Raw genomic sequence first — 288,358 nt, 5'->3', positions numbered from 1 at the left:
GGTTTCTTGTGGTGATGTCTTCCAGAAGAGCCACTTCTGCTGCTCCATACTTCTTTTGATGGACCTTTTAATGAAAGTGCAATTTTGTTATGGCCATTCCTTTACAAGCATACCCTATACTACAATGGACACTTTACCTGCTTCCGCAGCGTCATCATCATCATGTGTTAGGATTTACTGGCCGACGAGTAGTACTGCTTTTTTCAGACACTGTATAAAATGAGATATATTCATAAATCATGCTATTGTGTATACATCCACCCATTATGCTTATAAACAGTTTTACATTTAGAAATGCTTGGTTTTGAATTCAACCAAACATAAGGACCAGAAAGCCAAAAATTAAACACAAAAAACAACCAAAACACATATGCACTATGGCAACATCAAGACAGCCAAACATGTACAGGACACTGACATAGGCCACAAGTTCAAGGAAAGGTTTTTTTTGTTTTTTTTTTCAAAAAAGACAACTTCATTTTGTTTTGATTTTAAAAATATTACAGATGCAATATCTAATTTGCTCTGTGATGTGGCACTCCAAAGACACATTACCAGTATTTGTCCCAAAAATTTAAAAAACAAATTTTTTTGCAAAAAAATATGCAGTATGGTGTCACGGTACAAATACAAGCCAAATAAAATAAAAAAAATAAAATAAAAAAATAACATTCTCTAAAGATGACATTACACATGTAAGTGGTTTAAAAACAACTTTCCAGTACTCCAGCCTCTAACATGACAACGAATTTGTTAACTTTAAAAAAAACATGGAACACATATAAAAAACATAGCCATAATGTTTTAAAAATAAAAAACCCCAAAAGGAACACATTATTGCAGGACAAATCAGAGACACACCAAGTCCAAACTACACATGCAAAATATCTGTTTGAAAAACACATGACATACAATAAAGTAAGATGTTACATTGGCTTTTAGCTAACACATGACCCAAAACAATGAATTTGCAGACACACACTTGAAGATGGGAGTAATATGCAATGTCACATGACACAGATTACCAAATAAAACATTTTAACACAAAAAAAAATAAAAACATGCTCCCCATTCTTCCTTGGCCTATCTGAATCCCGGACATGGGTTGCAGAGACAACTTCAGGAGGTATTACACTCCGCATGGGCTCCTCATACTCCAGATAACTTGCTATATAGGGCTGGCCACCACTGGTTTTCCGAGCAGACTTGGCCTCCTTGGCCATTTTGGACTTGACACGTCGCTTTATGTCATAGTACCGTTTGCGGCATGTGTCCTCCGTCCGCTTGACCATTCCCTCACTATTGACAGCAGCAACTACTTTCGACCACAACACCGTCATCCTCCGTGTTGGCACCTTGGCAGACTCAGGGCCAAATAGCTGCCTCTGATACTTCATCAGCTCACGCACCAATGCCACATTTTCTGCAAAACTAAACTTAACATTCCGCCCAGTCTTAGTAGTGGTGCGTGGCTGCGGAGCACTCTGACTGTCACTGTCACTTGAGGCTGCTGCAGCAACCTCACCCACCTCCTCCACCTCACTAACCTCACTAACACTCACCTCCTCCACCTGACCGACCTCCTCCCCCTCACTCACACCCTCCACCTCTGAGTCACACATAATTGTGTGTCTACACAGTTAACACAGGGGAAAAAAAAGACAAACAACACACTCCTCCACTACCCAACTCACACACACACACACACACACACACACACCCACACCCACACAAACACTGACAAGGGACTATAAAGAAAAATAACTTGTACTAAAAATGAGACAAAACCACAAAATACAAGAATGACAAGACGACTTTCAAACACAATACCACACTCAGAAATCGCTACCAACACTCCTCAACAAACCACAAATTCACCTACCTCCACAGCACAACCTCCCTCCTCCTCACCACTAACTAAACCCACGAGGTGCGGACGGTTTGGGGCGTATTTATATGGTTGCGCACAGACACTCCTACCATCTGAAACACAACCAATCACGAACGGGGATGAAAATCGAAACTGAAAGTGAAAATGCGGCCACGGGGAAAAAAAAACCTGCCGCGTTTAACTTAGGAAAAAAAACTGCTAATCCAACAAAAACACGTACGCAAACGACAATTACGGCCGTAAATGTGCCAAAATAAAACGACTGGCATCGACATCGGAAAACTCGAAAAGCATAAAGTCGACTGCTTCGTAACTTTGCGTATATGGATTCAAAAAGTTGCATGAAAATGCACCCGATACAAAACGAGTTTAAACACTACACAAACCGAATCAAACACGAATATTAGTAAATATTGGCCATGGCAGCAAAACTGCTTTTTGGACTTTGCTGGTGTTTTACTCATTATGCAAACAGACAATACAAAATACAAAGACAAACAACTTGCGCGACTCAGTAAATAACACTAAGGTGTCTCTATATCTCTGGCCAAGTGTGCCAGCAATATGCCTGATCCCAAATTCCCCCTAACACCCCTGCGCCCAATGGTGGAGAGATGTAATACAGGAATTCTGGAAAAGAAAACAGGAAAAACAGGAAGCATGGTTAATATGTCCACATGCTCACAGTATATCACAAAAGTGCAGACTTATAACTTATGTAGCAGATTTATAATTCTTTATATGCTTATATGCACATTCCTGTTACAAAGGCTTAATAACCTATTCATGCAGCGCTGCTGGCCCTGTGCTAGGCTAATACCATACACACTCGATATTAAGTGTGTCTCCCCCTCTCCCCCGTGCACCGCTCTCTGTACACGGAGACCGGGCTATGACACTGCGCCTTCCGGAAGCGCATTGGAGCAGGTGAACATGCCGTATAGAGCCGTGGAGCGGCCTATGCAAAATCAAAAGACCGGCGTGGCTCAGAGCGGCGGGAGAGGCACTTACACAGCGGCGGCGGGCGGCTGAGGGCAGCAGCGGGCGGCACATACACACACAGTAATCTCACACAGCGGGGCGGCAGCATGAGCTGACCGCCCCTATCAACATACCTGGACCCTGTGGTGAGGGCAATGACGGGGCTTCTCTGTAAGCAATGTCAGCCTTTTACTGCAGGAGTCCTGCACGTAGTAGTGAGGGAGCTCTTCTAGAGAGGTCCGACACCCACAGCTGCTTCAGCAGCTTTCACTATCCCAGACCCTCGCCTTCCTGGAAGGGGGAAAGGGATGTGGCTTCAAACAAAAAGTATCAAAAAATCAATAATTGTGGACCAACTTCCACAAGCCTAGTTGCTCGGTGAGCACCGAAAAAACACTGAGGTACTCTGGGATATGGAGGGGAGGTATAGTCAAATTTTAACTATTCAGTGCCTAGTTCCTGTGGAACCATCTAATATCCTAAGAGTACTCCAGTGACCCCTAGTGGATGAAAAAGAAATAACTAAGCGCATGCGCTTTGCGAACCTTGCGCATGCGCAGTAAGCGACTAATCGCAGCATAGCGAAAATCGTCAACGAGCGAACAACTCGGAATGACCCCCATAATTTGCAATCCACCAATCTTTGCTTACAGCAAAATATTTGATATTTATGCTTCTACTCAAAACATTTCATTGCTTTAAACCGGTGGTTCCCAAGTGCTCCCAACAGAATGTTTGTGGATTTCTTTAACCACTCGCATGGCGTGGTTGCATCAGTTGTGACCACACCAAGCTGGACTTTTCCTGACATGGTTGCATCTGATGTGACCATGTCAGAAATGCCCAACAGCAGTTTCTGGAAAGTAATGTACCGGCAGCTACTGAGCTCACAGTGCCTGGCCCTACCCTTGACCCAAAGTTCCCCCCATCTTCTTTCCGCAGTCTTAAGGATCACTGTGGCCATAGCATCAGTGATCAGCAATCTAACAAGAATTGCCTACCCATGGCTGTAGGAAGATAATCTTTCTGCAGCCTGGGCTCAGTCTCATTGCAGCTGCACCTTCCCTGAGTCTGTCCCCATACTCAAACAGCATTGATGAGCAATCCTCAAGAACGCCCACCCTCTGCTGCTGGTTGCTCTTGCAGTTTAAAAAAAAATGTTCTGGCCATCCTTTTTATATATTTCTTGATAAAAGTCTATTATAAGACTGAAATGTTGGGCATCTACAGTTTAATGTCTGGAGTCTTTGTGTATGTATCCATGACTGCTGCCTTTTTTTTTTTTTTTTTTTTGCAGTATTTTAATAATTAATGTGTACACATTTCGGACACACCAGGGTCAGTTATTTATTTCAATAAAAGTATCAGTCTCTTTACTATATGTGTGTATCTATATATATATATATATATATATATATATATATATATACTGTGTGTGTGTGTGTGTGTGTGTGTGTGTGTGTGTGTGTGTGTGTGTGTGTGTGTGTGTGTGTGTGGCGATTAGACTCAGAAGTAATCATCAGAAATTATATTTCATGTACTTTGTATAAAACAATTGTATTCTATTGAACTAAGCATTTTTAGTGTGTACTATTAGCCTAAAAATGTATCAAAATGGCTGTCCGATAAATGTCAGTGTTCTGTTGGGGACCTAGGTTCTGTGCTGCAGAGGATCTTATCAGTAGACTGTAATTTAAAGCCTCTGATCTCTTTTGAAGCTAAACACAGGCAAGGAAGAGCGATAACAATCTCAGACCAGTTAAGATTGTGTTTAAATTCTGTTTCAAACCCAAATAACAAGGTCAGGAAATAAGTTCTGAGAGGTTATGAAGATGTCCATTAGTTCACTTCTAAAGAAACCTATGTCAACTTCGGCTGTTCCTAATCCACCTTCCTATTGGCCTTGAGACATGGATATGTGGGTACCTAGAATTGAATTGCTCATTGTTACCAGTGGTTAAAAATGATAGTTTTCTGCATGACATCGGTATGGCCAAGTGTAGTAACCACATCTCTATACACAGACCTTGTTTTTGTAACAGAATGACAAACCGACCTCCTACAGTATATGCCTTGCAGTTTACTCAATGAGGCCCTGAGACATACTTAAGACAGCATTGGCTCATACTTGCCTACATTGTATTTCTCCTCTCCGGGAGAAGCCCAGAGAGGAGACGCTGCAGGAGTCTTCGGGAGGCGGGGCCGGACTGTGACATCACCAAGCCCCGTCCCCATATCGGAAAATGCTGTGATTCGTTGGAAGGGGTGGGGCTAAAATGACGCAATTTGCGTCATTTTAACCCCACCCGACGGACCCGCGAATACGGGAGATTATCTCTCCATCATGCTCGCATCACTAGGGTGCGAGCAGGATGCGGGAGATCTGCCCACTCTTCCGGGGGTGCGGGGGGCTACCCCAAAGAACTTAAGCCTCCCGCAGCTTCCGGGAGAGTAGGTAAGTATGCATTGCCTAAATGTAATAGCCTCTGAGTTCCGGAGGTGTGGGACTTTCGTGTGAGTCTGACAGTTATCTTTAAAGAACTGCAATGCAAAACCAGATCTCAGTCTGATCAAGCATCTGTGAGATGTGCTGTAAAAACAAGTCTGTGCCATGGACGCCCCACCTCACAACTTACATCACGTAAAAAATAGGATTTTATATACCTACCGGTAAATACTTTTCTCGTAGTCCGTAGAGGATGCTGGGGTCCAAATTAGTACCATGGGGTCCACTAGGAGCCACTGGCACTTTAAGAGTTTAATAGTGTGGGCTGGCCCCTCCCTCTATGCCCCTCCTACCAGACTCAGTCTATAAACTGTACCCGAGGAGACGGACATACTTTGAGAGAAGGAAATACAGATAGTGGTGAGATTCACACCAGCTCACACATAACAAAAGGAAAGCCAAGCTAACCAACAAGAAACAAATCAGCAACGGCTGAACCAACAATACTTAACCAAGTAACAATGCAGGAATACGAATCACTGGGCGGGCGCCCAGCATCCTCTACGGACTATGAGAAAAGGATTTACCGGTAGGTATATAAAATCCTATTTCTGCAGCGGGGTACACTGGGTTCCACAGGGATAACATCGGGGTGTAGAGTAGGATCTTGATCCGAGGCACCAACAGGCTAAAAGCTTTGTTCCCAAGATGCTCAGCGACGCCTCCTCTATAACCCCGCCTCCGTGCACAGGAGTTCAGTTTGTAAGTTGGTGCCTGCAGTGCAGGACACTAACAGGCAGGGCTGCTCCAGCAACCCTGAAAAGAGCTTTTTAGAAAAAGATAAGAAGACTTCAAGGGCTGCAGCAGATGCACTCTTATTGCTAGATGTCATTCTGACATCTCCTGCTGCAGCTCCATCACCTCCCCGGTGGCGCTGTATACTCCCGCTCCCTGGTTGCCAGGTACTTACAGCGGAGGGCGCTGGTTCGTCAGGTCAGACACACACACTCACCGCAGCTCTCCGGGATCGCGTGGCCGTATCTAGGGAGGAGGTAAGAGGGTCCCCCACATGCTGGTGTGGACACTGTGTTGGTACAGGGACCCCACTAGACCACCAGGGCAAGGGCACAGGTGGGTTTTCTGCATAAACCATTTTATTATGGCCCACAGTACCCGGTGGTGAAGTCCAGCAAGGGTATAAGGCTCTGACCTGTAGCCCCTCCCCCAGCCCCAGGGCGCCATTTAGAGTAAATGTTCCCACCCTGGAGCTGCATCTCTCTCCCTCACTCCCTGTCAGCGTTTGGGCGCCATTACACATGCTGAGCTGATTCTGGGACTGCATGAGCAAAGTCTCCTCTGTAAAGCCGCCTGCATTATCAGCGCTGTGCATTTTACAGGACACTTAAGTATTCTACATGTCTTCTGACAATGTTAGTTAAGAAACAGTGCATTACTTTAGGGTTATGTAGTACAAGTACCCTGTGATATACATCCAGTCTTTACTGTGCATTGATATATATATATATATATATATATATATATATATATAGTCTCTATAGCTTTACTTATTACTTAGTATTGCTAGTCCAGTGCAGTTTTATTGATTGTCAGAATTTCTGCATTGTACATGTGACTGTGTGTGTGTGCATATAGCTGTGTGTGATTTCTACTTCGTGTATCTCACTCAGATTTCTATCCCTATATTCTGTACCCTGAGGGGGGGCTAAGTGTGTCAGGGTTATTATTTGATATAGGCATTTCACAGGATATACTTATTGTGTATTTTTCTCTGTGATTTTCAGTCACTGTGTATACCTCTTGAATCCTCTGTTTGTGCTATCACACTGTACAGGGGGTTCTTGGTCAGGTATTATATATGCTGATATTGTACTGTGTTGTCCGTGTTTCACGCTCTCATATGCCAGCTTCAAGGGGCGACGGTTCTGTGGCTGATCCCGCAATACGCAGTGGTGATGTCACAGACACATTAGAGGAAAACATAGCGGAGGATTCAGGTTCTGGGGGTTCCCTACCCCCCAGTAGGGCTGTAGCAACGGGGGGTACATAATGACCCACCTTGGGCTACTTTCTCTACTTTACTAAATATGCTGGTAACTAGACTTACGCCCCTATGGGACCTCACGTGCCGGTACAGCCACATATTGTCCCTGCGGTTAATCCGCCGTGGGCAGATCTCCTGTCCACTCAGATACAGCAATTGAATCACTCTTTGAGCAAACAGAAACCTAACCCTCACCCGCCAAAGACCAAGGGTTCCCCTAAGCAGGCCATTACTTCCTCACAATCCACCCATGTTTCAGACACTTCGTCTGATGAGGATGGCGTGTATACTGACCCTTCAGACACTGATCCAGATGCTTCTGATGGGGAATCTGTTTCACAGGTGGATGTTCCTGACCTATTAGAGGCTATCAGGCTGATTCAAATTGATGAAGAGCCAGAACCTGTTGTTACCGCTAAGAAACCTGATAGATTCAAACATCAGAAGGTTACTAAATTAGTTTTACCTCATTCTGATCACTTAGTTGACATATTTCAGGAATCCTGGGAAAATCCAGGAACGAAATTCACACCTCATAAGAAGATGCTGGCTTGCTATCCCCTCGCTGCGGAGTTAAGGAAAAATTGGGAAACGCCACCACCAGTGGATTCGCAAGTAGCTCAGCTGGTGGTGTCCTCTGCTCTGTGTCACAAATGAGGGCTGAGGCTGACCTGGGGAAGCCTAAGATGTAGGGGCTGACATGTAGGTGAACTGGGGAGGTAGTATTGGGTTCCTTGACATACAGGAGCTCTAGTACCAGTTGCCCGAAGGCGTGACCACGGCAACAAAGTTGTAAAAGGTAGTCAGTTTTATTGAACACACAGCTTAAGACACCTAAGATATGCAAAACGTAGTAGATGTGCAATGGTAAATTACAGTACAGTTCCCAGAAGCACAGGATAATTAGTGCTGTGGCTTGCAGAACAGAATATCACAGAGTCCTTGCCAGAACTGGAGATGGTAAGTCCATATGCCACAGCTAACCGCTGAGGAGAGGTATGGACTGGTACTGCCCAGCAGATGGTGTACAGAGGCTGGAGCAACACAGATGCACAGAAGTAGATGATACTTGGTAATTGCAGAGAGTGCCGGATGGAACCGGTATGAATGAAAGGTGTGCAGAACTCACCACTGTAGATTTAGAGTCCGATAGTGAGCATCGATGGACGCTGTGGTTCAATGGTATATAGGAATACCGCTGATGACGTTGAAATAAACTGGAGACGCTGTGGAGCACCGCTAGCAGAATACCAGCGACTCAGGAGCACTGTGGAAAGCTGGAAGGCCGTGGTTAGTACGCTGTGGAGTATGGAGAGCGGTGCTGCAGAATTGAGGGGTTGAAAATGATACCAGAACACTGTTGGAGGCTGGAAGTGAAGCAGGACCAATGCTGGAAGCAGGAAGCTGGTGTCTGAATGTGGAGAGCAATCAGGAGCAATGCTGGAACACTGCAGAAGTCAGGCTTCACCGCAGGATGGAAACAGGTGCGGGTCTCTTAGTGGAGCTGAATAACAGGAGCTGGAATACCTGGAGAAACCAGCAGTAGAATCCACAAGCAGGAGAGACATGTGTATAGGTTAGACAACCAAAGCACTGACGATTATCCAGCCCAGGAGCAGGATATTTAAACCAGCTGGGAAGCAGGCATTGGCTGGATAATTAGGCAGAGTCTAGAGTGCAGCGGATAGGTTGTGAAATGACATGTGATGAGGAAAAACATGGCTGCGCCCATGTTTGCATTTGGAGGGAAAGTCTGTATATTCCATGTGGTAAACAGCAGTAATGGTGGCGGAGGGCAGGAGACGCCATTCTTTAAAACAGTGCAACTAAACTGTAAGGCTGCCATGACAACGCTGCGGGATCACAGGGAAGAGACTTGAGGTAAAGATATACAGCACGCTGCGCGCAGATGGAATCCCGTCTTGGAACACTGGAGGAGACACTTGGAAGGTAAATAATCATGTCCAATTAACCAGATCATGACACTCTGCCTGTAACTACCATCACCTCTCTGAAGGAACCGACGGATAAGCGTGTGGAGGGTTGCTTAAAGGCTATTTATACCCTTGCGGGAGCTGTGCATCGGCCCACTATTGCGGCTACTTGGGCTGCAGAAGTTATTGAAGCGTGGACTCAGGAGGTGGAAGCAGAGCTGCCGTCCAATTTTTCTGATAATGCTAGACAATGTCTTTCGTATATTGTCACAGCTTCTCATTACATTAAGGAGGCGGCTTCTGATGCCAGTGTTCTGGCGACCAAGGCCTCTACTACGTCCATTCTGGCTCACCGGATTCTCTGGTTACGGTCCCGGTCTGTGGATCTGGGCTCTAAGAAAACCCTGGAGGTGCTCCATTTTAAAGGGAACATCCTTTTTGGTGAGGATCTCAACAAGATTGTTGCTGACTTAGCTTCAGCTAAGATGGCATGTCTACCTAGTACTGCTCCTTCGGTCCCGAAGGTTAAGAGTACTTCCTTTCATTCCTTTCGACCTCCAGGTAAAGCAAAGGGTCAGGCGTACCCGAAACAGGCTCGCACTTCCAAAACCTCTAAGCCCAAACCTAAACGTGTCTGGGCTGCCCGTCAGCCTGCTTCCAAATCAGACAAGCCTACTGCATGACGGGGCAGGCCTCCCCCTGGGGGATCCCAGGGTGGAAGGCCGACTTCTAAGGTTTACCCAGGTATGGTTGAAGACCACTTCCGATGCCTGGGTAAGGGAAATCGTCACTCACGGATACGCCATATCCTTCAAGAATCGTCCCCCTCATCAATTTTGCCTGACAAACATCCCTTCGGATCAGGTGGAGGCAAAAACTCTTCATTTGGTGGTACAGTCCCTCCTGGACACAGGAATGGTAGTGCCGGTACTTCTGGCTCAGAGAGGCAAGGGGTACTATTCACCGCTGTTCCTAGTCCCGAAATCAAATGGTTCCTCCCGGCCCATTCTCAATCTCAAGTCCTTGAACAAATTTGTGAGGATCTCCAAGTTTCGTATAGGAAACTCTTCGCTCTATTGTTCTGGCTTTGGAGCCCGGGGACTATATGGTATCCCTGGACATACAGGATGTAAAGCACGGAATTTGCTGTGCTATATAAGAAACTTAATAAATAAATAAATAATGCTTACCTCCATATTCCTATTGCCATGTCGCATCAGAAATACCTGCGGTTTGATATTGGCAACCTCCATTATCAATTTCAGGCCTTACCTTTTGGATTGACCACGGCTCTGCGAGTATTCACAAAGGTCATGGCGGTAATGACGGCCCTACTCTGGCGTCAGGGTGTCAGGATCCTACCGTATCTGGACGACTTGCTGATCCTGGCGAATTCCCCAGAAATTCTCCTCCGTCATCTGGATCTGACGGTCCAGTTTCTGCAAGCCCACAGGTGGCTCATCAACTGGAAGAAATCTTCCCTGGTCCCTGCTCAGAGCATGGTGCACCTGGGGGCATTGTTGGACACTCCCAACCAGCGGTTGTTCTTGTCTCAGGAGGAGGTCCTGAACCTTCAGGACAGAATTCAATGCTTCCTCTCTCGCCCGCGTGTGTTGTTACACTTGGCGATGCAAGTACTAGGCCTCATGGTGTCGGCTTTCGACATAGTAGAGTACGCTCAATTTCATTCCCGCCCTCTGCAGAAGCTGATTCTTGCCAAGTGGGATGGCCTACCTCACAGGATCAGGTCTCGCATGAGCTTCTTGTCTCCGGAGGTTAGGATGTCACTGAGCTGGTGGCTACAGGACCATCGATTTGAGCAGGGGTCATCCCTTCTGGATCTTCAACTGGGTCCTTCTGATGACGGATGCCAGTCTGCTGGGTTGGGGAGCAGTGTTGGAGCAACACTCTCTTCAGGGTCGGTGGACCAAGGAGGAGTTTCTCCCCACGATAAACATTCTGGAGTTGTGGGTGGTGTTCAATGCTCTAAACCTGGCCCAGTATCTCATACAGAACAGGCCTGTTCAAGTACAGTCGGACAACGCCACCACGGTGGCGTACATAAATCATCAAGGCTGCACCCGAAGCCGCATTGCAATGTTGGAAGTGTCCAGGATTCTTCAGCCATATCGGCAGTGTTCATTCCGTGGGTTCTCAACTGGGAAGCTAACTTCCTCAGTCATCAGGACGTACACGCCGGAGAGTGGAGCCTCCATCCAGAAGTATTTCAACTCCTAGTGGACAGTGGGGCCTACCAGATGTAGACCTGATGGCATCTCGACACAATCACAATGTTCCGGTCTTTGGAGCAAGAACAAGGGATCCTCAAGCAGTGTTCGTGGATGCACTGGCAATTCCATGGAACTTTCGGCTGCCGTACATGTTCCCTCCGGTGTCACTTTTGCCCAGGGTAATAAGGAAGTTCAAGCAAGAAGGAGGAATCCTACTTCTGATCACTCCAGCATGGCCCAGACAGCATTGGTTCTCAGACCTACAGGGTCTCTCGATAGAGCGTCCTCTTCTACTTCCACAACGCCCAGACCTTCTCGTTCAGGGCCCTTGTGTATACCAGGATTTGGCCCAGCTGGTTTTGACAGCATGGCTCTTGAAGCTTCAGTTCTGAGGGTCAAAGGATTTTCTGAGGCGGTCATTCAAACCATGTTGAAGGCCCGTAAGCCGGCTTCAGCTCGGATTTATCATAGGGTCTGGAATTCTTACTTTGCTTGGTGCACATCTAACAATCATGACGCTTACAAGTTTAGTACAGCCAAACTTTTGGCCTTCCTGCAACGTGGCCTGAACTTAGGCCTTCATCTGGCCTCCATCAAGGTTCATATTTCTGCCTTATCAGTATGGTTTCAGAGAAAAATTGTGACTCTGCCTGATGTTCATACATTCACTCAGGGTGTGTTACGGATTCAACCTCCCTATGTCCCGCCTGTGGCCCCTTGGGATTTGATGGTGGTTCTGGAGGCCTTGCAAGAGTCTCCATTTGAACCTCTTGAGTCTGCGGATCTTAAGTGACTTACTCTTAAGGTTTTGTTTCTGCTGGCTATTGCCTCTGCTAGACGGGTTGCAGATTTGGGTGCCTTATCCTGCCGGTCACCTTTTCTGATTTTTCACCGTGACCGGGCGGTTCTTTGGACATGCCCTGGTTATCTACCTAAGGTGGTGTCTTCTTTCCACCTTAATCAAGAGATTGTGGTTCCGGCCTTTATCTCTCCTGATTTGTCCTCCAGAGAACGATCTTTGGATTTGTTACGGGCTCTCCGTATCTATGTGAAGAGGACAGCCTCCATTAGGAAGTCTGATTCTCTCTTTGTACTTTTTGATTTTCACAAACGTTGCTGGCCTGCAAATAAGCAGACCCTGGCCAGATGGATTAGAATGGTGATTGTACAAGCTTATGTACAGGCTGGTCTTCCAGCTCCTGCTACCATCAAAGCCCATTCTACTTGGTCGGACCTTCTTGGGCGGCCCGCCGTGGTGGACCGTTGAACAATTGTGCAAGGCAGCTATGTGGTCCTCAGTGAACTCGTTCATAAGGTTCTCTGCCTTCGATACTTCTGCCTCCAAGGATGCTTCCTTTGGATGCCGGGTTCTTGTGCCCACTACAGTGCATCCCCTCCCATGAGGAACTGCTTTAGGACATCCCCGATGTTATCCCTGTGGAACCCAATGTACCCCGCTGCAGAAAAAGAGATTTATGGTAAGAACTTACTGTTGTTAAATCTCTTTCTGCGAGGTACACTGGGTTCCACAGGGCGCTCACCCTAGCGCACTTAGCTTCTTTGGGTTTGTATGGCATTAACTGCTGATGCCTTATCCTGTTGTGAGAATGTGGTGTACGTTGCTACTAACGGTTGTTGTCTCTTTTACCTGCTACTGCATTGGACTGGTTAACAAAACTGAGCTCCTGTGCACGGAGGCTGGGTTATAGAGGAGGCGGCACTGAGCATCTTGGGAACAGTCAAAGCTTTTAGCCTGTTGTTGCCTCGGATCAAGATCCTACTCTACACCCCAATGTTATCCCTGTGGAACCCAGTGTACCTCGCAGAAAGAGATTTAACAGTAAGTTCTTACCATAATTCTCCTTTTTCTCTTACGTCCTAGAGGATGCTGGGGTCCAATTTAGTACCATAGGGATGTACCAAAGCTCCCAGTATGGGAGGGAGAGTGCTGAGGTTCCTGCAGAACAGATTGACCAAACTTTAGGTCCTCAGAGGCCAAAGTATCGAACTTGTAGAACTTAGCAAACGTGTTCGACCCTGACCAAATAGCTGCTCAGCAAAGCTGAAGAGCCGAGACACCCCGGGCAGCCGCCCAGGAAGAACCCACTTTATGGGTAGAGTGGGCTTGAACCGATTTTGGAATCAGCAATCCATTCATAGAATAAGCATGCTGGATAGTAAGCCTGATCCAGCGAGAAATTGTCCGCTTAGAAGCAGGACACCCAATCTTGTTGGGATCATAAAGGACAAATAGTGCGTCCGACTTCCTGTGACGAGAAGATCTCTCCACATATATCTTCAAAGCCTTCACAACATCCAAGGACTTTGAGGTAATAGAGGTGTCAGTAGCCACTGGCACTACAATAGGTAGGTTGATATGGAAAGCCGATACAACCTTTGGAAGAAATTGCTGACGCGTTCAGAGCTCAGCTCTATCTTCATGGAAAATCAAGTATGGGCTCTTGTGCGACAATGCCCCCAATTCCGACACACGTCTTGCAGATGCCAATGCCAACAATGTGACCGCCTTCCAAGTAAGAAACTTTGTCTACCTCCTGTAAAGGTTCGAACCAATCCAATTGCAGGAACTGCAGCACCACATTAAGATCCCAAGGTGCCGTAGGAGTCACAAAGGGGGGCTGGATGTGCAGAACTCCTTTCAAGAATATCTGAACCTCAGGGAGAGCATCCAATTGTTTCTGGAAGAAAATGGACAAGGCCGAAATCTGGACCTTTATGGAGCCCAAGCGTAGGTCCACATCCACACCCGCTTGCAGAAAGAGGAGAAAACGTCCCAATTGAAACTCCACCATTGGAAACTTCTTGGATTCACACCAAGACACATACTTCTTCCAAATCCGATGGTAATGCTTAGATGTTACTCCCTTCCTAGCTTGGATCAGAGTAGGAATTACCTTGTTTGGAATGCCCTTCCGAGCTAAGATCTGGCATTCAACCTCCATGCCGTTAAATGTAGCCGCAGTAGGTCTTGATAGGTGAACGGCCCCAGTAGTAGAAGGTTCTCGCGAAGAGGAAGAGGCCTCAGATTCTTCATCAGTAATTCCAGAAGATCCGCGTACCAAGCCCATTTTGGCCAGTCCAGAGCAATGAGGATCACCTGAACTCTTACTCTTTTTATTAGTTTTAGAATCCTTGGGATGAGTGGAAGAGGAGGGAACACATAAATAGACTGGAACACCCACGGAGTTACCAGGGCATCCACCGCCACTGCTTGCGGGTCCTGTGACCTGGAACAGTACCTCCGAAGCTTCTTGTTGAGGCGAGAGGCCATCATGTCTATCTGAGGTACACCCCATCGGCTTGTTACCTCTGCGAATACCTCCAGGTGGAGGCCCCATTCTCCTGGATGGAGATCATGTCTGCTGAGGAAGTCCGCTTCCCAGTTGTCCACTCCCAGAATGAAGATCGCTGACTACAGCACCGAGTGTCTTTCTGCCCAGAGGAGGATTCTTGTTACCTCTGACATTGCAGCTCTGCTCTTTGTTCCACCCTGCCAGTTTATGTAGGACACCACTGTGACGTCCGACTGAATTTGAATGGCTTGATCTTTCAGAAGTTGTGCCACTTGTAGAAGGCTGTTGTGTATGGCCCTCAGTTCCAGAACGTTTATTGGAAGGAGAGACTCCTGACTTGACCACCTTCCTTGGAAGTTTTCCTCCCGGGTGACTGCTCCCCAACATCTGAGACTTGCATCCATGGTTAGAAGAATCCAATTCTGATTCCCGAACCTGCGTCCCTCGAGTAGGTGAGAAGTTTGGAGCCACCAGAGGAGTGAAATTCTGGCTTATGGCAACATGCGTATCCGCTGGTGCATGTGGAGATGCGATCCCGACCACTTGTCCAGGAGATCCAGCTGGAAGAACCGTGCATGGAATCTTCCGTACTGAAGAGCCTCGTAGGAGGCTACCATCTTTCCCAGAAGGCAAATGCACTGATGAACCGATACCCGGGCTGGCCTCAGGACATCCCGGACCATTGATTGGATCACTAACGCTTTCTCCACCGGTAGAAACACCCTCTGCACTTCCGTCCAGATATGGAATTATGTTCACTCCCTGCTTGCGGAGGAGGAACATCATCTCCGCCATGACCTTGGTGAATACCCTTGGTGCAGTGGAGAGGCCAAATGGCAATGTCTGGAACTGATAGTGACAGTCCTCTAGTGCAAACCGTAAGAAAGCCTGATGAGGCGGCCAGATCGGAATGTGTAGGTACGCATCCTTGATATCTAGGGATACCAGGAATTCCCCCTCCTCCAGACTTGAGATCACCGCTCTCAGCGACTCCATCTTGAATTTGAATACCTTTAAGTAGGGGTTCAATGACTTTAGGTTCAATATTGGTCTTACCGAACCATCCGGTTTCAGAACCACAAACAGTGGAGTAATAACCCTTGTGTGTTAGGTGAGGCAGAACTGGAACAATGACATTTGTTCATACCAACTTTTGAATGGCATCCTGTAGGATAGTACTTTCTGTCAGCAAAGCTGGTTAGCCTGATTTGAAGAATTTGTGAGGTGGGAGTTCCTGAAACTCCAGTCTGTACCCCTGGGCAACAATATCTTTTACTCAGAGGTCTAGGCACGATGATGCCCCGACGTGACTGAAATCTTTTAGTCTTGCTCCCACCTGCCCGATCTCCAGGCTGGGAGGTCCACAGTCATGCCAAAGATTTTGAGGAAGCAGAACCTGGTTTCTGTTCCTGGGAACCTGCTGGTGCAGGCTTTCTGTATTTTCCCCAACCACCTCTAAAGAAGGTGGGCGGGCCTTGGATTTTTTACATTTTGCGGTCCAAAAGGATAAGATCTCCGAGCCGGTGCAGTTGCCGTGGAGATCCACGCATCCAGCGCTTCCCCACCTGACATGTGATGGGTAGGTTCTCCACTTTTCTTGGATTCCGCGTCCGCAGTCCATTGGCGTAGCCAGAGACCTCTATGTGCCGAGACCGCTATGGAAGTAGCCCGTGCATTAAGCAGGCCAATGTCCTTCATGGCCTCCACCATGAAACCTGCAGAATCCTGTATGTGACGTAAAAACAAGTCAATGTCACTCCTATCCATAGTTTCTAATTCCTCTAGTAATGTGCCTGACCACTTTACTATAGCTTTAAAAATCCACACACATGCAATAGTGGGCCTTAAAGCCACGCCTGTAGCAGTGTATAGTGATTTGAGCGTAGTCTCAATCTTGCGGTCAGACGGCTCCTTTAAGGCGGTTGAACCGGGGACAGGTAAAACCACCTTTTTAGACAACCTAGATACAGAAGCGTCTACTATAGGTGGGGTTTCCCACTTTTTTCTGTCCTCCTCAGGGAAAGGAAAAGCAATGAGAATTCTCTTAGGGATCTGGAATTTTTTCTCTGGGTTTTCCTAGGATTTTTCAAACAAGGAGTTTAGCTCCTTAGAAGCAGGGAAGGTAAGCGAGGATTTCTTATTTATTTACGGTAAAATAAGATTCCTCCTCCTGCTCAGGTGCATTTTCAGTAATGTGCAAAACATCCCTAATGGCTTCAATCATTAATTGCACCCCTTTAGCAAGGGATGCACCCCCCCCCCTGCATATCCCCCCTCACCGTCCCCAGTATCAGAGTCGGTATCAGTGTTAGCTTGCATTATCTGGGCAAGTGTATGCTTTTGTGGGTATGTAGGTGGGGTTTTTGATGAAGTAGTGGGGGCCAAACACTGTAAACCCTCCACAGATTTCCTCAAAAACTGTGTCTCTTTCTCAGTATGTGACATCCTTGTAGATATCTGGGATATCATTAGCCTTAAAGAATCCACCCATGCGGGTTCGGATTTGGAAGGCTGATATGGCAGTCTTGATTACATAGAATAGACTCAGGAGAAGATAAACATTCTGCAGCGCAGGACACAGAATCCTTAGATGTGAAATATACACACTTCCACACACACAGGAAAATGTCAGAGTATAAGGAGCCAGCCACACTGCACCCCTGCAGGCAGTTATTATGATAAAAGCCCGGCGCGTACTAACTATCCTTAATAGGGTAGTTAGTTCTGATATAACACTCCCCCCTGTCTATAACACCCTGGTTCTTGTGGCGCTATGTGGAGGGAAGCGCTCCATGTCAGCGTCTGTATGATCTGCAGGGAGCAAATAGCACTGGTGAGTGCTGGATCCGCTCTGAGAGGAAGCCCCGCCCCCTGCAATGGCGCACGGCTTCTCGCACTTATTATTTATACTGGCTTGAGGTTTTGTGTGTTAACAGCGGGATTAGCCCCTGTTAACAATGTGACCAGAGTAGGGTTAATTGCGCTGGCTCAGGACGACCCTCCAGTGTCTCCATGTGTGATGTTGCTGAGCCTCCAGGAGCGCAACCTGTCAAAGCTGCGCTCCAACCTTTGTGCCAACATACCCGTCGGTGACCCGCTAACCAGGACGCCAGTGCTTTACTCACCACTCTTCTATCTTCTGGCTCTGTTAGGGGGTGGCGGCCGTGCTGTGGGAGTGAGCGGTCGCCTCGTGGGCTTGCGATCAGCACCCTCAGGAGCTCAGTGTCCTGTCAGTGGAGTAGAGAATCATTAACTCTTCAGGAAGTTGGTTCCTACTCTCCCCCTAAGTCCCACGAAGCAGGGAGGCTGTTGCCAGCAGCCTTCCTGTAAAACAACAAACTCTAAACTTTAATCAAAAAATAAACTAAGAAAACTCATAGGAGCTCCCCTAGCTGTGACCGACTACTCCGGCCACATTTTCTAAACTGAGTCTGGTAGGGGCATAGAAGGAGGGGCAAACCACACTATTAAACTCTTCAAGTGTCCGTGGCTCCTAGTGGACCCGTCTATACCCTATGGTACTAAATTGGACCCCAGCATCCTCTAGGATGTAAGAGAAATAAGAGTTATGGTAAAACTTACCTTTGTTAACCCTTTTCTTCGAGGTCCATAGGATCCACAGGGATGGCATTGGGGTATGATGGTGGATATCAAGAACAGGCACTAGTTAAGCTTTTTGCTCCAAAGATGCACTGGTTATTCCCCGTTATACCCCGCCCACAGCTTGGGCTCCTCAGTTTTTGTTTGGTGCCTGCAGGAGCTGGTCACCGTTATAACAGTGGGACTGCTTTTAAACAGCCCAAGCTATCTTTGTGAGTTTATCTATGCAACAGGCAAGCAGTGCTAAGCAGTCCTTTGGATGCCAGCACTGCTGCTCCAACACCCCTGCAACTCCAGCTACAGCAAGGAACTTTCATTTTAAACATCCGCAGGGATGACATTGGGGTATTATAGTGGAGACTAGGAACAGACAGGCACCAGTTAAGCTTTTTGCTCACAAGATGCACTGGTCCTTCCCCCTCATACCCCAACCACAGCTCAGGTTCCTCAGTTTTTGTTAACAAGCCCAAGGCAGGAGCTGGAGAGAAGACACACTGGAAACAGACTCTCTCACACCAAGGAGATGGAAACTGGTGACTGAAAAGAGGAACCCATTGAAGCTAGGTGCATCAGGGAGGGTGCCCTGAGGATCCTATGGACCTTGAAGAAAACGGCATACACAGGGATGACATTGGGGATGTCCCAAAGCAGTTGTACCAGAGATTTCCTCTGCTAAGCTGAGAGGAGATTGTTGTGGCCAAATAAAGCATCTTGAGAGGCAAACATATCAAAGGCAAAGAACCTAAGAAACATGTGGACAGAAGACCACGTAGTGCCTTGCATAGCTGTTCAGCAGACGTGCCATGGCGGGCTGCACACAAAGGTCCCACAGAATGAGTAGAATGAGCAGAGACTGAATCTGGCACAGGAAGGTCAACTTGCGTTTAGGCCTGTGAGATAGTCATGCAAAGTCATCTGGCCAGAGTCTGTTTGGTAGCTGGCCAGCCCCACTTGTGGAATCAATATAGGACAGAGGGAATCCGTTTTCCTGATGGAACTAGCATGCTCCATGTAGATTCAAAGACCACGGGCCACATTCAAGGGAGAGATCAGGGGATTGGAAGGCCGGAACTACTATGTCCTCATTAAGATGGAAGCTGGATACCACATATGGGAGGTAACCCTGCTTGGTCCGTAGGACTGCTCTGTCAGGATGAAAAATTAAAGAATGGAAAATTGCAGGACAGCGCCTCCAAATCTGATACCCTTCTTGCTGAAGCAATAGGAAACAGAAAGAGTCTTAGCCTTTAACCATTTGAGGTCAACAGAGTCCAGTGGTTCAAATGGTGACTTCTGTAAAGCATGGAGGACTAGAGACAAATCCCATGAGCCACCAGAGGGACAAAGTGAGGTTGAATCTGCAGTATCCCCTGAAAAAAGATACGCACATCCGGTAGCGGAGCAATGCTTCTGGAACCAAACGGACAGAGCCGAGACCTGTATTTTAAGAGAAGCAAGGTGGAGTCAGAGATAAAAAACAAACCCACAAGGATTCCAGAAATCCGAAAAACCAGAGGTTCATAGTGTCTTTGAGCACACCACTGGAAGTATGCCACAGTCGGTAACAGACGGGCCGAAGCCTTGTCTGAATGACGGAACAGGAGAAACCTTTAGACCTCAAGAGCCACACTGTCAAAAACAGGCAAGCTAGGTCCGGGTGTAGGCAGGAACCCTGAAACAAGAGGTCTGGTCATCAAGGAAGTGGAAAGGGAACATCTATGGATAGACTGTGGAGATCCGTTAATCAATGGCGCTTGGGCCAGACAGGAGCTATCAAGATCTCGGCACCGCCTTCCTGCTTGAATTTGTGAAGCACCCTGGGAAGGAGGGAGACTGGAGGGAAGAGGTACGCTAGATGGAAAGGCCATTTGACTGCCAATGCATCCACAAAGGCTGCATCTGGATTCCTTGTACTGGACCTGTATTGGGGCAGCTTGTAATTGTGTCTTTAGGCACTGAGGTCTACTTCTGGAAGACCCCATTTGTTCACCAGAAGCTGGAAGACTTCTTGTGTAGAGATCACTCTCCGGCGTGCACATCCTGGTTGATGGAGGAAGTCTGCCTCCCAGTTGAAGACTCCCGGTATGAAGATGACTAGGAGATGGCGCTTTGCCCATGTGAGAATTTGTGCCCCTTCCGTCATTGCCGAGACACTGTGAGTGCCTCCTTGGTGATTGAGATAGGCCACTATTGTGGCGTTTTCTGACTGGACTTGGTGAGTGAGAGCCCTGCAAACAGTGAGTGAGAGCCCTGCAAACAGCTTGCAGCTCCAGAATGTTCATTAGTAAGCCCCATTCAGTGGGAGTCCCAACGGTCTTGAATGGTGTGACTTCCGGTGACTGCTCCCCACCCGCGGAGACTGGGGTCCGTAGTGAGAAATAACCAATCCGAAATCCATAATGGTTGACCCTTGTCCAGGCATGAGGTTTGCAACCACGAGTAGGAAATCCGAACAACTGGAGAGAGGACCATCGACTGGGATTTGGTCTGCTTGGTTTGGACATTCCACTTGGATAGGATCAGATGTTGGAGTGGCCTGGAATGGAACTGAGCATATTCCACCATGTTGAAGGTGGATAACATGGATGCCAAGGTCTGCAGTGCGGAATGAATGATATTCTGCACCTGTGGAGCATCAAGTACACCCGCAGTTGCAGCACCACAGTCTTGTCTGTAGGTAGGAAGATTCTCTGCACGTGAGAATCCAAAAGAGCACCCAGACGTACCATCCTCTAAGAGGGGATCAGGGAAGACTTTCCAGTTGATAAGCCAACCGTGTCTCTGGAGGAAGGCTATGGATACCTGCAGATAGTGACTGGGGAACTCCGGAGAGTGTGCCAGAGTCAGCAGCTTGTCCAGATAAGGGAGTATTCTGATCCCTTGATGAAGTTGAGCTGGCATGACAGCCATGAGTTTGGTAAAGACTCTCGGGCCGTAGAAAGTCCAAAAGGCAGTGCCTGAAATTGGAAATACTGGTGTAGGACAGCAAACCCAAGGTATTACCGATAAGAGGCTGCTACAGGCACATGTAGGTAAGCATCCTGAAAGTCTAGAAAGACCATAAAGTCCCAAGGCTGCATAGCTAGGACAATGGAATGGAGACTATCCATATGAAACCTGGGCATTCTAAGATATTTATTCAGCAACTTCAGATTGAGGATGAGCCGATGGGAGCCATTGGGTTTCTGAACTAAATGTAGAGTAAAAGCCCGAGCACCATTGGGAATTATCATGCCTGAATGTAGTAAGGAGTGAATAGCCATCCGGAGAGCCTGCTCTTTGCGATTTCTGTGGGAGGGCTTGTGTAAAGTACTGTTGGGGAGGTCGTCTCATGAAAGAGAGGGCGTACCCGTGAGAGCCCACTTCCTGCACCCAAGCGTCCTTTTTGACCTGACACCAATAGTGTGTGAACTGAAGTCAACCACTCACCCTGTGATCTCCCAGGAGGAGGCCCGTCCCGTGAGGCTGAGGGTTTATCCTCAGACTTGGTAGCTGTGCAACTGGTAGCACAGGCCTGCTTGGTTTTTGACTTGGAGGCCTTTGTGGAGTGTGACAGTTAAGAAAAGGCTTGCCCTCTAGCCTTGCCCTGGGCACAAAAGAACTGAAAGGAGGAAGTCTGAGGACAGAAAGAGAAGGCTGACGGCAGGAAAGCTATTTTAGAAGCTTCAAGAGTCGTGACTATCTTGTCCAGCTCAGGTCCAAAATTAATCTCCACCATATAAGGGATTGCTTCAAGAGCTTTTTTGGAATCTGTCAGCTTTCCATGAGCAAAGCAAAATAATGCGGCGGGCCACCACTAATGAATCCAGAGGTTAGGAAGGCAGTATCCAGAGCTTCCTCTCCAACATAAAAGGCTGCACTAACTCTGATATATTTCGCCCATTTATCTGGTGAGGAAGTCATGGCCCTCATCCGTTCCTCCCCCCACCACCTCCCCACTTTACCCTATCCCCTCCCACCTCCTCTGCTACCTCTGTCCTTCTGCCTGTTCCCATCTTGCCTACCTTCTCAATCTCTCTCTCTGATCTCGCACTGTCCCCTCTGCCTCCAAGCATGGTCTTGTCTCCCCTATTCTTAAAAAACCTACCCTTGATCCAAACATCCTAACTACCGACCCATCTCTCGCCTCCCTTTTGCCACCAACTCCTTGAGCATATTGTCTATAACCGCCTCACTCCCTTTCTTTCCTCCCACTCACTGCTTGACCCATTTCAATCTGATTTCTGTTCTCTCCACTCCACTGAAACTCTCACAAAAGTCTGCAATGACCTCCATGCAACCAAATCTAAGGGCCACTACTGTATGCTTATTCTTTTTGACCTCTCTTCTGCTTTTGACACTGTGGACCACCCTATCCTTCTGCAAATCTTTCACTCTCTTGGTCTGTGTGATACTGCCCTATCCTGGCTGTCCTCCTCTCTGATCATTCCTTCTGTCTCCTCTCATGACGCTACCTCCCCCCCACTTCCATTACCTGTTGCCGTCCCCCAAGGTTCTGTTCTTGGTCCTCTGCTTTTCTCTCTCTATAGTAGAACTCATTAGCTATTTTAACTTCTAATATCACCTCTATGCTGATACCTCCCACTGTCTCTCTGCTATCTCTTCCTGGATGTCCCAGCGCTTTCTTAAACTCAACATGTCCAAGACTGAGCTGATCATCTTCCCACCCTCCCACACAACCTCACCTCCCACAATCTCACTATCTATTGATGGCACAACTATCTACTCTAGCCCCCATGTACGGTGTATTTGCATAATCCTTGAATCCTCCCTCTCCTTCAAACCACACATTCAGCACCTCTCAAAAACATGCCATTTACATCTCAAAAATATTTCCAGCATTAGACCCTTCTCACCTAGGATGCCATTATCTACTCCCTGATCATTTCCAGACTGGACTACTGCAATCTCCTCCTAACTGGAATCCCAGACAGTTACCTCTCTCCACTCCAATCTATCCTCAATGCTGAAGCCTGGCTCATCTTTCTCACCAAACGCACTATGTCCACCTCTCCTCTCCTACAATCCCTTCACTGGCTCCCCTTCCCTTTCAGAATCCAATTCAAACTTCTCACACTCACTTACAAAGCACTCACCCACTCCTCTCCCACTTACATCTCTGACCTTATCTCCCTTTACACTCCCACCCGTCCTCTCTGCGCTGCTAATGCATGCTGACTATTCTGCCTTCTGATTACTTCCACTCCTATCTCCAAGATTTTTTATGTGCTGCTCCCTTACTCTGGAATTCTTTACCTCTCCCCCTCAGACTTTCCACCTCTCTACAGAACTTCAGACGGTCTCTTAAGACTCACTTCTTTACCAAACCCAGCCAAATCTCATCCTAACTTGGTCTACCCCATCTGTGTCACCCCATCTGTCTGCTCCTCCCCTACAGAATGTAAGCTCTCATGAGTAGGGCCCTCTTCCCTCATGTGTTTATTCTTTTCTTACTTTAATAATCCTCAACTGCCCCAAATCCTGCGGTTTTCGTCCACCCTGATACTTATCTCAGTGTCATCTGATGTAGCTATGTTTAGTTACCCTGTACTTGTCCTACATTGTCTTCAACTGTAAGTCAGTTTTCCTGTTTTGATTATTTGCTTATGTACTCTATAATTGGGCGCTGCAGAACCCTTGTAATGCCATATAAAGAAAGGATAATAATATTAATATTAAAGAGCGGTTCTTGTGGTGGAATTGGAGGGGCTGACTGGCCAGGCGGGGAATAACAACAAGAGGCACAATATCTTGCAACACATCCTGTGGAGATAAGCCTGCTGAACAGGACCTCTAGGACACTAATGTAGGAGCCAGAGGGGCTAATTGAGACTTGATCGCTGCTGTGCACACGGCTGTCTTAGCCCTGCGATCGTCTCTGCCTGATTGACAGGTAGAGGCGGTCGCTGGGCGGGCCGGTGGCATTAGCCCGCTGTTTAGGGTGTGTGGTCCGGGCAACATAGGTGTGCCCGGACCATTAGGGGGGGCGGAACGTGGTGGCTGCGTGACATCACATGCAGCCGCTGCGACCTGGGCAGTGACGAGTAGCTCCCTGCCAGCGCACAGGAGTTGCTCTGGCTGGGAGCTACTCTTCTAGTACAAAAGCATAGCTGCTGTGCAATGCTTTTGTACTTGTGGGGGGGGGGGCCTGACATGCGGGGGGGGGGGGGGGGGCTAGCCCTGTGCTGGGCGTCCCCCCGCATGTCTGAAGACTGATTGTAGATGTGCTAAATTTACCACATCTACAATCAGGTCTGAATTAGGCCCAGAGCCTGTCTAGTTCCCTTGCCTTGGTTGCCTTTAGTTCCCTTGCCTTTACACATAGCTGCAAGGAGGTACAACACACAATATGGCAATAAGCAGTGTGTAACACAAAACAGTATGTATGTGACAATTTATCTCCACAAATGTAGTGAAATGTGGAGTACAGTCAACCCTGTACATACCAGTATTCATAGTGTTAGTGAGAAAGAGGGAAAGGTACTGTATACTAGTGATGTGCACCGGACATTTTTCGGGTTTTGGATTCGGTTCCGCGGCCGTGTTTTGGATTCGGACGCGTTTTGGCAAAACCTCACCGACATTTTTTTGTCGGATTCGGGTGTGTTTTGGATTCGGGTGTTTTTTTTAAAAAAACCTAAAAAACAGCTTAAATCATAGAATTTGGGGGTAATTTTGATCCCATAGTATTATTAACCTCAATAACCATAATTTCCACTAATTTCCAGTCTATTCTGAACACCTCACAATATTATTTTTAGTCCTAAAATTTGCACCGAGGTCGCTGGATGGCTAAGCTAAGCGACACAAGTGGCAGATACAAACACCTGGCCCATCTAGGAGTGGCACTGCAGTGTCAGGCAGGATGGTGTTACGCACACCAGTGCTAACAGGAGTATACCGGTGTATGAACAGAGAGGGAAGCGAAGCAAACTAACTCACAGACAGTATAACATAACATACACAGGAGGTGATGGAATAACTAATAAACACAAAGTGAACGAAGAAGCCCAAAGGCTCAGGAATTGGGTGTCTCCCTAGTGTCAGGAATGCTCAGATGGAATAGAGCGGACAATGAAGCGAGGTGTAGTGATTTAACATGTGGAGCACCTAAAATGATGTTGCTAAGAGCAACAGAAAAAACCCCAAAGGGTTACCAACGGGTGTGTGAATAAACTCCTTGGTCAGAGATAGAAATATAGACACAAGGAGAGTATCCACAATCCTAACCCCCACTTGCAGGGCACATGTTCAGCTTACTGCCACTAAACTGACACCTGGACGCCCTGCACAGTGAGGGAGGATTAAGCAAGCAGGTATGAGAGTACAGCCGCAAACCTGCTGGGTTCACAGAATAGCAAAAGAACCCCAGCAGGTCAAACAACTGACTCCAGTCTTACTGCTAGGTCCGGATTGGCAGAATGAAGTACCGAATCCCAAGGCCTATTCGCAGTAAGCAACAAGTAAATACAAAGTCACACAGTACTAGCTAACTCTCTGGAACTGACTAACAAACAAAGATTCAGCAGCATTTGCCTAGCCTGAGAGGATGGTTTATATAGCAGGTGCTGTCCACGCCCCACTCAGACCTCACAGACTATGAGCACAAAACCAGCGCCGGATTCCCTGCCGTGCACAGAGCCTGTAACCACTACACAGTAAAAACCCGGACCGGAGTATCAGCTGCGCTCAGGTTACTTCGCTAACACTTGCCTCCCGGTTGCCATGGCGACGTGGCAGCACAGAGCAGGAGATCCTAACAGTACCCCCCCTCTGACGAGGGGTCAAAGAACCCCTACCACCGGGTTTATCGGGGAACTGCGAGAAGAAAGAGCGTATCAATCTGGGGGCATGAAGATCACAACTGCGCACCCACGACCGCTCCTCCGGGCCATACCCCTTCCAGTGCACCAAAAATGACAGCCGACCCCGAACCATCTTGGAGTCAAGAACCCTTTCAACCACAAACTCCCTCTGACCCCGTATCAGAAGAGGAGAAGGTCTTCCACTGGAAGAAGGATTACTAACCGCCAGTTTTAAAAGGGAACAATGAAATGTTTTATTGATACCCAATGAACGGGGCAGATCTAACTGAAATGCCACCGGATTGATAACCCTGGTGATCTTATAAGGGCCGATGAACCGGGGGCCTAACTTATGAGATGGCTGTCTCAACTTCAAATTCTTGGTGGACAACCAGACGAAGTCTCCTAATTTGAAGCTGCAGGGTCTTCTCCGCTTATCAAAAACCCTTTTGGTCACTAATGACACAGACACAAGGGCTTTCTTCACTTTCCTCCAAATACCCCTAAGGACCGAAACAACAGAGGAACCACCAGGCGTGGAATCCAGGGGGTCAAAATAATTGGCCTTAGGATGATGCCCATACACACAAAGGAAGGGAGAGATCCCTGTAGCAGAGTGAGCCGCGTTGTTATAGGCAAACTCCGCCATGGACAGATGAGCAACCCAGTCAGTATGACACTTGGAGACATAACACCTGAGGAACTGCTCCAAGGACTGGTTCACCCTCTCAGTCTGCCCATTAGACTGTGGATGGTAGCCTGACGACAAGCTCACAGAAATCTGGAGATCAGAACAAAATGCCCTCCAGAATTTGGCCACAAACTGGGATCCACGGTCAGAGACCACATCAAGTGGCAACCCGTGGAGGCGCACAACATGCTGCATAAATAACTCAGACAGGCGTCTGGCCGATGGCAACCCAACCAGTGGAACGAAATGCGCCATCTTCGAAAACCTGTCAACGACAACCCAAATGGCTGTCATCCCCGAGGATTTGGGCAAGTCCACCACAAAATCCATGGAAATGTGGGTCCAAGGCTTAGACGGAATAGAGAGTGGATGTAATGGGCCAACAGGAACCCCTCTAGGAGTTTTATTTCGGGCACAAACGTCACATGCCCGAACCCACTGATCCACATCCCTAGCCACCGAGGGCCACCACACCGCCCTAGACAGCAACTCCCGAGTTCTGGCAATACCCGGATGCCCTGCCGACCTCTTGGCATGGAATTCCAGGAACACTCGCTGTCTTAACCTAGGAGGCACAAATAAGAGACCTACCGGAAGATCTGGAGGAGCCTGCTCCTGTGCTCTAAGGACTAATGACAAGAGGTCCTGGGTAATGCCCACTTTAATACATGATGGGGACACAATGGGCAATGGCTCCTCGGTGGTCTCTTGAACTGGAGCAAAACTCCGTGAGAGCGCATCAGCCTTGATGTTTTTTGACCCAGGGCGATATGTTATCAAAAAATTAAAGCGAGCAAAAAACAAAGCCCATCGTGCCTGCCTGGCATTGAGCCGCTTCGCTGACTCTAAATATGCCAGATTCTTATGGTCGGTGAGAATTGAGATCACAAACTTAGCCCCCTCAAGCCAGTGTCTCCACTCCCCGAGTGCATCCTTTATAGCCAACAATTCCCGGTTACCCACATCATAATTCATCTCGGCAGATGAAAATTTACGGGAAAAGTAAGCACAGGGATGAAGGCGATTATCAGACACCCCCATCTGAGAGAGCACTGCCCCAATACCTATCTCAGAGGCATCCACTTCTACCACAAAAGGACGCTCTGGATCTGGGTGTCGCAGCACCTTGGCCGAGACAAATGCCCTTTTGAGACGGACAAAGGCCGCTTTGGCCTCACAAGACCAGTGAGTAACATCCGCCCCTTTCTTAGTGAGTGCCACCAAGGGGGCCACTATAGACGAAAATCCAGCGATAAACCGTCTATAAAAATTTGCAAAGCCCAGAAAACGCTGAAGCGCCTTCAAACTAGTGGGCTGCACCCAATCCAGGACTGCCTGTACCTTAGAACCCTCCATTTGGAAACCTTCTGAGGAGATAATATACCCTAGAAATGCGATTCGCTGGACTTCAAACTCGCACTTCTCCAGCTTCACCCCAAGCTGGTGGTCTCTGAGTTTCTGGAGGAATAAGCGTACATGCTTCCGATGTTCCTCCAGGGAATGAGAGAAGATTAGGATGTCATCTAGATAAACAACTAAGAATCTATCCAAATATTCCCTGAGCACATCGTTCATGAATTCCTGGAAGACTGCCGGGGCATTAGAGAGCCCAAAAGGCATCACCAAATATTCATAATGCCCTGAGTGGGTATTAAAGGCAGTCTTCCATTCATCCCCCTCTCTTATTCGGATTAGATTGTAAGCACCGCGTAGGTCAATCTTATAAAAAATGGTGGCAGTACGAAGCTGGTCAAACAAAACCGAAATGAGAGGCAGTGGGTACGAGTTTTTAATCGTGATACGGTTCAATTCCCTGAAGTCGATGCAGGGTCGCAACGAACCGTCCTTTTTACCCACGAAGAAGAACCCCGACCCAACTGGGGACTGTGAGGGTCTGATAAATCCCTTAGGCAAGTTCTCCTGAATGTACTCTGCCATAGCCTGAGTCTTAGGACGTGACAGGGAGTACAACCTGCTCTTGGGAAGCTTAGCATCCGGCAACAAATCAATGGCACAGTCATAGGGGAGATGGGGAGGTAGTACATCCGCAACTTTTTTGGAGAACACATCCGCAAAATCTGCATAACATCCTGGCAATCCTGGCAAACTTAGCTGCGAGAGCCTGACTGGAAGGCTCAAGCAACTCCTGAAACAATCACTACCCTAACTAAGAATCTCCCCAGAGACCCAGTCAAATTGAGGGTTATGGGCCCTTAACCAGGGTAACCCCAAAACCAATGGGGCAAAAGAACACACAGTCACATAAAAAGACAATTTTTCAGAGTGTGTGGCTCCAATAAACAAAGGAATTTGGCTGGTGCAGGAGGTAATTTTACCCTGGGACAATGGTTCCCCGTTTAACCCACAGATCTCAATCTCTGATGCCAAAGGTACTGAGGGATACTTGACGACACAGAGGTAGGTACAGCAGTGGCCTTCCGTACCGTACTGCTATATATACTGGTGGTCACTGTGTCAGCAAACTGCACAACTGAAATGCACCACAGGTATAGAATGTAGATGGATAGTATACTTGACGACACAGAGGTAGGTACAGCAGTGGCCTTCCGTACCTTACTGCTATATATACTGGTGGTCACTGTGTCAGCAAACTGCACGACTGAAATGCACCACAGGTATAGAATGTAGATGGATAGTATACTTGACGACACAGAGGTAGGTACAGCAGTGGCCTTCCGTACCGTACTGCTATATATACTGGTGGTCACTGTGTCAGCAAACTGCACAACTGAAATGCACCACAGGTATAGAATGTAGATGGATAGTATACTTGACGACACAGAGGTAGGTACAGCAGTGGCCTTCCGTACCGTACTGCTATATATACTGGTGGTCACTGTGTCAGCAAACTGCACGACTGAAATGCACCACAGGTATAGAATGTAGATGGATAGTATACTTGACGACACAGAGGTAGGTACAGCAGTGGCCTTCCGTACCGTACTGCTATATATACTGGTGGTCACTGTGTCAGCAAACTGCACAACTGAAATGCACCACAGGTATAGAATCTAGATGGATAGTATACTTGACGACACCGAGGTAGGTACAGCAGTGGCCTACTGTACTGTAATGCTATATATTATATACTGGTGGTCAGCAAACTGTGCAAAACTGAAATGCACCACAGGTATGGATGGATAGTATACTTGACGACACAGAGGTAGGTACAGCAGTGGCCTTCTGTACCGTACTCCTATATATTATATACTGGTGGTCAGCAAAATTATGCACTGTACTCCTACTATCAGTGTCGGACTGGGGCAGGTAGGGCCCACCGGGGGAATGCAGTGGTAGGGGCTCATGTTTAGGGATGTGGCCTGCCACCTCATTGGTTTGACTAACCATTATAGAGTGCAACGTCTGGGACCCTTCATAAATATATACAGTAAATTCAGCTGCTGCATGCATGAGAATGTACCAGATTAATAACAGATTAATAACTGCAATGCACTGTAGAAAATACACCATAGTACAGTATAAGGTAACATATGCATGATGTATAATTCAAGTGCACAATCTGGAACCTGATCCTTAGAGCAAGAAGTGGCCCCCAGGCAGTGGGGCCTACCGGTGGTTATCCCTGTACCCCTGTGGGCCAGTCCAAGCCTGCCTACTATATACTACACAATGCAGCACAAATATGGAGTGTTTTTCAGGCAGACAACGTATACTGGTGGTCACTGGTCAGCAAAACTCTGCACTGTACTCCTCCTATATAATATTATTATACTGGTGGTCCCCAGTCCCCACAATAAAGCAGTGTGAGCACAGATATATGCAGCACACTGAGCACAGATATGGAGTGTTTTTCAGGCAGACAACGTATACTAGTGGTCACTGTCAGCAAAACTCTGCACTGTACTCCTATATAATACAGCTGCTCCCCAGTCCCCACAATTAAGCAGTGTGAGCACAGATATATGCAGCACACTGAGCACAGATAAGGAGCGTTTTTTTCAGGCAGAGAACGGATAAAACTGGTGGTCACTGATCAGCAAAACTCTGCACTGTACTCCTCCTATATTAATATAAAGCTGCTCCCCAGTCCCCACAATGATATAAGCAAGCACAAATATTTGCATCAACTCAACAATGAATAAACGGAGAGGACGCCAGCCACGTCCTCTCCCTAACATTTCCAATGCACGGGTGAAAATGGCGGCGACGCACGGCTGCTTATATAGAATCCGAATCTCGCAAGAATCCGACAGCGGGATGATGACGTTCGGGCGCACTCAGGTTAACCGAGCCATACGGGAGAATCCGAGTATGCCTCGGACCCGTGTAAAATGGGTGAAGTTCGGGGGGGGTTCGATTTCCGAGGAACCGAACCCGCTCATCACTAATAATTTCCACTCATTTCCAGTCTATTCTGAACACTGAACACCTCACAATATTATTTTTAGTCCTAAAATTTGCACAGAGGTCGCTGGATGGCTAAGCTAAGCGACACAAGTGGCCGACACAAACACCTGGCCCATCTAGGAGTGGCACTGCAGTATCAGGCAGGATGGCACTTCAAAAAATAGTCCCCAAACAGCACATGATGCAAAGAAAAAAAAAGGCGCACCAAGGTCGCTGTGTGACTAAGCTAAGCGACACAAGTGGCCGACACAAACACCTGGCCCATCTAGGAGTGGCACTGCAGTGTCAGGCAGGATGGCACTTCAAAAAAATAGTCCCCAAACAGCACATGATGCAAAAAAAAAAAATGAGGCGCACCAAGGTCGCTGTGTGACTAAGCTAAGCGACACAAGTGGCTGACACAAACACCTGGCCCATCTAGGAGTGGCACTGCAGTGTCAGGCAGGATGGCACTTCAAAAAAAGTGTCCCCAAACAGCACATGATGCAAAGAAAAAAAGAGGCGCACCAAGGTCGCTGTGTGACTAAGCTAAGCGACACAAGTGGCCGACACAAACACCTGGCCCATCTAGGAGTGGCACTGCAGTGTCAGGCAGGATGGCACTTCAAAAAAATTGTCCCCAAACAGCACATGATGCAAAGAAAAAAAGAGGCGCACCAAGGTCGCTATGTGACTAAGCTAAGCGACACAAGTGGCCGACACAAACACCTGGCCCATCTAGGAGGGGCACTGCAGTGTCAGGCAGGATGGCACTTCAAAAAAAATTGTCCCCAAACAGCACATGATGCAAAGAAAAAAAGAGGCGCACCAAGGTCGCTGTGTGACTAAGCTAAGCGACACAAGTGGCCGACACAAACACCTGGCCCATCTAGGAGTGGCACTACAGTGTCAGGCAGGAAGGCACTTCTAAAAAATTGTCCCCAAACAGCACATGATGCAAAGAAAAAAAGAGGCGCACCAAGGTCACTGGGGGAAGATCATGTCAAACAAATCTTATTGACTTTTTTGATTGTGTGACTAAAGTGATGGATAAAGGTGGAGCCATGGATATAGCTTATCTTGACTTTAGTAAGGCTTTTGACACAGTTCCACATCGCAGACTGCTAAATAAACTTAAAAGTTTGGGATTGGATATTAGGATTATTGAATGGATAAGATCTTGGTTGAAGGATAGAAAACAGAGAGTTGTGGTAAATGGAGTGCATTCACAGGAGGGAAATGTTACCAGTGGAGTACCCCAGGGATCTGTACTTGGACCAGTGCTTTTCAATATCTTTATTGGTGACATTGCAAATGGGATTAAAGGGAAAGTATGCCTTTTTGCAGATGACACAAAGGTATGCAACAGGGTAGACACACCAGGTGGGGTAAAACAAATGATTGAGGATCTAGGTAGACTAGAGGAATGGTCAAGAGTCTGGCAATTACAGTTTAATGCCAAAAAATGCAAAATCATGCACTTGGGTCTCAAAAATCCTAAAGCTAAATACAGTATTAATGGCACTATACTGGAAACTACTGAGGAGGAAAGGGATCTAGGAGTCACTATTTCAGATGACTTAAAGGCAGGTAAGCAATGTAACAAGGCAATGAGGAAGGCTAGTCAGATGCTTGGCTGCATTGGGAGAGGAATCAGCAGCAGAAAGAAAGAAGTAATAATGCCACTGTATAGGTCATTGGTACGGCCTCATCTAGAATACTGTATTCAGTTCTGGAGGCCATATCTTCAAAAGGATATTAATACATTAGAAACTGTACAAAGGAGGGCAACTAAAATGGTGCATGGCCTACATCACAAAACATACCCAGAAAGACTAAGAAATCTCAATATGTATAGTTTGGAGCAGAGAAGAGAAAGGGGCGACATGATAGAAACTTTCAAATATATGAAGGGTTTTAACAAAGTCCAGGAGGGAAACATTCTCCAAATGAAGAGAAGCAATAGGACACGAGGACATGCACTGAGACTGGAGGGGGGGAGGTTCAGGGGAAATTTGCGGAAAAATTATTTCACAGAAAGGGTAGTGGACAAGTGGAATAGCCTCCCATCAGAGGTGGTAGAGGCTAAGACAGTAGAGCAATTTAAACATGCATGGGATAGACATAAGGATATCCTTACAAAAAAATAAGGATCAAATAAGGTTAGTGATAAAAAAAAATAATATATAAAAAAAAAAAAGGGGGCAGACTAGATGGGCCAAGTGGTTCTTATCTGCCGACAAATTCTATATATACTGGTGGTCACTGTCAGCAAACTGCAAAACTAAAATGCACCACAGGTATAGAATGTAGATGGATAGTATACATGACGACACAGAGGTAGGTACAGCAGTGGCCTTCCGTACCGTACTGCTATATATACTGGTGGTCACTGTGTCAGCAAACTGCACAACTGAAATGCACCACAGGTATAGAATGTAGATGGATAGTATATTTGACGACACAGAGGTAGGTACAGCAGTGGCCTTCCATACTGTACTGCTATATATACTGGTGGTCACTGTGTCCGCAAACTGCACAACTGAAATGCACCACAGGTATAGAATCTAGATGGATAGTATACTTGACGACACAGAGGTAGGTACAGCAGTGGCCTTCCGTACCGTACTGCTATATATACTGGTGGTCACTGTCAGCAAACTGCAAAACTAAAATGCACCACAGGTATAGAATGTAGATGGATAGTATACTTGACGACACAGAGGTAGGTACAGCAGTGGCCTTCCGTACCGTACTGCTATATATATACTGGTGGTCACTGTGTCAGCAAACTGCACAACTAAAATGCACCACAGGTATAGAATGTAGATGGATAGTATACTTGACGACACAGAGGTAGGTACAGCAGTGGCCTTCCGTACCGTACTGCTATATATACTGGTGGTCACTGTGTCAGCAAACTGCACAACTGAAATGCACCACAGGTATAGATTGTAGATGGATAGTATACTTGACGACACAGAGGTAGGTACAGCAGTGGCCTTCCGTACCGTACTGCTATATATACTGGTGGTCACTGTGTCAGCAAACTGCACAACTGAAATGCACCACAGGTATAGAATGTAGATGGATAGTATACTTGACGACACAGAGGTAGGTACAGCAGTGGCCTACTGTACCGTAATGCTATATATTGTATACTGGTGGTCAGCAAACTGTGCAAAACTGAAATGCACCACAGGTATGGATGGATAGTATACTTGACGACACAGAGGTAGGTACAGCAGTGGCCTACTGTACCGTAATGCTATATATTATATACTGGTGGTCAGCAAACTGTGCAAAACTTAAATGCACCACAGGTATGGATGGATAGTATACTTGACGACACAGAGGTAGGTACAGCAGTGGCCTTCTGTACCGTACTCCTATATATTATATACTGGTGGTCAGCAAAATTATGCACTGTACTCCTACTATATGCTACACAATGCAGCACAGATATGGAGTGTTTTTCAGGCAGACAACGTATACTGGTGGTCACTGGTCAGCAAAACTCTGCACTGTACTCCTCCTATATAATATTATTATACTGGTGGTCCCCAGTCCCCACAATACAGCAGTGTGAGCACAGATATATGCAGCACACTGAGCACAGATATGGAGTGTTTTCCGGGCAGACAACGTATACTGGTGGTCACTGATCAGCAAAACTCTGCACTGTACTCCTCCTATATTAATATAAAGCTGCTCCCCAGTCCCCACAATGATATAAGCAAGCACAAATATTTGCATCAACTCAACAATGAATAAACGGAGAGGACGCCAGCCACGTCCTCTCCCTAACATTTCCAATGCACGAGTGAAAACGGCGGCGACGCGCGGCTGCTTATATAGAATCCGAATCTCGTGAGAATCCGACAGCGGGATGATGACGTTCGGGCGCGCTCGGGTTAACCGAGCCATACGGGAGAATCCGAGTATGCCTCGGACCCGTGTAAAATGGGTGAAGTTCGGGGCGGTTCGGTTTCCGAGGAACCGAACCCGCTCATCACTAATAATTTCCACTCATTTCCAGTCTATTCTGAACACATCACAATATTGGCCCTCATTCCGAGTTGATCGGTCGCAAGGCGAATTTAGCAGAGTTACACACGCTAAGCCGCCGCCTACTGGGAGTGAATCTTAGCTTCTTAAAATTGCGACCGATGTATTCGCAATATTGCGATTACTAACTACTTAGCAGTTTCAGAGTAGCTCCAGACTTACTCTGCCTGTGCGATCATTTCAGTGCTTGTCGTTCCTGGTTGACGTCACAAACACACCCAGCGTTCGCCCAGGCACTCCCACCGTTTCCCCGGCCACTCCTGCGTTTTTTCCGGAAACGGTAGCGTTTTCAGCCACACGCCCCTGAAACGCCGTGTTTCCGCCCAGTAACACCCATTTCCTGTCAATCACATTACGATCGCCGGAGCGAAGAAAAAGCCGTGAGTAAAATTACTTTCTTCATAGTAAAGTTACTTGGCGCAGTCGCAGTGCGAACATTGCGCATGCGTACTAAGCGGATTTTCACTGCGATGCGATGAAAAATACCGAGCGAACAACTCGGAATGAGGGCCATTATTTTTAGTCCTAAAATTTGCACCGAGGTCGCTGGATGGCTAAGCTAAGCGACACAAGTGGCCGACACAAACACCTGGCCCATCTAGGAGTGGCACTGCAGTGTCAGGCAGGATGGCACTTCAAAAAAATTGTCCCCAAACAGCACATGATGCAAAGAAAAAAAAAGGCGCACCAAGTTCGCTGTGTGACTAAGCTAAGCGACACAAGTGGCCGACACAAACACCTGGCCCATCTAAGAGTGTCACTGCAGTGTCAGGCAGGATGGCACTTCCAAAAAATAGTCCCCAAACAGCACATGATGCAAAGAAAAAAAGAGGCGCACCAAGGTCGCTGTGTGACTAAGCTAAGCGACACAAGTGGCCGACACAAACACCTGGCCCATCTAAGAGTGGCACTGCAGTGTCAGGCAGGATGGCACTTCAAAAAAATTGTCCCCAAACAGCACATGATGCAAAGAAAAAAAGAGGCGCACTAAGGTTGCTGTGTGACTAAGCTAAGCGACACAAGTGGCCGACACAAACACCTGGCCCATCTAGGAGTGGCACTGCAGTGTCAGGCAGGAAGGCACTTCAAAAAAATTGTCCCCAAACAGCACATGATGCAAAGAAAAAAAGAGGCGCACCAAGGTCGCTGTATATATACTGGAGGTCACTGTCAGCAAACTGCAAAACTAAAATGCACCACAGGTATAGAATGTAGATGGATAGTATACTTGATGACACAGAGGTAGGTACAGCAGTGGCCTTCCGTACCGTACTGCTATATATACTGGTGGTCACTGTGTCAGCAAACTGCACAACTGAAATGCACCACAGGTATAGAATGTAGATGGATAGTATACTTGACGACACAGAGGTAGGTACAGCAGTGGCCTTCCGTACCGTACTGCTATATATACTGGTGGTCACTGTGTCAGCAAACTGCACAACTGAAATGCACCACAGGTATAGAATCTAGATGGATAGTATACTTGACGACACAGAGGTAGGTACAGCAGTGGCCTTCCGTACCGTACTGCTATATATACTGGTGGTCACTGTCAGCAAACTGCAAAACTAAAATGCACCACAGGTATAGAATGTAGATGGATAGTATACTTGACGACACAGAGGTAGGTACAGCAGTGGCCTTCCGTACCGTACTGCTATATATACTGGTGGTCACTGTGTCAGCAAACTGCACAACTGAAATGCACCACAGGTATAGAATCTAGATGGATAGTATACTTGACGACACAGAGGTAGGTACAGCAGTGGCCTACTGTACCGTAATGCTATATATTATATACTGGTGGTCAGCAAACTGTGCAAAACTTAAATGCACCACAGGTATGGATGGATAGTATACTTGACGACACAGAGGTAGGTACAGCAGTGGCCTTCTGTACCGTACTCCTATATATTATATACTGGTGGTCAGCAAAATTATGCACTGTACTCCTACTATATACTACACAATGCAGCACAGATATGGAGTGTTTTTCAGGCAGACAACGTATACTGGTGGTCCCTGGTCAGCAAAACTCTGCACTGTACTCCTCCTATATAATATTATTATACTGGTGGTCCCCAGTCCCCACAATAAAGCAGTGTGAGCACAGATATATGCAGCACACTGAGCACAGATATGGAGTGTTTTTCAGGCAGACAACGTATACTGGTGGTCACTGTCAGCAAAACTCTGCACTGTACTCCTCCTATATAATACAGCTGCTCCCCAGTCCCCACAATTAAGCAGTGTGAGCACAGATATATGCAGCACACTGAGCACAGATAAGGAGCGTTTTTTTCAGGCAGAGAACGGATAAAACTGGTGGTCACTGATCAGCAAAACTCTGCACTGTACTCCTCCTATATTAATATAAAGCTGCTCCCCAGTCCCCACAATGATATAAGCAAGCACAAATATTTGCATCAACTCAACAATGAATAAACGGAGAGGACGCCAGCCACGTCCTCTCCCTAACATTTCCAATGCACGAGTGAAAATGGCGGCGTCACGCGGCTGCTTATATAGAATCCGAATCTCGCGAGAATCCGACAGCGGGATGATGACGTTCGGGCGCGCTCGGGATAACCGAGCCATACGGGAGAATCCGAGTATGCCTCGGACCCGTGTAAAATGGGTGAAGTTCGGGGGGGTTCGGTTTCCGAGGAACCGAACCCGCTCATCACTACTGTATACTGACATGAAAAAGCAGACAGCAGAGCTTGCACAAGTCACATACAATGCTGAATATGTAATAAAACTGTGATGGCCACTGAATTCAACAACTCAACCACAGTGACTGGTAGGAAATAGCGCTATATAACCTTTCTCCCGGGAGAGGTATGCAGAGATACTGGACCCAGCATTCCCAGAGACCTGTGCAGTGCTGAAAATGGTTATCATCTGTCTCAGAAGGGGAGGAGCAGCTCAGAGGTTGTAAGACCGCTGCAGAATCACAGCTGGGGTGGTGCTGACCTCCCCCTGCTGACATAAAACACCTGGTTCCCTGATCTTTTAAAGGGTCCCCGGCACCAGCATAATTAGCCCTGGTGTTCTAGTGAAGTCCATGGCCGAGGTCTGGGTACACATCAGCACCCATGGTCCGTCTCCCAGGACCGGGGGTATAGACTGCAAACACCATGGGTTCTACAAGCGGGAGCCCACCTTAGCTACCCCTGGGGCTGTCCTGTGTGCCACTGCTAGCTAGGGCTTATGGTACCCAGTGGTGCAAGTAGAAAAAATGTCTTACGGGTACGGCGCGTGCAAAAAAATGGGTGTGGCCAAATGCCACATGGGGCGTGGCCAATGAAAATGGGGGCGTGATACACATATGGGAGAGGGGCAGATACACGTATGACCCCAATAGTGTCAGATACACGTTGCCCCACAGTGCTAGATATACATTGCCCCACAGTGCCAGATACATATAACCCCACAGTGCCAGATACACATTGCCCCACAGTGCCAGATACACAAATGTCCCCAGAGTGTCAGATACACATTGCCTCACAGTGCCAGATACACATTGCCCCACAGTGCCAGATGCACATTGCCCCACAGTGCCAGATACACAAATGTCCCCAGAGTGCCAGATACACATTGCCCCACAGTGCCAGATGCACATTGCCCCACAGTGCCAGATACACAAATGTCCCCATAGTGCCAGATACACAAATGTCCCCAGAGTGCCAGATACACATTGCCCCACAGTGCCAGATACACATTGCCCCACAGTGCCAGATACAGAAATGCCCCCAGAGTGCCATACATTGCCTCACAGTGTCAGATACACATTGCCCCACAGTGCTAGATACACAAATGCCCCCACTGTGTCAGATATACATTGCCCCCCGTGCCAGATACAGAAATGCCCCTACAGTGCCAGATATGCCCCCAGTGCCAGATATCCTCCAGTGCCAGGTATACATGCCCCCCTGTGCCAGATATCCCCCAGTGCCAGGTATATATGCCCCCCTGTGCCAGATATGCCCCCAGTGCCAGATATCCCCCAGTGCCAGGTATACATGCCCCCCCCAGTGCCAGATATCCCCCAGTGCCAGGTATAACATGCCCCCCCAGTGCCAGATATCCCCCAGTGCCAGGTATAACATGCCCCCCCAGTGCCAGATATCCCCCAGTGCCAGGTATAACATGCCCCCCCAGTGCCAGATATCCCCCAGTGCCAGGTATAACATGCCCCCCCAGTGCCAGATATCCCCCAGTGCCAGGTATAACATGCCCCCCCAGTGCCAGATATCCCCCAGTGCCAGGTATAACATGCCCCCCCAGTGCCAGATATCCCCCAGTGCCAGGTATAACATGCCCCCCCAGTGCCAGATATCCCCCAGTGCCAGGTATAACATGCCCCCCCAGTGCCAGATATCCCCCAGTGCCAGGTATACATGCCCCCCAGTGCCAGGTATACATGCCCCCCTGTGCCAGATATCCCCCAGTGCCAGGTATACATGCCCCCCTGTGCCAGATATCCCCCAGTGCCAGGTATATATACCCCCCCTGTGCCAGATATGCCCCCAGTGCCAGATATCCCCCAGTGCCAGGTATAACATGCCCCCCCAGTGCCAGATATCCCCCAGTGCCAGGTATATATGCCCCCCTGTGCCAGATATGCCCCCAGTGCCAGGTATACATGCCCCCCCAGTGCCAGGTATAACATGCCCCTCTCCCCTACTCACCGCTGCCGTCGCTGTCCTCCTGTCTGTCATGTGAGGGAAGGAGAGTGCAGCCTGCGCCTCTCGTTCCCCTCAGTCTCCGGCGGGTGTCTCAGTTTAATTCAGCGCCGATCCGTGAGCCAATCAGAGCTCGCGGGTGCGAGCTCTGATTGGCTCACTGATCGGCGCTGAAGTAAACTGAAACACCCACCGGAGACTGAGGGGAACGAGAGGCGCAGGCTGCACTCTCCTGCCCTCACATCAGCGGCGGTGCGGCGTGGGGGAGGGAAGGAAGAGGAGCGGCGGCCCGTCGGTGTGGGTACGGCGTACCCACGGCTAAATTCTTACGGGTACGCCGTACCCACCCGTACCCGCCCACTTGCACCACTGATGGTACCCCACTAAAAGTTCCTCGCCATGGCTAGTTACAGCACCGGCGGGGGTGTTACAGCAGCAGCACTGGCAGCCAAAGGACTGCCTGTTGTAAAAATAGAAAATAAACAGCTCCTGCTGGCATCAAATGAAAACTGAGGAGCCTGAGCTGAGGTATGAGGGGGTAGGACCAGTGCATCTTGGGAGCAAAAAGCTTAACTATTTGGTGCCTGTTCCCTAAAGTCATCCCTGTGGATGCCTATTGACCCTGAAGATCTTCTGACGTCCGTGCCAGATACCATAGGACCTCTTCAAAGATCTTGTTGAGTTCATGCCTCTGCATGTCATAGCTGTTTCGTTGACACAAGGAAGCTCTACACAGTATTAGGCAGGTGATTTTAATAATATGGATGATGGGTGTACAATATGTTATAGTTAACACAGTAATTTATCAATGTAGTTATAAATGTATGTCTACTTTGTTAATTGCCTTTTTCATAAAATATTTCAGAAGGTGTAATAACAGTCTATTCCAACAGTGATTTATATAGACAGGTGTTTTGTAGTCCGCAGATGTTGGGGCACCTGTAGGAATTGTTTGCCTCAATTTTCAAGGCTTCATGTCCATTGCTACAGAACAGGTAAGTTCTCAACTTGTTCCCTTGAAGGGCTTAAATTTACAAAAAAACCTGGAAAAATAAGGGTCTCTTAAAACATTTGACAGATAATGTAATCTCTTAACTATAATTCTGAAAATTCCACATCATGGTATTAATTACTATTTTCCCAGCATTGGTAAAAATTAGCGCTGTGATTTAACAATATTTTATTGACATGAGCCAGAAAATGCTCTGGCTACTGGTTTGCCATACAATTGCTAGAATGGTGGCCACAGCAGTTTTGGATACCTTCATTAGCTGAGCCCTAGCTCTCCCCAGTTACTATATGTAATACAAAGCACTGAATATTTGTGGATACTGTGCCTAATTAGGAAACATACACAAACCTGATCTAAGATTTTAAAAGCATGGACAAGATATGCCAAGGAGGCAGTAAACCTAAATAACAAATATTATTGCCACCTCATTGAATCTGGTCAGAATTTAGTCTCGCATTATATTCCAGTAAATTTCATCGAAAAGGGCACTTTGGTTAAAGATATGTGGCATAACTCAGAGCTGCATTCATGGCTGCTGTAAATGCATCCATGGATTTGTTCCTGTATTCAGTGATGGCCACCCCTTCAATCTACTGCTTAAAGTAGACATTATTACTATCAGCGCACATTTGGTGCAAGAGGGCCATTTGATAGGAGATCTGTGTACACTTAACTCTGAATTGTCCACCAACAGAAGATGTGCACACGATGCAACATTGCCTGTGATGGGATCCCACGGCGGCTGATGAGCGGGGCCATGCTGCATTCGGCAACATGGCCCTCGTAAACAATATTGCATGTCGGACCTGCATGCAGGTCCGATGTGCGATGCTGGATATGACCCGTGGGAGTGTGCATTGTATCCTGTATCGTGCATATACACATTAGAATATCGCAAAGAAGCCGGATCTTATGCGATATTGCATAGTGTGTATGCACCCTTAGGACAGAACCCAGTAAGACACAAAAACATTGTGATTTATTTATTTTTTTAGCGTTTTTTTTTCTGGAAATTCAGTTAGCCCTCAGTGGGTTTTTTTTTTTTAGCAAAACCACAGGATCTGCAAAAAGTTGCAGACCTACATTTTTGCAGGTGCAATACGGGGGAAAAATAGGATTTTGGTACTTACCAATAAATCCGTTTCTCTGATGTCACAGGGGACAATGGAGTAGATGATGACACTGGGGTATAGATGGTGGCTATAGGGAGATGGCACTTTAAATTTATTAAGAATTGTAAAGGCTCCTCTTCCTCTATCCCCAATCAGCCCTCATTTTAAGAAATAAGTCGAGCCTTTTTTCTCATTCAGCCACTAGGGGACACTGGAGTAGATGACACTGGGGACATCCCAAAGTTTTTCCCCCTGGGCGGGAAAGAGCTGAAGAACCTGCAAAACTAAGCGGCCAGTCTAGAATTTGGGGCCACAAATGTACCACAAAAGTACGAATCTAAGACCAAGCTGCTGCTCGGCAGAGTTAAATCATGGCCTGACTAGCAGCCCACAACTCCACTAGAGAATGTGTGGAGTGAGCAGAAAATGACATCTGAGGCTGTTGAACCTTGTGAAGTTAAGTCTGATGATACGGCAAATAAATCCATTGCGCCAAAGTCTGCTTCGTAACTGTCCACCCTCGGCGGGGTGTAACATAAAGAACGAATAAAGCATCAGATTGACGTAAAAGCGCGGTTCAGGCTACATAAATCTTCAAAGCCGGAACCCCATCTAGGGTAGAAGGTCACCCCAGAATCATCCCGTAAAGACGGGACCACAATAGGCTGATTGATACGAAAAGCCGAAACGACGTGTGGAAGAAAAAACAAATGTGTCCTAAATCTGCCCTATCCTCATGGAAGATAAGGTACAGAGGTTTACCAGATAATGCATTGACCTCAGAAGTTGTCCGAGCCGAAGCCAAGACTAGTAAAAAGAACGCCTTCCATACGTCTTCTAGATCCACATCCTCCAGATGCTCAAGGAAGCCAGACTGGAGGAAGTCAAGCAAGTGAGTCAAGCCGCAAGTTGCCATACAAATGGAGGCTGTACTCTGAGAACTCCCTGTAATAAGGGCTGCGCTTCTGGAAGGGGCGTCAATCTGCGCTGGAAGAACATTAACAATGCAGAGACTTGTACCTTCAGAGATCCCAGACAGATTTCTGAATCTACTCCTGCTTGAAGAAAAAACAGAAATGGGACAGGTGAAAAGGTCCTGTTGGAAACTTTTAACGTTCACATCAGGCCACATAAGATCGCCATATGCGATAGTACTGTGCTGCCGTAACTGGTTTGCTCGCCCGCAAACTTGTGCAAATTACTGTATCCGTAATCCTGAACGGCTCAAAATGGTGGCCCCTTACATCCACCCCCTTACACTTAGCCACAGTAAATTGAGGTGAACTATGGATCCCTGTAGTAACAGAACCGAACATAGAGGTAGTGGCCACGTTCGTCTGCCAGGAAAGAGCGCAGGTACAAGAACCAGGCCAATCTGCTGCTACCAGAATCACTGTGGTCAATCTCGCTTGATTAACTCAAGGAAGAAGCTGAAAAGGTGGGAACAGGTAAACGAGGTGGGTTGTGTATGGGATCCCAGCTGACAGAATGCCGGCAGGGGGGTGAGCGCAACAAAGACCCTTGCAGGCGTGCTGTGCTCACCACGCTGCAGGCTCGCCACAGGTTCTATTTCCCAAGAGAGTGGAAATAGCTTGTGGGGGCGCTGTCGGCATTTTTACGGTCGGGATCTCGGCGTCAGTATTCTGACCGCTAGGATTCCGTCCACCGGGATTCTGACTACATCCCAACGAGGTCCTGTGGTCAGGAGACCAGTAGAGCATCCACTGTGTCAGCCTACGTATCCCATGTCCTGGATTCATACTGGGGAAATTGGTGGTTTCTGCTGGACGCCATGAGGTCCAGTTGTGGGCAACCCCACTGCTGAACCAGAGCTCTGAATACTTCTGGGTGAAGAGTTCCTTCTCCTGTATGAAGATTCTGTTGACTGAGATAGTCTGCCTCCCAGTTGTCCTTGTTGTGTTCGGCGCCCCAGCAGAATCCGCGCGACCTGCAAATTCGGATTCTGCCTTTTCTGTTGAAATAAGCGACTGATGTCACATTGTCTAATTGTAATCCTACTGCTCTTGATTGGAGGAAATTAGTGGCTTCAAGTAGAGCATTGTAGCTTGTACTTAATTTATTGTCAACCCTGTTTCGTGGGCCAACCAACGACCCTTGCTTGCTGCTAGCCTATACTACTGCCTCTAAGCTAGTGAACCAGTGGATATTGCAGTGAAATACTGAGGCAGATATAGCTTCCAGATGGTGTCTGCTCTTATCCTTGCTGTTGGAAAGACAGAAAAAGTAATTGCGCAATTCAACAATGCTGCTCTTGCTAGTGAGCCATACTGCTCAGACTGATAGGCAAAGCCCGCTGTGACTCCGCCCCAATTGCTCACAGCTTTCCTGGGGACCCACTCCTTTCGGTTTCCCACTGTATGTTATAAGCAGCCGCCCACAGCATTAGCTAGCTGAAAAGCCCACACTAACCGCTGCTATCACCCCCCGCGCCTGCTACTGACCAGCAGTGCTGACCGCCACTTGTAGTCCTGTGGCTACCACTGTACTCAGCAGCGCTGACGGTGGCTTATCTCAGGAGCTGTGTGTCTAGGCGCCAAGCGCGGTGGGAGGGATCAGGGGAGCCGTGCCTTGTAGTGATTTACCTCACCGGTCTACAGTGCATGGCCGGAGGGATGAGAACAGCTTCTTAAACAAGCCCTGACAGTCCTAGCTGTGTAGTGCAGACTGCAATTTCACTGAATAGTAGTCCCCGCTCTTGACGCAGGGAGCAAATGACCACATTCACTCACCTCTTGTAGTACCTCAGGCAAGCAGCTAGCAATGGGGACAATGGCAGGAGCTTCTCTGATAAATCCTGACAGCCCTTCTCCTGCTACTGCAGGATACCAGAGGCCCAGACCCCACTTCTCTTATAAACGGTGAAGGGCTCACATGAGGCAGCAATATTATGGGATCTGGTCCCATGCTGTTTAAAATAAAATATAATAAAAATCAGTAAAAAGGATTAAAGGCTGGAGCTCTGCCCAAAGTACCCGGCTCCCTCGGCACATTCTAAAAACGGAGGTCTGATGGGGGAGGAGCCTTTACACTTCTTTTTTTTGAAAATTATTTTATTGAGCCTTTACACTTCTTAATAAGTGCCAGCTCCCTATAGCCACCATGTATGCCCCAGTGTCATCGTCTACTTCAATGGCCCCTAGTGGCTGAATGAGAAAATGCCTATTAAGGTGCCCAAAATGGCTGCCTCACCTTTTGCATGCTCCTGATCATCTCCATAAAACAGCTTAAATTCACCACAACTGACCTATGAATCATCATAAATATCCAAGGACTTACCTTTAACTTGTACTACTCTACACAGACATCTAATAAAAACCAACGGATTGCATTCCTGCGCTGAGATACACACTTGATTGAAACCTCTGCATCTCTCCACTGAGAAGTCCTTCAGTTTGTCATCTACTATACTCTGTATTGGTCATCCCAGACAAGGTACTGTGGACTACAACCTATCTTTGGCTGCATCCAGCTACTCACTTATACACTGCCATGAAAAATCCGTGTTTATGTGCAGTGTGAACGGGGGTCCTGACAAATTCCCGGGTCGCCTGACCCGGTATTTCAACCCGGGAATAAAGAAGGGTTATTCCCGGGTGAATACCGGGTCAGGCGGTTTGATGGCAGTGTGAACGGGTTAAGTGTTCCCGGGTCAATGCGATCCGGGACCCTTCCACACTATTGGAGCAGGCGGTGCTTGTAGATCATCTGATCTCCAAGCGCCGCCCCCGCATGTGACCCGGTGACGTCATCGACACGGCAATATGCCGTGTCGCGGCCGCCAGTCTGAACGGGGTCTCAAGCGGGTTGCACCTGGGAAGGTCTCGTGCACGAGTCCCGGGTGCAACCCGCCAATTGTCAGTGTGAATACGGTATTAAGATATCATTCACCTCTGTTCTCTGAGCAATAAATAACTCTGACTTCCTTCATTAATCAACTAATATACAGTATATTCAGGCTCTGAATTGCTGAAGGGTCACTGTTCATTTCAAATCATAGGACCCCAGCCATTCCCCAGGACAAGTTTTCACAACCCCCACAAGAAATCTACTTCAAAGGCCTCTCATACTGAAATTTTTCACAACTACACAATAGGAATTGGATTCTATCACCTTTCCACAACCTGCTTTGTCCTGGAATAATTGACTAATTCAGCAATAGAAAAAGGAAAGTTATTTTATTTATCACTTGTTTCAAATATACCCATTGGATTAAAGAGCAGCAATAGGTTATAGCAATAACTCTGTTCATGAACCCATTATAATTTTTGGATCACATACCGAATTGGGGGAAAAAAATACTTCTTTCTCTCCCTCTCTCATCATCATATGCAGCTCATACTTATAGTAATCTGTCATTGATGACCCAATGTATAAGTATTCCTCCAGCTTCATTCTTTCACTCCGCCCACCACGTACTGCAGTTCCTATTACACCATCACAGGCTTCTATTCTCCAATCCCTTGGCATTTAAATCGTGGCATGTAATCGTGGGAAGCGAGCAGGCCGGAAACTTCTTTTCTCCGGCAACCACCTAAGTCTTTTGCCCACGTGCTCACCCCCAGCTTCAAAGAACAATCAAATAGAAGTGATACCCAAAAGATGGCCCTGTGCTTGGAAGAATAGAACTGTAAATTCTCGCTTTGTGACTCCCATACCCAGAGCTCCTGTGTCACGTTCCCAGAGCCTTACCGTACGATCGGAGCCGCGGCGGTTACCGCTCAGGTGTCTGGCGGGCAGCAGCGGTGCTGGGCTGCTGCGACTGGTCCGTCTGCAGCGGTGAGGGAATGCTGTGGCGGGTCCGCTCGTAGTAGCTGGAGGCTGCTGCAGCGGGCTTGCTGGCACCAGGGAGCAGCTTCCGGAGAGGCCATGGGGAGTTCTGGTGGTAAACACTAAAATGTGTCTGCTGCACAGGGGCGGCCATGTTGGAGACCAAAGCTTGAACCTATTGCACAGGCTCATTATGTCCAGCCAATCCAGGGAGATCTCTCCTCTTAAAAGGGAGCTGGTTCAGGTTATGAGTGCCAGTGCTTCAAGTTACTATTAGGTGTAGGATCTCCAGCCCTGTGCTCCCAGGTTACTTCGGTGCCCTGGTTACTCTCCAGCTTTGCTCTGCATCGGTCTTTCTGATTGCAGCAGTCCCGCCGTCCCTAACCTGATACCATCTGAGAGGGGCGTACTCGGTAATCTTGATTCTTCAAGGATCTTGGTCGTCGACAGTTACTGTGTTCTTCAACCTCGTCCTTCAAACCACAGTTCATTATCTTCAAGTGTTCTTCAGCCTCATTATCCAAGCCACAACCCACCGTTCAGAGTCCTTCATCTTCAGTGTTCTTCAACCTCATCTTTCAAACCACAGTTCATTATCTTCTATTGTTCTTCAGCCTCGTTATCCAAGCCACAGCTCACCATTCACAGTCCTTCATCTTCAGTGCTCCTCAGCCTCGTTATTCAAGCCACAGCTCACAGTCTTCAGTTTTCCAAGTCACAGATTACCACCCGCAGTTCATTATTTACAGTGACTATTCCATCTCGGTAGTCTCCACTTCCATTGCTCCTGACCCATGAGTAGGAATTACATCCAGCCACCTCGTCTTCTTCCCTCGCAAGTGTCCGCTTCCTCAGGCAAACCTGTCGCCGGATCCTCATTTCCAGCCGAGCGTGACATCCTGCACTTAACATAAAGAAAACTGAAGGCCCTCTGGTATACCCAATCAGGTCAGTCCTTTGTAATGCCAGATATATAAGAAACAAGGCTGCAACCATTGCTGACCTTATTGAATCTGCAGATCTAGCCTGTATTACAGAGACCTGGCTAGATGAAAATGCAGCACCTATATTGTAGGCTGCGATCCCAACAAACTACTGTCATCCACAACCCAAGACTTAGGGTCCACCCTATTGAAATTACTTGCTCATTTGAGTGCATTGCTGCCCGGAGTTTGACAGGATTAGGTTTCAGAGTACTTCTCATTTACCGCCCCCCTGGAGATGATGGAAAGTTATTTCTACAAGAAACTGCAGACACTGTTGCTGGCCTGGTTCTAGAACATCAAAGATGGCTCATCCTCGTGGATTTCAGTGCATGGGTGGATGATGAGCTCTCACGCCTTGATCAAGACCTCCTGTGCACAATTAATGGTCTGGGCTTCACACAGGTCATTCCTTCTGCCACACATAAAAGTGGTCACACTCTTGATCTTGTCTTTCAGATTGGATTAGAAGTCACTGATAAACCCAGTCATGTGGTCAGACATCGGTTCTCAGCTGCAACCCCTCAAATTAGATCTTTGCCTGTGGAGTTGACAAGGTGATCTTTGCCTGTGGAGTTGACCAGGTATCGTCCAAGGAGGGGTATGACTCCCCAGGCTCTTGCAGCAAATCTGGATCTCTCTGCTATACTAGGTGCCTGTGAAGATCCCTACTCCCTAATCTGTTATTATAATAGGGATGTTACGGCATACCGACAGCTGGGCGAGTGCAAATGAGCCTCTTGCGGGCTGGCTGCACTCGCCGCGCTGCGGGCACGGTGGCGCGCGTATTCTTTCTCCAGGGGGGTCGTGGACCCCCAAGAGGGAGAAGAACTGTCGGTATGCCGGCGGTCAGGATTCCGGCACCGGTATGCTGGTCGCCGGGAGCCCAACCGCCGGCAAAGTGAAGACCACCCCTGCAATTGATATTATCACCCCATGGCGTATAAGACCTTGTAAACCACAATGTCGAGCTCCCTGGTTCGACAACAGTGTTAGTGAGCTAAAGAAAAAGGGGTGTAGACTGGAAAGATGATGGAGGAAGACTGATAGAATAAAACTAATAAAGCATAATGATGAATATCAATCGACAATCACCCGTAGGAAATCACAGTTCCTGTGAAATGAGATCATGGCAGCAAACAATAGGCCAGTTCAACTTTTCCGCAGTTTGAGGAGGCCTGGACGTAGCAGAAACGGCCACGGATTGCCTGCAAGTAGATCGCGGATATCTGAGAACTACGCACCTCGAGGCCAATGAGACGCCACTATCATGACGGTCGTGGACTTTTTTCTTGATCCGCTTTAGCAACCGAGGAAGCAGCGGAAATGGTGGAAATAGGTACAGTAGGCTATACGGCCACGCTATCGTGAAAGCATCCACTGCCACTGGATCTTTCGTTTTGATGTCTGATGATTTTGGTGAGATGCCATTACATCTGCCTGTGGGTAACCCCACCGCTGGACTAACATCTGGAATACTTCTGTATGTAAAGCCCATTATCCTAGATGAAACTCCTGACAACTGAGATAAAAGCAAATTATACTTACCGATAATTTCGTTTCTTCAAGATACTTCATGGCAGCCATTACTCTGGGATTGTATCCCATCCTCTTAACACTAGACAGGGATTTTTTCTAAAGTTAGGGACCGCCCACTCTGGGTATATAGTGCAGCTCCTCCCACTCCTGCTTAGTCTTTTCAGTGTCTCCTTACGACCGTTTCCGATGAAAAACAAACTAAGGGAGGGTATACTATAGGCTGCCATGAAGTATCTTGAAGAAACAAAATTATCGGTAAGTATAATTTGCTTTTCTCTCCTGCGTTACTTCATGGCAGCCATTACTCTGGGATATACCAACGCTCAATATAGGGAGGGTAACAGAACACACAAGAGACCTTGGTTCAATGCTGAATACTAATAATTATTCTAATGCCCCTTCAAGGACCTGTTTCCCAAAGTGGGCGTCTACAACATCCAATGCATAATGACTAGAGAACGTATGTATGTATGACCAGGTAGCTGCTGCACATATGTCCCTTGCTGATACTCGAGGCTTCTTAGCCCAAGAAGTTGCTATAGCCCTGGTAGAGTGTGCCTTTAGATCTCCTGGAACTTCACAACCACTTTCCTCATATACAAACGTTAAAAGTTCTCTAATCCATCTGGAAATGGTTTGCTTAGTTGGTGTCTCACCCTTCGTCGCTTCTGAATGTAGCACAAACAGATGCTTTGTCTTCCGAAACTCTTTCCAAGTAAATCAAGATTGCTCTTGTTAGATCCAAATTATGCATCCTTTCTTCCTCCTCATTCTGTGGTTGTGGATAAAAAGACGGTAACACAATGTCCTGATTCAAATTAAACTCTGACACAACTTTGGGCAGAAAATTCGGATTAGTTCTTAGAACAACTTTATCTGGGAAGAAATTAAGGTACGTTTCCTCTGACCAGAGCCTGTAATTCACCAACTCTTCTGGCTGACATGATGGCTATCAGAAAAACTACTTTCTATGTTAATAACTTCACCGAATTATCCTGTAATGGTTCAAACAGAGGCAACATCAAAGTATTCAATACTAAATTCAAGTCCCATGGGGCGAGAACTGATCTAATTCGAGGTTGTATCCTTTTTATTGCCTGACAGAATTTTCACACCAGATCTTCCATTGACAATCTTCGCTCCAACAAAACACTCAGAGCTGCTATCTGAACTTTGGTAGTGGATACTGCTAGTCCCTTTTCAAAGCCCTCAAACAAGAATGGCAAGACTTGAGATGTATCTGCTTTTTGAGCATCAAACCTTGAATTAGACCAAGAAATAAAGGTTCTCCAGATCCTATAATAAATATTAGAGGACACTTTTTTTCTTGCCTGAATCAGTAGTTTAATGACCCTGCTCCGACAGGCCTTTTTCCTCAGTAACTGCCGTTCAATTTCCACGCCGTCAAATGAAGTTGCTGCAGATTCGGATGCAACATTGGTCCCTGATGTAACAGATCCCTCCTCAGAGGCAACATCCAAGGTTCCTGTACCGCCATCCTCAGCACTGAAGGAAACCAAACTCTTCTCTGCCAATAAGGAAGAACTATTATGACCTGTGCTTTCTCTTCCCTGATTTTCTTTAGAATACGGGTAATCATTGGAAATGGAGGGAATACATACACCAGCTTGAATCTCCATGTTAGGGAGAAGACATCCACTCCTCCTGTCCGTGGGAGATGATACCGGGAGAAAAAGAGAGGTACCTTTGCATTGATATGCGTAGCCATCAGGTCCACCTGAGGCCGTCCGAACCTCTGTATAATTTCTTGAAACACCACTTTGCCCAACTCCCACTCTCCTGCTAACACTTCTTGCCTGCTGAGGAAATCTGCTACCACACTGTTTACTCCTGGAACATGCAGTGCTGAGAGTCTTGAGATGACTTTCTGCCCATTTTAGTATCTTTGATACTGCTTTCATTAATACTTGATTTCTGATGCCCCCTTGCCAATTCAGATAGGCCACCACTGCTACGTTGTCCGAAATTATCTTGAGATGATTCCTCCGCAACTGATCTTGAAAATATTTTATCACATTCCATACAGCTCTCATTTCTCTGTGATTCGAAGACAGCCTTCTATTCTCTTGGTCCCACTGGCCTGGCAATTCTGCTGCAACAAGTGTGCCCCCCCTCCTATTGCACTTGCATCTGTTATTAGAACCAGACGATGATCTGACAAAGACATTTTTCTATCGACCAGTTCCACCTCTATCCACCAGGCTAGGGACTCTTTTGCCTTCTGACACAACTTTACACGATAATTCAGAGAATATCCTCTGTGACTGTAACTTAGGATGTCTAATTGTAGATCTCTCATCCTCCATCTTGCCCAAGGAACTATGTTTATAGTGGAGGCCATCATTCCCAGAAGGCGCATCCCCTGACGCAATGTTACACTGCTGCACATCCTTACCAGAGTAGCCAGGTCTTGAATTTTTCTGCACCTCTCTTCCAAGAGACATCACATAACTGAGGGTATCCACCTGTACACCCAGAAACTGGATCTTTTGCATTGGGGTCAACTGGCTCTTCTCACAGTTTATTAACCAGCCATGACCCTGAAGGATCTGTAGCGTCTTGTCCAATGCCTCCCTTACTTTTCCTTTTGATCCTCTGCATTCTAGCAAGTCGTCCAGATATGACCAAACTGCTACTTGTCATCCTCTTATGACAGTTACAAGTGCTGTAAGGACCTTGGTAAATATCCTTGGAGATGTCTTCAGACCGAACGGGAGGCACGTAAACTGAAAATGTTTCCAGAGGACGCAGAATCTTAGATACTTTTTGTGCTGCCTGGCTACAGGTACATGGAAATAAGCATCAACTTTAAGTCTATGGATGCCATAAAATCTCTTTTCTTACACCCGACAGAATGGATTTCAGAGTTTCCATATAAAATTTTCTTGTTTATATAAATTTGTTGAGCTGTCTGAGATATAAGATGGTTCTGAATTCCCCAGAATGCTTTCTTTACCAGAAATATTCGGGAGTTGAATCTGTTCCTTATCTGTGACAATGGGACAGCCTCCACTGCTCTTGCCTTGACACGTTTCTTTAAACTGTCCTCTAGAGCTTTTTGATGTCTCTGAAACCAGAAATTTGTCCCATTCTGGAACTACTGAAAACTCTATCCGGGATATCACGTCCAGTACCCATGCATCTTGAATCAACTCTTGCCAATGACTGATGAACTTCTGAAGTCTGCCACCTACTGGAAAGGATACCAGAACCCTGTAAAAGTCATTGTCTTCATCCACCTCTTCTATAGGATTGACAAAATGACTGCCTATACGTCCCTGACGAGTATCTGCCTGTATAACCACGGCCTGGTCTGTATCCTCTAGCCTCCTTAAATTGTTGCTTGGAGGAAGGAATTGGAAATATATTCCTTTTGTCTTGAGGTAATCTTGCTGAGTTACCTCCTGACATTTTTTGTATTATGGCATCTAATTTACTGCCAAATAAAAGTGAACCCTCATATGGCAAAGACACCAGGCTATTTTTGGAGTGCATATCTGCCGACCATGAACGAAGCCACAAGGCCCTTCTTGCCATTACTCCTGCTGCAATAGATTTTGCAGCAAAATCCAAAACATCTAAAGAGGCTTCACACAGATATTCTATACCTTTAAGCATGATACTTAAACTACTTTGCAGATATTTCCTTGAAATTTTCTCCTCCAAATCAGTTGACAACACTGATCCCCAGACTCTTAATGCTCTTGAAACTGACGCCACAGCCACACCTGATTTTAAAGATACTGCTGAAGATATATGTAGTTTCTTTAACGCATTCTCCATACGTTTATCCATACCATCCTTCAAAACTGCTCCATCTTCTAAAAGAATGGTAGTTTTCGACACTATCTCTGCAACTGCAGCATCAATTTTGGGAACTGTACACCAATTAGTAAATTGTTCATCCTCTATCGGGAACATACAATCAACTCTCTTAATATTGCCAAGTCTTTTGTCAATATTTTCCGACTCTTTACTCACATTTTTTAATGCTTTGTGAACTGGAAAAACCTGTTCTTTTTGGATTTATCTCCAAACAGTACATCTTTATCATCACATTTCTCTTCAGACTCTTTATAATTCATAGTCTTAAAAATATTCATCAACACACTGTCTACAAGTTCCAAATTAAACTTACTATTATCCTCTTGTATCTCTTCTGACTCCGCACTAGAGACTGCCTGATAATCATCATAATTGCATTCATGTGAGACTGATTCGCCCAAAGATTCAATACTAGCCAGGGATCTAGCTCTTTTATTTCCCTGCAATTTAGACAGCTGTTCCTTGGAAACAAAAGACTTTTCATCCAATCCATCAAATCCTGTATCTGCCTGGATTGCTTAGCATCCTGAGAATCACTTTGTGTACAGTCCACACACAGAACTTCACATTTTCAAGAGAAGAAAAAATAAGATTTTACTCACCGGTAAATCTATTTCTCGTAGTCCGTAGTGGATGCTGGGAACTCCGTAAGGACCATGGGGAATAGCGGCTCCGCAGGAGACTGGGCACAACTAAAAGAAAGCTTTTAGACTACCTGGTGTGCACTGGCTCCTCCCACTATGACCCTCCTCCAAGCCTCAGTTAGGATACTGTGCCCGGAAGAGCTGACACAATAAGGAAGGATTTTGAATCCCGGGTAAGACTCATACCAGCCACACCAATCACACCGTATAACTTGTGATACTATACCCAGTTAACAGTATGAAATATAACTGAGCCTCTCAACAGATGGCTCAACAATAACCCTTAGTTAGGCAATAACTACATACAAGTGTTGCAGACAATCCGCACTTGGGATGGGCGCCCAGCATCCACTACGGACTACGAGAAATAGATTTACCGGTGAGTAAAATCTTATTTTCTCTGACGTCCTAGTGGATGCTGGGAACTCCGTAAGGACCATGGGGATTATACCAAAGCTCCCAAACGGGCGGGAGAGTGCGGATGACTCTGCAGCACCGAATGAGAGAACTCAAGGTCCTCCTCAGCCAGGGTATCAAATTTGTAGAATTTTGCAAACGTGTTTGCCCCTGACCAAGTTGCAGCTCGGCAAAGTTATAAAGCCGAGACCCCTCGGGCAGCCGCCCAAGATGAGCCCACTTTCCTCGTGGAATGGGCTTTTACTGATTTAGGATGCGGCAATCCAGCCGCAGAATGCTCCAGCTGAATTGTGCTACAAATTCAGCGAGCAATAGTCTGCTTAGAAGCAGGAGCACCTATTTTGTTGGGTGCCTACAGGATAAAAAGCGAGTCAGTTTTCCTGACTTCAGCCGTCCTGGAAATATAAATTTTTAAGGCCCTGACTACGTCCAGTAACGCGGAATCTTCCAAGTCCCTAGTAGCCGCAGGCACTACAATAGGTTGGTTTAAGTGAAAAGCTGATACCACCTTAGGGAGAAACTGGGGACGAGTCCTCAATTCTGCCCTATCCATATGGAAAATCAGATAAGGGCTTTTACATGACAAAGCCGCCAATTCTGACACACGCCTGGCCGAAGCCAAGGCCAATAATATGACCACTTTCCACGTGAGATATTTCAAATCCACAGTTTTAAGTGGCTCAAACCAATGTGATTTTAGGAAACTCAACACCACGTTTGAGATCCCAAGGTGCCACAGGAGGCACAAAAGGGGGCTGAATATGTAGCACTCCCTTTACAAATGTCTGAACTCCAGGCAGTGAAGCCAGTTCTTTCTGGAAGAAAATCGACAGAGCCGAAATCTGGACCTTAATGGAACCCAAGTTTAGGCCCATAGTCACTCCTGACTGTAGGAAGTGCAGAAAACGACCCAGCTGAAATTCCTCTGTTGGGGCCTTCCTGGCCTCACACCACGCAACATATTTTCGCCAAATACGGTGATAATGGTTTGCGGTTACTTCTTTCCTGGCTTTTATCAGCGTAGGAATGACTTCCTCCGGAATGCCTTTTTCCTTTAGGATCCGGAATTCAACCGCCATGCCGTCAAACGCAGCCGCGGTAAGTCTTGGAACAGACAGGGCCCCTGCTGTAGCAGATCCTGTCTGAGCGGTAGAGGCCATGGGTCCTCTGATATCATTTCTCGAAGTTCTGGGTACCAAGCTCTTCTTGGCCCATCCGGAACCACGAGTATCATTCTTACTCCTCGTTTTCTTATTATTCTCAGTACCTTTGGTATGAGAGGCAGAGGAGGGAATACATAAACCGACTGGTACACCCACGGTGTCACTAGAGCGTCCACAGCTATTGCCTGAGGGTCCCTTGACCTGGCGCAATATCTAGTTTTATGTTTAGGCGGGACGCCATCATGTCCACCTGTGGCCTTTCCCAACTGTTTACCAACAGTTGGAAAACTTCTGGATGAAGTCCCCACTCTCCCGGGTGTAGGTTGTGTCTGCTGAGGAAGTCTGCTTCCCAGTTGTCCACTCCCGGAATAAACACTGCTGACAGTGCTAAGACGTGATTCTCCGCCCATCGGAGAATCCTTGTGGCTTCTGCCATCGCCATCCTGCTTCTTGTGCCGCCCTGTCGGTTTATAAGGGCGACTGCCGTGATGTTGTCTGATTGGATCAGTACCGGCTGGTTTTGAAGCAGAGGCCTTGCCAGACTTAGGGCATTGTAAATGGCCCTCAGTTCCAGAATATTTATGTGTAGGGACGACTCCTGACTTGACCAAAGTCCTTGGAAATTTCTTCCCTGTGTGACTGCCCCCCAGCCTCGAAGGCTGGCATCCGTGGTTACCAGGACCCAGTCCTGTATGCCGAATCTGCGGCCCTCTTGAAGATGAGCACTCTGCAGCCACCACAGTAGAGATACCCTGGTCCTTGGAGACAGGGTTATCAGCCGATGCATCTGAAGATGCGATCCCTAACATTTGTCCAAGAGGTCCCACTGAAAGGTGCTTGCATGGAACCTGCTGAATGGAATTTTGCTTCGTAAGAAGCTACCATTTTTCCCAGGACTCGTGTGCAGTGATGCACCGATACCTGTTTTGGTTTCAGGAGGTCTGACTAGAGATGACAGCTCCTTGGCTTTCTCCTGCGGGAGAAACACTTTTTTCTGTTCTGTGTCCAGAACCATCCCCAGGAACAGTAGGCGTGTGGTAGGAACCAGCTGTGACTTTGGAATGTATAGAATCCATCCGTGCTGTTGTAGCACTTCCCGAGATAGTGCTACTCCGACCAACAACTGCTCCTTGGACCTTGCCTTTATAAGGAGATCGTCCAAGTACGGGATAATTAAAACTCCCTTTTTTCGAAGGAGTATCATCATTTCTGCCATTACCTTGGTAAAGACCCTCGGTGCCGTGGACAGTCCAAACGGCAGTGTTTGGAATTAGTAATGGCAATCCTGTAACCCAAATTTGAGGTACTGCTGGTGAGGATGGTAAATGGGGACATGTAGGTAAGCATCCTTGATGTCCAGGGATACCATGTAATCCCCCTCCTCCAGGCTTGCAATAATCGCCCTGAGCGATTCCATCTTGAACTTGAATTTTTTTATGTATGTGTTCAAGGATTTCAAATTTAAAATGGGTCTCACCGAACCGTCCGGTTTCGGTACCACAAACAGTGTGGAATAGTAACCCCGTCCTTGTTGAAGTAGGGGCACCTTGACTATCACCTGCTGGGAATACAGCTTGTGAATTGCCTCTAGCACAGCCTCCCTGCCTGAGGGAGTTGTCGGCAAGGCAGATTTGAGGAAACGGCGGGGGGGAGACACCTCGAATTCCAGCTTGTACCCCTGAGATACTACTTGAAGGATCCAGGGATCCACCTGTGAGCGATCCCACTGATCGCTGAAATTTTTGAGGCGGCCCCCCACCGTACCTGGCTACGCCTGTGGAGCCCCCGCGTCATGCGGTGGACTCAGAGGAAGCGGGGGAAGAATTTTGATTCTGGGAACTGGCTGACTGGTACAGCTTTTTCCCTCTTCCCTCGTCTCTGTGCAGAAAGGAAGCGCCTTTGATAATACAGTGCTTTCTTAGGCTGTGAGGAAACCTGAGGTAAAAAATTTTCTTCCCAGCTGTTGCTGTGGATACGAGGTCCCAGAGACCATCCCCAAACAATTCCTCACCCTTATAAGGCTCTATGTGCCTTTTAAAGTCAGCATCACCTGTCCAGTGTCGGGTCTCTAATACCCTCCTGACAGAATGGACATTGCATTAATTCTGGATGCCAGCCGGCAAAATATCCCTCTGTGCATCCCTCATATATAAGACGACGTCTTATGTTCGCAAAATAGTATCCCTGTTTGACAGGGTTACAGACCACGCTGCAGCAGCACTATCTGCAGGTCTCAGTCTAGTACCTGAGTGTGTAAATACAGACTTCAGGATAGCCTCCTGCTTTTTATCAGCAGGTACCTTCAAAGTGGCCGTATCCTAAGACGGCAGTGCCACCTTTTTTGACAAACGTGTGAGCGCCTTATCCACCCTAGGGGATATCTCCCAGCGTAACTTATCCTCTGGCGGGAAAGGGTACGCCATCAGTAACTTTTTAGAAATTACCAGTTTCTTATCGGGGGAACCCACGCTTTTTCACACTTCATTCACTCATTTGATGGGGGAACAAAACACTGCCTGCTTTTTCTCCCCAAACATAAAACCCTTTTTTAGTGGTACTTGGGTTAATGTCAGAAATGTGTAACACATTTTTTTATTGCCGGGATCATGTAACGGATGTTCCTAGTGGATTGTGTATATGTCTCAACCTCGTCGACACTAGAGTCAGACTCCGTGTCGACATCTGTGTCTGCCATCTGAGGGAGCGGGCGTTTTTGAGCCCCTGATGGCCTTTGAGACGCCTGGGCAGGCGCGGGCTGAGAAGCCGGCTGTCCCACAGCTGTTACGTCATCCAGCCTTTTATGTAAGGAGTTGACACTGTCGGTTTATACCTTCCACCTACCCATCCACTCTGGTGTCGGCCCCACAGGGGGCGACATCACATTTTTCGGCATCTGCTCTGCCATCACATAAGCCTCCTCATCAAACGTGTCGACACAGCCGTACCGACACATCGCACACACACAGGGAATGCTCTGACTGAGGACAGGACCCCACACAGCCCTTTGGGGAGACAGAGAGAGAGTATGCCAGCACACACCAGAGCGCTATATAATTTAGGGATTAACACTATATTGAGTGAATTTTTCCCAATAGCTGCTTGTATATACAATATTGCGCCTACATTTAGTGCCCCCCCTCTCTTTTTAACCCTTTGAGCCTGCAAACTACAGGGGAGAGCCTGGGGAGCTGTCTTCCAGCTGTACTGTGAAGAGAAAATGGCGCCAGTGTGCTGAGAGAGATAGCTCCGCCACTTTTTCGCAGACTTTTCTCCCGCTTTTTTATGGATTCTGGCAGGGGTATTTATCACATATATAGCCTCTGGGACTATATATTGTGATATATTTGCCAGCCAAGGTGTTTTTGTTGCTGCTCAGGGCGCCCCCCCCCAGCGCCCTGCACCCTCAGTGACCGGAGTGTGAAGTGTGCATGAGGAGCAATGGCGCACAGCTGCAGTGCTGTGCGCTACCTTGGTGAAGACTGATGTCTTCTGCCGCCGATTTTCCGGACCTCTTCTTGCTTCTGGCTCTGTAAGGGGGACGGCGGCGCGGCTCCGGGAACGAACACCAAGGCCAGTTCCATTCGGTCGATCCCTCTGGAGCTAATGGTGTCCAGTAGCCTAAGAAGCCCAAGCTAGCTGCAAGCAGGTAGGTTCGCTTCTTCTCCCCTTAGTCCCTCGATGCAGTGAGCCTGTTGCCAGCAGGTCTCACTGTAAAATAAAAAACCTAAAATAAACTTTCTTTCTAGGAGCTCAGGAGAGCCCCTAGTGTGCATCCAGCTCGGCCGGGCACAGAAATCTAACTGAGGCTTGGAGGAGGGTCATAGTGGGAGGAGCCAGTGCACACCAGGTAGTCTAAAAGCTTTCTTTTAGTTGTGCCCAGTCTCCTGCGGAGCCGCTATTCCCCATGGTCCTTACGGAGTTCCCAGCATCCACTAGGACGTCAGAGAAATAAGATTTTAAACCTACCGGTAAATCTTTTTCTCGTAGTCCGTAGAGGATGCTGGGGACTCCGTAAGGACCATGGGGATAGACGGGCTCCGCAGGAGACATGGGCACTTTAAGAAAGACTTTAGGTCTGGGTGTGCACTGGCTCCACCCTCTATGCCCCTCCTCCAGACCTCAGTTAGAGAAACTGTGCCCAGAGGAGACGGACAGTACGAGGAAAGGATTTTTGTTAATCCAAGGGCAAGATTCATACCAGCCACACCAATCACACCGTATAACTTGTGATATACTACCCAGTTAACAGTATGAAAACAACATAGCATCAGTCCAAGACCGATGAAAATTATAACATAACCCTTATGTAAGCAAAACTATATACAAGTCTTGCAGGAGTAGTCCGCACTTGGGACGGGCGCCCAGCATCCTCTACGGACTACGAGAAAAAGATTTACCGGTAGGTTTAAAATCTTATTTTCTCTTACGTCCTAGAGGATGCTGGGGACTCCGTAAGGACCATGGGGATTATACCAAAGCTCCAAAAACGGGCGGGAGAGTGCGGATGACTCTGCAGCACCGATTGAGCAAACAGAAGGTCCTCCTAAGCCAGGGTATCAAACTTATAAAACCTCGCAAGGTGTTTGAACCCGACCAAGAAACCACTCGGCCCGGCTGTAGAGCCGAGATCCCTCTGGCAGCCGCTCAAGAAGAGCCCACCTTCCTACTGGAATGGGCCTTGACCAATTTAGGTAACGGCAATCCAGCCGTTTCACGCTCGCTGAATCGTGTTACAGATCCAGTAAGCAATAGTCTGCTTTGAAGCAGGAGCGCCAACCTTGTTGGCTGCATACAGGACAAACAGTGCTTCTGTTTTTTTCTGACTCTAGCCGTTCTGGCTACGTAAGTTTTCAAAACCCTGACTACATCAAGAGACTCGGAATCCTCCAAGTCACGCGTAGCCACAGGCACCACAATAGGTTGCTTCATATGAAAAGATGACACCACCTTAGGCAAGAATTGAGGACGGTTCCGCAATTCCGCTCTATCCATATGGAAAAAAACTAGATAGGGGCTGTGAGGATACCGATTCTCAGATCACTCAGGTAAACAGTTTAGTAAAGTGGCAAATGCCCTTTATTGTAAATATACACACACACAGTACACTAAACAGTAACTATTACATGCCAGGATGGTATCTTACTTACTAAGTCCCCACAGTAGTTTAGAATTACAGTCTCCTGATGTCACATGCCAGTAGTAGTTCTGAGTCCCCTGGTCTGGGATACCAGCTCACACAGTGCCCTTTGCCACTGACGGCACCGCAATGCCTAGTCAGTGTCTCCACTACAGAGGTACATCCACTCTCTCTGTCCTTCTGTGTAGATCTCACCCTCAGTGCACATCCAGTAGCCTCTTGAAACCAGCAGATCCCAATGATGCTTCTAGGCCTCAGCACACTGGCAGCACTTCCTTACCAGTAGCTTTCAGAAGCCAAACACATCACTCCTCTTAGGCCAGGAACTTCCGTGCACTCTCTGTTTCAAATAGCCTCTGTTATCCTCAAACCTTTGTCTGTCCTACCATAGGCGACACCTTCTGGCTCTGTATTGGGTGGGTTACATTAAAGGGGCTGACTACAGAACATTTTCAGATAGACCTTCTTTAACATGCCCAGGCATGTCCTCTAGCACACAATAGATGTTAATTAAATGAACCTTAATTAATCTGATTGTGTGGCCTGGAATCCATTGTCTGGGGAAGAATGAGGGGGGTGTATGGACTGACATCTGAGACTGGCTGTATCTCCAACAGCAAACAAACAGGTTATCAAAGCAGTCACATGGGGGGGAGGACACACACACATTATTTTACAAACTATAATACAATAACCAGTACATTCATATATATACATCTTCATATGCATTCTGTACAAAATATCAGGCTAGACATATTATTCCCTGATAAGCACAAACACATATAACAGGGGGATAATGTTTCACAATAATATGTGATGTCCAGTTCTATTGTGAATCCAGGCAGCATGCTGTATAGGTGATACCCAAGTTCTGTCCTGTCTCTTTACACTAACGCACTGAATCCAGAAACAGGCTGGCAAAAAGTACTCCTCATGAGCCAGCTGGGCTGCGTCCGTTACAGACCTCCCCTACTTTTTCCAGCCGCTGCGATTCAGTGACAAGAGTAACCCATTTGGGATGGGCAGACATCACATCTGGACCGCCTGGGTCAAACAAGTGTGGACTTACGTTTCCATCTGGCGGTAGAGGGTCTGGGCTCAGCAGTTCACAGTTTTTAAGACCCCCTCCAGTATCCCAGGCACTGTGTTTAAACAGCCTGATTGGTGGTGGGTAACCCCTATCATCAGAGGTGCTTCCCTCGCCACCCTCCTTTTTGGGTGACAACACTCCTTTTATATTTGGCGCATAAGAGTGGGGAGTGAGCTGCATCAACAAAATGTGGTCTCTGGGGTCTTCACTCTCCCTCCCCAACACTATATTCCCTGGGAACTCCACCTCCATCACCTCTGGTGCATCTGGACAGTGGCTTGCCTCCCCCTCCCCCATTTTGAGAGACGTTACTCCCTCTACTTCTGAGGTATCACAGGGTAGCACAATCTGCATCACCAGCCTTGCATCAGGAAACCTGGCAGGGATAGTCAGTGGCTGGGGCCCTTCTTCGGCACTTACCCACTGGGATGAATTTGGCTGCAGGGGAGCAGCGAGTATCTGTAATTCTTCTCCACGTGCTCCCCCCTCAAAAGCCTCTACCCCTTCCCTTGGGTCTGAAATGTCTTCTACGCCCTCAATTGATAATTGCTGTGCCTCCACTAGCATAGTAAACTGGACAGCTGGTTCAGGTGCCACTGGCAGACTAGACCTCACCTGCAGCGGTGAATCCTCGGCCCTTATCAGCTCCTTGGTACCCTTGACACCAACATCTTCTTGGTACTGGCATTCATTCACCAGTTCCTCATCTTCCATCTCTGAAAATGGAAAGCTTGGAAGCTGCACTTCTCTCAGGTCTATTGCTGTATCAAGCAGATCATGACTCTGGGTCTTGTCCTCTGTGTGTGGTGCATTGAGCCCTCCCACCACAGGCACCTTAGCTGACTGGTTAGTCCTTTGTATAGGAATGCTATAACTCAGCTGTTCCTGATATATTCCTTGCAAAGGGTAGCACAGGGTAGCATTCACTGCACTTACCCGCACTGTATGGTCCAGACTCCATGTACACCTTTCTGGGGATAACTGGCTCCTGGAGTGATCCAACACACCTTGCTCCCTGGTCTGTTCACGCCACCTTAGAGTGGATTCCATCAGCCGACTGCTCGAGCTCTCGGATGGAGAGCTCGAGCAGTCGGCTGATGGAATCCACTCTAAGGTGGCGTGAACAGACCAGGGAGCAAGGTGTGTTGGATCACTCCAGGAGCCAGTTATCCCCAGAAAGGTGTACATGGAGTCTGGACCATACAGTGCGGTCTTGGCAAATCTCCATGCAAAATTTCAGACACCAGGTTGCGTTGCTGGCCCATTTCCTGGGGCACATCCTGATCGGATAGGGGAGTCTGTAGAGTATTAGACACTGTAGGACTGTTGTCTGGTAATCCCAGCATCTCCTTTATTACTCGCATCCGATCCTCGGGTGTCGCGCCATCTCCCAGCGCTTCTAGACGGGCCTGTAATACCTCCGGTGTCCTTTCAAACGTTTCACCAACCTTCCCCTCTCCAAGGGCTTTCAGACGGGGTTGTACTAACCCTCGGGATCCCACCTCCGATCCTCCTCTCTCCCTGCGGTTACTGGCATCGAATGTCCCGCCTGAAGGTCTCAACCATTCCGTCACTTGTTCCTCCTCATCTGACTCCTCAGAATCCTCCTCCTCATCAGAAGGGTGTTCTCGATCCCATAGAACCAATGTTGCAATTAGGGATTCCTTTACATCCGTTACGGTCACCTTAATACTGCGCGCTCGACAGACCATATGCAGGAATCTCTTGTTGAGGTTTTTGTACACCTCTGTTTCTGCCTCCATACTGCTGACTTTCCAAATGTACTAACAACTTTTCAGCAAGGTACCTGGCTACTGTGTGCCAAACTGTTTACAAGGCTCTTAGGTGCCCTCCGCTGACACCTCTTGCAGCCCTACCCAGGGTAAACTGGGACTGAGTGACCCCACTGCTTGCCACCAATTGTGAGGATACAGATTCTCTGATCACTCAGGTAAACAGTTTAGTAAAGTGGCAAATGCCCTTTATTGTAACTATACACACACAGTACACTAAACAGTAACTATTATATGCCAGGATGGTATCTTACTTACTAAGTCCCCACAGTAGTTTAGAATTACAGTCTCCTGATGTCACATGCCAGTAGTGGTTCTGAGTCCCCTGGTCTGGGATACCAGCTCACACAGTGCCCTTTGCCACTGACGGCACCGCAATGCCTAGTCAGTGTCTCCACTACAGAGGTACATCCACTCTCTCTGTCCTTCTGTGTAGATCTCACCCTCAGTGCACGTCCAGTAGCCTCTTGAAACCAGCAGATCCCAATGATGCTTCTAGGCCTCAGCACACTGGCAGCACTACCTTACCAGTAGCTTTCAGAAGCCAAACACATCACTCCTCTCAGGCCAGGAACTTCCGTGCACTCTCTGTTTCAAATAGCCTCTGTTATCCTCAAACCTTTGTCTGTCCTACCATAGGCGACACCTTCTGGCTCTGTATTGGGTGGGTTACATTAAAGGGGCTGACTACAGAACATTTTCAGATAGACCTACTTTAACATGCCCAGGCATGTCCTCTAGCACACAATAGATGTTAATTAAATGAACCTTAATTAATCTGATTGTGTGGCCTGGAATCCATTGTCTGGGGAAGAATGAGGGGGGTGTATGGACTGACATCTGAGACTGGCTGTATCTCCAACAGCAAACAAACAGGTTATCAAAGCAGTCACATGGGGGGGAGGGGACACACACATTATTTTACAAACTATAATACAATAACCAGTACATTCATATATATACATCTTCATATGCATTCTGTACAAAATATCAGGCTAGACATATTATTCCCTGATAAGCACAAACACATATAACAGGGGGATAATGTTTCACAATAATATGTGATGTCCAGTTCTATTGTGAATCCAGGCAGCATGCTGTATAGGTGATACCCAAGTTCTGTACTGTCTCTTTACACTAATGCACTGAATCCAGAAACAGGCTGGCAAAAAGTACTCCTCATGAGCCAACTGGGCTGCGTCCGTTACAGGGGCTTTTATGAGACAAAGCTGCCAATTCCGACACTCGCCTAGCCGAAGCCAAGGCTAACAACATGATCACCTTTCAAGTGAGATATTTTCACTCCACCATTTTAAGTGGTTCAAAACAGTGCGCCTTAAGGAAACTCAACACCACGTTAAGGTCCCAAGGCGCCACCGGAGGTACAAAAGGAGGCTGAATATGCAGCACTCCCTTCACAAAAGTCTGTACTTCTGGGAGAGAAGCCAATTCTTTTTGAAAGAAATTGGATGAGGCTGAAATCTGAACCTTAATGGAGCCTAATTCTAGGCCCAAATTCCCTCCAGTTTATAGGAAGTGAAGGAAAACGGCCCAGATGGAATTCTTCCGTAGGAGTATTCCTGGCCTCACCCCAAGAAACATATTTTCACCATATAAGGTGATAATGTTTAGTTGTCACGTCTTTCCTAGCCTTTATCAGCGTAGGAATGACCTCATCCGGAATGCCCTTTTCTGCTAGGATCCGGCGTTCAACCACCATGCCGTCAAACGCAGCCGCGGTAAGTCTTGGAACAGAACGGGCCCCTGTTGCAACAGGTCCTGTCTTAGAGGAAGATGCCACTGATCTTCTGTGAGCATTCTCCTGCAGATCCGGATATCAGGCCCTTCGTGGCCAATCTGGAACAATGAGAATTGTCTGCACTCCTTTTTTCTTATTATTCTCAACACCTTAGGGATGAGAGGAAGAGGAGGAAACACATAGACCGACTGGAACACCCACGGTGTCACTAGGGCGTCCACAGCTACCGTCTGAGGGTCTATTGACCTGGCGCAATATCTTTTCAGCTTTTTGTTGAGGCGGGACGTCCTCATGTCTATTTGGGGCAGTCCCTACTGACTTGCAATCTGTGTGAAGACTTCCTGATGAAGTCCCCACTCCTGGATGCAGGTCGTGTCTGCTGAGGAAGTCTGCTTCTTAGTTGTCCACTCCTGGAATGAACACTGCTGACAGTGCGCTTACATGATTTTTCGCCCAGCGAAGAATCCTGGTGGCTTCTTGCCACTCTGCTCCTTGTGCCGCCCTGGCGGTTAACATGAGCCACTGCGGTGATGTTGTCTGATTGGATCAGAACTGGTAAGTCGCGAAGCAAGGTCTCCGCTTGACGAAGGGCGTTGTACATGGCCCTCCGCTCCAGGACGTTGATGTGAAGACAAGTCTCTTGACTTTTCCCAAGACCCTGGAAGTTTTTCTCCTGTGTGACTGCTCCCCAACCTCGGAGGCTCGCGTCCGTGGTCACCAGAATCCAGTCCTGAATGCCGAACTTGCGGCCCCCTAGAAGGTGAGCACCCCCACAGGAGAGATACCCTGGCCCTGGGGAACAGGGCGATCAACTGATGCATCTGTAGATGTGATTCGGACCACTTGCCAGTAGGTCCCATTGGAAGGCTTTGTATGATGCCACCATCTTTTCCAGGACTCGAGTGCAGTAATGCACTGACATCTGTTTTGGCTTCAATAGGTTCCTGACCAGAGTCATGAGTTCCTGAGCCTTTTCTAACTGCAGATAAACCCTTTTCTGGACCGTATCCAGAATCATGCCCAAGAAAGTCAGACCAGTTGTAGGAATCAACTGCGACTTCGGGATATTGAGAAAACAGCTGTGTTGCTGTAACACCTTCAGTGAAAGTGATACTAATTGCGACATCCTGCTTGCGCAGGAGCACCATCATTTCCGCCATTACCTTGGTGAAAATCCTCGGTGGAAAACCCTGGTAATGACAACCTGTACCGCAAATCTTAGGTACGCCTGATGAGGTGGATATATGGGAACATGAAGGTATGCATCTGTCCAGGGATACCATAAAATCCCCCCCTTTCTAGGCTGGCGATGACCGCTCTGAGCGATTGCACATTGAACTTGAACCTTTTCAAGTATAGTTTCAAGGATTTTAAATGTAAAATGGGTCTGACCGAACCGTCCGGTTTCGGGACTACTAAAAGGGTTGATTTACTACCCCTTCTCATGTAGAAGTAGGGGAACATTGACCACCACCTGTTGATGATACACTTTGTGAATTGCATTTAACAGTCGCTCCCTTTCTGGGGGAGAAGCTGTTAAGGCCGATTTGAGAAACCGGCGAGGAGACACTTGTTCGAACTCCAGCTTGTAATCCTGGGAAATAATTTCTATTGCCCCGGGATCCACCTGTGAGTGAACCCAGATGTGGCTGACCAGTCGAAGACGTGCCCCCCCCTGTGGCGGAATCCCTCAGCGGAGTTCCCGCATCACGCAGTGATTTCTAGAACTCAGTAGGCCAATGTCTCTTTGAGCATTTCCCATATATAAGACAGCATCTTTAATATGACCCAGGGTCTATAAACCGGTATCCTTATCCAGGGAATTAATTTCCGTCGATAAGATACCTATCCTTGCTGCTACCGCGCTACAAACCCAAGCAGACACTAACGCCGGGTTGAGTAATGTACTAGATTGTGTAAATGGACTTCCAGGTAGCCTGCTGTCTGCGATCAGCAGGATCCCTGAGGGTAGCCATAATGGCAGCGCTACCTTTTTTGGATAAGCGTGTCCAAGCTTTTTTCTGGATTTTATAGAGGCCGGGGAGGACTTCTGCTCCTGGGAACTAGCTGTGTTTGGCAGCTTGTTTTCCCTGACCTTACCTCTGGCAAGAAAAGACTATCTTCGTACTCTCTTGTTTTTATATAACCGAAAGGACCACATGTGTTAATGTGGTGCTTTCTTAGGCTGTCAGGAAATACATGGCAAAAATTTTATTCAGTTGCAGTAGTTGTGGAGACCAAGTCCGAGAGACCTTCCCCAACCAATTCCTCACCCTTGTAAGGTAAAACCTCCATATGCCTTCTGTCCATTGCCGGGTCCATAGGACTCGTCTAGCAGAAATCGACATAGCATCTTGGGGAAGATTCTTACCGGATCCTGTCCTTAGTCGGGAAAGGATACGCCCTAAGAATCCATTTTTGGGAATCTGCAGTTTCTTGTCTGGAGATTTCCAAGCCTTTTCAATAACTTGTTCATGAGATGGGGGAAAGTTTACCTCAGGTTTCTTTTCCCTATACATGTTTACCCTCGTGTCAGGGACAGGGGGTTTGATATGCAAATCATCTTTTATTACAATAATCATATATTGAATACTTTTAGCCAATTTTGGCTGTAACTTTGCATCATTGTAGTCGACACTGGAGTCAGAATCCGTGTCGGTATCTGTGACTATTATTTGGGATAGTGGGCGCTTTTGAGACCCTGAAGGCCCCTGCGACATAGGGAAAGAGGGTTCACTACGGCTGGCCGGCGGTCGGGCTCCCGGCGACCAGCATCCCGGCGCCGGGAGCCCGACCGCCGGCTTACCGACAGCTTGGCGAGCGCAAATGAGCCCCTTGCGGGCTCGCTGCGCTCGCCACGCTACGGGCACGGTGGCGCGCTACGCGCGCCACACTATTTTATTCTCCCTCTATGGGGGTCGTGGACCCCCACGAGGGAAAATAAGTGTCGGTATGCCGGCTGTCGGGCTCCCGGCGCCGGTATACTGAGCGCCGGGAGCCCGACCGCCGGCAAACAGAAGACCACCCAGGGAAAGACATGGGTTGACTCCCTGGCTGTTCCTTCTCATCTTTTGTGCAATAAATTTACATTAGCACTTAAACATTCCACATATCCATCCAGTCAGGTGTCGGCGTTGTCGACGGAGACACCACATTCATTTGTTCCACCTCCTCCCTAGGAGAGCCTTTTACCTCAGACATGTCGACACACCACACACTCAGGGAATCCTCTTATCTGAAGACAGTTCCCCCACAAGGCCCTTTGGAGAGACAGAGAGAGAGTATGCCAGCACACACCCCAGCGCTATATGACCCAGGAAATTACACAATAAACATATGTTTACCCAGTAGCGCTGTGTATAAATGTATATATGCGCCTAATTATGTGCCCCCCCTCTTCTTTAAAACCCTCTTTAACCGTGGTATAAGCAGGGGAGAGTCCGGGGAGCTTCCTCTCAGCTGTGCTGTGGAGAAAATGGCGCTGGTGAGTGCTGAGGGAGAAGCCCCGCCTCCTCGGCGGCGGGCTTCTGTCCCGCTCAAATATACTGAAAACTGGCGGGGGCTCATATATATATATATATACAGTGGCCAGCTGTATATATACTATTTTTGCCAGAAAAGAGGTTTATATGTTGCCCAAGGCGCCCCCCCTGCGCCCTGCACCCTTACAGTGACTGCCGTGTTTGAGGTGTATGGGAGCAATGGCGCACAGCTTCACCGCTGTGCGTTACCTCAGTGAAGATCATGAAGTCTTCTGCCGCCTCTGAAGTCTTCTTTTCTTCTCATACTCACCCGGCTTCGGCTCCGGGACGAACTCCAGGGTGAGACCTGTGTTCTGACTCCCTCTGGAGCTAATGGTGTCCAGTAGCCTAAGAAGCAGAGCCTTGAAACTCACAGAAGTAGGTCTGTTTCTCTCTCCTCAGTCCCTCGATGCAGGGAGTCTGTTGCCAGCAGGCTCCCTGAAACTAAAAAACCTAACAAATATACTTTCTGTCAGAAAGCTCAGGAGAGCTCTCTGAAAAGCACCCAGTCTCCACTGGGCACAGTATCAAACTGAGGTCCGGAGGAGGGGCATAGAGGGAGGAGCCAGTGCACACCCAGACCTAAAGTCTTTCTGAAAGTGCCCATGTCTCCTGCGGAGCCCGTCTATCCCCATGGTCCTTACGGAGTCCCCAGCATCCTCTAGGACGTAAGAGAAAGGTCTGTATCTCTTTATGCTTCTTCTAACACAAAGACTTCTTAGGTGGAGACACACAATAGTAGTAGTAATAATAATAATAGTACTATTAAAAACCTACCCTAACCAAGCTTTTTACTGAATAATAACATGCCCTCTATGAGGACTTACCTCTTTTGGGCATTGACAAGCTTTTGGGGAGGCTATTTTTCCATAATGCTGGTAAGCACAGACCTGCCCAGCCAACAGAGATTACTTCACACTCCTAGTGTGCAGCGCCATTTGTTTAAAACCCCCCTTGTACCACAGAGAGGCGGGCGCATGAGCAGACCATCCCGCAGCCGCTATCCAGCACTTTTGCCAACCAGCCGCCGCCTCCAGACTTTCCCCCAGTACTTCTGCCTGCCAGCCGTCACATCCCCTTTTACTAACGTACCTTTCCGGCCGCCAGAGGCTACTTCCGGTCCCGGCAATGAGACTACACAGCGCTGCGGATAGCAAAGCGGGGGTTACACAGAGCGGCGGCTACAGGCAGTGGTAAGCTAGGGAGAGAGTCCTGCAGCTTTACTGGTAGACACCTTTGAGCTGAAAATGGGGACTTACTTGACCGCCCCTAGCACACTCTGCCAAACTCGCCAGGGTGTCACCCTCTTCCAGCACAGCTACAAACAGGCATATTTGCTGGGAATACAGAGGTAAGTCCAGGACAAAAAAATAACAAACTCCTACACTGTCAAGCTAGGAGACAGGAAAAACACTAAAGAGGAAGGGGAGGAGCGACACTATATACCCACAGTGGGAAGTCCCTAACTATTGAAAAAACTCCCTGTCTAGTGTTAGGAGGATGGGATACAATCCCAGATTAATGGCTGCCATGAAGTAACGCAGGAGAAAAACTGCTTTCCAGTTGTCCAGTCCTGGAATGAACACCGCCGACAATATCACTTGGTGATATTCGTCAGGAGTCGAAACTGCTCGTATCGCCATGCGACTTCGAGTCCCTTCATGATTGATAATGTATGCGACTGCCATAGCTTTGTCTGACTTATCCTAAACAGTCTGAGACTGGAGTATTTGAACTACCTGACGCAGAGCTTTGTAGATTGCCCTGCGTTCCAGGACATATACTGACAGTAATCTTTCTTGGTCTGACCCTAGACCCTGAAAATGTAGGAACCAACAGTTGAGGACTGCAATCTGAGATGTGCATCCGTTATCAGAAGTATCCACTGTCAGACTCCGAGCTGTTGTCCCGCGGTGAGATGTTGTATGTGGAGCCACCAGAGTAGTGATACACTGGCCCCTGGAGACAACTGCACCTTCTGATGAATTTGTAGATGAGAGTCTGACTACTGTGCTAGAAGATCTAGCTGAAAAGGTCATGAGTGACCTCTTGCGAACATGAGTGCATCGAAAGATGCCACTATCTTTCCTAACACATGCACCAAGACTGCACTTGGTTTTAGCACTAACTGTACCAGATGACGAATACTGTGTGCTTTCTCTTCTGGTAGGTAAAATCCTTGATCCACCCTACCCAGAATCAGTCCTAGAAATTGTGTTCTTTGAGAGGGGACCAGGCTTAATTTTTTTTAAGTTGACAATCCAACCGTGCTGACTAGTACATTGTACGTCAGTAATGCATTGTGCAGGAGTATTTGTTGAGATTAAGCCTTGATGAGAAGGTCTTCTAAGTACGGTACTATTATCCCTACCAGGGATCTGAGATGAGCTATCAGCACAGACATCACTTTTGTGAATACCCTAGGCGCTGACGAGATGCCAAACGGTAGAGCGTGAAATTGATAATGGTTTTGTTTTACTGCAAACCTTAAGTACGCTATGATGCGGTGACCAAATTGGAATGTGTAAGTACGAATTCTTGAGATTCAGCAAAATCATTAATTCCTGTGGGTCTAAACCTGCAATCACTGACCGCAGGGATTCCATCTTGAATTTGTAGTGACGTACCGATAGAGCCCCTTTAGGTTCAATAGAGGTCTGACCGAGCTGTCCAGCTTTGGTACTACAAAATAGATTGGAATATAACCCTTGACCTCGTTGGTGTCCTGATACCTGAATTAAACTGCTGAATCTACAAAAGACTGAAGAGCGGTCTACAGAACTGCCCTCTTGTCTGCTGACACAAGCAGACCTGTCTTGAACAACCGCATTGTGTAACCTTTGAACACTAAATTGCGGATCCACCCATCTGGATGTCTGAAACTACGCCAAGTGATTTGAATGCATGCTCCCACAACTGAAGGTCTGAGATGGGCTGGAAGACCGTCATACCCCAGGTTTGTCAGCTGGCTTTGTATGGTTGTTCCTGGAGCACGTCCTCGAAAGGACTGAGGTCTGAAAGATGTGAACGCTAGTCTACCGTATTTCCTATTAGGAAATGGTGCATGCAATGGTAGGAAAACAGACTTTCCCCTAGTAGCCTCTAAGCTCACTGGCAGGAAGTGGGACAGAGCCGGCGCAGTTAGCGGCGGTTTTTCACTGACTCAGTGAAGAACTGCCGCTCACTGCGCCGGCTCAATAGTGAGCTAGCCATAGTATGTCCAGCCACAGACCAGATATGCAGCATGCAGGTGATGTGCAGGTAGCAGGGGCAGACAGAAGGGTTGTACTATCTCCTCCAGTATTTAAGGGCTATGCACAGACATATGCAGGTAATGTGCATGTAGCAGAGGGCTGACAGAAGGGGCGCACTATACCCTCCCATATGAAATGGGTATGTATGCACAGACAGATATGCAGGCCGTGTTGTTGAACCGACACCAAATGGCTGTAAAAAGCAGGAAGTGAATATAAAATGGTGTCCATATGGGATTTTTTTTAAAACAGGATTTTAATACCTACCGGTAAATCCTTTTCTCCTAGTCCGTAGAGGATGCTGGGGTCCACTTCAGTACCATGGGGTATAAATGGTTCCGCAGGAGCCATGGGCACTTTAAGACTTTTCAAGGGTGTGAACTGGCTCCTCCCTCTATGCCCCTCCTCCAGACCTCAGTATAGGAACTGTGCCCAGGGAGATGGACACTTTGAGGAAAGGATTTACTTTTACACTAACGGTGAGATTCATACCAACTCACACATCAATCATGCCGCACAACATGGCATTCAACTTTACACATGCCAACGGACATGAACAATTGCAGCAACATGCTGAAAATAATCGTAACATAACACTTGTGTAACTACAAAACCAACAACTGCAGCTAAAGTACGCACTGGGTCAGGTGCCCAGCATCCTCTACGGACTAGGCGAAAAGGATTTACCGGTAGGTATTAAAATCCTGTTTTCTCATACGTCCTAGAGGATGCTGGGGTCCACTTCAGTACCATGGGGTTATACCAAAGCTCCAGTACGGGCGGGAGAGTGCGGATGACCCTGCAGCACCGACTGACCAAACTTGAGGTCCTCATCGGCCAAGGTGTCAAACTTGTAAAACTTTGCAAACATGTTTGCCCCTGACCAAGTAGCTGCTCGGCAAAGTTGTAACGCCGAGACCCCCCGGGCAGCCGCCCAGGATGAGCCCACCTTTCTAGTAGAATGGGCATTTACCGACTTCGGTATCGGCAATTCTGCCGTGGAATGAGCGTGCTGAATCATCCCTCTTATCCAGCGCGCAATGGTCTGCTTAGAAGTAGGACACCCAATCTTGTTGGGAGCATACAGGACAAACAAAGCCTGTTTTCCGTAACCGAGCCGTTCTTGCGACATAGATTCACAAAGCCCTGACCACATCCAGAGACTTTGAACCAGCGAAGGTGTCAGTAGCCACAGGCACCACAATAGGTTGGTTTATATGGAAAGATGAAACCACCTTCGGAAGATGGCGAGTTCTCAACTATGCCCTATCTTCATGGAAGATCAGGTAAGGGCTCTTGTGAGACAAGGCCCCCAACTCAGACATCCGCCTTGCGGATGCCAAGGCCAATAGCATGACCACTTTCCAAGTGAGAAACTTCAATTCTATCTCCTGTAGAGGTTCAAACCAATCCGATTGAAGGAATTGCAACACCACATTAAGGTCCCATGGTGCCACCGGAGGCACAAATGGAGGTTGGATGTGCAGAACCCCTTTCACGAACTTCTGGAAGGGAGGCCAATTGTTTTTGAAAGAAAACCGATAAGGCCGAAATCTGGACCTTCATTGAACCCAATCTTAGGCCCGCATCCACACCTGCCTGCAGAAAATGGAGAAAACGTCCCAAGTGAAACTCTTCCGTAGGAGCCTTCTTGGATTCACACCAAGACACATATTTTCTCCAAACACGGTGGTAATGTCTAAACGTTACTCCTTTCCTGGCCTGAGTAAGAGTGGGGATGACTTCTTTGGGAATACCCTTTCGGGCTAGGATCCGGCGCTCAACAGCCATGCCGTCAAACGTAGCCGCGGTAAGTCTTGATACACGCACGGCCCCTGCAGCAGCAGGTACTCGCGAAGAGGATCTTCTATGAGCAACTCCTGAAGCTCTGGATACCACGCCCTCCTTGGCCAGTCTGGGACAATGAGGATCGCTCGAACCCTTGTTCTTCTTATGAGCTTGAGAACTTTTGGTATCAGTGGAAGTGGAGGGAAGACATACACCGACCGAAACACCGACTGTGACACCAGTGCATCCACTGCTATTGCTTGAGGGTCTCTCGACCTGGAACAATATCTCTGAAGCTTCTTGTTGAGACGAGATGCCATCATGTCTACTTGAGGAACTCCCCGAAGACTTGTCACCTCTGCGAAGACTTCTTGGTGGAGGCCCCACTCTCCTGGATGGAGATCGTGTCTGCTGAGGAAGTCTGCTTCCCAGTTGTCCACTCCCGGAATGAAAATTGCCGACAGAGCTCTTGCATGTCTTTCTGCCCAGAGGAGGATCTTTGTCACCTCTGCCATTGCCGCTCTGCTTTTCGTTCCGCCCTGACGGTTTATGTACGCGACTGCTGTTACATTGTCCGACTGGATCTGCACGGGTTGATCTTGAAGATGCCCTGCTTGTAGAAGGCCGTTGTAAATGTCTCTCAATTCCAGAACATTTATGTGAAGACAGGATTCCTGACTTGACCATTTTCCTTGGAAGCTTTTTCCCTGTGTGACTGCTCCCCAGCCTCGGAGACTTGCATCCGTGGTTACTAGGACCCAGTCCTGAATCCCGAACCTGCTTCCCTCTAATAGGTTAGAACTGTGTAGCCACCACAGGAGCGAAATCCTGGCTTTTGAGGACAGGATTATCTTCTGGTGCATGTGTAGGTGGGATCCGGACTACTTGTCCAACAGGTCCCACTGGAATACTCTGGCATGGAATCGGCCAAACTGTATGGCCTCGTAGGCCGCTACCATCTAATGCATTGATGGATCGACACTCTCGATGGCTTCAAAATCAGTTTGACCATTCTCTGGATTTCCAAAGCCTTTTCTACTCTGTACTTCTGTCTCCAGTATCATTCCCAGAAAGGACAATCTTGTCGTCAGTTCCAACTGCGACTTCGGAAAATTCATAATCCAACAGTGTTGTTGGAGTATCGACAGGGAGAGTGTGATGTTTTGTAACAACTGCTCCCTGGATCTCGCTTTTATCAGGAGATCGTCCAGGTAAGGAATTATATTGACTCCTTGTTGTCGAAGGAGGACCATCATCTCTGCCATCACCTTGGTGAATACCCTCGGTGCCGTGGAGAGTCTGAACGGCGTCTGGAACTGGTAATGGCAATCCTGTACTGCGAATCTCAGATAAGCTTGCTGAGGATAAATGGGAACGTGCAAGTAAGCATCATTTATGTCTACTGACACCATGAAGTCCCCTTCCTCCAGACTGGAAATCACTGCCCTCAGAGATTCCATCTTGAACTTGAATCTTTTCAGGTAGAGATTCAGAGATTTCAGGTTTAAAATTGGTCTGACTGAGCCATCCGGTTTCGGAACTACGAAGAGGCTTGAATAAAACCCTTCTCCCTGTTGTGACAAGGGTACCAGGATAATGACTTGATCCCGACATAATTTTTGAATTGCAGCTGTTACTACTTCTCTGTCCGTAAGAGAAGCTGGCAAGGTCGATTTGAAAAATCGGCATGGGGGAACGTCTTGAAACTCCAGTTTGTATCTATGGGACACTATTTGCAAGACCCATGGGTCCAGGCCAGATTGAACCCAGAGCTGACTGAAAAGTTTTAGATGTGCTCCCACCCGAGCGGACTCCCGCATGGGAGCCCCAGCGTCATGCTGCAGATTTGTCAGAAGCATGGGTTGATTTCTGCTCCTGCGTTCCTGGAGATGCTGTGGACTTTTTTCCTCTTCTCCTCCCTCTACCTGCAAAGAAAGGGGAACCTTTACCCTTTTTGTATTTGTTGGGCCGAAAGGACTGCATCTGAGTGATGTCTTTTTTGCCAGCGCAGGAGCATAAGGCAAGAATGTCGACTTACCTGCGGTAGCCGCAGAGTCTAAAGCATCCAGCCCATCTCCAAACAAGGCCTCTCCTTTATTCGGGAGAGCCTCCATATTTCTTTTGGAATCTGCGTCAGCATTCCATTGGCGAATCCACAATGGCCTCCGAGCTGAGACTGCCATGGTAGCGGCTTTTGAACCCAAGAGCCCAATATCTTTCATGGCTTCTAGCATGTATGCAGCAGCGTCTTTAATATGACCTAACGTTAGGAGTATCTCGTCTCTATCTATTGTGTCAATGTCTGATGACAAGTTGTCTGACCATTTTTCAATAGCACTACTCACCCACCCACAAGCAATGGTGGGCCTGAGTAGCGTACCATTGGCCACATAAAACGAGATTTATGGTAAGAACTTACCTTTGTTAAATCTCTTTCTGCTAGGTACACTGTGCTCCACAAGAATAGACATTGGGGTGTAGAGTAGGATCTTGATCAGAGACACCAACAGGCTCAAAGCTTTGACTGTTCCCAGAATGCACAGCGCCGCCTCCTCTATAACCCCGCCTCCCTGCACAGGAGCACAGTTTTTAGTTAACCAGCCCAATGCAGTAGCAGGAAAAGAGACGACAACGGTCAGTAGCCACATACACCACACTCTCACGACAGGAGACGTGTCAGCGGCTAATGCCATACCAACCCAAAGAAGCTAAGTGCGTCAGGGTGGGCGCCTTGTGGAGCCCAGTGTACCTCACAGAAAGAGATTTAACAAAGGTAAGTTCTTACCATAAATCTCGTTTTCTGCTGCGGCGCACACTGGGCTCCACAAGGATAGACATTGGGGATGTCCTAAAGCAGTTCCTTATGGGATGGGACGTACTGTAGCGGGCACAAGAACCCGGCGTCCAAAGGAAGCATCCAGGGAAGCGGCAGTATCAAAGGCATAGAACCTTATGAACGTGTTCACTGAAGACCATGTAGCCGCCTTGCACAATTGTTCAAGGGTCGCACCACGGTGGGCCGCCCAAGAAGGTCCAACAGACCAAGTAGAATGGGCCGTAATGTGAGCAGGAGCCGAAAGACCAGCCCTCACATAAGCATGTGCAATCACCATTTTAATCCATCTGGCCAAAGTCTGCTTGTGAGCAGGCCAGCCCCGTTTGTGAAATCCAAACAGCACAAAGAGAGAATCAGATTTCCTAATGGAAGCAGTTCTCTTCACATAGATACGGAGAGCCCGTACCACGTACAAAGACTTCTCTTTGGGAGACAGATCAGGAGAAACAAGTGCCGGAACCACAATCTCCTGGTTAAGGTGGAAAGAGGAAACCACCTTAGGTAAATATCCGGGACGAGTCCTAAGAACCGCCCGGTCACAGTGAAATATCAGATATGGGGAACTACAGGACAAGGCACCCAAATCCAAAACTCTTCTAGCTGAAGCAATAGCCAGCAAAAACACCACCTTAATTGAAAGCCACTTAAGATCAGCTGAACCAAGAGGTTCAAACGGAGACTCTTGTAACGCCTCCAAAACCACCGACAAGTCCCAAGGAGCCACAGGCGGGACATAGGGAGGTTGGATACGCAACACACCCGGAGTAAAGGTATGCACCTCAGGTAAGGTCGCATTTTTTCTCTGAAACCACACCAACAAGGCAGAAATATGAACCTTGAGGGAGGCCAGACGTAGGCCTAAGTCCAGGCCCTGCTGAAGAAAAGCCAACAACTTGGCTATACTAAACTTGGAAGCGTCATAATCGTTAGATGCGCACCAAACAAAGTAAGAATGCCAGACCCTATAGTAAATCCGAGCAGAAGCCGGTTTCCGGGCCCGCAACATAGTTTGAATGACCACCTCAGAAAACCCTTTAGCCCTTAAGACGGAAGCTTCAAGAGCCACGCCGTCAAAGACAGCCGGGCTAGGTCCTGGTAGACACAGGGGTCCTGAACGAGGAGGTCTGGGCGTTGTGGAAGTAGAATTGGGACGCTCTGACAATAGGCCTTGCAGGTCTGAGAACCAGTGCCGTCTGGGCCACGCTGGAGCTATGAGAAGCAGAATTCCTTTTTCTTGCTTGAACTTCCGAATTACCCTGGGCAGGAGTGACACTGGAAGGAACACGTACGGCAGCCGAAACCTCCACGGCACCGCCAGCGCATCCACAAATGCTGCTTGAGGATCCCTTGTTCTTGTACCGAAGACCGGAACCTTGTGATTGTGTCGAGACGCCATCAGATCTACGTCTGGAAGACCCCACTTTTCCACTAGGAGTTGAAACACTTCTGGATGGAGGCCCCACTCGTCGGCATGTACGTCCTGACGACTGAGAAAGTCCGCTTCCCAATTCAGGACTCCCGGAATGAAGATTGCCGATATGGCCGGTAGATGTCGTTCCGCCCAATGTAGAATCCGTGAGACTTCCTTCATTGCCAGACGGCTTCGAGTGCCGCCTTGATGATTTATGTAATCCACTGTGGTTGCGTTGTCCGACTGCACTTGAACAGGACGGTTCTGAATTAAATGCTGGGCTAGGTTCAAAGCATTGAAGACCGCCCACAATTCCAGAATGTTGATTGAGAGGAGGGACTCCTCCTTGGTCCACTGACCCTGAAGGGAATGTTGCTCCAGCACCGCGCCCCAACCTCTTAGACTGGCATCTGTCGTCAACAGGACCCAGTCGGCTATCCAGAAGGGACGGCCCCTGCACAATTGTTGGTCCTGGAGCCAGCAGAGCAGCGACAGACGGACCTCCGGAGTCAATGAGATCATTTGAGACCTGATCTGGTGAGGCAGGCCATCCCACTTGGCTAGAATCAGCCTCTGGAGAGGGCGAGAATGGAATTGAGCATACTCCACCATATCGAATGCTGATACCATGAGGCCCAGCACCTGCATCGCCGAATGTATCGACACTTGCGGACGAGAAAGGAAGCAACGAATCCTGCCCTGAAGCTTCTGGACTTTCTCCTGACACAAGAACAACCTCTGGTTGTGAGTGTCCAATAGCGCTCCCAGATGCACCATGCTCTGAGCAGGGATCAGGGAGGATTTCTTCCAGTTGATGAGCCACCCGTGGGCTTGTAGAAACCGGACCGTCATATCTAGATGACGTAGGAAAAGTTCTGGGGAATTTGCCAGGATTAACAAGTCGTCCAGATATGGCAGTATCCTGACCCCTTGACGGCGGAGTACCACCGTCATCACCGCCATAACTTTGGTGAAGACTCGCGGAGCCGTTGTTAAACCAAAAGGTAACACCCGAAACTGGTAATGGAGGTTGCCAATAGCAAACCTCAGGTATTGCTGATGTGATGCTGCTATAGGAATATGCAGGTAAGCATCCTGTATGTCCAGGGAGACCATGTAGTCCCCAGGTTCCAAAGCCAGAACTACAGAGCGAAGGGTTTCCATACGGATCTTGGAAACCTTCACAAACCTGTTCAATTCCTTGAGGTTGAGAATGGGCCGGGAGGACCCATTCGGTTTCGGGACTAGAAACAGCGGAGAATAGTACCCCCGGCCTCTCTGCGCAAGAGGCACCTGTACTACGACTCCTGTATCCAGGAGGGTCTGTACTACCGAATGCAGAGTGTTTGCCTTTGTCTGGTCCAACGGGACGTCTGTCTGGCAAAATCGATGAGGGGGTCGGTTTTTGAAGGCTATGGCGTAACCTCGAGTGACTTCCCGTACCCAGGCATCGGAAGTGGTCTTCAACCATTCCTGGGTATACCCTAGAAGCCGGCCCCCCACCCTGGGATCCCCCAGGGGGAGGCCCGCCCCGTCATGCTTATCGGCCTTGGAAGCTGGCTGACGGGCCGCCCAGGCTCTTTTTGGCTTTGGCTTACCAGGTTTGGAAGTGCGGGCCTGCTTGTTGTTCACCTGACCTTTTGCTTTACCTGAAGGACGAAAGGAAGTACCTTTAGCCTTCAACACAGAAGGAGCGGTACTTGGCAGACAGGCAGTTTTGGCAGTAGCCAAGTCAGCCACTATCTTATTTAACTCCTCCCCAAACAGAATATCTCCCTTGAAAGGGAGTACCTCCAGGGTTTTTCCAGAGTCCAGATCCACAGATCAGGATCTCAGCCACAATATCCGGCGAGCCAGGACTGACGTAGTAGAGGCCTTGGCTGCTAGGATACCGGCATCAGAGTGAGAAGCTGTGACAATATATGACAAGCGTTGTCTAGCATGGTCAGAAGAGATTTCAGCTTCTAACTCCAAGGCCCATGCTTCAATAGCCTCTGCAGCCCATGTTGCTGCAATAGTGGGCCTTTGTACAGCACCCGTGAGGGTGTAAATCACTTTAAGACAACCCTCCACACGTTTATTCATAGGCTCTTTTAGAGACATGACGGTAGTGACAGGTAGAGCTGAGGAAACCACCATCCTAGCCACATGTGAGTCTACTGGAGGCATTTCCCAATTATTAGACAGCTCTAGTGCGAGGGGATAGCAAGCCAGCATCTTCTTTTGAGGCACAAACTTATTTCCCGGGTTTCCCCAGGGTTCCTAACGTATATCCACTAGGTGATCAGAGTGAGGTAAAACTTGTTTAACCATCTTCTGATGCTTGAACCTATCTGGTTTCATAGGAGGGACGGATGGCTCGGGATCATCTGTAATCTGTAGAATTAACTTAATAGCCTCCAAAAGATCAGGAACATCCACATGTGAACTACCCTCCCCATCAGCCGTATCTGAGTCAGAACCTGTGGGGTCAGTGTAAGTGCCGTCTTCATCAGACGAGGTGTCAGTGACAGCAGTGGATTGTGAGGAGACAAGCGCTCGCTTAGAGGACCCCTTGGACTTAGGCGAGCGGTGGTCAGACTTTTTAGTAGTCAGGGAGTGGTTCAACTTCTTCAATTAAGCAGATAAATCACAGAGAAAAATACGTATTAAAGTATATCTTTGTGAAAATCCTATATCAATATAAAACCTGACGCACCAAGCCCCCTCAGGTTATAGAATATAGGGATAGCAAGTTGAGTGAAAGACATGAAATGGACACCACTCAGCTATCTAATGCACACACAGATAGTCACAGTTTGTATAATGCAGAGGTTATTACTAACAATAATACTGCACTGGACTAGCTTATATATATAGCTATATAGTCGATATAACACTGCACAGTAAGAACTGGATGTATATCACAGGGTAATTGTACTAGAAAACCCTGACTAAATGCACTCTTTCTTAACTAGCACTGTCTAAAAAGGCAGGTAGAATACTTAAGTGTCATGTAAAGTCACAGCACTGACAACCAGGCGGCTTTACACAGGATTTGCCCAAGCAGTCCCAGGAACAGTGAAGCTGAGAGATAATGGCGCCCAGATACTGACAGGGAGTGATGGAGATAGATATGCAGCTCCAGGGCGGGAACATTTGTGGGAAATGGCGCCCTGGGGCTGGGGCTTCAGGTCTAAGCCTTATCCCCTTGCTAGCAAAACCACCGGGTACTGTGGGCTACTGAAAATGGTTTAGAGAGAAAACCTGACCTGCACCCATGCCCTGGTGATCTAGTGGGATCGCCTGTACTGCCACAGTGTCCACCGCCAGCGCGCGCGGCCCGCCTCCCACTGTCCGCGCCGGATCGTGATACAGACCGGGTCCCGCAAGCGGGATCCACTCACCACCTCCCGAAGCGCGGCCACGCGATCCCGGAGAGCCCCCGTCTTGTGTGACTGACGTGAAGAAAACCGGAGCCTCTTGCTGTAGTTACCCGGCAACCAGGGCTCGGGAGTGTACAGCGCCGCTGGGGAGAGCTGGAGCTGCAGCAGTGAATGTCTTCTGACATTTACCACCGCTGCTGCCCTTGAAGTCTTCCCTTTTTTCTTAAAAAAAAGCTCTTCTTAGGGCTGCCTGGAGCAGCCCCTCTGTTACGTGCCTGCTTACTGCAGCACCAACTACAAAACAGCTCCTGTGCAGGGAGGTGGGGTTATAGAGGAGGCGGCGCTGTGCATTCTGGGAAGTCAAAGCTTTGAGCCTGTTGGTGCCTCGGATCAAGATCCTACTCTACACCCCAATGTCTATCCTTGTGGAGCCCAGTGTACACCGCAGCAGAAATATATAACAAGTATATAATAGACAGGCGCAGAAATGGGTGGTTCCTCCTAGCTGCTGTGAGTTGGAGATGGTCGGTCTCCGTAAAAAGTGTACAAAAGGATAAGATTACAGCGCTAACACAACCGATACTGAATATGCAAATTTATTAATTTAAATAAACTGGTAATCTAAAATTACATATAAAATCAAATAATAATAATTGCTCATAGACCAATTAATGGATGTAAACTGCATGCATCAATAAATGACCTTATTAAAACAGTCTATAGTCCATAGACGTGATGACTGATATTATGCCAGGTTCAATAGTCAATTACCCATCAAGTGTTCCAATGCGTGGATCCTGATCCAGGTCTTTATTTGTGAAATGGATTCTGGTTCACAGTTCTTTCAGATTGACACTCTCATATCCAATTCGCTGTGTTCCTTGAAGAATGAATCCTGTAGAATGTGTTTGAAAGACCAAAGCTGGGATCGGGGTCCTGGTTCACCAATTGCAAACAGATGGTAATGTCCTGGATTTAGGTCCAATGCAGCTCAGTTTGATGCCATCCAACGATCAAGAGCAGTGTTCCCTGACGCGTTTCGCCGCTCCTGGCAGCTTTCTCAGAGGGTAGTGGGTGTTTAAACTTGGCCCCTTTTTATAGGGGAAGTGATATCATCAATTAATTAGCATACCATATCAATTAAGCTTAAAATTTAAAATATCAAAAATTCGATTAGCAGAAACAGCAGAAAATACAGATCCATAAAACTACATATGTAAACATTCTTAAAATTATTCGTCTATCCCTTAGAAAAGACAATAATATAACTTGAATGAATTTTCATTTCTGGTCACGTGATCGTTATGCCGATCACGTGACGCTGCTCACGACAACTTCCTGTCTATCTTTCTATTTTATACGAGCAGCCGTCTGTCACTCCACGGCTCCCGGCGGGAGCCGTGGAGTGACAGACGGCTGCTCGTATAAAATAGAAAGATAGACAGGAAGTTGTCGTGAGCAGCGTCACGTGATCGGCATAACGATCACGTGACCAGAAATGAAAATTCATTCAAGTTATATTATTGTCTTTTCTAAGGGATAGACGAATAATTTTAAGAATGTTTACATATGTAGTTTTATGGATCTGTATTTTCTGCTGTTTCTGCTAATCGAATTTTTGATATTTTAAATTTTAAGCTTAATTGATATGGTATGCTAATTAATTGATGATATCACTTCCCCTATAAAAAGGGGCCAAGTTTAAACACCCACTACCCTCTGAGAAAGCTGCCAGGAGCGGCGAAACGCGTCAGGGAACACTGCTCTTGATCGTTGGATGGCATCAAACTGAGCTGCATTGGACCTAAATCCAGGACATTACCATCTGTTTGCAATTGGTGAACCAGGACCCCGATCCCAGCTTTGGTCTTTCAAACACATTCTACAGGATTCATTCTTCAAGGAACACAGCGAATTGGATATGAGAGTGTCAATCTGAAAGAACTGTGAACCAGAATCCATTTCACAAATAAAGACCTGGATCAGGATCCACGCATTGGAACACTTGATGGGTAATTGACTATTGAACCTGGCATAATATCAGTCATCACGTCTATGGACTATAGACTGTTTTAATAAGGTCATTTATTGATGCATGCAGTTTACATCCATTAATTGGTCTATGAGCAATTATTATTATTTGATTTTATATGTAATTTTAGATTACCAGTTTATTTAAATTAATAAATTTGCATATTCAGTATCGGTTGTGTTAGCGCTGTAATCTTATCCTTTTGTACCGCAGCAGAAATAGATTTTAACGTAGTCTCCAACTTGCGGTCTGCCGGCTCCTTTAGTGAAACCGTCCCATGTGCAGGGAGAATCACCTTTTTAGTTAAACGTGACAGGGCACTGTCTAGAATGGGGGGTGACTCCCATCTTTTCCTGTCCTCTGCCGGAAAGGGATAAGCAACCTGAATTGTTTTGGGAATCTGAAACTTCTTTTCAGGGTTTGCCCAAGCTCCCTCAGAGAGGATTTAGCTCGTGAGAAGGAGGGAGTTTCATTCATTTTCTTTTCCTTATAAAAATAAGCCTTCTCCTGAGGTAAAGGAGGGGCTTCCGTAACTTCCAAGACTTCCTTTATAGCAACAATCATGTATTGAATGTTTTTTGCCAATTTAGGATCTATTCCCCTGGAATCACTAGTGTCGACACAGGAATCAGAGTCCGTGTCGGTATCAGTTTCTACTATTTGTGCAAATGGTCTCTTATGTGACCCAGAGGGGTCGCCCATGGATGAAAAGGCAGAACTATGAAAAATCACATCCTCCACTGATTTTCTCCAGTTTTCTGCATGGGACTCAGACTTATCCAATCTCTTACTGATATGATTCACACTATCACGTAATTCTTTCACCCATTCAGGCTCGTGGTGTGCCGGCAGCGCCACCACATTACAACTGTTTCCCTAAAATGGCTCCCTCAGGGGAAGAGCACCCTGCCTCAGACATGTCACACACATGCCCAACCACACCAGACACTCCGGGACTTATAGGGGACAGACCCACAGTAAAATCTGTCAGACGGACACAGAAAGGATTTGCCAGCTCACAACCCAGCGCTAGTGATAAAAAAAACAACAACCCTGTGTAACACAAAAATGCCCACAGACCTGTAGCGCTTTTATAATGATAAATTCACAATACAGCACCAATTTATACTGTGCCCCCCCCCCCCCATTTTGCACCCTGATATTTGTTCAGAAGTGGAGGACCAGCGTTCTTCTCTGCTGCTAGCTTGAATAGAAAATGGCGCTGAGCAGTGTGCTGGCTGAGTTAGGCGCATTTCCCCTCAGCAATTTCAATACTAATTTTTATACTGGCGGGGGTAGGACTGTCTCAGCAACTTATGTCCCCTTATTAGCCAGTTTTGAAGTGTAGCATGGCGCGCAGTACCTTTTAGCCATTACGATGTCTGCAGAATCTTCTCTTCTGTACACTCAACTGTCTTCTGGCTCTGTAAGGGGGGTGACGGCGTGCTGTGGGAGTGAGCGCATAGCCACAGCTAGTGTTCAGTACCCTTCAGGAGCTAATGGTGTCCTGTCAGCTAGAAGCAGAGCCATGGAACTATTTAGGAAGTTAGGCCCTAATTCTGAGTTAATCGTAGCAGCAAATTTGTTAGCAATTGGGCAAAACCATGTGCACTGAACCGGGGACAGATATAACATGTGCAGAGAGAGTTAGATATGGGTGGGGTGTGTTCAAACTGAAATCTAAATTGCATTGTAAAAATAAAGCAGCCAGTATTTATCCTGCACAGAAACGAAATAACCCACCCAAATCTAACTCTCTCTGCACATGTTATATCTGCCCCCAATGCAGTGCACATGGTTTTGCCCAACTGCTAAAAAAAATTCCTGCTGCGATAAACTTGGAATTACCCCCTTAGTTCCTACTTCTGCCCCCTAAGTCCCACGAAGCAGGGAGACTGTTGCCAGCAGTCCTCCCTGAAAATAAAAAACCTAACAAAGTCTTTCAGAGAAACTCAGTAGAGCTCCTCTGGAGTGCATCGTCTGCCTGTGCACATTTTCTAAACTGAGGTCTGGAGGGGCATAGAGGGAGGAGCCAGTTCACACCCTTGAAAAGTTTTAAACTGCCCATGGCTCCTGTGGAACCGTCTATACCCCCATGGTACTGAAGTGGACCCTAGCATCCTCTAGGACGTATGAGAAAAAAAACATACATTAGTTCAACCATATGTACTGTAAAGCATACAAGACTCAACAGCCCCCATGGTATCTCCCCGGTTGTTGAGGGGATTCCCTTTTAAACTCCCCCACCGCAGAGTAAGCAAAAGCTGACTGCGGCTGGGACCATTTAACAGAGGACACCCAGCGTCCTTATGTTCCCCTAACTATACAGGAGCAGAGACGCATCAGAACGTGGCACTGTGTCCATGAGAGCGGTGTAGCCCGCAGCAGCGGTGAGACCTTTCCGCAGGTGCAGTTGCTGGGAGACCGCCGCTGGGTGGGCGCCCAGCAGCAGAGCTATCAATGAGTGGTGACTGTGGCCCACTGCAGCAATCATGCAAGCAGTTTCCCTTTGGAAGCAGCGGCACCTATGTCCCCCTGTAGCTGTGGACTGACTTGCAGGCTTCCACCACATGGCAGGGCGGCATCATGAGCTGATTGCCCTGCTCTCAGACCCCCGCTCCTTACCTTAGTGGAATCGTGGAGGCTATGATGGGGGCTTCTTGTTTAAGCACTGTTCAGCTCCTAGCAGCCAAAGCTGATTTAGGTCTATGGCCAGGCTCCTCTCTATGAGCGCCGACAAGCCTATTCTGCATTTCAGCAGTACACAGTCCCAGACCCAAGCTTCTTAGTAAGCGAGGAAGGGACTGTGAAAGTAAAAAAGAAAAATCTTCAGAGAAATTAAGTCTTGGAGACTCCAAAACATGTCCTTTCCCTGTGAAGGCGCAAAAAACACTGAGGTACCTTGGGAGTATGGAGGGGGAGGAAGGTTACTAATTTAAATGTGCCTGTCGCTGCTAACGCCCCATCCATATCCCAAGAGTACTCCAGTGATCACTAATGGATGAAAAAAAACGTGCAGAATCAATTAACACAAACTACATACCAGTCCACTTAAACTACCAGCATATATTCCTGAATATGTTTGCTCCCTGTCTATGTTCCCAGACAGAACAAGCCTTGTACCAGCAATGCTTGTTACCCATTTACTATCCAATTCTTGGTACAGGAAGTAAGATGAAAAGGATATGCTCTATACCAGGGCTGGCCAAACCAGTCCTCGAGATCTACCAACACTTCACATTTTCCAGACCACCTAACTGGTGCACAGGTGTAGTCATTACTAATTAAGATGTGCTGCATTCATTCCAAACTGACAATTCTACAGATCTCCAGGAGGCCTGGAAAACATGAACTGTTGGTAGATTTCGAGGACTGGTTTGGCCAGCCCTGCTCTATACCAAGTGGGAATTCAACATAAATTGAATGGAAAAATAGAGGATTGAGTGCACAATACAGATTAGGAAGCAGTTGAGGCTATTGAAATACTGCAATTTTTGTCATGCAGGCCTTGGTTGCCTCCCAAACTGAAATGCATACATAAAATAACTTCTAGCACTGTAAAGTCAGTAAAAATAAGATTTTACTTACCAATAAATCTATTTCTCGTAGTCCGTAGTGGATGCTGGGACTCCGTCAGGACCATGGGGAATAGCGGCTCCGCAGGAGACAGGGCACAAAATTTAAAAAATTTGACCACTAGGTGGTGTGTACTGGCTCCTCCCCCTATGACCCTCCTCCAAGCCTCAGTTAGGATACTGTGCCCGGACGAGCGTACACAATAAGGAAGGATTTTGAATCCCGGGTAAGACTCATACCAGCCACACCAATCACACCGTACAACTTGTGATCTGAACCCAGTTAACAGTATGACAAACGTAGGAGCCTCTGAACAGACGGCTCACAACAATAACAACCCGATTTTTTTGTAACAAAAACTATGTACAAGTATTGCAGACAATCCGCACTTGGGATGGGCGCCCAGCATCCACTACGGACTACGAGAAATAGATTTATCGGTAAGTAAAATCTTATTTTCTCTGACGTCCTAGTGGATGCTGGGACTCCGTCAGGACCATGGGGATTATACCAAAGCTCCCAAACGGGCGGGAGAGTGCGGATGACTCTGCAGCACCGAATGAGAGAACTCCAGGTCTTCCTTAGCCAGGGTATCAAATTTGTAGAATTTTACAAACGTGTTCTCCCCTGACCACGTAGCTGCTCGGCAGAGTTGTAATGCCGAGACCCCTCGGGCAGCCGCCCAAGATGAGCCCACCTTCCTTGTGGAATGGGCCTTGACAGATTTAGGCTGTGGCAGGCCTGCCACAGAATGTGCAAGTTGAATTGTGCTACAAATCCAACGAGCAATCGTCTGCTTAGAAGCAGGAGCACCCAGCTTGTTGGGTGCATACAGTATAAACAGCGAGTCAGATTTTCTGACTCCAGCCGTCCTTGAAATATATTTTCAATGCTCTGACAACATCCAGCAACTTGGAATCCTCCAAATCGCTAGTAGCCGCAGGCACCACAATAGGCTGGTTCAGGTGAAACGCTGAAACCACCTTAGGCAGAAAGTGAGGACGCGTCCGCAGTTCTGCCCTGTCCGAATGGAAAATCAGATATGGGCTTTTATACGATAAAGCCGACAATTCTGACACTCTCCTGGCTGAAGCCAGGGCCAGTAGCATGGTTACTTTCCATGTAAGATATTTCAAATCCACCGATTTGAGTGGCTCAAACCAATGGGATTTGAGAAAATCCAAAACTACATTAAGATCCCACGGTGCCACTGGGGGCACAACCGGGGGCTGTATATGTAGTACTCCTTTTACAAAAGTCTGGACTTCAGGAACTGAAGCCAATTCTTTCTGGAAGAAAATCGACAGGGCCGAAATTTGAACCTTAATGGACCCTAATTTGAGGCCCATAGACAATCCTGTTTGCAGGAAATGTAGGAATCGACCCAGTTGAAATTCCTCCGTCGGGGCCTTCCTGGCCTCACACCACGCAACATATTTTCTCCAAATGCGGTGATAATGTTGTGCAGTCACCTCCTTCCTGGCTTTTACCAGGGTAGGGATGACCTCTTCCGGAATGCCTTTTTCCCTTAGGATTCGGCGTTCAACCGCCATGCCGTCAAACGCAGCCGCGGTAAGTCTTGGAATAGACACGGTCCCTGCTGAAACAGGTCCCGTCTTAGAGGTAGAGGCCACGGATCTTCCGTGAGCATCTCCTGAAGTTCCGGGTACCAAGTTCTTCCTGGCCAATCCGGAGCCACGAGTATCGTTCTTACTCCCCTTTGCCGTATAACTCTCAGTACTTTTGGTATGAGAGGCAGAGGAGGAAACACATACACTGACTGGTACACCCATGGTGTTACCAGAGCGTCTACAGCTATTGCCTGAGGGTCTCTTGACCTGGCGCAATACCTGTCCAGTTTTTTGTTGAGGCGGGACGCCATCATGTCCACCATTGGTCTTTCCCAATGGACCACAATCATGTGGAAGACTTCTGGATGAAGTCCCCACTCTCCCGGGTGCAGATCGTGTCTGCTGAGGAAGTCTGCTTCCCAGTTGTCCACTCCCGGGATGAACACAGCTGACAGTGCTAACACATGATTTTCTGCCCAGCGGAGAATCCTTGCAGCTTCTGTCACACGCCCTGGAAGTTTCTTCCCTGTGTGACCGCTCCCCAGCCTCTCAGGCTGGCATCCGTGGTCACTAAGACCCAGTTCTGTATACCGAATCTGCGGCCCTCTAACAGATGAGCACTCTGCAACCACCATAGCAGAGACACTTGTCCTTGTGGACAATTTTATCCGCTGATGCATCTGCAGATGCGATCCGGACCATTTGTCCAGCAGATCCCACTGAAAAGTTCGTGCATGGAATCTGCCGAATGGAATCGCTTCGTAAGAAGCTACCATTTTACCCAGGACTCTTGTGCATTGATGGACAGATACTTTTCCTGGTTTTAGGAGGTTCCTGACTAGATCGGATAACTCCCTGGCTTTCTCCTCCGGAAGAAATACCTTTTTCTGAACAGTGTCCAGAATCATCCCTAGGAACAACAGACGTGTCGTCGGGATCAGTTGGGATTTTGGAAAATTCAGAATCCACCCGTGTTGTTGGAGCACTACTTGGGTTAGTGCTACTCCGACCTCCAGCTGTTCTCTGGATCTTGCCCTTATCAGGAGATCGTCCAAGTAAGGGATAATTAAGACGCCTTCTCTTCGAAGAAGGATCATCATTTCGGCCATTACCTTGGTAAAGACCCGGGGTGCCGTGGACAATCCAAACGGCAGCGTCTGAAACTGATAATGACAGTTTTGGACCACGAACCTGAGGTACCCTTGGTGTGAAGGACAAATTGGAACATGAAGGTAAGCATCCTTGATGTCCAAGGACACCATAAAATCCCCTTCTTCCAGATTCGCTATCACTGCTCTGAGTGACTCCATCTTGAACTTGAATTTTTGTATGTACAGGTTCAGAGATTTTAGATTTAGAATCGGTCTTACCGAGCCGTCCGGCTTCGGTACCACAAATAGCGTGGAGTAATACCCCTGTCCCTGTTGTAGGAGGGGTACCTTGACTATCACCTGCTGAGAATACAGCTTGTGAATGGCCTCCAATACCGTCGCCCTGTCGGAGGGAGACGTTGTCAAAGCAGACTTTAGGAAACGGCGAGGAGGGGACTTCTCGAATTCCAACCTGTAACCCTGAGATACTACCTGCAGGATCCAGGGGTCCACCTGCGAGTGAGCCCACTGTGCGCTGAAATGTTTGAGGCGACCCCCCACCGCCCCTGAGTCTGCTTGTAAGGTCCCAGCGTCATGCTGACGCCTTTGAAGAAGCCGGGGAGGGCTTCTGCTCCTGGGAAGGAGCTGCTTGTTGCAGTCTCTTACCCTTTCCTTTGCCTCGGGGCAAATAGGAATGTCCTTTTGCTCGTTTGTTCTTATAGGAACGAAAGGACTGCGGTTGAAAAGCCTGCGGCTTTTTCTGCTGGGAGGTGACCTGGGGTAAAAAGGTGGATTTTCCGGCCGTTGCCGTGGCCACCAGATCCGATAGACCGACCCCAAATAATTCCTCCCCCTTATACGGCAATACTTCCATATGTCGTTTGGAATCCGCATCACCTGACCACTGGCGCGTCCATAAACTTCTTCTGGCAGATATGGACATCGCACTTACTCTTGATGCCAGAGTGCAAATATCTCTCTGTGCATCTCGCATATAAAGAAATGCATCCTTTAACTGCTCTATAGTCAGTAAAATACTGTCCCTATCCAGGGTATCAATATTTTCAGACAGTGACTCCGACCAAGCCACGCCAGCACTGCACATCCAGGCTGAGGCGATTGCTGGTCTCAGTATAACACCCGTATATACTTTTTAATGTATTCTCCAGCCTCCTATCAGCTGGATCCTTGAGGGTGGCCGTATCAGGAGACGGTAACGCCACTTGCTTTGATAAGCGTGTGAGCGCCTTATCCACCCTAGGAGGTGTTTCCCAGCGCGCCCTAACCTCTGGCGGGAAAGGGTATAATGCCAATAACTTCTTTGAAATTAGCAGTTTTCTATCTGGGGTAACCCACGCTTCATCACACACTTCATTCAGTTCCTCTGATTCAGGAAAAACTATCGGTAGTTTTTTCACACCCCACATAATACCCCTTTTTGTGGTACTTGCAGTATCAGAGATATGCAAAGCCTCCTTCATTGCCGTGATCATATAACGTGTGGCCCTACTGGAAAATACGTTTGTTTCTTCACCGTCGACACTGGATTCAGTGTCTGGGTCTGTGTCGACCGACTGAGGTAAAGGGCGTTTTACAGCCCCTGACGGTGTCTGAGACGCCTGGACAGGTACTAACTGGTTTGCCGGCTGTCTCATGTCGTCAACCGACTTTTGTAGCGTGCTGACACTATCCCGTAATTCCATAAACAAAGCCATCCATTCTGGTGTCGACATCACCATTACAGGCAATTGCTCCGCCTCCACGCCAACATCGTCCTCATACATGTCGACACACAGCAGACACACAGGGAATGCTCTGATAGAAGACAGGACCCCACTAGCCCTTTGGGGAGACAGAGGGAGAGTTTGCCAGCACACACCCAAGCGCTATAAATATATATAGGGACAACCTTAATAAGTGTGTTCCCTTTATAGCAGCTCAAATATTATAAATATCGCCAATAAGTGCCCCCCCCTCTCTGTTTTTACCCTGTTTCTGTAGTGCAGTGCAGGGGAGAGTCCTGGGAGCCTTCCTCGCAGCGGAGCTGGGCAGGAAAATGGCGCTGTGTGCTGAGAATAGGCCCCGCCCCCTTTTCGGCGGGCTTCTTCTCCCGGTTTTTTTGGAACCTGGCAGGGGTTAAATACATCCATATAGCCCCAGGGGCTATATGTGATATATTTTAGCCAGAATAGGTATATTACATTGCTGCCCAGGGCGCCCCCCCCAGCGCCCTGCACCCTCAGTGACCGCTGGTGTGAAGTGTGCGGAGAGCAATGGCGCACAGCTGCAGTGCTGTGCGCTACCTTATGAAGACTGAGACGTCTTCTGCCGCCGGTTTCTGGACCTCTTCTCTATTCGGCATCTGCAAGGGGGTCGGCGGCGCGGCTCCGGTGACCCATCCAGGCTGTACCTGTGATCGTCCCTCTGGAGCTAGTGTCCAGTAGCCTAAGAAGCAAATCCATCCTGCACGCAGGTGAGTTCACTTCTTCTCCCCTAAGTCCCTCGTTGCAGTGAGCCTGTTGCCAGCAGGACTCACTGAAAATAAAAAACCTAACAAACTTTTTCTAAGCAGCTCTTTAGGAGAGCCACCTAGATTGCACCCTGCTCAGACGGGCACAAAAACCTAACTGAGGCTTGGAGGAGGGTCATAGGGGGAGGAGCCAGTACACACCACCTAGTGGTCAAATTTTTAAAATTTTGTGCCCTGTCTCCTGCGGAGCCGCTATTCCCCATGGTGCTGACGGAATCCCAGCATCCACTAGGACGTCAGAGAAATTGTGTTTTTATAGACATCACACTGCTTCAAATACACAAATATCATATAATACCATATTTATGCGTATTTGAAGCAGTGTGACTTCTATAATAAAAACACTATTTTACTGACTTAACAGTGCTGCCATTTTTACACTAGTGAGCGCAGACCACTTCCACCTTTGTATTATCGTATTACACCACAGGGGATTTGGGTACCCATCAGGGTTGTGCAGCCCACCAACCACCAGGAATCACCCGATAGAGAGCGCTTAGTCCCCCTCTATAAAATAACTTGTACCTATTGCTGCTGAAAACCGGTTCTGTAAGTTGCACAGAACTTTTTCCCTTTTTATTTTTGTTGGGGAGGACAATGTGAATTCTATTATGAGCTATATAATATTAGATGTATCAACATTTTAGAACTTAGTGAGGGCTAGAAAATAAGAATTTACTTACCGATAATTCTATTTCTCATAGTCCGTAGTGGATGCTGGGACTCCGTCAGGACCATGGGGAATAGCGGGCTCCGCAGGAGACAGGGCACATCTAAATAAAGCTTTTAGGATCACATGGTGCGTACTGGCTCCTCCCCCTATGACCCTCCTCCAAGCCTCAGTTAGGTACTGTGCCCGGACGAGCGTACACAATAAGGAAGGATCTTGAATCCCGGGTAAGACTCATACCAGCCACACCAATCACACCGTACAACTTGTGATCTGAACCCAGTTAACAGTATGATAACAAAAAACGAAGTAGCCTCTGAAAAGATGGCTCACAACAATAGTAATAACCCGATCTTTGTAACAATAACTATGTACAAGTATTGCAGACAATCCGCACTTGGGATGGGCGCCCAGCATCCACTACGGACTATGAGAAATAGAATTATCGGTAAGTAAATTCTTATTTTCTCTAACGTCCTAGTGGATGCTGGGACTCCGTCAGGACCATGGGGATTATACCAAAGCTCCCAAACGGGCGGGAGAGTGCGGATGACTCTGCAGCACCAAATGAGAGAACTCCAGGTCCTCCTTAGCCAGAGTATCAAATTTGTAAAATTTTACAAACGTGTTCTCCCCTGACCACGTAGCTGCTCGGCAAAGTTGTAATGCCGAGACCCCTCGGGCAGCCGCCCAAGATGAGCCCACTTTCCTTGTGGAGTGGGCCTTTACAGATTTAGGCTGTGGCAGGCCTGCCACAGAATGTGCAAGTTGGATTGTGCTACAGATCCAACGTGCAATCGTCTGTTTAGACGCAGGAGCACCCATCTTGTTGGGTGCATACAATATAAACAACGAGTCAGATTTTCTGACTCCAGCTGTCCTTGAAATATATATTTTTAATGCTCTGACAACGTCCAGTAACTTGGAGTCCTCCAAGTCGCTAGTAGCCGCAGGCACCACAATAGGCTGGTTCAAGTGAAAAGCCGAAACCACCTTAGGGAGAAAATGAGGACGTGTCCGCAGTTCTGCCCTGTCCGAATGGAAAATCAGATATGGGCTTTTGTATGATAAAGCCGCCAACTCTGAAACTCTCCTGGCTGAAGCCAGGGCCAATAGCATGGTTACCTTCCATGTAAGGTATTTTAAATCTACCGATTTTAGAGGCTCAAACCAATGAGATTTGAGAAAATTCAAAACTACGTTCAAATCCCACGGTGCCACTGGAGGCACTATTGGGGGTTGTATATGTAGTACACCTTTGACAAAAGTTTGTACTTCAGGCACTGATGCCAATTCCTTCTGGAAGAAGATTGATAAGGCCGAAATTTGAACTTTAATGGACCCCAATTTTAGGCCCATAGACAATCCTGCTTGCAGGAAATGTAAGAATCGACCCAATTGAAATTCTTCCGTTGGAGCCTTCTTGGCCTCACACCACGCAACATATTTTCGCCAAATGCGGTGATAATGTTGTACAGTCACTTCCTTTCTAGCCTTAATCAAGGTAGGAATAACTTCCTCTGGAATGCCCTTTTCTTTTAGAATCCGGCGTTCAACCGCCATGCCGTCAAACGCAGACGCGGTAAGTCTTGGAACATACAAGGTCCCTGCTGAAGCAGATCCCTTCTTAGAGGTAGAGGCCACGGATCCTCCGTGAGCATCTCTTGAAGTTCCGGATACCAAGTTCTTCTTGGCCAGTCCGGAGCCACCAGTATTGTTCTTACTCCTCTTTTCCGTATAATTCTCAGTACCTTTGGTATGAGAGGCAGAGGAGGGAACACATACACTGACTGGTACACCCACGGTGTTACCAGAGCGTCCACAGCTATTGCCTGAGGGTCTCTTGACCTGGCGCAATATCTGTCCAATTTTTTGTTGAGGCGAGACGCCATCATGTCCACCTTTGGTCTTTCCCAACGGTTCACAATCATGTGGAAGACTTCTGGATGAAGTCCCCACTCTCCCGGGTGAAGGTCGTGTCTGCTGAGGAAGTCTGCTTCCCAGTTGTCCACTCCCGGGATGAACACTGCTGACAGTGCTATGACATGATTCTCCGCCCAGCGCAGAATCCTTGCAGCTTCTGTCATTGCTCTTCTGCTTCTCGTGCCGCCTTGTCGGTTTACGTGGGCGACTGCCGTGATGTTGTCCGACTGGATCAACACCGGCTGACCCTGAAGCAGCGATTTTGCCAGGCTTAGAGCATTGTAGATCGCTCTTAGCTCCAGTATATTTATGTGAAGGGACGTCTCCAGGTTTGACCACACGCCCTGGAAGTTTCTTCCCTGTGTGACTGCTCCCCAGCCTCGTAGGCTGGCATCCGTAGTCACCAGGACCCAGTCCTGTATGCCGAATCTGCGGCCCTCTAACAGATGGGCACTCTGCAACCACCACAGGAGAGACAACCTTGTTCTTGGTGACAGTGTTATCCGCTGATGCATGTGCAGATGCGATCCGGACCATTTGTCCAGCAGATCCCACTGAAATGTCCGTGCATGGAATCTGCCGAATGGAATCGCTTCGTAAGAAGCCACCATCTTTCCCAGGACTCTTGTGCATTGATGTACTGACACAGTTCCTGGTTTTAGGAGGTTCCTGACAAGTTCGGATAACTCCCTTGCTTTCTCCTCCGGGAGAAACACCTTTTTCTGAACCGTGTCCAGAATCATTCCCAGGAACAGCAGACGAGTTGTCGGGGTCAATTGAGATTTTGGAAGATTCAGAATCCACCCGTGTTGCTGAAGCACTACCTGGGTTAGTGCTACACCGACTTCCAGCTGTTCTCTGGACTTTGCCCTTATCAGGAGATCGTCCAAGTAAGGGATAATTAATACGCCTTTTCTTCGTAGAAGAACCATCATTTCGGTCATTACCTTGGTAAAGACCCGAGGGGCCGTGGACAAACCAAACGGCAGCGTTTGAAACTGATAATGACAGTCTTGTATCACGAACCTGAGATACCCTTGGTGTGAGGGGTAAATTGGGACATGCAGATAAGCATCTTTTATGTCCAGGGACACCCTGAAGTCCCCTTCTTCCAGATTCGCTATCACTGCTCTGAGTGACTCCATCTTGAACTTGAATTTCTGTATGTACAGGTTCAAGGATTTCAGGTTTAGAATAGGTCTTACCGAACCGTCCGGCTTCGGTACCACAAATAGTGTGGAATAATACCCCTTTCCCTGTTGTAGGAGGGGTACCTTGACTATCACCTGCTGAGAATACAGCTTGTGAATGGCTTCCAAAACCGACATCCTTTCTGAGGGAGACGTTGGTAAAGCAGACTTTAGGAACCGGCGAGGGGGAGACCTTTCGAACTCCAACATGTAACCCTGAGATATTATCTGCAGGATCCATGGGTCCACTTGTGAGCGAGCCCACTGATTGCTGAAAATCTTGAGTCGACCCCCCACCGCTCCTGAGTCCGCTTGTAAAGCCCCAGCGTCATGCTGATGGCTTTGTAGAACCCGGGGCGGGCTTCTGGTCCTGGGCAGGGGCTGCTTGCTGCCCTCTCTTACCCTTTCCTCTGCCTCGCGGCAGATAAGACTGTCCTTTTGGTCGCTTGTTTTTATAGGAGCGAAAGGACTGCGGCTGAAAAGACGGTGTCTTTTTCTGTTGGGAGGGGGTCGGAGGTAAAAAAGTGGATTTGCCGGCAGTTGCCGTGGCCACCAGGTCCGAAAGACCGACCCCAAATAATTCCTCTCCTTTATATGGCAATACTTCCATATGCCTTTTGGAATCCGCATCACCTGACCACTGTCGCGTCCATAAACTTCTTCTGGCAGATATGGACATCGCGCTTACTCTTGATGCTAGAGTACAAATATCCCTCTGAGCATCTCGCATATAAAGAAAAATAAGAATTTACTTACCGATAATTCTATTTCTCGGAGTCCGTAGTGGATGCTGGGGTTCCTGAAAGGACCATGGGGAATAGCGGCTCCGCAGGAGACAGGGCACAAAAGTAAAGCTTTCCGATCAGGTGGTGTGCACTGGCTCCTCCCCCTATGACCCTCCTCCAAGCCAGTTAGGTACTGTGCCCGGACGAGCGTACACAATAAGGGAGGAATTTTGAATCCCGGGTAAGACTCATACCAGCCACACCAATCACACCGTACAACTTGTGATCTAAACCCAGTTAACAGTATGATAACAGCGGAGCCTCTGAAAAGATGGCTCACAACAATAATAACCCGATTTTTGTAACTATGTACAAGTATTGCAGATAATCCGCACTTGGGATGGGCGCCCAGCATCCACTACGGACTCCGAGAAATAGAATTATCGGTAAGTAAATTCTTATTTTCTCTATCGTCCTAGTGGATGCTGGGGTTCCTGAAAGGACCATGGGGATTATACCAAAGCTCCCAAACGGGCGGGAGAGTGCGGATGACTCTGCGGCACCGAATGAGAGAACTCCAGGTCCTCCTTAGCCAGGGTATCAAATTTGTAGAATTTAGCAAACGTGTTTGCCCCTGACCAAGTAGCTGCTCGGCAAAGTTGTAAAGCCGAGACCCCTCGGGCAGCCGCCCAAGATGAACCCACCTTCCTTGTGGAATGGGCATTTACATATTTTGGCTGTGGCAGGCCTGCCACAGAATGTGCAAGCTGAATTGTATTACACATCCAACTAGCAATAGTCTGCTTAGAAGCAAGAGCACCCAGTTTGTTGGGTGCATACAGGATAACAGCAAGTCAGTTTTCCTGACTCCAGCCGTCCTGGAACATATTTTCAGGGCCCTGACAACATCTAGCAACTTGGAGTCCTCCAAGTCCCTAGTAGGTGCAAGGCACCACAATAAGCTGGTTCAGGTGAAACACTGACACCACCTTAGGGAGAGAACTGGGGACGAGTCCGCAGCTCTGCCCTGTCCGAATGGACAAACAGATATGGGCTTTTTTGAGAAAAAACCACCAATTTGACACTCGCCTGGTCCAGGCCAGGGCCAAGAGCATGGTCACTTTTCATGTGAGATGCTTCAAATCCACAGATTTGACTGGTTTTAAACCAATGTGATTTGAGGAATCCCAGAACTACGTTGAGATCCCACAGTGCCACTGGAGGCACAAAAGGGGGTTGTATATGCAATACTCCCTTGACAAACTTCTGGACTTCAGGAACTGAAGCCAATTCTTTCTGGAAGAAAATCGACAGGGCCGAAATTTGAACCTTAATGGACCCCAATTTGAGGCCCATAGACACTCCTGTTTGCAGGAAATGCAGGAAACGACCGAGTTGAAATTTCTTTGTGGGCCTTCCTGGCCTCACACCACGCAACATATTTTCGCCACATGTGGTGATAATGTTGTGCGGTCACCTCCTTTCTGGCTTTGACCAGGGTAGGAATGACCTCTTCCGGAATGCCTTTTTCCCTTAGGATCCGGCTTTCCACCGCCATGCCGACAAACGCAGCTGCGGTAAGTCTTGGAACAGACATGGTACTTGCTGAAGCAAGTCCCTTCTTAGCGGCAGAGGCCATAAGACCTCTGTAAGCATCTCTTGAAGTTCCGGGTACCAAGTCCTTCTTGGCCAATCCGGAGCCATGAGTATAGTTCTTACTCCTCTACGTCTTATAATTCTCAGCACCTTAGGTATGAGAAGCAGAGGAGGGAACACATACACCGACTGGTACACCCACGGTGTTACCAGAACGTCCACAGCTATTGCCTGAGGGTCTCTTGACCTGGCGCAATACCTGTCCCGTTTTTTGTTCAGACGGGACGCCATCATGTCCACCTTTGGTATTTCCCAACGGTTTACAATCATGTGGAAAAAACTTCCCGATGAAGTTTCCACTCTCCCGGGTGGAGGTCGTGCCTGCTGAGGAAGTCTGCTTCCCAGTTTCCATTCCCGGGATGAAACACTGCTGACAGTGCTATCACATGATTTTCCGCCCAGCGAAAAGTCCTTGCAGTTTTTGCCATTGCCCTCCTGCTTCTTGTGTCGCCCTGTCTGTTTACGTGGGCGACTGCCGTGATGTTTTTCCCACTGGATCAATACCGGCTGACCTTGAAGCAGAGGTCTTGCTAAGCTTAGAGCATTATAAATTTACCCTTAGCTCCAGTATATTTATGTGGAGAAAAGTCTCCAGACTTGATCACACTCCCTGGAAATTTTTTCCTTGTGTGACTGCTCCCCAGCCTCTCGGGCTGGGCTCCGTGGTCACCAGCATCCAATCCTGAATGCCGAATCTGCGGCCCTCTAGAAGATGAGCACTCTATAACCACCACAGGAGAGACACCCCTTGTCCTTGGATATAGGGTTATCCGCTGATGCATCTGAAGATGCGATCCGGACCATTTGTCCAGCAGATCCCACTGAAAAGTTCTTGCGTGAAATCTGCCGAATGGAATTGCTTCGTAGGAAGCCACCATTTTTACCAGGACCCTTGTGCAATGATGCACTGTTTTTAGGAGGTTCCTGACTAGCTCGGATAACTCCCTGGCTTTCTCTTCCGGGAGAAACACCTTTTTCTGGACTGTGTCCAGAATCATCCCTAGGCACAGCAGACGTGTCGTCGGGATCAGCTTCGATTTTGGAATATTTAGAATCCACCCGTGCTGTTGTAGCAGTATCCGAGATAGTGCTACTCCGACCTCCAACTGTTCCCTGGACTATGCCCTTATCAGGAGATCGTCCAAGTAAGGGATAATTAAGACGCCTTTTCTTCGAAGAAGAATCATCATTTCGGCCATTACCTTGGTAAAGACCCGGGGTGCCGTGGACAATCCAAACGGCAGCGTCTGAAACTGATAGTGACAGTTCTGCACCACGAACCTGAGGTACCCTTAGTGAGAAGGGCAAATTTGGGACATAGAGGTAAGCATCCCTGATGTCCCGGGACACTATATAGTCCCCTTCTTCCTGGTTCGTTATCACTGCTCTGAGTGACTCCATCTTGATTTGAACCTTTGTAAGTGTTCAAAAAATTTTTTAGAATAAGTCTCACCTAGCCTTCTGGCTTCAGTACCACAATATAGTGTGGAATAATACCCCTTTTCTTGTAGTAGGAGGGGTAATTTAATTATCACCTGCTGGGAATACAGCTTGTGAATTTTTTCCCATACTGCCTCCTTGTCGGAGGGAGACCTTGGTAAAGCAGACTTCAGGAGCCTGCGAAGGGGAAACGTCTCGACATTCCAATCTGTACCCCTGGGATACTACTTGTAGGATCCGGGGGTCCTGTACGGTCTCAGCGCCATGCTGAGAACTTGTCAGAAACGGTGGAACGCTTCTGTTCCTGGGAATGGGCTGCCTGCTGCAGTCTTCTTCCCTTTCCTCTATCCCTGGGCAGATATGATCTTATAGGGACGAAAGGACTGAGACTGAAAAGACGGTGTCTTTTTCTGCAGAGATGTGACTTAGGGTAAAAACGGCGGATTTTCCAGCAGTTGCCGTGGCCACCAGGTCCGATGGACCGACCCCAAATAACTCCTCTTCCTTTATACGGCAATACACCTTTGTGCCGTTTGGAATCTGCATCACCTGACCACTGTCGTGTCCATAACATCTTCTGGCAGATATGGACATCGCATTTACTCTTGATGCCAGAGTGCAAATATCCCTCTGTGCATCTCGCATATATAGAAATGCATCCTTTAAATGCTCTATAGTCAATAAAATACTGTCCCTGTCAAGGGTATCAATATTTTTAGTCAGGGAATCGGACCAAGCCACCCCAGCTCTGCACATCCAGGCTGAGGCGATCGCTGGTCGCAGTATAACACCAGTATGTGTGTATATACTTTTTATGATATTTTCCAGCCTCCTGTCAGCTGGTCCTTGAGGACGGCCCTATCTATAGACGGTACCCGCCACTTGTTTTGATAAGCGTGTGAGCGCCTTATCCACCCTAAGGGGTGTTTCCCAACGCGCCCTAACTTCTGGCGGGAAAGGGTATACCTCCCATAATTTTCTATCGGGGGGAACCCACGCATCATCACACACTTTATTTAATTTATCTGATTCAGGAAAAACTACGGTAGTTTTTTTACATCCCACATAATACCCTCTTTTGTGGTACTTGTAGTATCAGAAATATGAAACACCTCCTTCATTGCCTTTAACGTGTGGCCCTAATAAGGAATACGTTTGTTTATTCACCGTCGACACTGGATTCAGTGTCCCTGTCTGTGTCTGTGTCGACCGACTAAAGTAAACGGGCGTTTTAAAACCCCTGACGGTGTTTTTGAGACGTCTGGACCGGTACTATTGTTTGTCGGCCGTCTCATGTCGTCAACCGACCTTGCAGCGTGTTGACATTATCACGTAATTCCCTAAATAAGCCATCCATTCCGATGTCGACTCCCTAGAGAGTGACATCACCATTACAGGCAATTGCTCCGCCTCCTCACCAACATCGTCCTCATACATGTCGACACACACGTACCGACACACAGCACACACACAGGGAATGCTCTGATAGAGGACAGGACCCACTAGCCCTTTGGAGAGACAGAGGGAGAGTTTACCAGCACACACCAAAAACGCTATAATTATATAGGGACAACCTTATATAAGTGTTTTCCCTTATAGCATCTTTTTTATATATTTCTAACGCCAAATTAGTGCCCCCCCTCTCTGTTTTAACCCTGTTTCTGTAGTGCAGTGCAGGGGAGAGCCTGGGAGCCTTCCCTCCAGCCTTTCTGTGAGGGAAAATGGCGCTGTGTGCTGAGGAGATAGGCCCCGCCCCTTTTTCGGCGGCCTCGTCTCCCGCTCTTAACGGATTCTGGCAGGGGTTAAATATCTCCATATAGCCTCCGGAGGCTATATGTGAGGTATTTTTAGCCAAAATAGGTATTCATTTGCCTCCCAGGGCGCCCCCCTCCCAGCGCCCTGCACCCTCAGTGACTGCCGTGTGAAGTGTGCTGAGAGGAAAATGGCGCACAGCTGCAGTGCTGTGCGCTACCTTTAGAAGACTGAGGAGTCTTCTGCCGCCGATTCTGGACCTCTTCTTACTTCAGCATCTGCAAGGGGGCCGGCGGCAAGGCTCCGGTGACCATCCAGGCTGTACCTGTGATCGTCCCTCTGGAGCTGATGTCCAGTAGCCAAGAAGCCAATCCATCCTGCACGCAGGTGAGTTCACTTCTTCTCCCCTAAGTCCCTCGTTGCAGTGATCCTGTTGCCAGCAGGACTCACTGTAAAATAAAAAACCTAAGCTAAACTTTTCTAAGCAGCTCTTTAGGAGAGCCACCTAGATTGCACCCTTCTCGGCCGGGCACAAAAATCTAACTGGCTTGGAGGAGGGTCATAGGGGAAGGAGCCAGTGCACACCACCTGATCGGAAAGCTTTACTTTTGTGCCCTGTCTCCTGCGGAGCCGCTATTCCCCATGGTCCTTTCAGGAACCCCAGCATCCACTAGGACGATAGAGAAAGCATCCTTTAATTGCTCTAGAGTCAATAAAATACTGTCCCTATCCAGGGTATCAATATTTTCAGTCAGAGAATCCAACCACACTACCCCAGCACTGCACATCCAGGCTGAGGCTACTGCCGGTCGCAGTATAACACCAGTATGTGTGTATATACTCTTCAGTGTAGTTTCCAGCCTCCTATCTGCTGGATCCTTGAGGGCGGCCGTATCAGGAGACGGCAACACCACTTGCTTTGATAAACGTGTGAGCGCCTTATCCACCCTAGGGGGTGTTTCCCAGCGCGCCCTAACCTCTGGTGGGAAAGGGTATAATGCCAATAACTTCTTGGAAATTAGCAGTTTTCTATCTGGGTTAACCCACGCTTCGTCACACACGTCATTCAATTCCTCTGATTCTGGAAAAGCTACAGGTAGTTTTTTCACCCCCCACATAATACCCCTTTTTGAGGTACCAGCAGTATCAGAGATCTGCAAAGCCTCCTTCATTGCCGTGATCATATAACGTGTGGCCCTATTGGAAAATACGTTTGTTTCTTCACCGTCGACACTAGATTCATCTGTGTCGGTACCCGTGTCGACTGACTGAGGTAAGGGACGTTTTACAGCCCCTGACGGTGTCTGAGACGCCTGAGCCGGTACTAACTGGTTTTCCGGCCGTCTCATTTCGTCAACTGACTTTTGTAATGTGCTAACATTATCACGTAATTCCATAACTAAAGCCATCCATTCCGGTGTCGACTCCCTAGGGGGTGACATCACCATTACCGGCAATTGCTCTGCCTCCACACCAACATCGTCCTCATACATGTCGACACACAGCAGCCACACAGGGAATGCTCTAATCGAAGACAGGACCCTCTTAGCCCTTTGGGGAGACAGAGGGAGAGTTTGCCAGCACACACCAAAAGCGCTATAAATGTATATAAACAACCCTAGAAGGTGTTGTTTTTGATATAAGCGCTTTTAATATATCAATATCGCCAAATTATGCCCCCCTTCTCTTTGTTACCCTGTTTCTGTAGTGCAGTGCAGGGGAGAGTCCTGGGAGCCTTCCTCACCAGCGGAGCTGAGCAGGAAAATGGCGCCGAGTGCTGAGGAGAATAAGCTCCGCCCCTTTTTCGGCTGGCTTTTCTCCCGGGTTTTAAGAAAACTGGCCTGGGTTAAATACATACATATAGCCTTAATGGCTATATGTGATGTATTTATTTTGCCACTAAAGGTATTTAATATTGCTGCCCAGGGCGCCCTGCACCCTCCGTGACTGAATCAGTGAGACGTGTAGCAACAATGGCGCACAGCTGCAGTGCTGTGCGCTACCTTCATGAAGACTGAGGAGTCTTCTGCCGCCTGCTTTCCGGACCTCCGTCTTCAGCGTCTGTAAGGGGGATCGGCGGCGCGGCTCCGGGACGAACCCCAGGAGGACCTGTGTTCCGACTCCCTCTGGAGCTAAGTGTCCAGTAGCCTAAGACTCCAATCCATCCTGCACGCAGGTGAGTTGGAAATCTCTCCCCTAAGTCCCTCGATGCAGTGATCCTGTTGCCAGCAGGATTCACTGAGATTTAAACCTAAAAAAACTTTTTCTAAGCAGCTCTTTAGGAGAGCCACCTAGATTGCACCCTTCTCGGACGGGCACAAAAACCTAACTGAGGCTTGGAGGAGGGTCATAGGGGGAGGAGCCAGTACGCACCATGTGATCCTAAAAGCTTTATTTAGATGTGCCCTGTCTCCTGCGGAGCCCGCTATTCCCCATGGTCCTGACGGAGTCCCAGCATCCACTAGGACGTTAGAGAAAATAACATTACATTCCCATTCAGATAGTTTTGTAGTTGTAGGCATTGAGCTGGCTCCTTAAAAAAAAAACTCCCATAAAAAAAATAGCATTTACTTTTTGTACTAATCACTATGTACTATTTACTTTTTGTACTATCACTTTTCTATGTAGATTGCAGGTTATTATTCCACATGGGGAGAAATAATTCACCGTCTGGTGAATGCACCAAGTTCAAATGCAGCGCTTTATCTTTGTTAATCCTTATGGTGTAGTTGTGTAGAGCATTTGAACATACCTGAAAATCTCCCATAATGATGTTTGCTCAAGTTGCAAAGGGCTGACCCAATTTCTTTCATTAGTTCCAGCTATACTTGGACAGCAAACAATGCTTTATGATTGACAGAGTTCTGGCAGTCATAAGCAGTTAATATCAGATGCATGTAGACTATAACCCTACTAATGCTCATAAAACTAACACCATGTGGGAGCCCAAACAGTTAATTATTAAAAAAAAAAAAAAGCCACTTAATGCTATGATCCTGGGAGAAAAAAAATTAATTTCCAATTACATGATGCTCGCTTTGCATTAAAAAAAAAAAAAACCCAAAAAAACCCAAAGACTGTTTTACATGCATTCCAATGCTATAACAAATTTAACATCAGCAAGTTCAGTTCTGGCATTCTGCATACTGAACCAAACACTCAGCAGATAAAACCTTGGAGAGGTTATGGGACAAAACGCTACATAAGGAATATGCTTTAAGTCTTTTTTTGTGTAACTACTCCTGTCACAAAAAACAGCATCTTTTAATAAATTGTAACTTACCACTTCAAATGGTGTAGCAGTAATAAACAATTTTGACAAATCATTCTACATTACATCTACCACTAAGTGTCAGATACTGAACAGGAACTCAAACTTCCAAAAAAGACAGTCTTTTATAGACCGTTGGAGTATAAGTCTGAATGGAGGGGGGGGGGGGGACAAAAAAAATTCCCCACCCACACAGACAATGCATTCATTATTTAAAGAGCTTAACTTCCTCACAGTTATACAGGCAAGCCCTTTTTTTCTTGCTCTCAGAAGACAAATGTGTTTTTATTGAACCGTTGCTGCACGAGTGATGCATTTTTCAGAGGCACAGTGAGTTTGGTGCAATTGCTACAACTTTTATTTGCAGAAGATTTTGCTGAAATCTGGCCACTGTGTAAAGCCAGGTTTAATACACTAAATGAACCTTTAAATGAACGACTCCAAGTTTCCCCTATTTAAACCTAACATTTGGCATCTCCAACTTGAACAGAATTCAAGAGACAATGACTAGGTTAGTTTCATTTCCATTTAGTCAAATAAAATGTTGCACTGCTCACTTTGCTACATCTAAGGAATAATAATTAAAAAAAAAAAAAAATATCCTTTCAACTTTAATTATATTAAAAAACTGGAGCACAGCTGGTCAATTCTCAATACACCAACACAGGTGACTAATTTCAGTTACAACATACCAATGTAAAAGTGATAAAAACAGCAATGTGTACAGTCACCATCTTGTTACTTTTAACATACCCCCCATTTTTAAACAAACATTTCAGGAAAAAAACCTCAAGAGTTGGAATTAAAAGATTTATAGAGGGGGAAGAAAAAACAAAAAACACTAAAAATATAAAAACAGAAAAAGGAAACCAGAACATTTCGGCTGCTGTTCAAAAAGATAACAAAATCAACTTATTCCATTCAAGGTCTGGAGAGAAAAGCTTAAGCGGAGATTCATTCTCCATGTAATAACTGAATTTAGAACATAACAAAATAATCTTTAACATAAAGCAGATATTATCATTCAGCTCTAGTAATTCTGTACAATTCTCTTGGAGGTGGGGCATTCTCTGCAGTTTGTGGATTCTTAGTGCTGCTGGTTACTATTAACAAATGCATCCGTAGATCCAGATCTTGGTTTGTAATCCATAAGCAACGAAAGGGGGGGGAAGGAAAGCATTCCAGGTTTTTTTCATTGTAGCTGTTCTAAACAAAATATTTTGGAATCCACTTAAGCCTGAAAAAGAAATTCATATTTTGTTCCTGATACATAACACAGAGACATAGCAGATGGCTAAACCCAAGCAGGAAATAAAGAATCTGAGACATCCTTTACTACTCTATAGAAGATAGTCAAAAATATACTTATCTGGAGGTAAACACAACCAAAAAATAGGCAAACTTCCAAAGTGTAACATTATGCAGATTGCCATAAAAAAAAGCCTCATTGTGTAGGACCTAACATTTAGGCATAGTTCTGAAAAGTTGTGAACACTCTAAACAGCTAAGCTTTCTTGTAGTTCTGCATGCATTCAAATTTAACAATGTAAATTTAGAATTTTTATGCATCTTTGTGTTTACATAGCATCTACCACCCTTTTACTACAAAACACATTTAGACAAAACACCATGCCTATCCAAATAGGAAAGCTGTAAAATGGCAGTGATGAAGTTAGCCATTACTTGCACTTGTCAAAAAGTTGGAACGGTGGACTTCTAATTCACAATTTTATTTATTTTTCAAATCTAAATGGGGAGGGGGAGAAATGCCTAAAAAGAAAGCATTTTTATTTTGGAAAGATGACAAGGCCAAAAATAAAAATAAATTATACCATCTTCAAGATGGTACTTCCTTTAGATCAAACCTGGAGTCACAAATGCAGTGTTAAATGTTAAAACCAACATGCCACTCAAATGTAGGTAAAACAAATTTTTACTTTGAACACATGAAAATAATATTTTCAATTAACTGCAAAACAGTATCTGCCATGAATACTGGCTTTAAAAATAACCCATTTAGATTTGAAAACTTGTAAAAGTTATAAATATGCAAATGACTACTTTTCATTAAAACTTTTATTGTGAGAATAGAAATAATTGTAAAAACAAGCCCAAGTGCAAAGGAAAACTAAATTTCAACACTGCTCACTGTACACTTCCTCTTCTGCAGTAATGATGCCTGTTTTAGAGCGACAAATAATCCTGCAAAAGAAAAACCAAATAAAGTGTTTATACTAATTATTGTACTTAAAGGCTTAATAAATATTTTTATTTAGAAGACAGGAGTGGGAAGGTCAAAGAGATAGTTTTGGTAAATTTACACTAACGAACTATATGGCATTATTTAACAGACCTACATAAACAATGCACCATAAAATGGTAATAGCAATTATAATAAAAAAAAAACAAACCCACAGTTCACTACATTTATTTAAAAATAATAAAAAACACATTTCCACTGCTCATGGTAGATTGTGATAGCCAATAACTGTTCATTAACATATATGCAGTATAGGTAAACCATCCACAAATGAAGCAAATTAACCAATATTGGCAAACAACAAGCTGGATTTAAAATAAACCCCACTCATTCTGCATCTGTTCCCAAACTAGTCTGTAACACGTCAAACACCAGTTACTTTCTACATTTTAAATGTATTAAACCTATGAAGCAGAGGAATGTTGGCTTTTTTTTATTATTTTTTTTTTTTTTTAAATCAGAAGCGAAGAAAAAAAATAAAAAATTAAAGATGCAGGATTCCTTCATTCTTCACTAGTCTTAGAAAAACTTGCCAGAATACTGCTTCACACTATAAAAAAAGAGAATCTTACATTAGAACCCTTGAGCATGTGCCTCTCAAATGTTTAGAAGTCAAAACCCATAAGCATAATCTTCAGAATACTGCTTCACACTATAAAAAAAAGAAAATCTTGCATTAGAACCTGAAAGCGCATGATCCTTATAAAATGATTCTCCCCCCCCCCCCCCCCCCAACAATAAAAAAGCCAAATACATGAGCAATATTATAATTAAAGGGTTACTCCACTAAAAACTAAAACTGCGGTTTCTGGTGGACTTTGGCAAAAAATAAACATTACAGAAACATGTACCTCCATAATCCCAATAATCGGATGGTGGGTTCCCTGGATTGCTTTTACTAGTTTTTGCAAATGGCTTTTCTTTTAAGCTTTTTTTGAATGATTCTTGGAATTTTAAGCAAAGGCTAATATTAGCGATATAAAAGAAGAGCCCCAATGTAACAATAGGATCAGGAGAGTGGAAGTTTCTCTTAGTTTAGATTACCCAACTCCACCAAAAATTTTATTTGTTAGTCTCCCAGTTAGTGACATTTAAAAATAAAACCTAAACATGCTATAAATAACGAAGCCGGAAAAAAAAAAATTAAAGTAGCGGTTAGTAAATAGAAAGATGTGAAACGCTGCATTTAGCATCAAATCAAAACCCATTGTAACTTGTCCTGTAGAGGCATGGTCTGTGCCATATGGCAGACCGTGATTTGTTGTCAATGTTGTTATCTAAAAACAACAAAATCACTAGTCTTCCACACAGAACTAAACCAACATCCACTGATATCTTCTAGATTTAGATTTTGTCTACAGGCACAATAAAATGTTGGTTTTACAAATCTTTTGCAGCCGTTTCACGACAGAAAGTTGAGCTGTTAATTTCATGAAGCAGAATTAGTTTGAAAGCATCTTCATTTAAAGAGATAGGAAGATCTGAAAAGGGGAAAAATTTATTAAGGCTGTAAAATGCCAATATTAGATCATAAAACAGTTAAGAGTTTAGTATGAAACACATGCAAGGCTAGACAGAGCAACAACTTGCCTGTTCTGAAGCAAATATTGGGCATTCTGTATCTGATCTTGGGTGCCTATAATGGTAATGATTCGATCATCTGACCCTTCCAAAGGTTCATCAATTTTGATAGATGCCCCAGATTCATGGCGGATTTGTTTGATCCTTTGACCTCCTTTTCCAATAATTGACCCTGCCAACTAACGCAGAGATTTTAAGTACATGGAAGTCTTAATAAATTCCAAACAAAGTAGTAACATTAAAAATCTGGTTGGAGAAGAACATTGCATAACTAATTTTACCAACATTTTATCCACTTACATCTTTTGGAATGGTTACTTGAGTTGTTATGACAGGTCCACCTAAATCACCATATGACCCCCGACCTACAAAATCATAAAAGATATGGATGAAGGAATTTGAAAAGTGCAGTCATATCGAAGCGGATGACCATCAGAAATATACCAAGTAATAGGAAGAATGCTTACCATATCCTGAGCCACCCTGATGAATGTTCAGAGAAAAGAAAAAAGAAAATATTAGTACATATACATTTATCACTTCCTGATCATATACAGGAAAAGTCTTTTATAATCCAAAAACCTTGAAGTAAACAAAAAAGCCAAATCTTGTTTAGATGGTTAGAAACAGGAATCAATATATATTACACACAATATTGTACCTATGTGTAATTAACAGAGGCGATTGCATACTTATTTTAAATGTACTTGATTTTTTTAATCAAATTAATTTTTCATAGACTGAGTGCCCCAACTCGTTCTACCTAAATATATTTCCCTGTAATGCATTCATTTATAAACAGAGCATCAAAACTGTAGACAAGTAGACTGACATCAGCTCATCGGAGAAAAAGAAAGAAAGAAAAAGAAAGAAAGCTTACCATTCCATCATAATGGTCAGGTCTCCCTCTTCGATCACTGCAAAAAAGTAAATACATTAATTCTACATATAAAACCAAACCAGAAGTCATTGGACAATCGGGATAGAGTTTTATTTTTAAAAATACATGTATCCAAAAATGTCAGCTAAAACAAGCAGCACACAATTTTGCTCAAATAACAGTATCCGTAACCCCAAGTTCTATAGCATTCTTACCCTCCTCTTGGTGGTGGGGGTGGTGGAAGTGGAAGATTACGAGCTCTACTGCCACCTCTGCCTCCACGACCTGGAGGTGGTGGGAGGGGCCCTCGCCTTGGACTCATATCATCATAATCTCTTCTTGACTGTGGCATAGGGCGACCACCTGGTCCTGGAGGCATACGATCAAAACCCCCTCTTGTATGCATAGGGAAGCCCATGGGCCGTCCTCGTCTGTCATCAAACATCATTGTAAAACCGCCATAATCATATGTTTCATCGTAGAAGTTAGGGTCATATGGCTGTGCACGGCCTTTAATAGGAGACTATGGTGAGGGGGGGGGGAAAAAAAAAAGTAAGCAAAAGCTAAATATTATAGTACCATACATTAGCAATGTTTTCTTCATAACAGAAAAAAAAAAAAAAACCACACAAAACAAAAAAACACAATTATGCTTACTTCAGATACGAGATCCAGAACAACTTTGATGCACTCAACCACTCGATCAGGCTTTCCTCCAATAAGCACAACACGATCTGTAGAATGGGGGCAACACTCCTGGAAAAGCTTAATTGTGGTCTGCGTATTCTGCAAAAATGTTAATAAGCGATGTCCATTTAATACCACACACACATAAAAATGTACCATACAAAGTCCAAATTTGAAAGAAATTCTATTTAGGGAACCATGTTTACTATTATGCAAATCTCAGAGCAACAATCCACTAATTTGCTATATTAGGCTCTACCAAAGAAGGGGAGGGAGACAGTGACACATACCTCTCGTAGTTCTTTGATCTTTGCACCTTTAACACCAATAATTCCTCCGGCCAGAGACTGGTGGATCAAGAGCCTCAACTCACAATCAAAGTCATTTCCCTTGTAGTGTTGATACTGTAGAATGTTATTGTTAAAGTATGAGTAAACGAAGTATGAGACAATAGAAACAAAACAAACCAAACCCCACACATACCTCTTCTAATGTAGGAATGATTTTCTTCAATATTTCTCCAATTGTCTCAATATCTGCACTGATACTTAATATACTGTATAATACATAGGACATAACAGAAAAAGGGGAAAACATGTTACAAAGACAGGCAAAAAAATGTTAACAAGGATACTAATCAAGTTAATTCTCTTTAGAGAATGTACACATGCACATTTGCCTTGTTTCTTTTAGTTTTTCCTTCATTTTAATGTGACTGGGCAGTAAAACGTTTAGATGCTGGTGAAGGGAAAGGGATTCTGGAAGGATTTAGATTAAGCGGTCAAAAAAAAAAAAAAAAAAAAAAAAGGAGGAGGCACAGAACTGGAAACAAGTGAATGATCACATTCCCCGTCACCACTAATTTAGGAAACCCTCACTATTTGAATGAAACTGGCGCACTCAAGGGAAAAGTTGTAAAATGCAATAGGTGAATATTGTATGGATGAAACCACTTAAAAACTTGAAATACTTATGTGCTTTGAAGAGAAGAAAAATAAACACAGAAAGCAACATAAAAGGTGAAGTGAAAGTGATTAAGAGTTAGCACTTCATTAGAAAAAAATTAAATAAATAATGTAACAGGCAATGCTGGAGGTATCAGGCGGGCCACGAAGACAGAAACCACTTAGAAACTAAACTGTACACTGGAGAATATGCAACTCTTGAAGTTATGTTTCCCATGTATATTGAAATTAGTGGGTCTAAAGACCATGACTTACATAGAAGTTCAGTGAGGGAAGAAAAGAAGAAAATAAATAATCCAATGGGAACATAAAGACAGGAAATAAAACACTATGTAGGGGAAACTACTGTAATCATATTAAAAGGCAGGTTATCATACATTTCTCTTTCTAATCAGGCAGTGAGGCATAAACTGTTGGGACATACCGCTCGGGGCCACTGCTGTCTGGGACTGAAACACTGGCATTGTACTGCATTGGTCATTGGCGTTCGTGGATGTTGGCATTGGGCATGGGCATTCAATCGGAAGATGTCAGGAAAAGTGCCCGTTGGGCAACGAACACATTTTTGGGCATAGCCAACCGGGGTTTTCACATGGGCGTTCAGGGGTAGATGGGCCGTCAGGATGGGCAACGCAGGGGTAAGACGATCCAGTACATGGGCAACGGAGATATATGGCCAAAAAAACAAGGAGAGGGAAAAGGGGGGGAAAAGCAATACATTTTAATTTAATACAAACTAGACTCAGTTTTCAATTAAATGAAATGGTATTAAAGGCATACTGTAATACAATAAAATGTGGAAATTTGCAGCTTTAAAATACTTTAATGCTAAAGGAATAACATTTAGCGGTATATGATAGGCGTGCAATCTGACATTATACAAATATAGTAGGCTGGCTCGTGAGTGTAGACACGTTCCCCCTTCCACTAAAAAAAGGGGTGACGTTACATAAACCAAAAAGTCTCCAAATAGAGACTCGTAGGAAGTAGAAATTAACAAAACTCAAGCACACCTAAAATCTTCATTTAAAGACACTGAAGGGCCTATTTATCAAGTTTATTTCATAACATTATGGTGAAACTGCAGTTTCTACGTAATTCTATTAATTGTTGCTATGTACTAATAAATCTCCTACAGAATGCTGATTAGCTCTGCAGGTTGCAGTACACAACGGGTACTCCTATGTACCAAACACACAAAAAGCAAAGTTTTTCGTAGTTCGGCTCTGTAAAGGTGCATACACGTTGAGATCCGGGCTAACCCCGATTCTCAACATGCGACAGGGGCTAGGTCGGCATCACAAGCACATAATGACTGCTTGCGATACTATGTGCGATTTTGGCTAAGGGTCAATTTTGACTCTTTTTTACGAGATAGTCAAAATTGACTTGCCTGCGGTCTATCTAGGCTTGTGATGCAGACCGCGCATCGGCATCGAAAGGTGACTTTTACCTAGCGATCTGCACTAACTTTTCTTACGATTTTGGACTATACAAATTTGAGTATCCCTTATCCTAAATCCCACATTTTTGGGTCCCCTACTGAGATAATGACATATATATTATATATTATGTGTATATATAGATATATAATACACATGTCAGTAGGGGAACCAAAAATGTGTGATTTTGAATAAGGGATACTCAACCTGTATAGTCATCTCACCGTGTGTACACACCATTAGTTCCCATAATCTTCAGATGGTATAAACCGAATTAAACCTATGGAGGATTTACAGACAGGAGAGATCTTCCAATCCCTCTCCTGCACTCTCTGGATGGAAACTGACAGACACTGTGCATGGGCTTGTGAGATTCCCCATAGGGGTCTCTCCAAAATTCAAGGGAAGTAACTTTTAGGGACAGTTGTTATTGTTACTACTGTTCCTGCAAGTCAAATTTAGTACATAGTGGGAACATTTATATTATAAATAACCATTGTGATACGATTGTTAACAGCAACAGTGCTGCCATTAATACATAGGCCCCTAACTTATAATAACATGACAATGGAAAAACATAAAAGCTATTATAGGTCAGCTTAAAATTGCATAAGGCATATGTTTTGTAAACTTTCAAGAAATGTTAATCACGTGTCTAATCACAAGAGTCAACCCACTGAAATATTAAAAAGCTTAACCTACAATTTCTATTCAGGATTACTCAGACAGGAATTCCTAAAACTATTGAAAGCAAACATCCTGTATTGTTGAAACTTTACATTTATGAGTACAGCAAATAGTCACAGTTGCAAGAAAAGAAAAAAGCCAACCTAAAAACTAAAAGTCAAGAAACATTAGTTTTACAGTTGGTTAAGCAAACAGCTCATGTACTAAAACAGGTTTCCCAAAACATTATGTAGAACGGTTTGCAAAGTTTCTCTCTAATATGCAAAATAAAGATATGGAGGAGTATTGTTTCAGAACTCACGTCTGTCCGGAGCGCTTTAATATTTTTTCCTCCTTTACCGATTACTGCACCAGCATTCTGGAAAATATATTTTTGAGCTTATAGAACCATGACAAAAGATATGTATTATAAGTGTTTAAAAAGGTAAATATAACTGAAGGATGCAATTATTTAGAAATGTAAAGCACTATAGTCTAATTACAGTGAATTATATGATGGAAGAGGGAAGGAAAATAAATCATACTTTGCTCTGAAGCAGTATACGTAGTTCAACCATCATATCCGTGTTTCTAGATCTCTTGAAAGCTTGTTCCTCCTCCATGTCCTCTGCTGGGCGTTTGCCTAAAGATACAGAATAACAGCATTAAACCAGTTTTCTTCATCTGTATGTAATCCATACTACTAAAAAACAAGTAACAACATATTACAAATTAAAGGAATTTCTGTAAAATTGAAGGCGGTGGCAAGTAGAATGACCTTACCGTTGGTTTCTGTGTTGGTGAATTCAACCTCTTCCTGCTCTGTCTCCATTTTCATGTAATAAACTTAGAAAAGTGGTGGTAGCAATCTGCAAGTAAGCAAACAGGAGAGATCAGCACAATTGCTGGCCACATGATCATAGGCATCATGCTACTACGCCGGGGAGAGCAATCAAAGCTCCCTCACAGGGCACCGAGGTTATAACATAAGAATCAGGTGGGCGGGACGGGGAGGACACCACACAAACCTGACCACCTATGAAAGCTAGCCCGTATATAGCCTGTAATCCGCAATACGGATGCCTCACACCGGCGGCGACGGCAGCGCCTTCAATACCCAATCACAGGAAGCCAGCAACAGCCTGCTCCAGCAGCCGCACACACAGAGCAAGGGGGAGGGGGACCGCAACACACTGCCAGGCGCACAGACAATGGTGCGGCACAATGCGGCCGGCATCAGGCTGTGCGCAGCGCTCTCATCATCCCTGATCCTTTGTCTGGGCTACAGGACACCGGCTATGGCGGCCCCGCCCCTCTGCCGCAAGCTTCCGCCACCGGCCATTTTGTGACAGAGAGAAGACGAAGAGACAGCATGGCGGCTGTGGCCACAGCCATCCTTCTGACTGAGGCTGCCGGCGGGACTCGAGCACGGCACATACTGGCCGCAGCGAGCGCACCGCAAGCCACTCCGTGCTCCCGATCTCCACCCCACACATCAGTCGCTACCAACCGAGCGTAACTCCTGCCAGCACATGGAGGAGTAAGCGCTCAGCGGCAGCGAACACGCAAAGGGTAGCCATACCCGAGCAGCGTCTGCATCGCACGCGTCACCAGCTCCCCCCCCCTTTCTCTTGCAGTGAGGTGCAATGAGACGACAGCGCGTATTGCCGGGTTTGTTTGCACCCTCACCTGGGCCTGCTCTCAAACGGCGGTGCGACCCGGGCGCCCGGCTCGGAGAGACGCGCACCGCGGAGCAGCAAACAAACGGCTGACAATTGCGGCCTACACGCGTGTAAGGGGGAACAGGGAAGCAGGCTCTCCTCTGTGCCATACGGAGTGACGCACCCAGAAATACAGCCAAGTCCGGGCCCAATCACAGCCCTCAGGAGACTACTCCCAGAGTGTGGGCGCTGTAATATCACCGCCAGCACCGCCGCTTCTCGGCTCACTCACCGACTTCCTCTGCCGCTACCGAACTCCCTCCACCAGCGCGGCCGAAGCACAAGACGGATCTACACCAGAGCGCAACCTACAGGACTGATAAGCGCAACCCTCTCCTCGCTAACATCGATTGGCGTTCGGCTAAAGGGAGAGATCTGATTAGCTGTGCAAAAAGCCAATCAGAGATAGCACCGCCCACTTAGTCCAGCAGGGCACAGTCAGTACTATTCATGCTAGGTTGAACGGGAGGCCTGGCGCGGCGAAGGAAGTTAAACTGACAATAGCAATTATAATAGTACACGTATGCCACTGAGATATATATATATATATATATATATATATATATATATATATATATATGTATATACAGTTATGAGTGTACGTGTCTGATCAGTACATAGATGTGCGCATAAATGCATTAGTGGCGATACAAGGGTCGCTTATATTATATTTGTGTGAAATAAAAGATGTCTCCTTCGGTTTCTGAGGTAAAACATCGTGCAGCCAGCCCGTTGCCAAGACAATAGATCTGGCATGGAGGAGGGGTGGAGGGCCACCTAACCACAAACTCTCGCGATATCCGGCGCTGCTGCTGCTGTTGCACGGTCTCCTCCAATCAGCGCCTGCTGCTGGAGCCCGGTAAGCTACGGCGGCGGGGGGGTGCTGCTGCGCGGGAACCGGTACCTATAGCGCACATATGAACGTGGGTACCCCGCCTATATGATATACCCGCGTTATAGTGTGGAGGCGGCAGGATGGGGCTGTAGTTTCTGCGTGTGATGGGCTCACTGTGTGTACGGCATGCATGTTTTCTCTTTATTCTCTGCCACATACTAAATAGGGAATGCATCTTCCATTCGCTAACCTTTTACTCTGGGGGTAATTCAGATCTGTTCGTAGCCTCAAATTTGTTAACAGTTGGGCAAAACCATGTGCACTGCAGGGGGGGGGGGGGGGCCAGATATAACATGTGCAGAGAGAGTTAGATTGGGTGGGGTGTGTTCAAACTGAAATCTAAATTGCAGTGTAAAAATAAAGGAGCCAGTATTTACCCTGCACAGAACCCCCCCCCCCCCCCCACCCAAATCTAACTCTCTCTGCACATGTTATATCTGCCTCCCCTGCAGTGCACATGGTTTTGCCCAACTGCTAACAAAGTTCCTGCTGCAATCAACTCAGAATTACCCCCAAGGTTTTGACATTAGCTAACAAATTTGCTGCTACGATCAACTCTGAATTACCCCCTCAGCCCGAAATGATTACTCGTACTCTCCCTGTATATCCAGTTCCTGATTTCTATTACATGTAAGGTTAAAAAAAAAAACTATTAGGATTACTATCCCCTCCCTTCCCCACCGCCTGACTAAATTCGCCCTTTTCTACGGTTTAATTTAATTGTAACTATTATTGTCACAAAACCCTAAACCTTGTTTCTCTTGTGTCCTAGAGGATGCTGGGGACTCCGTAAGGACCATGGGGTATAGACGGGCTCCGCAGGAGATAGGGCACCTAAAAAGAACTTTGACTATGGGTGTGCACTGGCTCCTCCCTCTATGCCCCTCCTCCAGACCTCAGTTAGATCTTGTGCCCAGAGGAGAATGGGTGCACTGCAGAGAGCTCTCCAGAGTTTTCTGTTGAAGAAGAATTTTGTTAGGTTTTTTATTTTCAGGGAGTCCCGTTGGCAACAGGCTACCTGCATCGTGGGACTGAGGAGAGAGAAGCAGAGCTGGCTTGTCAAGTTGGGCACGTTTTCTAAGGCTACTGGACACCATTAGTTCCAGAGGGAGTCGGAACACAGGTCTCACCTGGGGTTCGTCCCGGAGCCGCGCCGCCGTCCTCCTCACAGATGCCGAAGAAAGAAGCCGGATGAGAAGGCAGAAGACATCTTAGGCGGCAGAAGACATCAGATCTTCATGAGGCCATTGCTCCCAGTCTCACACACACAAAGCAGCACTGAAGGGTGCGGGGGGCGCCCTGGGCAGCAATAAACCTCACATTTAGCAAATGCAGATAGTTTAGGCTGCGGAGGCAGTAAATCTGAGATCCCCCGCCATTTTCATTGAAAAATCACTGGGACCGAAGCCTGCCGTCGGGTGGGCGGGGCTTGATACTCAGCACTAACCAGCGCCATTTTCTCCACAGAAGCTGCATGAGGAAAACGCTGGCTCCCTGGTCTCTCCCCTGCTGAACTTCACAGGCTGAAAAAAAGAGAGGGGGGCACATTAGCGACGCAGTGAGTGGGAATTGGTATATTATATATAGAAAAGTCTATCTGGTCATAATTTTTCCAGTGTTTTTAAGCGCTGGTGTGTGCTGGCATACTCTCTCTCTGTCCCTCCTTAGGGCCTGGTTGGGGTTTTGTCCCCTTATAGGTTAATCCCTGTGTGTGTGGGGTGTCGGTACGTGTGTGTCGACATGTCTGAGGCGGAAGGCTTCTCCAAGGAGGAGGTGGAGCAAATGAGTGGTGTGTCCCCGTCGGTTGTGCCGACTCCGGATTGGATGGACATGTGGCATATGTTGAATGCAAGTGTGGCATCTTTACATAAAAGGCTTGATAAGGCTGAATTAGGAGGGACATCAGGGGGTCAATCCTCGGATTGAACCGACTCACAGGGCCCGTCGGGGTCTCAAAAGCGTCCCTTAACACAAGACACTACTACCGACACGGATTCTGATTCCAGTGTCGACTACGACGAAGTAAAATTGCACCCTAGGGTGACTAAAACCATTCAATGTATGATTGTGGCAATAAGGGATGTGTGGCATATTGAGGATGAACCCTCGGTCCCCGACTCAAGGGTACACATGTTTAAGGAAAAGAAACAGATTATTAACTTTCCCACATCTCATGAATTAAATGATTTCTTTGGAAAAGCTTGGGAGACTCCGGAAAAGAGACCGCAGATCCCCAAAAGAATTTATATGGCATACCCCTTCCCTAAGCAGGACAGGGAGATTTGGGAATCACCCCCACTGTGGACAAGGCCCTGACGCGCTTGTCCAAGAAAGTGGTGCTACCGTCTCCTGACACAGCGGCCCTTAAGGACCCTGCAGATCGCAGGCAAGAAACTACCTTAAAGTGTATTTATTCTCATACGGGTGCTGTGCTAAGACCGACAATTGCGTCGACATGGGTGTGTAGCGCAATTGCAGCTTGGACAGATGAGCTGACAGATCAATTTGATAATATGGATAAGGATACTATATTCTTAACTCTAGCCCATATAAAAGACGCAGTCTTATTTATGAGGGATGCTCAAAGGGACATTGGATTGCTGGCTTCTAGGGCCAATGCCATGTCTATCTCAGCGAGAAGATCCTTATGGACTCGCCAATGGACGGGTGATGCAGATTCCAAAAAACATATGGAAGTACTACCATATAAGGGTGATGTATTGTTTGGGGATGGGCTGACGGACCTGGTTTCCACAGCTACAGCAGATAAATCAAATTTTTTACCATATATTCCCCAACAGCAAAAGAAAGTGACACCCTATCAGATGCAGTCCTTTCGGTCGCACAAGTCCAGAAGAGGTCGGGGATTCTCTTTCTTTGCCAGAGGTAAGGGCAGATGCAAAAGAGCACCTGCTTCGGCAGGTGCCCAGGAACAAAAGTCCTCCCCGGCTGCTCCAAAACCCACAGCATGACGCTGGGGCTCCCCTGAGGGAGTCCGCATCGGTGGGGGCACGTCTTCGACTTTTCAGTCAGGCCTGGGTCAGTTTGGACCTGAATCCCTGGGTGTTGGAAATAGTTTCCCAGGGTTACAAATTGGAATTCGAGGAGGTGCCCCCGCGCCGATTTTTCAAATCGGCCCTACCAGCTTCCACATCGGACAGGGGTATAGTGTTAGCTGCAATTCAAACACTGTGTATACAGCAAGTAATAATCAAGGTTCCCCTGCACCAGCAGGGAAGAGGTTACTACTCAACCCTATTTGTGGTCCCGAAACCGGACGGTTCGGTCAGACCTATTTTGAATCTGAAATCCCTAAACCTGTACATAAAAAGATTCAAATTCAAAATGGAATCTCTCAGAGCGATAATAGCCAACATGGAGGAGGGGGAGTTTATGGTGTCTCTGGACATAAAGGATGCGTACCTTCATGTCCCCAGATATGCCCCCCATCAGGAATACCTGAGATTCGCTGTACAGGATTGTCATTACCAATTTCAGACGTTGCCGTTTGGACTCTCCACGGCCCCGAGGATTTTCACCAAGATAATGGCGGAAATTATGGTGGTCCTGTGCAAGCATGGAGTCACAATTATCCCATACTTGGACGATGTCCTGATAAAAGCGAGATCAAGGGAGAAATTGCTGAGCAGTGTGGCACTCTCTCTGAGAGTGCTCCAGCAACACGGTTGGATTCTAAATCTACCGAAGTCACAGTTGATTCCGACAACTCGACTACCGTTCCTAGGTATGATACTGGATACGGAACAAATGAAGGTCTTCCTCCCAATAGAGAAAGCCCAGGACATCCAGGACATGGTCAGAGACCTGCTAAAACCGAAAAGGGTGTCAGTTCACCAATGCACTCGAGTTCTGGGGAAAATGGTGGCGGCCTACGAGGCCATTCCCTTTGGAAGGTTCCATGCAAGGACTTTTCAATGGGATCTTCTGGACAAGTGGTCCGGGTCCCATATGCACTTACATCGGAAAATAACTCTGTCCCCTGGGGCCAGAGTGTCCCTCCTGTGGTGGTTGCAAAGTGCTCACCTCCTGGAGGGTCGCAGGTTCGGAATTCAGGATTGGATCTTGGTTACCACGGACGCGAGCCTCCGAGGATGGGGAGCGGTCACGCAGGGAAAGAATTTTCAGGGTCTTTGGTCAGACCAGGAGTCCTGTCTACACATCAATGTGTTGGAACTCAGGGCCATTTACAATGGCCTTCGACAAGCGGAGAGTCTTCTTCGAAACCTACCGGTTCTGATTCAATCAGACAATGTCACAGCAGTGGCTCATGTGAACCGCCAAGGCGGGACAAGAAGCAGAGTCGCGATGGCGGAAGCCACAAGGATCCTTCGCTGGGCGGAACATCATGTAAGCGCTCTGTCGGCTGTCTTCATTCCCGGGAGTGGACAACTGGGAAGCAGACTTCCTCAGCAGACACGATCTCCATCCAGGAGAGTGGGGACTTCATCAAGAAGTCGTTGCAGACGTAACGCGTCTTTGGGGAACTCCTCAAATAGACATGATGGCGTCACGCCTCAACAAAAAGCTTCGGAGGTACTGTGCCAGGTCTCGGGACCCTCAGGCAGTAGCAGTAGACGCTCTGGTAACACCGTGGGTGTTCAAATCGGTCTACGTGTTTCCTCTTCCTCTCATCACAAAAGTGTTGAGGATCATAAGACGAAGAAGAGTACAGACGATACTCGTTGTTCCAGACTGGCCTCGAAGGGCCTGGTACTCGGATCTACAAGAGATGCTCACAGGAGACCCCTGGCCTCTTCCTCTGAGGGAAGACCTGTTGCAACAGGGGCCCTGTGTATTTCAAGATTTACCGCGGTTACGTTTGACGGCATGGCGGTTGAACGCCGAATCCTAGCGAAAAAGGGGATTCCGGAAGAGGTCATCCCTACTTTAATAAAGGCTAGGAAGGAGGTGACGGTAAAACATTATCACCGTATCTGGCGAAAGTATGTGTCTTGGTGTGAGACCAAGAATGCACCTACGGAAGATTTTCATCTGGGTCGTTTTCTCCGCTTCCTACAGACAGGAGTGGATATGGGCCTGAAATTAGGCTCTGTTAAGGTACAGATTGCGGCCCTCTCGATTTTCTTTCAGAAGGAATTGGCTTCTCTTACAGAAGTCCAGACGTTTGTAAAGGGAGTGCTGCACATCCAGCCCCCTTTTGTGCCTCCAGTGGCACCATGGGACCTGAACGTAGTGTTGCAGTTCCTAAAATCACACTGGTTTGAACCGCTTAACAAGGTTGAGTTGAAATTTCTTACCTGGAAGGTGGTCATGTTGTTGGCCTTAGCATCAGCAAGGCGAGTGTCAGAATTGGCGGCTTTGTCACACAAGAGCCCCTACTTTATTTTTCATGTGGATCGAGCTGAATTGAGGACACGTTCGCAATTTTTACCTAAAGTGGTTTCTTCATTCCATATGAATCAACCTATTGTGGTGCCTGTGGCTACAAGTGACCTGGAGGATTCCAGATCCCTGGACGTAGTCAGGGCCTTAAAAATTTATGTAGCCAGGACGGCTAGACTTAGGAAAACAGAGGCTCTGTTTGTCCTGTATGCGGCCAATAAGATTGGCGCTCCTGCTTCGAAGCAGACTATTGCTCGCTGGATCTGTAATACGATTCAGCAGGCTCACTCTACGTCTGGATTGCCGGTACCAAATTCGGTTAAGGCCCATTCCACTAGGAAGGTGGGCTCTTCTTGGGCGGCTGCCCGAGGCGTCTCGGCATTACAACTTTGCCGAGCGGCGACTTGGTCGGGGTCAAACACTTTTGCTAAATTCTACAAGTTTGATACCCTGGCTGATGAGGACCTAGCGTTTGCTCAGTCGGTGCTGCAGAGTCATACGCACTCTCCCGCCCGATTGGATGCTTTCGTATAAACCCCATGGTCCTTACGGAGTCCCCAGCATCCTCTAGGACGTAAGAGAAAATAAGATTTTAAACCTACCGGTAAATCTATTTCTCCTAGTCCGTAGAGGATGCTGGGCGCCCGTCCCAGTGCGGAAACTCTGCAAAACTTGTATATAGTTGTTGCTTACATAAGGGTTATGTTACAGTTGAAATCGGTCTTGGACCGTTACTGTTGTTGTTCATACGGTTAACTGGTTATGTATGTTCCAGGTTATATGGTATGATTGGTGTGGGCTGGTATGAATCTTGCCCTTGGATTGCTAAATCCTGCCTTGTATTGTCCATCTCCTCTGGGCACAGTTCTCTAACTGAGGTCTGGAGGAGGGGCATAGAGGGAGGAGCCAGTGCACACCCATAGTCAAAGTTCTTTTTAGGTGCCCCATCTCCTGCGGAGCCCGTCTATACCACATGGTCCTTATGGAGTCCCCAGTATCCTCTACGGACTAGGAGAAATAGATTTACCGGTAGGTTTAAAATCTTATTTATTTTTTATTTTTTTACTGGTTAGAAATTGCAGGTTGCTCAACCCCGGGATATTTCAACCTGGCCTTTTAACGTCGCACCTCCACCCAGGTCTACCCAGCAATATACTGGGTTATTTGTGCGATGTGAATGGGGTACTAGTCATTCACTTAGCCCCAACTCCACAAGGAGTGCCACATCATTTATTGCTATCATTTGTATATCTCCACTAATTTATGCTGCACTGTATATGGAGACTTTAAATTATGGGTGCATTAATAAGCAAATTAGGTTGCAAAATGTAATTCACTTTTTTTTTTTAATTTTTAACTCTTCGGCAATTTCGTAGCTTGCCCTTAGTCTGTCGGCTGTCCCTGTTGGGTGCCTAATGGAGCAATTCAATTATTGCTCCATTCAGGCGCCAGCGCTGGCATTTCTGCTCGCTGCCTCATGAGGTGGTTAGCAGAAATGTGCAAAAAGTGACTGGGTGCCCAAATGGCACTTTTCGTGTAGCGTCCCAGAACTTTAGTAGATTTTAGCTGTTACGCCGCTAAACCCAACACTGCAAGGTGCAATTAGCATGTTAAAAAAACAAAAACACTTGAATAAAGCCCCCAATCTCCCGTCACTTTAGATGGGAGATCGGGTGCTCATAAACAATTGAATCATCTCTGTGTACATGTCATTCATTTGAGAAAACCTAATTCCTGGGATGACACATGAGCAGTCATGTCAGAGTGGCTCCTCTGTGTTAAGTGTTGCCTGTATAGTTAACAAGTTCCAATGTTTTAAGTCTATAAGCCCATATATGAAGCACTGTTTTACATTATTACAGTTGTGGGGATATTCAATTAGCCACAGGCTGCAGTTAACAAGTAATAAGAAATCCGCGTTAAATGGCCTGTATGTGGATGCCGCAGTCATGTTAACCCACAGGTCGGTTAACTATTCCTAGATTGTATGGGTTATGCCATTTAACAAGGTAATTTACCAGGCAAGAAAAAGTGAAGAAGTGGTCATAATACCGCCGCACGGGATCCTGGTGATCACAATGCTGACGCCAGAATATCGACGAGGCAGTCTATTTTCCCATAGAGGGAGAATATAACCTGTGGCAAGCGCAGTGAGCCACCACGCCCGCAGCAAGCCCGCAAGGGGCTTTCTTACGCTCGTCCTGTTGCCGGCATACTGGGGGCTGGGATGACGCTGTCGGTATTTCATACTGAACCCAAAAAGTGTCTAATTGAGCAACGTTGGGGTTAAAGCCAGATATCACCCTTTTTCACCTGCGGTATATTACCATTGCTAATTGAATTTTCCCCCTATATTTCCACCCCCACAGTCATTTTGGAGTCATCACCTTCCCCATCTCCACGCACACTTACACATACACTTTTACTTGACTAGCAGAACTGTAGGTGTGCAACAGACCCTGGAATTGTAACCCGCATACTCATCACATTGCATCAGGTCTTTTTCTGCCTTGTCAGTGTTGTAGAATCTAAATGCAAATGTTGATGTAATCTTAATATGCACTGAATGGTTCTGTGCAGGCAGATTTTGGTACAGTAAAAAGAAAGGGGAATGGAAGGTTCACCTTTTTGGCGCAAGGCTGCCCGTCCACAGAGAATATCAAAATAAACGTCACCACATTTATATAACAATACACCGAAAAAGAGGTGATATTCTGTGTCCAGCAGGGACGTGCGGTGAGGTAAATTGATCAGGAGGCACTGGCTAGTACCAGAGCCAGATTTACACAAAGTATATAAGACAAATGGTTCATGTGGACATTATACGCAGGTGCAGCAGTATAAACTGGAAATTTGCTGAGTTTTGATCCGAGATGTGCGGAAAAGATAAGCTGCCATACACTTTTTACTCAAGAGAAATAAGATATTTTCTAACATATTTTGCATTTTTCATATACTTTACACAGTCAAAAGTCTGGCACAAACGTTATTATGATAGGAAAGGTTCTGCCTCACCCCACCACACGTCACTGGTGTCCAGGGTGCATTAATATACCACCACTCTGTGTGAGTGGGGTATGATTTCTCTTGTGGATGTGTTAAGGGTTTCATATCTCAGCTTGAAGCTGTTCTACACATGTGTTGTTCTTTTTCGTTTTTATTTTTGCATGAACTTGGAGAAATCTACTCCAGATTGTTAGAAGATCTTAAGATCCAAGCAGAACTCCCAACTAGTTTCACGACTGAAGGGAACTACTCATCTTTGTAAAATAAGGGATGTATTGCATTTTATATGATTTAGAATAACAATTTATTGTTAATGCGCCCTGGATACAGAGTAAGATCACCTTTTTCTGTGAGATTTTGATAAAGTACCTTTTGCATCTTCCCTTCCTCGGTTCTTAATGCAGGGAGAATACCCAGTGTTGGGGGAATTCTGAACAGTTGGGGTCCTTTGCATTTGCTTTGTTGGTGAAAATATCTTTAGTGAATTATTCACTTGTTTATACCTTGCTTAGGCCATGTTTGCTTCAAAACAAATCATATCCTTTCCCAATTTTCTCTAACGTCCTAAGTGGATGCTGGGGACTCCGTCAGGACCATGGGGAATAGCGGCTCCGCAGGAGACAGGGCACAAAAATAAAGCTTTAGGATCAGGTGGTGTGTACTGGCTCCTCCCCCTATGACCCTCCTCCAAGCCTCAGTTTGGTTTTTGTGCCCGTCCGAGCAGGGTGCAATCTAGGTGGCTCTCTTAAAGAGCTGCTTAGAAAAAGTTTTTTAGGTTTTTTATTTTCAGTGAGTCCTGCTGGCAACAGGCTCACTGCATCGAGGGACTTAGGGGAGAGAATTTCAACTCACCTGCGTGCAGGATGGATTGGATTCTTAGGCTACTGGACACCATTAGCTCCAGAGGGAGTCGGAACACAGGTCTCACCCTGGGGTTCGTCCCGGAGCCGCGCCGCCGACCCCCCTTACAGATGCTGAAGATTGAAGGTCCGGAAACAGGCGGCAGAAGGCTCTTCAGTCTTCATGAAGGTAGCGCACAGCACTGCAGCTGTGCGCCATTGTTGTCACACACTTCACACCAAGCGGTCACGGAGGGTGCAGGGCGCTGCTGGGGGCGCCCTGGGCAGCAATATTTTATTACCTTAAGGCAAAAGAATACATCACATATAGCCATTAAGGCTATATGTATGTATTTAACCCATGCCAGTTATCTAAATCCACGGGAGGAAAGCCCGCCGAAATAGGGGGCGGGGCTTATTCTCCTCAGCACACAGCGCCATTTTCCTGCTCAGCTCCGCTGTGAGGAAGGCTCCCAGGACTCTCCCCTGCACTGCACTACAGAAACAGGGTAAAACAGAGAGGGGGGGCATTTTTTGGCGATATACTGGATATATTTAAGCTGCTATAAGGAACAACACTTATATAAGGTTGTTCCCATATATATTATAGCGCTTGGGTGTGTGCTGGCAAACTCTCCCTCTGTCTCCCCAAAGGGCTAGTGGGGTCCTGTCTTCGATAAGAGCATTCCCTGTGTGTCTGCTGTGTGTCGGTACGTGTGTGTCGACATGTATGAGGACGATGTTGGCGTGGAGGCAGAGCAATTGCCGATAATGGTGATGTCACCCCCCAGGGAGTCGACACCGGAATGGATGGCTTTGTTTATGGAATTACGTGATAATGTCAGCACATTACAAAAATCAGTTGACGACATGAGACGGCCGGCAAACCAGTTAGTACCTGCCCAGGCGTCTCAGACACCGTCAGGGGCTGTAAAGCGCCCTTTACCTCAGTCGGTCGACACAGACCCAGACACTGAATCTAGTGTCGACGGTGATGAAACAAACGTATTTTCAAGTAGGGCCACACGTTATATGATCACGGCAATGAAGGAGGCTTTGCATATCTCTGATGCTGCAAGTACCACAAAAAGGGGTATTATGTGGGGGGTGAAAAAACTACCTGTAGTTTTTCCTGAATCAGAGGAATTAAATGATGTATGTGATGAAGCGTGGTTTAACCCAGATAGAAAAATGCTAATTTCAAAAAAGTTATTAGCATTATACCCTTTCCCGCCAGAGGTTAGGGCGCGCTGGGAAACACCTCCTAGGGTGGATAAGGCGCTCACACGCTTATCAAAACAAGTGGCGTTACCGTCTCCGGATACGGCCGCCCTCAAGGATCCAGCAGATAGGAGACTGGAAACTACCCTAAAAAGTATATACACACATACTGGTGTTATACTGCGACCGGCCATCGCCTCAGCCTGGATGTGCAGTGCTGGGGTCGTCTGGTTGGATTCCCTGACTGAAAATATTGATACCCTGGATAGGGACAGTATTTTATTGACTATAGAGCAATTAAAGGATGCTTTCCTTTATATGCGAGATGCGCAGAGAGATATTTGCACTCTGGCATCGAGAGTAAATGCGATGTCCATATCTGCCAGAAGGAGTTTATGGACGCGACAGTGGTCAGGTGATGCGGATTCCAAGCGACATATGGAAGTATTGCCGTATAAAGGGGAGGAATTATTTGGCGTCTGTCTATCGGATCTGGTGGCCACGGCAACTGCCGGAAAATCCACCTTTTTACCTCAGACCCCCTCCCAACAGAAAAAGACACCGTCTTTTCAGCCGCAGTCCTTTCGGTCCTATAAGAACAAGCGGACAAAAGGACAGTCATATCTGCCTAGGGGCAGAGGAAGGGGTAAGAGAGGGCAGCAAGCAGCCCCTGCCCAGGAACAGAAGCCCTCCCAGGGTTCTGCAAAGCCCTCAGCATGACGCTGGGGCCTTACAAGCGGACTCAGGAACGGTGGGGGGTCGACTCAAGAATTTCAGCGCACAGTGGGCTTGCTCACAGGTGGACCCCTGGATTCTGCAGGTAGTATCTCAGGGTTACAGGTTGGAATTCGAGAAGTCTCCCCCTCGCCGGTTCCTAAAGTCTGCTTTGCCAACGTCTCCCTCAGACAGGGCGACGGTATTGGAAGCCATTCACAAGCTGTTTGCTCAGCAGGTGATAGTCAAGGTACCCCTCCTACAACAGGGAAAGGGGTATTACTCCACGCTATTGTGGTACCGAAGCCGGACGGCTCGGTAAGACCTATTCTAAATCTGAAATCTTTGAACCTGTACATACAAAAATTCAAGTTCAAGATGGAGTCACTCAGAGCAGTGATAGCGAATCTGGAAGAAGGGGACTTTATGGTGTCCCTGGACATAAAGGATGCTTACCTGCATGTCCCAATTTGCCCTTCACATCAAGGTTCGTGGTGCAAAACTGTCATTATCAGTTTCAGACGCTGCCGTTTGGATTGTCCACGGCACCTCGGGTCTTTACCAAGGTAATGGCCGAAATGATGATTCTTCTGCGAAGAAGAGGCGTATTAATTATCCCTTACTTGGACGATCTCCTGATAAGGGCAAGGTCCAGAGAACAGCTGGAGGACGGAGTAGCACTAACCCAAGTAGTGCTGCAACAACACGGGTGGATTCTGAATTTTCCAAAATCTCAGTTGACCCCGACAACACGTCTGCTGTTCCTGGGAATGATTCTGGACAGGGTTCAGAAAAAGGTGTTTCTTCCGGAGGAGAAAGCCAGGGAGTTATCCGAACTTGTCAGGAACCTCCTAAAACCAGGGACAGTGTCTGTACATCAATGCACAAGAGTCCTGGGAAAGATGGTGGCTTCTTACGAAGCGATTCCATTCGGCAGATTCCACGCACGAACTTTTCAGTGGGATCTGCTGGACAAATGGTCCGGATCGCATCTGCAGATGCATCAGCGGATAACCTTATCGCCACGGACAAGGGTGTCTCTTCTGTGGTGGTTGCAGAGTGCTCATCTGTTAGAGGGCCGCAGATTCGGCATACAGGACTGGGTCCTGGTGACCACGGATGCCAGTCTGAGAGGCTGGGGAGCGGTCACACAAGGAAGAAACTTCCAGGGAGTATGGTCAAGCCTGGAGATGTCTCTTCACATAAATATACTGGAGCTAAGAGCGATTTACAATGCTCTAAGTCTGGCAAAACCCCTGCTTCAGGGTCAGCCGGTGTTGATCCAGTCGGACAACATCACGGCAGTCGCCCACGTAAACAGACAGGGCGGCACAAGAAGCAGGACAGCAATGGCAGAAGCTGCAAGGATTCTTCGCTGGGCGGAAGATCATGTGATAGCACTGTCAGCAGTATTCATTCCGGGAGTGGACAACTGGGAAGCAGACTTCCTCAGCAGACACGATCTACACCCGGGAGAGTGGGGACTTCATCCAGAAGTCTTCCACATGATTGTGAACCGTTGGGAAAAACCAATGGTGGATATGATGGCGTCCCGCCTCAACAAAAAACTGGACAGGTATTGCGCCAGGTCAAGAGATCCTCAGGCAATAGCTGTGGACGCTCTGGTAACACCGTGGGTGTTCCAGTCAGTGTATGTGTTCCCTCCTCTGCCTCTCATACCAAAAGTACTGAGAATTATACGGCAGAAGGGAGTAAGAACGATACTAGTGGCTCCGGATTGGCCAAGAAGAACTTGGTACCCGGAACTTCAAGAGATGCTCACGGAGGATCCGTGGCCTCTACCTCTAAGACGGGACCTGCTTCAGCAGGGACCGTGTCTATTCCAAGACTTACCGCGGCTGCGTTTGACGGCATGGCGGTTGAACGCCGAATTCTAAAGGAAAAAGGCATTCCGGAAGAGGTCATTCCTACACTGGTAAAAGCCAGGAAGGAGGTGACTGCACAACATTATCACCGCATTTGGAGAAAATATGTTGCGTGGTGTGAGGCCAGGAAGGCCCCCACGGAGGAATTTCAACTGGGTCGATTCCTACATTTCCTGCAAACAGGATTGTCTATGGGCCTCAAATTGGGGTCCATTAAGGTTCAAATTTCGGCCCTGTCGATTTTCTTCCAGAAAGAATTGGCTTCAGTTCCTGAAGTCCAGACTTTTGTAAAAGGAGTACTACATATACAGCCCCCGGTTGTGCCCCCAGTGGCACCGTGGGATCTTAATGTAGTCTTGGATTTTCTCAAATCCCATTGGTTTGAGCCACTCAAATCGGTGGAGCTGAAGTATCTCACATGGAAAGTAACCATGCTACTGGCCCTGGCTTCAGCCAGGAGAGTATCAGAATTGGCGGCTTTATCATATAAGAGCCCATATCTACTTGCACAATTCTGTGGCAGGCTTGCCACAACCTAAATCTGTCAAGGCCCCTTCCACAAGGAAAGTGGGCTCATCCTGGGCGGCTGCCCGGGGAGTCTCGGCATTACAACTCTGCCGAGCTGCTACTTGGTCAGGGGCAAACACGTTTGCAAAATTCTACAAATTTGATACCCTGGCTGAGGAGGACCTTGAGTTCTCTCATTCGGTGCTGCAGAGTCATCCGCACTCTCCCGCCCGTTTGGGAGCTTTGGTATAATCCCCATGGTCCTGACGGAGTCCCCAGCATCCACTAGGACGTTAGAGAAAATAAGAATTTACTTACCGATAATTCTATTTCTCGTAGTCCGTAGTGGATGCTGGGCGCCCATCCCAAGTGCGGATTGTCTGCAATACTTGTATATAGTTATTGTTACAAAAAAATCGGGTTGTTATTTGTTGTGAGCCGTCTGTTCAGAGGCTCCTACGTTTGTCATACTGTTAACTGGGTTCAGATCACAAGTTATACGGTGTGATTGGTGTGGCTGGTATGAGTCTTACCCGGGATTCAATATCCTTCCTTATTGTGTACGCTCGTCCGGGCACAGTATCCTAACTGAGGCTTGGAGGAGGGTCATAGGGGGAGGAGCCAGTACACACCACCTGATCCTAAAGCTTTATTTTTGTGCCCTGTCTCCTGCGGAGCCGCTATTCCCCATGGTCCTGACGGAGTCCCCAGCATCCACTACGGACTACGAGAAATAGAATTATCGGTAAGTAAATTCTTATTTTTAGACACTAATCCAGAGGTTCCCAAACGCGGTCCTCAAGGCACCCCAACAGTCCAGGTTTTAAATGTATACATGCTTGGCCACAGGTGATTTAATTAGCACCTCAGTCAATTTGATTTAACCATCTGTGCTAGGCCATGGATATACCTAAATCCTGGACTGTTGGGATGCCTTAAGGACCGCGTTTGGGAACCTCTGTACTAATTCCTAATTTTTTTTCTCCTACGTCCTAGAGCAGGGCTGGCCAAACCGGTCCTCGAGATCTACCAACAGTTCATGTTTTCCAGGCCTCCTGGAGATCTGTAGAATTGTCAGTTAGGAATGAATGCAGCACATCTTAATTGGTAATGACTACACCTGTGCACCAGCTAGGTGGTCTGGAAAATGTGTACTGTTGGTAGATCTCGAGGACTGGTTTGGCCAGCCCTGTCCTAGAGGATGCTGGGGACTCCAAAAGGACCATGGGGTATAGACGGGATCCGCAGGAGACATGGGCACTTTAAGACTTTAATGGGCGTGAACTGGCTCCTCCCTCTATGCCCCTCCTCCAGACCTCAGTTAGATTCTGTGCCCGGAGGAGACTGGTCACACACTAGGGGAGCTCTACAGAGTTTCTCTAAAAAAGACTTTTGTTAGGTTTATTATTTTCAGGGAGCACTGCTGGCAACAGGCTCCCTGCTTCGTGGGACTGAGGGGAGAAAAGCAGACCTACTTCTGTGAGTTCAAAGGCTCTTCTTCTTAGGCTACTGGACACCATTAGCTCCAGAGGGTCTGATCACTTGGTATAGCCTAGCTGTTCGTTCCCGGAGCCGCGCCGCCGTCCCCCTCAGAGCCTGAAGTAAGAAGCCAGGTGAGTAGCAGAAGCAAGAAGACTTCAGAGGCGGCAGAAGACTTCAGTTCTTCCTTGAGGTACCGCGCAGCGGTCGCGCTGCGCGCCATTGCTCCCACACACACAAGGCACTACATGGGTGCAGGGCGCAGGGGGGGCGCCCTGGGCTGCAATAAATCCTCTAACTGAGACTGGCAAGTTAGTATACAGTGCATAGGCACTGTATACAGACCCCCGCCAGTATAAAGAAAAGCGGGACACAAGCGTGCCATTAAGGGGGCGGGGCTTCGTCCTCCAGCTCTAACCAGCGACATTTTATATCCACAGCTTGCTGCAGAGACGCTGCTCCTGGCCCTTCACTGCTGTCACAAGTAACAGGGTGCAAAAAAAAACAAGGGGGGGGGCAGCAATTTGGTGTTGATTATTATTATATAAAAGCGCTTATAGGTCTGGGGCATTATCTTATTCTTTCAGACCGGTGAGGCGCTGGGTGTGAGCTGGCAAACTCCCTCTCTGTCTCTCTGAAGGGCCTTACTGTGGGTCTGTCCCCTATAGCCCAGTGTGTTTGTGGGTGTCGGTACGCGTGTGTCGACATGTCTGAGGCTGAATGTTCTTCCCAGGAGGAGGCTGTGGTGGGGGCTGAACAGAATGAGGGAGTGACTCCGTCGGCACCGCCGACTGCTGATTGGGTAGAGATGTGGAAGGTTTTAAATACAAGCGTGGCTTTGTTGTACAAGAGGTTGGACAAATCTGAGGCTCAGAACCAAGCATGGAGACAATCCATGGGAGATGTTTTGTCATAATCTCAGACCCCCTCAGGGTCCCAGAAACGTTAATTTACCCAGATAGCAGACACAGATACCGACACGGATTCCGACTCCAGTGTCGACTATAATGATGCCAAGTTACATCCTAAGGTGGCTAAGAGTATTCAGTACATGATTGTGGCAATAAAAGAAGTGTTACATATCACAGAAGACCCCGCTGTCCCTGAGACAAGGGTCTGTATGTTTAAGGGAAAGAAACCTGAGGTAACGTTTCCTCCCTCTCATGAACTGAACGCTCTTTTTAAAAAGCTTGGGAATCTCCTGACAAGAGACTACTGATTCCCAGGTGGATTTCTATGGCGTATCCATTTCCCTCGGTGGATAGGTTACGGTGGGAATCCTCCCCTACGGTGGACAAAGCCCTGGTGCGTTTGTCCAAGAAGGTGGCGCTACCGCCCCCGGACACGGCAGCACTTAAAGATCCTGCCGATCGTAAGCAGGAAACTACCTTGAAGTCTATTTATGTCACTACGGGTACGCTGCTCAGGCCGGCCGTGGCATCGGCATGGGTGAGTAGCGCTATTGAAAAGTGGGCAGACAACTTGTCATCTGAAATAGACACCCTGGATAGGGAAAGCGTGCTTTTGACGCTGGGTCACATCAGGTACGCTGCAGTCTATCTAAAGGTCGCTGCGAGAGATATTGTCCTCTTGGCTTTCAGGGCCAATGCCATGGCAATCTCGGCTAGGAGGGCGTTGTGGACGCATCAATGGAATGGTAATGTTGATTCTAAAAAGGCTATGGAGGCTCTGCCTTTCAAAGGTGAAGTTTTGTTTGGTGAAGGCCTCGCGGACCTGGTTTCTACAGCTACCGCGAGTAAGTTGTCCTTTTTGCCTTTTGTCCCTCCACAGCAAAAGAAAACCCCTCAATACCAGATGCAGTCCTTTCGGTCTCATAAATTCAGTCCTCTTTTCTTGCTGCTAAAGGTAAGGGAAAAGGAAAAAGATCGCCGGCTGTGGCAAGCTCCCAGGATCAGAAGTCCTCCCCGGCTTCTGCCAAATCCACCGCATGACGCTGGGGCTCCGCTGCGGGAGTCCGCACCGGTGGGGGCGCGTCTTCAGCTCTTCAGTCAGGTCTGGGTTCACTCGGGCCTGGATCCTTGGGTGCTGGAAATTGTGACCCAAGGATACAAACTGGAGTTTCAAGACGTGCCTCCGCACCGATTTTTCAAATCGGCCGTGCCAGCTTCTCTTCCAGAAAGAGAGGTAGTGTGTGCGGCAATACAAGAGCTGTGTAGGCAGCAAGTCATTGTCTCGTTACCCCCGTTACAGCGGGGGGAAGGGTTTTATTCAACCCTGTTCGTGGTCCCGAAACCGGATGGCTCGGTCAGACCGATTCTGAACTTAAAGTCCCTCAATCTGTATTTCTCTAACGTCCTAGTGGATGCTGGGAACTCCGAAAGGACCATGGGGGGGAATAGCGGCTCCGCAGGAGACTGGGCACAACTAAAAGAAAGCTTTTAGACTACCTGGTGTGCACTGGCTCCTCCCACTATGACCCTCCTCCAAGCCTCAGATTTCTGTGCCCGGCCGAGCTGGATGCACACTAGGGGCTCTCCTGAGCTCCTAGAAAGAAAGTTTATTTTAGGTTTTTTTTCTCTAACGTCCTAAGTGGATGCTGGGGACTCCGTCAGGACCATGGGGTTTAGCGGCTCCGCAGGAGACAGGGCACAATAATAAAAGCTTTAGGATCAGGTGGTGTGCACTGGCTCCTCCCCCTATGACCCTCCTCCAAGCCTCAGTTAGATCTTTGTGCCCGGCCGAGAAGGGTGCAATCTAGGTGGCTCTCCTGAGCTGCTTAGAATAAAAGTTTAAGTTAGGTTTTTTATTTTCAGTGAGTCCTGCTGGCAACAGGCTCACTGCTACGAGGGACTTAGGGGAGAGAAGTAAACTCACCTGCGTGCAGGATGGATTTGCTTCTTAGGCTACTGGACACCATTAGCTCCAGAGGGAGTCGGAACACAGGTCTCACCCTGGGGTTCGTCCCGGAGCCGTGCCGCCGACCCCCCTTGCAGATGCCGAAGTTGAAGAGGTCCAGAAACAGGCGGCAGAAGACTTTCAGTCTTCATAAGGTAGCGCACAGCACTGCAGCTGTGCGCCATTGTTGTCAGCACACTTCATACCAGCGGTCACTGAGGGTGCAGGGCGCTGGGGGGGGCGCCCTGGGCAGCAATGTATTATACCTTTTTTATGGCTAAAATACATCACATATAGCCCTTGAGGCTATATGGATGTATTTAACCCCTGCCAGATCTCACAAACTCCGGGAGAAGAGCCCGCCTTTTTAGGGGGCGGGGCCTATTCTTCTCAGCACACGGCGCCATTTTCCTGCTCAGCTCTGCTGTGAGGAAGGCTCCCAGGCTCTCCCCTGCACTGCACTACAGAAACAGGGTTAAAACAAAGAGGGGGGGCACTTATTTGGCGATATGATTACATATGTGAAAATGCTATAAGGGAAAACACTTGTATAAGGGGTTGTCCCTGTATAATTATAGCTTTTTTGGTGTGTGCTGGCAAACTCTCCCTCTGTCTCCCCAAAGGGCTAGTGGGGTCCTGTCCTCTATCAGAGCATTCCCTGTGTGTGTGCTGTGTGTCGGTACGTGTGTGTCGACATGTAGGAGGACGATGTTGGTGAGGAGGCGGAGCAAATTGCCTGTATTGGTGATGTCACTCTCTAGGGAGTCGACACCGGAATGGATGGCTTATTTAGGAATTACGTGATAATGTCAACACGATGCAAGGTCGGTTGACGACATGAGACGGCCGGCAAACAAATTAGTACCTGTCCAGGCGTCTCAGACACCGTCAGGGGCTTGTAAAAACGCCCATTTACCTCAGTTGGTCGACACAGACACGGACACTGACTTCAGTGTCGACGGTGAAGAAACAAACGTATTTTCCTTTAGGGCCACACGTTACATGTTAAGGGCAATGAAGGAGGTGTTACATATTTCTGATACTACAAGTACCACAAATAAGGGTATTATGTAGGGTGGGAATAATCTACTTGTAGTTTTTCCTGAATCAGATAAATTAAAGTGTGTGATGATACGTGGGTTTCCTCCGATAGAAAATTATTGGAGGTATACCCTTTCCCGCCAGAAGTGAGGGCGAGTTGGGAAACACACCTTAGGGTGGATAAGGCGCTCACACGCTTATAAAAACAAGTGGCGTTACCGTCTCCAGATACGGCCGCCCTCAAAGAGCCAGCTGATAGGAAGCTGAAAAATATCCTAAAAAGTATATACACACATACTGGTGTTATACTACGACCAGCAATCGCCTCAGCCTGGATGTGCAGCGCTGGGGGGGCTTGGTCGGATTTCCTGACTGAAAATATTGATACCCTTGACAGGAACAATATTTTATTGACTATAGAGCATTTTAAGGATGCATTTCTATATATGCGAGATGCGCAGAGGGATATTTGCATTCTGGCATCAAGAGTAGATGTGATGTCCATATCTGCCAGACGATGTTTATAGACACGACAGTGGTCAGGTGATGCAGATTCCAGACGGCACATGGAAGTATTGCCGTATAAAGGGGCGGTCCATCGGACCTGGTGGCCATGGCAACAGCTGGAAAAATAAGAATTTACTTACCGATAATTCTATTTCTCGGAGTCCGTAGTGGATGCTGGGGTTCCTGAAAGGACCATGGGAATAGCGGCTCCGCAGGAGACAGGGCACAAAAAAGTAAAGCTTTACTAGGTCAGGTGGTGTGCACTGGCTCCTCCCCCTATGACCCTCCTCCAGACTCCAGTTAGGTACTGTGCCCGGACGAGCATACACAATAAGGGAGGCATTTTGAATCCCGGGTAAGACTCATACCAGCCACACCAATCACACCGTACAACTTGTGATCTAAACCCAGTTAACAGTATGACAACAGAAAGGGCCTCTTAAAGATGGCTCCTTAACAATAACCCGAATTAGTTAACAATAACTATGTACAAGTATTGCAGATAATCCGCACTTGGGATGGGCGCCCAGCATCCACTACGGACTCCGAGAAATAGAATTATCGGTAAGTAAATTCTTATTTTCTCTATCGTCCTAAGTGGATGCTGGGGTTCCTGAAAGGACCATGGGGATTATACCAAAGCTCCCAAACGGGCGGGAGAGTGCGGATGACTCTGCAGCACCGAATGAGAGAACTCCAGGTCCTCCTTTGCCAGGGTATCAAATTTGTAAAATTTTACAAACGTGTTCTCCCCCGACCACGTAGCTGCTCGGCAGAGTTGTAATGCCGAGACCCCTCGGGCAGCCGCCCAAGATGAGCCCACCTTCCTTGTGGAGTGGGCTTTTACAGTTTTAGGCTGTGGCAGGCCTGCCACAGAATGTGCAAGTTGAATTGTGTTACAAATCCAACGAGCAATCGACTGCTTAGAAGCAGGTGCGCCCAACTTGTTGGGTGCATACAATATAAACAGCGAGTCAGATTTTCTGACTCCAGCCGTCCTTGCAATGTATATTTTTAAGGCTCTGACAACGTCCAACAACTTGGAGTCCTCCAAGTCGCTAGTGGCCGCAGGCACCACAATAGGTTGGTTCAGATGAAATGCTGATACCACTTTAGGGAGAAAATGCGGACGAGTCCGCAGTTCTGCCCTATCCGAATGGAAGATTAGATAAGGACTTTTATAAGATAAAGCCGCCAATTCAGATACTCTCCTGGCAGAGGCCAGGGCTAGTAACATAGTCACTTTCAATGTGAGATATTTCAAATCCACCTTTTTCAATGGTTCAAACCAATGGGATTTGAGGAAATCTAAAACTACATTTAGATCCCACGGTGCCACCGGAGGCACCACAGGAGGCTGTATATGCAGTACTCCCTTGACAAAAGTCTGGACCTCAGGGACAGAGGCCAATTCTTTTTGGAAGAATATTGACAGGGCCGAAATTTGAACCTTAATGGATCCCAATTTGAGACCCATAGATAATCCTGATTGCAGGAAATGTAGGAAACGACCCAGTTGGAATTCCTCCGTCGGAACCCTCCGATCCTCGCACCACGCTACATATTTTCGCCAAATGCGGTGATAATGTTTCACGGTGACTTCCTTCCGTGCCTTAATCAAGGTAGGAATGACTTCTTCTGGAATGCCTTTCCCTTTTAGGATCTGGCGTTCAACCGCCATGCCGTCAAACGCAGCCGCGGTAAGTCTTGAAAAAGACAGGGACCCTGCTGTAGCAGGTCCCTTCTCAGAGGTAGAGGCCACGGTTCGTCCGTGAGCATCTCTTGAAGTTCCGGATACCAAGTCCTTCTCGGCCAATCCGGAACCACTAGTATTGTTCTTACTCTTCTTTGCCGTATGATCTTCAATACCTTTGGTATGAGCGGCAGAGGAGGAAACACATACACTGACTGGTACACCCAAGGAGTTACCAGTGCGTCCACAGCTATTGCCTGTGGATCTCTTGACCTGGCGCAATATTTGTCCAGTTTCTTGTTGAGGCGAGACGCCATCATGTCTACAATTGGTCTTTCCCAACGGTCTATTAACATGTTGAAGACTTCTGGATGTAGACCCCACTCTCCCGGATGAAGATCGTGTCTGCTGAGGAAGTCTGCTTCCCAGTTGTCCACGCCCGGGATGAACACTGCTGACAGTGCTATCACGTGATTCTCCGCCCAGCGAAGAATCTTGGCAGCTTCTGCCATTGCACTCCTGCTTCTTGTGCCGCCCTGCCTGTTTACATGGGCGACCGCCGTGATGTTGTCCGACTGAATCAACACCGGCTTTCCTTGCAGGAGAAGTTCCGCCTGGCTTAGAGCATTGTAGATTGCTCTTAGTTCCAGAATGTTTATGTGAAGAGACTTTTCCAGACTCGTCCATACTCCCTGGAAGTTTCTTCCTTGTGTGACTGCTCCCCAGCCTCTCAGGCTGGCGTCCGTGGTCACCAGGATCCAATCCTGAATGCCGAATCTGCGGCCTTCTAATAGGTGAGCCTTCTGCAACCACCACAGAAGTGACACCCTTGTCTTTGGTGACAGGGTTATTCGCAGGTGCATCTGCAGATGCGACCCTGACCATTTGTCCAACAGATCCCTTTGGAATATTCTTGCATGGAATCTGCCGAATGGAATTGCTTCGTAAGAAGCCACCATTTTTCCCAGGACTCTTGTGCATTGATGTACTGACACTTTTCCTGGTTTTAGGAGGTTCCTGACCAGATCGGATAACTCCTTGGCTTTTTCCTCTGGAAGGAAAACCTTTTTCTGAACCGTGTCCAGAATCATTCCTAGGAACAGCAGACGAGTTGTCGGGATTAAATGGGATTTTGGAATATTCAGAATCCACCCGTGTTGTCTTAGCACCTCTTGAGATAGTGCTAAAGCTGTCTCCAGCTGTTCTCTGGACCTTGCCCTTATTAGGAGATCGTCCAAGTATGGGATAACTAATACGCCTTTTCTTCGAAGAAGAATCATCATCTCGGCCATTACCTTGGTAAAGACCCGAGGCGCCGTGGACAATCCGAACGGCAGCGTCTGAAACTGATAGTGACAGTTTTGAACAATGAACCTGAGGTACCCCTGGTGTGCGGGGTAAATCGGAACGTGTAGATACGCATCCTTGATGTCCAAGGATACCATAAAGTCCCCTTCTTCCAGGTTCGCTATCACTGCTCTGAGTGACTCCATCTTGAACTTGAACTTTTTTATGTAGAGGTTCAAGGACTTCAGATTTAGAATAGGCCTTACCGAGCCATCCGGCTTCGGTACCACAAATAGAGTGGAATAATACCCCTTTCCTTGTTGTAATAGGGGTACTTTGACTATCACCTGCTGAGCGTACAGCTTGTGAATGGCTTCCAACACCCTCTCCCTTTCGGAAGAGACGGTTGGTAAGGCAGACTTCAGGAAACGATGAGGAGGATCCGTCTCTAATTCCAACCTGTACCCCTGAGATATTATCTGCAGGATCCAGGGGTCTACCTGCGAGTGAGCCCACTGCGCGCTGTAATTTTTGAGACGGCCCCCCACTGTCCCCGAGTCCGCTTGAGAGGCCCCAGCGTCATGCTGAGGTTTTTGCAGGAGCCGGGGAGGGCTTCTGTTCCTGGGAAGGAGCTGCCTGTTGGTGTCTCTTCCCTCTTCCTCTGCCTCGTGGCAGGTACGACAAGCCCTTTGCTCTCTTATTTTTGTAGGAGCGAAAAGGCTGCGGTTGAAAGGTCGGTGCCTTTCTCTGTTGGGGAGTGACTTGAGGTAAAAAAGTGGATTTCCCGGCAGTAGCCGTGGCCACCAAGTCTGATAGACCAACTCCAAATAACTCCTCCCCTTTATACGGCAAAACCTCCATGTGACGTTTTGAATCCGCATCGCCTGTCCACTGTCGTGTCCATAAGGCTCTTCTGGCTGAAATGGACATAGCACTCATCCGAGATGCCAGTGTTCAAATATCCCTCTGTGCATCACGCATATAGATAAATGCATCCTTTATTTGTTCTAACGACAGTAAAACATTGTCCCTATCTAGGGTATCAATATTTTCAATCAGGGATTCTGACCAAACTACTCCAGCACTGCACATCCAGGCAGTTGCTATAGCTGGTCGTAGTATAACACCTGCATGTGTGTATATATTCTTTTGAATAACTTCCATCTTTCTATCTGATGGATCCTTAAGTGCGGCCGTCTCAGGAGAGGGTAACGCCACTTGTTTGGATAAGCGTGTGAGCGCCTTGTCCACCTTAGGGGGTGTTTCCCAGCGCGCCCTAACCTCTGGCGGGAAAGGGTATAATGCCAATAACTTTTTTGAAATTATCAACTTTTTATCAGGAGCAACCCACGCTTCATCACACACGTCATTTAATTCTTCTGATTCAGGAAAAACTGTTTGTAGTTTTTTCACACCATACATAATACCCTGTTTTACGGTATCTGTAGTATCAGCTAAATGTAACGTCTCCTTCATTGCCAAAATCATATAACGTGTGGCCCTACTGGAAAATACGTTTGAATTTCTACCGTCGTCACTGGAATCAGTGCCCGTGTCTGGGTCTGTGTCGACCGACTGAGGCAAAGGGCGTTTTACAGCCCCTGACGGTGTTTGAGGCGCCTGGACAGGCATTAATTGATTGTCCGGCCGCCTCATGTCCTCAACTGACTGTTTAAGGGAAGATAAACCATCACGTAATTCCACAAAAAAAAGGCATCCATTCTGGTGTCGACCCCCTGGGGGGTGACATCTGCATATTTGGCAATTGCTCCGCCTCCACACCAATATCGTCCTCATACATGTCGACACCACGTACCGACACACACCGCAAACTCACAGGGAATGCTCTAATGAAGACAGGACCCACTAGCCCTTTTGGGGAGACAGAGGGAGAGTCTGCCAGCACACACCACAAAGCGCTATATATACAAGGGATATCCTTATATTAAGTGCTCCCTTATAGCTGCTTTAATATATATATATATATAGCCATTAATGTGCCCCCCCTCTCTGTTTTACCCTGTTTCTGTAGTGCAGTGCAGGGGAGAGACCTGGGAGCCGTTCTGACCAGCGGAGCTGTGACAGAAAATGGCGCCGTGTGCTGAGGAGATAGGCCCCGCCCCTTTTTCGGCGGGTTCTTCTCCCGCTATTTTTCCAGTCAGGCAGGGGTTAAATATCTCCATATAGCCCCTATGGGCTATATGTGAGGTATTTTTAGCCTTGTATAAGGTTTATATTTGCCTCTCAGAGCGCCCCCCCCCAGCGCTCTGCACCCTCAGTGACTGCCCAGTGAAGTGTGCTGAGAGGAAAATGGCGCACAGCTGCAGTGCTGTGCGCTACCTTATGAAGACTGAGGAGTCTTCAGCCGCCGGTTTCCGGACCTCTTCACGCTTCAGCATCTGCAAGGGGGTCGGCGGCGCGGCTCCGGGACCGGACTCCACGGCTGGGCCTGTGTTCGATCCCTCTGGAGCTAATGGTGTCCAGTAGCCAAGCAGCAAATCCACTCTGCATGCAGGTGAGTTTACTACTTTCCCCCTAAGTCCCACGTTGCAGTGATCCTGTTGCCAGCAGGACTCACTGTAAAGAAAAAAACCTAAACTAAACTTTCTCTAAGCAGCTCTTTAGGAGAGCCACCTAGATTGCACCCTTCTCGTTCGGGCACAAAATCTAACTGGAGTCTGGAGGAGGGTCATAGGGGGAGGAGCCAGTGCACACCACCTGACCTAGTAAAGCTTTACTTTTTTGTGCCCTGTCTCCTGCGGAGCCGCTATTCCCATGGTCCTTTCAGGAACCCCAGCATCCACTTAGGACGATAGAGAAATCCACTTTTGTTACCCCAAGTCACATCTCAGCAGAAAAGGACACAGTCTTTTCAGTCTCAGTCCTTTCGTACCCATAAAGGCAGGCGGGCAAAAGGCCAGTCATATCTGCCCAGGGTTAGAGGAAAGGGAAGAAGACTGCAGCAGGCAGCCCATTCCCAGGAACAGAAGTCCTCCACAGCTTCTGCCAAGTCCGCAGCATGACGCTGGGGCCATACAAGCGGACTCAGGTGCGGTGGGGGGTCATCTCAAGAGTTTCAGCACGCAGTGGGCTCACTCGCAAGTGGACTCCTGGATCCTACACGTAGTATCCCAGGTGTACATTGGAAATTCGAGACGTCTTCCCCTCACAAGTTCCTGAAGTCTGCTTTACCAACGTCTCCCTCCGACAGGGAGGCAGTATTGGAAAAAAATTCACAGGCTGTATTCCCAGCAGGTGATAATCAAAGTACCCCTCCTACAACAAGGGAAGGGGTATTATTCCACACTATATTGTGGTACTGAAGCCAAACGGCTCGATGAGATCTAAAAGATTTGAACAATTACATACAAGGGTTCAAATCAAGATGGAGTCACTCAGAGCAGTGATAGCGAACCAGGACGATATGGTGTCACTGGATATCAGGGACGCTTACCTACATGTCCAAATTTTGCCCTTCTCACCAAGGGTATCTCAGGTTCGTGGTACAGAACTGTCACTATCAGTTCAGACGCTGCCGTTTGGATTGTCCACGGCACCCCGGGTCTTTACCATGGTAATGGCCGAAATGATGATTCTTCCTAAAAGAAATATGGACGCTTTCCTGATAAGGGCAAGGTCCAGAGAACAGTTGGCGGTCGGAGTAGCACTATCTCAAGTAGTTCTACGACAGCACGAGTGGATTCTAAATATTCCAAAATCGCAGCTTTTTCCGACGACACGTCTAATGTTCCTAGGAATGATTCTGGACACAGTCCAGAAAAGGATGTTTTCTCCCGGAGAAGAAGACCAGGGAGTTATCCGAGCTAGTCAGGAACCTCCTAAAACCAGGAAAAGTATCAGTGCATCATTGCACAAGGGTCCTGTGAAAAATGGTGGTTTCTTACAAAGCGATCCCATTCGGTAGATTTCACGCAAGAACCTTTCAGTGGAATCTGCTGGGAAAATGGTCCGGATCGCATCTTCAGATGCATCAGCGGACAACCCTGTCTCCAAGGACAAGGGTGTTTTCTTCTGCGGTGGCTGCAGAGTGCTCATCTATGAAAGGGCCGCAGATTCGACATTCAGGACTGGGTCCTGGTGACCACGGATGCCAGCCTGAGTGGCTGGGGAGCAGTCACACAAGGAAAAAATTTCCAGGGAGTGTGATCAAGTCTGGAGACTTCTCTCCACATAAATATACTGGAGCTAAGGGCAATTTACAAGGCTCTAAGCTTAGCAAGACCTCTGCTTCAAGGTCAGCCGGTATTGATCCAGTGGGACAACATCACGGCAGTCGCCCACGTAAACAGACAGGGCGGCACATGAAGCAGGAGGGAAATGGCAGAAACTGCACGGATTCTTCGCTGGGCGAAAAATCATGTGATAACACTCTCAGCAGTGTTAATTCCGGGAGTGGAAAACTGGGAAGCAAACTTCCTCAGCAGGCATAACCTCCACCCGGGAGAGTGGGGACTTCAGCGGGAAGTCTTCCACATGATTGTAAACCGTTGGGAAAAACCAAAGGTGGACATGATGGCGTCCCGCCTGAACAAAAAACTAGACAAATATTGCGCCAGGTCAAGGGACCCTCAGGCAATAGCGGTGGACGCTCTGGTAACACTGTGGGTGTACCAGTCAGGGTATGTGTTCCCTCCTATGCATCTCATACCAAAAGTACTGAGAATCATAAGAAGGAGATGAGTAAGAACGATACTCGTGGTTCCGGATGGGTCAAGAAGGACTTGGTACCCGGAACTTCAAGAGATGCTCACGGAAGAACCGTGGCCTCTACCTTTAAGAAAGGACCTGCTCCAGCAGGGGCCTTGTCTGTTCCAAGACTTACCGCGGCTGCGTTTGACGGCATGGCAGTTGAACGCCGGATCCTGAAAGGGCATTCCAGATGAAGTCATCCCTACCCTGGTCGAAGCCAGGAAGGATGTAACCGCAAAACATTTTCACCGCATTTGGCGAAAATATGTTGCGTGGTGTGAGGCCAAGAAGGTCCCTACAGAGGAATTCCAACTGGGTCGTTTCCTACATTTCCTGAAAACAGGACTGTCTATGGGCCTAAAATTAGGGTCCATTAAGGTTCAAATTTCGACCCTGTCAAATTTCTTCCAGAAAGAACTGGCTTCAGTGCCTGAAGTTCAGACGTTTGTAAAAGGGGTACTGCATATACAGCCTCCTTTTGTGCCCCCAGTGGCACCTTGGGATCTCAATGTTGTTTTGAGTTTCCTAAAGTCACATTGGTTTGATCCACTCACCACTGTGGAATTAAAATATTTCACATGGAAGGTGAAGATTCTATTAGCCCTGGCTTCCGCCAGGCGTGTGTCAGAATGGGCGGCTTTATCATATAAAAGCCCTTACTTAATTTTTCATTCTGACAGGGCAGAATTGAGGACTCGTCCTCAATTTCTCCTTAAGGTGTTTTCTGTTTTTCACATGAACCAACCTATTGTGGTACCTGCGGCTACTAGGGACTTGGAGGACTCCAAGTTACTTGACGTTGTCAGGGCCCTGAAAATATATGTTTCCAGGACGACTGGAGTCAGAAAATCTGACTCGCTGTTTAGCCTGTATGCACCCAACAAGATGGGTGTTCCTGCTTCTAAGCAGACGATTGCTCGCTGGATTTGTAGTACAATTCAGCTTGCACATTCTGTGGCAGGCTTGCCACAGCCAAAATCAGTAAAAGCCCATTCCACAAGGAAGTGGGCTCATCTTGGGCGGCTGCCCGAGGGGTCTCGGCTTTACAACTTTGCCGAGCTGCTACTTGGTCATGGGCACACCCTGACTGAGGAGGACCTGGAGTTCTCTCATTCGGTGCTGCAGAGTCATCCGCACTCTCCCGCCCGTTTGGGAGCTTTTGTATAATCCCCATGGTCCTGACGGAGTCCCCAGCATCCACTTAGGACGTTAGAGAAAATAAGAATTTACTTACCGATAATTCTATTTCTCGTAGTCCGTAGTGGATGCTGGGCGCCCATCCCAAGTGCGGATTGTCTGCAATACTTGTACATAGTTATTGTTACAAAAATCGGGTTATTCTTGTTGTGAGCCATCTTTTCAGAGGCTCCTTCGTTGTTATCATACTGTTAACTGGGTTCAGATCACAGGTTGTACGGTGTGATTGGTGTGGCTGGTATGAGTCTTACCCGGGATTCAATATCCTTCCTTATTATGCACGCTCGTCCGGGCACAGTATCCTAACTGAGGCTTGGAGGAGGGTCATAGGGGGAGGAGCCAGTGCACACCACCTGATCCTAAAGCTTTTATTATTGTGCCCTGTCTCCTGCGGAGCCGCTAAACCCCATGGTCCTGACGGAGTCCCCAGCATCCACTACGGACTACGAGAAATAGAATTATCGGTAAGTAAATTCTTATTATTTTACAGTGAGACCTGCTGGCAACAGGCTCACTGCATCGAGGGACTAAGGGGAGAAGAAGCGAACCTACCTGCTTGTAGCTAGCTTGGGCTTCTTAGGCTACTGGACACCATTAGCTCCAGAGGGATCGACCGCATGGAACTGGCCTTGGTGTTCGTTCCCGGAGCCGCGCCGCCGTCCCCCTTACAGAGCCAGAAGCAAGAAGAGGTCCGGAAAATCGGCGGCAGAAGACATCAGTCTTCACCAAGGTAGCGCTCAGCACTGCAGCTGTGCGCCATTGTTCCTCATACACACTTCACACTCCGGTCACTGAGTGTGCAGGGCGCTGGGGGGGGGGGGGGGGGGCGCCCTGAGCAGCAATAAAAACACCTTGGCTGGCAAATATATCACAATATATAGCCCCAGAGGCTATATATGTGATAAATACCCCTGCCAGAATCCATAAAAAAGCGGGAGAAAAGTCAGCGAAAAAGGGGCGGAGCTATCTCCCTCAGCACACTGGCGCCATTCTCTCTTCACAGTGCAGCTGGAAGACAGCTCCCCAGGCTCTCCCCTGTAGTTTCAGGCTCAAAGGGTTAAAAAGAGAGGGGGGCACTAAATTTAGGCGCAATATTGTGTATACAAGCAGCTATTGGGAAAAATCACTCAGTTATAGTGTTAATCCCTGCATTATATAGCGCTCTGGTGTGTGCTGGCATACTCTCTCTCTGTCTCCCCAAAGGGCTGTGTGGGGTCCTGTCCTCAGAGCATTCCCTGTGTGTGTGCGGTGTGTCGGTACGGCTGTGTCGACACGTTTGATGAGGAGGCTTATGTGGTGGCAGAGCAGATGCAGATAAATGTGATGTCGCCCCCTGTGGGGCCGACACCAGAGTGGATGGATAGGTGGAAGGTATAAACCGACTGTGTCAACTCCTTACATAAAAGGCTGGATGACGTAACAGCTGTGGGACAGCCGGCTTCTCAGCCCGCGCCTGCCCAGGCGTCTCAAAGGCCATCAGGGGCTCAAAAACGCCCGCTCCCTCAGATGGCAGACACAAATGTCGACACGGAGTCTGACTCCAGTGTCAACGAGGTTGAGACATATACACAATCCACTAGGAACATCCGTTACATGATCCCGGCAATAAAAAATGTGTTACACATTTCTGACATTAACCCAAGTACCACTAAAAAAGGGTTTTATGTTTGGGGAGAAAAAGCAGGCAGTGTTTTGTTCCCCCATCAGATGAGTGAATGAAGTGTGTGAAAAAGCGTGGGTTCCCCCGATAAGAAACTGGTAATTTCTAAAAAGTTACTGATGGCGTACCCTTTCCCGCCAGAGGATAAGTTACGCTGGGAGATATCCCCTAGGGTGGATAAGGCGCTCACACGTTTGTCAAAAAAGGTGGCACTGCCGTCTTAGGATAGGGCCACTTTGAAGGTACCTGCTGATAAAAAGCAGGAGGCTATCCTGAAGTCTGTATTTACACACTCAGGTACTAGACTGAGACCTGCAGATAGTGCTGCTGCAGCGTGGTCTGTGACCCTGTCAAACAGGGATACTATTTTGCATAAGAGCATATTAAAGACGTCGTCTTATATATGAGGGATGCACAGAGGGATATTTTGCCGGCTGGCATCCAGAATTAATGCAATGTCCATTCTGTCAGGAGGGTATTAGAGACCCGACACTGGACAGGTGATGCTGACTTTAAAAGGTACATAGAGCCTTATAAGGGTGAGGAATTGTTTGGGGATGGTCTCTGGGACCTCGTATCCACAGCAACAGCTGGGAAGAAAAATTTTTACCTCCGGTTTCCTCACAACCTAAGAAAGCACTGTATTATCGGGTACAGTCCTTTCGGCTTCAGAAAAGCAAGCGGGTCAAAGGCGCTTCCTTTCTGCACAGAGACAAGGGAAGAGGGAAAAAGCTACACCAGTCAGCCAGTTCCCGGAATCAAAATTCTTCCCCCGCTTTCTCTGAGTCCACCGCATGACGCGAGGGCTCCACAGGCGTAGCCAGGTACGGTGGGGGGCCGCCTCAAAAATTTCAGCGATCAGTGGGCTCGCTCACAGGTGGATCCCTGGATCCTTCAAGTAGTATCTCAGGGGTACAAGCTGGAATTCGAGGCGTCTCCCCCCCGCCGTTTTCCTCAAATCTGCCTTGCCGACAACTCCCTCAGGCAGGGAGGCTGTGCTAGAGGCAATTCACAAGCTGTATTCCCAGCAGGTGATAGTCAAGGTGCCCCTACTTCAACAAGGACGGGGTTACTATTCCACACTGTTTGTGGTACCGAAACCGGACGGTTCGGTGAGACCCATTTTAAATTTGAAATCCTTGAACACACATATAAAAAAATTCAAGTTCAAAATGGAATCGCTCAGGGCGAGCCTGGAGGAGGGGGATTACATGGTATCCCTGGACATCAAGGATGCTTACCTACATGTCTCCATTTACCATCCTCACCAGGAGTACCTCAGATTTGTGGTACAGGATTGCCATTACCAATTCCAAACACTGCCGTTTGGACTGTCCACGGCACCGAGGGTCTTTACCAAGGTAATGGCAGAAATGATGATACTCCTTCGAAAAAAGGGAGTTTTCTCTGACGTCCTAGTGGATGCTGGGAACTCCGTAAGGACCATGGGGAATAGCGGGCTCCGAAGGAGGCTGGGCACTCTAGAAAGATTTATGACTACCTGGTGTGCACTGGCTCCTCCCACTATGACCCTCCTCCAAGCCTCAGTTAGATTTTGTGCCCGGCCGAGGTTGGATGCACACTAGGGGCTCTCCTGAGCCTTTAGAAAGAAAGTATAGAAATTAGTTTTTTTTATTTTCAGTGAGACCTGCTGGCAACAGGCTCACTGCAGCGAGGGACTAAGGGGAGAAGAAGCGAACCTGCCTGCTTGCAGCCAGCTTGGGCTTCTTAGGCTACTGGACACCATTAGCTCCAGAGGGATCGACCGCAGGCCCAGCCTTGGTGTTCGGTCCCGGAGCCGCGCCGCCGTCCCCCTTACAGAGCCAGAAGCAAGAAGAGGTCCGGAAAATCGGCGACAGAAGACATCAGTCTTCACCAAGGTAGCGCACAGCACTGCAGCTGTGCGCCATTGCTCCTCACACACACTTCACACTCCGGTCACTGAGGGTGCAGGGCGCTGGGGGGGGGCGCCCTGAGAAGCAATAATAACACCTTGGCTGGCAAAAATACCACAATATATAGCCCCAGAGGCTATATATGTGGAAAATACCCCTGCCAGAATATAGGAAAAAGCGGGAGAATAGTCAGCGGAAAAGGGGCGGAGCTATCTCCCTCAGCACACTGGCGCCATTTCTCCTTCACAGATCCGCTGGAAGGAAGCTCCCTGGCTCTCCCCTGCAGTCTACACTACAGAAAAGGGTAAAAAAGAGAGGGGGGGCACTAAATTTAGGCGCAGTATACATTTATATAGAAAAAGCAGCTATAGGGGACATAACTCAGTTAGTCCCTGCATTATATAGCGCTCTGGTGTGTGCTGGCATACTCTCACTCTGTTCCCCCAAAGGGCTTTTGTGGGTCCTGTCCTCTGTTGGAGCATTCCCTGTGTGTGTGCGGTGTGTCGGTACGGCTGTGTCGACATGTTTGATGAGGATAATGATGTGGAGACGGAGCAGATGCCTTTAGAAGGGATGTCACCCCCTGCGGGGCAGACACCTGAGTGGTTGAGCTTATGGAAAGAAATGAGTGCACGTATAGACTCCTTACATAAGAAATTTGACGACATGCCAAATGTGGGACAGCCGACTTCTCAGCTCGTGCCTGTCCAGGCGTCTCACAGGTCATCAGGGGCTCTAAAACGCCCGCTACCTCAGACCGCAGACCCAGATGTCGACACTGATACTGACACCAGTGTCGACGACGATGAGTCTAACCTGATGCCCACTAAGGCCATTCACTGCATGATTGAGGCAATGAAAGAGGTGTTACACATTTCTGATATAAATACAGGTACCACTAAAAAGGGTATTATGTTTGGGGAGAAAAAACTACCCGTAGTTTTTCCCCCATCAGATGAATTAAATGAAGTGTGTGAAGAAGCGTGGGCTTTCCCTGATAAAAAATTGGTAATTCCTAAGAAGGTACTAATGGCGTTCCCTTTCCCGCCAGAGGATAGGTCACGTTGGGAAACACCTCCTAGGGTGGATAAAGCGCTCACACGTTTGTCTAAAAAGGTGGCACTACCATCTCCGGATACGGCCGCCCTCAAGGAACCTGCTGATAGAAAGCAGGAGGCGATCCTGAAGTCTGTATACACACACTCAGGCATTATACTTAGGCCAGCTATTGCGTCAGCATGGATGTGCAGTGCTGCCGCTGCATGGTCAGATAAACTGTCAGAAAATATTGACACATTAGACAGAGACACGATCCTGCTAACCATAGACCATATCAAAGACTCAGTCTTATATATAAGAGATGCACAGAGGGAAATCTGCCGGCTGGCATCTAAAGTAAGTGCATTGTCCATTTCTGCTAGGAGAGGCTTATGGACTCGCCAGTGGACAGGAGATGCAGATTCTAAAAGGCACATGGAAGTTTTGCCATATAAGGGTGAGGAATTATTTGGGGATGGTCTCTCGGACCTAGTTTCCACAGCAACGTCTGGGAAGTCAGCATTTTTACCCCATGTCCCCTCACAGCCTAAGAAGGCGCCATTTTATCAGGTTCAGTCCTTTCGGACCCAGAAAAACAAGCGTGGAAAAGGCGGGTCTTTTCTGTCCAGAGGCAGAGGTAGGGGAAAAAGGCTGCAACAAACAGCAGGTTCCCAGGAGCAAAAGTCCTCCCCCGCTTCTTCTTCCAAGTCCGCCGCATGACGGTGGGGCTCCGCAGGCGGAGCCAGGTACGGTGGGGGGCCGCCTCAAGAATTTCAGCGACCAGTGGGCTCGCTCACAGGTGGATCCCTGGATCCTTCAAATAGTATCTCAGGGGTACAAACTGGAATTCGAGGCGTCTCCACCCCACCGGTTCCTAAAATCTGCCTTGCCGATTGCCCTCTCAGACAGGGAGGCGGTGCTAGCGGCAATTCACAAGCTGTATTCCCAGCAGGTGATAATCAAGGTACCCCTACTTCAACAAGGCCGGGGTTACTATTCCACACTATTTGTGGTGCCGAAACCGGACGGTTCGGTGAGACCCATTTTAAATTTGAAATCCTTGAACACATACATAAAAAAATTCAAGTTCAAGATGGAATCGCTCAGGGCGGTTATTGCAAGCCTGGACGAGGGGGATTACATGGTATCCCTGGACATCAAGGATGCTTACTTGCATGTCCCCATTTACCATCCTCACCAGGAGTACCTCAGATTTGTGGTACAGGATTGCCATTACCAATTCCAGACGCTGCCGTTTGGACTGTCCACGGCACCGAGGGTATTTACCAAGGTTATGGCGGAAATGATGATACTCCTTCGAAAAAAGGGAGTTTTAATTATCCCGTACTTGGACGATCTCCTAATAAAGGCGAGGTCCAAGGAACAGTTGTTGGTGGGAGTAGCACTATCTCAGGAAGTGCTGCACCAGCACGGCTGGATTCTGAATATCCCAAAGTCACAGCTGGTTCCGACGACACGGCTACTGTTCCTGGGTATGATTCTGGATACAGTCCAGAAAAAAGTTTTTCTCCCGGAGGAGAAAGCCAGGGAGTTGTCATCTCTAGTCAGAGACCTCCTGAAACCAAAACAGGTATCAGTGCATCACTGCACGCGGGTCCTGGGAAAGATGGTAGCTTCTTACGAAGCAATTCCCTTCGGCAGGTTCCATGCCAGATTCTTTCAGTGGGACCTGTTGGACCAATGGTCCGGATCGCATCTTCAGATGCATCGCTTAATAACCCTGTCTCCAAGAACCAGGGTGTCTCTACTGTGGTGGCTGCAGAGTGCCCATCTTCTAGAGGGCCGCAGGTTCGGCATACAGGACTGGGTCCTGGTGACCACGGATGCCAGCCTTCGAGGCTGGTGGGCAGTCACACAGGGAAGAAACTTCCAAGGACTATGGTCGAGTCAGGAGACTTCCCTTCACATAAATATTCTGGAACTAAGGGCCATTTACAATGCCCTAAGTCAAGCAATATCCCTGCTCCTACACCAGCCGTTGCTGATCCAGTCAGACAACATCACGGCAGTCGCCCATGTGAATCGACAGGGAGGCACAAGAAGCAGGATGGCGATGGCAGAAGCCACAAGAATTCTCCGATGGGCGGAAAATCATGTGATAACACTGTCAGCAGTGTTCATTCCGGGAGTGGACAACTGGGAAGCAGACTTCCTCAGCAGACACGACCTCCACCCGGGAGAGTGGGGACTTCACCCAGAAGTTTTCCAGATGCTGGTAAACCGTTGGGAAAAACCACAGGTGGACATGATGGCGTCCCGCCTCAACAAAAAGTTAAAAAGATATTGCGCCAGGTCAAGGGACCCTCAGGCGATAGCTGTGGACGCTCTAGTGACACCGTGGGTGTACCAGTCGGTTTATGTGTTCCCTCCTCTGCCTCTCATACCAAAGGTATTGAGAATAATAAGAAAGCGAGGAGTAAACACAATTCTCGTGGTTCCGGATTGGCCAAGACGAGCGTGGTACCCGGAACTTCAAGAGATGCTCTCAGAGGAACCGTGGCCTCTACCGCTCAGACAGGACCTGCTACAGCAGGGGCCCTGTCTGTTCCAAGACTTACCGCGGCTGCGTTTGACGGCATGGCGGTTGAACGCCGGATCCTGAAGGAAAAGGGTATACCGGAAGAAGTCATTCCTACGCTTATTAAAGCCAGGAAAGATGTTACGGCAAAGCATTATCACCGCATATGGCGGAAATATGTTGCATGGTGCGAGGCAAAAAAGGCCCCAACAGAGGAATTTCAGCTGGGTCGATTTCTGCATTTCCTGCAAGCAGGAGTGAATATGGGCCTAAAACTAGGCTCCATTAAAGTACAGATCTCGGCTCTGTCGATTTTCTTTCAAAAAGAACTAGCTTCAGTACCTGAAGTTCAGACATTTGTGAAAGGAGTGCTGCATATTCAGCCCCCGTTTGTGCCTCCTGTGGCACCTTGGGATCTCAACGTGGTGTTGAGTTTCTTAAAATCACATTGGTTTGAGCCACTAAAAACCGTGGATCTAAAATATCTCACGTCAGGCGAGTGTCAGAATTGGCGGCTTTATCATGTAAAAGCCCTTATCTGATTTTCCATATGGATAGGGCAGAATTGAGGACTCGTCCCCAGTTTCTCCCTAAGGTGGTGTCAGCGTTTCACCTGAACCAGCCTATTGTGGTGCCTGCGGCTACTAGGGATTTGGAGGACTCCAAGTTGCTAGACGTTGTCAGGGCCCTGAAAATATATGTTTCCAGGACGGCTGGAGTCAGAAAATCTGACTCGCTGTTTATCCTGTATGCACCCAACAAGCTGGGTGCTCCTGCTTCTAAGCAGACTATTGCTCGCTGGATTTGTAGTACAATTCAGCTTGCACATTCTGTGGCAGGCCTGCCACAGCCAAAATCAGTAAATGCCCATTCCACAAGGAAGGTGGGCTCATCTTGGGCGGCTGCCCGAGGGGTCTCGGCTTTACAACTTTGCCGAGCAGCTACTTGGTCAGGGGCAAACACGTTTGCAAAATTCTACAAATTTGATACCCTGGCTGAGGAGGACCTAGAGTTCTCTCATTCGGTGCTGCAGAGTCATCCGCACTCTCCCGCCCGTTTGGGAGCTTTGGTATAATCCCCATGGTCCTTACGGAGTTCCCAGCATCCACTAGGACGTCAGAGAAAATAAGAATTTACTCACCGGTAATTCTATTTCTCGTAGTCCGTAGTGGATGCTGGGCGCCCATCCCAAGTGCGGATTGTCTGCAATACTTGTAAATAGTTATTGCTAACTAAAGGGTTATTGTTGAGCCATCTGTTGAGGCTCAGTTGTTTTCATACTGTCAAACTGGATATAGTATCACGAGTAGTACGGTGTGATTGGTGTGGCTGGTATGAGTCTTACCCGGGATTCAAAATCCTTCCTTATTATGTCAGCTCGTCCGGGCACAGTGTCCTAACTGAGGCTTGGAGGAGGGTCATAGTGGGAGGAGCCAGTGCACACCAGGTAGTCATAAATCTTTCTAGAGTGCCCAGCCTCCTTCGGAGCCCGCTATTCCCCATGGTCCTTACGGAGTTCCCAGCATCCACTACGGACTACGAGAAATAGAATTACCCGTGAGTAAATTCTTATTTTAATTATCCCGTACTTGGACGATCTCCTTATAAAGGCGAGGTCCAAGGAGCAGTTGTTGGTCGGAGTAGCACTATCTCGGGAAGTGCTACAACAGCACGGATGGATTCTATACATTCCAAAGTCACAGCTGGTTCCTACCACACGCCTACTGTTCCTGGGGATGGTTCTGGACACAGAACAGAAAAAAGTTTTTCTCCTGCAGGAGAAAGCCAAGGAGCTGTCATCTCTAGTCAGAGACCTCCTGAAACCAAAACAGGTATCGGTGCATTACTGCACACGAGTCCTGGGAAAAATGGTAGCTTCTTACGAAGCAAAATTCCATTCGGCAGGTTCCATGCAAGAACCTTTCAGTGGGACCTCTTGGACAAGTGGTCGGGATCGCATCTTCAGATGCATCGGCTGATAACCCTGTCTCCAAGGACCAGGGTATCTCTACTGTGGTGGCTGCAGAGTGCTCATCTTCAAGAGGGCCGCAGATTCGGCATACAGGACAGGGTCCTGATGACCACGGATGCCAGCCTTCGAGGCTGGGGGGCAGTCACACAGGGAAGAAATTTCCAAGGACTTTGGTCAAGTCAGGAGTCGTCCCTACACATAAATATTCTGGAACTGAGGGCCATTTACAATGCCCTAAGTCTGGCAAGGCCTCTGCTTCAAAACCAGCCGGTACTGATTCAATCAGACAACATCACGGCAGTCGCCCATGTAAACCGACAGGGCGGCACAAGAAGCAGGATGGCGATGGCAGAAGCCACAAGGATTCTCCGATGGGCGGAAAATCACGTCTTAGCACTGTCAGCAGTGTTCATTCCGGGAGTGGACAACTGGGAAGCAGACTTCCTCAGCAGACACGACCTACACCCGGGAGAGTGGGGACTTCATCCAGAAGTCTTCCAACTGTTGGTAAACCGTTGGGAAAGGCCACAGGTGGACATGATGGCGTCCCGCCTAAACAAAAAACTAGATATTGCGCCAGGTCAAGGGACCCTCAGGCAATAGCTGTGGACGCTCTAGTGACACCTTGGGTGTACCAGTCGGTTTATGTATTTCCTCCTCTGCCTCTCATACCAAAGGTACTGAGAATAATAAGAAAACGAGGAGTAAGAACGATACTCGTGGTTCCGGATGGGCCAAGAAGAGCTTGGTACCCAGAACTTCAAGAAATGATATCCGAGGACCCATGGCCTCTACCGCTCAGACAGGATCTGCTACAGCAGGGGCCCTGTCTGTTCCAAGACTTACCGCGGCTGCGTTTGACGGCATGGCGGTTGAATTCCGGATCCTAAAGGAAAAGGGCATTCCGGAGGAAGTCATTCCTACGCTGATAAAAGCCAGGAAAGAAGTAACCGCAAACCATTATCACCGTATTTGGCGAAAATATGTTGCGTGGTGTGAGGCCAGGAAGGCCCCAACAGAGGAATTTCAGCTGGGTCGTTTTCTGCACTTCCTACAGTCAGGAGTGACTATGGGCCTAAACTTGGGTTCCATTAAGGTCCAGATTTCGGCTCTGTCGATTTTCTTCCAGAAAGAACTGGCTTCACTGCCTGGAGTTCAGACATTTGTAAAGGGAGTGCTACATATTCAGCCCCCTTTTGTGCCTCCTGTGGCACCTTGGGATCTCAACGTGGTGTTGAGTTTCCTAAAATCACATTGGTTTGAGCCACTTAAAACTGTGGATTTGAAATATCTCACGTGGAAAGTGGTCATGTTATTGGCCTTGGCTTCGGCCAGGCGTGTGTCAGAATGGACGGCTTTGTCATGTAAAAGCCCTTATCTGATTTTCCATATGGATAGGGCACAATTGAGGACTCGTCCCCAGTTTCTCCCTAAGGTGGTATCAGCTTTTCACTTGAACCAACCTATTGTAGTGCCTGCGGCTACTAGGGACTTGGAAGATTCCAAGTTACTGGACGTAGTGAGGGCCTTAAAAATTTATATTTCCAGGACGGCTGGAGTCAGGAAAACTGACTCGCTTTTTATCCTGTAGGCACCCAACAAAATAGGTGCTCCTGCTTCTAAGCAGACTATTGCTCGCTGAATTTGTAGCACAATTCAGCTGAAGCATTCTGCGGCTGGATTGCCGCATCCTAAATCAGTAAAAGCCCATTCCACGAGGAAAGTGGGCTCATCTTGGGCGGCTGCCCGAGGGGTCTCGGCTTTACAACTTTGCCGAGCTGCAACTTGGTCAGGGGCAAACACGTTTGCTACATTCTACAAATTTGATACCCTGGCTGAGGAGGACCTTGAGTTCTCTCATTCGGTGCTGCAGAGTCATCCGCACTCTCCCGCCCGTTTGGGAGCTTTGGTATAATCCCCATGGTCCTTTCGGAGTTCCCAGCATCCACTAGGACGTTAGAGAAAATAAGATTTTACTCACCGGTAAATCTATTTCTCGTAGTCCGTAGTGGATGCTGGGCGCCCATCCCAAGTGCGGATTGTCTGCAATACTTGTACATAGTTATTGTTAACTAAAGGGTTATTGTTATGAGCCATCTGTTGAGAGGCTCAGTTATGTTTCATACTGTTAACTGGATATGGTATCACGAGTTATACGGTGTGATTGGTGTGGCTGGTATGAGTCTTACCCGGGATTCAAAATCCTTCCTTATTGTGTCAGCTCTTCCGGGCACAGTATCCTAACTGAGGCTTGGAGGAGGGTCATAGTGGGAGGAGCCAGTGCACACCAGGTAGTCTAAAAGCTTTCTTTTAGTTGTGCCCAGTCTCCTGCGGAGCCGCTATTCCCCCCCCCCCCCCATGGTCCTTTTGGAGTTCCCAGCATCCACTACGGACTACGAGAAATAGATTTACCGGTGAGTAAAATCTTATTTTAAAAAGATTCAAATTCAAGATGGAATTTCTCCGGGCAGTGATCTCCAGTCTGGAGGGGCGGGGATTTTATGGTGTCAGTCGACATAAAGGATGCTTACCTACATGTCCCCATATAACCTCCAAATCAGGCGTACCTGAGGTTCGCTGTTCAGGATTGTCACTACCAGTTTCAGACGTTGCCGTTTGGTCTTTCCACGGCCCCGAGGATTTTCACCAAGGTAATGGCGGAAATGATGGTACTCCTGCGCAAGCAAGGGGTCACAATTATCCCGTACTTGGACGATCTCCTGATAAAGGCGAGATCACAGGAGCAGTTGCTAAAAAAACATTGCGCTCTCCCTGACAGTTCTGCAACAACATGGCTGGCTCCTAAATTTGCCAAAGTCGCAGTTGATTCCGACAACACGGCTGTCGATTTTGGGCATGATTCTGGACACGGAACTAAAGAGAATTTTTCTCCCGTTGGAAAAAGCTCTGGAACTCCAGAACATGATCAAGAAGCTTCTGAAACCGGCAAGAGTGTCGATTCATCAGTGCACTCGAGTGCTGGGGAAAATGGTGGCAGCCTTGGTCCCCGACACAAGGGTACACATGTTTAAGGAAAAGAAACAGATTATTAATTTTCCCACATCTCATGAATTAAATGATTTCTTTGGAAAAGCTTGGGAGACTCCGGAAAGGAGACCGCAGATCCCCAAAAGAATTTATATGGCATACCCCTTCCCTAAGCAGGACAGGGAGATTTGGGAATCATCCCCCACTGTGGACAAGGCCCTGACGCGCTTGTCCAAGAAAGTGGCGCTACCGTCTCCTGACACAGCGGCCCTTAAGGACCCTGCAGATCGCAGGCAAGAAACTACCTTAAAGTGTATTTATTCTCATACGGGGGCTGTGCTAAGACCGACAATTGCGTCGGCATGGGTGTGTAGCGCAATTGCAGCTTGGACAGATGAGCTGACAGATCAATTTGATAATATGGATAAGGATACTATATTCTTAACTCTAGCCCATATAAAAGACGCAGTCTTATTTATGAGGGATGCTCAAAGGGACATTGGATTGCTGGCTTCTAGGGCCAATGCCATGTCTATCTCAGCGAGAAGATCCTTATGGACTCGCCAATGGACAGGTGATGCGGATTCCAAAAAACATGGTAGTACTACCCTATAAGGGTGATGTATTGTTTGGGGATGGGCTGACGGACCTGGTTTCCACAGCTACAGCAGGTAAATCAAATTTTTTACCATATATTCCCCAACAGCAAAAGAAAGTAACACCCTATCAGATGCAGTCCTTTCGGTCGCACAAGTCCAAAAGAGGTCGGGGATCCTCTTTCCTCGTCAGAGGTAAGGGCAGAGGCAAAAGAGCACCTGCTTCGGCAGGTGCCCAGGAACAAAAGTCCTCCCCGGCTGCTCCAAAACCCACAGGATGACGCTGGGGCTCCCCTGAGGGAGTCCGCACCGGTGGGGGCACGTCTTCGACTTTTCAGTCAGGCCTTGGTCAGATCAGACCTGAATCCCTGGGTGTTGGAAATTGTTTCCCAGGGGTACAAACTGGAATTCCAGGAGGTGCCCCCGCGCCGATTTTTCAAATCGGCCCTACCAGCTTCCACATCGGAAAGGGATGTAGTGTTAGCTGCAATTCAAACGCTGTGTATACAGCAAGTGATAATCAAGGTTCCCCTGCACCAGCAGGGAAGAGGTTACTACTCAACCCTATTTGTGGTCCCGAAACCGGACGGTTCGGTCAGACCTATTTTGAATCTGAAATCCCTAAACCTGTACATAAAAAGATTCAAATTCAAAATGGAATCACTCAGAGCGATAATAGCCAACATGGAGGAGGGGGAGTTTATGGTGTCTCTGGACATAAAGGATGCGTACCTTCATGTCCCCATATATGACCCCATCAGGAATACCTGAGATTCGCTGTACAGGATTGTCATTACCAATTTCAGACGTTGCCGTTTGGACTTTCCACGGGCCCGAGGATTTTCACCAAGATAATGGTGGAAATGATGGTGGTCCTGCGCAAGCATGGAGTCACAATTATCCCATACTTGGACGATCTCCTGATAAAGCGAGATCAAGGGAGAAATTGCTTATCAGTGTGGCACTCTCTCTGAGAGTACTCCAGCAACACGGCTGGATTCTAAATCTACCGAAGTCACAGTTGATTCCGACAACTCGACTACCGTTCCTAGGTATGATACTGGATACGGAACAAATGAAGGTCTTCCTCCCAATAGAGAAAGCACAGGACATCCAGGACATGGTCAGAGACCTGCTAAAACCGAAAAGGGTGTCAGTTCACCAATGCACTCGAGTTCTGGGGAAAATGGTGGCGGCCTACGAGGCCATTCTCTTTGGAAGGTTCCATGCAAGGACTTTTCAATGGGACCTTCTGGACAAGTGGTCCGGGTCCCATCTGCACTTATATCGGAAAATAACTCTGTCCCCAGGGGCCAGAGTGTCCCTCCTGTGGTGGTTGCAAAGTGCTCACCTCCTGGAGGGTCGCAGGTTCGGAATTCAGGATTGGATCCTGGTTACCACGGACGCGAGCCTCCGAGGATGGGGAGCGGTCACGCACGGAAAGAATTTTCAGGGTCTTTGGTCAGACCAGGAGTCCTGTCTACACATCAATGTGTTGGAACTCAGGGCCATTTACAACGGCCTTCGACAAGCGGAGAGTCTTCTTCGAAACCTATCGGTTCTGATTCAATCAGACAATGTCACAGCAGTGGCTCATGTGAACCGCCAAGGCGGGACAAGAAGCAGAGTCGTGATGGCGGAAGCCACAAGGATCCTTCGCTGGGCGGAAAATCATGTAAGCGCTCTGTCGGCTGTCTTCATTCCGGGAGTGGACAACTGGAAAGCAGACTTCCTCAGCAGACACGATCTCCATCCAGGAGAGTGGGGACTTCATCAAGAAGTCTTTGCAGACATAACACGTCTTTGGGGAACTCCTCAAATAGACATGATGGCGTCACGCCTCAACAAAAAGCTTCGGAGGTATTGTGCCAGGTCTTGGGACCCTCAGGCAGTGGCAGTAGACGCTCTGATAACACTGTGGGTGTTCAAATCGGTCTACTTGTTTCCTCCTCTTCCTCTCATCACAAAAGTGTTGAGGATCATAAGGCAAAGAAGAGTACAGACGATACTCGTTGTCCCAGACTGGCCTCGAAGGGCCTGGTACTCAGATCTACAAGAGATGCTCACAGGAGACCCCTGGCCTCTTCCTCTGAGGGAGGACCTGTTGCAACAGGTCCTCTGTGTATTTCAGGACTGTGTATTTGCAACTGTGTATTTCAGGACTTACCGCGGTTACGTTTGACGGCATGGCGGTTGAACGCCGAATCCTAGCGAAAAAGGGGATTCCGGAAGAGGTCATCCCTACTTTAATAAAGGCTAGGAAGGAGGTGACGGTTAAGCATTATCAACGTATCTGGCGAAAGTATGTGTCTTGGTGTGAGACCAAGAATGCACCTACGAAAGATTTTAATCTGGGTCGTTTTCTCCACTTCCTACAGACAGGAGTGGATATGGGCCTGAAATTAGGCTCTGTTAAGGTTCAGATTTCGGCCCTCTCGATTTTCTTTCAGAAGGAATTGGCTTCTCTTCCAGAAGTCCAGACGCTTGTAAAGGGAGTGCTACACATCCAGCCTCCTTTTGTGCCTCCAGTGGCACCGTGGGACCTCAACGTGGTGTTGCAGTTTCTAAAGTCACACTGGTTTGAACCGCTTAACAAGGTTGATTTGAAATTTCTTACTTGGAAGGTGGTCATGTTGTTGGCCTTGGCATCGGCAAGGCGAGTATCAGAATTGGCGGCTTTGTCACACAAAAGCCCTTACTTGATTTCTCATGTGGATCGAGCTGAATTGAGGACACGTCCGCAATTTTTGCCTAAGGTGGTTTCTTCATTCCATGTGAATCAACCTATTGTGGTGCCTGTGGCTACAAGTGACCTGGAGGATTCCAGATCCCTGGACGTAGTCAGGGCCTTAAAGATTTATGTAGCCAGGACGGCTAGACTTAGGAAAACAGAGGCTCTGTTTGTCCTGTATGCGGCCAATAAGATTGGCGCACCTGCTTCGAAGCAGACTATTGCTCGCTGGATTTGTAATACGATTCAGCAGGCTCACTCTACGGCTGGATTTCCGGTACCAAATTCGGTTAAGGCCCATTCCACTAGGAAGGTGGGCTCTTCTTGGGCGGCTGCCCGAGGCGTCTCGGCATTACAACTTTGCCGAGCGGCGACTTGGTCGGGGTCAAACACTTTTGCTAAATTATACAAGTTTGATACCCTGGCTGATGAGGACCTAGTGTTTGCTCAGTCGGTGCTGCAGTCATACGCACTCTCCCGCCCGATTGGATGCTTTGGTATAAACCCCATGGTCCTTACGGAGTTCCCAGCATCCTCTAGGACGTAAGAGAAAATAAGATTTTAAACCTACCGGTAAATCTATTTCTCCTAGTCCGTTGAGGATGCTGGACGCCCGTCCCAGTGCGGAAACTCTGCAAGACTTGTATATAGTTGTTGCTTACATGAGGGTTCTGTTACAGTTGGAATCGGTCTTGGACCGTTACTGTTATTGTTCATACGGTTAACTGGTTATGTATGATCCAGGTTACATGGTATGATTGGTGTGGGCTGGTATGAATCTTGCCCTTGGATTTCTAAATCCTGCCTTGTATTGTCCATCTCCTCTGGGCACAGTTCTCTAACTGAGGTCTGGAGGAGGGGTATAGAGAGAAGAGCCAGTGCACACCCATAGTCAAAGTTCTTTTTAGGTGCCCTATCTCCTGCGGAGCCCGTCTATACCCCATGGTCCTTACGGAGTCCCCAGCATCCTCTACGGACTAGGAGAAATAGATTTACCGGTAGGTTTAAAATCTTATTTCTCTAACGTCCTAGTGGATGCTGGGAACTCCGTAAGGACCACGGGGAATAGCGGGCTCCGAAGGAGGCTGGGCACTCTAGAAAGATCTTAGACTACCTGGTGTGCACTGGCTCCTCCCACTATGACCCTCCTCCAAGCCTCAGTTAGATTTCGTGCCCGGCCGAGGTTGGATGCACACTAGGGGCTCTCCTGAGCTCTTAGAAAGTTATAGTCTTAGAATTTGTTCTTTTCAGTGAGACCTGCTGGCAACAGGCTCACTGCAGCGAGGGACTAAGGGGAGAAGAAGCGAACTCGCCTGCTTGCAGCCGGATTGGGCTTCTTAGGCTACTGGACACCATTAGCTCCAGAGGGATCGACCGCAGGCCCAGCCTTGATGTTCGGTCCCGGAGCCGCGCTGCCGTCCCCCTTACAGAGCCAGAAGCATGAAGATGGTCCGGAAAATCGGCGGCAGAAGACTTCAGTCTTCACCAAGGTAGCGCACAGCACTGCAGCTGTGCGCCATTGCTCCTCTCACACACTTCATACTCCGGTCACTGAGGGTGCAGGGCGCTGGGGGGGGGCGCCCTGAGGCAGCAATAAAAACACCTTGGCTGGCAAAAATACCTCAATATATAGCCCCAGGGGCTATATATGAGGTAAATACCCCTGCCAGAAGTCCATAAAAAACGGGAGAATAGGCCGCGAAAAAGGGGCGGAGCCTATCTCCTCAGCACACTGGCGCCATTTTCCCTCACAGCTCCGTTGGAGGGAAGCTCCCTTGCTCTCCCCTGCAGTCTACAAGGGTTAAAAAAAGAGAGAGGGGGCACTAAATTTAGGCGCAGTATACATTATATATATAGATATAAAGCTATAGGGGACATAACTCAGTTAGTCCCTGCAGTATATAGCGCTCTGGTGTGTGCTGGCATACTCTCACTCTGTCCCCCCAAAGGGCTTTTGTGTGTCCTGTCCTCGTTTAGAGCATTCCCTGTGTGTCTGCGGTGTGTCGGTACGGCTGTGTCGACATGTTGAATGAGGAGGCTTATATGGTGACGGAACAGAGGCCGATATATGTGATGTCGCCCCCTGTGGGGCCGACACCAGAGTGGATAGAGAGGTAAAAGGTATTAACCGACAGTGTCAACTCCTTACATTAAAGGGTGGATGACGTAACAGCTGTGGGACAGCCGGCTTCGCAGCCCGCGCCTGCCCAGGCGTCTCAAAGGCCATCAGGGGCTCAAAAACGCCCGCTCTCTCAGATGGCAGACACAGATGTCGACACGGAGTCTGACTCCAGTGTCGACAAGGTGGAGACATATACACAATCCAATCCGTGACTTGATCCCGGCAATAAAAAATGTGTTATACATTTCTGACTTTAACCTCTATAAATGGGTTTTAGGTTTGGGGAGAAAAAACAGGCAGTGTTTTTTCCCCCCATCAGATGAATAAATGAAGTGTGTGAAAAGCGTGGGTTCCCCCGTTAAGAAACTGGTAATTTATAAAAAGTTACTGATGGCGTACCCTTTCCCGCCAGGAGGATAAGTTACGCTGGGAGATATCCCCTAGGGTGGATAAGGCGCTCACACGTTTGTCAAAAAAGGTGGCACTGCCGTCTTAGGATACGGCCACTTTAATAGGTACCTGTTGATAAAAAAAAAAAAAAAACAGGAGGCTATCCTGAAGTCTGTATTTACACACTCAGGTACTAGACTGAGACCTGCAGATAGTGCTGCTGCAGCGTGGTTGGTGACCCTGTCAAACAGGGATAATAGTTGGCAAACATAAAAACATATTAAAGACGTTGTCTTATATATGGGGGATGCACAGAGGGATATTTTGCCGGCTGGCATCCAAAATAAATGTAATGTCCATTCTGTCAGGAGGGTATTAGAGACCTGTCACTGGACAGGTGATGCTGACTTAAAAAGCGCATAGAGAGCCTTATAAGAGTGAGGAATTATTTGGGGATGGTCTCTGGGACCTCGTATCCACAGCAACTGCTGGGAAGAAATAATTTTACCTCAGGTTTCCTCACAGAAAAAGGTACAGTCCTTTCGGCTTCAGAAAAGCAAGCGGGTCAAATGGCGCTTCCTTTCTGTACAGAGACAAGAGTAGAGGGAAAAAGCTGCACCAGTCAGCCTGTTCCCAGAATCAAGATTCTTCCCCCGCCTCCTGTGAGTACACACCATGACGCGGGTGCTCCACAGGTGTAGCCAGGTACGGTGGGGGGCCGCCTCAAAAATTTCAGCAATTAGTGGGCTCGCTCACAGGTGGATCCCTGTTTCTTCCAAGTAGTATTTCAGGGGTACAAGCTGGAATTAGAGATGTCTCCCCCCAGCCGTTTCCTAAAATATGCCTTGCTGACAACTCCCTCAAGCAGGGAGGCTGTGCTAGAGGCAATTAATAAGCGGTATTCCCAGCAGGTAATACTCAAGGTGCCCCTACTTCAACAAGGACGGGGTTACTATTCCACACGGGTTGGGGTACCGAAACCGCATGGTTCGGTGTGACCCATTTTATATTTAAAATCCTTGAACATAAAAAAATTCAAGTTCAAGATGGAATCGCTCAGGGCGGTTATTGCAAGCCTGGACGAGGGGGATTACATGGTATCCCGGGACATCAAGGATGCTTACCTGCATGTCCCCATTTACCATCCTCGCCAGGAGTACCTCAGATTTGTGGTACAGGATTACCATTACCAAGTCCAGACACTGCCGTTTGGACTGTACTTGGCACCGAGGGTGTTTTATCAAGGTAATGGCCGAAATGATGATACTCCTTCAAAAAAAGGGAGTTGTAATTATCCCGTAATTGGACAATCTCGTTATAAGGGCGAGGTCCAAGGAGCAGTTGGTAGTCGGGGTAGCACTATTTTGGAAAGTGCTACAACAGCATAGGTGGATTCTAAACAGTCCAAAGTCACAGCTGGTTCCTATGACACGTCTACTGTTCCTGGGGATGGTTCTGGACATAAACCAGAAATAGTGTTTCTCCCGGAGGAGAAAGCCAAGGAGTTGTCATCTCTAGTCAGAGACCTCCTGAAACCAAAATAGGTAGCGGTGCATCATTGCACGCGAGTCCTGGGAAAAATGGTAGCTTCTTATGAAGCAATCCCATTAGGCAGGTTCCATACAAGAACTTTTCAGAGGGACCTGTTGGACAAGTGGTCCGGATCGCATCTTCCGATGCATAGGCTGATAACCCTGTCTCCAAGGACCAGGGTATCTCTACTGTGGTGGCTGCAGAGTGCCCATCTTCAAGAGGGCCGCAGGTTCGGCATACAGGACTAGGTCCTAGTGACCATGGATTCCAGCCTTTGAGGCTGGGGGGCAGTCACATAGGGAAGAAACTTCCAGGGACTTTGGTCAAGTCAGGTTATTTCCCTACACATAAATATTCTGGATCTGAGGGCCATTTACAATGCCCTGAGGCCAGCAAGGCCTCTGCTTCAAAACCAGCCGGTACTGATCCAATCAGACAACATCACGGCAGTCGCCCATGTAATCAACAGGGCGGCACAAAAAGCAGGATGGCGATGGCAGAAGCCACAAGGATTCTCCGATAGGCGGAAAATCATGTGTTAGCACTGTCAGCAGTGTTCATTCCGGGAGTGGACAACTGGGAAGCAGACTTCCTCAGCAGACACGACCTCCACCCGGGAGAGTGGGGACTTCACCCAGAAGTTTTCCAGATGCTGGTAAACCGTTGGGAAAAACCACAGGTGGACATGATGGCGTCCCGCCTCAACAAAAAGTTAAAAAGATATTGCGCCAGGTCAAGGGACCCTCAGGCGATAGCTGTGGACGCTCTAGTGACACCGTGGGTGTACCAGTCGGTTTATGTGTTCCCTCCTCTGCTTCTCATACAGACACGACCTCCACCCGGGAGAATGGGGACTTCCTCCAGAAGTCTTCCAGTAGGATTGTACACCATTGGGAAAGGCCACAGGTGGACATGATGGCGTCCCGCCTTAACAAAAAGCTATAAAAGATATTGCTCCAGGTCAAGGGACCCTCAGGCGATAGCTATGGACGCTCTGGTAACACCGTGGGTGTACCAGTCGGTTTAGGTGTTCTCCCCTCTGCCTCTCATACCAAAGGTACTGAGAATAATAAGAAGGCGAGGAGTAAGAACGATACTCGTGGATGGCCAAGAAGAGCTTGGTACCCAGAACTTCAAGAATTTATATCAGAGGACCAATGGCCTCTGCCACTCAGTCAGGACCTGCGGCAGCAGGGGCCCTGTCTGTTCCAAGACTTACCGCGGCTGCGTTTGACGGCATGGCGGTTGAACGCCGGATCCTGAAGGAAAAGGGTATTCCGGAGGAAGTAATTCCTACGCTTACTATAGCCAGGAAAGAGGTTACAGCAACTCATTATCACCGCATATGGCGAAAATATGTTGCTTGGTGTGAGGCCGAAAGGGCCCCAACAGAGGAATTTCAACTAGGTCGATTTCTGCATTTCCTGCAAGCAGGAGTGACTATGGGCCTTAAATTGGGTTCCATTAAGGTACAGATCTCGGCTTTGTCGATTTTCTTTCAAAAAAGAACTAGCTTCAGTACCTGAAGTTCAGACATTTATAAAAGGAGTGCTGCATAGTCAGCCCCCGTTTGTGCCTCCTGTGGCACCTTGGGATCTCAACGTGGTGTTGAGTTTTCTTAAAATCACTTTGGTTTGAACCACTAAAAACCGTGGATCTGAAATATCTCACATGGAAGGTGGTTATGTTATTTGCCTTGGCTTCTGCCAGGCGAGTATCAGAATTGGCGGCTTTGTCTTGTAAAAGCCCTTATTTGATTTTCCATATGGATAGGGCAGAATTGAGGACTCGTCCCCAGTTTCTCCCTAAGGTGGTGTCAGCATTTCACCTGAACCAGCCTATTGTGGTGCCTGCGGCTACTAAGGATTTGGAGGACTCCAAGTTGCTAGACGTTGTCAGGGCCCTGAAAATATATGTTTCCAGGACGGCTGGAGTCAGAAAATCTGACTCGCTGTTTATCCTATATGCACCCAACAAGCTGGGTGCTCCTGCTTCTAAGCAGACTATTGCTCGTTGGATTTGTAGTACAATTCAGCTTGCACATACTGTGGCAGGCCTGCCACAGCCAAAATCTGTCAATGCCCATTCCACAAGGAAGGTGGGCTCATCTTGGGCGGCTGCCCGAGGGGTCTCGGCTTTACAACTTTGCCGAGCAGCTACTTGGTCAGGGGCAAACACGTTTGCAAAATTCTACAAATTTGATACCCTGGCTGAGGAGGACCTGGAGTTCTCTCATTCGGTGCTGCAGAGTCATCCGCACTCTCCCGCCCGTTTGGGAGCTTTGGTATAATCCCCATGGTTCTTACGGAGTTCCCAGCATCCACTAGGACGTTAGAGAAAATAAGAATTTACTCACCGGTAATTCTATTTCTCGTAGTCCGTAGTGGATGCTGGGCGCCCATCCCAAGTGCGGTTTATCTGCATTACTTGTACATAGTTATTGTTAACTAAATCGGGTTATTGTTGAGCCATCTGTTGAGAGGCTCTATTGTTTCATACTGTTAACTGTGTTTCATATCACGAGTTGTACGGTGTGATTGGTGTGGCTGGTATGAGTCTTACCCGGGATTCAATATCCTTCCTTATTGTGTACGCTCGTCCGGGCACAGTACCTAACTGAGGCTTGGAGGAGGGTCATAGTGGGAGGAGCCAGTGCACACCAGGTAGTCTAAGATCTTTCTAGAGTGCCCAGCCTCCTTCGGAGCCCGCTATTCCCCATGGTCCTTACGGAGTTCCCAGCATCCACTACGGACTACGAGAAATAGAATTACCGGTGAGTAAATTCTTATTTTTTTTTATATGCCTTCTGAAGAAAGATTTGATACTTGAAACTACTGGTTTGATTCTGTAATTAAAGTCATGGTAATAGCTTGGCCGACTGGGCAACCTAAAGCTTCCAATTATGGGCAATTAGATTTTATTATATTTTTTATTTATGTGATAGTGCAAGGCCCTAGTCCTTTGCTGTAGTTCCAGGGGATGCTACATCTCGGTGGTTGGGTTTTTGTTTTTTGCTACCATTCTCTGTACCTTTTGGCCCCTGCCAAAATTAGACACAAGAGGTTTGAGACTTGTGAGATTAATCCTCGCCACCTGCACCTTTTAAGGGGTTTGATGTTGCATATTGGCTGGAAAGGTGGCATGATACGTAATATAGGCCAGCATGTATATTAATATTAGGTCACATTCTTCCATATCACTCATTACCAGGCCCTTGCACCCCATCACGCCAGAGGCGTAACTAGGGTTTTTGGAGCCCAGGGCAAGATGTAAAATGGCGCGCGCCCCCCCCCCCCCCCAAAAAAAAACAAAACAAAAAACATAGCAAAAGAAGTATGTGCGCGCGTTGCGTAAAAAGGGCGTGGCCACGCTCCGGAAGCGGTGTGGCAACTGGAAATGGCCCACAGTGCCAGTTACATTGCCCCACAGTGCCAGATACATTGCCCCACAGTGCCAGATACAATGCCCCACAGTGCCAGTTACATTGCCCCACAGTGCCAGATACAATGCCCCACAGTGCCAGTTACATTGCCCCACAGTGCCAGATACAATGCCCCACAGTGCCAGTTACATTGCCCCCCAGTGCCAGATACAATGCCCCACAGTGCCGGATACATGCCCCACAGTGCCAGTTACATTGCCCCACAGTGCCAGTTACATTGCCCCACAGTGCCGGATTCATGCCCCACAGTGCCAATTGCATTGCCCCCCAGTGCCAGATACAATGCCCCACAGTGCCGGATACATGCCCCACAGTGCCAGTTACATTGCCCCACAGTGCCAGATACAATGCCCCACAGTGCCAGTTACATTGCCCCACAGTGCCAGTTACATTGCCCCACAGTGCCAGTTACATTGCCCCACAATGCCAGTTACATTGCCCCACAGTGCCAGTTACATTGCCCCACAGTGCCGGATTCATGCCCCACAGTGCCAATTGCATTGCCCCCCAGTTCCAGATACAATGCCCCACAGTGCCGGATACATGCCCCACAGTGCCAGTTACATTGCCCCACAGTGCCAGTTACATTGCCCCACAGTGCCAGATACAATGCCCCACAGTGCCAGTTACATTGCCCTACAGTGCCAGTTACATTGCCCCACAGTGCCAGGTACATTGCCCCACAATGCCAGTTACATTGCCCCACAATGCCAGTTACATTGCCCCACAGTGCCAGTTACATGCCCCACAGTGCCAGTTACATGCCCCACAGTGCCAGACCCCACTCAGTGCCAGTTACATATGCCCCATTTGGTGCCAGATACATGCCCCACTGTGCCGCCAAGCCCGCCGCCCCCCCCGCCCCCCCCCCCCCCCCCCCCGTCACTCACCGCTTGCTCTATGTGAGGGGAGGAGAGCGCAGCACAGCGCCTCTCCTTCCCCTCACCGCTCCAGGTCTCCTGCGGCTGTCTGGCGCCGGTTCGCTAGCCAGTCAGAGCTCTCGGACCGGCAGCCAATCAGGAGCCGGTCCGCAAGCTCTGATTGGCTAGCGCCGGAGACCGGACACAGCAGCGCTGCTAGTGCTGGCAGCGGCGGTGAGGGGAGGGAGAGACACTCACATCTCCTCCCCTCACATTTAGGGTTGACGGGGGCGAGTGGGGCATGATGCCCTGGTGCCCTCCTCTCCTGGGCCTGCCAAGGCGCCCAGGGCACGTGCCCCACTCGCCCTACCCTAGATACGCCTCTGCATCACGCTTCATTGTCTGACTCCTCCTATCTTTTAAATGTATTTCATGGGCATCCATTACAAGGCTTGGTGAACTGTGGTCATCATGACACTAAAAAATTTGGTCCTGATCATACCTCCCAACTGTCTTTGTTCCAGCGGCGAATGAGGGTCCTGGTTTCCTGTCACCAAAAGTTGGGAGGTATGCATGATACATAACTCATAAGGTGAGCTGGCATGAATGAGGACATTTGTCCCCTGAATGATGTTGTGTTACACTGCACTGCACTCAAAGGAGAGTACTCTGTGTATGCTGAAGCAGAGAGCATTATAATGAGATTTCTGCACGGTGATCACGGGAATACCCCGTGGATCGGACAAATGCTGATCAATTAGAAACCGTTGCAGCTCTGACATCCATGTTAATTGTTATTTTAGCAAAAAAAGAAAAAAGGGCTGTATTATCGGTGCACAAAAAGAGAAGTGGTCTGGTTATCACTTCTCCATAAAATTTAACTTTTATTGTTATTCTCATAAAAATAGTATAGAATGTCTTTATTCAGACTACAAGTTAAGGCGAAACATAGAGATTAAAATCATTGACATAGACAAAACATATAGAAGTGCAATGAAATAAATGTGAATGAAGATTAAAAATGTGTGTCAGCGTTTCTAATGTCCAAACATTTTTTATAATATTTGTCCTACGTTAAGCCAGTACTCAATTACTCTTTAATTTGTCCACATTATATTCGTGGATATTAATCTCACTGTATACTTAATGTAAGAATTCTGTAATATAGGGGTATGTTGAGGAGTGTTGGTCCTGTTAGTATTGTAATGACGATTCAATATTTGTCCTACGCTAAGCCAATACTCAGTTACCTTTTAGTTTGTCCACATTATATTCGTGGATACTAATCTTCACTGTATATTTAATGTAAGATTTCTATAATATAGGGATATGTTAGAGAGTGTAAATCCTGTTGGTATTGTAATAATGATTCAAAATTCCATAATGGATCTTAGACTGAAACAAATGAATCAATTATTGTTATTTCTAATTGCAGTATCCGACACCTTAATCGTTATCCACCAGGTAGAATATAATGCTGGTGGAATATAATGCTAATAAATATAGTGAGCATTATTTAGTATGTAGTCTACTATGAATGTATAATACACCGTCTAAAGAATGTATATATATCTCCTCAGTAAAGGCAATGCACTAGGTCTGATTGCAATAGGTGATACATCTTAGAGGATATATACCTTCATTAATTAATTATGTGATAGTTATGATAGTCTGGTGCACACACGATTATTGTCCTTAGAGGAAAGGCACCCTCATTATTTAGGACTGGCGGCACCCTCTCAACTGATCACATTTAAATCAGTACATATAGAAATGATAGGTATATTCAACTTATATATGGTAATACCTCATTATAAGGTGTATCACTAGACCAATAAATTATGCATACCTTTTAATTAACCAAGGTATACTATTGTAGGAGAAATTTTATTTCATTTATTCTGTACATTCATAGAGAACATTAATTCAGATATTAATTCTTATTGCTCACTAATCGCACACCACAGCTGGGTGCTCATTGAATAGTTATAACTGTTAGTATTAAGACATTTATTGCGCTTGTCTGATGGATTCTATCCCAGATATCACACAGCCTGCATCAATTTCTCCTATGTATATACAGTGTCTCAATATCAGGCTGACATTGTTACTATCTGTTAGCAATTATGGTGTCTGTACATTCATTTAGATGGTGCTGGAGATTAAGGTTGAAACATTTGTTGCATCCTTATAAGGACAATAATACCACAGGTGTTTCACAATAATCACATGCTCATCACATTAGTGTAGAATACACCTATTATTCTTGTTGCCATCTGTTTGCTATTTGTTATCCGGGCACTTGACAATCTATATAGTACTAAACAGTCCTCCTATTACAGGTTGAGTATCCCTTATCCAAAATGCTTGGGACCAGACATATTTTGGATATTGGATTTTTCCGTATTTTGGAATAATTGCATGCCATAATGAGATATAATGGTGATGGACCTAAAGCTAAGCACAGAATGCATTTATGTTACATATACACCTTATACACACAGCCTGAAGGCAATTTTAGCCAATATTTTTTATAACTTTGTGCATTAAACAAAGTGAGTCTACATTCACACAATTCATTTATGTTTCATATACACCTTATACACACAGCCTGAAGGTCATTTAATACAATATTTTTAATAACTTTGTGTATTAAGCAAACTTTGTGTACATTGAGTCATCAAAAAACAAAGGTTTCACTATCTCACTCTCACTAAAAAAAGTCCGTATTTCGGAATATTCCGTATTTCGGAATATTTGGATATGGGATACTCAACCTGTACTATGATCTAATTCTCTGCCTGCACTCCGCAACAATACCTAAATTCAATAGTATTTACTAAATTGTTAACTGGCTAATCATTGATTTATGCTTAGGTTTGGACATAGAAAGACGCTGAACACACGCTGCCCACACGCGTGTTCCGCCATTACTCTGACAGCTAGAATTTTGAATCATTATTACAATACCAACAGGATTTACACTCTCTAACATACACCTATATTATAGAAATCTTACATTAAATATACAGTGAAGATTAGTATCCACGAATATAATGTGGACAAACTAAAAGGTAACTGAGTATTGGCTTAGCGTAGGACAAATATTGAATCGTCATTACAATACTAACAGGACCAACACTCCTCAACATACCCCTATTTCTCTAACGTCCTAAGTGGATGCTGGGGACTCCGTAAGGACCATGGGGGGATAGCGGCTCCGCAGGAGACTGGAGACTGGGCACAAAAGTAAAGCTTTAGAACTACCTGGTGTGCACTGGCTCCTCCCCCTATGACCCTCCTCCAAGCCTCAGTTAGATTTTTGTGCCCGAACGAGAAGGGTGCACACTAGGTGGCTCTCCTGAGCTGCTTAGTGAAAAGTTTAGTTTTAGGTTTTTTATGTTCAGTGAGACCTGCTGGCAACAGGCTCACTGCATCGAGGGACTAAGGGGAGAAGAAGCGAACTCACCTGCGTGCAGAGTGGATTGGGCTTCTTAGGCTACTGGACATTAGCTCCAGAGGGACCGATCACAGGCCCAGCCATGGATAGGTCCCAGAGCCGCGCCGCCGGCCCCCTTACAGAGCCAGAAGACAGAAGAGGTCCGGAAAATCGGCGGCAGAAGACGTCCTGTCTTCAACAAGGTAGCGCACAGCACTGCAGCTGTGCGCCATTGCTCTCAGCACACTTCACACTCCGGTCACTGAGGGTGCAGGGCGCTGGGGGGGGGCGCCCTGAGACGCAATAAAAACACCTTGGATGGCAAAAAATGCATCACATATAGCTCCTGGGCTATATGGATGAATTTACCCCCTGCCAGAATACACAGAAAAACGGGAGATAAGGCCGCCGAGAAGGGGGCGGAGCCTATCTCCTCAGCACACTGGCGCCATTTTCCCTCACAGCTCCGTTGGAGGGAAGCTCCCTGGCTCTCCCCTGCAGTCACTACACTACAGAAAGGGTTAAAAAAGAGAGGGGGGCACTAATTACGCGCAGTATTAAAAATACAGCAGCTATAAGGGGAAAAACACTTATATAAGGTTATCCCTGTATATATATAGCGCTCTGGTGTGTGCTGGCAAACTCTCCCTCTGTCTCCCCAAAGGGCTAGTGGGGTCCTGTCCTCTATCAGAGCATTCCCTGTGTGTGTGCTGTGTGTCGGTACGTTTGTGTCGACATGTATGAGGAGAAAAATGATGTGGAGACGGAGCAGATTGCCTGTAATAGTGATGTCACCCCCTAGGGGGTCGACACCTGAGTGGATGAACTGTTGGAAGGCATTACGTAACAGTGTCAGCTCTGTATAAAAGACAGTGGTTGACATGAGACAGCCGGCTACTCAGCTTGTGCCTGTCCAGACGTCTCATAGGCCGTCAGGGGCTCTAAAGCGCCCGTTACCTCAGATGGCAGATATAGACGCCAACACGGATACTGACTCCAGTGTCGACGGTGAAGAGACAAATGTGACTTCCAGTAGGGCCACACGTTACATGATTGAGGCAATGAAAAATGTTTTACACATTTCTGATAATACGAGTACCACCAAAAAAGGAGTATTATGTTCGGTGAGGAAAAACTACCTGTAGTTTTCCTGAATCTGAGAAATTAAATGAGGTGTGTGATGATGCGTGGGTTTCCCCCGATAACAACTGATAATTTCTAAAATGTTATTGGCATTATATCCTTTCCCGCCAGAGGTTAGGGTGCGTTGGGAAACACCCCCTAGGGTGGATAAAGCGCTCACACGCTTGTAAGAACAAGGGCTCTACCCTCTCCTGTGATGGCCGCCCTTAAGGATCCTGCTGATAGAAAGCAGGAGGGTATCCTAAAATGTATTTACACACATACTGGTGTTATACTGCGACCAGCAATCGCCTCAGCCTGGATGTGCAGTGCTGGGTTGGCGTGGTCGGATTCCCTGACTAAAAATATTGATACCCTAGATAGGGACAGTATATTATTGCCTATAGAGCATTTAAAAGATGCATTTCTATATATGCGTGATGCACAGCGGAATATTTGCCGACTGGCATCAAGTCTAAGTGCGTTGTCCATTTCTGCCAGTAGAGGGTTATGGACACGACAGTGGTCAGGTGATGCGGATTCCAAACGGCATTTGGAAGTATTGCCTTATTAAGGGGAGGAGTTATTTGGGGTCGGTCTTTCAGACCTGGTGGCCACGGCAACAGCTGGGAAATCCACGTTTGTACCCCAGTTCGCCTCTCAACATAAGAAGACGCCGTATTATCAGGCGCAGTCTTTTCGTGGGCAAGCGGGCAAAAGGTTCCTCATTTCTGCCCCGTGACAGAGGGAGAGGAAAAAGGCTGCAGAAATCAGCCAGTTCCCAGAAACAGAAACCCTCTCCCGCCTCTGCCAAGCCCTCAGTATGACGCTGGGGCTTTACAAGCAGAATCAGGCACGGTGGGGGCCCGTCTCAATGAATTTCAGCGCGCAGTGGGCTCACTCGCAAGTAGACCCCTGGATCCTTCAGGTGATATCTCAGGGGTACAAATTGGAATTCGAGACGTCTCCCCCTCGCCGTTTCCTAAAGTCGGCTTTAACGATGTCTCCTTCTGACAGGGAGGCAGTTTTGGAAGCCATTCACAAGCTGTATTCCCAGAAGGTGATAATCAAGGTACCCCTCCTGCAACAGGGAACGGGGTATTATTCCACACTGTTGTGGTACCGAAGCCGGACGGTTCGGTGAGACCGATTCTAAATCTAAAATCTTGAACACTTACATACGGAGGTTCAAATTCAAGATTGAGTCACTCAGAGCAGTAATTGCGAACCTGGAAGAAGGGGACTACATGATGTCTCGGGACATCAAGGATGCTTACCTTCATGTCAAAATTTACCCTTCTCACCAAGGGTACCTCAGGTTTATGGTACAGAACTGTCACTATCAGTTTCAGACGCTGCCGTATGGATGGTCCACGGCACCCCGGGTCTTTACCAAGGTAATGGCCGAAATGATGATACTCCTTCGAAGGAAGGGAATTTTAGTTATCCCTTACTTGGACGATTCCCTGATAAGGGTAAGATCCAGGGAACAGTTGGAGGTCGGTGTAGCACTATCTCAGGTAGTGTTGCGGCAGCACGATTGGATTCTCAATATTCCAAAATCGCAGCTGATTCCGACGACTCGTCTTCTGTTCTTAGGGATGATCCTGGACACAGTCCAGAAAAAGGTGTTTCTCCCGGAGGAGAAAGTCAGGGAGTTATCCGAGCTAGTCGGGAACCTCCTATAACCGAGCCAAGTCTCAGTACATCAATGAAATGGTTCTGGGAAAAATGGTGGCTTCCTACGAAGCAATCCCATTCGGCAGATTCCACGCAAGAACTTTCCAGTGGGTCCTGCTGGACAAATGGTCCGGGTCGCATCTTCAGATGCATCAGCGGATAACCCTGTCACCAAGCACAAGGGTGTCTCTCCTGTGGTGGTTGCAGAGTGCTCATCTTCTAGAGGGCCGCACATTCAGGACTGGGTCCTGGTGACCATGGATGCCAGCCTGCGAGGCTGGGGAGCAGTCACACAGGGAAGGAATTTCCAGAGCTTATGGTCAAGCCTGGAGACATCACTTCACATAAATATCCTGAAGCTAAGGGCCATTTACAATGCTCTAAGCTCAGCAAGACCTCTGCTTCAAGGTCACCCGGAGTTGATCCATTCGGACAACATCACGGCAGTCACCCACGTAAACAGACAGGGTGACACAAGAAGCAGGAGGGCAATGGCAGAAGCTGCAAGGATTCTTCGCTGGGCGGAAAATCATGTGATAGCACTGTCAGCAGTATTCATTCCGGGAGTGGACAACTGGGAAGCAGACTTCCTCAGCAGACACGACCTCCACCCGGGAGAGTGGGGACTTCACCCAGAAGTCTTCCACATGTCTATAAAACTCGACAAGTATTGCGCCAGGTCAAGGGACCCTCAGGCAATAGCTGTAGACGCTCTGGTAACACAGTGGGTGTACCAGTCAGTGTATGTGTTCCCTCCTCTGCCTCTCATACCCAAGGTACGGAGAATTATAAGATGGAGAGGAGTAAGCACTATATTCGTGGCTCCGGATTGGCCAAGAAGGACTTGGTAACCGGAACTTCAAGAGATGCTCACGGAGGATCCGTGGCCTCTACCTCTAAGAAGGGACCTGCTCCAGCAAGGACCCTGTCTGTTCCAAGACTTACCGCGGCTGCGTTTGACGGCATGGCGGTTGAACGCCGGATCCTGAAGGAGAAAGGCATTCCGAATGAAGTCATTCCTATCCTGATCAAAGCCAGGAAAGATATAACCGCAAAACATTATCACCGCATTTGGCGAAAATATGTTGCGTGGTGCGAGGCCAGTAAGGCCCCGACGGAGGAATTTTCAACTAGGTCGATTCCTACATTTCCTGAAAACAGGAGTGTCTATGGGCCTGAAATGGGGGTCCATTAAGGTTCAAATTTCGGCCCTGTCAATTTTCTTCCAAAAAGAACTAGCTTCAGTCCCTGAAGTTCAGACGTTTGTGAAAGGGGTACTGTATATACAGCCTCCTTTTGTGCCTCCAGTGGCACCTTGGGATCTAAATGTAGTTTTTGGGTTCCAAAAGTCACATTGGTTTGAACCACTTAAATATGTGGAGTTAAAATATCTCACATGGAAAGTGGTCATGCTGTTGGCCCTGGCCTGGGCTAGGTGCGTGTCAGAATTGGCGGCTTTATCCTGTAAAAGCCCTCATCTGATTTTCCATTCGGACAGGGCGGAATTGAGGACTTGTCCTCAGTTTCTCCCTAAGGTGGTTTTCAGCGTTTCACCTGAATCAACCTATTGTGGTGCCTGCGGCTACTAGGGACTTGGAGGACTCCAAGTTGCTAGACGTTGTCAGAGCCCTGGAAATATAGGTTTCCAGGACGGCTGGAGTCAGAAAATCTGACTCGTTGTTTATTCTGTATGCACCCAACAAGCTGGGTGCTCCTGCTTCTAAGCAGACTATTGCTCGTTGGATTTGTAGTACAATTCAGCTTGCACATTCTGTGGCAGGCCTGCCACAGCCAAAATCTGTAAAAGCCCATTCCACAAGGAAGGTGGGCTCATCTTGGGCGGCTGCCCGAGGGGTTTCGGCTTTACAACTTTGCCGAGCAGCTACTTGGTCAGGAGCAAATACGTTTGTAAAATTCTACAAATTTGATACCCTGGCTGAGGAGGACCTGGAGTTCTCTCATTTGGTGCTGCAGAGTCATCCGCACTCTCCCGCCCGTTTGGGAGCTTTGGTATAATCCCCATGGTCCTTACGGAGTCCCCAGCATCCACTTAGGACGTTAGAGAAAATAAGAATTTACTTACCGATAATTCTATTTCTCGTAGTCCGTAGTGGATGCTGGGCGCCCATCCCAAGTGCGGATTGTCTGCAATACTGGTACATAGTTATTGTTACCAAAAAATCGGGTTATTGCTGTAGTGAGCCATCTTTTCTAGAGGCTCCTCTGTTATCATGCTGTTAACTGGGTTCAGATCACAAGTTATACGGTGTGATTGGTGTGGCTGGTATGAGTCTTACCCGGGATTCAAAATCCTTCCTTATTGTGTACGCTCGTCCGGGCACAGTATCCTAACTGAGGCTTGGAGGAGGGTCATAGGGGGAGGAGCCAGTGCACACCAGGTAGTTCTAAAGCTTTACTTTTGTGCCCAGTCTCCAGTCTCCTGCGGAGCCGCTATCCCCCCATGGTCCTTACGGAGTCCCCAGCATCCACTACGGACTACGAGAAATAGAATTATCGGTAAGTAAATTCTTATTATTACAGAATTCTTACATTAAGTATACAGTGAGATTAATATCCACGAATATAATGTGGACAAATTAAAGAGTAATTGAGTACTGGCTTAACGTAGGACAAATATTGTAAAAAAAATTTGGACATTAGAAACGCTGACACAAATTTTTAATCTTCATTCACATTTATTTCATTGCACTTCTATATGTTTTGTCTATGTCAATGATTTTAACCTCTATGTTTCGCCTTAACTTGTAGTCTGAATAAAGACATTCTATACTATTTTTATGAGAATAACAATAAAAGTTAAATTTTATGGAGAAGTGATAACCAGACCACTTCTCTTTTTGTGCACCGATAATACAGCCCTTTTTTCTTTTTTTGCTGACATTCACTTTAGCTGTAGTTGGTAGCACCCCCATAATAAATGGTAATTACCAATAATTTATAGGGGTCTTTCAAGGAACATTTGTTCCAAATTCTTATGTAGTTAACTGTGCGTGTGCAGATACATCCCCATTCCTAATTGTTATTTTAACCAGTAACATCTTCACTAGCAGCAACATGTAAATTATATATTCTAACTGTTGGCAATCAGTACTGCGCGGCTAGCACGGGAATACCCGCTGATCGGACCAATGCTGATCAACTACATGCTGATGCAGTACTAATACCCAGTTTATTTGCAAACCATAGCACTCTCTTTAGCAGCAGCGTGTATCTTGAATGTATCAGAGATTGAGAATCACAGCACGGCCAGGACGGGAATCCCCGTCAATAGGACAAACGTTGGTGCAATTGTTGTAGCACAGTTCTACTTACAACAAATCGTGCTTAAACTCATTCTATCTCTCAATAAAGTTGCCCTGTATTGTGTCAGAACAGATGACTGTTACATGGTCCATATAGGAATATCTGATAATTGGATCAATTAATCAATTACAGCTGTTGCGGCATAGGTACTGTCCTATTTGTACCAATAAACAGCGTTACCACTCATAGCATCTTATACCTTGGATGCTCTAGAGGTCAATTTATTAATTCAGGACATATAAATCAGTAACACCTTCACTAGCAGCAGCATGTGAATTATATATTTTAATTGTTGGCAATCAGTACTGCACGGCTAGTACGGGAACACCCGCCGATCGTACAAGTGCTGATCAACTATATGCTGATGCAGTACTAACACCCAGGTTACTTGTAAACCTTAGCACTCTTTTCAACAGTAGCTTGTATTTCGAATGTAATAGAGATTGAGAAGTATAGCACGGCCAAGACGGGAATCCCTGTTAATAGGACAAACGTTGGTGTAATCGTTGTAGCACAGTTCTACTCACAATATAAAAAGAGTCGCGCTTAACTCATTCTATCTCACAATAAAATTGGCTTGTATTGTGTCAGAACAGATGACTGTTACAGGGTCAATACAGGAATATTGGATTAGTTAATAAATTACAACTGTTGCAGTATAGGTACTGTCCTATTGCCTATAAACAGCACTACCACTCATAGCATCTTATACTTTGGATGCTCTAGAGGCCAATGTATTAAATCAGGACATATGAGGCAATACTTACCAACTATATAAGGGTGAAGTGGGACATTGCTGCAGCGCGGCCGCCTCCATGTCATTAAAGCACAGTCTCAATCGTACACCATATTAAAATGCATGAGGGACAACTCAGTTGAACTGTTATCAGTATGGCAACACACGACAATTAATATCGATTATTTCTCTAACGTCCTAGTGGATGCTGGGGACTCCGTCAGGACCATGGGGAATAGCGGCTCCGCAGGAGACAGGGCACAAAAAGTAAGCTTTTAGGATCACATGGTGTGTACTGGCTCCTCCCCCTATGACCCTCCTCCAAGCCTCAGTTAGGTTTTTGTGCCCGTCCGAGCAGGGTGCAATCTAGGTGGCTCTCATAAAGAGCAGCTTAGAAAAAGTTTTTTAGGTTTCTTATTTTCAGTGAGTCCTGCTGGCAACAGGCTCACTGCTACGAGGGACTTAGGGGAGAGAAGTGAACTCACCTGCGTGCAGGATGGATTTGCTTCTTAGGCTACTGGACACCATTAGCTCCAGAGGGATCGAACACAGGCCCAGCCATGGAGTCCGGTCCCGGAGCCGTGCCGCCGACCCCCCTTGCAGATGCCGAAGTTGAAGAGGTCCAGAGGTCCGGAAACAGGCGGCAGAAGACTTTCAGTCTTCATAAGGTAGCGCACAGCACTGCAGCTGTGCGCCATTGTTGTCGGCACACTTCACACCAGCGGTCACTGAGGGTGCAGGGCGCTGGGGGGGGCGCCCTGGGCAGCAATGTATAATACCTTTTTCTATGGCTAAAATACATCACATATAGCCCTTGAGGCTATATGGATGTATTTAACCCCTGCCATATATCGCAAACTCCGGGAGAAGAGCCCGCCGTTTTAGGGGGCGGGGCCTATTCTCCTCAGCACACAGCGCCATTTTCCTGCTCAGCTCCGCTGTGAGGAAGGCTCCCAGGACTCTCCCCTGCACTGCACTACAGAAACAGGGTAAAACAGAGAAGGGGGGCATATTTTGGCGATATTTTTATATATTAAGCGCATATAACAGAAACAACACCTTTTAGGGTTGTTTATATACATTTTTATAGCGCTTTGGTGTGTGCTGGCAAACTCTCCCTCTGTCTCCCCAAAGGGCTAGTGGGGTCCTGTCTTCGATAAGAGCATTCCCTGTGTGTCTGCTGTGTGTCGGTACGTGTGTGTCGACATGTATGAGGACGATGTTGGTGTGGAGGCGGAGCAATTGCCGGTAATGGTGATGTCACCCCCTAGGGAGTCGACACCGGAATGGATGGCTTTAATTATGGAATTACGTGATAATGTTAGCACGCTGCAAAAGTCAGTTGACGACATGAGACGGCCGGAAAACCAGTTAGTACCTGTCCAGGCGTCTCAGGCACCGTCAGGGGCTGTAAAACGTCCCTTACCTCAGTCAGTCGACACAGGTACCGACACAGATGAATCTAGTGTCGACGGTGAAGAAAGAAACGTATTTTCCAATAGGGCCACACGTTATATGATCACGGCAATGAAGGAGGCTTTGCATATCTCTGATACTGCAGGTACCTCAAAGGGGGGTATTATGTGGGGTGTGAAAAAACTACCTGTAGCTTTTCCAGAATCAGAGGAATTGAATGACGTGTGTGATGAAGCGTGGGTTAACCCCGATAGAAAACTGCTAATTTCAAAGAAGTTATTGGCATTATACCCTTTCCCACCAGAGGTTAGGGCGCGCTGGGAAACACCCCCTAGGGTGGATAAGGCGCTCACACGCTTATCAAAACAAGTGGCGTTACCGTCTCCTGATACGGCCGCCCTCAAGGATCCAGCTGATAGGAGGCTGGAAACTACCCTGAAGAGTATATACACACATACTGGTGTTATACTGCGACCAGCAATAGCCTCAGCCTGGATGTGCAGTGCTGGGGTGGTGTGGTCGGATTCCCTGACTGAAAATATTGATACCCTGGATAGGGACAGTATTTTATTGACTATAGAGCAATTAAAGGATGCTTTTCTTTATATGCGAGATGCTCAGAGGGATATTTGCACTCTGGCATCGAGAGTAAGTGCGATGTCCATATCTGCCAGAAGAAGTTTATGGACGCGACAGTGGTCAGGTGATGCGGATTCCAAACGGCATATGGAAGTATTGCCGTATAAAGGAGAGGAATTATTTGGGGTCGGTCTATCGGATCTGGTGGCCACGGCAACAGCCGGAAAATCCACTTTTTTACCTCAGGTCACCTCCCAACAGAAAAAGACACCGTCTTTTCAGCCGCAGTCCTTTCGTTCCTATAAGAACAAGCGGGCAAAAGGACAGTCATATTTGCCCAGAGGCAAAGGAAGGGGTAAGAGGGTGCAGCAAGCAACTACTTCCCACGAACAGAAGCCCTCCCCGGCTTCTACAAAGCCCTCAGCATGACGCTGGGGCTGTGCAAGCGGACTCAGGGGCGGTGGGGGGTCGACTAAAGATTTTCAGCACACAGTGGGCGCGCTCACAGGTGGACCCTTGGATCCTGCAGGTAGTATCTCAGGGTTACAAGTTGGAATTCGAAAAGTCTCCCCCTCGCCGGTTCCTAAAGTCTGCTTTACCAACGTCTCCCTCAGAAAGGGCGACGGTATTGGAAGCCATTCACAAGCTGTATTCTCAGCAGGTGATAGTCAAGGTACCCCTCCTACAACAGGGAAAGGGGTATTATTCCACACTATTTGTGGTACCGAAGCCGGACGGTTCGGTAAGACCTATTCTAAATCTGAAATCCTTGAACCTGTACATACAGAAATTCAAGTTCAAGATGGAGTCACTCAGAGCAGTGATAGCGAATCTGGAAGAAGGGGACTTCATGGTGTCCCTGGACATAAAAGATGCTTATCTGCATGTCCCAATTTACCCTTCACACCAAGGGTATCTCAGGTTCGTGATACAAAACTGTCATTATCAGTTTCAAACGCTGCCGTTTGGTTTGTCCACGGCACCTCGGGTCTTTACCAAGGTAATGGCCGAAATGATGGTTCTTCTACGAAGAAAAGGCGTATTAATTATCCCTTACTTGGACGATCTCCTGATAAGGGCAAGGTCCAGAGAACAGCTGGAAGTCGGAGTAGCACTAACCCAAGTAGTGCTTCAACAACACGGGTGGATTCTGAATCTTCCAAAATCTCAATTGACCCCGACGACACGTCTGCTGTTCCTGGGAATGATTCTGGACACTGTTCAGAAAAAGGTGTTTCTCCCGGAGGAGAAAGCAAGGGAGTTATCCGAACTTGTCAGGAACCTCCTAAAACCAGGAAATGTGTCAGTACATCAATGCACAAGAGTCCTGGGAAAGATGGTGGCTTCTTACGAAGCAATTCCATTCGGCAGATTCCACGCACGAATATTTCAGTGGGATCTGCTGGACAAATGGTCCGGATCGCATCTGCACATGCATCAGCGGATAACACTGTCACCAAGAACAAGGGTGTCTCTTCTGTGGTGGTTGCAGAGTGCCCATCTGTTAGAGGGCCGCAGATTCGGCATACAGGACTGGGTCCTGGTGACTACGGATGCCAGCCTACGAGGCTGGGGAGCAGTCACACAGGGAAGAAACTTCCAGGGCGTGTGGTCAAACCTGGAGACGTCTCTTCACATAAATATACTGGAGCTAAGAGCGATTTACAATGCTCTAAGCCTGGCAAAACCGCTGCTTCAGGGTCAGCCGGTGTTGATCCAGTCGGACAACATCACGGCAGTCGCCCACGTAAACAGACAGGGCGGCACGAGAAGCAGAAGAGCAATGACAGAAGCTGCAAGGATTCTTCGCTGGGCGGAAAATCATATCATAGCACTGTCAGCAGTGTTCATTCCGGGAGTGGACAACTGGGAAGCAGACTTCCTCAGCAGACACGACCTCCACCCGGGAGAGTGGGGACTTCATCCAGAAGTCTTCCACATGATTGTGAACCGTTGGGAAAAACCAAAGGTGGACATGATGGCGTCCCGCCTCAACAAGAAACTGGACAGATATTGCGCCAGGTCAAGAGACCCTCAGGCAATAGCTGTGGACGCTCTGGTAACACCGTGGGTGTACCAGTCCGTGTATGTGTTTCCTCCTCTGCCTCTCATACCAAAGGTACTGAGAATTATACGGCTACGGGGAGTAAGAACAATACTCGTGGCTCCGGATTGGCCGAGAAGGACTTGGTACCCGGAACTTCAAGAGATGCTCACGGAAGAGCCGTGGCCTCTACCGTTAAGAAGGGATCTGCTTCAGCAGGGACCTTGTATGTTCCAAGACTTACCGCGACTGCGTTTGACGGCATGGCGGTTGAACGCCGGATTCTAAAAGAAAAGGGCATTCCAGAGGAAGTTATTCCTACCTTGATTAAAGCCAGGAAGGAAGTGACCGCACAACATTATCACCGCATTTGGAGAAAATATGTTGCGTGGTGTGAGGCCAAGAAGGCCCCAACGGAGGAATTTCAATTGGGTCGATTCCTACATTTCCTGCAGGCAGGATTGTCTATGGGCCTCAAATTGGGGTCTATTAAGGTTCAAATTTCGGCCTTATCGATTTTCTTCCAGAAAGAATTGGCTTCAGTGCCTGAAGTACAAACCTTTGTCAAAGGTGTACTACATATACAGCCCCCGATTGTGCCTCCAGTGGCACCGTGGGATCTCAACGTAGTTTTGGATTTTCTCAAATCCCATTGGTTTGAGCCGCTCAAATCGGTAGATTTGAAGTATCTTACATGGAAAGTAACCATGCTACTGGCCCTGGCTTCAGCCAGGAGAGTATCAGAGTTGGCGGCTTTATCGTACAAAAGCCCATATCTGATTTTCCATTCGGACAGGGCAGAACTGCGGACGCGTCCTCAGTTTCTGCCTAAGGTGGTTTCGGCTTTCCACTTGAACCAGCCTATTGTGGTGCCTGCGGCTACTAGCGACTTGGAGGACTCCAAGTTGCTGGACGTTGTCAGAGCATTGAAAATATATATTTCAAGGACGGCTGGAGTCAGAAAATCTTACTCGCTGTTTATCCTGTATGCACCCAACAAGATGGGTGCTCCTGCTTCTAAGCAGACGATTGCTCGTTGGATCTGTAGCACAATCCAACTTGCACATTCTGTGGCAGGCCTGCCACAGCCTAAATCTGTAAATGCCCACTCCACAAGGAAGGTGGGCTCATCTTGGGCGGCTGCCCGAGGGGTCTCGGCATTACAACTTTGCCGAGCAGCTACGTGGTCAGGGGAGAACACGTTTGTAAAATTTTACAAATTTGATACTCTGGCTAAGGAGGACCTGGAGTTCTCTCATTCGGTGCTGCAGAGTCATCCGCACTCTCCCGCCCGTTTGGGAGCTTTGGTATAATCCCCATGGTCCTGACGGAGTCCCCAGCATCCACTAGGACGTTAGAGAAAATAAGAATTTACTTACCGATAATTCTATTTCTCATAGTCCGTAGTGGATGCTGGGCGCCCATCCCAAGTGCGGATTGTCTGCAATACTTGTACATAGTTATTGTTACAAAAATCGGGTTATTATTGTTGTGAGCCATCTTTTCAGAGGCTTCTTCGTTGTTATCATACTGTTAACTGGGTTCAAATCACAAGTTGTACGGTGTGATTGGTGTGGCTGGTATGAGTCTTACCCGGGATTCAAGATCCTTCCTTATTGTGTACGCTCGTCCGGGCACAGTACCTAACTGAGGCTTGGAGGAGGGTCATAGGGGGAGGAGCCAGTACACACCATGTGATCCTAAAAGCTTACTTTTTGTGCCCTGTCTCCTGCGGAGCCGCTATTCCCCATGGTCCTGACGGAGTCCCCAGCATCCACTACGGACTATGAGAAATAGAATTATCGGTAAGTAAATTCTTATTTTTACAATACTGCAGTATTGTCATCCTCCCGTCACGGGACTTAGGATACGGATACTTCGTTTCCTAAAGGTAGTCCCCACACAACAGATAGTGACCTTTTTTTGACTGTGCCAGGCAAATATGGGATATGAGCAGCAAATATAGTCAGCACAGGTGTCTTCCAAGCTCATTTTCACAATTGTAGCTCACCCATTTATGGAGTAATTGACAGCTAGACACACTGCACAATTGCAACTTTATTCAAACTATGACCCAATAGCTGGATATTTCATTTCTGTGTGATTGGTGAAGGGTGCATAGACCGGTAGTACATTATATTTATTAACCAACAAAAGAATATCAGATAGCCACAGTTGTTTGAATCAGAAAAGATATATCAACGTTTATTTGTTTATTAAAACATTTTTTGTGGTACATAAATATATTAATATATATATAATAGCCAATGCAATCATCGGAGCGGATGAATTTTTAATCTTCATCACTTTTCTATCTTAGAGCACATTCTTGAATCTCTATTCTTTTTACCTCTATATTTCGCATGTCGACCGAATATCGTTTTTTTATTAATAAATAAAAGTTATATTTTATTACATTTCCCTGTGCACCTTATCAGTACAACCCCATTCTCTCTTTTGTACTGTATGCTAGTTTGGTTGTCCTAGGTAGCACCCCCAGGAGATACATATGAGGAATCCTTCATGACATACATTGGGGTATTTAAGTGAGGTTTTCTCCCACACTGCAGTCAATTTACTGGATATTTGAGAGTGCAGATTTTTTCTTCAGTTCTTGTGCACTGACCACTAACATGTAAACAATGCTCCAGAATGCTCATGACTAATTTTAATGATTGTAGATCAGCTCCCCACTGGTAAACCACTTGCCTGGCATGGCCGCATCACATGCGACCACACCAGCAATTGCATTATCTGATCTGGTCTCAAACGATGCGACCAGTCAGATATACAGTGCGTGCGGCTGCAGGAAGAGAAACTTCCTGCAGCTGCCACTCTCAGATGGATCCTCCTCTGTTTCCCTGCACCCTCCCACAGTATCTGCCGTACTGCCGATCACTTCTGATCGGTCAGCACAGTAGGACCCCTATCTGGCAGCTGCAGACATTAGCAGCAGCTGGGGAAATGTAAATTAGCCATCCCCCCCAGTGTGTACCTCAGGGGTGGCCAACCATTCAGAGACAAAGAGACAAAAAATGTTGTTAGGCACGTCAATCGATCCGAATGCGCGCATGTAAAAATGGGATGTGGCCCTGTGTCTGCTAGATCATGCCCCTGGTATAAAATACATTGAAAAATCCAGAACCACATAAAATACAATTTTTAAAGCCAGAACCAACATAAAATACATTGAAAAATTAACTTCCACATAAAATAATTGAAAAAGGTAGATTCACATAATGCACTTCAGCTCCCCCATGTGTCACTCCAGCCAACACCCTCCTGTCACTCCAGCCAGCTCCCCCATGTGTCACTCCTGCTATCACACTCCTACTGTATGTCACTCCAGCCAGCTCCCGAAGAGTCACTCCTGCCAGCACCATCCTGTGTCACTCCAACCAGCTCTACCATGTGTCACTCCAGCCAGCTCCTCCATGTGCCACTCCTGCTACCACCCTCCTATGTCACTCCAGCCAGCTCCCTGTGTGTTACTCCTGCCAACACCTTCCTGTGTCACTCCAGCCAGCTCTCCCATGTGTCACTACTGCCAGCATCCTCTTGTGTCCCTCCAGTCAGCTCCTTCATGTGTCACTCCTGCCAGGACCCTCCTGTGTTATTCTAGTCAGTTCCCCCTTGTGTCACTCCAGCCCACCCTCATGTGTCACTACAGCCCCATGCAACTCATGCCATTGCAGCAGCTCCTAATGTGTCCACTGTTTGCTGGTAAGTGTCTCACCTCTAATATCTGGCTCCCTCAGTTCTCAGTCTCCGTAGTGCTGCTGCGTGTCTGGCTGGAGTGGAGCAGTTTCCAGATCTGTTGTGGTCACGTGATTTTGAGTATCGGGAGCCACATTTGAATAAAGAAAGAGCCGCATGAGGCTCAAGAGCCACTGGTTGGCCACCACTGGTGTACCTGGTGTCTGCCACTAGTAAAATGAAAATCGGAATGTTCCGATGGTGACGATACGATATTCTGATGTTTGGAGGGGGGGGGGGGGAATATTTCATACAAAAAACACTAATTTTTCTCTGACGTCCTAGTGGATGCTGGGACTCCGTCAGGACCATGGGGAATAGCGGCTCCGCAGGAGACAGGGCACAAATTTTAAAAGTTTGACCACTAGGTGGTGTGTACTGGCTCCTCCCCCTATGACCCTCCTCCAAGCCTCAGTTAGGTTTTTGTGCCCGTCCGAGCAGGGTGCAATCTAGGTGGCTCTCCTAAAGAGCTGCTTAGAGTAAAAGTTTGTTAGGTTTTTTATTTTCAGTGAGTCCTGCTGGCAACAGGCTCACTGCAACGAGGGACTTAGGGGAGAAGAAGTGAACTCACCTGCGTGCAGGATGGATTTGCTTCTTAGGCTACTGGACACTAGCTCCAGAGGGACGATCACAGGTACAGCCTGGATGGGTCACCGGAGCCGCGCCGCGCCGCCGACCCCCTTGCAGATAGAGAAGAGGTCCAGAAACCGGCGGCAGAAGACGTCTCAGTCTTCATGAGGTAGCGCACAGCACTGCAGCTGTGCGCCATTGCTCTCCGCACACTTCACACCAGCGGTCACTGAGGGTGCAGGGCGCTGGGGGGGGCGCCCTGGGCAGCAATGTAATATACCTATTCTGGCTAAAATATATCACATATAGCCCCTGGGGCTATATGGATGTATTTAACCCCTGCCAGGTTCCAAAAAAACCGGGAGAAGAAGCCCGCCGAAAAGGGGGCGGGGCCTATTCTCCTCAGCACACAGCGCCATTTTCCTGCCCAGCTCCGCTGCGAGGAAGGCTCCCAGGACTCTCCCCTGCACTGCACTACAGAAACAGGGTAAAAACAGAGAGGGGGGGCACTTATTGGCGATATTTATAATATTTGAGCTGCTATAAAGGGAACACACTTATTAAGGTTGTCCCTATATATATTTATAGCGCTTGGGTGTGTGCTGGCAAACTCTCCCTCTGTCTCCCCAAAGGGCTAGTGGGGTCCTGTCTTCTATCAGAGCATTCCCTGTGTGTCTGCTGTGTGTCGGTACGTGTGTGTCGACATGTATGAGGACGATGTTGGCGTGGAGGCGGAGCAATTGCCTGTAATGGTGATGTCACCCCCTAGGGGGTCGACACCAGAATGGATGGCTTTGTTTATGGAATTACGGGATAGTGTCAGCACGCTACAAAAGTCGGTTGACGACATGAGACAGCCGGCAAACCAGTTAGTACCTGTCCAGGCGTCTCAGGCACCGTCAGGGGCTGTAAAACGCCCTTTACCTCAGTCGGTCGACACAGACCCAGACACGGACACTGAATCCAGTGTCGACGGTGAAGAAACAAACGTATTTTCCAGTAGGGCCACACGTTATATGATCACGGCAATGAAGGAGGCTTTGCATATCTCTGATACTGCAAGTACCACAAAAAGGGGTATTATGTGGGGTGTGAAAAAACTACCGATAGTTTTTCCTGAATCAGAGGAACTGAATGAAGTGTGTGATGAAGCGTGGGTTACCCCAGATAGAAAACTGCTAATTTCAAAGAAGTTATTGGCATTATACCCTTTCCCGCCAGAGGTTAGAGCGCGCTGGGAAACACCTCCTAGGGTGGATAAGGCGCTCACACGCTTATCAAAGCAAGTGGCGTTACCGTCTCCTGATACGGCCGCCCTCAAGGATCCAGCTGATAGGAGGCTGGAGAATACATTAAAAAGTATATACACACATACGGGTGTTATACTGAGACCAGCAATCGCCTCAGCCTGGATGTGCAGTGCTGGCGTGGCTTGGTCGGAGTCACTGTCTGAAAATATTGATACCCTGGATAGGGACAGTATTTTACTGACTATAGAGTAAGTGCGATGTCCATATCTGCCAGAAGAAGTTTATGGACGCGCCAGTGGTCAGGTGATGCGGATTCCAAACGACATATGGAAGTATTGCCGTATAAGGGGGAGGAATTATTTGGGGTCGGTCTATAGGATCTGGTGGCCACGGCAACGGCCGGAAAATCCACCTTTTTACCCCAGGTCACCTCCCAGCAGAAAAAGCCGCAGGCTTTTCAGCCGCAGTCCTTTCGTTCCTATAAGAACAAACGAGCAAAAGGACATTCCTATTTGCCCCGAGGCAAAGGAAAGGGTAAGAGACTGCAACAAGCAGCTCCTTCCCAGGAGCAGAAGCCCTCCCCGGCTTCTACAAAGGCGTCAGCATGACGCTGGGACCTTACAAGCAGACTCAGGGGCGGTGGGGGGTCGCCTCAAACATTTCAGCGCACAGTGGGCTCACTCGCAGGTGGACCCCTGGATCCTGCAGGTAGTATCTCGGGGTTACAGGTTGGAATTCGAGAAGTCCCCTCCTCGCCGTTTCCTAAAGTCTGCTTTGCCAACGTCTCCCTCCGACAGGGCGACGGTATTGGAGGCCATTCACAAGCTGTATTCTCAGCAGGTGATAGTCAAGGTACCCCTCCTACAACAGGGACAGGGGTATTACTCCACGCTATTTGTGGTACCGAAGCCGGACGGCTCGGTAAGACCGATTCTAAATCTAAAATCTCTGAACCTGTACATACAAAAATTCAAGTTCAAGATGGAGTCACTCAGAGCAGTGATAGCGAATCTGGAAGAAGGGGATTTTATGGTGTCCTTGGACATCAAGGATGCTTACCTTCATGTACCAATTTGTCCTTCACACCAAGGGTACCTCAGGTTCGTGGTCCAAAACTGTCATTATCAGTTTCAGACGCTGCCATTTGGATTGTCCACGGCACCCCGGGTCTTTACCAAGGTAATGGCCGAAATGATGATCCTTCTTCGAAGAGAAGGCGTCTTAATTATCCCTTACTTGGACGATCTCCTGATAAGGGCAAGATCCAGAGAACAGCTGGAGGTCGGAGTAGCACTAACCCAAGTAGTGCTCCAACAACACGGGTGGATTCTGAATTTTCCAAAATCCCAACTGATCCCGACGACACGTCTGTTGTTCCTAGGGATGATTCTGGACACTGTTCAGAAAAAGGTATTTCTTCCGGAGGAGAAAGCCAGGGAGTTAGCCGATCTAGTCAGGAACCTCCTAAAACCAGGAAAAGTATCTGTGCATCAATGCACAAGAGTCCTGGGAAAAATGGTAGCTTCTTACGAAGCGATTCCATTCGGCAGATTCCATGCACGAACTTTTCAGTGGGATCTGCTGGACAAATGGTCCGGATCGCATCTGCAGATGCATCAGCGGATAAAATTGTCCACAAGGACAAGAGTGTCTCTGCTATGGTGGTTGCAGAGTGCTCATCTGTTAGAGGGCCGCAGATTCGGCATACAGAACTGGGTCCTAGTGACCACGGATGCCAGCCTGAGAGGCTGGGGAGCGGTCACACAGGGAAGAAACTTCCAGGGCGTGTGGTCAAGCCTGGAGACGTCTCTTCACATAAATATACTGGAGCTAAGAGCAATCTACAATGCTCTAAGCCTGGCAAAACCTCTGCTTCAGGGTCAGCCGGTGTTGATTCAGTCGGACAACATCACGGCAGTCGCCCACGTAAACAGACAGGGCGGCACAAGAAGCAGGAGGGCAATGGCAGAAGCTGCAAGGATTCTCCGCTGGGCAGAAAATCATGTGTTAGCACTGTCAGCTGTGTTCATCCCGGGAGTGGACAACTGGGAAGCAGACTTCCTCAGCAGACACGATCTGCACCCGGGAGAGTGGGGACTTCATCCAGAAGTCTTCCACATGATTGTGGTCCATTGGGAAAGACCAATGGTGGACATGATGGCGTCCCGCCTCAACAAAAAACTGGACAGGTATTGCGCCAGGTCAAGAGACCCTCAGGCAATAGCTGTAGACGCTCTGGTAACACCATGGGTGTACCAGTCAGTGTATGTGTTTCCTCCTCTGCCTCTCATACCAAAAGTACTGAGAATTATACGGCAAAGGGGAGTAAGAACGATACTCGTGGCTCCGGATTGGCCAAGAAGAACTTGGTACCCGGAACTTCAGGAGATGCTCACGGAAGATCCGTGGCCTCTACCTCTAAGACGGGACCTGCTTCAGCAGGGACCGTGTCTATTCCAAGACTTACCGCGGCTGCGTTTGACAGCATGGCGGTTGAACGCCGAATCCTAAGGGAAAAAGGCATTCCGGAAGAGGTCATCCCTACCCTGGTAAAAGCCAGGAAGGAGGTGACTGCACAACATTATCACCGCATTTGGAGAAAATATGTTGCGTGGTGTGAGGCCAGGAAGGCCCCGACGGAGGAATTTCAACTGGGTCGATTCCTACATTTCCTGCAAACAGGATTGTCTATGGGCCTCAAATTAGGGTCCATTAAGGTTCAAATTTCGGCCCTGTCGATTTTCTTCCAGAAAGAATTGGCTTCAGTTCCTGAAGTCCAGACTTTTGTAAAAGGAGTACTACATATACAGCCCCCGGTTGTGCCCCCAGTGGCACCGTGGGATCTTAATGTAGTTTTGGATTTTCTCAAATCCCATTGGTTTGAGCCACTCAAATCGGTGGATTTGAAATATCTTACATGGAAAGTAACCATGCTACTGGCCCTGGCTTCAGCCAGGAGAGTGTCAGAATTGGCGGCTTTATCGTATAAAAGCCCATATCTGATTTTCCATTCGGACAGGGCAGAACTGCGGACGCGTCCTCACTTTCTGCCTAAGGTGGTTTCAGCGTTTCACCTGAACCAGCCTATTGTGGTGCCTGCGGCTACTAGCGATTTGGAGGATTCCAAGTTGCTGGACGTTGTCAGAGCATTGAAAATATATATTTCAAGGACGGCTGGAGTCAGAAAATCTGACTCGCTGTTTATACTGTATGCACCCAACAAGCTGGGTGCTCCTGCTTCTAAGCAGACGATTGCTCGTTGGATTTGTAGCACAATTCAACTTGCACATTCTGTGGCAGGCCTGCCACAGCCTAAATCTGTCAAGGCCCATTCCACAAGGAAGGTGGGCTCATCTTGGGCGGCTGCCCGAGGGGTCTCTGCATTACAACTCTGCCGAGCAGCTACGTGGTCAGGGGAGAACACGTTTGTAAAATTCTACAAATTTGATACCCTGGCTAAGGAGGACCTGGAGTTCTCTCATTCGGTGCTGCAGAGTCATCCGCACTCTCCCGCCCGTTTGGGAGCTTTGGTATAATCCCCATGGTCCTGACGGAGTCCCAGCATCCTCTAGGACGTCAGAGAAAATAAGATTTTACTTACCGATAAATCTATTTCTCGTAGTCCGTAGTGGATGCTGGGCGCCCATCCCAAGTGCGGATTGTCTGCAATACTTGTACATAGTTATTGTTACAAAAAAATCGGGTTGTTATTGTTGTGAGCCGTCTGTTCAGAGGCTCCTACGTTTGTCATACTGTTAACTGGGTTCAGATCACAAGTTGTACGGTGTGATTGGTGTGGCTGGTATGAGTCTTACCCGGGATTCAAAATCCTTCCTTATTGTGTACGCTCGTCCGGGCACAGTATCCTAACTGAGGCTTGGAGGAGGGTCATAGGGGGAGGAGCCAGTACACACCACCTAGTGGTCAAACTTTTACATTTTGTGCCCTGTCTCCTGCGGAGCCGCTATTCCCCATGGTCCTGACGGAGTCCCAGCATCCACTACGGACTACGAGAAATAGATTTATCGGTAAGTAAAATCTTATTTTATTTTGTTTTTATAAAATTATTTTGGATAAGTTTAAATACATGTTCTTCACCTAATACACTCTAAAAAAGCCCAGACAATTTCTGATTTGGTTTTTAAAAATAAAAAACGGTTAAGGGGCTCCGGATCGATGTCATTGAGAGGTACAGTAAGTTCCTCTCAGAGTAAATGCAAGGGAATATGGAAGCTAGGAGGGAGTGGTTGTTTATAAAGGATGACTGGGATAATGATAGGGAGAGTTTAATAAGGGAGGGGAGGATATGGGAGTTAATTATAATTGTAATGATGAAAGGTAAAGGATTGGGGAAGAGTAGTGATATTGATTTTTTTTTAGGGAGTTATATAGAAAAAATAAGAATTTACTTACCGATAATTCTATTTCTCATAGTCCGTAGTGGATGCTGGGGACTCCGTAAGGACCATGGGGAATAGCGGCTCAGCAGGAGACTGGGCACATCTAAAGAAAGCTTTAGGACTATCTGGTGTGCACTGGCTCCTCCCCCCATGACCCTCCTCCAAGCCTCAGTTAGGATACTGTGCCCGGACGAGCGTACACAATAAGGAAGGATATTGAATCCCGGGTAAGACTCATACCAGCCACACCAATCACACCGTATAACCTGTGATCTGAACCCAGTTAACAGCATGATAACAGAGGAGCCTCTGAAAGATGGCTCACAACAATAATAACCCGATTTTTGTAACAATAACTATGTACAAGTATTGCAGACAATCCGCACTTGGGATGGGCGCCCAGCATCCACTACGGACTATGAGAAATAGAATTATCGGTAAGTAAATTCTTATTTTCTCTAACGTCCTAAGTGGATGCTGGGGACTCCGTAAGGACCATGGGGATTATACCAAAGCTCACAAACGGGCGGGAGAGTGCGGATGACTCTGCAGCACCAAATGAGAGAACTCCAGGTCCTCCTCAGCCAGGATATCAATTTTGTAGAATTTTACAAACGTATTTGCTCCTGACCAAGTAGCTGCTCGGCAAAGTTGTAAAGCCGAGACCCCTCGGGCAGCCGCCCAAGATGAGCCCACCTTCCTTGTGGAGTGGGCATTTACAGATTTTTGGCTGTGGCAGGCCTGCCACAGAATGTGCAAGCTGAATTGTACTACAAATCCAACGAGCAATAGTCTGCTTAGAAGCAGGAGCACCCAGCTTGTTGGGTGCACACAGGATAAACAGCGAGTCAGATTTCCTGACTCCAGCCGTCCTGGAAACATATATTTTCAGGGCACTGACAACGTCTAGCAACTTGGAGGCCTCCAAGTCCCTAGTAGCCGCAGGCACCACCAATAGGTTGGTTCAGGTGAGACGCTGAAACCACCTTGGGGAGAAACTGAGGACGAGTCCTCAATTCCGCCCTGTCCGAATGGAAAATCAGATAAGGGCTTTTTCAGGATAAAGCCGCCAATTCTGACACGCGCCTGGCCCAGGCCAGGGCCAACAGCATGACCACTTTCCATGTGAGATATTTTAACTCCACAGATTTAAGTGGTTCAAACCAATGTGACTTTTGGAACCCAAAACTACATTGAGATCCCAAAGTGCCACTGGAGGCACAAAAGGAGGCTGTATATGCAGTACCCCTTTTACAAACGTCTGAACTTCAGGGACTGAAGCTAGTTCTTTTTGGAAGAAAATTGACAGGGCCGAAATTTGAACCTTAATGGACCCCAATTTCAGGCCCATAGACACTCCTGTTTGCAGGAAATGTAGGAATCGACCCAGTTGAATTTCCTCCGTCGGGCCTTACTGGCCTCGCACCACGTAACATATTTTCGCCAATTGCGGTGATCATGTTTTTGCGGTTACATCCTTCCTGGCTTTGATCAGGATAGGGATGACTTCATCCGGAATGCCTTTTCTCTGACGTCCTAGTGGATGCTGGGGACTCCGTCAGGACCATGGGGAATAGCGGCTCCGCAGGAGACAGGGCACAAAATTTAAACGTTTGACCACTAGGTGGTGTGTACTGGCTCCTCCCCCTATGACCCTCCTCCAAGCCTCAGTTAGGTTTTTGTGCCCGTCCGAGCAGGGTGCAATCTAGGTGGCTCTCATAAAGAGCTGCTTAGAGTAAAAGTTTTGATAGTTTTATTATTTTCAGTGAGTCCTGCTGGCAACAGGCTCACTGCAACGAGGGACCTAGGGGAGAAGAAGTGAACTCACCTGCGTGCAGGATGGATTTGCTTCTTAGGCTACTGGACACTAGCTCCAGAGGGACGATCACAGGTACAGCCTGGATGGGTCACCGGAGCCGCGCCGCCGACCCCCTTGCAGATGCCGAAGTAAGAAGAGGTCCAGAAACCGGCGGCTGAAGGCTTTTCAGTCTTCATGAGGTAGCGCACAGCACTGCAGCTGTGCGCCATTGCGCTCAGGCACACTTTACACCGGCGGTCACTGAGGGTGCAGGGCGCTGGGGGGGGCGCCCTGGGCAGCAATGTTAATACCTTTCTGGCTAAAAAGAATACATCACATATAGTCCATGAGGCTATATGGATGTATTTCACCCCTGCCAGGTCTCAGAAAAACCGGGAGAAGAGCCCGCCGGAATAGGGGGCGGGGCCTATCTCCTCAGCACACAGCGCCATTTTCCTACACAGCTCCGCTGCTAGGAAGGCTCCCAGGCTCTCCCATGCACTGCACTACAGAAACAGGGTAAAAAACAGAGAGGGGGGGCATTTTTTGGCGATATTATATATATTTAAGCAGCTATAAGGAAACAACACTTATATAAGGTTGTTCCTATATAATTATAGCGCTTTGGTGTGTGCTGGCAAACTCTCCCTCTGTCTCCCCAAAGGGCTAGTGGGGTCCTGTCTTCTATCAGAGCATTCCCTGTGTGTCTGCTGTGTGTCGGTACGTGTGTGTCGACATGTATGAGGACGATGTTGGTGTGGAGGCGGAGCAATTGCCGGTAATGGTGATGTCACCCCCTAGGGAGTCGACACCGGAATGGATGGCTTTGTTTATGGAATTACGTGATAATGTCAGCACGCTGCAAAAGTCGGTTGACGACATGAGACGACCGGCAAACCAGTTAGTACCTGTACAGGCGTCTCAAACACCGTCAGGGGCTGTAAAACGCCCTTTGCCTCAGTCGGTCGACACAGACCCAGACACGGACACCGAATCTAGTGTCGACGGTGAAGAAACGAACGTATTTTCCAGTAGGGCCACACGTTATATGATCATGGCAATGAAGGAGGCTTTGCATATCTCTGATACTGCAAGTACCACAAAAAGGGGTATTATGTGGGGTCTGAAAAAACTACCTGTAGTTTTTCCTGAATCAGAGGAATTGAATGACGTGTGTGATGAAGCGTGGGTTACCCCTGATAAAAAACTGCTAATTTCAAAGAAGTTATTGGCGTTATACCCTTTCCCGCCAGAGGTTAGGGCGCGCTGGGAAACACCCCCTAGGGTGGACAAGGTGCTCACACGTTTATCCAAACAAGTGGCGTTACCGTCTCCTGATACGGCCGCCCTCAAGGATCCAGCTGATAGGAGGCTGGAAAATACTCTAAAAAGTATATACACACATACTGGTGTTATACTGCGACCAGCAATCGCCTCAGCCTGGATGTGCAGTGCTGGGGTGGCTTGGTCGGATTCCCTGACTGAAAATATTGATACCCTGGATAGGGACAGTATTTTATTGACTATAGAGCAATTAAAGGATGCATTCCTTTATATGCGAGATGCACAGAGGGATATCTGCACTCTGGCATCAAGAGTAAGTGCGATGTCCATATCTGCCAGAAGAAGTCTATGGACACGACAGTGGTCAGGCGATGCGGATTCCAAACGGCATATGGAAGTATTGCCGTATAAAGGGGAGGAATTATTTGGGGTCGGTCTATCGGATTTGGTAGCCACGGCAACAGCCGGGAAGTCCACCTTTTTACCTCAAGTCCCCTCCCAGCAGAAAAAGACGCAGTCTTTTCAGCCGCAGTCCTTTCGTTCCTATAAGAACAAGCGAGCAAAAGGACATTCATATTTGCCCCGAGGCAAAGGAAAGGGTAAGAGACTGCAGCAAGCAGCCCCTTCCCAGGAGCAGAAGTCCTCCCCGGCTTCTGCAAAGGCCTCAGCATGACGCTGGGACCTTACAAGCGGACTCAGGGGCGGTGGGGGGTCGCCTCAAGAATTTCAGCGCACAGTGGGCTCACTCGCAGGTGGACCCCTGGATCCTGCAGGTAGTATCTCAGGGTTACAGGTTGGAATTCGAGAAGTCTCCCCCTCGCCGGTTCCTAAAATCTGCTTTGCCAACGTCTCCCTCAGACAGGGCGACGGTATTGGAAGCCATTCACAAGCTGTATTCTCAGCAGGTGATAATCAAGGTACCCCTTCTACAACAGGGAAAGGGGTATTACTCCACGCTATTTGTGGTACCGAAGCCGGACGGCTCGGTAAGACCTATTCTAAATCTGAAATCTCTGAACCTGTACATACAAAAATTCAAGTTCAAGATGGAGTCACTCAGAGCAGTGATAGCGAATCTGGAAGAAGGGGATTTTATGGTGTCCTTGGACATCAAGGATGCTTACCTTCATGTCCCAATTTGCCCTTCACACCAAGGGTACCTCAGGTACGTGGTACAAAACTGTCATTATCAGTTTCAGACGCTGCCGTTTGGATTGTCCACGGCACCCAGGGTCTTTACCAAGGTAATGGCCGAAATGATGATCCTTCTTCGAAGAGAAGGCGTATTAATTATCCCTTACTTGGACGATCTCCTGATAAGGGCAAGATCCAGAGAACAGCTGGAGGTCGGAGTAGCACTAACTCAAGTAGTGCTCCAACAGCACGGGTGGATTCTGAATTTTCCAAAATCCCAACTGATCCCGACGACACGTCTGCTGTTCCTAGGGATGATTCTGGACACTGTTCAGAAAAAGGTATTTCTTCCGGAGGAGAAAGCCAGGGAGTTATCCGAACTCGTCAGGAACCTCCTAAAACCAGGGACAGTGTCTGTGCATCAATGCACAAGAGTCCTGGAAAAAAGGGTCTCTCTGCTATGGTGGTTGCAGAGTGCTCATCTGTTAGAGGGCCGCAGATTCGGCATACAGAACTGGGTCCTAGTGACCACGGATGCCAGCCTGAGAGGCTGGGGAGCGGTCACACAAGGAAGAAACTTCCAGGGCGTGTGGTCAAGCCTGGAAACGTCTCTTCACATAAATATACTGGAACTAAGAGCAATCTACAATGCTCTAAGCCTGGCAAACCCTCTGCTTCAGGGTCAGCCGGTGTTGATCCAGTCGGACAACATCACGGCAGTCGCCCACGTAAACAGACAGGGCGGCACAAGAAGCAGGAGGGCAATGGCAGAGGCTGCAAGGATTCTTCGCTGGCGGAAAATCATGTGATAGCACTGTCAGCAGTGTTCATCCCGGGAGTGGACAACTGGGAAGCAGACTTCCTCAGCAGACACTATCTTCACCCGGGAGAGTGGGGACTTCATCCAGAAGTCTTCCACATGATTGTAGTCCATTGGGAAAGACCAATGGTGGACATGATGGCGTCCCGCCTCAACAAAAAACTGGACAGGTATTGCGCCAGGTCAAGAGACCCTCAGGCAATAGCTGTGGACGCTCTGGTAACACCGTGGGTGTACCAGTCAGTGTATGTGTTTCCTCCTCTGCCTCTCATACCCAAGGTACTGAGAATTATACGGCAAAGGGGAGTAAGAACGATACTAGTGGCTCCGGACTGGCCAAGAAGGACTTGGTACCCGGAACTTCAGGAGATGCTCACGGAAGATCCGTGGCCTCTACCTCTAAGAAGGGATCTGCTTCAGCAGGGACAGTGTCTATTCCAAGACTTACCGCGGCTGCGTTTGACGGCATGGCGGTTGAACGCCGGATCCTAAGGGAAAAAGGCATTCCGGAAGAGGTCATCCCTACCCTGGTCAAAGCCAGGAAGGAGGTGACTGCACAACATTATCACCGCATTTGGAGAAAATATGTTGCATGGTGTGAGGCCAGGAAGGCCCCGACAGAGGAATTTCAACTGGGTCGATTCCTACATTTCCTGCAAACAGGATTATCTATGGGCCTCAAATTAGGGTCCATTAAGGTTCAAATTTCGGCCCTGTCGATTTTCTTCCAGAAAGAATTGGCTTCAGTTCCTGAAGTCCAGACTTTTGTAAAAGGAGTACTACATATACAGCCCCCGGTTGTGCCCCCAGTGGCACCGTGGGATCTCAATGTAGTTTTGGATTTTCTCAAATCCCATTGGTTTGAGCCACTCAAATCGGTAGATTTGAAATATCTTACATGGAAAGTAACCATGCTACTGGCCCTGGCTTCAGCCAGGAGAGTGTCGGAATTGGCGGCTTTATCGTATAAAAGCCCATATCTGATTTTCCATTTGGACAGGGCAGAATTGAGGACGCGTCCTCATTTTCTGCCTAAGGTGGTATCAGCGTTTCACCTGAACCAGCCTATTGTGGTGCCTGCGGCTACTAGCGATTTGGAGGATTCCAAGTTGCTGGACGTTGTCAGAGCATTGAAAATATATATTTCTAGGATGGCTGGAGTCAGAAAATCTGACTCGCTGTTTATACTGTATGCACCCAACAAGCTGGGTGCTCCTGCTTCTAAGCAGACGATTGCTCGTTGGATTTGTAGCACGATTCAACTGGCACATTCTGTGGCAGGCCTGCCACAGCCTAAATCTGTCAATGCCCACTTCACAAGGAAGGTGGGCTCATCTTGGGCGGCTGCCCGAGGGGTCTCGGCATTACAACTCTGCCGAGCAGCTACGTGGTCAGGGGAGAACACGTTTGTAAAATTCTACAAATTTGATACCCTGGCTAAGGAGGACCTGGAGTTCTCTCATTCGGTGCTGCAGAGTCATCCGCACTCTCCCGCCCGTTTGGGAGCTTTGGTATAATCCCCATGGTCCTGACGGAGTCCCCAGCATCCACTAGGACGTCAGAGAAAATAAGAATTTACTCACCGGTAATTCTATTTCTCGTAGTCCGTAGTGGATGCTGGGCGCCCATCCCAAGTGCGGATTGTCTGCAATACTTGTACATAGTTATTGTTACAAAAAAATCGGGTTGTTTATTGTTGTGAGCCATCTTTTCAGAGGCTCCTACGTTATCATACTGTTAACTGGGTTCAGATCACAAGTTGTACGGTGTGATTGGTGTGGCTGGTATGAGTCTTACCCGGGATTCAAAATCCTTCCTTATTGTGTACGCTCGTCCGGGCACAGTATCCTAACTGAGGCTTGGAGGAGGGTCATAGGGGGAGGAGCCAGTACACACCACCTAGTGGTCAAACTTTTACATTTTGTGCCCTGTCTCCTGCGGAGCCGCTATTCCCCATGGTCCTGACGGAGTCCCCAGCATCCACTACGGACTACGAGAAATAGAATTACCGGTGAGTAAATTCTTATTTTTTCCTTCAGGATCCGGCGTTCAACCGCCATGCCATCAAACGCAGCCGCGGTAAGTCTTGGAACAGACAGGGTCCTTGCTGGAGCAGGTCCCTTCTTAGAGGTAGAGGCCACGGATCCTCCGTGAGCATCTCTTGAAGTTCCGGTTACCAAGTCCTTCTTGGCCAATCCGGAACCACGAATATAGTGCTTACTCCTCTCCATCTTATCAATCTCAGTACCTTGGGTATGAGAGGCAGAGGAGGGAACACATACCCTGACTGGTACACCCACGGTGTTACCAGAGCGTCTACAGCTTATTGCCTGAGGGTCCCTGGACCTGGCGCAATACCTGTCGAGTTTTTAATCATGTGGAAGACTTCTGGGTGAAGTCCCCACTCTCCCGGGTGGAGGTCGTGCTGAGGAAGTCTGCTTCCCAGTTGTCCACTCCCGGAATGAATACTGCTCACAGTGCTATCACATGATTTTCCGCCCAGCGAAGAATCCTTGCAGCTTCTGCCATTGCCCTCCTGCTTCTTGTGCCACCCTGTCTGTTTACGTGGGTGACTGCCGTGATGTTGTCCGACTGGATCAACACCGGCTGACCTTGAAGCAGAGGTCTTGCTAAGCTTAGAGCATTGTAAATGTCCCTTAGCTTCAGGATATTTATGTGAAGTGATGTCTCCAGGCTTGACCATAAGCCCTGGATATTCCTTCCCTGTGTGACTGCTCCCCAGCCTCGCAGGCTGGCATCAGTGGTCACCAGGACCCAGTCCTGAATGCCTAATCTGCGGCCCTCTAGAAGATGAGCACTCTGCAACCACCACAGGAGGGACACCCTTGTCCTTGGTGACAGGGTTATCCGCTGATGCATCTGAAGATGCGATCCGGACCATTTGTCCAGCAGGTCCCACTGGAAAGTTCTTGCGTGGAATCTGCCGAATGGGATTGCTTCGTAGGAAGCCACCATTTTACCCAGAACCCTTGTGCATTGATGCACTGAGACTTGGCTCGGTTTTAGGAGGTTCCTGACTAGCTCGGATAACTCCCTGGCTTTCTCCTCCGGGAGAAACACCTTTTTCTGGACTGTGTCCAGGATCATCCCTAGGAACAGAAGACACGTCGTCGGAACCAGGTGCGATTTTGGAATATTGAGAATCCAATCGTGCTGCCGCAACACTACCTGAGATAGTGCTACACCGACCTCCAACTGTTCCCTGGATCTTACCCTTATCAGGGAATTGTCCAAGGAAGGGATAACTAAAATTCACTTCCTTCGAAGGAATATCATCATTTCGGCCATTACCTTGGTAAAGACCCGGGGTGCCGTGTACCATCCATACGGCAGCGTCTGAACTGATAGTGACAGTTCTGTACCATAAACCTGAGGTACCCTTGGTGAGAAGGGTAAATTTTGACATGAAGGTAAGCATCCTTGATGTCCCGAGACATCATGTAGTCCCCTTCTTCCAGGTTCGCAATCACTGCTCTGAGTGACTCAATCTTGAATTTGAACCTCTGTACGTAAGTGTTCAAAGATTTTAGATTTAGAATCGGTCTCACCGAGCCGTCCGGCTTCGGTACCACAACAGTGTGGAATAATACCCCGTTCCCTGTTGCAGGAGGGGTATCTTGATTATCACCTGCTGGGAATACAGCTTGTGAATGGCTTCCAAAACTGTCTCCCTGTCAGAAGGAGACATCGGTAAAGCCGACTTTAGGAAACGGCGAGGGGGAGACGTCTCGAATTCTAATTTGTACCCCTGAGATATCACCTGAAGGATCCAGGGGTCTACTTGCGAGTGAGCCCACTGCGCGCTGAAATTCATTGAGACGGGCCCCCCACCGTGCCTGATTCTGCTTGTAAAGCCCCAGCGTATACTGAGGGCTTGGCAGAGGCGGGAGAGGGTTTCTGTTCCTGGGAACTGGCTGATTTCTGCAGCCTTTTTCCTCTCCCTCTGTCACGGGGCAGAAATGAGGAACCTTTTGCCCGCTTGTCCACGAAAAGACTGCGCCTGATAATACGGCGTCTTCTCATGTTGAGAGGCGACCTGGGGTACAAACGTGGAATTCCCAGCTGTTGCCGTGGCCACCAGGTCTGAAAGACCGACCCCAAATAACTCCTCCCTTAATAAAGCAATACTTCCAAATGCCGTTTGGAATACGCATCACCTGACCACTGACGTGTCCATAACCCTCTACTGGTAGATATGGACAACGCGCTGAGACTTGATGCCAGTCGGCAAATATTCCGCTGTGCATCACGCATATATAAAAATGCATCTTTTAAATGCTCTATAGGCAAAAATATACTGTCCCTATCTAGGGTATCAATATTTTCAGTCAGGGAATCCGACCACGCCAACCCAGCACTGCACATCCAGGCTGAGGCGATTGCTGGTCACAGTATAACACCGGTATGTGTGTAAATACCTTTTAGGATACCCTCCTGCTTTCTATCAGCAGGATCCTTAAGGGCGGCCATCTCAGGCGAAGGTAGAGCCCTTACAAGCGTGTGAGCGCTTTATCCCCCCTAGGGGGTGTTTCCCAACGCACCCTAACCTCTGGCGGGAAAGGATATAATGCCAATAACATTTTAGAAATTATCCGTTGTTATCGGAGGAAACCCACGCATCATCACACACCTCATTTAATTTCTCAGATTCAGGAAAACTACAGGTAGTTTTTCCTCACCGAACATAATACCCCTTTTTTTGGTGGTACTCGTATTATCAGAAATGTGTAAAACATTTTTCATTGCCTCAATCATGTAACGTGTGGCCCTACTGGAAGTCACATTCGTCTCTTCACCGTCGACACTGGAGTCAGTATCCGTGTCGGCGTCTATATCTGCCATCTGAGGTAACGGGCGCTTTAGAGCCCCTGACGGCCTATGAGACGTCTGGACAGGCACAAGCTGAGTAGCCGGCTGTCTCATGTCAACCACTGTCTTTTATACAGAGCTGACACTGTCACGTAATTCCTTCCAACAGTTCATCCACTCAGGTGTCGACCCCCTAGGGGGTGACATCACTATTACAGGCAATCTGCTCCGTCTCCACATCATTTTTCTCCTCATACATGTCGACACAAAAGTACCGACATACAGCACACACACAGGGAATGCTCTGATAGAGGACAGGATCCCACTAGCCCTTTGGGGAGACAGAGGGAGAGTTTGCCAGCACACACCAGAGCGCTATATATATACAGGGATAACCTTATATAAGTGTTTTTCCCCTTATAGCTGCTGTATAGTTAATACTGCGCCTAATTAGTGCCCCCCTCTCTTTTTTTAACCCTTTCTGTAGTGTAGTGACTGCAGGGGAGAGACAGGGAGCTTCCCTCCAACGGAGCTGTGAGGGAAAATGGCGCCAGTGTGCTGAGGAGATAGGCTCCGCCCCTTTTTCGCGGACTTTTCTCCTGCTTTTTTATGGATTCTGGCAGGGGTTAAATGCATCCATATAGCCCAGGAGCTATATGTGATGCATTTTTTTGCCATCCAAGGTGTTTTTATTGCGTCTCAGGGCGCCCCCCCCCAGCGCCCTGCACCCTCAGTGACCGAAGTGTGAAGTGTGCTGAGAGCAATGGCGCACAGCTGCAGTGCTGTGCGCTACCTTGTTGAAGACAGGACGTCTTCTGCCGCCGATTTTCCGGACCTCTTCTGCCTTCTGGCTCTGTAAGGGGGCCGGCGGCGCGGCTCTGGGACCCATCCAAGCTGGGCCTGTGATCGTCCCTCTGGAGCTAATGTCCAGTAGCCTAAGAAGCCCAATCCACTCTGCACCCAGGTGAGTTCGCTTCTTCTCCCCTTAGTCCCTCGATGCAGCGAGCCTGTTGCCAGCAGGTCTCACTGAGAATAAAAAACCTAATCTAAAACTTTCACTAAGAAGCTCAGGAGAGCCCCTAGTGTGCACCCTTCTCGTTCGGGCACAGAGATCTAACTGAGGCTTGGAGGAGGGTCATGGGGGGAGGAGCCAGTGCACACCAGATAGTCCTAAAGCTTTCTTTAGATGTGCCCAGTCTCCTGCGGAGCCGCTATTCCCCATGGTCCTTACGGAGTCCCCAGCATCCACTTAGGACGTTAGAGAAAAGGAGGTTGAGGTGACAGTTGGAATTTAGTGCATACCAAGGATATCGATTAGGGCAGTGGTAGCCAACCCTGGTCCTCGAGACCTACCAACAGTTCACGTTTTCCAGCTCACCTGGCAGGTGCACATGTGCAGTTATTACTAACGGTCACATTTTAAAAGATCCACAGGTGGAGCTAATCACTTAACTGTGAGGAGACCTGGAAAACGTGCACTGTTGGTAGCTCTCGAGGACTAGGGTTGCTTACCCCAGGTTTAGGGGTTGAATGAGTTTAAGGAACGAGTGAGAATTGATTTGAGTTGAAAGTACAGGCATGAGACGATGACTGAGCTAGGGATAGAGAAGGGTTATGATGTGGATAGAAAAGGTAATATCTATAAGAGGTGTGAACTGGGTGTAGAGGCAATGGGGTGTAGTCTTTATTGGTAGTTGTCATGAAAAGGTTTTACAATTGTGCATTTACTTGCATTAACAGCTCAGACCAACACATGGTTTGGTATGCTGATCGAACAATGCCTTATTTGCATTAAAGGATAACCAGAAGGGTCAGTGTACACAAGACATCTTTTCAAATGCTGCTTTATTTCAGTGAGTTTCCACTTACGCATCAGGGATTGGTGATGAGAGTTGGAAAGCCCTTTGAAATGTTAAAATGATGAAGTATTGCTTAAAAGAAGCCAGTTGTGCGCTGAGCTTCTTTGTTGCCTACTGTAGTAAACAAACTGGCACTGTTAGTAAATTATAGTGTGGATGACCTGTCACACGACAGCTATCATCAACAAGATGTGCACGGTATATCATCCATTTCTGTATTATGAACACGCATGTTGCACCTGTGTAGGTGTATATTAAATGGCATTTGTTTTAATGGCTTTCCCATGTAAATCTCATTCATCTGTAGAACACAGAAAGAAAGAAACAGTTGTTTTAAAACTCACATTTTTTTCTCTTTAATATCTGTATGACGGAGTGTAAACTCTTGAAATGCTCCAGCTTTGATGTGCAAGGCATCTGATAGCTGCAAGAGTCAGAGCTCTGTCCTCCTCCCACTGACATGCTGTCTGTTCTGGTTGCTATTGCTACTGGGATGCTGAACAGTGATAGGCTGAGATGAATACTGTAACACTAGCCAGGACTTCTATCAAACGTATGTTTAAACAGTGTAGAAACACTTACATTTTCAACATGGCGTGACTCATCACTTGGTTGATTGTGAAGCCTTGAAAATGTCGCCAGCAAGGGTTTTAGGTGGAATTGAGCTACCATTTTCACAAAACAAGCATTGTTGGCTTGTTTGACATCCTTTCATTTTGTAATCTAGGAAGAATTGTTGCCTCATTCAGTTTTTGTTATGCCTCCCACACAAAGGTGTTCTATAATCACTGTTTCTCAGATGCAGTCGTCTCATATTAAGCATAATTGGCCTATCTGCATATACATGAAAGTCATGAGGGGTTTTTTACATTATTTTAAATCAGTGGAAAACCCTGTAAACAGATTTTCAAGAACCTGCTCTACATAAAAAATATACTTTTGCTTTAAAAACAAAAAAAGCAAGTGCATACATTGGGGTCGAGTCAATACGCCGACAGTTGAATAGCGCCGGGAATTTGCTCTCGGTGCTGTTCAATACAGCGCCAAGTGACACTCAATTGTCGGGAATTCTTCTCTCACCCCCTGGGGATGCGAAAGGAAATCCGACAAAAGTGCGGCCGGCGCGAGGCTGATTCTGTCGGGAATCAGCATCGCGCCGGGGAGTTAAGTCGGAGAATGCCCGTTCTCCCGACAAGTCAACCTGTTAAGTCCGGGAGAACAGGCATTTGCCGACTTAACATGAGCTGAATTGAATAGCGACGGGAGCTAATTGCCGGTGCTATTCAACTGTCGGAGAATTGAATCGACCCCATTGTCTGTTAATAGCGTGATTATAAATAGCTGATCATTTGGGGGGTCATACAGTTGTTTTGGGCGTCTATTTTTCCAATCTAAACATGAATGTATAGACACCCAAACAATTTGTCAGGATTCAGTTGTGTTTGGGTGCCCATGCATATTGCGCATGTGGCGCCCAAACAGACAGGGTTTAGCTGTGAAAAACTGCAAAACCCGTCTAAAGTACTGCTTGGAGCGTCTAAACTCCAGTTTGGACGCCGAAAGTGCAGATTTAGCACACATTTATCTTGCGCCTTATGTCACCCCCACGGCTACCGGGTGTCTAAATGGAGAAACAATTGAATTGATCCTTTTTGCGTCCCCTAGTGATACAGTATCTGCGGTTAAAAACAATTGAATTTGCCCCTTGTAGACACAAGTTATGGAAACAATTCTAGAATTTATTTTTAATGTGCTATTTTAGGTTATAGGAATCCTAATGAAGGCATTTCACATATTACAAATATTGAATGGGGAAACACAAAAAAATATCAGCCACATTTGTTGAATGAAAATAATTTTCACACTATTCTAGTTTTTGTCTCATTGTATGTTATTTTGTTGTTACAATCTTGTATAGTAAACAACTGAGTTGAAACCACCTGCTTGTAAGAAATAACTTAAAATTTTTATAGTTGCTGCAACATTCTATAATACAAAAATCTGCACGTTAGATTGTTTATAAAATCTTGTTTACTAAATAAAATACGCTGTTGTGCCTCTCTTCCCCTGATTTTGTTACTTGATTTTTAGCTTTTTGCTGCATATGTTTCTTTTTAAGATATTTATTCTGCTAGTTGTTCAGCTGATATCAGTTGTTAAATCAGTAACTATAATCTTGTTTATTTTGGTCTTGGAATCCAGATTGGCTGCAGACAGCATACACAGACTGCCATTCATATTACAATTCAGCTGCACACAATACTTTTCCAAAGTACAAACAAACATTTGCTTTGTATTAACCACTTAACTGACGATTTATTTAGCAAAAAAACGCTCCGAAATTGTCGTTTTTTTTTTATTAGTTAATTAGGTGAAGAACATGAATTTAACCCTATCCCAAATGGTTTTAGTTAAAAAGAAAAAAAAAAAAAAAAAAAATATATATATATATATATATATATATATATATATTTTGAATAAAATCAAAAAAATTCCCCCAATCATCGAAACATCGATCGGGAACATTGCGACCATCGGAAACATTGCGACCATCGCTGCTTTCATTTTGGAAGCCGAGGCAGCCTCGAGGTATGCAAGGGGGTTTGGGGGCAGCTAGGGAGGGTTTATTTACACTCCCCAGCGGCTGCCATTGTCTGCATCCGCTGGAGGGGGGAGATCCTGCCGTGCTGACCGATCGGCAGACACGGGGAGAGTGCAGGGAGGCAGAGGGACCTTCCGGTCCCTCTGACAGCAGCAGCGGCGGGAAGTTTCCCTTCCCTGCCGCTGCTAACACTCTCTATCTGACTGGTCGCATCTGATGCGACTATGCCAGGCAAGTGGTTAAAAAAAATGTATTTATTTTTTTTAAATTAGGGTGGTATTGTGTACAACTGAATTTTTTTGTTGTTTATGCTACATTTTTAGGTTTAGATTTTCATTAAATGGTACTATAGTATATATTCTTAAGGCTGCAAGGGCATAAAGGATTATGGGGTCCATTTATCATATAACGCATATTCAATGCTATCATATCGGCTGGATGTATTATCCAGCACCCGCAGGGACAGGGGATCCGAAATGAGCCCATCCCTGTGATGTGCTGTGGTTGCTGCCAATGAATCTGCACTTGCGCAGTCAGCTAAGACCACACAAGCACACAGGCCACTTCAGTTCCGGGTAACCCTCTGCCGGCTACAAACACGATGTGTAGCCCATAGACTACAATGGGCTACAGCCGTCTTCAGATGGTGGTGGCTGCAGGGGCCAGTCTCGGGAATGCATTGCTTTCCGGACATTGGTAAATCAGGCAGCATCGCATCCCTTATAGAAGCCTGTGAGAGATGCGGCGGCAGGCAGGAATGGAGGGATCACAGCAGGTATCTGAGATATCTGTTGCAGTCTCTCCTTCTTACATTCGGCGGTTACTTAATTTCTCTAACGTCCTAGTGGATGCTGGGGACTCCGTCAGGACCATGGGGATTAGCGGGCTCCGCAGAAGACAGGGCACATCTAAAAAAGCTTTTAGGTCACATGGTGTGTACTGGCTCCTCCCCCTATGACCCTCCTCCAAGCCTCAGTTAGGTTTTTGTGCCCGTCCGAGAGGGTGCAATCTAGGTGGCTCTCTTAAAGAGCTGTTTAGAAAAGTTTTTTTTTAGGTTTCTAATCAGTGATTCCTGCTGGCGACAGGATCACTGCAACGAGGGACTTAGGGGAGAGACTTGCAACTCACCTGCGTGCAGGAGGATTGAAGTCTTAGGCTACTGGACACTGAGCTCCAGAGGGAGTCGGAACACAGGTCAGCCTGGGGTTCGTCCCGGAGCCGCGCCGCCGATCCCCCTTACAGACGCTGAAGAACGGCAGAACGGAGGTCCGGAAACAGGCGGCAGAAGACTCCTCAGTCTTCATGAAGGTAGCGCACAGCACTGCAGCTGTGCGCCATTGTTGCTACACGGCTCACTGATCTCGGTCACGGAGGGTGCAGGGCGCTGCTGGGGGCGCCCTGGGCAGCAATATAGATTACCTTAGAGGCAAATAAATACATCACATATAGCCATTAAGGCTATATGTATGTATTTAACCCAGGCCAGTTTTCCTAATAACCGGGAGAAAAGCCCGCCGAGAAAGGGGCGGAGCTTATTCTCCTCAGCACTCAGCGCCATTTTCCTGACCAGCTCCGCTGGTGAGGAAGACTCCCACTCTCCCATGCACTACAGAAACAGGGTTAAAGAGAAGGGGGGCATAAATTGGCGATATAATTATATATTAAGAGCGCATATATATAGAAACAACACCTTCTAGGGTTGTTATATACATTATGGCGCTTTTGGTGTGTGCTGGCAAACTCTCCCTCTGTCTCCCCAAAGGGCTAGTGGGTACTGTCCTCTATCAGAGCATTCCCTGTGTGTGTGCAGTAGGTCGGTACGTGTGTGTCGACATGTATGAGGAAAATGTTGGTGAGGAGACGGAGAAAATTGCCTGTAATGGTGATGTCACTCTCTAGGGAGTCGACACCGGAATGGATGGCTTATTTAGGGAATTACGTGATAATGTCAACACGCTGCAAGCCGGTTGACGACATGAGACAGCCGGCGGACAAATTAGTATCGGTCCAGGCGTCTCAGACACCGTCAGGGGCTTGTAAAAACGCCCATTTACCTCAGTCGGTCGACAGACACTGACACGGACACTGACCCCAGTGTCGACGGTGAAGAAACAAACGTATTTTTCCTTTAGGGCCACAAGTTACATGTTAAGGGCAATGAAGGAGGTGTTACATATTTCTGATACCACAAGTACCACAAATAAGGGTATTTTGTAGGGTGGGAATAAACTACTTGTAGTTTTGCCTGAATCAGATAAATTAAATGAAGTGTGTGATGATACGTGGGGTTCCTCCGATAGAAAGTTATGGGCGGTATACCCTTTTCCCGCCAGAAGTAAGGGCGAGTTGGAAAACACACCTTAGGGTGGATAAGGCGCTCACACGCTTATAAAAAAACATGGCGTTACCGTTTCCAGATACGGCCGCCCTCAAGGAGCCAGCTGATAGGAAGCTGGAAAATATCATAACAGTATATACACACATACTGGTGTTATACTACGACCAGCAATCGCCTCAGCCTGGATGTGCAGCGCTGAGGGGGCTTGGTCGGATTTCCTGACTGAAAATTTTGATACCCTTGACAGGGACAGGATTTTATTGTCTATAGAGCATTTTAAGGATGCATTTCTATATATGCGTGATGCGCAGAGGCATATTTGCATTCTGGCATCAAGAGTAAATGTGATGTACATATCTGCCAGACGAAGACACGACAGTGGTCAGGTGAGGCAGATTCCAGACGGCATATGGAAGTATTGCCGTATAAAGGGGCGGTCCATTGGACCTGGTGGCCATGGCAACAGCTGAAAAATCCACCTTTTGTTACCCCGAGTCACATATTGGCAGAAAAGGACACAGTCTTTCAGTCTCAGTCCTTTCGTCCTCATACGGGCAGGCGGGCAAAGGCCAGTCATATCTGCCCAGGGGTAGAGGAAAGGGAAGAAGACTGCAGCAAGCAGCTCATTCCCAGGAACAGAAGCTCCTCACGGCTTCTGCCAAGTCCGCAGCATGACGCTGGGGCCGTACAAGCGGACTCAGGTGCGGTAGGGGGTCATCTCAAGAGTTTCAGCAACACTCGCAAGGGAACTCCGGGATCCTACATGTAATATCCCAGGTGTACATTGGAAATTCGAGACGTCTCCCCCTCACACAATTCACAGGCTGTATTCCCAGCAGGTGATAATCAAAGTACCCTTCTTACAACAAGGAAGGGGGTAGTATTCCACACTATATTGTGGTACTGAAGCCAACCGGCTCGGTGAGATCTGAAATATTTGAACACTTACATACAAGCGTTCAAATCAAGATGGAGTCACTCGGAGCAGTGATAGCGAACCAGGAAGTAGGGGACGATATGGTGTCACTGGATATCAGGGACGCTTACCTACAGGTCCAAATTTGCCCTTCTCACCAAGGGTACTTCAGGTTCCTGGTACAGAACTGTCACTATCAGTTCAGACGCGGCCGTTTGGATTGTCCACGGCGCCCCGGGTCTTTACCATGGTAATGACCGGAATGATGATTTTTCTTAAAAGAAACATGGACGCTTTCCTGATAAGGGCAAGGTCCAGAGAACAGTTGGAGGTCGGAGTAGCACTATCTTAAGTAGTTCTACGACAGCACGAGGGGATTCTAAATATTCCAAAATCGCAGCTTTTTCCGACGACACGTCTACTGTTCCTAGGGATGATTCTGGACACAGTCCAGAAAAACGTGTTTCTCCCAGTGGAGAAAGCCAGGGAGTTATCCGAGCTAATCGGGATCCTCCTAAAACCAGGAAAAGTGTCAGTGCATCATTGCACAAGAGTCCTGGTAAAAATGGTGGCTTATTACGAAGCAATTCCATTCGGCAGATTTCCCGCAAGAACTCTTCAGTGGGATCTGCTGGACAAATGGTCCGGATCGCATCCTCAGATGCATCAGCGGATAACCCTATATCCAAGGACAAGGGTGTCTCTCCTGTGGTGATTACAGAGTGCTCATCTTCTAGAGGGCCGCAGATTCGGCATTCAGGATTGGATGCCGGTGACCACGGAGGCCAGCCTGAGAGGCTGGGGAACAGTCACACAGGGAAAAAATTTCCAGGGAAGTGTGATTAAGTCTGGAGAATTCTCTCCGCATAAATAAGCTTAGAGCAAATTTATAATGCTCTAAACTTAGCTAGACCTCTGCTTCAAGGTCAGCCGGTATTGATCCAGTGGGATAACATCACGGCAGTCGCCCACGTAAACAGAAAGGGCGGCACAAGAAGCAGGAGGGCAGTGACAAAACTGCAAGGATTTTTCGCTAGGCGGAAAATCATGTGATAGCACTGTCAGCAGTGTTCTTTCCGGGAGTGGACGACTGGGAAGCAGACTTCCTCAGCAGGCATGACCTCCACCCGGGAGAGTGGAAACTTCATAGGGAAGTTTTTCAACATGATTGTGGACCGTTGGCAAAGACCAAAGGTGGACATGATGGCGTCCCGCCCGAACAAAAAACGGGACAGGTATTCCGCCAGGTCATGAGACCTTCAGGCGATAGCTGTGGATGTTCTGGTAACACCGTGGGTGTACCAGTCAGTGTATGTGTTCCCTCCTCTGTTTCTCATAACCAAGGTATTGAGAATTATAAGACATAGAGGAGTATGAACTATACTAGTGGCTCCGGATTGGCCAAGAGGGACTTGGTACCCGGAACTTCAAGAAATGCTCACAGAGGACTAAGGGCCTGGGGAGCTAAGAAGGGACTTGCTTCAGCAAGTACCATGTCTATTCCAAGACTTACCGCGGCTGCGTTTGACGGCATGGCGGTTGAATGCCGGATCCTGAAGGGAAAAGGCATTCCATAAGAGGTCATACCTACCCTGGTCAAAGCCAGGAAGGAGGTGACCGCACAACGTCATCACCACATGTGGTGAAAATATGTTGCGTGGGTGAGGCCAGGAAGGCTCCACGACGGAAATTCAACTAGGTCGATTTCTACACTTCCTGAAAACAGGAGTGTTTTGGGCCTCAAATTGGGGTTCATTAACATTTAAATTTCGGCCCTGTAGATTTTCTTCCAGAAAGAATTGACTTCAGTTCCTGAAGTCCAGATTGTAAAGGGTGTATTGCATATACAGCTTTTTTGTGCCTCTAGGGGCACCGTGAGGTTTCAACATAGTGTTGGGATTCCTTAAAATCATATTGGTTTGAACCGCTCAAATCTGTGGATTTGAAATATCTCACATGGAAAGTGACCATGCTGTTGACCAATATCTCACATGGGAAGTGACCATGTGTTAGCCCTGGCCTCGGCCAGGCGATTGTCAGAATGGGCGGCTTTGTCTTACAAAAGCCCATATTAAAATTTTCCATTTGAACAGGGCAGAACTGGGACTCGTCTCCAGTTTCTTCCTAAAGGGGTGTCAGCGTTTTCACCTGAAACAACCTGTTGTGGTGCCTGCGGCTACTAGGGACTTGGAGGACTCCAAGTTACTAGACGTTGTCAGGGCCCTAAAAATATATATATATATATATATATATATATATATATATATATATATATATATAGTTAGGACGGCTGGAGTCAGAAAGTCTGACTTGCTGTTTATATTGTATGCACCCAACAAGCTGGGTGCTCCTGCTTCTAAGCAGTCTATTGCACGCTGGATTTGTAGTACAATTCAGCTTGCACATTCTGTGGCAGGCCTGCCACAGCCGAAATATGTAGATGCCCATTCCACAAGGAAGGTGGGCTCATCCTGGGCGGCTGCCCGAGGAGTCTCGGCATTACAACTTTGCCGAGCAGCTACGTGGTCAGGGGAGAACACGTTTGTAAAATTTTACAAATTTGATACTCTGGCTAAGGAGGACCTGGAGTTCTCTCATTCGGTGCTGCAGAGTCATCCGCACTCTCCCGCCCGTTTGGGAGCTTTGGTATAATCCCCATGGTCCTGACGGAGTCCCCAGCATCCACTAGGACGTTAGAGAAAATAAGAATTTACTTACCGATAATTCTATTTCTCGTAGTCCGTAGTGGATGCTGGGCGCCCATCCCAAGTGCGGATTGTCTGCAATGCTTGTACATAGTTATTGTTACAAAAATCGGGTTATTACTATTGTTGTGAGCCATCTTTTCAGAGGCTACTTCGTTTTGTTATCATACTGTTAACTGGGTTCAGATCACAAGTTGTACGGTGTGATTGGTGTGGCTGGTATGAGTCTTACCCGGGATTCAAGATCCTTCCTTATTGTGTACGCTCGTCCGGGCACAGTACCTAACTGAGGCTTGGAGGAGGGTCATAGGGGGAGGAGCCAGTACACACCATGTGACCTAAAAGCTTTTTTAGATGTGCCCTGTCTCCTGCGGAGCCCGCTAATCCCCATGGTCCTGACGGAGTCCCCAGCATCCACTACGGACTACGAGAAATAGAATTATCGGTAAGTAAATTCTTATTATTTGCGGCTAAGCCTCGAAAATGGGTGTTTTCAGGGATACAGTCACAAATATACAATCATAAATGGGCCCCTATAACTGTAATACCTATGTCTTACACAGTTCAAGTGTTAGTTCTGTTAACTGTTAGTTTCAAGCAAGATTATATAGTGTTAGGAGTATATCTTAATTTTTTTGTCTTTAACAAATGATTATTGATGTGGTTAGAGCTATCTAAAATCTAGTTATACATTTTTCACGTGTTTGTTTATCTAGTTTTGGTGGCTACATACAGTAGGTCCATTTTACATACTGTATAGCTTCTGGGGACTTTGAAAACCACTGCTCTAGAAGATAACTGGTAATAATCATTTTCAACCTGGGTATCTGGTGAAATCTGGTAGCCGGTTTGCTTTATTTGTAACCCAAACATTTGCAAAGCAATCCATTTGTAATTCATTTAATTGCTATTAAATAAATTATTTATTTTATTTATTTGAAACAAAAAACAGTACTATATAGAATAAACTGTACATATACTGTATATCTGTCACATATTTCAATTTCTGAAAAATGTAACAGTTGATGACAGGCTTTTTCATGTTATCAGGGTTCTTCTATGATGCATGGGGCTAGAGATCCTTTGACACTGCTTTCCTTATGGGTGGTATTAAATTAATGCTACATTAGACCTATTCAATGCCCGTGCCATTTTTTTGACTGACCGAAAAATCCACACTGGCGGAAACCACGTGGATCGGAGGTGAATTCGGCGATCTACGTGGTTTTGTCAAATTTGTGGGCATTTTTGACAGTTTTTTGGTCCGTTTTCGCCCATGCCGTTTCAACAAAAAAAAAAAAAAATAGGCATGGGTGAAAATACATTAAAAAACGGAAGAAACCGCCCGCTGTTGAATACACTCAGGTCAAATTAGTGCCGATTTTCCGACTCTCGGAAAAGTTGTCTTTAATTGAATATACCACTGTGTCTAATTATCACCCCAATGTCACAACCTTTTAAACATTACAATTTTTTTCAAGTACCCCTGAATGTCAAAGAGAGTACCCCTGGGGAGTAATAGTATCGCAGGTTGAGAACCACTGTTCTAGAGTGCTTCCAAACACAATACCAGAGCTACCCTAACATTTTAGGTTTTAATGTTTTCCATGCTTCAGTACAGGTCATTTAAATAACGCCTCGCCCATTTTTATTCAACCACCTTTGCTTAACCATATGGATATGTGTCTCCTCTCTGCGCTCTATAGTTGTAACTCGTTTCTAGTATAATATTTATAAAATGAGAAATGCTCAACATTCTCCACACTCCACATGTATTATGCCGCCCCTACATTAGGACGACTCGCATTAGATGTGATCCATCCTACGACACCCCCTGCCTACTCCCCGGCGTGCGATAGAGTGTATGGTGCTTAAGCATCGTACACTCTATCGTACCTCCGCAATTGCCGGCGGCCGGGATCGACTGATCATATGTACGACCCACGGGGCCGCGCATTGCATCGTATTCACACCCTAAACATGTAAGATGTGCATTCGATGGGTCGAATGACTGGTTGATATGGTGTATTCGTACATGATATCGACCTAGTGTATGGACACAAATAAACAGTGTGTCTTTTTCACAGCTTCTATTTGAAATGGCTTGTTTTCTCCCAGCAAAAAACTCAGAACATATAGAACAGGGGTGGCCAACCAGTCAGAGACGAAGAGCCAAAAAATCTTGTTAGGTACATCTAAGAGCCGACATCGAACCAAATTTGCGTGTACAAAGATGGGGTGTGGCCTTGTGCCTGCTAGGCCACACCCCTGGTAAAAAAAATACATTGAAAAAGCTAGATCCACATAAAATACATTTAAAAACCAGATCCACATAAAATATATTGAAAAAGATTCACATAATACACTTCAGCTCCACCATGTGTCACTCCAGCCAGCATCCTTCTGTGTCACTCCAGCCAGCTCCACCCATGTGTCACTCCTGCCAGCACCATCCTGTGTCACTTCAGCCAGCTCCCCCATGTGTCACTCCTGCCAGCACCCTCCTGTGTCACTTCAGCCAGCTCCCCCATGTGTCATTCCTGCCAGCACCCTCCTGTGTCACTTCAGCCAGCTCCCCCATGTGTCATTCCTGGCAGCACCCTCCTGTGTCACTTCAGCCAGCTCCCCCATGTGTCATTCCTGCCAGCACCCTCCTGTGTCACTTCAGCCAGCTCCCCCATGTGTCATTCCTGCCAGGATCCACCTATGTCACTCCAGTCAGCTCACCCATGTGTCACTCCTGCCAGGACCCTCCTGTGTCGCTCCATTTAGCTCCGCCATGTGTCACTCCAGCCAGCTCCCCCATGTGTCACTCTTGCCAGGATCCTCCTATGTCACTCCAGTCAGCTCACCTATGTGTCACTCCTGCCAGGACCCTCCTATGTCACTCCAGTCAGCTCCCCCATGTGTCACTCTTGCAAGGACCCTCCTTTGTCACTCCAGCCAGCTCCCCCATGTGTCGCTCCTGCCAGGATCCTCCTATGTCACTCCAGTCAGCTCCCCCATGTGTTACTCCTGTCAACACCCTTCTGTGTCACTTCAGCCAGCTTCCCTCTGTGTCACTCCTGCCAGCACCCCCCCTGTGTCACTCCAGCCAGCTCCCTCATGTGTCACTCCTGCCAGGACCCTCCTGTGTCACTCCAGCCAGCTCCCCCTTGTGTCACTCTTGCCAGGACCTCCTATGTCACTCCAGTCAGCTCCCCCATGTGTCACTCCTGCCAGGCCCCTCCTGTGTCACTCCAGTCAGCTCCCCCATGTATCACTCCTGCCAGGACCCTCCTGTGTCACTCCAGCCAGCTCCCCCATGTGTCACTCCAGCCAGCACCCTCCTGTGTCACTCCAGCCAGCTCCCCCATGTGTCACTCCTGTCAGGATCCTCCTACAGTATGTCACTCCAGTCAGCTCACCCATGTGTCACTCCTGCCAGGACCCTCCTACAGTATGTCACTCCAGTCAGCTCACCCATGTGTCACTCCTGCCAGGACCCTCCTGTGTCACTCCAGCCAGCTCCCCCATGTGTCACTCCTGCCAGGACCCTCCTGTGTTACTTCAGCCCACTCTCATTTGTCACTACAGCCCCCCAACTCTTGCCATTGCAGCAGCACCTTATTTGTCCTCTGTTTGCCTTTGGGTGTCTCACTTCTAGTATCTGGTTCCCTCAGTTGTCAGTCCCCATAGTGCTGCTGTGTGTCTGGCTGGAGTGCAGCGGTTTCTGGAACTGTTGTGGACCTCGAGTGTCGGGAGCCACATTTGAATAAAGAAAGAGCCACATGCGGCTCAAGAGCCAGAGGTTGGCCACCGCTGATATAGAAGGACAAGGAGCACCAGTGCTTCCTTACTAGGTGGTGTGAATGAGCCACTATAAACAACGGGGTCAATTAAATTATATGCAATTGAATAACGCCGGGAGGGAGCTCCCAGTGCTATTCAATTCGGCACAATATTAAGTCAGAGAATGCCGGTTCTCGCGCCTTGAACATTATGTTTAGTTGTGAGAACCAGCATTCTCCAACTTAACTGCCGGATGGGATGCTCTTTCTGGCACGCTAAAAGCAGTAAACAGCATAGTACCATGAGTTTTGTTGGATTTCTGCTCCCCCCCCCCCTTCCTCCCATCCCCCTCCACAGGGTTGTAAGAAGAATCCTCAATCCCAGCATAACATTGCACTAAATTGAATAGCTCCAGGTGCTTCCTCCCGACGCTATTAAATTTGCATTGAATTGACCCCAATGTCTCAAAATAACTTAATCAGTGCTACCTTAAAGACAAACATAAAAAAATAAAACATTTAAATACCGTACCATAATACATATATCCAGGGTCTATAAAATAAACTTGATTGAGAATACACCTAAACAGTGCACTAAGATGCCTTTAAACGGCACATATCTATAAGAATGTCATATGTCTGCTAATGCATCAATTACTACACAGATGCACCTGAAAATCAGATGAAGCACTAGTGCTCCTTGTTCTTGTATGTAATGTGCGTATAATAAGTAAAATAATTTGCCAGCCGGGTGGCATCAAGAAGTAGTCAGGTGGGGGCCTTCGCAATAATGAGATGTTTAAATCCTGACCTTATATTGATTTATAATTGAGATTAAAATTTTCTATATTTTTCTCTTCTTAGAGGTTCAGTTGTCTGCACCATTTTCATAATCAAAAATCTGAAGGATCTGGTCCCTCTAGTGAAATCAGCATCAAAGTATTTAGTGTGCTCTGCTTCATGTAATTCCTTAAACAGGTTTTCTCTATCGTCCTAGTGGATGCTGGGGTTCCTGAAAGGACCATGGGGAATAGCGGCTCCGCAGGAGACAGGGCACAAAAAGTAAAGCTTTAGGATCAGGTGGTGTGCACTGGCTCCTCCCCCTATGACCCTCCTCCAAGCCTCAGTTAGATTTTTGTGCCCGGCCGAGAAGGGTGCAATCTAGGTGGCTCTCCTAAAGAGCTGCTTAGAAAAGTTTAGCTTAGGTTTTTTATTTTACAGTGAGTCCTGCTGGCAACAGGATCACTGCAACGAGGGACTTAGGGGAGAAGAAGTGAACTCACCTGCGTGCAGGATGGATTGGCTTCTTGGCTACTGGACATTAGCTCCAGAGGGACGATCACAGGTACAGCCTGGATGGTCACCGGAGCCTCGCCGCCGGCCCCCTTGCAGATGCTGAAACGAGAAGAGGTCCAGAATCGGCGGCAGAAGACTCCTCAGTCTTCTTAAGGTAGCGCACAGCACTGCAGCTGTGCGCCATTTTCCTCTCAGCACACTTCACACGGCAGTCACTGAGGGTGCAGGGCGCTGGGAGGGGGGCGCCCTGGGAGGCAAATGAAAACCTTTTTTGGCTAAAAATACCTCACATATAGCCTCCGGGGGCTATATGGAGATATTTAACCCCTGCCAGAATCCGTTAAGAGCGGGAGACGAGGCCGCCGAAAAAGGGGCGGGGCCTATCTCCTCAGCACACAGCGCCATTTTCCCTCACAGAAAGGCTGGAGGGAAGGCTCCCAGGCTCTCCCCTGCACTGCACTACAGAAACAGGGTTAAAACAGAGAGGGGGGGCACTAATTTGGCGTTAGAAATATATAAAAGATGCTATAAGGTTGTCCCTATATAATTATAGCGTTTTTGGTGTGTGCTGGCAAACTCTCCCTCTGTCTCTCCAAAGGGCTAGTGGGTCCTGTCCTCTATCAGAGCATTCCCTGTGTGTGTGCTGTGTGTCGGTACGTGTGTGTCGACATGTATGAGGACGATGTTGGTGAGGAGGCGGAGCAATTGCCTGTAATGGTGATGTCACTCTCTAGGGAGTCGACACCGGAATGGATGGCTTATTTAGGGAATTACGTGATAATGTCAACACGCTGCAAGGTCGGTTGACGACATGAGACGGCCGACAAACAATTAGTACCGGTCCAGACGTCTCAGAAACACCGTCAGGGGTTTTAAAACGCCCGTTTACTTTAGTCGGTCGACACAGACACAGACACGGACACTGAATCCAGTGTCGACGGTGAATAAACAAACGTATTCCTTATTAGGGCCACACGTTAAGGGCAATGAAGGAGGTGTTACATATTTCTGATACTACAAGTACCACAAAAGAGGGTATTATGTGGGATGTGAAAAAACTACCGTAGTTTTTCCTGAATCAGATAAATTAAATGAAGTGTGTGATGATGCGTGGGTTCCCCCCGATAGAAAATATGGGCGGTATACCCTTTCCCGCCAGAAGTTAGGGCGCGTTGGGAAACACCCCTTAGGGTGGATAAGGCGCTCACACGCTTATCAGAACAAGTGGCGGTACCGTCTATAGATAGGGCCGTCCTCAAGGAGCCAGCTGACAGGAGGCTGGAAAAATATCATAAAAAGTATATACACACATACTGGTGTTATACTGCGACCAGCGATCGCCTCAGCCTGGATGTGCAGAGCTGGGGTGGCTTGGTCGGATTCCCTGACTAAAAATATTGATACCCTTGACAGGGACAGTATTTTATTGACTATAGAGCATTTAAAGGATGTATTTCTATATATGCGAGATGCACAGAGGGATATTTGCACTCTGGCATCAAGAGTAAGTGCGATGTCCATATCTGCCAGAAGATGTTTATGGACACGACAGTGGTCAGGTGATGCAGATTCCAAACGGCACAAAGGTGTATTGCCGTATAAAGGAAGAGGAGTTATTTGGGGTCGGTCCATCGGACCTGGTGGCCAGGGCAACTGCTGGAAAATCCACCGTTTTTACCCTAAGTCACATCTCTGCAGAAAAAGACACCGTCTTTTCAGCTTCAGTCCTTTCGTCCCTATAAGAGTCATATCTGCCCAGGGATAGAGGAAAGGGAAGAAGACTGCAGCAGGCAGCCCATTCCCAGGAACAGAAGCGTTCCACCGCTTCTGACAAGCTCTCAGCATGACGCTGAGACCGTACAGGACCCCTGGATCCTACAAGTAGTATCCCAGGGGTACAGTTTGGAATGTCGAGACGTTTCCCCTGCGCAGGCTCCTGAAGTCTGCTTTACCAAGGTCTCCCTCCGACAAGGAGGCAGTATGGGAAAAAATTCACGAGCTGTATTCCCAGCAGGTGATAATTAAATTACCCCTCCTACAACAAGAAAAGGGGTATTATTCCACACTATATTGTGGTACTGAAGCCAGAAGGCTAGGTGAGACCTATTCTAAATCTAAAAAAAAAAAAAAATTTTTTGAACACTTACAAAGGTTCAAATCAAGATGGAGTCACTCAGAGCAGTGATAACGAACCGGGAAGAAGGGGACTATCGGGTGTCCCGAGACATCAGGGATGCTTACCTCCATGTCCCAAATTTGCCCTTATCACTAAGGGTACCTCAGGTTCGTGGTACAGAACTGTCACTATCAGTTTCTGACGCTGCCGTTTGGATTGTCTACGGCACCCCGGGTCTTTACCAAGGTAATGGCCGAAATGATGGTTCTTCTTCGAAGAAAAGGCGTCTTAATTATCCCTTACTTGGACGATCTCCTGATAAGGGCAAAGTCCAGGAAACAGTTGGAGGTCGGAGTAGCACTATCTCGGATACTGTTACAACAGCAGGGGTGGATTCTAAATATTCCAAAATCGCAGCTGATCCCGACAACAAGTCTCCTGTGCTTAGGGATGATTCTGGACACAGTCCAGAAAAAGGTGTTTCTCCCGGAAGAGAAAGCCAGGGAGTTATCCGAGCTAGTCAGGAACCTCCTAAAATCAGTGCATCATTGCACAAGGGCCATGGTAAAAAAAAATGGTGACTTCCTTCGAAGCAATTCCAGTCGGCAGATTTCATGCAAGAACTTTTCAGTGGGATCTGCTGGACAAATGGTCCGGATCGCATCTTCAGATGCATCAGCGGATAACCCTATATCCAAGGACAAGGGTGTCTCTCCTGTGGTGGTTACAGAGTGCTCATCTTCTAGAGGGCCGCAGATTCGGCATTCAGTTTTGGATGTTGGTGACCACGGAGGCCAGCCCGAGAGGCTGGGGAGCAGTCACACAAGGAAAAAATTTCCAGGGAGTGTGATCAAGTCTGGAGATTTTTCTCCACATAAATATAGCTAAGGGTAAATTTATAATGCTCTAAGCTTAGCAAGACCTCTGCTTCAAGGTCAGCCGGTATTGATCCAGTGGGATAAAACATCACGGCAGTCGCCCACGTAAATAGACAGGGCGGCACAAGAAGCAGGAGGGCAGTGGCAAAAACTGCAAGGACTTTTCGCTGGGCGGAAAATCATGTTATAGCACTGTCAGCAGTGTTTCATTCCGGGAATGGAAACTGGGAAGCAGACTTCCTCAGTAGGCACGACCTCCACCCGGCAGAGTGGGAACTTCATGGGGAAGTTTTCCACATAATTGTAAACCGTTGGGAATTACCAAAGGTGGACATGATGGCGTCCCGTCTGAACAAAAAACGGGACAGGTATTGCGCCAGGTTAAGAGACCCTCAGGCAATAGCTGTGGACGTTCTGGTAACACCGTGGGTGTACCAGTCGGTGTATGTGTTCCATCCTCTGCTTTTCATACCTAAGGTACTGAGAATTATAAGACGTAGAGGAGTAAGAACTATACTCATGGCTCCGGATTGGCCAAGAAGGACTTGGTACCCGGAACTTTAAGAGATGCTCACAGAGGACTTATGGTCTCTGCCGCTAAGAAGGGACTTGTTTCAGCAAGTACCATGTCTGTTCCAAGACTTACCGCAGCTGCGTTTGACGGCATGGCGGTGGAACGCCGGATCCTAAGGGAAAAGGCATTCAGGAAGAGGTCATTCCTACCCTGGTCAAAGCCAGAAAGGAGGTGACCGCACAACATTATCACCACATGTGGCGAAAATATGTTGCGTGGTGTGAGGCCAGGAAGGCCCCACGAAGAAATTTCAACTCGGTCGATTCCTGCATTTCTTGCAAACAGGAGTGTCTATGGGCCTCAAATTGGGGTCCATTAAGGTTCAAATTTCGGCCCTGTCGATTTTTCTTCCAGAAAGAATTGGCTTCAGTTCCTGAAGTCCAGAAGTTTGTCAAGGGAGTATTGCATATACAACCCCCTTTTGTGCCTCCAGTGGCACTGTGGGATCTCAACGTAGTTCTGGGATTCCTCAAAACACATTGGTTTAAAACCAGTCAAATCTGTGGATTTGAAGCATCTCACATGAAAAGTGACCATGCTCTTGGCCCTGGCCTGGGCCAGGCGAGTGTCAAATTGGTGGTTTTTTCTCAAAAAAGCCATATCTGTTTGTCCATTCGGACAGGGCAGAGCTGCGGACTCGTCCCCAGTTCTCTCCCTAAGGTGGTGTCAGTGTTTCACCTGAACCAGCTTATTGTGGTGCCTTGCACCTACTAGGGACTTGGAGGACTCCAAGTTGCTAGATGTTGTCAGGGCCCTGAAAATATGTTTCCAGGACGGCTGGAGTCAGGAAAACTGACTTGCTGTTATCCTGTATGCACCCAAAAAACTGGGTGCTCTTGCTTCTAAGCAGACTATTGCTAGTTGGATGTGTAATACAATTCAGCTTGCACATTCTGTGGCAGGCCTGCCACAGCCAAAATATGCAAATGCCCATTCCAAAAGGAAGGTGGGCTCATCTTGGGCGGCTGCCCGAGGGGTCTCGGCTTTACAACTTTGCCGAGCGGCTATTTAGTCAGGGGCAAACACGTTTGTAAAATCCTACAAATTTGATACCCTGGCTAAGGAGGACCTGGAGTTCTCTCATTCGGTGCTGCAGAGTCATCCGCACTCTCCCGCCCGTTTGGGAGCTTTGGTATTATCCCCATGGTCCTTTCAGGAACCCCAGCATCCACTAGGACGATAGAGAAAATAAGAATTTACTTACCGATAATTCTATTTCTCGGAGTCCGTAGTGGATGCTGGGCGCCCATCCCAAGTGCGGATTATCTGCAATACTTGTACATAGTTACAAAAATCGGGTTATTATTGTTGTGAGCCATCTTTCAGAGGCTCCGCTGTTATCATACTGTTAACTGGGTTCAGATCACAGGTTGTACAGTGTGATTGGTGTGGCTGGTATGAGTCTTACCCGGGATTCATAAATCCTTCCTTATTGTGTACGCTCGTCCGGGCACAGTATCCTAACTGAGGCTTGGAGGAGGGTCATAGGGGGAGGAGCCAGTGCACACCACCTGATCCTAAAGCTTTACTTTTTGTGCCCTGTCTCCTGCGGAGCCGCTATTCCCCATGGTCCTTTCAGGAACCCCAGCATCCACTACGGACTCCGAGAAATAGAATTATCGGTAAGTAAATTCTTATTTTAATTCATTTTAGAGTAGAAAATCCTCTTTCACATTTAACTGTAATACAAGAGGTGTGCAATACATTTACGGATGTGCAGTACATAGGCCCTCATTCCGAGTTGTTCGCTCGGTATTTTTCATCGCATCGCAGTGAAAATCCGCTTAGTACGCATGCGCAATGTTCGCACTGCGACTGCGCCAAGTAACTTTACTATGAAGAAAGTATTTTTACTCACGGCTTTTTCTTCGCTCCGGCGATCGTAATGTGATTGACAGGAAATGGGTGTTACTGGGCGGATACACGGCGTTTCAGGGGCGTGTGGCTGAAAACGCTACCGTTTCCGGAAAAAACGCAGGAGTGGCCGGGGAAACGGTGGGAGTGCCTGGGCGAACGCTGGGTGTGTTTGTGACGTCAACCAGGAACGACAAGCACTGAAATGATCGCACAGGCAGAGTAAGTCTGGAGCTACTCTGAAACTGCTAACTCGTTTGTAATCGCAATATTGCGCGTACGTCGGTCGCAATTTTAAGAAGCTAAGATTCACTCCCAGTAGGCGGCGGCTTAGCGTGTGTAACTCTGCTACATTCGCCTTGCGAGCGAACAACTCGGAATGAGGGCCATAGTTAGAGTAGACACATTCTGACTGTAATCTCTGACTAAAATTCTTGTGAGATGTCAAGGCACAGAACCATATATAAGCAGCACTGGAGAACCATGACCTTCAACGACTGCAAGAGTGGTCTGCGACAGCAGAAGAGTTTTGGCTGACTGCCAGCTGCTTTTGGGGAGGAATCCTTGCCCCGAACCACTGTGTTTAAGTGGTTTGCAGAATTTTGGCATGAGAGATGGTCCCTGGAAGATGAGTGCTGAGGACGACATGTGTCCACCTTCACCGAGGACAACGTTTCTGCCATGCAAGCCATAGTTGGGATGGACACCAGGGTAACTATGGCCCAGTTAGAGAAGGAGATGGGCATCTCATCGGGATCCATCTGCTTGATACTCCAGGAGCTTGGTACTCTGCAGTACAGTCCAGATCTGGCCCTCTGTCATGACTTTGTCTTCCCACTAATCAAACGCAAGATGCATGGGATTTATTTTGAGTCACTGTAAGCTGCAGTGGAGACCTTCATCAAGCATGTAGAAGACACACCTGCTTCGGACTGGTCCAACTGCTTCACCAAGTCATTTGAGCACATACAACTTTGCATAGACTCCTCTGGCGAATACTTTGAATAAATATAATGTTCACTTTGTAAATATGTATAATACTTTTTCTGCAGCGTGGTACACTGGGATTCCACAAGGAATACATTGGGGTGTAGAGTTGGATCTTGATCTGAGGCACCAACAGGCTAAAGCTTTGACTGTTCCCAGGATGCACTGCACCGCCTCCTCTATAACCCCGCCTCCAGGCACTGGAGCTCAGTTTGTAAGTTGGTGCCTGCAGAGCAGGTCACTAACAGGTGGGGCTGCACTAGGCAGCCCTGAAAAGAGCTTTTTAAGAAGACTTCAAGGGCTGCAGCACTGTTTATGTAATTCTGACATTCTTTGCTGTGGCTCCATCACCTCCCCAGCAGCGCTGCATACTCCCGAGGCCGGGTTCCCGGGTACTTTCAGCGGAGGCGCACCGGTAATCAGGCACACCACCGCTGACGCTTTCCAGGACCGTGTGGCTGCACATCGGGGAGGAGGTAAGAGAGTCCCCCAGGTGGGACCTTCCGGTAAATCGCGGTCCCAGGAGACGGACCGTGGCGCTGGCGTGGGCACTGTACTGCACAGGGACCTCACTATATCCACAAGGGCAGGGAGCACAGGTCAGATTTACTAAAATCCATTTTACATAGGCTCCACAGTACCCGGTGGGGAGGACCAGGATAAGGCGCTGACCTGTAGCCCCTCCCCCAGCTCCAGGCGCCTTCTGCTGTTGGAGTTCCTGCCCTGGAGCTGCATTTCATTCTCCCTCACTCCCTGACAGAGATTTTGGCGACATCTTCACTAATAGCTGAGCTGATCTCTGGGACTGCAGGGCACTGTGTCCTCTGAAAAACCGCCTGTCTCATCAGCGCAGTGCATTTACAGACACTTAGGTATTCTAAATGTCATTTTAGACAGTGTTAGTTAAGAACAAGTGTACTGCGATCTGAATATTTAGTACAAGTATTCTGTGATATACATCCAGTATCTACTGTGCATTGTTATTTCTATATTCATACATATGTATATGTAGTTTTACTAGCCCAGTGCAGTTTTATTGTTTATCTGTAATAATTTCTGCATTGTCCCTTTGACTGAGTGTGCCTGTAGCTGCTGTGTGGTTTCATTCTCGTGTATCACACTGCTTGCTATCACTATATTCTGTACCCTGGGGGGCTAGGTGCATCAGGGTCTCGTATATAGTGCTACACAGTATATACGGTTTGGTATTTTTTACTGTGTATTTCAGTCACCTCATACTGCTTAAATCCACTGTTTGTGCCCTGTATTTACTGTCACATAACACAGGGGGTTATTTGCAGGCTTTGTGTTTGTTTGGCTATATTGTACTGTTACGCTCTAAGGCGACATTCCCTGTTATGTCTGCCACAGGGTGGTAAATCCGCGGACACTTTTGCATCATGCAGTACTGGCACCAAGGATTTACCTGAGGGGGAAGTCTTAGCTTATGGATTAGCAGCTGGGTGCCTTACACCTCCCAGTCAACCCGCAGCACCTGTGGCCAATCAGGACCCACCTTGGGCAGCGTTCTCAAGTATACTGAGTACGCTTGTGACACGTCTTACATCCCCTGTTGGAACCTCCTATGCCATTACAGCCACATATTGTCCGTGTTGTTAATCCGCCCTGGGCGGACACTCTGTCTAACCAGTTCCAACAATTAAATCAATCTTTGGTTAGACAAAAGTCTATCCCACGCCCCTCTGGGGCCAAGGGGTCATCTAAGCGGGCCAGTTCTTCCTCACAATCCACTAATATTTTGGATAATTTTGATGAGGATGGGGAATATACTGATCCGTCAGACACTGATACAGTCGCTTCTGATGAGGAATCTACAACCAAGGTTGATGTTCCTGACCTAGTGGAGGCTATTAAGCTGATTCTCGCAATAGATGATGAGATCGAACCCACTAATGCGTCTAAGAAACCTGATAAGTTCAAACGTCAGAAGGTTACTAAAGTAGTCTTACCACATTCTGACCATTTTATTGACATACGTCAGGAATCCTGGTCGTCTCCAGGAAAGAAATTGTCCCTGTCTAAAAAGATGCTACCTCATTATCCTGTCCCTGCAGAGTTGAGTAAGAATTGGGAAACACCACCACCGGTGGACTCTCATGTCGCCCGTCTTATGGTGTCATCTACTCTGCCTGTCACCACTGTCACCTCACAGAAGGAACCAACGGATAAGCGTGTGGAGGGTTGCCTGAAGTCTATTTACTCTCTTACCGGTGCTGTACATAGACCCACTATGGCAGCCTCCTGGGCTGCGAAAGGAATTGAAGCATGGGTTGAGGCACTTGAGGATGAGCTGCCTCAGGATTCTTCTGACACTGCCAGACAGTATCTGTCTTATATTACCACAGCCTCCCACTATATTCAGGAGGTGGTCTCTGAGGCAGGTGTTATGGCGGCCAAGGCGTCTACTTCGTCTATCCTGGCTCACTGAATTCTGTGGTTGAGGTCCTGGAAGGTGGACCTGGACTCCAAAAAGACCTTGGAGGTGCTCCCTTCTAAGGGAGACATCATATTTGTGGAGGATCTGAACAAGATTGTGACTGACTTGGCAACTGCTAAGATTGCATTTCTCCCAAGTACTAATCCTTCTGCTCTGAAGGCTAAGAGTACCACTTTTCGTTCCTTTCGACCTCCAGGGAAAGCAAAAGGTCAGGCGTACCCGAGACAGGCTCGTGCTTCCAAAACCACTAAGCCCAAACCTAAACAATCCTGGGCCACCCGTCAGCCTGCTTCCAAACAAGACAAGCCTGCTGCATGATGGGGCGGGCCTCCCCCTGGGGTTCCCCAGGGTGGGAGGCCGACTTCTGCAGTTCGCCCAGGCCTGGTTAAAGACCACTTTGGACGCCTGGGTGCAGGAAGTTGTCTCTCATGGGTACGCAATCTCTTTCTAGAGACATCCCTCTCACCAGTTCTGCTGAACGGTTATCCCTTCGGATCCGTTGAAAGCGCAAGCTCTACACTTTGTTGTGCAATCCCTCCTGGACACGAGTGGTAGTGCCGGTACCTCTGTCTCAGAGAGGCAGGGGATACTATTCTACCCTTTTTCTAGTTCCGAAGCCAAATGGGTCCTTCCGACCTATACTCAACCTCAAATCATTGAACAAATTTGTGAGAGTGTCCAAATTCCGTATGGAAACTCTGTGCTCTATTGTACTGGCCATGGAACCCGAAGACTATATAGTATCCCTGGACATACAGGATGCTTACCTGCACATACCTATTGCCATATCGCATCAGCAATATCTGCGATTTGCTATTGGCAACCTACATTATCAATTCCAGGCCCTGTCATTTGGACTGACCACGGCCCCTCAGATCTTCTCCTGCCGTATCTGGATGACTTGCTGATCCTGGCGAACTCCCAAGATTTTCTCCTCATCTGGAACTGACGGCCATGGGTGGCTCATCAACTGGAAAAACTCCTCGCTGGTCCTTGCTCGGAGCATGATGCACCTGGGAGCACTGCTGGACACACACAGCCAGCGATTGTTTCTGTCTCCAGAGAAAGTCCTGAAACTTCAGGACAGGATCAGATACTTCCTCTCTCGCCCAAAAGTGTCAATACACTCGGCGATGCATTACTAGGCCTCATGGCGTCGGCATTCAACATGGTGGAGTACACTCAATTTCATTCCCGCCCTCTGCAGAGGTTAATCCTTTCCAAGTGGGATGGCCTGCCTCATCGGATCAGGTCTCAAATGATCTCCTTGACTCCAGAGGCTCGTCTGTCACTGAGCTGGTGGCTACAGGACCAACAGTTGAGCAGGGGGCGTCCCTTCTGGATCTCTAACTGGGTCCTCCTGACAACGGACGCCAGTCTGCGAGGTTGTGGCGCTGTGTTGGAGCAACACTCTCTCCAGGGTCGGTGGACAAAGGAGGAAGCTCTCCTCCCGATAAACATTCTGGAATTGCGGGAAGTGTTCAATACGTTGACACTGACCCTGCCTCTGGTACAGAACAGGCCTGTTCAAGTAAAATCAGACAACGCCACCACAGTGGCATACATAAATCATCAAGGCGGCACTCTAAGTTGCATGGCAATACTGGAGGTATCAAAAGTTCTCGATTGGGCGGAACGCCATCTGCCGGCAATATCGGCAGTGTTCATTCCCAGAGTCCTTAACTGGGAAGCGGATTTCCTCAGTTGTCAGGACGTTCACGCCAGAGAATGGAGTCTTCATCTGGAAGTCTTTCAACTCCTACTGGACAAGTGGGGCCTACCAGATGTAGACCTAATGGCGTCTCGACACAATCACAAGGTTCCGGTTTTCGGATCAAGGACATGGGATCCACAAGCAGTGTTCGTGGACACACTGGTAATTCCATGGAACTTTCGGCTGCCATACATGTTCCCTCCAGTGTCACTCCTTCCCAGGATACTACGGAAGTTCAAGCAAGATAGAGGAATGCTACTTCTAGTCGCTCCGGCGTGGCCCAGATGGCATTGGTTCTCAGACCTGCAGGGTCTATTTATAGAGCATCCTCGTTCAGGGCCCTTGTGTCTATCCGGACCTGGCCAGACTGGGTTTGACGGCGTGGCTCTTGAAGCTTCTCTCCTGTAATAAATCCGGCTTCTGCATGGATTTATTACAGGGTCTGGAACTCTTACTTCACATGGTGGGCTGCTAAGAGTTTTGATGCATATTCGTTCAGAACTTCCAGGCTTTGGGCTTTTCTGCAACAAGGCCTAGATTTAGGCCTTCGTCTGGCCTCCCTCAAGGTTCATATATCTGCCTTGTTGGTGTGGTTTCAGAGAAAAATTGCGTCTATTCCTGACGTTCATACTTTCACTCAGGGTGTTTTACGGATTCAGCCTCTCTATGTCCCTCCTGTGGCTCCATGGGATCTGTCTGTTGTCTTAAATACCCTACAAGAGTCTCCATTTGAACCTCTTCAGTCTGTGGATCTTGAATGTCTTACGCTTAAGGTCGTGTTTCTGCTGGCTATTGCCTTTGCTAGGAGGGTGTTGAACTTAGGCACTTTGTCCTGTCGTCCACCTTTTCTGATTTTTCACTGTAACTGGGCAGTTCTTAGAACTCGCCCCGGTTATTTACCTAAGGTGGTGTCATCTTTCCATCTTAACTAAGAGATTGTGGTTCCGGCTTTTATCTCTTCTGGTTGGCTTTTATCTCTTCTGGTTTGTCCTCAAAAGAGCGGTCTTTGGATGTGGTAAGGGCTCTCCCTATTTATGTGGAGAGGACTACCTCTATCAGGAGGTCAGATTCCTTTTTTGTACTTTTTGGTTTTCACAAACGCGGCTGGCCTGCGAATAAGCAAGCCTTGGCCAGATGGATTAGAATAGTGATTGCACAAGCCTATGTACAGGCTGGACTCCCCAGCTCCTGCTGCTATCAAAGCCCATTCTACTTGGTCTGTTGGACCGTCTTGGGCGGCCTGCCGAGGCGCGTCCGCTGATCAATTGTGCAAGGCGGCTACGTGGTCCTCAGTGAACACGTTCATTAGGTTTTATGCCTTTGATACTTCCGCCTCCCAGGATGCTTCCTTTGGACGCCGGGTTCTTGTGCCCTCTACGGTGCGTCCTCTCCCATGAGGAACTGCTTTAGGACATCCCCGATGTTATTCCCTGTGGAATCCCAGTGTACCCCGTTCCAGAAAAAGAGATTTATGGTAGACTTACCATGGTTAAATCTCTTTATGTGAGGTACACTGGATTCCACAGGGCGCCCACCCTTTACCCACTTAGCTTCTTTGGGTTTGTATGGCATTAGCCGCTGGTCCCTTCTCCTGTCGTGAGAATGTGGTTTTATGTGATTAACATCTGCCGTTTCTTTTACCTGCTACTGCATTGGACTGGTCAACGAAACCAAGCTCCAGTGCCTGGAGGCGGGGGTTATAGAGGAGGCGGTGCAGTGCATCCTTGGAACAGTCAAAGCTTTAGCCTGTTGGTGCCTCGGACCAAGATCCAACTCTACACCCCAATGTATTCCCTGTGGAATCCAGTGTACCTCGCAGAAAGAGATTTAACCATGATAAGTCTACCATAAATCTCCTTTCTTTTTCATCCACTAGGGGTCACTGGAGTACTCTTGGGATATGGACGGCTTCCACCGGAAGAAGGCACTGAATAAATTAATTTTTGAGACTACTCCTCCCCTCCATATCCTCGAGCACTTCAGTGTTTTTTCTGTGCTCGACACAGTTAGAAGGCATAGTGGAGCTCGTCCACAAAGTATTGGAATTTTTTCTAAGTTTTTTTTTTTTTTCAAGGATTTCCACGTCCTTTCCCCCCTTCTAACAGGCGTGGGTCAGGGACAGTGGAAGCGGCTGAGAACAGCCGTGAGTGTCGGACCTCTCTGTAAAGAGCTCCCTCACTCCACCTGCAGGCTGCCTGCAAAAAGCTGGACGGAGCTTGGATGAGAAGCCCCGTCATAGACTTTTGTTACGGTCCAGGTATGTTGGGTAGGGGCGGTCAGCTTATGCTGCCGCCCCACTATTGGGGATTGTATTGGGCATGTTTTACTCACTAACGACCGCTGCCCGGAGCGCGTGTGCATAGGCCGCTTCACGGCTCTATGCAGCGCGCTCTCACTCTCCGCCGCTCCCAGCATCTTAAGTTACCTAGCAGACCGCTGCTCCCTGCGCCGCAGCAGCCGATATGTTCCCCGCTGCCTGGCTACACAGGAGGCCACTCCACTCTATGCTGTGTGTGGCGGGCCGGGAGCGCGTGTGCATAGGCCGCTCCACGGCTCTATGCAGTACGCTCTCTGCTCCCGCTGACCGCCCGCATCAGCCGAGGAGTTCCCCGCTGCCTTGGCATACAGGTACAGGCCGCTCACACGGCCCTATGCAAAGTTCCACAGGCCCCGACCCGGTGCTGTACACGGAGGTCGTGGGGGTGGGGGGAGACATTAGCAGTATTGGCAGTGTTAAGCTTTGTAGAAAAACTTGGTACTTAACATGTTTAATGTTCTCCTGTCTGTTCCAGGATTCCTATATTACATCTCGGCTTAAGAGTGGTACTAGGGGAATTTGGGGGTCAGTTTTCTTATTGCTGGCAGGCACTGCACTTGCCTGATATATACAAGGAACTTTGGTGTTATTACTGAGTCGTGCAGACTGTCTGTGTGTAGTTTGTATTGTCTGTCTTTATAATGAGTAAGACACCAGCAAAATCTAAGAAACATTTTTCATGTCATGTCTGTAAGAGTGTGTTGCCTGATGGATCCACCACATGTACAGCATGTGTTGTTAATACAGCCACAAATACGATTTCCACAGAAGTAAAGCCAGCATCTCTGGACCCTCCATGGGCTTTACTTGCAGATGTATTAGTTGGTTTACAATCAGAGCTGGCCGCCTCTCGTGAAGAAAGAGAGGCGGCAAGATCTGAGTTTAAAATGAGACCATTTGAGTTACCAGGGGAGTCTCAATCTGGTCAGAGGTCCACCTTGAGTGGAAAAGATAAGTTTCCTTTTCCTAATAATTTTCCAGTCTCTGGGATACTAGACCTCACTGAACGTGAGTATGAGGAGGGCGAAATAGACCAACAGTCAGATAGTGACGATTTTGACAGCCCAGGTATTGATAATCTCATCAGAGCAGTACGTCAGTCGCTGGAGTTTACGGAAACTGAGGAGCCCCTGACGAATGATGAGGTAGTCTTTACTAAACGACAGAGATCTCCGATGTGTTTCCCTATTTCGGAATCTCTTAATAAAATGTTACTGGAAACACGGAAGAATCCGGATAAACGGTTTTCTATACCTCGTAGATTTAAATCGAGTTACCCGTTTCCAGAGTCCATGACAGCTACATGGGAGAACCCACCATCGGTGGATTCATCCGTATCTAAACTTACAAGGAAGTTAACCATACCAGTACCAACTGCTACTACGCTTAAAGACCCTGCAGATCGTAAAATAGAGGCTATGCTAAGGTCCATGTATACAGCAGCTGGAGTGCTGCTGAGACCTGGGTTGGTTGGCATTTGGGTTACTAAAGCATTAATGGTATGGATAAAAGAGCTCAAGTCGGCTCTGCAAGATGACCATCTTATACTTCTCGCGGATCAAATCTGGGAAGCTGCTGAATATCTATGTACAGCTTCTACTGACATCTGTCAGCTTACTTCTCGCCTGTCCTCATCGCTAGTCATAGTACGACGAGCACTTTGGCTGCGTTCTTGGCAGGCGGAGACGGAGGTTAAAAAAGGTATAGAGGCATTGCCTTATGATGGCGAGAAGCTTTTCGGTCCTGAATTGGACAAATGGATTTCTGAGGCTACTGGAGGAAAGTCTGTGTTTCTTCCATCGCCTACAACTATACCTAAACGGAAATATTCTGGTCCGGCGTTCAAATCCTTTAGAACTCAGCCCTTTCGTGGGCAGGGCACAGGAGCAGTCACGCCTGGTAGAAGAGGTCGGGGACGTAGTGCCCGACAATCCAATGCACGTCGTCAAGACACTAAGACCACTAACAAACCAGTGGCATGACGGGCTCCCAGCCCATCTCGGATCTCCAATTGTGGGAGCACGCCTTCAGAGCTTTCAGGGGGCGTGGCTGCAGACGTCCACAGATGGGTGGATCCGCAATTTAGTATTAGAGGGTTACAAAATAGAGTTCGATTATCTTCCGACAGGAAGATTTTTCACGACAGGACTGCCTGTGTCGGACGACAAGAAAGCAGTTCTGCAGGTTGCCATTCAGTCTCTGCTGAATGCTGCAGTTGTAATTCCGGTCCCCGTGCAGGAACAGGGGCAGGGTTATTATTCCAGTCTGTTTCTGGTACCAAAACCAGATGGCTCAGTCAGGCCAATATTGAACCTAAAAGGTCTCAATCATTACGTCACTTACCACAGATTCAAGATGGAATCTCTCAGGTCAGTAATTGCAGGGTTAGAGCCACAGGAATTCATGATTGCACTGGATCTCAAAGATGCGTACTTACACATTCCGATTTGGCCACCTCACCAGAGTTTCTTAAAGTTTGCAATAAGGCGAGACCATTACCAGTTTCAGGCTCTGCCGTTTGGCCTCTCATCAGCGCCTCGGGTATTCACCAAGGTAATGTCCGTGATGATAGCTCATCTCAGGTCCCTAGGAGTAATAATTGTTCCGTATTTGGACGATCTACTCATAAAGGCTCCGTCTCAACAATTGCTTCTCCAGCATGCTTTGCTAACGTACAATGTACTAGTTCAGCACGGTTGGATAGTCAGTTTAAAGAAATCACATCTAATTCCGTGTCAACACTGGATACGCCCAATCTCATCTGATCTTGGAAGCTAAGCAGTGTTGGGCTCGGTTTGTACTTGGATGGGAGACCACCTGGGAATACAAGGTGCTGTAGATAAAAGAAACGACTTCAATTCCTAGGGATGATTCTCGATACAGTAAATCAAAAGGTTTACCTGCCACAACAGAAAGTACAGGTCATTCGTCATCTGGTGCAATTAGTGCTCAAGACACGCACAGTCTCAGTACATTTGTGCATTCGCCTTTTAGGCACAATGGTGGCGGCTTTCGAAGCACTTCAGTTCGGAAGATTTCACTCACGTCCGTTTCAACTGGAGGTGTTAGCGCAATGGTCGGGATCACATCTGCAGATGCACCACAGGGTGAGATTGTCGCCACAAGTCAGGGTGTCTCTTCTCTGGTGGTTAAAAATACACAATCTATCTGCAGGGAGACGATTCGGCGTCGTGAATTGGATAATTCTGTCAACAGACGCAAGTCTCAGAGGTTGGGGAGCTGTAGTTCAGAGTTATCGGCTCCAGGGCCTCTGGGCAGATCACGAAAGATCGCTATCCATAAATGTTCTGGAACTCAGGGCGATTTACAATGCTCTAAGACAAGCAGTGTACATGTTTCGTTTTCAGACTGTTCAGGTGCAGTCAGACAATGCGACGGCAGTCGCATACATAAACAAACAAGGAGGAACGAGAAGCCGCATGGCAATGCGGGAAGTAGCTCGGATCCTCAGATGGGCCGAATATCACCAGGTGATATTGTCGGCAGTGTTCATTCCGGGAGTGGACAACTGGGAGGCAGATTTTCTCAGTCGTCGGGATTTTCATCCAGGAGAGTGGGCATTAAATCCAGAAGTGTTTCAGATGTTGATCCAGAGGTGGGGTTACCCTCAGGTGGATCTGATGGCATCCCGCCACAATCATCAGGTGTCACGATATGTGTCCAGAACAAGAGATCCAGGGGCAGTGGCGGTGGATGCTCTCACAGCCGCGTGGCCGTACAGCCTCGTGTATCTGTTTCCACCGTTTCCGCTGCTCCCGCTGTTGCTAAAACGGATCAAGAGAGGGTCCGTCACAGTCATACTAATAGCGCCTCATTGGCCTCGGAGAACTTGGTTCTAGGATCTCCTCGGTTTACTCGCAGACGATCCGTGGCCACTCCCACTACATCCGGACCTGTTACAACAGGGTCCGTTCCTTTACCCCGATTTAGCGCGGCTGCGTTTGACGGGGTGGCTGTTGAAAAGGCCATCTTGAGAAGAGAGGGCATTCCGGAGTCTGTTATACCAACCATGGTACGAGCTAGGAAGCCGGTTACGGCAGCTCATTATTACAGAATCTGGCGTACTTATATAGGTTGGTGTGAAGCTCGGAAGTTTCCGACATCATCTTTTAATTTATCCCGTCTTTTGTTATTTTTACAGATGGGGTTAGATGGAGGACTACGTCTTTCCACACTAAAGGGGCAGGTATCTGCGTTGTCAATTTACTTTCAAAGGAAATTGGCCTCGTTGCCGTCAATACATACGTTTCTACAGGGTGTAATGAGGATACAGCCTCCTTTCATTCCACCTACAGCACCATGGGACTTGAATCTGGTTTTAGATTTCTTACAGTCCGATTACTTTGAACCCTTACAACAAGTGGATATTAAATTTCTCACTTGGAAAACGATTTTTCTTTTAGCCTTAGCTTCGGCTAGGCGAGTTTCAGATCTGGGTGCCTTGTCGTGCAAGTCACCGTATTTAGTTTTTCATGATGACAGAGCGGAACTTCGGACGAATCCCGCTTTTCTACCAAAGGTAGTGTCGTCTTTTCACATCAATCAACCAATAGTAGTTCCGGTATTAACAGAGAATGCTGAAACGTTGGATGTGGTTCGCGCATTACGCGTCTATGTATCCCGAACGTCTACGGTTCGTAAGACGGATACGTTGTTTGTTCTCTATGATGCGGCTAAGAGGGGTTGGCCAGCCTCTAAGCAGACCTTATCCAGATGGATCAAACTGACCATACGTCAGGCTTACCTTCATGCTAGGTTACAGCCACCTACATCAGTAACAGCTCATTCCACACGTTCTGTGGGAACGTCATGGGCAGCGAGTCGTGGGGATTCTACGACACAGCTTTGCCGTGCGGCTACTTGGTCTTCAGTGCACACGTTTGTGCGCTTTTACAAGTTTGATACGTTCGCGGCATCAGCATCTAGCTTTGGCCGTTTAGTGTTACAAGTGCCAAACAGCTCTCCCGCCACGGAGGAAACTTTGGTACATCCCAAGAGTACTCCAGTGACCCCTAGTGGATGAAAAAGAAAGTAGGATTTTGGTACTTACCAGGTAAATCCTTTTCTTTGAATCCATAGGGGGCACTGGACGCCCACCCAGAGCAGTTTATCTGTTTTAGGAAGTTCAGTGGTTCTTATGGTAACACACTTTCACGACTGGTTTAAATTTAACAAAGGTTAATCAGTTAGGGTGTCAACTGTTTAGTTGTCTGTTACGTTTTGTGTCAACTTTATTGTTGTCCGTGAGATTATAGGTAATTCTCCTTTTGTCAATCTCTCTATCGATCCTGTTCGGCTCAGTAAAAAACACTGAAGTGCTCGAGGATATGGAGGGGAGGAGTAGTCTCAAAAATTAATTTATTCAGTGCCTTCTTCCGGTGGAAGCCGTCCATATCCCGAGAGTACTGCAGTGCCCCCTATGGATTCAAAGAAAAGGATTTACCTGGTAAGTACCAAAATCCTACTTTTGTGGATCCGGAAACTTATTGCACATTCCTCGTATAGTTGGTCCAATAGCCGCAAGTTTTGCTAAATTTGGCAAAGATTCTTTGAGCTCAGTTGTTGAAAATGTATGCATTGTTTGTTTTGAATCTAGATTTTTATAGGACTCTAGTTCAAACCATTTTGATGGACCTGACCATTCTAGTTTACTCTTTACATTCCTTAATATTGCAGGACGTCCATTTTAGGAATAAATGTTTTATGATTTAAAGTGTTACTCATGAGTAATATCTGGCTGAACAGGGTTGGATGCGAAATGCCGGTGGTTAGAATACCAACCGCGGAATCCCGACAGGAGAAAGGTAAGTATACTCACCTTCCCCCAATGGCCCCCTAACCCTAGCCCTCCTAACCCTAACCCTTGCAAATGTGGTATAATTTTAATATACTTTAAAGATTATGTTCATGACAGCTCAATATCCTACTTTTCATAAAGAACCATGATTTTTAAATGTATTTCTTTTAGGGAAAATTTTCTTATGAGTGTTTTCTGTTTTTTTACTAGGTTTTTGTCCACAATGAATACATATGCTGTTAGAGTGAAAACATGGTTGTTCTCTACATGGCATGTTAAAGTTCCTGATCCGTGGTTAGAAGCTTGCATTAACTGGATTCAAGAAGAAAACGGCGGTGGTTCTCTGTCCCTGGCTGAAATCAATAAACAGGTTTTTGAGCAATGGCTACTTACTGATTTAAGAGACTTGGAACATACAGTGTTGCCAGCTGGTGTTTTAGAGTCTTTGAAATTTGAATTAAATGGTTATTATGCTTTACAGTTAGATTCTTTAGTTGACGTGAGCCAGCCAGCATACTCACAGCTTCAAAGTTTAAGAGGAAGAGGTAATGGGAATGACCAGGTTACTGCTACAACACAAGCATCACAACCATCTTGGGAATCAAAGCCATCTCGTATGCTCATGCTACAGTTAACAGATGGAACTCAAAATATACAAGGAATGGAATACCAGTCTGTACCAGCACTTCATTCTGGCCTTTCACCAGGGACCAAAATCTTGCTACAGGGTATCATATCTTGTCGTCTAGGCGTCCTCCTCCTCAAACCTGAAAATATCAAAGTTCTTGGAGGTGAAGTGGAAGCTCTTGTAGAGGAGTATGCACAAGATAAAGTTCTTTCAAGGCTAATTGGGATGGAAGAAAATCCTATGCCACTGAGAACAGCTGTTCAAGGTCAGGTTACCGGAAGGCCACAGGATGCAATACATCAAGCATTAGGATTATCAGATGATGATCTGTTAGCAAGTCTTGATGAGAATGATGAGTTGACGGTAAACAACGATACAGTTCCTGAAAGTGGGTACTGTAGTAGGAACGACCATTCAAGTTCTAATTCAAGTATTTCATACTTAGACCAACCTCAAGCCCAAGTGTCAAGGAATAGACAAGACCGATTTCTAACTTCAAATGAACCTGCTCAAGTTTATGTAAGAAATAATTTAGAGGACGTATATGATTTAGATGACGACTTGTTTTTGGAGGAAGAAATTCAGAGAGAATTAGAGGAAATGTCAATGGACCAAGCTGAGATCACAAACAGAAATCAAAATTCATCTACAGGAATATTAGCTTCTACAGCTATTACTTCCCATAATTTCTCTACTAGTTTGACCTCAACAGATAATTTTTTCTCAGATGACCTGAGTAGTCCTCCGTTCACTTATTTGTCAGCTGTGTTCTCTAACAAAAGTGACACAATAAAATATGTGAAGCTGAAATCCTTTATTGTAACTCTCAATGGAAATCTCACCAGTAGCAGCGGCTTTTGGTGTATAAAAGCCAAAATATCTGATGGAACAGGTTACATGGATGTGGAGTTCAGCAATGATGTTCTTACAAAGCTTATAGGGTTTTCAGTACCTGAAATGAAAATACTTAAAAGGGATCCTAGCCAGCAGAATAAACTTATGACCGGTCTTCAAAAGTGTCAGAGGGAGCTTACTGACTTCTGTGGATTAATGAGCATTTCATACAATCTGAAAACGTCTGAAGCAAGTGTACTTGCTCTGCAAGATGTTAATGAAGAAACTAGACTTTGTTTAAGCAGGCGCTTAAATATGTAATAGTCCTCTTTAGTTGCAAGTCACTTGTCATTTTTCCTAACTTTTTGTTATAAAATAGCTACTTGTGATATGCACAAATGGGATGAAATGTGCTGGTTGACAATCTAAATGTTGACAAGAATTATGGGGCACCTGGAAGACAGACACTACAATGTCAGCAATACTACTTTACAGCATTTTACACCCACCACCAGTACAACTGTAAACATGATGATTAACCATTGTGTTTACCGTAGTAGAGACAGCACATGTAAAATGCTTTTAGTAGCATTATTACCCTTGTTGACATAGCGATGCCTGCATTGCTGGGTGCCCGTACTGCTTATCGACATTTTGCTGATCAACCAGCACAAATATATATGAGCATTAAAGATATTTCTGTTAAAGGAGTCGTAAAGGAGTCTTTGGCTAGAACTTCCTGTGTAGCCCTACTAAATGACACAGCAGCAAGACTCTCAGGTGTAAATGTTTGAGATACTTTATGTACAGAAGAGCATACACTCGTGTACAGAACTATGAACTAGCAGTGTGACACATATCAAGTACTTTCCCAGTGTATTGAGATTTTTATATGTCTATTTAAAAGTTATTTACGTAGTGCCCAGTGCACTGTTTAAATATAATTTGTGGAATTGTTTTACACTCCCCCTTAAAATTATTTTCTCCTATTTCATAAGCTCCCTCAAATCAAGAAAGTTGAGGGAAGACTGTGCTTACAAGTGTGGACAGACTAAAGTTAACATACAGTAGCATACAGTTTTTATGTGGTGTTAAGTAAAGAGTGTACAACTTTCCTGTTTTGACAGATTCTCTTTTTAGAAATGTAATATTCTTTTTGTTTTCATAACTTTTTCAGGTTTTTTTAAGCTTTATATCAGACTATACACAACCCATTCTCGATTGCGCTAATGAGAAGGAACCACATGTAATCTCTCAATTGAATATTATATAGTATTTTTTTTTCTTATTCCTTAATATAAGTTACAAAATAACCCTATTCTCAGGATAGGTAACCTTCCTAGCATACTAAACCAAAGTATTCATATTTCATTTATATTGTTCAGATTCCTGTAAGTAGGGTTCTATTTCTTTCGTTAAGTACTCCGTCATTGGCTTTCTGTTGGTCTGACTTTGTACATTTTGTAGTATTTTGTCTTGTTTAAACGAATATACTTTTTCACTGGTTATTTTTCTAAAATGTATTAAAATGCTTTTGTTTTATGCACAGCTTTTCATTTTTTTTGTTTGTTTATGCCTCTGTTATTTAAACATTTCTCCTTCAGGTGACTTTTATGCTAGGTTATGTTTCACCACTGTAATGTTTTAAGCAGAAAGGACTAAACAGTTGGTGCACTATTCTGACTAGATGTCCTGACTGATTTGTATTGTGATTTGCTTAAACAGCAATGTGTTCCTTGTAGCCAAATGGATTGTTCATTTACAAGATAGTTATAGCTGGATACTTAAACTTGGGGGGGCACAGAACGAATCAGCTAGGGAAGATAACGGGATGCTAGACTATGATAGCCCTTCCTGAATCTTATGATCATTTAGAAGAAAAGTGGTATAGGGGTAGAACTATCACACTGGAGTCTTAAACTTAAATGAGCTAATGTTAATTTATTAAATACATATAGTACCATCAAAACCACAAATTATGTTAAATTCAAAATATTGATACACACGGACACCACTTGTAAAAACGAAGCTGTTTAGTGGAAGCACACACTGACTCTGGACTTGTGCACTACGGTTTGTTGTGTTAGGCTGACTGCATACCAGTAACCATTATGCAGTTCATGTTCATACTAGCCACTTACAAAGGCTCTCAGTTCCTCACAGAGGCTTTCCATTGGGCCCTATCACTAACAGAGACCTTCTCTCTAGTCACCGGTCAGCTTTTACGGCATCTGTCATACAGATAAATGCCCCAGACAGTCTTTTTAGACTCATCCTCCCCCCTATCAGACTGACAAGCAAGTAACACTTCCACCCTACCTTCTTTAGGGAGTTCGTCACAGCTGCTCTGGTCAGATGCCTTCAGCTGCACCAGGCTGCAGGGGAGAAATGCACTGAAGACAATCAAGTAGGTAAAACGCACACTTTCTATCTTCAAAATGCATGACTTCCCTAGGTTTATCAGCTAAACACCACTGGTTACTCTGTAGCACACTGCTCCTATTGCCACATATCTCTCCCCCTAGGGTTGACAATCGGGCATCGCTAACCTTGCGAGTAGCAAATATTACCGAAGTGCCTTTATGGCCATGCCGTCCTACTGTACTGTATTTTTGTTCCCTCTGCAACAACTTTCTGCTTAAGTACAATACTGGGTTCCTCTACCCCTTGCTTTCCTGGGACAGGATGGCACCTAAGCCAACATCTGAGGTGTCTTTCTGGAGGAAGAATCTGCTGGCAAAATCGGGTGCCTGTAGGACCGGCTATATACAAAGGGCAAGACGAAGATCTGCCAATGCTGTTTTAGCAAGGCTCGTCCACCGACTGACACTGTGTTTAAAAAAAAAAAAAAAAGTTTGTTAATGTAGCCGCTCTAGTTGCATCGTGACTGATAAACCACCTATGGTAACCCACCAAACCTAGGAAGGGTCTCAACTGTGACTTGGTCTTAGGCTTTGACCAACTTTTAATGGCCTTAACTTTTTTTAACTGAGGTTTCACCTGACCCTGCCCAACTACGTAACCCAAATACTTAGCTTCTCTTAGGGCAACTGCATATTTCTCTTACGTTCTAGAGGATGCTGGGGTCCATATTAGTACCATGGGGTATAGACGGGTCAACCAGGAGCCATTAGCACTTTAAGAGTTTAACAGTATGGGCTGGCTCCTCCCTCTATGCCCCTCCTACCAGACTCAGTTTAGAAAATGTGCCCGGAGGAGCCGGTCACAGCTAGGGGAGCTCTACAGAGTTCTCTTGGTAAAGAGTATTTTTCTTTTCAGGTTTTTTCATTTTACAGGGAGGCTGTTAGCGACAGCCTCCCTGCAGCGTGGGACTGGGGGGGGGAGCAGTGTCTGCCCCGCGGGGTCTTGAGCGGGAAGACAGCGCCTTTGAAGGGGGTGGAGCTTCTCAGAGTGGACCCAGCAGCGTTCAGCGCCATTTCTCTGACGTCCTAGTGGATGCTGGCAACTCCGTAAGGACCATGGGGAATAGACGGGCTCCGCAGGAGACTGGGCACTCTAAAAGAAAGATTAGGTACTATCTGGTGTGCACTGGCTCCTCCCTCTATGCCCCTCCTCCAGACCTCAGTTAGATTTCTGTGCCCGGCCGAGCTGGATGCACACTAGGGGCTCTCCTGAGCTCCTAGAAAGAAAGTATATTTTAGGTTTTTTATTTTACAGTGAGACCTGCTGGCAACAGGCTCACTGCAACGAGGGACTAAGAGGAGAAGAAGCGAACCTACCTGCTTGCAGCTAGCTTGGGCTTCTTAGGCTACTGGACACCATTAGCTCCAGAGGGATCGACCGCAGGACCCGTCCTTGGTGTTTGTTCCCTGAGCCGCGCTGCCGTCCCCCTTACAGAGCCAGAAGCATGAAGATGGTCCGGAAAATCGGCGGCAGAAGACTTCAGTCTTCACCAAGGTAGCGCACAGCACTGCAGCTGTGCGCCATTGCTCCTCATGTACACCTCACACTCCGGTCACTGATGGGTGCAGGGTGCTGGGGGGGGGGGGGGGCGCCCTGAGGGCAATATAAACCCCTTGGCTGGCAAAATAATCACAATATATAGCCCCAGAGGCTATATATGTGATAAATACCCCTGCCAGAATCCATAAAAAAGCGGGAGAAAAGTCTGCGAAAAAGGGGCGGAGCTATCTCCCTCAGCACACTGGCGCCATTTTCTCTTCACAGTGCAGCTGGAAGACAGCTCCCCAGGCTCTCCCCTGTAGTTTTCAGGCTCAAAGGGTTAAAAAGAGAGGGGGGGCACTAAATTTAGGCGCAATATTGTATTTACAAGCAGCTATTGGGGAAAATTCACTCAGTTATAGTGTTAATCCCCACATTATATAGCGCTCTGGTGTGTGCTGGCATACTCTCTCTCTGTCTCCCCAAAGGGCTTTGTGGGGTCCTGTCCTCAGTCAGAGCATTCCCTGTGTGTGTGCGGTGTGTCGGTACGGCTGTGTCGACATGTTTTGATGAGGAGGCTTATGTGGTGACGGAGCAGATGACGATAAATGTGATATCGCCCCCTGTGGGGCAGACACCAGAGTGGATGGATAGGTGAAACCGACAGTGTCAACTCCTTACATAAAAGGCTGGATGACGTAACAGCTATGGGACAGCCGGCTTTTCAGCCCGCGCCAGCCCAGGCGTCTCAAAGGCCATCAGGGGCTCAAAAACGCCCGCTCCCTCAGATGGCAGACACAGATGTCGACACGGAGTCTGACTCCAGTGTTGACGAGGTTGAGACATATACACAATCCACTAGGAACATCCGTGACTTGATCCCGGCAATAAAAAATGTGTTACACATTTCTGACATTAACCCAAGTACCACTAAAAAAAGGGTTTTATGTTTGGGGAGAAAAAGCAGGCAGTGTTTTGTTCCCCCATCAGATGAGTGAATGAAGTGTGTGAAAAAGCGTGGGTTCCCCCGATAAGAAACTGGTAATTTCTAAAAAGTTACTGTTGGCGTACCCTTTCCCGCCAGAGGATAAGTTACGCTGGGAGATATCCCCTAGGGTGGATAAGGCGCTCACACGTTTGTCAAAAAAGGTGGCACTGCCGTCTTAGGATACGGCCACTTTGAAGGTACCTGTTGATAAAAAGCAGGAGGCTATCCTGAAGTCTGTATTTACACACTCAGGTACTAGACTGAGACCTGCAGATATTGCTGATGCAGCGTGGTCTGTGACCCTGTCAAACAGGGATACTAGTTGCTAACATAAGAGCATATTACGTTGTCTTATATATGAAGGATGCACAGAGGGATATTTTACCGGCTGGCATCCAGAATTAATGGAATGTCCATTCTGTCAGGAGGGTATTAGAGACCCGACACTGGACAGGTGATGCTGACTTTAAAAGGCACATAGATCTGCCTTATAAGGGTGAGGAATTGTTTGGGGATGGTCTCTGGGACCTCGTATTGACAGCAACAGCTGGGAAGAAAATTTTTTACCTCAGGTTTCCTCACAGCCAAAGAAAGCACTGTATTATCAGGTACAGTCCTTTCGGCATCAGAAAAGCAAGCGGGTCAAAGGCGCTTCCTTTCTGCACAGAGACAAGGGAAGAGGGAAAAAGCTGCTCCAGTCAGCCAGTTCCCAGAATCAAAATTCTTCCCCCGCTTCCTCTGAGCCCACCGCATGACGCGGGGGCTCCACAGGCGTAGCCAAGAACGGTGGGGGGCCGCCTCAAAAATTTCAGCGATCAGTGGGCTCGCTCACAGGATCCCTGGATCCTTCAAGTAGTATCTCAGGGGTACAAGCTGGAATTCGAGATGTCTCCCCCCCGCCGTTTTCCTCAAATCTGCCTTGCCGACAACTCCCTCGGGCAGGGAGGCTGTGCTAGAGGCAATTCACAAGCTGTATTCCCAGCGGTGATAGTCAAGGTGCCCCTACTTCAACAAGGACGGGGTTACTATTCCACACTGTTGGTGGTACCGAAACCGGACGATTCGGTGAGACCCATTTGAAATTTGAAATCCTTGAACACATACATAAAAAAATTCAAGTTCAAGATGGAATCGCTCAGGGCGGTTATTGCAAGCCTGGACGAGGGGGATTACGTGGTATCCCTGGACATCAAGGATGCTTACCTGCATGTCCCCATTTACCATCCTCACCAGGAGTACCTCAGATTTGTGGTACAGGATTGCCATTACCAATTCCAGACACTGCCGTTTGGACTGTCCACGGCACCGAGGGTGTTTACCAAGGTAATGGCAGAAATGATGATACTCCTTCGAAAAAAGGGAGTTTTAATTATCCCGTACTTGGACGTTCTCCTTATAAGGGTGAGGTCCAAGGAGCAGTTGTTGGTCGGAGTAGCACTATCTCGGGAAGTGCTACAACAGCACGGATGGATTCTAAACATTCCACAGCTGGTTCCTTCCACACGCCTACTGTTCCTGGGGATGGTTCTGGACACAGAACAGAAAAAAGTGTTTCTCCCGCAGAAGAAAGCCAAGGAGCTGTCATCTCTAGTCAGAGACCTCCTGAAACCAAAACAGGTATCGGTGCATCACTGCACACGAATCCTCGGAAAAATGGTAGCTTCATACGAAGCAATTCCATTCGGCAGGTTCCATGCAAGAACCTTTCAGTGGGACCTCTTGGACAAGTGGTCGGGATCGCATCTTCAGATGCATCGGCTGATAACCCTGTCTCCAAGGACCAGGGTGTCTCTGCTGTGGTGGCTGCAGAGTGCTCTTCTTCTAGAGGGCCGCAGATTCGGCATACAGGACTGGGTCCTGGTGACCACGGATGCCAGCCTTCGAGGCTGGGGGGCAGTCACACAGGGAAGAAATTTTCAAGGACTTTGGTCAAGTCAGGAGTCGTCCCTACACATAAATATTCTGGAACTGAGGGCCATTTACAATGCCCTAAGTCAGGCAAGGCCCCTGCTTCAAAACCAGCCGGTACTGATCCAATCAGACAACATCACGGCAGTCGCCCATGTAAACCGACAGGGCGGCACAAGAAGCAGGATGGCGATGGCAGAAGCCACAAGGATTCTCCAATGGGCAGAAAATCACGTCTTAGCACTGTCAGCAGTGTTCATTCCGGGAGTGGACAACTGGGAAGCAGACTTCCTCAGCAGACGCGACCTACACCCGGGAGAGTGGGGACTTCATCCAGAAGTCTTCGAACTGTTGGTAAACCGTTGGGAAAGGCCACAGGTGGACATGATGGCGTCCCGCCTCAACAAAAAGCTAAAGAGATATTGCGCCAGGTCAAGGGACCCTCAGACGATAGCTGTGGACGCTCTAGTGACACCGTGGGTGTACCAGTCGGTTTATGTGTTTCCTCCTCTGCCTCTCATACCAAAGGTACTGAGAATAATAAGAAGGCGAGGAGTAAGAACGATACTCGTGGTTCCGGATTGGCCAAGAAGAGCTTGGTACCCAGAACTTCAAGAAATGATGTCAGAGGACCCATGGCCTCTACCGCTCAGACAGGATCTGCTACAGCAGGGGCCCTGTCTGTTCCAAGACTTACCGCGGCTGCGTTTGACGGCATGGCGGTTGAATTCCGGATCCTAAAGGAAAAAGGCATTCCGGAGGAAGTCATTCCTACGCTGATAAAAGCCAGGAAAGAAGTAACCGCAAACCATTATCACAGTATTTGGAGAAAATATGTTGCGTGGTGTGAGGCCAGGAAGGCCCCTACAGAGGAATTTCAGCTGGGTCGTTTTCTGCACTTCCTACAGTCGGGAGTGACTATGGGCCTAAAATTGTGTTCCATTAAGGTCCAGGTTTCGGCTCTGTCGATTTTCTTCCAGAAAGAACTGGCTTCAATGCCTGAAGTTATGACATTTGTAAAGGGAGTGCTACATATTCAGCCCCCTTTTGTGCCTCCTGTGGCACCTTGGGATCTCAACGTGGTGTTGAGTTTCCTGAAATCACATTGGTTTGAGCCACTTAAAACTGTGGATCTGAAATATCTCACGTGGAAAGTGGTCATGTTATTGGCCTTGGCTTCGGCCAGGCGTGTGTCAGAATTGGCGGCTTTGTCATGTAAAAGCCTTATCTGATTTTCCATATGGATAGGGCAGAATTGAGGACTCGTCCCCAGTTTCTCCCTAAGGTGGTATCAGCTTTTCACTTGAACCAACCTATTGTAGTGCCTGCGGCTACTAGGGACTTGGAAGATTCCAAGTTACTGGACGTAGTCAGGGCCTTGAAAATGTATGTTTCCAGGACGGCTGGAGTCAGGAAAACTGACTCGCTTTTTATCCTGTATGCACCCAACAAACTAGGTGCTCCTGCTACTAAGCAGACTATTGCTCGCTGGATTTGTAGCACAATTCAGCTGGCGCATTCTGCGGCTGGATTGCCGCATCCTAAATCAGTAAAAGCCCATTCCACGAGGAAAGTGGGCTCATCTTGGGCGGCTGCCCGAGGGGTCTCGGCTTTACAACTTTGCCGAGCTGCAACTTGGTCAGGGGCAAACACGTTTGCTAAATTTTACAAATTTGATACCCTGGCTGAGGAGGACCTTGAGTTCTCTCATTCGGTGCTGCAGAGTCATCCGCACTCTCCCGCCCGTTTGGGAGCTTTGGTATAATCCCCATGGTCCTTACGGAGTTCCCAGCATCCACTAGGACGTCAGAGAAAATAAGATTTTACTCACCGGTAAATCTATTTCTCGTAGTCCGTAGTGGATGCTGGGCGCCCATCCCAAGTGCGGATTGTCTGCAATACTTGTATATAGTTATTGCCTTACTAAAGGGTTATTGTTGAGCCATCTCTTGAGAGGCTCAGTTATATTTCATACTGTTAACTGGGTATAGTATCACGAGTTATACGGTGTGATTGGTGTGGCTGGTATAAGTATTCAAAATCCTTCCTTATTGTGTCAGCTCTTCCGGGCACAGTATCCTAACTGAGGTCTGGAGGAGGGGCATAGAGGGAGGAGCCAGTGCACACCAGATAGTACCTAATCTTTCTTTTAGAGTGCCCAGTCTCCTGCGGAGCCCGTCTATTCCCCATGGTCCTTACGGAGTTCCCAGCATCCACTACGGACTACGAGAAATAGATTTACCGGTGAGTAAAATCTTATTTTTTCCTGCCTGCAGTCACGGTTCACTGGTTCCAGGTCCCTCTAGAGCTTTCTCCAGCAGTCTGTACGGTACCAAGGGGCTGTAGAAGGGAGGGGAGGCTGCTTAAGGGCTGTGTCACCTATTAAGGGACACAGTCAGCGCAGGGAAGGGACTCCCTTTACCTGAAAAGTGCTGTGTGTGGGTTGGCTCCAATCTCTGTGTCTCTCTGCCATTCTTGGGAGGAAACTCTGTCTACATAATACCCTGTGTGTTTGTGGGGTGTTTGAGTGTGTGGGACAACATGTCTAGGGACGCTGTTTCATATGCTGCAGAGGATTTGTCTTCCCAGGAAGACTCCATTCCATGTAATCAGGATTGCACTGTTTTAGCGCAGATCCCTGCTAGAGAGCCAGAATGGTTAGTCTCTCTGAGGGGGACTATTTCTCAGATATCTGATAGAGTTGCTAGGACTGAGCATGCCACTCAGGTTCTCCAGTCCTCTATGGTGGTATGGTCTGATTCTGCCTCCTCGGGGTCCCCTGCGGTACATTCTCATAAACGTGCGCTTGCAATTTTGCAGGATGACACGGACACCGACTCTGACGCGGCAGACGGTGATGGGGATGTGTTGAGGGGGACGGCATCACTTGCCAAGGGTGTGCAGTTGATGATTGAGGCTGTTAGGGATGTTTTAAACATGTCGGACACAGCCCCGGAGCAGGTGGAGGAGGCCTTCTTTACGGATAATAAGAAGCCCCACCTCACCTTCCTGGCATCCAAAGAATTGAATGCTATCTTTGGAATGGCATGGGAAACTCCGGAAAAGAAATTCCTGATTCCCAAGAGGGTATTGGTGGCTTTTCCCTTCCCAGAGGAAGATAGGAAGAGATGGGAGTCCTCGCCGATAGTCGACGCCTCTGTATCCAGGCTGTCCAAGCAGGTGGTATTACCGGTCCCGGGATCTACTGCATTAAAGGACCCGGCAGATCGCAAAGTGGATGCTACGCTAAAATCAATTTACACGGCTTCAGGGGCTATATTGCGGCCTACTATAGCCTGTGCTTGGATTGCTAAAGCTATTGCCAGGTGGTCAATCACTCAGCAGGAGGAATCGACTACGCTGGACAAAGGTGACGTTGATTTATTTTTACGTAATATTCAGGATTCTGCAGGGTTCCTGGTGGATTCCATGAAGGACCTGGGTTCCATGGCTGCGGGATCTCCTCCATGTCCGTCTCGGCTCGCAGAGGTCTCTGGCTGCGCAACTGGTCTGCAGACGCGGAATCCAGGAAGTGTGTGGAGGGCCTACCATACAAGGGTCAGGCTCTCTTTGGGGAGGCGCTGGATGCGTGGATTGCCACGGCTACCGCGCGTAAGTCTCCTTTTCTCCCCTCAGCTGCACCGGCTACGAAGAAGCCTTTTACACCAGCCACGTCACAGTCCTTTTGGGCCGCGAGGTCTAGAAAGAACAATCCTTCGAACACCTTCAGAGGTGGTCGTGCCAAGGGAAAGAAACCTGCACCTGCAGGCTCCCAAGCCCAGAAGCCCGCTTCTGATACCCCTAAATTCTCCGCATGACTGTGGACAGCTAGGCCTGGAGGATGGTCAGGTGGGGGCAAGACTTCGGCAATTCAGCCACGTCTGGGTGTCGTCGGGCCTGGACCCCTGGGTCCTGGATATAGTGTCCAGGGGGTACAGACTGGAGTTTCAAGATCCCCCACCTCACCGTTTCTTCAAGTCAGGCTTGCCAGCTCTGCTGGCGGACAGAACAATTCATCTGGAGGCCATCAGAAAATTGATGGTGTCAGAGGTCATTGTTCCAGTTCCACCTCAGCAGTGGAACAAGGGTTATTATTCGAACCTTTTTGTGGTACCAAAACCGGATGGTTCGGTACGGCCTATTCTAAACTTAAAGTCTTTGAACCCTTATCTCAGGGAGTTCAAATTCAAGATGGAATCTTTGAGAGCTGTCATCTCAGGACTCACGGAGGGGAGTTCCTGGTGTCGCTGGACATCAAGGATGTGTACCTCCACATTCCCATTTGGTCGCTGCATCAGGCATACCTCCGGTTTGCACTGTTGGACGATCACTATCAGTTCCAGGCACTGCCGCTTGGCCTCTCCACAGCACCAAGGATCTTCACCAAGGTGATGGCGGAGATGATGGTTTCCGCAAGCAAGGGGTGAACATAATTCCATATCTGGACGATCTCCTAATCAAGGCGTCATCCAGGGAGAGGTTGTTGCGATCCATCGCGCTCAAGACACAGCTGCTCAGGAAGCACGGTTGGATACTGAACCTTCCAAATTCTCATCTGGAGCCGACAAGGAGGCTGTCTTTCCTGGGAATGATCCTCGACACGGAAGTGCAGAGGGTTTTTATCCCGGTGGAGAAGGCATTGGTGATTCAAGCAATGGTCCGGGATGTCTTAAAACCTACCCGGGTATCGGTTCATCAATGCATCCGTCTTCTGGGGAAGATGGTTGCCGCTTACGAGGCTCTGCAGTGCGGCTGGTTTCATGCTCGACCTTTTCAGCTGGACCTATTGGACCAGTGGTCGGGCTCTCACCTACACATGCACAAGAGGATACGCCTGTCTCCGAAGGCCAGGATTTCACTCCTCTGGTGGCTACAACTTTCGCACCTTATGGAAGGCAGAAGGTTCGGAATTCAAGACTGGATCCTTTTAACCACAGATGCAGTTCTAAGAGGTTGGGGAGCAGTAGCTCTGGGGGAAACCTTTCAGGGAAGGTGGTCGAATAAAGAATCCCTTCTCCCAATAAACATCCTGGAGCTAAGGGCCGTGTACAACACCCTTCTGTAAGCAGCACACCTTCTACAGGATTGGGCTGTTCAGGTGCAGTCGGACAACGTGACCACGGTGGCCTACATAAACCAACAAGGCGGAGCGAAGAGCAGGGCTGCCATGTCAGAGGTGTCAAGAATCCTCCTCTGGGCAGAAAGACACGCGGTGGCGATGTCGGCAATCTTCATTCCGGGAGTAGACAACTGGGAAGCAGACTTCCTCAGCCGCCACGATCTCCATCCAGGAGAGTGGGGCCTCCACCTGGAGGTGTTCAAGGAGGTAACCTGTTGGTGGGGGGTTCCTCACATAGACATGATGGCCTCCAGCCTCAACAAGAAGCTGGGGAGGTACTGTTCCAGGTCAAGAGACCCACAGGCAGTGGCGGTGGACGCACTGGTGACACCATGGGTGTTCAAGTCAGTGTATGTGTTCCCTCCACTTCCTCTGATACCAAAGGTTCTTCAGCTGGTGAGAAGAACAAAGGTTCTGGCAATCCTCATTGCTCCGGACTGGCCAAGGAGGATCTTAGCTCGGAAAGGTATCCAGAGTGAGGTTATTCCTACCCTGATACAGGCTAGAAAGGGGGTAACGTCTAAACATTACCATCGTATTTGGAAAAAATATGTTTCGTGGTGTGAATCCAAGAAAATTCCTGCAGTGGAGTTTCAACTTGGACGTTTGCTCCTTTTCCTGCAAGCAGGTGTGGATATGGGTCTGAGATTGGCCTCCATCAAGGTCCAAATCTCTGCTTTGTCCATCTTCTTCCAAAAACAATTGGCTGTCCTCCCTGAGGTTCAGACCTTTTTGAAAGGGCTTCTGCACATCCAGCCTCCCTTTGTGGCATCAAGTTTCTCACGTGGAAGGCGGTCACTTTGTTGGCCTTAGCTTCTGCTCGACGCGTGTCAGAATTGGGGGCTTTATCCTGGAAGAGTCCCTATCTGATCTTCCATGAAGATAGGGCGGAACTTAGGACTCGTCCACAGTTCCTGCCTAAGGTTGTATCGGCTTTCCATATCAACCAGCCTATTGTGGTGCCAGTGGCTACTGACTCCTCAATTGCTTCAAAGGCCTTGGATGTAGTGAGGGCTTTGAAGCTTTATGTGAAGAGGACAGCTCGTCATCGAAAGACTGACTCCTTGTTTGTCCTCTATGATCCCAAGAAAATTGGGTGTCCTGCTTCTAAGCAGTCGATTTCACGCTGGATCAGGTTCACCATCCAGCATGCATATTCTATGGCAGGATTACTGTGTCCAAAATCTGTAAAGGCCCATTCTACTCGTAAAGTGGGCTCTTCCTGGGCGGCTGTACAACTTTGCCGAGCTGCTACTTGGTCTGGGTCGAACACGTTTGCCAAGTTTTACAAGTTCGATACTTTGGCCTCTGATGACCTCAAGTTTGGTCAAGCAGTGTTGCAGGAGCCTCCGCGCTCTCCCTCCCGTACTGGGAGCTTTGCTGCATCCCCATGGTACTAATATGGACCCCAGCATCCTCTAGGACGTAAGAGAAAATAGGATTTTAATTACCTGAACGGTAAATCCTTTTCTTGTAGTCCGTAGAGGATGCTGGGCGCCCGCCCAGCGCTGCGTTTTCCTGCTTTGGTTTTTGTTGTTCAGTATTGCCTGGTTCCTAGGTAAGTTCTGCGTTATTTACTGTTTCAGTACTGTTTCAGCTGTTGCTGAGTTGTTCCGGCATGTTGGCCGGATTTGCCTGTTGTGTGAGCTGATTTGAATCTCGCCACTATCTATAATTCCTACTCTCGAAGTATGTCGTCTCCTCGGGCACAGTTTCTAGACTGAGTCTGGTAGGAGGGGCATAGAGGGAGGAGCCAGCCCACACTATTAAACTCTTAAAGTGCCAATGGCTCCTGGTGGACCCATCTATACCCCATGGTACTAATATGGACCCCAGCATCCTCTACGGACTACGAGAAAAGGATTTACCGTTCAGGTAATTAAAATCCTATTTTCTCAGGGTTAGCCGTGAAACCTGTGGATCTCAATTAGTCCAGTACTGCCTTATCATCATGAAGCTGTGAATCACCAGTTGAAAAGTGGGGTGGAAAAAGCTGTCTTCTGGAGAGATTGGCACATTTTATCATATTTGGTGGTCCTGTTCCTTTATTAGTTTATTTTGGACTGATGTCCAACAGTTGATCCAATAGGCCCTTGGCACAGATATTACCCTAAAATTGTATAGCCTCCATGGAATAAAATACTAGTCTACAGAACCGTTCTACTGGTAAATACCACACTATCTGGTCTCCCTGGTTTCAGTTTCAAGCTCTCCCTGTTCCTGGACTCCATTGATTCCCATGTTTTGTCTCCTTTCCTTCCTTCTCCCTTTTTGTTTTTTCAGTAGATTCCTTCTTTTAGCTTTTTTACATTGTTCATTTTCTGCTTTTTTCTTTTCATTCTTTACTCTGTTTTTCTTTTATATATGCAAAACTTTTGGGGTGACCAATGAAGCAGTAAATATAGTTTTATTACACATTGTTTAGTGTTGTTCTGGGATTTGTACACCAGATTTATTGCATCTGTTCCTAAATTCTTCTTCTTACTGCCTTTAACAATTTCTTTGACATATGTTTGTTACTGTATGATGTGTACATTGATTCCTATTTGTACTTAGTTTGGTCTTCTCCAATAAACATTCTTGTTTAAAAAAAAAATGAAACTTGTCTTCCCTGGCTGTGGTGTAAATGGAATCTGCCAGTAGCACTTTGTGAGATCAAGGTTGGTTAAACATTTGCTGTCAGCCAAACTTTCCACCAGTTCATCCACCCATGGCATCAGATAGGCATCGAACTTGGGACATTGTTTTACTTTCTAAAGTCACTGCAAAACTGAAGCTGCCATTGGAATCCGCACAATCAGGCTATGCCACTCACTGGTAGACTCAATTATCTCCAGCTGGACTATGTTCTCCACCTCCTTTCTTACTGCACTTCGCCTAGCTTCAGGGATCTGGTAGGGCTTTTTTTTTCATGACTACATCAGGAGGCATGACAATATTATGTTCCAATAAAGCCATGTGCCTGGTAGTGAAGAGAGCATGTCCTTATTCCATAGTAACATCTCTTCCCCCTGTCCCTTTTGCTCTGTGGACAAGATGAGTCCTATGTAACGAAGGACTTTTTCAGTACCGCACTCAACAACCCTGGCAGCGAATCCTCATCTTGCCATGGTTTCAAAAGATTTACATGATATATCTGCTCTTTCTTTGTCCTCATGGCCTGCCGGACCTTACAGCTCACAGGGCCAACTGCCTCTGTCTCCTCATAGGGGCCCCTGCCAAAAAGCAAAGAGCTTATTCGCTTTGGTCAGCACTAAAATCGAAACCTTATTCCCGGTACAGAAGGACCGGGTTACCGCAGTAATATCATAACTTCTTCTGTTGACATTGTGCTTCTACATGTTGGAATACTAAAAGGCTAAAGAAGGGAATGCGGCTAGAGGCACCAGAGGTAAGGCAAGAAGACCTGTGAATGCCGGTTTTCAGGAACAGAGCACTATTTCTGCTTCCACTAAGTCCTCAGCATGACGGTGTCCACCCACCCCGAGGGGATCTCGAGATGGGAGCTCGACTGCGTCACTTCAGCCGCATCTGGGAAAGCTCCTGCCAGGATACCTGGGTAAGGTACCTAATTTCTCAGGGCTACAAGCTGGAGTTCAATGGTGCTCCTCCCCAACGATTTTTCATATCAAGCTTACCAGCTTTGGAGGATACACAAGTTACGTTGCAACAGGCCATCCAAAAGTTGGTCCAGTCCCACGTCATTGTTCCAGTACCAATACAACAATGGGGAAAGGCTTATCACTCTAACCTGTTTGTGGTACAAGCCGGACGGCTAGGTAAGGCCCATTTTGAATGTAAAGTCCTTGAACCCTTATCTCTGGGTTTTCAAGTTCAAGATGGAATCCTTAAGAGCAGTGATTGTGGGCCTGGAAGAACATGGAATTCATGGTTTCCCTGGATATCAAAGACACCTACCTTCATATTCCAATTTGGCCACCTCATCAGGCTTATCTGAGGTTTGCCCTACCTGGACGATCACTACCAGTTCCATGCCCTACCCTTCGGCCTGTCCACAGCTCCGAGAGTATTCACAAAGGTAATGGCGGAGATTATGTTCCAGCTCAGGGTCCAGGGGGTCAATGTTGTCCCTTACCTGGATGATCTCCTGATAAAAGCAAGATCCAGGGAGCTTTTATTGCTCCATATTGACCGAACTATCCAACTTCCATCACACCATAGGTGGATTCTCAATTTACTGAAGTCCCAGTTCCTGGGGATGTTACTGGATACTGTGGCTCAGAAGGTGTTCCTCCCAGAGGACAAGGTGAGAACACTTCAGGAGATGGTCTGCATGGTACTCCGACCTGCTCGAGTATCTATCCATCTTTGCCTAAGATTGTTGGGGAAGATGGTTGCCTCATACAAGGCAATCCAATATGGGAGGTTCCATGCCAGAACATTTCAATTGGATATCCTGAGCAAGTGCTCCGGATCACATCTACAGATACACCGGATGATACGGCTGTCACCTCAGGCCAGGGTTTCCCTCCTGTGGTGGCTGCAGTCCTCTAATCTCCTGGAAGGCCGGAGTTTCTGGATTCAGGATTAGATCCTCCTCACGATGGATGCGAGGCTGAGAGAATGGAGAGCTGTCACCCAAGGGGCACAGTTCCAAGGCAGGTGGTCAGCCCACGAAGCCCTTCTTCCGATCAATATTCTGGAACTTCGGGCGATCTACAATGCTCTGCTTCAGGCCTCTCCTCTACTCAAGGATCACGCAATCCAAGTACAGTCGGACAACGCCACAGCAGTGGCGTACATCAATTGACAAGGAGACACAAAAAGCAGAGCCTGCATGCGAGAGGTGTCAAGGAAACTCCACTGGGCGGAATAGAAATGCAAGAGCAATGTCAGCAATCTTCATTACGGGTGTGGACAACTGGGAAGCAGACTTCCTGAGTTGTCACAATCTCCACCCGGGGGGATGGGGGCTCCACCATCAGGTGTTTCTGTAGATCATCGACTGGTGGGGCTGCCCACTAATAGACACGATGGCTTCTCGACTCAACAAGAAGCTTCATTGGTATTGCTCCCGAACCAGGGACCCTTAGGCGAGAGCAGTGGATGCACTGACGTTGCCTTGGCCTTACCGGCTGGTCTACCTGTTTCCTCCAATTCCATTGCTCCCAAGGGTACTCAAGCGAATCAGAAATCAAGGAGTCCAGCAATTCTGATTTCGCCAGATTGGCCTCAGATGGCGTGGATACGTGGATATTCTGGACATGTCCGTCGAAGACCCTTGGCCTCTACAACTAAGAAGAGATCTTCACCATGACCGTTCGTCTACCCGGACTTAAGGTGACTTTGATGGCATGAAGGTTGAGCGGCTCACAAGGGCCTTTCCAAAAGAGTCATTGCTACCATGGTTCAGGCTGTGAAACCTGTGACATCTGCTGAAGTCGGAAAAATTAGACATACAAACTACACACAGAGTGACATTTCTCGGTGGTGGCGTAAAAACGCAAGTGACGTATGGAAGCGCACCATGCGTATTTACCGCATGCTGTACATAGACTCGCACGGTGTACGTATTGCCGCATGGTGAGTGTATATACGGTAAAAGGCCCAATCACTGAGAAGTGCTCTCTTGTAAAAAGCTCGGTATGTTTGTTTGAAACATCTACTGACCCTTAATACGGAATGAGAAGGACTAAATGAATACTTTGCAGACTTAGAAGCTTATTGTTGTACCACATCCAGCAGTCTTCTGCCACCTGATACTTATTCCAGTGTCATCTGCTGATGTAACTATGTTTATTTAACCTGTACTTGTCCTATACTGTCATCAACTGTAAGTTGCTGTTTTTCTGTTTGATTATTTATGTACTCTGTAATTGGGCGCTGCGGAACACTTGTGGAGCCATATAAATAAAGGATAATTAATAATAATAATTGTAGAAAAACGCATACAAACTTACATTTATAACACACATATTTTGCATATGAACACGTCATATTTATGTTTTAAATTATATATAGAAGATACTATAGAGTAATAAAACAGTCATATGTGCCATTCAGGAATGGGACAAGTTGACAATATCATGTTTGGGGTCAAAATGGTCAGAAGACTGCGTAATAATCTGGTAGCTGTGGTAAATTATCGCACATTGCGACAATTAGTTATGATCAATGTTAGATTATAAAGTCACATCGATAAGAACAAAGTACTCAGTGGCTAACATCTGTAACAGCATCCCAAGATTAAATATCTCCCAATGTTTGAACTGACTAATGATCCACGGTGAATTGAAAACACCCCGCCCCTGGAGCAATGGAAGGAGACCGAACCTACAACTGTTTACTCCCACTGTTTTAATGTGTATATATATATATATATATATATATATATATGCCCTTGATCTAGAGAGCATTAGAGTACTCTGATTTCTCATCTCTACCGGTTTTCTGATTGACAACTGAGCTCTGGATCCAGGGAGCGCATGCACATGTATGTATACTGACTATAACTTTTGCCATTAATATCTTATTGTATAATCTGTATACCTGTAATGCTGTCATACCTATAATATATATATATAAACCTTTTGCACTTCGGACCGCAGCTAATAGTGTGTGTGTGTCTCACTCGCTTTCTCTAAGAGACATAGTGCGCTAAATGTCGCAGTACTATTATTGTATAAAATAAAAAGACACAACTAGCGTCCGCAGTATATGATAGCACTGGTAATTTCATGTAAGGTAAAAAGTCGGATTTCACACGTCAAAACACTACCATCATATCTGGAGGAGAATGTTTCTTGGTCGCCTGCTTCCTCCATTTTCTGCAGGCTGGTGTGGATAAGGGCTTATACCTGGGTTCCATTAAGGTCCAGATTTCGGCCCTCTCAATTTTCTTCCAGAAGAAATTGGCAGTGTTGCCAGAAGTTCAGACCTTCTTGCAAGGAGTACTTCACATTCAACCTCCTTTTGTGCCGCCCACGGCACCTTGGGATTTGAATGTAGTGTTAGAATTTCTACAGTCCTCCTGGTTTGAACCTCTGATGACGGTAGAAGACAAGTACCTTACATGGAAGACAGTGATGTTACTGGCCCTGGCTTCTGCTAGACGTGTCTCAGAATTGGGTGCCTTATCGTGTAAAAGTCTCTACTTGGTCTATTATGAGGACAGAGCTGAGCTCAGGTCTACGCAGCAATTCCTGCTGAAGGTTGTCTCTGCGTTCCACCTGAATCACACTATTGTGGTTCCGTCACGTTCTGGCGTCTCTGCTCCTCCGGAGGCATTGCATGCTGTGCGAGCCTTGAAGATCTATGTCAAGAGAACAGCTCACATCAGAAAGACGGATTCCTTGTTCGTGCTCTATGATGTGCAGATAAAGGGTTGTCCTGCTTCAAAGCAGTCCATTGCTCATTGGCTTAGACTTACTATCCAACAGGCCTATGTGTCGGCAGTCTACGAGATCGGTGGGCTCTTCCTGGGCGGCTGCCCGTGGAGTCTCTTTCTTGCAACTATGCCGAGCTACTACCTGGTCGGGGAAGAACACTTTTGTAAAATTCTACAAGTTTGATACCATGGCCAAAGAGGATACCCAGTTTGGGCAGGGATACCCAGTTGGGGTAGGCGGTGCTGCAGAAGTCTCCGCACATTCCTGCCCATTCTGGAAGCTTTGGGATGTCCCCATCGTACTAAGTTTCCCTAATATCCCTTATGGATGCTAGAGAAAATAGGATTTTAATTTCCTACCGGTAAATCCTTTTCTCGTAGTCCATAAGGGATATTGGGCAACCGCCTCAGTGTGTTGACTTTTCTGCAGGTTCTCTTTATATGGTTACCTGTTCAGCTGTTGCTGTTTGTTGTTTCCAGCCATTGCTGGTTGTTTATGTTCGTGGTGTGCAGGTGTGTAAATCTCACCACTTGTCGTTATGCTCCTTCTCTCAAGTATGTCCTTTCTCCTTCGGGCACTGTTTTACCTATAACTGCCTGTGGGAGGGGGCATAGAGGGGAGGAGCTAGCACACCCAGTGAAGAAATTTAAAGTGCATCGGCTCCTTTGGCCCCCGTCTATACCCCATCGTACTAAGTTTCCCCAATATCCCTTATGAACTGCGAGAAAAGGATTTACCGGTAGGTAATTAAAATCCTATTTTTTCTCTAATGGGCAAATCCATGCCCCACCTGCACTGCACATGGTTTTGCCCATTAGAGAAAGATTTTGCTGCTGCGATCAGGTCTGAATTAGGCCCCTTGAGAGCATCTAAAAATAATGCTAATATGTTAGGAATTTTGGTAAATATGCAGATTTTTGGGGATATATCTGCGGCAACATTAAGCATTTGCTCCAATTACAAGTGCATTTTAACAGGCAAATATCTGATATAGGTGGAAATTCCCGGTGAAGTTCATCATCAGCTATGAAGGAAGCACAAAAATTCTGATAACAGAAGAAGAAGGCTTTAAGCCTAGACTTTTGGAAAGTAGCTTATCCTCCTAAGATATCCAAAGATGTACAACCAGTACCACAAGAATGGTCTCATATTGGGTGGAAATAGATCAAGTCTGGATGGACTTCTGTAAAATATAAATCCATCTTAAAATAGATAGATACTTAGAGATATCTTTATTTGCCTAATTAACAGAATTCGATCAGATGATTTGTCCCTTTATTTTTTCCCCTTTTTTTCATTTTTTTTTCTATGTGTGTAAAATATAATGTATTATATAACACACGAGAGTTATGGAATAAGATGAACAATAATGTTTCAAATGGTTTAAACAAGCACTTTAACTTACACAAGATTTATATGAACAAGATTGAGAGAGAGAGAGAGAATGATATGCGAAGTAATTAAATTTGAATTAAGATTAGCAAAAAATATTTTAAAAGGTTTAAATATGTATATAAATTTTCACAACAGTTATGTGCACAACATTGAGATAGAGCAATATATTGACCCTCCTCAATATTCACTTCTTTTTTTATGAATGAATACAGTACATGCACAGAAAAAGAATATTATGCTGATTATCACTATATACTAAAAAATAAAAATGACACTTATATATCCCTTTCCCCTTTCTCTCCTTCCATATCCCTTTTTTTCCCCTTTCCTTTCTGTTAGGGATAGTATCATCATTTGAGAGAACATTTTTAAATTGCTTTAATTCAATATATGTATTTGTGTATTCTTTGAATATTATTATTAAAATATTACCTTTTTTTTTTTTTTTAAATATAGGTGATGGGAACTAAGTCGCTACCTCCATACACACTAAATGATTGCCTTAAGATTTAGGAGCCATATGCAGTCTCCATGCAGAGCCATACATGTTTGTTTTTGTTTTATTCTTTCTCTTTTTTCCTTCCTATTTTCTCTTTTTTACACCAGGGTTTGAAAATAAATACAGGTTTAGTATCCCTTATCCAAAATGCTTGGGACCAGAGGTATTTTGGATATCGGATTTTTCCGTATTTTGGAATAATTGCATACCATAATGAGATAACATGGTGATGCGACCTAAATCTAAGCACAGAATGCATTTATGTTACTTACATACCTTATACACACAGCCTGAAGGTAATTTTAGCCAATATTTTTTATAACTTTGTGCATTAAACAAAGTGTGTGTACATTCACACAATTCATTTTTGTTTCATATACACCTTATACACACAGCCTGAAGGTCATTTAATACAATATTTTTAATAGCTTTGTGTATTAAACAAAGTTTGTTACATTGAGCCATCAGAAAACAAAGGTTTCACTATCTCACTCAAAAAAGTCCGTATTTCGGAATATTCTGTATTTTGGAATATTTGGATATGGGATACTCAACCTGTATTATATAATTAACAATGACACTCTTCAATGTACACATAAGAGAAAGAGAATGGTGATTTTGCTAGTAGCAATGAAAAAGACTTACCATGGTAAATATCCTATTAATAAATGTAAAAAGTTTGAATTCCCCCCCAAAACGGAAAAGAGCCTTATGATATTTTAATTCTCAGAAAACAGATGCAGTTGTGGTTCAAGAAACACACTTCTATAGAATAGCTCCTCCCTCTTTCTTCAATACTAACTTTACAAAAGCTTATTTTTCAAATGCTCTGAATAAGAAACGGGAGTAGCACTTCTATTTCATCTCAACATTAACTTTGAGCTTAAATCACAAAATTCTGATAATGATGGGAGATACATCATTTCTCATACGTCCTAGAGGACACTTCAAGAACCATGGGGTATAGACGGGATCTGCAGGAGACATGGGCACTTTAAGACTTTCAAATGGTGTGACCTGGCTCCTCCCTCTATGACCCTCCTCCAGACTCCAGTTTAAGGAACTGTGCCCAGGGAGACGGACATTTCGAGGAAAGGATTTAATGTTAAACCACGGTGAGCATCTTACCAGCTCACACCACAAGCATGCCGCCAAACGTGGCATTCAACACAACCTGTAGGGTGCAGGGGGTGGGGCGCCCTGGGCAGCATATAAAGCCTCAAAAAAGGCACTGGCAAGAGGGGACATAAGTGCCAAGGCACTGTCCTAACCCCCGCCATTATAAATATTTGTTGGAAGAAAGTGGGATGAAGCTCGCCATTGAGGGGCCGGAGCTTCCTCCTCACAGCCCACACAATACACTGACAGACATAGGCGGGGGCAGATAAAACACTTGTTTTTGGCAAAAGGGGCATAAACACTCTGTCCTTCCCCCGCCAGTGAGATTAATTATTTAATTAAGAGCAGGAGAAGCGCGCCATTATGGGGGCGGGGCTTCTTCCTCACTAAGCCAGCACACTTCTTAGCGCCATTTTCTCAGGAGAAATGCTGGTCCTCCCTTCACTACTGACTTGTATCAGGGTGCAAAAAAAAAGAAAGGGGGGGGGGCGAGGTATACAGTGCTTGTAATGTATTATGTTATATTATAAAGCGCTGCAGGTCTGTGTATGATATATTTCGCAGATTTGTGTGTTTACACTGGGGTGTGAGCTGGCTACTCCTTTTTTGTGTCCCTCTGACAGAGGTCTGTCCCCTTTTAGTCCCAGTGTGTCTGTAGGTGTGTGTGTGATACACGTGGGTGACATATCTGAGGCAGGGAGTTCCTTCACGGAGGAAACAGTTTGGTTACGCAGAGTTGTAAGGTGGTGACGCTACCGGCACACCAAGAGCCTGCATGGTTGGATGAAATACGTGGTGGTATGTATCATATCAATAGGAGCTTAGATAAAGCTGTATCTAATGCTGCATGCTAGATATGTAGAAGATATGTTTGTTAGCATTCCGTTCTTCCATCTGCAGGCGACCCTCTCTGGGTCACATAAAGTCCATTTAAATGTTATTACTACCGTTACCGACACGGACTCTGAGTCCTGTGTCGACGATGGGGACTCCAGGGAAATAGATCAACTCCCTCCCACGTGCTTAATATATTCTTTCCCGGCAGTCACCCCCTGTGTTAGACAGTGCATTGTCCAGGTTGACAATGAAGGTAATTCTCCCTGCACCTGGCACGGCTTCACTAAGAGTGCCGACAAACCGTAAGATGGAAACTACATTAAAATCCATTTATGTTGCTAATGGTCCACTGCTCAGACCCACTAGTGGGTGAGTCGCGCTATTGAAAAATGGTCAGAAAGCGTGTCCTCAGAATTGGACACGATTGATAAAGATGAGATGCTCCTTAAGTTAGGGAATATCAAAGACGCTGCCGCCTATATGCTAGATGCAATGTAAGATATTGGACTCTTGAGTTCACAAGCTGCTACCATAGCAGTATCGGATCGGCGGGTGTTGGGGATTCGCCAGTGGAACGCAGATGTGGATTCCAAAGAGAAATATGGAGGCTCTCCAATAAAATGGGGACGCCTTATTTGGTGATGAACTGGTCGATATTTTTGCCCTCTGCACCTGCACCGGCAAAACATATCACCCTCACATGCAGTCCTTTTTCGGATCTGTAAGTACAGCGAGACATTTCCCCTTTTTCGCAGGAGGGGGAGGAGACGAATATTTGTCTACAACGGCTTCAGATTCCAAAAAACAAGTCTACCCCTGCTTCTGCCAAGTCTACAGTGTGACGCTGGGGATCCCTCGTGGGAGGTAGCTCGGGTGGGGGCACGTCTAAAAACTGCTCAGTCAGGATTGGAGTCTATCTGACCTGGATCCCTGGGTGTTACAATTGGTATCCCAGGAATACAAACTGGGGTTTCAAGACGTTTCCCCATGCCGATTTTTAAAATTGACCTTGCCAACGTCTCTTTCAGAGAGAGAAGCACTTATAAAGGTGTTTAACATTTTATGTCAGGACCAGGGCATAGTCCTGGTGCCTGGGTCACAACAAAGGGTGGGGTTTATTCAAGCCTCTTTGTAGTTCCGAAACCAGACGGCTCGGTCTGACCGATCCTGAGCCTAAAATCTGAATCTCTACTTGAAATGTTTCAAGTTCAAGATGGAATCACTGGGGGCAGTGATTTCCAGTCTAGAGGAGGGGGATTACAGGGGGTCAGTTTACGTAAAGGATGCTTACCTGCATGTTCCCATTTATACTACTTACCAGGCTTATCTGAGTTTCGCGGTTCAGGATTGCCATTGCAATTCAGACGTTACCTTTCGGTTTATCCATGGCGCCGAGGGTTACCAAGGTGTTGGTGGAGATGATGGTCCTCCCGCCTCAAGAAGGAGTCAATATAATTCCTTGTCTACAAGATCTCCTCATAAAGGCGAGATCCAGTGAGCGCTTGGTATAAAACATCGTGCTGTCCATACTCCAACAACATGGTTAGATCATAAATTATCCAGGAAAGTTTTTTTTTTTGGTCTTTCAGGATGTTTATGGACAGGGTAGTTCAGAGTGTTTTTATTCCGGTGGAAAAGGCTCTGGAAATCCCAAAAAATGGTAATATTAGGTTTGAAACCATCAAGAGTGTCGATCCATCAGTGCAAATATGGTGACGGCCTACGAGGCCATACAGGTTGGCAGGTTCCATGCCAGGGTATTCCAGTGGGACCTGTTGATAAAGTGGATACCGCCTACACATGCACCGGAAGATAGTCCTGTTGTCGAAAGCCAGGAGTTCACTCCTGTGGTGGCTACACTGCTCGCTCCTATTAGAGGGAAGCAGGTTTGGAATTCAGGACTGGGTCCTGGTAACCACGGATACAAGTCTCCGAGGCTGAGGCACTGCCACTCAGGGAAAAAAACTTCCATGAAAAAGGCTAAAGTCAGGAAGCTTGCCTTCAGATGAACAGGCTGGAATTGAGAGCCATTTACAAAGGTCTTCAACAAACGGTACATCTTCTTCAAGATCATCCCGTGCAGGTCCAGTTGGATAATGTAACTGCAAGGCAGAATGAAAAGCTGAGCGGAAATGGCAGAGCTGACGAAGGTTTTCCTCTGGGCATGAAAACATGTAAGGGCTCTGTCGGTTATTTTCATTCCAGGAGTGGACAACTGGGAAGCAGACTTCCTCAGCAGACACGATCTCCAGCCGGGAGAGCGGAACTTCCACCAAGAAGGCTTCGCAGAGGTGTCAAGTCTTTGCGGAGTTTCTCAAATAGACATGATGACATCTCGTCTCAACGAGAAGCTTCAGAAATATTGTTCCTGGTCAAAAGACCCTCGGACAATAGCAATAGATGCACTGGTGACCCAGTGGCTATTCCGGTCAGTATATGTATTTCCTCCACTTCCACTGTTCCCAAAAGTTCTCGGGATCATAAGAAGAACGAGGTTTCGGGGAAAATTTCATTGCCCAGTCTGGCCAAGGAGGGCTTGGGCCCCGAGTTTTTAGGCGCTAAAAAAACAAAGAGGATCCAGGACCTCTTCCTCCTCGCGAGGACCTACTACAGTAGGTGCCGTGCGTGTGCCTGGACTTACCATGGCTACATTTGACGGCATGGCTGTTGAACGCCGGATTCTAGCCTGGAAGGGTATTCCCAAGGGAGTCATCCCCACTCTTATTCAGGCCAGGAAAGGAGTGACGTCTCAACGTTACCACCGTCTTTGGTGAAAATATGTGTCTTGCCATAAATTCAAGAAAGCTTCACCGGAAGAGTTTCAGTTAGGGTGTTTTCTCCATTTCCTACAGGCTGGAGGAAATGCAGCATGTAATTGGACTCCATTAAAGTCCAGTTTTCTGCATTGGCAATTTTCTTTCAAAAACTATTGTTCCCTTCCGGAAGTTCAGTCTTTCCTGTAGAGCTTTGAAAATTATGTCGCCTGGACAGCTCGGATTTGGAAAACAGACACTCTGTTTGTCCTGTATGTCCCAACAACATTGGGTGTCCTGCTTCCAAGCAGACCATTGCGCGCTGGATCTGTAGTGCGATTCAGCATGCTCATTCCACGGCTGGATTGCCGTTACCGAAATCGGTGAAGGGCCCATTCTACTAGAAGGGTGGGCTTGTCCTGGACGGCTGCCCCGGGGTTCTCGGCATTACAACTCTGCCGAGCAGCTACTTCGTCGGGTTCAAACACTTTTGTGAAATTTTACAAGTTTGATACCCTGGCTGATGAGGACCTCATGTTTGGTCAATCGGTGCTGCAGAGTCATCCGCACTCTCCCGCCCGTTCTAGAGCTTTGGTATAAACCCCATGGTTCTTGAAGTGTCCCCAGCATCCTCTAGGACGTATGAGAAAATAGGATTTTAATACCTACCAGTAAATCCTTTTCTCTTAGTCTGTAGAGGATGCTGGGCGTCCGTCCCAGTGCGTACTGTATCTGCAGTTATTGGTTGTGGTTACACACAGGTTGTGTTTCGGTTTTTGTCAGCATATTGCTGCAAATTCTTCATGCCGTTGGCTTGTGTTCTGTTGAATGCCACGTTCGGCGGTATGCTTGTGGTGTGAGCTGGTTAGATGCTCACCGTGGTTTAACATTAAATCCTTTCCTCGAAATGTCCGTCTCCCTGGGCACAGTTCCTTAAACTGGAGTCTGGAGGAGGGGCATAGAGGGAGGAGCCAGGTCATACCATTTGAAAGTCTTAAAGTGCCCATGTCTCCTGCGGATCCCGTCTATACCCCATGGTTCTTGAAGTGTCCCCAGCATCCTCTACGGACTAAGAGAAAAGGATTTACCGGTAGGTATTAAAATCTTATTATTGACTGGTTTGTTAAATGGAAAATAAGTCACATTGATGTCTGTCTATGCCCCAGATTGTGCTCAGATTTTATTTGTAAAAAACCTTCTTAAAAGAAGTTCAAAGGGTTAGAAAACGTGCCTTTTTTATTAGGAGATTTTAATTCTATGCCTGACCTTCAAATATAAAAAATCTCCCAATCAGTAATCTATCTAAGAAATTGAGTAAACTTTTTGGAGAATCTGAACTATATGACATATGGCGGTCAAAACATTCAACAACTAGAGATTAAACTTTCTTTTCTCATGTCTGTAGAACATACAAATAGATCTAGTTTTCACAGATACATTTTCTCTGACGTCCTAGTGGATGCTGGGAACTCCGTAAGGACCATGGGGAATAGCGGCTCCGCAGGAGACTGGGCACAACTAAAGAAAGCTTTAGGACTACCTGGTGTGCACTGGCTCCTCCCTCTATGACCCTCCTCCAGACCTCAGTTAGAATCTTGTGCCTGGCTGAGCTGGATGCACACTAGGGGCTCTCCTGAGCTCCTAGAAAAGGAAGTATATTTTAGGTTTTTTATTTTCAGTGAGATCTGCTTGCAACAGACTCACTGCTACGAGGGACCAAGGGGAGAAGAAGCGAACCTACCTGCTTGCAGCTAGCTTGGGCTTCTTAGGCTACTGGACACCATTAGCTCCAGAGGGATCGAACACAGGGCCCGACCTCGATCGTCCGGAGCCGCGCCGCCGTCCCCCTTACAGAGCCAGAAGCATGAAGATGGTCCTGAAAATCGGCGGCAGAAGACTTCGGTCTTCAACAAGGTAGCGCACAGCACTGCAGCTGTGAGCCATTGGTCCTCATGCACACCTCACACTCTGGTCACTGATGGGTGCAGGGAGCTGGGGGGGGGGGGGGGGGGCGCCCTGAGCAGCAATATTAACACCTTGGCTGGCAAAATAATCACAATATATAGTCCCAGAGGCTATATATGTGAAAAATACCCCTGCCAGGATCCATAAAAAAGCGTGAGAAAGTCCGCCGAAAAAGGGGCGGGGCTATCTCCCTCAGCACTCTGGCTCCATTTTCTCTTCACAGCGCAGCTGGAAGACAGCTCCCCAGGCTCTCCCCTGTAGTTTTCAAGCTCAAAGGGTTAAAAAGAGAGGGGGGGGCACTAAATTTAGGCGCAAATCTGTGTATTATAGCAGCTATAAGGGAAAAATCACTGTGGGTAGTGTGAATCCCTGCATTATATAGCGCTCTGGTGTGTGCTGGCATACTCTCTCTCTGTCTCCCCAAAGGACTTTGTGGGGTCCTGTCCTCAGTCAGAGCATTCCCTGTGTGTGTGCGGTATGTCGGTACGGCTGTGTCGACATGGTTGATGAGGAGGTTTATGTGGAGGTGGAACAGATGCCGATAAATGTGATGTCGCCCCCTGTGGGGCCGACACCAGAGTGGATGGATAGGTGGAAGGTATTAACCGACAGTGTCAACTCCTTACATAAAAGGCTGGATGACGTAACAGCTGTGGGACAGCCGGCTTCTCAGCCCGCGCCTGCCCAGGCGTCTCAAAGGCCATCAGGGGCTCAAAAACGCCCGCTACCTCAGATGGCAGACACAGATGTGGACACGGAGTCTGACTCCAGTGTCGACGAGGTTGAGACATATACACAATCCACTAGTAGGAACATCCGTTGCATGATCTCGGCAATGAAAAATGTGTTACACATTTCTGACATTAACCCAGATACCACAAAAAAAAAAAAAAAAGGGGGTTTTATGTTTGGGGAGAAAAAGCAGACTGTGTTTTGTTCCCCCATCAGATGAGTGAATGAAGTGTGTGAAGAAGCGTGGGTTCCCCCGATAAGAAACTGGTAATTTCTAAAAAGTTACTGATGGCGTACCCTTTCCCGCCAGAGGATAGGTCACGTTGGGAGATATCCCCTAGGGTGGACAAGGCGCTCACACGTTTGTCAAAAAAGGTGGCACTGCCGTCTTAGAATACGGCCACTTTGAAGGAGCCTGCTGATAAAAAGCAGGAGGCTATCCTGAAGTCTGTATATACACACTCAGGTACTATACTGAGACCTGCAATTGCCTCAGCATGGATAGTGCTGCTGCAGCGTGGTCTATTACCCTGTCAGGACAGGGATACTATTTGCTAACCATAGAGCATATTAAAGATGTCGTCTAATATATGAGGGATGCACAGAGGGATATTTGCCGGCTGGCATCCAGAATTAATGCAATGTCCATTCTGCCAGGAGGGTATTAGGGAACCGGCAGTGGACAGGCGATGCTGACTTTAGAAGGCAAATGAAGATTCTGCCTTATAAGGGTGAGGAATTGTTTGGGGATGGTCTCTGGGACCTCGTATCCACAGCAACAGCTGGGAAGGAAAAAATTTACCTCAAGTTTCCTCACAGCCTAAGAAAGCACCGTATTATAAGGTACAGTCCTTTCGGCTTCAGAAAAGCAAGCGGGTTAAAGGCGCTTCCTTTCTGCACAGAGACAAGGGAAGAGGGAAAAAGCTGCACCAGACAGCCAGTTCCCAGGATCAAAAATCTTCCCCCGCTTCCTCTGAGTCCACCGCATGACGCTGGGGCTCCACAGGTGGAGCCAGGTGTGGTGGGGGCGCGTCTCGGGAACTTCAGCGACCAGTGGGCTCGCTCACAGGTGGATCCCTGGGTTCTGCAAGTAGTATCACAGGGATACAAGCTGGAGTTTCGGGGCGACTCCCCCTCGCCGTTACCTCAAATCAGCCTTGCCTGCTGCCCTCGAGGAGAGGTAGTACTGGCGGCAATTCACAAGCTGTACTTCCAGCAGGTGATAATCACGGTACCCCTCCTTCAACAAGGCCGGGGTTACTATTCCACAATGTTTGTGGTACCGAAACCAGACGGTTCAGTGAGATCCTTTCTAAAATTGAAATCCTTGAACACTTATATACGAAGGTTCAAGTTCAAAATGGAATCGCTCAGGGCGGTTATTGCAAGCCTGGACGAAGGGGATTACATAGTATCACTGGACATCAAGGATGCTTACCTGCATGTCCCCATTTACCCTCCTCACCAGGAGTACCTCAAAATTGTGGTACAGGACTGTCATTACCAATTCCAGACGTTGCCGTTGGTCTGTCCCCGGCACCGAGGGTATTTACCAAGGTAATGGCCGATATGATGATACTCCTTCGAAAAAAGGGAGTTATAATTATCCCGTACTTGGACTATCTCCTTATAAAGGCGAGGTCCAGGGAGCAGTTGTTCGTCGGAGTAGCACTATCTCGGGAAGTGCTACAACAGCACGGCTCGATTCTGAATAGTCCAAAGTCACAGCTGGTTCCTACGACGCGTCTACTGTTCCTGGGTAAGGTTCTGGACACAGAACAGGAAAAAGGGTTTCTCCCGGAGGAGAAGGCCAAGGAGTAGTCATCTCTAGTCAGAGACCTCCTAATACAAATACAGGTGTCGGTGCATCAATGCACGCGAGTCCTGGGAATGATGGTAGCTTCTTACGAAGAAATTCCATTCGGTAGGTTCCATGCAAGGATCTTCCAGTGGGATCTGTTGGACAAGTGGTCCGGGTCGCATCTTCAGATGCATCGGCTGATAACCCTATCTCCAAGGGTCAGGGTGTCGCTGTTGTGGTGGCTGCAGAGTGCTCATCTTCTAGAGGGCCGCAGATTCGGCATACAGGACTGGGTCCTGGTGACCACAGATGCCAGCCTTCGAGGCTGGGGGGCAGTCACACAGGGAAGAAACTTCCAAGGACTATGGTCAAGTCAGGAGACTTCCCTACACATAAATATTCTGGGACTAAGGGCCATTCACAATGCCCTAAGTCAGGCTAGACCCCTGCTTCAACACCAGCCGGTGCTGATCCAGTCAGACAACATCACGGCGGTCGCCCATGTAAACCAGCAGGGCGGCACAAGAAGCAGGATGGTGATGGCAGAAGCCACAAGGATTTTCCGATGGGCGGAAAATCATGTGTTAGCACTGTCAGCAGTGTTCATTCCCGGAGTGGACAACTGGGAAGCAGACTTTCTCAGCAGGCACGACCTCCACCCGGGAGAGTGGGGACTTCATCCAGAAGTCTTAAAAATTATTGTACACCATTGGGAAAGGCCACAGGTGGACATGATGGCGTCCCGCCTCAACAAAAAGCTAAAAAGATATTGCGCCAGGTCAAGGGACCCTCAGGCGATAGCTGTGGACGCTCTGGTAACACTGTGGGTGTACCAGTCGGTGTATGTGTTCCTTCCTTTGCCTCTCATACCCAAGGTATTGAGAATACTAAGAAGGAGAGGAGTAAGAACTATACTCGTGGTTCCGGATTGGCCAAGAAGAGCTTGATACCCAGAACTTCAAGAAATGATCTCAGAGGACCCATGGCCTCTGCCGCTCAGACAGGACCTGCTGCAGCAGGGGCCCTGCCTGTTCCAAGACTTACCACGGCTGTGTTTGACGGCATGGCGGTTGAACACCGGATCCTAAAGGAAAAAGGCATTCCGGAGGAAGTCATTCCTACGCTGATTAAGGCTAGGAAAGATGTGATCGCAAAATATTATCACCGCATATGGCAAAAATATGTTGCTTGGTGTGAGGCCAGGAAGGCCCCAATGGAGGAATTTCAACTGGGTCGATTTCTGCACTTCCTACAGTCAGGAATGACTACGGGCCTAAAATTGGGTTACGTTAAGGTCCAGATTTCGGCTCTGTACATTTTCTTCCAAAAAGAACTGGCTTCACTGCCTGAAGTTCAGACTTTTGTTAAGGGAGTGCTGCATATTCAGCCCCGTTTGTGCCTCTAGTGGCACCGTGGGATCTCAACGTGGTGTTGGATTTCCTGAAGTCGCATTGGGTTGAGCCACTTAAATCCATAGAGCTAAAATACCTCACGTGGAAAGTGGTCATGCGGTTGGCCTTGGCGTCGGCCAGGCGTGTATCAGAATTGGCGGTTTTGTCATGCAAAAGCCCTTATCTGATTTTCATATGGATAGGGCGGAATTGAGGACTCGTTCCCAATTCCTTCCTAAGGTGGTATCAGCTTTTCATGTGAACCAACCTATTGTGGTGCCTGCGGCTACGTGGGACTTGGAGGACTCCAAGTTACTGGACGTAGTCAGGGCCCTGAAAATATATGTTTCCAGGACGGCTGGAGTCAGGAAAACTGACTCGCTATTTATCCTGTATGCACCCAACAAGCTGGGTGCTCCTGCTTCTAAGCAGACTATTGCTCGCTGGATCTGTAGCACGATTCAACTTGCACATTCTGCGGCTGGACTGCCGCACCCTAAATCTGTAAAAGCCCATTCGACGAGGAAAGTGGGCTCTTCTTGGGCGGCTGCCCGAGGGGTCTCGGCTTTACAACTTTGCCGAGCTGTTACTTGGTCGGGTTCAAACATTTTTGCAAAAGTCTACAAGTTTGATACCCTGGCTGAGGAGGACCTTGAGTTGCTCATTCGGTGCTGCAGAGTCATCCGCACTCTCCCGCCCGTTTGGGAGCTTTGGTATAATCCCCATGGTCCTTACGGAGTTCCCAGCATCCACTAGGACGTCAGAGAAAATAAGATTTTACTCACCGGTAAATCTATTTCTCGTAGTCCGTAGTGGATGCTGGGCGCCCGTCCCAAGTGCGGATTGTCTGCAATACTTGTATATAGTTATTGCCTAACTAAAGGGTTATTGTTATGAGCCATCTGTTAGTGAGGCTCAGATATATTTCATACTGTTAACTGGGTATAATATCACGAGTTATACGGTGTGATTGGTGTGGCTGGTATGAGTCTTACCCGGGATTCCAAATCCTTTCCTTATTGTGTCAGCTCTTCCGGGCACAGTATCCTAACTGAGGTCTGGAGGAGGGTCATAGAGGGAGGAGCCAGTGCACACCAGGTAGTCCTAAAGCTTTCTTTAGTTGTGCCCAGTCTCCTGCGGAGCCGCTATTCCCCATGGTCCTTACGGAGTTCCCAGCATCCACTACGGACTACGAGAAATAGATTTACCGGTGAGTAAAATCTTATTTATTCTTCAGCAAATTAAGAAAGCAGAGATTTTACCAATGATTTGGTCAGACCATGCTCCATTAGTTATTGTTTGGGATAATGTATATTATTTATCAATACCTGGAGTTTGGAGACTTCCAAATTATTTACTTACTCTAACAGAAACAAAACAATGGATTAGAGATTCTTTACATGATTTTCTTAACCTACAATTTCCTTGAAGAAACAAATCCGATAAACTTTTGGTGTACACTTAAAGTCGTACTGAGAGAAATATAATGCAAATTACTTCAAGAATTAAAAAACAGAATTAAAACTTAAAAAACAGGAAGCGAAGTTTCAGGATAATTTAGAAAATCAAATTAGAGAGGTAGAGGAACAAAATAAAATAAATCCTAATGATGTTACCCTTATGCATAAATTAAATAAGAGAGGATCTAGAAATAAATCATGAGGCATATAAAAAAAGTTAGAAGAATAAAGCATCATGCCTCTTAGCAAGGAAAATCAGGGTGAAGAGGATAAAAATTCAGTAAATGCACTTTATAATTCAGCAGGTACAACATGAATTAACCCCCTAAATATGTCCATCTCTTTTGCAGCATATTATAAACATCTTTATAATCTAAAATATGATTTAGAGACCCTCCAACCTCCCAAAGAAGATTTAAATAACTTAATGGACAGTCCAGGAAGTAATAGAAGCTATTAAACCTTTAAAACAAGATAAAACCCCAGGGCCAGATACATTTTTAAATAACTGTAATACAATTTTTGAAGGCAAGATTGCTTCAATATATTGAAAGTTTTTTAATTTGGTACAAGATTGCTTCAATATATTGAAAGTTTTTGAATCTGGTACAACATTGGGAAGTTTTCCTTCTAAAATGTTAGAAGTCCGCCTAGTGACAATGTATAAACCAGGTAAAGACCCAACATGCTCTCAAAACTATAGCCCTACTGCCATATTAAATACTGATATTAAAATGTATGCTAAGATGATTGTAAATCACCTGAATCAGATACTGCCTGTACTTATAAGCTTGGATCGGGTCCGATTCATAAAAGGCAGACAAGGACCTGATAATATTCGAAGGGCAATTAACATAATGGAGCATCTTTCCTATAAGGAAGAACAGTTATTAGTAGTTTCACTAGATGTGGAGCAAGCTTTTGATAGGTTACTTTGGGAATATGTGAAAGCAGTAAATTTGGCTTGGTAGGTAGATTTTTGAAAGCGATATTAGCCCTTTATTTAAACCCTGAAGCTCATGTTTATTGTAATTGATTTATCTCATTTAGATTTTTTATTAGCAATGGAACTCGACAAGGCTGTTTTTTTTATCGCCAATTATTTTTGTTTTTACCTATAGAACCCTTATAGGACCTATAATAAATTAATTACAACATAAGACCTTTTTATTAACAGATGATGTTCTTTTACTCCTTACTAAACCTAAAGAAACTAATCCCACTATTTCGCACATTTTAGATCAAGGGGCCTAATTCAGACCCCGCCGCTGATGTGCATGGTCTGTACAATGGAGGCGTGTCCAAACCGTTGCCGGGGCAGGTCATGGTGGCTGCGTGACGTCACATACAGCCGCTGCAACCAAAAAACATGGTAGGCTGCATAGGCACTAGGCAGAGGGCTACTCAAAACATGCAAAAGCATCGCCACTGTGTGATGCTTTTGCATGTCTGCGGGGGGATAGGACTCGGCATGTGGTCAATATAATAGGCAAAACCAGTGCTGGTGGCTGCCAGTCATAAAATATGTGGCCAAACAGAAGCAAATCTTGTCCCTCACCACACAACTGACCCTAAGGATGACATATAAACGTGATCTACTTAATGTAATATTTCTTTCTAAATTTCTCAATAAGAAATGTTTGGCCTAGGGGTGCCGTGAAAAAAATTCTGATATTCTAAGGCGCCGTGATTCAAAAAAGTTTGGAAACCACTGGTATAAGGGATTGAATAACAAAGAATAACTCTAAACCTTGGGTAAAACTAGAAGATGGATTTAATAGGTAGCTTCCAATAAATTATCTGATCTAGATTCCACCTAAATACCGAATCCTATCAAACCAAACAGTAAAAGCGATTAAAACATCCCTTAAAGCGTGAGATAAATTCATAAGTTATCAAGCCCCATTTTTAGCACCTTTAATACATCTTTCATTACAGGCAATGGCAAGCTATATTCCATATTTGAATCTAGAGGTATATGGACCTCTAAAGGAATATGCACATTGAAAGGTTTATTTTCAGATAATTTATTAATGTCCTGCATCCAAATTCAAACAAAAGTTCACAATACCAACAGTTGAATATTACATATATATTTGATCACACATTGGTTACAATCTTTACCTTCTACAAATATACTATATGGACAAAATTATTTGGCCACACCTGTCAATTATTGAATCAGTTGTTTCAATCAGACCTGTTGCCACCAATAAAATCAAGTACCTAGCCATGCAGGTTACATTTCCAAAAATATTTGATACAGAATGGGTTGTTCTGAAGAGTTCAGTGACTTCCCTTGGTACTGTGATCGAGTGCCACCTTGCAGTAAGACAGTTCGTGACATTTCATCCCTGATGGACATTCCACGGTCAACTGTATGTGACATTATTAGAAAGTGGAAGCATTTAGGAACAACAGCAACTCAGCCATGAAGTATAAGCCTATATGTATTCCCAACAGTCCTGCAGAGTGACCTCTCAAACACCCCCTCCCCTTACTCCCACAGACACGGACTGCACACTGGACACACAGACACTTCGGCTGCAGACTAACCCCCACCACCACTCGGACTGCAGACTGTCTTTCCCTAAACACACACACTCACAAACAGGCACATACTTAGTGTGGGCAATCCACATCCACACTCTGACCTTAATTACAGGGTGACTCAGCACTGATGCTGCCCGAACCTGCCACCAACTGGGGCTGAGACTGTATATACAGAGCAAGGAGGAGACTGGATGCTCTGAAATGGCATGGGAGGAGCAGATGCAACTGGACAAGGACAGCAGCTTGCTCTCGGCCATCTTCCTTGATCATGCGCACAGAGAGCTCTGATGATCAGATTACCGCATGTGCGGTAGCTACGATTTGCAGAGAAAAGTTGTCTCCATTTAAGATAATGATATTTTTAATGTGTGTGTGTGTGGTGGTACTCCCCCCGCACACCTGTGTGCGCCACAAATATCAGTCACTAGATAGTCTATATCCAGATGGGGCTGGTATGTGATGTATTTGTTTATAGCTCTTTGTCATAACAATTTTTCATATATTACCTTAGCTACAGATGTGTTTGCTATTTTGCTCAATTTGGCACAATATGCAAAACACAGCAAAGCTGTTTTCACAAGTAGCGAGTGGATGGATTTTAAAATCTTTGTTTGCCATAATGCATACCTCGCAACCGTCCTGATTTTGGTGGGACAGTCCCGCTTTTCACAGTTGGCTCGCTGTCCCACTCGCAGGTCACAGTGTCCCGCTGTAGGGAAGGGGGCAGTTGGGAGATTCCCCCCCCCCCCCCCCCTGTCACTCGCTGCTCTGAGCAGAGCAGCAGTGAATAGATGCCTTGTGCACAGCATCTATTCCTGACAGAGAGGGACAGGGGGCATAGCCAGCAGCTCACTGCGCACTGTCCATGGCCCCAAAGTGACAAAAAGGGGGGCATGGTTAGCGATCGCAGCACCTGCAGTGAGGTCTTGCCCTCTTGTCATGAGACCACTCCACCTCCCTGCGAGGCTACACTCCCAGTTTCGGCCGCGCGCACCACCGGCGCGCGTTACTGTCCCTCTTCAACTGGGCCAAAAGTTGGGAGGTATGATAATAGAATATGTATAAAGTAACATATTAAACAAGCAAATTAAGATAAATCACAAGGCATGGCTAAATCTCTGAGTCTATGGCATGCAAAACCAAACCATACATGGTGGGATATAACAAAGATGTATGTGGACACATCTGTATTTTAAAGAAAAACCACCCACAGTAGGCAAACCACACCTACAACACTTTTTGCCATTGCCATTTTTTCAGTTGTGTGTGCTGGTATAATTTTTTTTGTTACTTATTTGTGTCTGTCCAGGGATGTATCTAGGGGTCCGGGCACCCCTGGCAAAGTAAGGGACTGGCGCCCCCCATATTTGAAATAGGTGCATGTGCAAAAAAGGGACATGATCTTGTGGGAAAGGGTTACTACACAGTACTAACCCTTATACATATCAGTAGCAGTTCCCTTTACACGTTATGCCCACACAGTAATTCTTATGACACTGAGGAGACATCAGCAGTGCCTGGCTGAAGTGGCAAGGTAGTATAAACTAATAGCGGTGCAAGTAGAAAAAAATCCTTAGTGGTACTGTGGGTGTGGCCACATGGGGAATGGCCAATGAAAATGAGGGTGTGATACACATATGACCCCAATAGTGCAGTGCCAGATACAAATATGCCCCCAAATAGTGCCAGATACACATATGCCCCCACAGTACCAGATACACACATGCCCCCACAGTGCCAGATACACATATGCCCCCACAGTGATAGATGTGCCCCCACGGTGTTAGATATGCCCCCACAGTGTCAGATACACATATGCCCCCACAGTGCCAGATATGCCCCCACAGTGGCAGATACACAAATGCCCCCACAGTGCCAGATATGCCCCCACATTGCCAGATACACATATGCCCCCACAGTGCCAGATAAGTCATATAGTCGTAGTCCCCATCCTCCTCCCAGTACATAGCCATAGTCCCCTCCCAGTAAATAGCCATAGCCCCCACCTCCCCAAGCAATAGCCGTAGTCCCCACAGCACATAGCCGTGGTCTCCACCTCTCCCAACACAGTCATACAGTAGTCCCCAACCCCCCTCCCATCACATAACAATAGTTCCCTGCCAGCATAGATAGCCATAGTCCCCCTCCCTGCACATAGCCCCTTACCTCCCCAAGCACATAGCCATAGTCCTCATCCCCCTCCCAGCACATAGCTGTAGTCCACCCTTAGCACATAGTAGTAGTCTCCCCCACTTCCAGAACATACATTGCCTCCCCCCACAGCACATAGCCCTAGTCCACTCCCCACAACATCCCAGCAGATAGCCGTAGTATCTGGCAATACCTGCTGTGCCAAGCTGCTTGGGATGGAGGGCGGAGGAATGCTCAGCAGGCAGGAGCTGGCGCCGGTATCCGGCACTGCACCAAACTACGTGAAGAAACTGAAAATAAACTACAACTCCCACCAGCCCTTGCTGCCAGAAGCACCCGACAGCAAGGGCTGCTGGGAATTGTAGTTTATTTTCCATTTCTTCACTGTAGTTCATTGCGGTGCCGGTCACCGGCGCCAGCTCCTGCCTGCTAAGCGATACTCTGCCCTCCATCCCAGGCACTGCACAGGCAGCTTGGCACAGCAACTATTGCCAGACACTACAGCTTAAGGGATTCCACCCATTGGCTGAGGGTGGCACCGTCGGGCGGTGCCCCCTGCTCGGCTGGCGCCCCTGGCAAGTGCAATCCTGACCAATGGGTAGATATGCCCCTGTGTCTGTCCCCCAGATTTAAAGATGCCAGCCAGTCACTGAATGTCTTCAATGCAGAATTTTCTCAATGGTAATGTAATGGTATTAACACCTGATTTAGATCAGTGGTGGTTATTCCGAGTTGTTCGCTCATTGCCGTTTTTCGCAATGGAACGATTTGGTGGAAAATGCGCATGCGCACGGTACACAGCGCGCATGCGTTCAGTAATTTAACACAAAACTTTGGAGATTTGCACAAGCTCGAGCGACGTTTTTTCATTGCTCGAGTGATCGTAGTGTAATTGACAGGAAGTGGTTGTTTCTGGGCGGAAACTGGCCTTTTTCAGGGAGTGTGCTAAAAAATGCAGGCATTCCAGGTAAAAACGCAGGAGTGGCTGGAGAAACGCAGGACGTGTTTGTGACGTCAAACCAGGAACTAAACGGACTGAGGTGATCGGAATCTAGGAAACTGCAAGGAATTATTTTTCTCTAACGTCCTAAGTGGATGCTGGGGACTCCGTAAGGACCATGGGGAATAGCGGCTCCGCAGGAGACTGGGCACAAAAGTAAAGCTTTAGAACTACCTGGTGTGCACTGGCTCCTCCCCCTATGACCCTCCTCCAAGCCTCAGTTAGATTTTTGTGCCCGAACGAGAAGGGTGCACACTAGGTGGCTCTCCTGAGCTGCTTAGTGAAAAGTTTAGTTTTAGGTTTTTTATTTTCAGTGAGACCTGCTGGCAACAGGCTCACTGCATCGAGGGACTAAGGGGAGAAGAAGCGAACTCACCTGCGTGCAGAGTGGATTGGGCTTCTTAGGCTACTGGACATTAGCTCCAGAGGGACGATCACAGGCCCAGCCATGGATGGGTCCCAGAGCCGCGCCGCCGGCCCCCTTACAGAGCCAGAAGACAGAAGAGGTCCGGAAAATCGGCGGCAGAAGACGTCCTGTCTTCAACAAGGTAGTGCACAGCACTGCAGCTGTGCGCCATTGCTCTCAGCACACTTCACACTCCGGTCACTGAGGGTGCAGGGCGCTGGGGGGGGGGGCGCCCTGAGACGCAATAAAAACACCTTGGATGGCAAAAAATGCATCACATATAGCTCCTGGGCTATATGGATGAATTTAACCCCTGCCAGAATACATAGAAAAACGGGAGATAAGGCCGCCGATAAGGGGGCGGAGCCTATCTCCTCAGCACACTGGCGCCATTTTCCCTCACAGCTCCGTTGGATTGAAGCTCCCTGGCTCTCCCCTGCAGTCACTACACTACAGAAAGGGTTAAAAAAGAGAGGGGGGCACTAATTACGCGCAGTATTAAAAGATACAGCAGCTATAAGAGGAAAAACACTTTTATAAGGTTATCCCTGTATATATATATAGCGCTCTGGTGTGTGCTGGCAAACTCTCCCTCTGTCTGCCCAAAGGGCTAGTGGGGTCCTGTCCTCTATCAGAGCATTCCCTGTGTGTGTGCTGTATGTCGGTACGTTTGTGTCGACATGTATGAGGAGAAAAATGATGTGGAGACGGAGCAGATTGCCTGTAATAGTGATGTCACCCCCTAGGGGGTCGACACCTGAGTGGATGAACTGTTGGAAGGAATTACGTGACAGTGTCAGCTCTGTATAAAAGACAGTGGTTGACATGAGACAGCCGGCTACTCAGCTTGTGCCTGTCCAGACGTCTCATAGGCCGTCAGGGGCTCTAAAGCGCCCGTTACCTCAGATGGCAGATATAGACGCCGACACGGATACTGACTCCAGTGTCGACGGTGAAGAGACAAATGTGACTTCCAGTAGGGCCACACGTTACATGATTGAGGCAATGAAAAATGTTTTACACATTTCTGATAATACGAGTACCACCAAAAAGGGGTATTATGTTCGGTGAGGAAAAACTACCTGTAGTTTTCCTGAATCTGAGAAATTAAATGAGGTGTGTGATGAAGCGTGGGTTTCCCCCGATAACAACTGATAATTTCTAAAATGTTATTGGCATTATATCCTTTCCCGCCAGAGGTTAGGGTGCGTTGGGAAACACCCCCTAGGGTGGAAAAGCGCTCACACGCTTGTAAGAACAAGGGCTCTACCCTCTCCTGAGATGGCCGCCCTTAAGGTTCCTGCTGATAGAAAGCAGGAGGGTATCCTAAAATGTATTTACACACATACTGGTGTTATACTGCGACCAGCAATCGCCTCAGCCTGGATGTGCAGTGCTGGGTTGGCGTGGTTGGATTCCCTGACTGAAAATATTGATATATTATTGCCTATAGAGCATTTAATAGATGCATTTCTATATATGCGTGATGCACAGCGGAATATTTGCCGACTGGCATCAAGTCTAAGTGCGTTGTCCATTTCTGCCAGTAGAGGGTTATGGACACGACAGTGGTCAGGTGATGCGGATTCCAAACGGCATTTGGAAGTATTGCCTTATTAAGGGGAGGAGTTATTTGGGGTCGGTCTTTCAGACCTGGTGGCCACGGCAACAGCTGGGAAATCCACGTTTGTACCCCAGGTCGCCTCTCAACATAAGAAGACGCCGTATTATCAGGCGCAGTCTTTTCGTGGGCAAGCGGGCAAAAGGTTCCTCATTTCTGCCCCGTGACAGAGGGAGAGGAAAAAGGCTGCAGAAATCAGCCAGTTCCCAGGAACAGAAGCCCTCTCCCGCCTCTGCCAAGCCCTCAGTATGACGCTGGGGCTTTACAAGCAGAACCAGGCACGGTGGGGGCCCGTCTCAATGAATTTCAGCGCGCAGTGGGCTCACTCGCAAGTAGACCCCTGGATCCTTCAGGTGATATCTCAGGGGTACAAATTGGAATTTGAGACGTCTCCCCCTCGCCGTTTCCTAAAGTCGGCTTTACCGATGTCTCCTTCTGACAGGGAGGCAGTTTTGGAAGCCATTCACAAGCTGTATTCCCAGCACGTGATAATCAAGGTACCCCTCCTGCAACAGGGAACGGGGTATTATTCCACACGGTTGTGGTACCGAAGCCGGACGGCTCGGTGAGACCGATTCTAAATCTAAAATCTTGAACACTTACATACGGAGGTTCAAATTCAAGATTGAGTCACTCAGAGCAGTGATTGCGAACCTGGAAGAAGGGGACTACATGATGTCTCGGGACATCAAGGATGCTTACCTTTATGTCCCAATTTACCCTTCTCACCAAGGGTACCTCAGGTTTATGGTACAGAACTGTCACTATCAGTTTCAGACGCTGCCGTATGGATGGTCCACGGCACCCTGGGTCTTTACCAAGGTAATGGCCGAAATGATGATACTCCTTCGAAGGAAGGGAATTTTAGTTATCCCTTACTTGGACGATTCCCTGATAAGGGTAAGATCCAGGGAACAGTTGGAGGTCGGTGTAGCACTATTTCAGGTAGTGTTGCGGCAGCACGATTGGATTCTCAATATTCCAAAATCGCAGCTGATTCCGACGACTCGTCTTCTGTTCCTAGGGATGATCCTGGACACAGTCCAGAAAAAGGTGTTTCTCCCGGAGGAGAAAGTCAGGGAGTTATCCGAGCTAGTCGGGAACCTCCTATAACCGAGCCAAGTCTCAGTACATCAATGAAATGGTTCTGGGAAAAATGGTGGCTTCCTACGAAGCAATCCCATTCGGCAGATTCCACGCAAGAACTTTCCAGTGGGACCTGCTGGACAAATGGTCCGGGTCGCATCTTCAGATGCATCAGCGGATAACCCTGGCACCAAGCACAAGGGTGTCTCTCCTGTGGTGGTTGCAGAGTGCTCATCTTCTAGAGGGCCGCACATTCAGGACTGGGTCCTGGTGACCACGGATGCCAGCCTGTGAGGCTGGGGAGCAGTCACACAGGGAAGGAATTTCCAGAGCTTATGATCAAGCCTGGAGGCATCACTTCACATAAATATCCTGAAGCTAAGGGCCATTTACAATGCTCTAAGCTCAGCAAGACCTCTGCTTCAAGGTCACCCGGAGTTGATCCATTCGGACAACATCACGGCAGTCACCCACGTAAACAGACAGGGTGACACAAGAAGCAGGAGGGCAATGGCAGAAGCTGCAAGGATTCTTCGCTGGGCGGAAAATCATGTGATAGCATTGTCAGCAATATTCATTCCGGGAGTGGACATCTGGGAAGCAGACTTCCTCAGCAGACACGACCTCCACCCGGGAGAGTAGGGACTTCACCCAGAAGTCTTCCACATGTTTATAAAACTCGACAAGTATTGCGCCAGGTCAAGGGACCCTCAGGCAATAGCTGTAGACGCTCTGGTAACACAGTGGGTGTACCGGTCAGTGTATGTGTTCCCTCCTCTGCCTCTCATACCCAAGGTACTGAGAATTATAAGATGGAGAGGAGTAAGCACTATATTCGTGGCTCCGAATTGGCCAAGATGGACTTGGTAACCGGAACTTCAAGAGATGCTCACGAAAGATCCGTGGCCTCTACCTCTAAGAAGGGACCTGCTCCAGCAAGGACCCTGTCTGTTCCAAGACTTACCGCGGCTGCGTTTGACGGCATGGCGGTTGAACGCCGGATCCTGAAGGAGAAAGGCATTCCGGATGAAGTCATTCCTACCCTGATCAAAGCCAGGAAAGATATAACCGCAAAACATTACCACCGCATTTGGCGAAAATATGTTGCGTGGTGCGAGGCCAGTAAGGCCCCGACGGAGGAATTTTCAACTAGGTCGATTCCTACATTTCCTGCAAACAGGAGTGTCTATGGGCCTGAAATGGGGGTCCATTAAGGTTCAAATTTCGGCCCTGTCAATTTTCTTCCAAAAAGAACTAGCTTCAGTCCCTGAAGTTCAGACGTTTGTGAAAGGGGTACTGTATATACAGCCTCCTTTTGTGCCTCCAGTGGCACCTTGGGATCTAAATGTAGTTTTTGGGTTCCAAAAGTCACATTGGTTTGAACCACTTAAATATGTGGAGTTAAAATATCTCACATGGAAAGTGGTCATGCTGTTGGCCCTGGCCTGGGCCAGGTGCGTGTCAGAATTGGCGGCTTTATCCTGTAAAAGCCCTCATCTGATTTTCCATTCGGACAGGGCGGAATTGAGGACTTGTCCTCAGTTTCTCCCTAAGGTGGTTTTCAGCGTTTCACCTGAATCAACCTATTGTGGTGCCTGCGGCTACTAGGGACTTGGAGGACTCCAAGTTGCTAGACGTTGTCAAAGCCCTGGAAATATAGGTTTCCAGGACGGCTGGAGTCAGAAAATCTGACTCGTTGTTTATTCTGTATGCACCCAACAAGCTGGGTGCTCCTGCTTCTAAGCAGACTATTGCTCGTTGGATTTGTAGTACAATTCAGCTTGCACATTCTGTGGCAGGCCTGCCACAGCCAAAATCTGTAAAAGCCCATTCCACAATGGGCAGCTACTTGGTCAGGAGCAAATACGTTTGTAAAATTCTACAAATTTGATACCCTGGCTGAGGAGGACCTGGAGTTCTCTCATTTGGTGCTGCAGAGTCATCCGCACTCTCCCGCCCGTTTGGGAGCTTTGGTATAATCCCCATTGTCCTTACGGAGTCCCCAGCATCCACTTAGGACGTTAGAGAAAATAAGAATTTACTTACCGATAATTCTATTTCTCATAGTCCGTAGTGGATGCTGGGCGCCCATCCCAAGTGCGGATTGTCTGCAATACTGGTACATAGTTATTGTTACCAAAAAATCGGGTTATTGCTGTAGTGAGCCATCTTTTCTAGAGGCTCCTCTGTTATCATGCTGTTAACTGGGTTTAGATCACAAGTTATATGGTGTGATTGGTGTGGCTGGTATGAGTCTTACCCGGGATTCAAAATCCTTCCTTATTGTGTACGCTCGTCCGGGCACAGTATCCTAACTGAGGCTTGGAGGAGGGTCATAGGGGGAGGAGCCAGTGCACACCAGGTAGTTCTAAAGCTTTACTTTTGTGCCCAGTCTCCTGCAGAGCCGCTATTCCCCATGGTCCTTACGGAGTCCCCAGCATCCACTACGGACTATGAGAAATAGAATTATCGGTAAGTAAATTCTTATTATTAGCAGTTCTGCTAATCTTTCGTTCGCTATTCTGCTAAGCTAAAATACACTCCCAGAGGGCGGCGGCCTAGCGTTTGCAATGCTGCTCAAAGCAGTTAGCGAGCGAACAACTCAGAATGACCACCGGTATTACCACTTTAGTTTTATCAGTTCTATCACTTTTACCACTTTACTACTGAGTTTATAGCAGTACATTATTGAGATCTAAACAGGGCAAATATACATCATGTTGTGATAAATATCTAGATTTAATGTTTCCCAAATTCAGTTCCCAGTGCACCCTAACAGTGCATGTTTTCCAGGTCTCCTCAGAGAATCACAAATTAAATAATTACTACCGTCTGTGGATCGTTTGAAATGTGTCAGCCAGTAATAAATTTATCTGGATTTCAGCAAGGAAATATGGAAAACATGCACTGTTAGGGTGCCCTAGGGACTGGATTTGGAAACACTGATATATTTTTTTTCAGCTTGTGCAAGCAATGAAATGTAGTAATTAGCCTTCAGAATAACTGAGGTTGCTTCATTGCATTTTAACATTCAATTTTAAATAAAGGATGCTTCTTTGTAGACATACAGTTCCATTCTTATTCAATGGTACATAAGGGCAAGTCCCTCTGTATCTGATTGGAACTTTATATGAAACTCAATACGATATTTTTCCTTTATGTGATTTTTTTTTACAAATAATTCTTTTCAAGTGATTATTAGGAATTAAAAGGGTTGGTTATGCCATTAATCCTGTCTTTTTAAAAAATGTTTTTAGTCATTTTGATCTATTTTATTGTGAACCTTTATTAAAAATCTGAAATTGTATAGAAGAGTACTGCCCTCATAAAACTAGGGTCACAGGTGGAATGTAGCAGGGCTAATACGAAGGGTAATGGAAAAAAATCCAGTATTTGTGTTCTCTACTTAAATGTCATGGCTTAGTAAATGGATTTCTCTACTTACCTAGGAGTGTGCTTCTACATTAGTCTTGCAGCAATTAGCAAGAAGAGGTTGCTCTGCAAATTGGCTCAGCGAACTGTACAGTTCATCTCTTTTTATTGTATAAAACAGAACAAAATTGTTCCTAATCAATCCACTCCAGCTTTCCGTCTAAAAAAATTATGTACTATCCCTTTCAGTTTGAAGTACTTCTAAAATGTTTTTCTCAAATTAACCAATGAGGTGGATATATTTATATATTTATTTTATCAAAAACTATATCCTGTGCACAATAGCCTAGCTTTGACCGCTGTAATAAGATGGTATTTTTGTTGAAGAGTTCTTAGCAAATTGATTAATGCTTTTAGAATAATTAGTCCATATTTCATATGCAATACTGCACTCATACTTAAATCACAGATATTATATGTGATGTTGATGGCTATAATTGTAAAAAAAATTTACAATACTATTAAAAGTCAGAGCTAATAGATAATAAAAGAAAGTACATTTTTTAGTTAATTACTTTTCAACAATATAACTTGATAAGCTACATAAATTTACAACTAACATAAGCCAACAATGTGGCAAATGTAGTAAAATATTATTTATATTCCTCTTAAAAAACAAGAAAGTAAATGGGTGTAAATTCTCTTTTACATTAGAATTGTTCCTACCTTTTCATGTATGATATTACCAAAAATGAACTTGTCCTACCTGGAAATTAGCAGGTATTAATATAATCTGCTGTAATGTACGTCATATGTACGACTTCTATTTATGGTCCAGGGTTAAATAATAATTAGCACAATAATGCTGTCTCTCTTCACATTTAGACTAGTTAAGATGTCGATAAAAATAAAATAAGAAAATTGAACAATTACACTGATAAACCAAATCACAAATTTCTAAAGAAATTAGCGTGCTACCACAGAAAATCTTGCACAGGGCAAGTGTCTCAATGAATATTAATTACAACAATTTGTGGAACAGAATTCCCCAAATTAAATTTGCATTAGTGTTCTTGTCTATATCAGATACCCAAATATGTTCTTCAAAGTAACTTTTAATATAATTCTGGTATAACTAAATGCAGAGAGTTTAACAAACAGTTAAGAGAATTTATCAAAACTAAGAAAAGATGAAAAAGTTATTTTAGCAAACACGTCAAACAGGATTCCCCTTTTTGACACACTGCCTGGGATTATGTTACATGGGTGTAGTAAATGTTGTTGACAATTATAATGCGAGCATGAGAATGTTAACATGGTCCTAAGGTCTACATGTAGAATGTTGACTTTGACTAATAAAATGTTCAAATTAGAATGTCGACAAAATGCCTCTGGTGGTCTAGTGGTGACTTGCCTGATATGGTAGATCTGGCGGCCACATCAGTGTATTCCGGGTCTGACTTTGACATCATGATGATTTCCAGTGGATCCTGCAGCAGTGAGTATTGCTAACTTAACCCCTAGTGCTTAACTCTAACTTCCTTTAGCCTAACCCTAAGGTTTGCGTCTATGTTACCTTCGTGCTAAGAACCTGGACGTGACAAAACGAGAGGGCAGGAGAGAACTTCCGCCCTTACAGCATCTAAATGTCTTCTTCGTTCTCCGTTCGTTTGGGGGAATTTTTTTTCTCTATGCAGCATTGGACCCTCGCAGGCTCGTTTCGCTCGCCACGCTTCGGGCTCGGTGTCTCGTTTCACTCGCCACACTTTACTATTCCAAATAGATTGTGACATGGACCCAGGGGGTTATGGGAAAGGTCCTCTCCACAAAGGTAAACTAGACGCTACCTAACCCTGAGGGCCTTTTCACACACAACAGTTTTGTCCGTACAGAACAAAATCGTAGATCAGATGCTTCCACAAGCAACGGTTTTATGCTGTGTGTCATCTAACGGCTTTATAGTTTTCAATCTGTAGGCAGAGACATTTAAGCATGGATCTCAAACGTATCATTATGATTTGGCAGTTCCAATGTCGTTGGTGAGACCAGAAGCTATGCTTATTGAGTCCACCCAATCAACCAAACTTGAGATGAATAATTTTCAATTATTTCCACATGTCTTTTTCATCCTTTGATGAATTACATAGCCAGCTGAAAGACCATATTTAACATCATTGTACAACACTTGTCAAACTGTAGACTATGGACAGGTAGTAGGTCAATGGACAACCAAACTCCGTGTTGTGTGAAATGTCACGTACTTCACTATCTTACGGTGATAGCACTGTAGTCGTCCTTGGCAGTGGTTACCCATGGCTGTAACACCGCGACCATGCCATATTTGTTTCTTCTGAAAGCTAGCGTGTTTTTCTCTGTTTAACTACAAACAGCCAATTGAAGAAAAAATATTATTTAGTTCCATGCCAACAGAACCGTTCATGCAAAATGTCAACATTTCACATGTTGACATAATAACTGTTGACACTGGGGTGTCAACATTATGAATATGCACATTGTAAATGTCTATATTATGACTACATTCTTTGTTACTTTGTAATTGTAGTAAAGTGTCATTGATGGAAGGCCACCTACTATTGCAGCTTATATTCTAACTGATCTGTTTCACTTTTGTAGCTTGTCTGGGGCAGTGCAGGGTAGAAGAGTTCATTCATGTGGAGAACTTATAGTTCTCTACAAAGTAAATACTGCTATGTTATCATTCAAAGTTTTAAGGTTTCTCACAGGAACCAAATTTAAATTAATTATCTATTGATCATTTCCATTTTTATTGCAGCATAATTGTGTTAACACACAGTATGTCTAAACTAGCCTATCAAAATGGCTAGAACTTGATGAGCTTGAGATGATGATAATTTAACATTGGGGCAGTACACATATGGCCGTAATATTTAAATAACATGGGAAACCATGAAGGAGCCAGCGAATCTTACCACCAAGTTTTAATGGCAGCAATATCGAACCGCTTCTTGGCGCACAAATTATGCGGTCACATATTTGGGCCAGCCGAGTCAGCCAAATGTAAGAATGATAAAAATCTGTGGCGCACACAGCCGACCCAATAGAGGAGCAGGTTAGACAGTGCGATTCAGCAAAATAAAACTATAACAGGCTTCATAGTAAGTGAAGACGGTTATTGTTTTGCCCTAATCAAAGATAAGCTATTGGGGCTAATTCAGCTAGCACCGCCTAAGTGCGGAAATTCACTATTTGCCGACTTTTGTACTTCTGCGTATGCATGCATGGCGGTACATGAATGTGCGAGGTCTTAAACTGTGATTGCAGTTTAAGAGCTTGCGGGGGGGGGGGGGGGTGATAAGGCTTTGACAATGCGTTTTTGTGGGCGTCAGTGCACCATTTGGGGGGCGCAATCCAGGCAACACAGGCATGTCTGGACCGTTTGCAGGGAGGGCCTTGGCGGTTGTGTGACATCACACGCAGCCGCTGCGACCCAAAAGATGGATGCCCTCAGACTGCCTTTGCAGCTAGGCTGCGGAGGCAGGGGGCAACCCAAATAATGCTTATGCTCACATGTTAGCGAGAAAGGGGAGCAGGAACAGGCATGCCGGGGCGGACTTGCCCTGTGCTGGGCACCGCCCCCCCCCCCGCATGTTAGAGAAAAGGGTTGTAGTTGTGCGATATGTGCTGAATTAGGCCCATTATACATTGTCACTAATGCAACCACGACACTACCAAACATGCTAAAGAAATGTTCAACTATTTTGCTGTTCCCTAACTTAAGAATGAATTAGGCAAAACCCTAAATATATAGGCACAAGTCATAAGCAGCTTTATTTTCCATTCAGATACTCTCATATTTGCAGACAAACAATGGCAGTTGCTCGGTCATTCCTGGAGATAATTATATATCAGGTGCTAGAAAGGGGGAGGGGTCACAGACAAACAGCAGACAGAGAGGGGTTGCTCCCCCCCCCCCCCCCGGTATCCAGGGCCGGCAACAGATATCTTGGGGCCCGGTACAAAAGATATCTCTGGGGCCCCCAGAACCCTCCTTGACCCCTATTTTATTGCAGAGGGTGGTATTAAACAAATAGTGTGTGTGTGTGTGTGTGTGTGTGTGTGTGTGTGTATATGTATGTGTATATATATATATATATATATATATATATAGCCACCACAGTAATTCTTCTCTGATCTGACATTTATCCATGACAGGTGCCCAAACCAAACCCCCAAACTCCTGGAGAGCTGAGCGCACACGCTTACCGACACACAGCCGCCGGACCAGGCTCTGAGTCCCCACAACAAGCTGCCAGCCAGCCTGCCTGAGTGTGTCTGCGCACCGGCCCTGCAGTCTCTGGCCACAGTCCCGCTCCTACTTTGCCGCTCCTCACAGCAGAGACAGGGCGGCGGAGAGGAGGGGAGAACACAGCGACGTGCACAGCACTACGTCACTGCACACGGGTACTGGCTGCCGAAGTTCCGGACATCTGACCTGGGGGCTTGGCGGGGGCAGTGGGGGGGGGGGGGGTTACCACAGGGGGGGCCGCTGAATGACGAAAAAAGCTATTAGTAAAAGCTTTTAACTACGCAGCGGGTGGGCCGCGGCCAGTGCGCTGCCTTGATTTATACAATTATTTAAATCCATGCCCTACTGCTGCTGCCGTACTGCCGCAGCTTGACCCTGAGGCCCCTCACAACATCGGGGCCCGGGACAAGTGTCCCCTTTGACCCTCCCTGTCGCTGGGCCTGCCGGTATCCCCCCAGCACACTAACAATTACCTGTAACCATGTAAATTGTCTACAGTAAAGCCTCATGATAAAGGCTATTACTAAAACACATCCAGATGGAGAGCTAACTTACCTGGAAACCACCCCCAGGATCTCCCATTGACACTACAAGGAACAGCATGCCTTCCAAATACTGCTCCAATTCAATGCCTTTCTCACAAGCAGACGAACAATGTCAGTTGCTCGGTCATTCCTGG

At 47.3% G+C, this 288,358-nt stretch overlaps 2 protein-coding genes and 1 pseudogene across 5 annotated transcripts; 2 read left to right on the top strand and 1 right to left on the bottom strand.

Annotated features, from left to right (window-relative positions):
• Window positions 1-105,302: 105,302 nt before the first annotated feature.
• Window positions 105,303-115,532, bottom strand: HNRNPK (heterogeneous nuclear ribonucleoprotein K). Its single transcript, XM_063913798.1, has 15 exons — window positions 115,402-115,532; window positions 114,232-114,317; window positions 113,994-114,091; window positions 113,771-113,827; window positions 111,765-111,808; window positions 110,859-110,931; window positions 110,666-110,779; window positions 110,346-110,474; window positions 109,904-110,211; window positions 109,689-109,725; window positions 109,276-109,291; window positions 109,109-109,173; window positions 108,818-108,987; window positions 107,800-107,879; window positions 105,303-106,204 (listed from the first exon to the last, which is right to left on the bottom strand). The coding sequence occupies exons 2-14, from the start codon at window positions 114,284-114,286 to the stop codon at window positions 107,840-107,842; spliced, it is 1,206 nt and encodes a 401-aa protein (XP_063769868.1). The 5' UTR covers window positions 114,287-114,317; window positions 115,402-115,532; the 3' UTR covers window positions 105,303-106,204; window positions 107,800-107,839.
• A 357-nt stretch (window positions 115,533-115,889) lies between these two features.
• Window positions 115,890-239,525, top strand: RMI1 (RecQ mediated genome instability 1). Of its 4 annotated transcripts, XM_063913796.1 has the most exons (3): window positions 115,932-116,028; window positions 168,662-168,704; window positions 236,732-239,525. In XM_063913796.1, the coding sequence occupies exon 3, from the start codon at window positions 236,745-236,747 to the stop codon at window positions 238,302-238,304; it is 1,560 nt and encodes a 519-aa protein (XP_063769866.1). In that variant the 5' UTR covers window positions 115,932-116,028; window positions 168,662-168,704; window positions 236,732-236,744; the 3' UTR covers window positions 238,305-239,525. The 4 variants fall into 4 exon arrangements, with proteins under 4 accessions (XP_063769867.1, XP_063769866.1, XP_063769865.1 ...); XM_063913797.1 differs by lacking the exon at window positions 168,662-168,704 and having other exon boundaries at window positions 115,890-116,028; XM_063913795.1 differs by lacking the exon at window positions 168,662-168,704 and having other exon boundaries at window positions 116,017-116,092.
• Window positions 233,426-233,545, top strand: LOC134949021 (5S ribosomal RNA; annotated as a pseudogene).
• Window positions 239,526-288,358: the final 48,833 nt, after the last annotated feature.

This window comes from Pseudophryne corroboree, chromosome 1, assembly GCF_028390025.1.
Source record: "Pseudophryne corroboree isolate aPseCor3 chromosome 1, aPseCor3.hap2, whole genome shotgun sequence".
Lineage (NCBI taxonomy): Eukaryota > Metazoa > Chordata > Amphibia > Anura > Myobatrachidae > Pseudophryne > Pseudophryne corroboree.
Note: the sequence above shows the minus strand (reverse complement) of the source record. Positions and strands in the feature narration are given on the sequence as shown.

Coding starts and splice junctions, on each gene's coding strand:
- HNRNPK (XM_063913798.1), bottom strand. CDS start 114,286: ATGAAAATGGAGACAGAGCAGGAAGAGGTTGAATTCACCAACACAGAA. Junction 113,828..113,993: donor GTATACTGCTTCAGAGCAAA/GTATGATTTATT, acceptor TATATTTTCCAG/AATGCTGGTGCAGTAATCGG. Junction 110,212..110,345: donor TTCTGGATCTCGTATCTGAA/GTAAGCATAATT, acceptor CCCTCACCATAG/TCTCCTATTAAAGGCCGTGC.
- RMI1 (XM_063913797.1), top strand. CDS start 236,745: ATGAATACATATGCTGTTAGAGTGAAAACATGGTTGTTCTCTACATGG.